This window comes from Larus michahellis, chromosome 5 (genome assembly GCF_964199755.1).
Source record: "Larus michahellis chromosome 5, bLarMic1.1, whole genome shotgun sequence".
NCBI classification, from domain to species: domain Eukaryota; kingdom Metazoa; phylum Chordata; class Aves; order Charadriiformes; family Laridae; genus Larus; species Larus michahellis.
Window position 1 is genome coordinate 70,622,532 of NC_133900.1, and position 288,358 is coordinate 70,910,889.

A 288,358-nucleotide genomic window follows, 5' to 3' on the forward strand; every position below is an offset into this window, starting at 1 on the left:
TGGTTGTGTGAAAGGGATAGGCAAACCAAGTTAATCTGTTCACCTTCAATTTTCTAAGGGTTAAATGTTAAAACACTGAAGCATTAGTTGGAAGGGAAAGAGGAAGCACAGAAAACATTTCTTTCTGCAGTCCTGAATGAAATGCCTGCCATTTGGTAACAGGCGTGTTACATTAATTTTGAGGCTAAGTGGGATGAGAGAGCTAAAGGTGTTAAATGTGACCTCTCCCCTACAAATCATTAAACAGTTGCTCACAGTTCAAGACTTCAAGAGACCTCCGCCTGCTTAGACCTCAGGCAAAAAAAATCAAAATCATTTGTTAATAACAATGTAAGACAAGATAAAATGCAAAGATTCTATACGAAATGAGCATTTTATCTTAACGTCCCTTCTTCTCTCGTCTTCATGTTGAAATGCATTTTTGAAAGGAAAACTTCCTGCTTGCTGGTCATTTAAGTCTGGTGTTCCAGACAGCAAACACCTCCCCTTCTGGGGGCAAAGAGGAAGGTTGCTGTGATCATCTTTAGCAGTTGTGAATGTTTGTCGGAGACAAGCCATGTTTTCTGGAAACCAAAAAAGCATAAATATAGGTAATGAGGCCTGCTGTATTTCTATAAACAACAGCAAATATTGTAAATGTAGCTTGTCTTTCTGACTTTTCTGACTCCATGAATAGAGCATCTTACCTGCTGTCCCAAGACCTGGCAAATTTTTTCAGCCTCTGACTAGTTATTCCCTTTCTGATCAGAACTCGTAGCTGTGCTGCAAAAGATACTGTTTCGGCTGAAAAGGACAGATACTTTTAATAATAAGCATAAAGTAAGGTACACTGGTGAGACAAAAAAAAGTAGAAAGCTAAATAAAAAGCATGATGTGGAGAAGTCAAGAGTTTCTCAAGATACAGCCAATGAGGATGAAGGCAGTTATGTTGCTGCAGATACCCTCTGTCTCTTTGGTCTGGGTATCTCTCAGGATCAAAATGGTTTCAGGACTCTACCAGAGGATGGGAATTAAAGCTCCGATTGTCAATTCTCTGCTTCACCCTCGCAACAGTGCCAAACTATGAGCCCCAAAAGGTGAAGTAGCTCATCTTTCTGTTTTCTTTTCTTTTTCTTTTTTTTTTTTAAAGAAAAAAAAAAACCCAAACCTTCCTCCCTCAGTCCTCCTTTGTGGCATGGCCATTTTTGTCCACCTGTGCTGGATGTTCACAGACTCCTGTATCTGGGTCCTATCCTTTTAAGCTTCACTGAATCTAAGAAAACACTACCCACGCTATCTCAAGCTCTGGACTTCTAGACATCCTCTCAGGATGTGTAATTTTCTTTCTTGCAAGCTAATTCTAGCAAAAGAAGTCCTGTGACCAAGCTGCCTAAGCCTTGTGATTAACACTGCTCTGCAAATTCTCCAGAAATTCAAGCATTCTTCCACATGACTATATCAACCGCTCCAGATTTTATTCTGCTGAGAAAAATTCACTACATTATTTCAAGCTGTTTTTCAAAATCCACATCCAAACTCATTTGCAATTTGATATCTCTACGTCAATCTCAAGAGACCTCCAGTAAGGCGAGTTGAATTTTGCCTACAGTTAGGGGGCAGCACAGACAACTACGCAGAAACAAGGTTCTGTAACAAAAAGTTAAATACATTAACAACCAATGGAAATCATAAAGTATTTATTGCTTCAGCAAGAAAAAAAAAACAAAAGAAACTCCATTAGAAAGATTCTTAATGCATTTCCCCACAGCTGTTTCCATCAGCCATTGGCAGGTTAATGCTAATAGCTGCCCTCAGGTTAGCCCAGAAAAGGGCATGCTTGCTCCTCTCCTTCGGCCACTCCAGATAGGTTCGCTTTGCCATGAGAGCCTTCAGCTTGTGGTACCTGGCAGGGATAATGTACGGAGGGATCGGCTCCAGTAAAATGAGGATTAAACTGTTGGAATTCTCACTGAATAATTTGTGATGGGCAAAGTACAGCTCATAGTGACACCACTCGCTCTGCACAAAGTTGGGAGACAACACAAAGATCGACTTGTAGCTCTTCTCTATGCAGTTAATGATGTTCTCCACAATGCTCTTGCCGGGGACAAAGTTCCTCTCGTGCTGGCACAGTTGTACACAGCCCTCCCCCTTCTCCAGGTTTGGGATCAGCTCGTTCTTCACCCACAATGAATCACGCTCGCTGTAGGAAATGAACGCGTGAAACTGCAGAACCCTCTCCTGCTCTTCGGGATGGTGGTGCCAAGCTCTCCGCTTCGTCTGCGTCCACTGCCACGTCATCCGTACGTACCACGGCACGTCCAGGTAGATGCACAGAAAGGCCACGACCGCCACCAGCACCAGCGTCAGCAGCAGAGCTGTCACAAGCAAGAGCGTCGTGTTGCAAGCCAGTTCGGTCAGGTGGAAGTCCTTCAGCTGCGTTCCTCGCAAGTCTTCCGGGTACTCGCACACGTACGCCGATGGCCAGCCAAACAGCTTCCCCCCAGACTGCCTCTCCAGATGGATAAAGTCCTGCAGTTCACAGGAACACTTGAACGGGTTGTGCCTGGCTTGCAGCTCCCTGACCCTTGGGCAGCTCTGGAAGAAGTCAGCAGATGGGGTGAGGATCAAATTCATCTCTATGTTCAGGAACTCCAGGGATGTAAAGCCACCACACCCCGGCAGGTCAGCCAGCCTGTTCGATGCCAGGTTCAGCTCCTTCAAGGATTTCAGCTCAGCCATCCCCTTGGGGACACTGGTGATCTGATTGTTTTGCAGGTCCAGCTTTTTGATGTTGACTGGCACGCACTCAAACACGGACTCCGTCAACTGATTTGAGGACAGGTCCAACTCTGACAGAGACTTAGACCATTGGCATTGCACATCAGGTGCATCATGACTCAGCAAGTTGTTGCTCATGTCCAGATATTTCAGTGATTTCATACGGCTGGTCATGAAGCTTACCTTGGAAAGGCTCTCAAATTTATTCTTCTGCAAGTTTAATGTCTCCAGTTTAATTAATTTGTCACATTTTTGAAAAAGAAGATCTGTTAAATCATTCTTTGAAAAATTTAAGTATCTAAAGGGACTGTCAGATGAAGGACACAGCATATGTATCATCTCTGATTCAGCTATTGTTAAGGCTGCAATATTCATGTCTGCAAATATTTTGTATAGGTCATCCTGCGTGAAGTACAGATCTGTGATTAAAACTTTTTTCATTGTCAGTGCTTTCATAGAGGTACCTGAATAGTCAAAGTAATAGCCTTTGATGGCCGACAATTGTGTTACACTGTTAACATTGAAGTATTCAATGGAAGAGTGCCATACAGTCTGAAAAATTTTAATAAGAAAATCCCAGTCCACTGACACGTTTGTCAGTGTCAGATTTTGTAACCTGGAGCCTTGCCTGAAATTAGATAATAAAGCTATTAATTTTTTTACATTGTCATTTGTGATTTCTGACAATGACAGGCTTTCTGTAGTATTTTGTATCACAACCCAGTCAAAATTAGCTTTGGACTGATGATTATTTGTATACAGGAGTGGCAGGCTCTTGACTTTTTTGTCAGAGCCATCTTCTGGAAAATAGTTAGAAACAGATGTAAAGAGTTCATTTTCCACAGACAGGCTGACGTGGTTCCAAAAAGTTAATGCAAACAGACACTTGTAAAGAAAAAAGTTTCTGAGAGATCCCATTTTTCCTGTCATTGGTTTCTGGTTCCTTGGAGATGCTCAATACTTTTCTTATCTGTCTATCTTTGTTCTCATCCTGTAGCAAAACAAACAAAAATAAAAACCAGAGTGTATCATTAAGTGGCTATGCAGGAGCTACCATACAGATTGATTTTTTAAGGTTGCAATTTCTCATCTTTCCCTTTGAGCCAAAAAAACAACAGTCACCTATTATCATTCAGGAGGGGCATTCTTTATTAAGAGAACACCACTGAAACTTCTATTTGGTAAATATGCTGTATTTAATATATAATGAGTCTGTTTCTCACAAAACATGCCTGATTTCATATGTGACTAAAATTTGCTGCATACTTACAAAATTACTGCTGTGATCCAATATATTATGAAGGCTTCCCACAACTGTATAATACACTTTGAGCAGAAAGTACAATATCTGAGGTCAGTATGGTCGTCCTCTCCTCAGATTCTCTCTTGAAGGATGTGAACAAAACTCAGATATTTTTTTAAATTGACTTGGGACTATAAAACCTGGACTGAAACATAGGACAGAGGTTCGAGAGAGTTAATCAAAGTCTGAATGTCTTTAGGTAGCTGAGATTGGTCATTAGTGCTCATTTTAACCGGGGAAACTGGGGCGAGAGGTAGGATGTTCTGTATTTATGCTATGGGAAAGTCCATAGAAGTCTGGTTCTTGTCTGGGCTTAAGCATCTCCTGGATTTAGACTCTGAAAGTGGGGTGTCCCCGTGTCTGATTTGTTAGGTGTAACCAGAGGACACCAAATACACATTGAAAATATTTGCATGCTACACACAAAAATACCAGTTGTAGAACCTCTATACACAAAATTTAGCCCTGATATAAGGACACTGACCTCAAATGTCTCTGTTGTGAGAGACAGGCTTACTTAAACACAATTTAGAGAAAAATCATAACTATGGCTTTGCTTTGATTTTCCCTAATGGAAGACACTTTTCCTTTCTGAATGTAGGACTTCAGGGTAGCCAGCCTCCCTTTATTTAAGTCAGCCATTGTGAATACTGCCTTAAATCTCCTTTTAGATATTGCCATAAATCCATGAGACTGCCTTTCTGAAAGAGGAACTGGTAAGAACTTAGCAAACATTTTTATAGGTGTAAATCTTTATTTAAAATTGTTTTCCAGATTTCTGAAATCTTTTTGTTTTCTTGGAACATTCTTCCCCTTTTCCTCCCATTACTTTTAAATTGTAGTTGTTGTATGAAGCTTTCCGTTGTGTTTATTCATGATTGCACTGGCTTTTGACTTTCCCTTAATATTGAAATGGCTAAATTTAGTTTATATTTCTAGTGACTCTACAATGAGACAGTAATAGCTGTCACTTGTTGGACCAAAGCTACAACCTCGAGGCCTGCATCCTCTGTACCATTAACCATTCCACAAGCTTTCTCAGAATTACATTACTGGGTCTAAAACGTACATTCTCCTTGATCTAACACAGCCTATAGAATCATAGTATCATAGAATTGCCAAGGTTGGAAGGGACCTTTCAGATCATCTAGTCCAACAATCAATCTAACTAACAAAAAACATCACTAAACTGTATCTCTAAGCACTATATCTAGCCATCTTCTAAAAACTTCCAGGGATGGTGATTCCACCTCTTCCCTGGGCAGCCTGTTCCAATGCTTAATAACCCTTCAGGTGTAGAATTTTTTCCTAATATCCACCCAAAACCTCCCCTGGCACAACTTGAGGCCGTTTCCTCTTGTCCTATCGCCTGTTACTTGGCAGAAGAGACTGACCCCCACCTGGCTACACCCTCCTTTCAGGTAGTTGTAGAGAGCGATAAGGTCTCCCCTCAGCCTCCTCTTCTCCAGGCTGAACACCCCCAGCTCCCTCAGACACTCCTCATAAGACTTGTGCTCCAGACCCCTCACCAGCTTCGTTGCCCTTCTCTGGACACGCTCCAGCACCTCAATGTCTTTTTTGTGGTGAGGGGCCCAAAGCTGGACACAGCACTCGCAGTGGGGCCTCACCAGTGCCGAGTACAGGGGGACAATCACTTCCCTAGTCCTACTCACCACACTGTTCCTAATACAGGCCAGGATGCTGTTGGCCTTCTTGGCCACCCGGACACACTGCTGGCTCATATTCAGCTGGCAGTCGACCAACACCCCCAGGTCCTTTTCTGCCAGGCAGCTCTCCAGCCACTCTGCCCCAAGCCTGTAGCGCTGTGTGGGGTTGTTGTGACCCAAGTGCAGGACCCGGCACTTGGCCTTGTAGAACCTCACACCATTGGCCTCAGCCCATCGATCCAGCCTGTACAGATCCCTCTGCAAAGCCTTTCTACCCTCAAGGAGGTTGACACTGACACCTAACTTGGTGTATGCTGGTAAATGATGGAAAGTGGCTCGGTGAGCACTTCCATCAGCTCCCTCAGTACCCTTGAGTGGATTCCACCTGGCCCCACAGACTTGTGTACATCCAGGTGTTGGAGCAAGTCCCTCACCATCTCCCTTTGGATTACGGGGGCTTCATTCTGCTCCTTGCCCCTGTCTACTAGCTCAGGGCTCTGGGTAGTCAGGGAACAACCAACTATTACTAAAGACTGAGGTAAAGAAGGCATTAAGTATCTCAGCCTTCTCCTCATCCTTTGTCACTATGTTACCACCTTCATCCAATAAAGGATGGAGATTCTCCCAAGTCCTCCTTTTGCTACTAAAGTATTGATAGAAACTTTTTTTATTGTTCTTAACATCCAAAGCCAGGTTAAATTCTAGTCGGCCTTTTGCCTTTCTAATTTTCTCCCTACATAGCCTTACCACATTTTTGTGGCCTTCCTGAGTGGCCTGCCCCTTTTTCCAAAGGCCATAAACTCTCCTTTTTTCCCTGAGTTGTATCCATATCTCTCTATTCAGCCAGGCTGGTCTTTTCCCCAGAGAGATCACTTTACGGCACACGGGGACAGCCTGCTCCTGCGTTTTTAAGACTTCCTTCTTGAAAAACGTCCAGCCTTCCCAGACTCCTTTGCCTTTCAGCACTGCCTCCCAACGGACTCTTGAAAAGACCAAGTCTGCCCTCCAGAAATCATAGAATGGTTCAGGTTGGAAGGGACCTTAAAGATCATTCAGTTCCAACCCCCCTGCCATGGGCAGGGACACCTCCCACTAGACCAGGCTGCTCAAAGCCTCATCCAGCCTGGCTTTGAACGCTTAGTTCCATGTGGCAGTTCTGCTATCCCCCCCGCTTTCTTCTCTGAGAATTGGAAACTCTATCCTTTCATGGTCACTATGCCCAAGACGGCCTCCAACTGTCACATCCCCCACAAGTCCTTCTCTATTTACAAACAGCAGATCCAGCAGGGCTCCTTCCTAGTTGGTTCCCCCACCAGCTGTGTCAGGAAGCTGACGCGGCTTCCCCAACACACTCCAGGAACTTCCTAAACTGCTCTGCTTCCTCTCAGCCGTATTGTGTTCCCAGCTGATATCTGGTAGGTTGAAGTCTTCCACCAGTACAAGGGCCGGTGATCTTGAGGTTTCTCACAGCTGCTTGTAGAATATTTCATCTACCTCTACATCCCAGTTGGGCAGTCCATAACAGACTAATATCAGCCTTGTTGGCCCTCCCCCTGATTCTCGCCCATAAACACTCAACCCTATTGTTACCATCATTAAGCTCTTGACATTCATAATACTCCCTAACACACAGAGCCACCACACCATCCTCTCCTTCCTTGCCTGTCCCTTCTGAAGAGTTTGTAGCCATACAATGCAGCACTCCAGTCATGTGAGTCATCCCACCAAACTTCCACGATGGCGAGTACATCATAGATTTCCTATATTATGAATTTGCAACAGTACAACAAAAAACAGTCCACTGAGATCTTGTTTTGTACAGAATGCATGAAACTAGGCTTGGAAATCATCTAGAAATAGTGGGGCAACATGGCAAAACTTTTACAGTCTTTTTCCAGATTTTCATTTGGAAAAATTATATGCAGTTTTACCATCATAACCCTCAAAAGACATTTGGGCATGTGTAAAGAACAAAAGATAATCAGCATTCTCTATCTTGTTCTTCCAATTGTTTGGGCAACACCACTAATGTGTATATATTCAAACAAAATATATAGCTTCAAGAGAAACCTGAAAAAAAAAATCTACCTTCAAATCATTATTTCCTAATTTGACAAAATTTCAGCAATATCCAGGGACTAGGTGAAAGAAAGATACAATTATTCCACACATGCTTAATTTTCCTTCTCATTCCTATATCCTGGCCTTCAGTCAAATTATTTATGAGTACCTTCAAACTTTCTTTAGAATATCCTATGAACCAACAAAATTAACAGCTCTTATAACACATGAACCATGATTTGGGAGCTAACACTGGAGAAAATATCCTTTATAGTCATATCCTTTTTAATTCAGAAGTATCCTCCAGTCTTCAAACTTTACCAAAAGAGCACTATCAAGAAATAAGCAGAGAAGCAATCCAGTAGGGTAAACAAATCAAGATCATAGCAAGAAATTGCCCTGTTGTTTAAACAGTGAGAGATCAAAATTGAGATTTTAACAGTTTTTCCAATATAAACTCGGTATGAACCAACTAAACTTTCATATAAGAAATGTACAGAATGCCTTGAGATAAGACGGTTCAGTATTCAGTTTTACTTGCACTTCGCAAGTTATCAGCATAATACAAAACTCTAATGTTAAAAATATGTCTTTCATATGGTCTCTACTGCTAATACAGACAGACTGCTATTTGGCCAGCTTCTTTGGATAAATTACTGACCATAAGCAACTTTACTCTAATTTCTTACCCTTACACTTGAAAGTACATCATACCACTTCCTAATAACCCTCTATAGAAAACATGGCTCATTTTCAAATAAGATGCAGAATATAAAACAATTTTAGCTAAGTAGCAGCCGCATAAAATCAATAAAATGAAAAGTTTCTCACCATAAATCCCTGCTCTCCGAAAAAGCAGAGAATGTAGTCAGGAAAAGATAAAAAGAAAACTTCCTGTAACTCTATCTTACTGTGTAACAATACTTAGGAACGCCCAAACTTTTTATATAAATGTTTGCGCCACCTACTGACAATTTATGAAATGGCATTTGCTTTCCTCCAAATGTATTTTCCACATACAACATTACTGTAATTTCCCGATTATTTAATTATTATTTATATATATAATAAATATTGGTACGTGTTTTCATGCTTTGCAATAGATTAAGCAGGGAAAAAAATTAATCTTTTTACCAACTTTCTGTCTCCATCAAATTAATATGAAAATAAGTACTTCTTTTGAGCAAGTTTTACACTGCTTTACCAATTCAGTTGTCAAGTTCTTATCAAGGCTCTTTTATAAAAGTACTGTTTGTCTTATTTTAATTTCCATTTAATGGGAATGGAAAAATAATCTCTCTCCTGCTCCAGCAGTGTTGTGATTGGGTTAAATAGTGGACATGGAAACAGTGGGTGTGGTCTTTTTTTCCTCTTTTTTTTCCCTTCCTTTTTTTTTTTTTTTTATTAAAACAGAGGAGCGAGTTTGGTACTGAAGGCCCGAACACTTGGGTTATTGTCCTGGCAAAGACATAAACCAGTGTCTCTTTATTTCTGTATAACATTGCTCAGAAATTCCATCTCAGTTGAGATCTAAACACCAAATTGTCACACTACGACCTACCTTTCTGAGTTAACATACCACAACACATTCATGATTTAACATTTCAGTGACTCAGGAAGCAGAGGAAATAATCTTAAAAATTACTTTTTCACTTTAAAGCTTATTCTGTACATTGCAATTAATTTCTCAGCTTCAAGTGAAAAGAGGTCATTCAAAAAAGAAATGAAAAAATAGGACAGGTAGTAAGTGACAGAATATGGACAACTTATATTCTCCGCTGTTATGCTGATGAGCCTTATGGTGGTACTCTGCATTTGTCAATATAAACAAGAGTATTCATGGCTGGTTTGCAAATGACACCTTATAATGTTGTTACATACAAACCTCACCATTGTCTGCCCTTAGCTGGAAAGATTTTGCTATCCATCCTTAGGATGAGATAAAATCCTAAGGTAAGACCGTCTACCAGACATTCATTCCCGTTTTGTAGTATAATAGTTTAACTGCTTGAATATAACCTATTAGTCTAATGAATACAGAACCAGACATACCTTTGGTTAACATGTAATAACTGCCTTAAATTAGAGACTCTTATTCGAGAGTACCTCTTCAATTAAGTGACAGTGTGAGCTGGCCACTGCATAGTTTGAGGTCTCCAGTTCTGCCTACATGCTATAAAGCATACGTTAAACAGCAAAATAACCATATTACCATTAATTGCATGCCCCTAGCCTTCAGATTTACCACTCAGATTTACCAGTGGAATCACTAGAAGATGAATATACTTCTCAAATATTATGTATATTCTGTGTTTGCTAAAAGCAGCCAAATGTAGTTGTTTCCTTCCATCTTTTCTTTACATTTATTTATTTATTAAAAGGCAAGTATTTTTTTGGAAACCCATGAGGAAGGTGTTAATACTCAGAGTAATAACAAATTTCAGTGAAATTGCAGATGAGCAGAACTGTTCAATCTCTATTGCTTATTTATTCCAAAACCATTTGCAATATTACCATAGTGAGAAAATATAAGTGAAATCAATTACTGGAAAAGTGAAAGAAAATTAGAAAATGCAACTGCTAAATTCATGAAAGTAATTTAGGAACTTGGGAAACTAATACATCCTTCTATCCCAATAGACAGACATACACATTTACACACTTACAATGTTAATTTCCTCCTGAAGAAATAACTTTATATTACAATAGTGATTAATACTCTGTCTTGCAGTTCTAAAACATGCATGGCCTTGTACAGAATCTATAGTACAAGATCCACTTTACAGACAAAATTACCATCCATCATGGGGAAAACCAATCTCTGGCTATTGAGCTCCACCTATTTTAATTCTTCCTAAAACACTGCTGTTACTCCTCCACAAGCTCCACTGAAAAGCAGAGGGAAATCCTTAGGGCCGCTCTAGATTTCATTTTCAATAAACACATCTAAACATTATTAAATTAACCTAACAGATGCTAGAACTACCAGCATGCCCTGATACTTAAATTGTCATTGAAAAGCCTTCAAAATAAACTTATATACAAACATTTGTTCTGCTACCGCCTACCTTAATGGGAAACTTTAGAGTCTTTTGCCTGCTAAGTGTGCAAGTCAGGTAGTATGATCCGTGTGTGTGAAGCACCCTTCTGAGAACTAGGGTTTCATTTTGTGACCTCCTATAGCAGCTCCCCTCAGTGATTCACAAGATGTATTATTTTGCTTCCTGTGGCAACAGCATTTCTTTCTTTAGCAGAGGAAGACTAGTGATGGGAAGGATGCCGTGATGAATCATGGAACTGCCTTTTACCACAGTAAAAGGGCAGGCTTCGCCTTAAAATGAAGCAGCAAAAAGAGGAAAGGGTATGAGGAACTAGAGAGAGACAAGAACAACAGGTTGTTGGGCAAGAGCCTGCAATCCCCTTGTTCAACCAAGTCTGATTTCTCGCCTGGCCATGGGCGCTCGGCCCTGACACCAACTTACTGGAAATAGGTGCACACACCCCCCGGTTTATTTTAGCAGCATTTCCTGTAAACACGGATATAACGAAAGTGCAAAGCAGCACCTGAAAAACTCAATCTCAGATGTTTAATCCCGCAACCTTCAGTAGGCGGTTTGCCACCAGCTCGCTTTGAGAAAGGATTAAACTTTCTACTAAAAAAAAAAAAAAAAGGAAGAAATTTGACGCCAGCTCAGTAACTAGACTCCAAAACGCCTCAGTATGAACGTTATCGCAGTAGCGCTGTCAAATTTACCCCTTTTGCCGCCCCAGCGACCCCCGTGTCCCACAGGCATCTGGTCTGTCTGTCAGCGCCCGCCCCGGCCGCTGGGGGCCGTGAGGGGAGATAATGGCGGCTGGGTCGGCTCTCCGCGGCAGCTCCGCGCTGCCGCCCCGGTCCGGGAGCGCGGGGGCGGCTGAGCAGTGGCGGGCAGCAGCCCCTTCACAACAAGGCGTCCGCCTCAGGGAGACGGAGGGAGAGGGAGGGAAGGCGAGCCAGCCCTCCCGCCCCCTCCTCCCCGCGGCCCGGCCGGCCGGCGGCTGCCCGCCCTACCCTGCCTCCTCCCCTCGCTGTTGCCGACGTGGCGGGGCGGGGAAGGGGAAGGAGCAGGGGGCGCGCCGGCCGGGGGACTGCGGAGCGGTAAGGAGCACGGCGATTTCTTCTTTTTCTGCCACTTTTGAAACCGGCTGCGGGCTCCTCACTGATAACTCTGCCCCACAGGGGATTTCGAAAAGGAAAGAAAAAAAAAAAAAGGAAAAGAAGGGGGAAGCTGTGGCCACTGCGGGTTTGAGGGAGCGGCGCTCCGGCTGCTCCTGCTCTGCGGGGGCAGGTGGCAGCGGGGCAGAGGGAGCTGTCGGCGGGGGCAGTCGCCCGAGGGGGCCTGGCCTCAGCTCGCCCTGCCCGCAGCGTCCCGCCGAGGGAGAGGCGACAGCGGGCGTCGAGCGAGCGGGGAGCGCCCCGCCGCCGGCCATTTAAAAAAGTTATCCCTGACGGAGGCGTTGATCCAGCGCCTGCCGGCGGCCGAGCTTTGCTTTCCAGGCGGGATGAAACTCCTCAAGCGGCGGGGCGGCAGGTGCCACAGAGCGGCGGCGGGAGCTGCCACCACCGCCGGACCCTAAGGGGAAGCCGGTCCCCGCCTCAGGGCGGCTGGTCGTTGCGGGCGGGGGGCTGGCCTGGCCGCCCGGCCCGGGGCTGGCCTTGGCGTCTCTCCCATGAACTTACCTGTAGATAGGTAGTTCCCCTTGGGCTGAGTTGTCCGAGTTGATTTAGATCACTGGAGTCTCACAGATGACATTTTGAATGGCACCTTTCCCCCCCGGTCATGCATGGCTGTGGTTTCAGAGAGGTGTGGGAGTTTGCTCTTGCTCACTCCTTTGCTCCTGTGAGGAAGGTTTAGCACAAAACTTAAGGCACTTTGGCCCGAGTGCTCCCCAAAGATGGCCCAGTCCTGCAAAAATTCATGTGCGCATCTATGCGGGATCCTTTACAAATTGTACTGGTGTAGGGCATTTTCTTACCGAGGTCTAATCCCCATGCAAATTTATGATGCGGGTGTGTACAGATTTTACACATTTTGGTAGAGGATCCTCATATCTGACGATGGAATTTGGTTTACAAACACAAAAATTTTCTCCAGGTGATGCTGCCCACCACACAGTGAGTACTGTTAAAACAATGGCAAAATTTACCTACACTAATGCGTTTTATAGTATTTGCGCTATTTGTAATGGAAAACTGCAAATACTTTTGGCAGATGCAAAGATTCTGACTTGTAAATGTATGTTTTCTAACGATAATTAAGTTACAGTGTAAGCTAAAGTAATGTAAGTGGCACCAAATGCTTATTTATGTATTTATGTTTCTTATTCACTGATCCCCAATGCTGTTCTTGGAACTGTTCAAACAGCTGATCTACATTCAAGTTAGATAAACAGGCTTCTAAAGCCACTGATGTACATGATTCTATAGACTTTAATAAAATATACTAATTTAAATACATGTTTCTCAGGCAGATTTCTCCTAAATCCCAGTTATATTTTGCTTTTTGCCCTCTTTTTTTTTCCACGTTCTTCAGTCTCTCTTAGAACCTCAGTCCTTCCTAACAGGTACAAAGCTTTGAACCACGTTTAATTAATATGGGAATCAATGGAAAGACAAAATCTGCAGAGAGGACTGTGTGAGTTTATTTTATGCCATGCAACTCAATATATAGTCAGGAGCTTGTAATGACAACTCCCTGTCAAGGGTTGTCTTCTAAGTAGAGCGCAGACATACTGTTGTTGCCAGCAAGTGTGTGTTGGTAATCACTGTGCAGTAGTCCTTTTGGACTCTGCCAGTGCTGCTCCTTAATCAGCTGCAGAGCTTCCTCAATGGCCACTTCTTTCCCTTCCTGGATCCTCAGCCTGATGACCGTGCAGTGGTCTTTTTTTTCTAGAAAAAAAAAGTTACACTGGAAGGAAAGAAGTAAATAAGATAAAACTGGTTTGTAATTTACCAAAAAAAAAAAAAACAGAAATCAATAACTGTACCTCATGCAAGCTTACTTTGGCTTCAAAACTGAAGTTTAATCGCACAGCTGGAATTTAGGAGCAAGTGAGAAGCATTACACTGCCCAAACAGTGAGCCTTTCAGACAAGTGATGCAGAAGCAGTGTGAGTAATGAATGCTTCCTGTCTATGAAATGGCTACAGGGACCGTGGCCTGTCATGTTCTCACGTTATGCCCCTTCTCCAACACATAGATATCACCACAGTTTTAGTCGCACTGTGTTTGTCATCCTCCTCTCCATCAGTCAGCAGGCTATAGGAACCCATGTGTGTGGAAATAATGAGAACAAGAGCAAGAGCTGCTTGGCTATCGGAGCTCAGATTATCTAGTGGTATTTCATACGCATCTGATTTGGAACACAGGGAATTAACCATGTGGAAGCTCTTACATTTGACTTCTACAGACAAATGAACACTGTTTCTCCCTCATCAAATCATATTTTGGAAAACAGTAATGCTTCTCTTCGTACTTGAGTTCTGCAAGGTGAATAGAATATTCAGAGTATCATCGTGATATCAGTGCCAGCATGATGCATGTGCCACAGAGTTCTGTACTTGAGGAGGCCTTACGTCAAGGCTGTGTTGTTTTTCAGCAACAGCTTATGGTAAATGCTGCGTATTTTATAGTCATTCAAATGTTTATGGAACCTAAAAGACTTTTATTTTATTTCTATATTCAGAATTGAAAATGTCTGAAGACATACGTGATGGCATCCCATCTGAAGAAAAACCTGAAGTAGTGGAAATGCCCAGCAATGAGGTATTGCCTCATGAGTCAGTACCACACCTCATGGAAGCTGAGATCTTGCACGAGTCTTCACAAGATGAACGTGGACAGGCCACTGAGAGTGCCAGGAATGGACAGGAAGGAGACATATTTATTAATGAAAACCCTTTGACTGAAAACATAATTGAAACTCTGGCTGCCAGTGGAGAGGTGACCGAAGACATGCCCACTGAGTGCAATGAGACCGTAAGCCTTGATGCAGAGCCTGAATCTGAGGAAACACTGAATGAACAAAGCAGTCCAGTAAGTTATACTTTCTTTTCGTAAAAGCCCTCCCTTCCCTGCTTTGTAAGGACAGAATTTTGTACAATGTACATACCGTTTTTCACAAAAGCCTTGGGAGTTATATACAGAGAACCTGCGTGGAAATAAATAAGTTAATTGCAACACCAAGCTTTGGGAAACTAGGAACAGTTGAATTTCTCTTTGCCAGTGTGATATTAATTTGGTCTGTCTAGCCTGGCTGCAATAAAACTATACCAGAGCCTAAATCTTATTAAGAATCTAGTCCATTTTGTATAGATATAATACTGCTGTGATTTTGTTATCTGGCTTTCTGTACGAATCCGCTTCATTCAGTTCACAGAGTGAACCTAGAAGAGGACAGAATTTAAGCTGCATATGCAGCACTGGATCTTGTACTTGCTAATTCTCAAGTCATTGACTTTACAAAAAAACAGAGTATGTTTCACAAGGCTTGGTGAAACAGCCAGTAGTTTTCAATTTGTTCTAGGCCAGTAGGTTTTGATTTGTGATCCGCAGACCTTTGGTAGTCCTGTGAGTAGTTGCAAGTAGTTAATAAAAGAAAACTTAAGAAAAACAAGACTTTTTTACGGCCTCTGCAACATCCAAATCCAATACACGTGACATAGCTGAGGATGTTCTCATCTCCACTGAAAAATTTTCAGACATCCACAAATTGGAAAAGGTCAAAACACATTGTTTTAGTCCTCCACCAGTGAGGGGGACATACCTCAGAGGTGACAGGGGATCTGTACACTACACAATGCAGAGCTCTCTTGGGAAACTTCAGCTTTTGGTTTTGAATTGATTGTGTAGGGATGGGGCGTTACTGGAGTCTTTCTTGAGACAACAGTTTCTTAATATGATTTAAATATAGAATACTGATAATCACTTAACACCACACATAAATGTAGAAGGTGGGCAGCACCTCCTCTGGCTGGGTTTTTATTGAACTCAGGAGTTCTCTGTGCACTTCTGGGTTACACCTCTGAGAAAACTCAGGCAGAGAAGCCTCTAACTCCAGCTCCCACTAGGAGTCAGGAAGGAGATGGGTTCCTGCCTCTCCCTAATAATAGCCCTAATAAACTTGTACGGTTTTGTAGGATCGAGTGCCTGAAGAAATAGTAGGACACCTGTAAAGACATCTCTGGAGTTTTAGGCTCTTTAAGGAATAGGGGATCTGAACTAAGCTTCCCATTCTGCTTTGTTGTGCATGGAAGCTTGAATTTCACATAATACCTAATCTAGCACTGGCCGTCAGCGTTTAGGATCCCATTAAGAATATATTGCACTTTTAGGAATGAAAAGACCTTTAAAAATCTGGCCTTAGTGACCAAACGGTGAACATAAAGCAATATATGAATCAGTCGATATAATAAAGCTATAGAAGGGCACGTCTGCCCAGGGATACTACATGTGAAATAGGTTTTATTTTAGTATGACACCAAATTCTTAAGTAATTCTCTACATGGATGCTCTTGTTTCACATTGAAGTTGTAGTCGTGTGTTCACTGCATGGATGTGTACGCCGGTATTAGCACCTTCCCAGCCAGGTGTTACAGTTCTTTAGCTGGAAGTCACGCTCTGCAGTAGAGCCTGCAGAACCCATTTCAGTCAAAGCCTGTGAGGTTAGTTTAACCCACTACAGAAGGCTGTTCCAATTAGCCTATCTGACTTCATATTGAAACAGTCAAATGATCAGTTTCACAGACATCAGAGTGAGGTTGATGACCTTGGTTTCCTCCTGGGGGAAGAAAGGGTGAGGTGAGACCAGTAACAACCCTGCAGTGCCATAAGAATGACACCTTTCGTGCAAGGACTACTTTGTACAAAAGCTTAAGCATCTGTCAGAGGAGCTGGCGGCAAAGCTTTTGTCAGTCATCATTCTGGGGTATTTCTCTGTATGTTCTGTCTCTTGAGAATCATTCCTCAGAAGGCATCACCATGATTAGGGAAGCCAAGTGTTATATTACAAATTGCCTATTTTCAGACTGAATACCCTTGTAAGCAATGGCACAGCCATTTTTGCTGATATCATCATTTTTTAAATGCCGGACTTTGTTGCCTGAGAGGTTCTTTGTGTTTCCTCCTGCCTTTAGAAAACATGAATTTTAGACAGTGGAGTAATGTTCTTGTTCTTATAGGCTACAGACTCCTCATCTAAAGCAAGCAGATGGGGAGCTTGGGGTTCCTGGGGAAAGTCTCTCCTGTCATCAGCTTCTGCCACAGTAGGTAAGTGTTCAATCAGCAAAGTACATGGAAACAAATCATTAGACATCATTAGACACATTAATGTTGTCTCTTAAAGATTCATGGACGGTTTTGTTCTGATATGCTTGGCAGTCATGATTTTTTTTTAACAAGAGGAAGGACCTTCCTAAACTGTCAAAGCACATAAATATTTCTTCAGGTCAGATTATGGACAAGACGCTAGGCTTTTTTGTAAAGTTAGTTAATTACCTCATTGTGGCTTCTTCACAGAAAGGATACATAATCTGATACAATTACTGTTAGCCAAAGGCTTACAGTTTTTGAAGTCAAAGCACTCCAACCCAGATTCATGCACATGCATGTTTGTGGTTTATACACCATGGCTTCTATCCGTACCATATGAATTCACTTCTCATAAACCATTCCAGCTTTCACTGACACCCAGTGAAACTGTTAAGCTATCACACCAGACTTCAGAGAGTAGAACGTCACACCGAAACATGGACCCTATAATCCCTCTCCCTATACTCTCATTTCTGATAGTATGTCAGTACAACATATCCTTGCGAAGGCTTTAGGAGAACTTAATCATTACATATTGAAACCTTTCACAGAGAAAAAGTGAAGCATGCAAATACCTAGTTACCAGTGGGGAATTTCTCACAAAGCACCTACTAAGCTGTTAACTAATCAGTTCTCATAAAGGATCCACAAAACACCTTCAAAAGATGAACCTAGGAATTAAAGTTATTTACTAGTTGCTAAAAATAATGGAGTCAACAAAGGTACTGGTTTTATGATCCCATATCAGGCAAAATGATTCTCCTCTTTCTCCTCCTCTGTTCCGTGAGCAATAGATTATTTCCATCTATTTCTCAGAGAAGGGGTTAATTTCCCCTATCTTCTCTTTTTTTTTCAGTAACCCACACTCAAGGGTTCATAACTACCTTTTCTTTCAGACAGTCCAACCAATTAACATATCTGATTAAACTCCGAATGGGTTTCTAAAATGTCTTTAAATTGACATAAGTGAAGGTTGCTGCTGAAAGGAGCAAGCCTGCCCTGACCCAACAATGTATTTCTTCCTTCTCTTATGCTAACTGTAGCCTTCATGTAGTGACGTGGGGAGCTGGTTTATGGGACAAAAAACTACAAATGAAGTAAGCAGGATCAGTTTGTAAGTGCCCTAATCTGGCTCACCATTTGATCACCCTAATGCTGAATGGGAAGTGATGGGAACACACAGAACATGCCGATGGGGACAAAGGCAGCTTCACTAGCTGTGGAACTGCGTGCGTTCTCAACTTGTATTTAACCTTAAAGTTTAGCACTTCTCTTTCAGACTTGAGGAAGGGCCTCTGTGTCAAAAATTCCACCCATTTATTTTCCTAACACTATTAGTAGGTCTAATAAAGGGTACTGCTTTCACAGACTTAGAATCATAGAATCATCTAGGTTAGAAGGGACCTTTAATATCATTTGGTCTAAGCATTAACCTAACACTGACAAATCCACCACTAAACCATGTCTCTAAGCACCATGTGTACCCCTCTTTTAAGTACCTTCAGAGAAGGAGGTACGTCCGCAAGCCTTGCCCCTCTTACATTCTCAGACCATCGTAACAGCATTCTGAAAAGAATTTGGCTTAGTGTAAATAACTAAAGAAGAAAGTTTATGTGCATAAAAGTAATTTTACTGTTCATCAGTTGGAATTGTAATGCTGATGAATTCTTCAGGTCATTTTTATAGTTGCAGCCATGGGTTTCTTGGAACAGAGCTCTTTCATGTCATTCAGTTTTTGACTGTGAGATAGTCATATTTATATTCTGTCTAGCTTTTGCAATAAATAATATTCTATCAAATAGATATTCTAATGTTGTTTGTGGGTAATAAGATTATTTGCTACCAAACAGTTACTGTCATTGCAGGCTTGCAGTGGCAGTCTCACTCTCAGTGTTCTGTTGCTTAGAAGTCTTGGCCTCACTAAGCAATCAGTTTAGTGTCACAAAGTGTATATGTTTTCTGTGGGGCAGTATGGCCATAGATATTTTCGTGGGCAACTGATGTGAGCTTGCCTGAAAATGATGAATGCTGTTGTAAAAAGTTTGGGAGACAAACAAGAATGTGTGTTGTATCCTTTGTTGGTAAACCTGGCATACCTTTTTACAGCTGTTGCTCTTGTCTATAAAACCTGCTGCCAGCATTGTGTCTCTGTGGATTTCCATGGACTTTTTAATGATATGATGTTATTTTTGTATAGGCCGTACATCATCTTGGTTCATGCTTAATTGATACTGACTTCTTAACATACTATATCAGCATCATGACTATCTTTACAGAGTGTAAATAAGTGAACAAATTTGCTGTCTAGGCAGCCTGACTTGATAAGGTTGTGTGATGTTGTCTATTTTGAATCATTCATTTCAGTGGCCAGTCTGGCCCAAACCACAACAGCATATCATCAACATGTATATATATTGTTAGAATCAGTATTATTTAAAAGTGAGCACAGTTGGAACAGGTCAAGTTGCCTAGGCAAAGGAGCATCCACATGCAGAAAAGAAAAAAGAAAATTTTAAAATAATTTTAATTTTACATGAGAATGGTTGCACTATGGCACACTGAAGGTCCGTGTACTATCTAGTTTCTGGCAGTGATGGAGAGCAATTGGGAAAGAGCCTAAAACAAGATGTATGTGAAGCAGCACTTCCCTTGTTTTCTCTTCCCATTTCCTGGAATCTACAACTTAGACAGAATTCCTGATCCTGGGATCAGGGTAGGATTGAGTTCCCATATTACTATCTAATAATTTTGGATCTAACTTTTTTTCTGTTAGTTTATTAAATAAAAAAAGTCTTTGAATTAAGCAGAAATCAAATGTACATTCTTCCATCCTATAGTTAGATATTTCCTATGTCAGATATTTCCTTATATGGTATCCTGAGTCTCATATTGGATCCTAAATCTTTAGGACAACATTTAAATTTATTTTCTGTGACATTATAACTGGGGATGCTAAATCAAACATTGATTTACCGAACCCAAGATAGCTTGGAAGACCACATAGATAATACTAGATTTCTTCCAGGAAATCAACGCAGCAGGTAATAGTTTATATTCCTCATATAGAGGGCTTATTTCCTAGTTGTGTGTTACATAAATTCATGCTTGATCCTGTGAAGTATTTACTGTCTGTCATTGTCATAGACAGGGTGTGGGACTGCATATACCATATATCTGCTTCGGTGTGATAATTCCTAGCAAGAGACAGAGAGAGAAAAAAATTAAAGCTATTGGGAATTTCAGTAAGCTTTCTTCTTTTTATTAAATATTTATTATTCCACTTCAAGTTACTCCATTTAATATCTGAGCAGTTCAACCAACGCTTCGTCTCCTATTTTACATCAGAAAATAGGTTTGCCATTATTCAGTCCATTTTAATGTTGCTCTTTCCTTCAGTGTAGCAAATGGTATAAGTAAAGCTGCTTTCTTGGAATTAGACTTACCAATAACACCTTCGGTATGTGATTTTTCTGTTGCTCTGACATGTATGTGATTTTTCTGTTGCTCTGTCATTATCTTTGTACAACACAGCTGCTTGTCTGGTTAAGTATGACAAATATATACTATTTCTTAGATTTTTCTTCAAAATCGTACTCTATAAAAATAGCAGAAACAGTTTGAAGTGGACTAGATAACATCTTAAACCAAATACATTCAGCTTTTGACAAATAGTGATGTAGAACAGCCCAGGTTGGAAGGGACCTCAAAAGATCATCTGGTCCAGGCTTTTGTGGGAAAGGGCGCCTAGATGAGATTATCTAGCACCTTTTTCAGTCACATCTTGGAAACTCCCAGCAATGGGGGCTCTACCATGTCCCTGGGGAGGTTGTCCCAGTGAATGATCATTCTTACTGTAAACGATTTCTTTCCTACATTATTTTCTCTTTATGACTGAGCTGAAATGATTGTTCCAAGGATCTTGGTTTCATTATCCTTCAAACCCTGATTTAGAGCTCCCAAACAGATTAGCATTTTTACTGCATGGCTATAATTTCTTCAGCCTACCCAATTTTAGTTTCTAATAATAAGGTAGTTTCCGTATAATTTGTATCTTATCTCTCTTTAACTAACTGTGCACATATAGCCAGTGATTGTTTTGGTGATGTTTTTTGTATCCTAAATAAAATGCCTATTGTCTTTGAACTGATTTTGACATTATTTGGATCAAGGTCCCCACCACAAGGCAGATGTGATAGTCCTCTACACAACAGGATCTGTAATGCCTTTGGATTAGTAGCAGTCACTGCCTGAACCATGCTTTGTGTCTGACACTAGATGTCACACTAAGAAAAATTATTGAATCTGCCTCGTTGATGAGGTGAAGAGTTTTCTTTTGTTGTTAAAAGGTGCAAGAAGGTTGATTTCCCCCTTTGTGGGAGCACAGCGGGGTAGATCCACTGAAGTAGTTGCTGGGATGATGAGATGGGAGAGAGAGGCTTACTGTGATCTGGAGACACAAGTTGTACTTATCGTCACCATTTTACCCTCTTCCTTTTAAAATGTATTTTTTAGGAAGTTACACCATCCAGTGTTTTAGTAACAGTACTGTTAAAACTCTGCTCTAACAGTGGATTACCATTGCATCTAAGCCAATGTAATGGCTAGCAGCCACTGAAATGCGCAGTCCTGCACCTCTTTTTTCCTTGCATGTTTCTTCCTCCTCCCCGTGCCAGCACTCATGCTCCTCTGAGCTCCTGGTAATCCAGTTCAGGAAGCTAAACTGACATCAGAATAACTCTAGAGGAAAGAAAAATCCATTTTCTGCCTTTTTAGTTCCTTGAACCAACTCACTGAGATAAGCGCAAGGGCAAGCAGAAGGTACAAGTATGGACCATAGGAGGAGCAGAATCTCCCATACCAGCACCAAGAAGCCATTAGGTCAGCTTAGCTGTAACAGCAAACCTTTTATCCAAAGGGCTTAAGTGAGGCAAAACATATTGTCAGTCTGTACTTGAAGCCTGTGACTTCTGTTTTTAAAAACAGCTTGTATGCTTGAAAGCTTGCCCATTTGTGGGGGTTTTTTCCAAGGAAGCTATCTGCTAGTTTAATGAAAGTTACTACCTTCTCCTACAAGGCTTGCCTTTCATATGCTGTATTGTTTTGTATCAATGAATTACGGTGTTCATTAGGTGCTTAAGTTCTGTGCTCAGCAAGCTGCATTTCCAAGCAAAGTCTGTTCTCTGTCATGCTGTATGCATGTGCTTCCATCCGTATAAGTTTGGGGGGTTTTTTAACACTAGTGCTCTTGATAAGACTAACATCTTTCTCTTACACTATAAAAGTTAAAAAAAAAAAAGAACTCAGCTATGTAACTTACATGGTCTCTGAATTTCATAGGATAAGGCTGCTTAATGCATTAATCTCGTGCATTGCTTGTAATTAATATTCTGCTATCATGATTATTTTGTGCTTGTGTACATTCCTCACCTACTTCTTCACCTAGTAAAATGGCACACAGAAATATCAGACACCCATATGCGTTCGTATGCTGAAAAACTTTTCTTGTCACTCAGTATGACAATGAAATGTCACTTGTGATGTCACTGTGTTCATGAGCTTGGATATTATTACAGATGGGTATGTGTAATAATCTGCATTGCATATCTTAACTTGAAGTCTGTGTGGAACAGAAATGCAAATACTTCAGATAATGTGAAACTAAAGTATTGAAATGATGTAATTTCTTTTCCATTCTCTACAGATATTATTCCCCTGTTGTGAAATAAAGAATGACATAAAGAAAAAAAACCTAAAGGCTGGATATTATGCTTATACCTATGCAGTCACGAAAAGGACAGTTCATCTCTTCAGAAGACCTTTTTTTTCAATGCATAAATTCATCTGATTAAGGGAAAACTGTCTTGTGCCTGAAACCAAATGGTGGTCACAACTGTTTTGTAAATAACACATGACAGTTGCTGTAGCAGCAAACCCTTCTTTCACAGTTCCTCCTTTTTAAGAATACTGAATGCAAGTATCAGATGGGAAGAACTGTGGACGTGCTTTTGGGGATGGCCATCCCGTTTTCTTTCTTTATATCTATTAACGTGGTCTTGTGGTCTAGGTGAGGTTGCGAACTAATAATCTGTTGTAGCAGCCTTTATGCCTATTGCTATTATTGAAACCTTTTGCCATTGCAATAAGGAGATCTGAAACTAGTCTCATTTACTAACTTAATTGAAGTTATTCCTGATTTACAGACTGGATAGCTTAGGTATTACCAAAGTATAGCCTGTGTTTTTGTTTTAACGACAAGGAAGATAATTTTTCTCAAGCCTTGAAGGGAATGAAGTGTCATTAGGATAGCCTGAAAGTGAGCACAAATGGGGTCCCGCTTTTTTAGTGTACAAAACCGAAGCACAGCTGTTTTTTCCACACACCCGTACTTCATACAGATGAGTGATTCCCCTCCAGCCTTCTTCAAGTTCCTCAGTTTCTCAGTCAGTGTCAGATGGCCGCAGTCTTCATCTTTAGCTTGAACCAGATGAAGCTTCGTTCATCTTACTAGACTGAGTTTTAATCGGTTGTTCATCAGAAATGTCCCCATGGTGCAACACAGGTGACAAAGACTGGGTAGTAGCCGGGGACAAAATCTCAGACTCACCCTCCCTGTCTGTACTGCTGAAGCAGGGAGTCCGGTTGCCTGGGAGTGCTAGATTGACAAGGGACAGTGATTCCTACAGAGAATGGTTTAGATTTCAGATGTGCTCATCTGTGCTCCAGAGGTGTCTGCTTCTTTCAGCTCTGCAGGGAATCCAAAGCTACTAAGCTGGGAGGTGGAAGATAAGAGTGCCTAAAGTGAAGTGGGATGTTTCTGACCAAAGCATATGTAAGCGCTGTGATCTGGCCTTGGGCAGATCAGGCAAACTCAAAGGCAGGCCACATTTTTAGGCACTGCTTCCAAAACCTTTATTTTCAAGTGGAAGATTCCACCTAGCAAGATGAACAACACCATTCTGTTGAAATTGCCAGCCAATAGAAAGAAAAGAAATCACGTAGGGAAGAAAACCAAAAGCCACAACACAGGAAAAAAAGCATGCTTTCTACAAAAAGCAAGCAGTTAACAATACTCATTGCATAGCTTTTCTGTCTCTGCTGTTTACAGATGAGTAAATGGGGGTGTCTGAGGTGTTCCCAAGTGTACAGTATCTGCTCAGTTGCATTACCAACCCACTGTAACAAAACCAGCACACCTTTATCTCTAAAATGTAGGCTCATCTCCCATAACCTCTTTTATTTCTGTGCCTCTTGAAATTACAAATAATAATTTTAATTTCCAAAGCAACGTGCTCTTCTGCCGTGTTTGTGCATGTATGTGTATCTAACAGTGCTGCCTTGCTTCAGTTGTGGTCTTCTGATCTCATCCGGTTTTGTTGTAATCAAACATACATGCCATACAGCTTAGTTCAGCAAAACCACTCCTAGTTGACCTGAAATATTTTCTTATCATTCTACTGTGTGTAACCACAGTCCTGAAAATGCTGCCTTTTATAAGTCTGTAAAAATCAGTACAGGAACTGTGTGACTCCTTTTCTTGGAAGTATAAGCTTGTCTGCAAAACTACAAGAACCAAATTACAGAATATATAATAGAAAAAAAAAAAGAAAATGCTGAGATACAGAACAAAACTGGAAAATTAATATGAAAATCTATAATGTTCGCACACAGTTAAAGGGAAATTTTTGCTTAATGTTCATAGTTATTTTTTTATATAATTACAGAACAATAATATTTTGTTAGCAAGTCAAGTCCTTAAGAAAAATTTGAGTGAATGGAAAGAAAAGAGCTCTCTTGCTCATTTAAAAAGTTGTGAGTAGAAGAAATGGAAAGGCGTGTGACATGGAGGATCTATTACGTTAGTTTAAAAGCATAATTAATAGTTAAATAAATGAGTTCCAGGAATTTGGAGAGTAAATAAATGACTATCTATTCATGATAATATTTTAATTGAACCAATTAAAATATGGAGGAGATAGAGATTAGACAAAGTAGTACGCTGCTCCCCAGTATCTGCATTTTGCAAAAGGCGAGAAGTTTTCCAGCAATGACTTAAATCACCATAGTGCATAAGCTAGTATGTCCTGTACTGTTGGACGTACTGCTGCATTTTGTAAGACATGAGATAAAATAGGCAAAGGTCATATTTTCTTTAGACAGGTAAAAGCATTTACCTTCCTAGTCTCTCTGTTTCATGGGGTCATCAGGACCCCATGCAGCGTATGCTGTCGTACAGAAAATAACTTGTTTCTGCTTGTCTGTTCCTTAGGGGACATCTGTTCTTTGTGTTTACCTCCAGATACTCCAGTTTTCTTTGATGTGATCTTTCAGTAGTGCTGCTTCACATACATTTTCTAGAGTGTATTTATTATTGAATTCATAGAGCATCTGATGTGCAACCCATCTGGAAATCATAGAACCATAAATCTAGGCTTTCCTTCTTCCTTCTCCATTTCAAATGGTTTTGCTACATCTTTCTTTAGTCAGATATTCAAAAGCATATTTGTATGAGTACACACACACATATATGTATATGTCAATGTATATTCAGAACAATGCAGAGCACTGGCAAATGATATGCTATTTTGCTGTAGTTAATATAACTCAGAAAAGATGCCCTGAACTTCTCCAATAGAAAGTGCACACAATTGTGGGAAAGTATGGACAACATTTAATGAATCGTTATGCTTGACTTCATGTCTTACATGTCTAGGTATCTGCCTGAGCATCTGTATTAATAGCTTTTCTAAAATCATTTATCCATTCGCAGTTTAGTTTAAGGTACCAAAGCAAAGTATGAAGTCTTCATTAATACTTTTCATAAGTAGTTAGGCAGATAGTTAAAGCACTCTGTATTATCCTACTGGTAGAAGTGATCGGCTTTATGTGAGATGCAGTAACAGTGTACTGTGCAAAAAAAATTAAAATGGGTCACTGAAGCCATTTCATTTTGTGTTGGAAAGAATATTGCTTACCTGGTTGGTTGTTCACTTACTATGTCTCAGCTGATATGCAGAAACTTCCAGTTAAGGAAGATGTTCTAGATGGATCATTTGTAATGAGAGAAGCATATCATGAACATACTTATGGATATATCCAGAAGCAGAATAGGCAGAGAATTTCAGGCTGGTCTTTTTTTAAGGGCACCGTTTTTCAACTACAGTTGATGCAGATTAGGAAGCTACTGCCTCCTTTTGCTGGGTACCAGGCAATCCCACCCTATCCTATAGCGGGTTATTACCAGTCCGTGTGATCTGCTAGTGTGAGTAAATGCTGTGTAGAAAAGCAGCAAAGCAATCCCGTTCTGTCAAAATTATTCAGATAAAAACACTAATAACGTATATTCTTTACATTGTACTAGACCATTTTAATAGAACAAAGAGTTAGGGAGTCACTACGTATGCGTCAGGTAAAGATGGTAAAATCTCTGTAGGAGATCAGCTGCTACTGGAACAATAGTTCTGTCTGTGTCATCTGGCACCAACAGATTTTACAGAGTATATTTTAACAGCAGCTTTGAGGAGAGACACTTTAGAATTTAACTTCAAATGAGCAATTGAGGAGCTTAAATCCTGAAATAACTTTGAGGACCCGAGTCAGTATTTCTAAAATGCTTACCTAACATTGCACCTATGCAGCAGACTGAAGAACGGATTCCACACCTCAGCCCTGCAGCCACCCACAGTCCATTAATTGTGGGCTAATTGTTCTAGACTTCTGAAAACTATATGAGGCCAAACCGTACAGCATTAGGAGGACCATCAATTTCTGTTTAAACTGATTGTAATAGAATATTTAGCATTTTGAAAAGCAGGGAACTAAACTTATATGTGTCATTGAAACAAGTTTTACATTTCAGATCCAGAGTAATTTGTATTACACTTCAGCTTTATCATTTCTAGTCAGTTAATATACTGGATGTAGTAGGATAAGTCAATTATTAACCTAGAAAAAAATCAAGCCATTGGGGTAAGTTTAATAGTTACTTTGATTGTCATCATTCGTGGAGTATAAGAATACTATGCACTGTTAGTAATACGTTTTCAGATCATAAATAGTCTAAACGATCTAAAATATGCTTCTGCTGCAGGTCATGGAATAACAGCAGTAAAGGAAAAAGCAGGAACTACCCTAGGGATTCATAATGCAAGTTCATCATCTTCGGAAACAGCAGACCCTCCTACAGCTGAAACACCAATTATACGTAAGTTCAAGTTCACTGAGATTGGACAAAACTCTTTGACACTGCCAAATTAGTCCAATGTACAAAATTCTAAAATTTTGATCACAGAATCCAGTTCACTGTAATTTGCGACTTGAAAGTATGCAATAGCTTGCTTTTTTTCTTTTGTTAGAAGCAGAAGATTCTCTGGACCAAAGCTCTCCTGAGAATATTCCTTCTTCTCCTTCATCTGGATCTCGTGGCATGTTGTCAGCTATCACTAATGCTGTACAAAACACAGTGAGTCATTTTAGCAGGCCTCTCTGCTCTAGTTATTCTTCATCATTTTTAGGTGCAATTTCACTGTAGGTCACATTTAACAGGTAGAGTTTCTTAAGTTGTAGGTCTTCATAAAAGCAGTTCCGTTGTAACTCTGTTTAGAGTCTCTTCCATCGTAAAGTAACTATCAAATTAAAAAAAAAGGTCAAAAAAGTCAACTAATTCAGTTACTACTTTGGCATGAGCTTTTCAGTACGATATTCCCCTTGAAATTATAAGAGACTTCAAGCATCGGCTAAAAAAGCATAGCAGACTAACTCCCCATAAGCGTGTTTTATAAAGTGGCAATTCTTTTCTAGTGTATATCCAATTCACTCTGAGTGCCTCATCACTATAATATCAAAGATTTGGGGAGCAGAGGGACTATTCCTATAGTCTATTCCTAAGACTTGCTACAGAATCCGGAGCACTGTAGGGCTTGTGAGAGCTGGACACCAGTAAGATTACCTGAGCATTGTATGAGATTTTCAAATGAGAGAAATGTGCTCTTACACAAACGTAGAGGGGCTGCTGTACCATGGTGATGAATGTCACCAAACAAAAAGAATAACTTAAGGTCTCGGTGAGTTGTCTGTAATACCATTTGAGACTTTGGTAGGGTTTTCCATTATGTATCAGGTTACATCAGCATGTGAATATCTGACAGATGCATAATCCAGACTGAAATCGAAATCTTTAGCCAGTGAAAATTCTTCAGTCTACATGAAAAATTGTGAGTAAGGGCTAATGCTAATACAAATGCACGGGAAAAACAACTGTATTTTGCTAGACAGTTCCAGAGCCATCACAACTGTCAACATTTTAGAAGTCATTTAGGTAAGGCAGGGTCATCCTATTCATGATAGACTTTGGCTCCATATTATTCATATCTAAAATATGTTCCCATGAACTAGATGTCACTTCGGATGAAATTAAAGTGGTGTTACTCATATTTTTTTATTGGCAACAGGTGTTACATTTCCTCCAATGTGAGCCTTTTAATTACCTAGAAATATTTGCATGGTTCATTTTTTTCTTTTTGAAAACGTGTTCAGAACAAACTAACATCATTTTATAAATGCATCAATCCTATTGTTAGTTAAAGCATAGAAAATCCAGGGACCTGAATGTTCAAAAACAGTGTCAGCAAAAGCAATACTCTTTACAGTTCATATTAGCATGAAATGAAAAGAAAATAACCACATTGCATATTTTATACAGGGGAAAAGTGTATTATCTGGAGGCTTAGACGCTTTGGAATTTATTGGGAAGAAAACCATGACTGTCCTTGCAGAAAGCGATCCTGGATTTAAGAGAACCAAAACCCTGATGGAACGAACAGTTTCTCTATCTCAGGTTGGACTTTTTAAATACATCTCTGTCAATGCAGTTTCATATTCTTTTTCCAGAATTTCAGATGCCTCAGGGGGAGGCTTTATTTGTTGCAGTAGATACTGGCTAGGAAATAAATATTGCACTTTGTATTTGCTCCACTTTCTTTTTCTTCACAGAACTACAAAAGATAATATAAAATCATCTTTTCTGCATAATCACATGTACAGTAGATGATTTTAATAAGATAGTATATGCGGGGATAAATCATTACACTCTGGAGACAGAATGAAATTGTTGGTGGTTTTGTAACAGCTGTAGATAGATGTCTTCCAGCATAAACATCACCATACTACTTTCCTTGGAAATGAGTAATACTGGAATATGACAAATGTTTCATTAGGAATTAAAGCTGTTATATCTTAATGTCTATCTAAACTAATGGTACCCTTACACAGTCATGACTCATACATTTAAAACTTCAGAGATATGATAAAAGCTGAACAGAAGTATAAGTGCTATTAGTACAAAATTATTTAGCCCTCCAGACACTGAGAGGAGGGAGGCCGTGGAAATCAATAGACATTGAAAAAAACTTTCATTTTACTACATGTTTACTTCCTTGTAGAGAGGAGTAAGGTATTTTTCTTTTAATGAGATGTTTCATCTTTAGTGTTGGTCATTTTAAGTGTAAACAGACTGATACTGTTGCAGTAGGCCGAAAGCAAGTAATTCTTGTTAAGAATAACAGCTTAAAATGAGCTTTTGAGAATACCTTAATAAACAGTATGCATGAATTCACACATAAAATCTGAGGCAGAAAGTGACATAAATCAGTTCTCATGGGTCACATAACAAAGTGCTTCCTTTTCAGTGATTTGTACATTAAACTTTGTGAGTGATCTTTTGAGGGTGGAGACTGAAAAATCTGCCATCATAAATCTTTTGTAACAAATGAATAACTGAAGACAATATCATAGAAATTTTGAATGATGCAATAGTGTAAGTGATGAGTGTTCACCTGTATTCAGAGGCTTATATATGGCTTAAGATGCAGTTCAGATGTATTTACTAGCTTTACTGTAGCAAATTCATATGAGAGGCCATTCCTTCCCGGGAAGAGAAGGAAGGAATAGAGGATCCTATTCTGTACACTATTCTTATCCTTCTTATATGCTAATAGAAGTGTATACACTTCTATTATACACTACTTCTTATACACTAATAGACGTGTATAAGAAAGTCACTCCAGAATATCCCCAAGTATATGGAGTATGTGGAGTTCTGCTCCACCTTTGGTAGAAGTCATACTGTATTAGGCTAATCTCTTTTGTCAGTCCTGCTGTCACAGAAACTGCCTTCAGTATCTGCTGAAAATATTTTATAGGAACTATTTATATAGGTGCATTATCTATGCAAGTACATAGGTAGGTCCTGAAAATATTCCTCCCATTTTGTGATCTGTGGAATGCACAACTCTTAAGGCTGTGTGTGAAATAGTCCTTTTTATTTTTCTTTCATCGTAATTGTTGGCTAAATTTATTATATAATATCCATAGCTGACATTGCTTTTGAGAACATAAGATTATTTGTTTGTTCATTGTTTTTTGAAAAAAGATGGTTAGCAATTACCACAGGCAAAACCATACTTAGAATACTACTTAAATATTTTATTAAAGAAGTTTATCAAAAAAGAAGTTAGATATTTCATCTCTGAAATTTCAGCTCTGCAGGTGTGATATAGTCCCAAATTTTACTACTACTGCCTCGACAAGCAGAAGCAGAAGGTAATAAATCTGTCATACCTACAGCACTACCAATAAAACAATGGAAATTATGTATATTTTTGCAGCTGTTGCGAGAAGCTAAAGAAAAAGAGAAACAGAGGCGGGCCCAGCAAGTTACAGTTGAAAGAACAGCACATTATGGACTACTTTTTGATGAGTTCCAAGGTTTGTCTCATCTTGAAGCTCTGGAAATCCTGTCGAATGAAAGTGAAGCCCAGGTACAGTATGCAGACAGCATAAATCAAAATAATGGTTAGTAAAAAATTGTTCTTTACATTAATTTCACTCTGCAGGTGCATGTGAAATGAACAGTAAATTTTTCATCAACTTCAGAGAAAGCTGGATTGGTCCCACAGGCCAGTCCTGGGCTTCAGGAAGTCAGCATCAATACATGTAAAATTTAACTCCAAGATTTACTCAAAGCAAACAACTTCACAACTGAAAGTTATTTTTGTTTGGACCATATATCAGCTTGTGACAGTGTGCAGATGTCTTCAGAGTTTGCAAGGCTGATGTCTTTTGGTTTTGTATCAGGCACTGATACTTACATTCAGGAATGCCAGACCTACCACAGCTAGAGGCTAGTGAATTAAAATGAATTCCAGATTACTTATTCAATTCCTAAGTCTTCTTTATTGTGTTAGGTTTTAAACTTACATAAAACTACCCCAAGATATCATTCCTGGGAGTATACAAATGCTAGATGTCTCTCTGAAGAGCAGGATGAAGTTACTAAGGCCTATATAATAAGTATATTTTTGAATTTCAGCTGTCAGTAGATCTATGACAGGAAATTAATAGAACTTTTTTAGATTCCCAGCAGTGGTATTTAGTACTGAAACAGTTTTCTGAGCATATTTCTTAAAATACATTGTTTTTTGGTTTTTGGTTTAGTAATTAGCACTCCTTGCCCTCAGGGTTATTTTTAATGAAAAATAACCAACCTATTTTTTAAAATGTTTTATTTGCTGCTACAAATAAAAGAAGCTTATCTTAATAACAGCTAGGTACATACTGTCCCTTATGGTTTTGGTTTTTGCACTTATGTCTAAATGCAAAATTATAAATTCAAAACCTACATGTGAAACAAGCTCAGGTTAATTGCATGTGTCAACATGACTTTTCTTTTACTCTTAGGTACCACATGGTAAGGGAGACTTGTGCAGGTTGTTACCATGAGGTTCTGATGTGCTTCATGTTATGTCCTAGATAAACCCTGGTTCAGAGTCCTGCTCACTCCAACAGGATTGAATGCAACTTGTCTGGGTCAACAAGTCCAATTCCCTGATATATATTCCAAAAGACTAACAGAGCATCTTCCCATTGCCATACACACACATGCTCACCAAATACAGTACTGTAAGCTTGAGACCTCTGCTAACAGCCCAAAGGCCACACTCAGATGGGCCACAGGAGGAGCGCAAGAGAAACTGAAGACATTGCTAATGTCCTGTGTCCTTCTAATAGCAGGGATTTAAAGATGTTTTAAAGCTTTTATTTTATAAATTTCCATTTTAAAAAAGTCCCAGTTAATCCTATGAAATGGACAACGCTATAGAGAGGGCCAAAAAGCCCCAGGTAGTCCTTCACAACCTGAGTTGGATCTCCCGACTTTATTGTGCATTTAGCCCTGAGCATATGAGCTGAACACATCAAGGAGGAACATAAGAAAACAATGCTTTTCTCCAGTCTCTGACCGAGTCAGTCTGCATATCTATCAAGCGAGCTTAAAAAACCCCAACCTTGAAACAAACCTAAAAGTGAAATTTTGAATCAAATGGAGAGAAGGCATTTCTTTTGGCTTCCATAGGCAGAGAGTGCAATCGTGGGATTAACAGCACATAACAGTAGTGCAAACAAGCAGTGATTCAAAGAATCTGTTTCCATCCCTATTAGATATGCGGGGACTTGCAGATACCTGAGACACCCAAAGATCTGTCAATATGTTCTTCAGAATAGGTAGACTGTCAATAATTTTGCTTGCTTTTTGAAGGCGGGGAAACAGGCTTCTTTTTCTGACTCCTCCCATGTGTTCTCAGACTAAGCATGAATTCTACCTGTGCTCTTCTTTCCTGATACCTTCATCCAAGCAATCCCAAAATGCTTATTACAGTTTGCAATTAAGCCACAATTTTACAATTCAAAGCAAACGTTCTGGGAGAAGGTAGAGACCTGATGATCTTGCAAGGCTGGTGTAATTTTTGTGATACTTTGTTGATGAGAACTAAAAATGTGTCTACGTAAATTGGAAGGTTAAAGACAAGGTTTGAGCATAATGGAAGTTTCCACTTCTTAGCCTATTCTGGTATCAGGCTCAAAATTAGCAATTTTAAGAAAAAGGCTCTGTTTCGTTTAGGAATTCCTTCTGTCTTTTCTTTTACAGATTCAGTCATATTTAGCAACACTTGATGGAGAGCAGTTGGAGACTGTGAAAAATGATTTAATTGCTATAAAGGAGATTTTTGTTCCAAAGGAATCAGATGATGAAGTGGTACAGGCACAGAAAGGTAATTAGAAATACAGAGACTTAACCATATGGACAATTGTTACTTCTGCATATAGTAATTATAAAAATTACAATCTAAACTATGATTTCTGATATTCTAATACTCTTCATAAGCAAGTGACTAAAATTAATACTCTGAAAGTTGTGGAAGCTGATCAATGCTTAATTTTGAATTTATATTGTAATTGAAGTGTGAGATAGAGAAAATATAAGGTAAGAAAGTATTGTACTATACTATATCGTCAGTGAAAGCAAAACAAAAATAAGAATAACTTTTTGGATAACTGAGGTTTGCTTACAGAATCGTTTTATGAAATTGTGTAATCTGAAACTTTAGGAGTGTTTGGCAATGCTTTTGTGTTTAGCAACTTCATCCTTACTTTGCACCCTCCCTTGCTAGATAGGGAAAAGTTTAGAGTGTAATAAAGGGATTAAGAACCCTGAACTTTTTGAAGGAAAGTCACTTCAAAACATAGTGGCAAAGCTGCTTTCTAGGTATTGCTTGGCAAGATGTGGCATGTGGAGTGCGAGAAAGAAGTAGCAGAAGTGTGCCATAACTATGACATAGTGCACAGCATCAGAGAGAATGGGACAAGCGTGGCAGTCCATAGATCAGCTCACAAAAGTTACAATAAAATGGGTGGGTGCTTTGGTTCGGGGCAAAATAGGTGTCCTAAACAGGTGAGGAATTTTGGCATTCCCCAGAACAGGCTGGGAACAGAAGGATAAGAAGTTAGCTTAAGCCACCGTAGTTCATGTCTCCCATACCAAACCTCTTCCAGCTAATAGAAACAATATCTTTGACCTGACTGAGGACTGGCTCATGCCATTAAACACCATGTTGTTGAGTTTCAGAAACACAGAAATATAAAAAGATACTTCTTCCACATCCTCTTGATCTTCTCAGGGGTGCTTTGCCCATAAAACCTACATTGTGCAAGATGATGAGATAGGATTCCTGTAGCCTTCTGAAAAGTTAGAAAAATTGTCTTAACATCCACACGTTCTAACCAGAAAGCCTTTTCTGCTCAGACTGCTCTTTCTAGCAGTGCTTACTCAGTATGCCTGATATCTCTCACAGGGAGCTTATTGTTTCTTCTCAGGGAGGACAGCAAGTGTTCAGTGTAGTCTTAGTATGGTAGAGTTTTGTACTGTTTTTTTCCCTTGTTACTTTTTTAAAAAGTGGGTTTGTGAGAAATAGAAGTCAAGGAAGTGTTATACCTACTTAAGAGTGAGGATTCATGAGATACTTGTTATTCCTTATTTTCTGCAGGAAATAGTTCTTTGCTTTGAGTCCAGCCCCCAGGAAAAGCTCTGTTTCTTGCATAAAGTGATGTTTTCGCTGTTGGTCAGAAGTTCTGTTTTTTCAGTGAAGCTCATTCCTCGAAACGTTAACTGGCCTGGCCTTCTAAATAGGCTGGGACCAAGGCAATGTGCACCTTCAAAAACAAAAAAAAAGACAAAATCAGATCATGATGCAGGTTTTCCCCTGCAAAAGCAAATGAGTCAGCAGTGAAATGTACCCTCCTCTCTCTGACAGTGGAAATAATAACCATACACGTGCTCTCTCCACCTTACAGCTGAGCAGGTGTTACTTCAGGCTGCAGTTCAAAATTACGCAAGTCCTTTAGTGCAGTAAGGCTCAAGATTTATTAGCATTTGAACTACAGATAAATTTCATGTATCAGTATTAAGTTGGATAAATTTTAGTTCACTGGAGGACACCAAAAGAACAGAAAGGTTAATCACTTCTCAAAGTCACTTTCTGTTAGGGCTGAGCTGACAGTTCCGTAGTCAAGCTTCTAACCTGGGACTTGTGGCCTTTACTTCTTTATTCCGCCTCTCACCCATAATCCATCGTACATAAAACTCTGCCTTGAGAGTGCTCCTAACACTGTACGGTGCTTTGACACATCCCCTCTAGACAGTGCCCTAGTCCGGGTACCCTTCACAAAGATATGTTATCTTCATTAAAATCTTACTGGAGTGTGTGAAGGCTTCTTGTGATCTTCCTGAGTCAGGGAATACCAATCTTTTTCCCAAATTCATTAATGCGCAGGATCTTAAGTGTTTTTATTAAGTGCAGCAAATGCATAAAAACTTGTAAAACTTAAAGAATTCCATTAACAGGCCCTTACATGACAATTGTCTGCCATTTTTAGATAAAAACAATATCCAGCACGTTTACATGTAACGTTCTGTGTGATTTGCATCTCTGTTTGCCCTGGTGGAGCACAGTTTTGTTAAACAGTTTAATGCTTCATTCAGACTTTGGTTTGCCAATCTTTACATAATTTAAAATGGATTCCAGTGACTTTCTGTTGACTACACTTAGTGTTCTGGTCATATTTTACAAGTAAGTTTAGCTTTCCAGGGACCAGGTTTGAGTTGTTTGGCTTTATTTTTAAACTGGAATTGTTTACCTGAAATGACTTGCTGGGACCTTAAGCATATTTCTGTGGCATAATTAATGTTTACATTCAGAAAATAGTCTGTGTTTAATGTTAGCAAAAATTTTAAACGTGATTTGGCATGCAGCATAGATAAAAGACAGTACAGTTTAACAGCAGGTTGGCTGACCGGGATTAAATGTAGCTCATGACTTGCTGTGAAGAGAAGGCTTCACTCTAGTTTGTGTTCTTAGCTCAAGCTAGTTAATAAAATTAAGGTCCTGTTAAGCACATTTAATAGGTTTTACACTTCTAAAATCAAGTCAGTAAGCCATGTGCTCTTTTAATAGCGTATTTTTTATTACAGAATTATGTATTTTTACTTAAGCTAGATAAGCTAGCAAGAGATAGCAGGCTATGTTAAATTTCGTGGAGGAATTTTGAGTTTTAATCCTGCTTGCTAACAGTTTAAAACTACAACTAACTTACCTTCAGTAGGATTTTAATTTGTGCTTCCTAGCTCAATAAAACTTTGTGTTTTCTCCTTTATGTAAGGAAGCCACCCCTCTACAAAAGACAGAGATTAACTAATGGTGTTGGAAAATGTTAAATCTTATCTAGCCACTTAGCAGTATTTGAAAACAAGTTAATTACCACTTATTGCTAATTTGTTACCACTTTCTCGTCATCAAAGTCATGTTATTTATATGGTGTCATTTGTCGGTGTTCTATATATTCAGCAAAAAAAACACGCGCTGGGAGGAGAGCCAGTACTTTGCATTCAAGTGTTTGAAAAGGGTAGCTGTTTGTTTTATGTAAACTCTCAGGATCCCTTCTTATCCTAGACTCTCAGGATCTCATTCAGAGATGTTAGTGCTGCTTTCAGTTTCTACCATAAACACTTTCAGTCCTATGCAAGGAGAAATTACTGCGGTGATCTTTGGAGGACTGTTTTGGGAAAGGATTGGAGCTAGGCTTTGTTCTTGGCAACCTTGAAACTGGAATTGTAGGGGTTTTGTGTCTTTGCTTAACAGTCAGATACGTGCAAAATCAATATGAAAAGAAAGGAAGGGAAAAGATACTTTCTGACACAAGTAGGAGAAAGCCAAATGCATACCCTTCACTCTAATGTTTCCTCTCACTTTGATTATGCAACCCTTTCATGTATTTTTCACTGCAGCTTCTTTTCTTTTCAGTTGTTTATGAAATAATGAGAGGAGAATATCTGAAAAAGTAGCTTTACCTACCTTTTGAAAGCCATTAACACCAAAAATTTCATATGTGAGATTAAGGGAGACAGTAACCAAAGTGAGTATTGAATTGAATATGACAGTTATCAACAATTTTGGTAATATTATCCAGTGAACTGCTTATCAGTTTTCAGCATGCTGCAGTTTATAAAACAATTCGGCATTGTTTCAAGAACAAGTGAATTCAGTGTATCCAAGAGGTGCTGTATTGCAAAACCTGAAAATTCTATTGCCAAAATTTACTGATAAGGGCATTAGTGAAATGAACTCTGTGCATCTCTTTGGCTTTCAGAATACATTCTTCTCGACCTGTTCCCCAGCTGTTAAGAGGAAAGCTCAGTCTTTTGGTCATTGCAGGTGAAGAGTTCTTTGTGCTAAATACTAATTTATTTTATAGCACCAAAAATGGGCACTGTCTTTACAAGCAAGGGTGAGATGTCCTTTGCTCTAGGAGATTATAACCTAATTGTCAGATTCCACTGCCGTTCCACATGTTGCAAGGTAATGGGCACAAATTTGAGCATAGGAAGTTCCACCTAAACATGAGGAAGAACTTCTTTACCCTGAGGGTGGCAGAGCACTGGAACAGGCTGCCCAGAGAGGTGGTGGAGTCTCCATCTCTGGAGACATTCAAAACCTGCCTGGACGCGTTCCTGTGCAACCTGCTCTAAGATGACCCTGCTCTGGCAGGGGGGTTGGACTAGATGATCTCCAGGGGTCCCTTCCAAGCCTATAATTCTATGATTCTATGACTGTCAACAGTTCTATCCAAATCCACAAACTCATTGGAGAGTAATGGCCCTCCACCTTTAAGCGCAGTACTGAAGGGTTGCATAAAAAATGGAAAAACTGTCCCTACCTAATAAATAAAAAAAAATGCAGGAATAGAGCAAGACTTGAAATTCATTTTTTAAGTAGCTGGACTTTTATCAGGCTTAGTATGGGGACTTTGACCTTTTAACTTAATCAGGCTAAAAAAACTGTATTTGGTATATTCCCCCAGGAAATGTTAATGAAGATTCCCAACTCAGTAAGTGCAGATGGACAGAACCAACCAAAATACCAACTTTTAGGAACTTAGAGCATGTTAGAATATGGCAACTGCAAGTAGTCAAAGGAATATATGTAATAAAGGTGAAGCTTGAATACTAGTGATATTTATCTTTGCTGATAAATCTTTTGAAATATAAGTGCAGATTCTTTAAGGCTCATTACTCCAAAGCAGAACAGAAAACGTTCTTCATTTAAGCAAAGCATAATCTTAAAATAGAAAGAAAACATACCTCTTAGCTGTGGTTTGCAGACAGAGCAATAAAGAATATATTTTCCAGTATGTTTCCTCTGAAACTTATTTGTTTCTGGCCCTGCTGCTGTTTTTAATCCTTGGTTTGAAAGATGAGGTTAGTATCTCTTCTTTGGTTATTTTGTGGGTCATGTATTTCTGTCAGATCATAGAATCGTAGAATCATAGAATGGGTTGGGTTGGGTTGGGTTGGAAGGGACCTTTAAAGGTCATCTAGTCCAACCCCCCTGCAATAAGCAGGGACATCTTTAACTAGATCAGATTGATAACTAGGGATCATTCATCTGCTTCTCCTCTTACCTGTTTTCGTGAAACTTAGTGGAATTTAGAATGGGGTGGAAAGAGTAGTTGAAGTGTCAAGCTAGCATATCTGGTTGTACAGGTATCTCTGTTGCTTTTTTTCTTCTTTCTTTGAGCATATACACACACCCACACCCACACACCCCTTTCTTGTGTCCCTGTCACTGTTTTTCAAATGCTAGAGTGCTTGGGGAAATTATTTGACTGGATGTATTTGATCATGTAAAATATTATAGTGACAACAACCTAAGAAAAATTGTCTTGTGTTTTTTTTGCAGCAGATATGGGAGAAGAGTTTGTCAGCGTGCTCACTGAACTGCTGTTTGAATTGCACGTTGCTGCTACTCCTGACAAACTTAACAAGGTTAGCACCCGTTAGTGAGCTGCCCTCCGTTTCTTGGACAAAGAGAGGGCTTTGTTCTGGAATCTGACACAGAGCAGTACCTAGCTCAGTTCAGGCAGCTAAGAAAGCAAAGTACAGGATGGTGAGACTAAAATGATGAATGTGGAAGAGGTTTCATAGAAGAAGTGAGATTAGTTAGGCAATACAGCAGTGACTAGCTAGCGCGATGGGCCATGCTAGAAAGCCTTGAACCAGGGATGTCTCAGCAGAACAGAGTTCACGAGCACAGCAGATTTGGTCTTGCATACTGGGAACAAAGCTCAAGTTCAGAATTAGTTTTCTTCCTTATGTTTATTCTTCTGAGGGATTTCTCCAGACCTCAGCTAGAAGCAAAGTCTTGGATTTATCTCACCCAGCTTCAGTCATCCAAAAGTTAGATGGCTAGAAGCTAGTCACATCACTAGTCAAGGTTTTACTGTCAGGCCCCTTTAAAGGTGATTCACCTGCTGCTGATCTTAGGTTTAGATCTTAACATATTTTAATTTGACTTCATGTTAAAGAAGAGAAATCATAAATTTCCTACTAATGCTAACAATAGTCTGAAGTTTTTTCCACTTTGATCTACTTTCATGCCTGGGAAGGCATCTGAAGATACAGTGATTTTCTATTTATTTTTCCTTCAAGAGTTTAGTACATCTCTCTTACCTCTCCATTTTTTTTCTTTTTTTATACCACCTTCTTTTTTTTTATTTGGGAAAATTATTTCCATGTAAATTCCTGTGGAAGATACCTCATAAAGCTGAAATGTTACTAACTTTGCTATTAATGCCAACTCTATGTATTGCTTAGGAATATCATACCTGTGGAGGGGTTATCCCTCGCTGATCCATCTTTATGTGGTCAGAAAAGCTTCTCCCTACATTTTCTTAAATAAATGCCACCCAGAGGGTTCATATGTTTACACTTTGGATTGTAAAAAGTACTTGTTAATTAATGTTCAGGAACATCATTTGATATTCCCTATTTGAACTGAACTTTGGGGTTGTTCTTTTGTTTGTCAGGCTAGGAAAAAAGCTCATGAATGGCTTGAAGAAGCCAGTTTTTCCACCTCAGTAGACATAGAAGAGACGCTAAAAGAAAAATCTGAAGAACCTGGTGAAGAAAAGACTGAAAAAGAAGATAAAATTGACAGTGATAAACTAGAATTAAATAAAAACAAAACTGTGGAGGTAAAATAGCTTTTGGAGGATAAGTTTCATTAAGCTAACTGTAATACTTTGTTTGATGAGATTACTTCTTTATCTTTGTGTGTTGGTTTTATATGTTGTCCGTATTTTTTAAACTCATGGAACTATTAAGAAATATTAATACGTAGCTACTCACTGTAGACCCAATAGGAAACTAACTTACATAAATATTTTTACTGTTAGTCTGTTCCCATAAGTAACTTTCGAGGTAGCAGGTTTTTATTTTTATTGTTTTTATTTTTTTCTGTCTATGTTTTTGTGTGTATGCATGCATATACGCAACATACAGTGAGCCAAGGGATTCTGTGGTATAACGTTGATAGCACATTGAAAGTCGTATCTCAGTGTTCCTTGGCAGCTCTCTCTCCCAGCAACAATACATGGAAAAAAATCTCAAACTTTATTTAAACTCTTAAACAGTTTAAATCACAAACAGACAAAACAGAAATTTTATTTAGGCAGCTCACAAGTGTTAATTCTCTTTAGGAAAGATGGTACTGAAGGCTAAAAGTATTGCGTCCGTTTAGACAACCCCTCTTGTTGATAAGGTTAATTGTGATTTAATATTTTACAGCAAGCTACAGCAATATTAAATGTGGTTGGTATCTTTGTCAAGAATTTTGAATGAGTCCTAACAAAGAAATTATCTGTCATGTTTCCTTACAAAAAAGGTCCAAAGGAGAAAACAGGGTTACACTGTATATATGTGATATATTGCACATTTCCAGCTGGCATCAGCTTGTAAAAGCCGTAATGCCAGAGTGCTAGATGGAATTTTTTATCATTCTTGGTAAAACCCACTTTTTTATTAGGAGAATTATCCATTTGTACTCTGGAGATTCATCTGAGGGATGACTCAATACTTTGGGCTCCATATGAAAGTAGTTATGACTTATTCGAGAGTTAAGGGATTTTGTATTCGTTAGGATGAGGTTTAAAAGTGCTATGTTAGAAAATCTGAGAGCCTGACCTAGTTCCCATCCAAATAAATGGTAGACTTGTTCTTACTAATTTTCAAGGATGAGTATAAGGTCTGTGTTTTATAATCTGTGGATATTTCATTTTCCAGTATTGTTTGTGAGGATGATATGGCTGATATTACTTCACGATGTACGTGGTGGTATTTCCAGTTGCGGGGGGGAGGGCTCCTATGTTTCAAATCCTTTTATATGTATATGTCTATTTGTATATTTATTGCTGTTGGTGTTGATGATATTATTCCCTGGTTTTAATTTAAGGAAATCTACATGCTGTCCATTGAAAGTCTGGCTGAGGTAACTGCTCGTTGTATTGAACAGCTTCATAAAGTAGCAGAATTAATTCTACATGGGCAGGAAGTAGAAAAAACAGCTCAAGATCAAGCAAAAGTACTGACAAAGTGAGTATTATGTATTTCATATATGAACATTTGACATTTGCTTAAAACTCGTGAAGTTCTGTTCAGCTTTTGGCACTTGAAGACACAGTTAAGTTCATGGATCAGCAAACAGGATTGGCTTCAGGGGTCCTGGTGCTATATTTTCTCATGTAACCGACTTACATAGACTACCTGTCATTTTTCGACATGGCTAACCTATGTATGTTTACAAAAACATCATCGATTCATAGGCTGAAAGTTGTTTCTGCTCCAGCAAGTAAATGTGCGGGCTAATTTAGGTTGCATTTCCTGTTCCCTCTGCAAAAGTTACTGTGCTAGCATATATAGAATTTGCTTTTAGAGTGCATAATGCAGTCTTATTATCTGCCAATAGTTCCCTGCTCTAGTCTTTATCTGTCAAAAATCTACAAAAATCAACCTGTAGTTCTAAACAATAAGACCACACTTGTCAGCAACTTTGTAGTAAACAATGACAAAACATACATAAATTCAAGAAGCCGGTTTATCTAGTGGGACTCAAAATTCAGATCTCAAGCTCTCCGTAGTAATTGATTCTACTGGTTTCAGTGGTTTTTGATGTTAAGATGTTGTAAGCGCTTGAGTCCTAATTAAGTGAAGTATTAAAGCAAGTGCCTATCTTTAAGAATGCTAGTAACAATAGCAAAGTCCATAGGAACACGTCAGTCTAAAACATAGTACTTGAACAAGTATTTTTCAGAATTAGAGCTGAGGTATTGTGCACCTTGCAGGACGAGGTTCTACGTGATGTGCTTGTGAAAGTTAAGCAAAACAGTGAAAGATCTAGGAATAGAACTAGATCTCCTTGTTGTCTCGTATTTTAACCACAAGGGTACTTCCTCTTTCAGTAGAGCAGAGGTTTTATTGTTTAAATAGGAAACTTCTCACTGTTCTCATTAAAGTTTGATGTATTTCCAACAGTATTATTAGGAGTTGTGTTGCTGCAGTCATCACAAAAACGATAGTTAAACTAGAAGTTTAGAATTTGAAAAATTGAAACATTGCCCTATCAGAAAAGACTAATGTTTGAGTCAACGTGACATCATCTTGCTGCTGTAGTGAACAATGGATTTTTCAGTGGAGTAATATAAAAACGGTATCAGGAAAAAAGGCAACCCCAAAATATTTAAAAAATTACTAGAAGCAAAATTGCCTTAAGAACATTCTTGGCTTCTGAGATTAAGTTTGTGCCTGGGACAGTCATAGGGTTTTTATCTGTTGACAGGACAAGGATGTATTTTTATATTTGTCTCTCTTTTTTTTGAACCAGTTTAACAAGTGCCATGTGCAATGAAGTTTCATGTTTATCAAAGAAGTTTTCCGATTCTTTAACAGCAGCTGGGGTAAGATAACAGCATTTTATGTAGCATTTGGGCTTTTTTTAACAGAATTAACTTCTTAAAACAGAAATCATTACCCAAGTCCAGTGGCCTTACATGAGGTACTAGGAAAGAGGGCACTTCTTTACTCAGATCAAGAACACAAAGCATTTTTACAGCAGATTCCCTGTTGCAGAGAAAGTTTATGAGTCTTGATAGACGGCAGTGTGTCCCCTGCTTTCTAAAATCTCTCTTTCTAAACACCATTTCCCATTTTTCCTGACTGCCACTCAGCACTCCTTTTCTTCTGGTACTGAAAGGGCCCCACATTTGAAGTCCCACAACTTGGTATTTTCTTCTCCTACTCAGCCTGTCTCTTTTGAATGCATTTGTCTAAAAGTCATTAACAGATAAGACTTCCAATACCTTAAGATGGTTTCATGAGCTGTCGTCTTAGCCTTTGCTAAATCTCCTGGCCTAGGGCCACTGTCTTTGCAAAAGGTTTAAGAGATTAGAAAATCTGTTTGGTTGTCCATCTTAAAAAAAATCACTCTGACTTATATCTCAAGATATTTCATTTAGGAACATCCGTTTGTCTGTGAACATCTTTGCTAAAAATAGTATCCTGCCTTTCAAGACGTTTCAAAGATGACTGGCATCTGAGTACTGTAGCAGGATCCAGAGGCAAAAATTGTGCTGTTGCTGAAATTGTTCTGTAAATGAACTGATCACTCCATGAAAAGGAGTAAGAATGGATTACTCCATGAAAGCATGAGCATACATCAAAGGAAATTTTCCCAGTTCTCCCGTGAGCTCTTCCAGCGCATCTCAGAGCAAGTCTTTTCAGAGTTATTTGTGGAGAACACGATTTATTGGCTTGCTTTTATTCTGAATAATTTACATTCCTTCCCATTATTCTGGGAGAAACTGCTTGTTTTGCATTTTGGGATTGTATTTTAGCATATCTGTGTGTGACGCTAGCAATAAATACATGCATGGACATATAAAAATAAATTGCACATGAAATATTAAGCCAGTTCAACTCAGAAAATGGGAAACTAAAGCGTTCATAAACATTGCATTAGGATTTGTTCTTACCGACTCTGTACTGTTTTTAGGACCAGATTGCTTTCATGGACATTTGTGTGGACACGTAAGAAATTGAGCACAAAGACACATCCCATTGCCAAAATACTCTCTAGAAGAGCATTTTAGTAGGGCAGGCTGGTGATCTTTATGTGCTGTCCCATCCCTGTAGGCTTTTGGAGGAAGATACGGGCCTTTTGCTTACCATGATCAGTAGGAGAGTAAGGAGCACCTGTCACATGGGACTGTAGGAAATACACATCTTCATCCATGTCCCAGTGGTTCAACTTCCTCCTCATCCTGCCAACAGCACCCAGGTTCACAAACACATTCCAGTATCCTGCAAAGGGCATTAACTCGTGGGAAACTGAGAAATGGCTTAGAACAGAAAATACTGATTTTTTCAAACATAATACCATCCCTCTAGTTATACCTGTATAATTCAGACGTTAATTGTCATGCTGGCTGTACACGTAGTCTATAATGTTGCTGAGTGAGCAGTAATGCAGAAGTAAGAAATAATAGCTTTGTTTGCTACGCAAGATTTCTTTAATACTTTAACTTATTGATTCATACAATCAATAGTATTTAATTGATACTGCTCTCCACCTGTTTCAGTTTATTGACAATCAACTGAACAGTGCACTTTGTAATGGATTTTCTTGTAACTGACAGTAAAACTGCTCCTCCTTTGTCTAACCATCTTCTCTTTGTTCTGCCATCTTTCTCCAAACTAAAATTAAGTTGTTTATGTTTCTTTAAATCTGTAATGTGAAAGCCACAAGATTGTAAGTGGAAATCCTTGGTTAAATTAATCAGTATTGTGTTTCCTTTGTTCTAATAAGGTCCACCATTTGTTATTGAAAGAATGCAGCTCTTGCTGGAGGTTACTATCATTCTAAAAAACCACAATGCAAAAAGCAGTGAGAATAAAAAAAGGAAAGAACTCTTTTGCCATTTTAAAAAGCAGAAGAAGTGACAAATCTTGGTTTTTAGCCTCTAGTAGTGTCACTACTCATTGTACCCATCTTTATTCCTGTCTGGGGGTTGAGAAAAATGCGATGCATGCTGAGCTGTATTTACTGGCCAGCCTGCACCGTCCAGCTCAACATGTACTGCCTCCAGACTGGGGATGTGAGTTTCACTTCTTTTTTCTGCCGCAGGGGAGCTAATCTGGGCCTTTCATTTCCTCCTAACCACAGATATTTGTGAAACTTCATTTTCCTTCTGACCTGTATTTTTCCTTCTTGTTTCCATGAAAATGAGCAAGGAGTTAAAAAATTTTGGAGGAGTTGAAAAGGGCACTGACAGACAGATGGACATACAATGTCATCACATAAATCTCACATCCATAGGAAACCAGGCAATTTGAAAATTGATGAAAAAGTAAAACCCTGGGCCTGTCTTAGTTCATTGTATTCAGTGATAGAAATATGTAGGGTCTACTGAAGTGTGTATGAAATGTAGACACAGTTATCAGGAATACTGTGAAAAACAGTCTGAATAAGAATCAAGGTGAAGCAAGACCTTTCTGGAATTCATAAAGCCGCTTCTCAGATACCAATATATTTCTGTTAAATGTATTTCTTGTCTTGGCATTTTATTCTATTTTCTGTTTTACAGAGCAGTATGAAGGCAGAGGTTCTTAACCCCATCATCGACAGCGTGCTATTAGAGGTAAGCCTTCACTTTTTTCACATTAGAAAATGTTCTAGTAAAATGATTTTGAAATGAAATAGTTGCATTTATGTCTGAAGAAAGAACTATATAAAAAGTAACGACAATATCATTCTGGCTCTTCAGTGACAGCTCACAAACCTCTCGATTTTGTATTCAGCCTTTCCCACAACTACTATACTTGTGATATTGCATTTACTGAGGATCCTTAAGAACTGTGTGACTGAAGGGAGGCTGGCCAGCTCTTAAATTCTGCTGCTGTATAGGTCAGAGCACAGGAGACAATTCGCAACGTGCTGTTTAACCCTTTCTAACCTATACACAAGTTACCTGGGATAAGTCTATTCTTACTGTTCCGTTACCTACTTCAGATATTGCGAAGTGTTTAGAATCATAGAATCACAGAATGGTTTGGGTTAGAAGGGACCTTCAGCAAGACGGGTAGACGTGGTGCTGAGGGACGTGGGTTAGTAGTGCTTTTTGTCAGTGTTAGGTTGATGGTTGGACTCAATGATCTGAAAAGTCCCTTCCAACCTAGAAAATTCTACGATTCTATGATTCTATGGCCTTAAAGACCATCTAGTTCCAAGCCCCCTGCCATGGGCAGGGACACCTCCCATTAGACCAGGTTGCTCAAAGCCTCATCCAGCCTGGCCTTGAAAACTTCCAGGGACGGGGCATCCACAACTTCCCTGGGCAACCTGTTCCAGTAGTTTCAGACTACTCTGTTCTTTAAAATTTGCAGGTATGCCACAGAGCTTCCCATCCACAGGCATTTAGATTTCTACAAAGATTCACTGTCTAGCAGCAGGCTTGGTCAGCCCATGGATAACCATGTGTCAGACTTCACCAAAATGTTCATGAGTGATCTCTTTTATTAGACGCTATTATCTATGAGTTACCTCTTCTATTAAACACCATGAGGTATTTTTCATCAGAAAAGCACAGTGAGTAAAACATGCCTCAGTTTTACTGAAAAGAGAAGAGATCAAGAGGGAGTAATACGCTCAGAAAGTACTAAAATGTGTGCTATCTGCAGCACAAATTCTTTTAACTCTGTTAATTCGATCACAGTTCTCTTTAAACATAAATAAACATATAGTAGTGACTACAAATTGTCATTTTGTGTCTAATAGTTGTGTTTCCTTAAAAATGAGGAAAAGTTTGTTTTACAATAAACAGTTTTGCACTCAATTAACAATACCTTTAAGGAAAATCATGGCAAGTTGACTAGAACTGTAGTAAAGATTACTATACAGTTCCTTTTGTTATAGGGTAAATTTGCTGTTGCTGCTGACGTATCTTTCTGTGCTCCAGGAATTGTAAAATCTGGGAATGTTTGGAATTGTGGAATACAATGTTTTGTACTTCTTAAATACCATATTTGTATACAAATGTGTGTTAGCGCAGCCTAGGTTCGTGGAGAATTACAAGCTGCTATACCATTCAGTATTAGAAATTCCAAAAATAGTAGTACATGTTAAAACCTGATAATTTCAGTGACGCTTCTTCTACCTGCAGCAAATTCAGAATTAGTCTGTTGATGGAAAAACTAGCTGGTTTGTATTTAAAAAGTCAAATCTACTTCTGAACACTGTACCATTTTATTCTACGTACATTACAAACAAACCTATCCAAGAGTTCAAACTGAGGGGAAATCAGATTTCTGTATAGTGATTCAGGCTATCCCTGTTAGCTGTACACGGTTGTAATTTGTCATTTTTGTTATCTACAGATTCTAAAATCTTGTGTGAATACATATGTTAATATAGCACGATGCAGATGTTAAAAAAAAAAAAGTTTATTTAAAAAGTACAATGTAATTCCTGAAATACATGACAACTATACTGATGAACCCCGTGTTTTGTCTCCCCATTAGGGTTGCAACAGCACTACTTATATTCAGGATGCTTTCCAGCTATTGCTTCCAGTGCTGCAAATTTCACACATCCAGACCAGTTGTTTGAAAGCACAAGAGTGACAGTTTCCCAGCAGTTGTCACCATGGGGCTTAACAGAAACCACAGACCTGATGTCTTTGATGTATGCAGATAGAAGAGATGGTATGAGAGGTGTCTGGCCACTTGGAGTCCTCTGAAGACACTAAACGCGGTTTTGCACATACAGTATTGAACAACATTTTGAAACTCTTTCAGACTTTTAGACTTTAGAAGTAGTTAGTAACGTGAGTAATTTCTTTTCCATTAAACTATATCCTTTGCATTAATTTAAACTGAAGTTTATTGATGTTAGCATTGACTTAAATGCAGATTCTAAACGTTGACGCTTTCAGTTGTAGACGATGTATGAGGCAAATTGGAACGTGAAGTTTTTTAAAACATTTCAGCCCAAATGACCATTTCCGTTGTTTGCATCCTGTCAGTTAAAAACATATATTTCAAAAGTTGGTTCCAGTATTCAGTTTTAGCCAATGTGAACAAATTATCATAGTATTCTGCTTGTTAAATACTTTTTACGGTAGCAAATAATAACATCATCATAATTTGTACCGCTTACGTAACACTTTGTGTTGAAAGAGTTGTACAGTAATAGGCATTAACTTTACTAAATTAAAATTATGGAGGATATGCACACAGAATTATACTGAAGAGAAATTTTCTGAGCCAGTTAAGAGTATGGCTAAAGCCCTACATTTGCTGACCCATAATTTTATATTCATCTATGTCTATTTCTGACTTCCAACAGCTGAACAACATTGCAGGCTAAAGTAATCTTTTTAATATGCAAGGAATAGAAAATTTCCCTTTTCTTTGGCAATTTAAACGCCCCCAAAATAATCTCCTCTCACGTGTGTTACATGTGAGAGTTTTGGGGCATAGAAAGGAAGTTGTGAAAAGAAGTTATGAGAGAATGGCTTTGGGTGGGGAGGTAGTATGTCAGAGCAATCGCCTTTTCTCTGAGGCAGTAGCTAGACAGAGCGTTAACTGAGCAGCAGGAATGACGTTTCATAATAACACTAGCAACCGTGATAATTTGTCCATAGCTTAAAATCCTGAGCTGTGAACCTCAGCGTTTATTTAGGCTAGTTTACCTCATAGACAGGAAGAACCTTCCAATATTTTGTGTAGCCTGTTCTCCTGGATTTTCATTGTTTACTACGTTTCTTTACGCTATTTTGTATTTTTTCCCTCTCGATACACTCATGAATTGTATTTAAATGCTTTTTTAATTGTAGTTAACATCTGAATATGTTTAATCATAGAAGCATAGTTCATACATCATAAAAATAATGAAAGAGAGCATGAAGAAATACCATTTTTGTTAGAAAAGAGAAACCATGCATCTGCTTTGCACATGGTAACTTTTATGAGTCCAGACAAGAGAGGACAGAAAGGTCTGTTTGTGTCTTACACTAATTGTGGTCCCTGTTCTGCTGTCACGCACATTGTGACTTTTCCATCTTTCGTTATTTAGAGATGAAATTTTCACTATCCCTGAAATAAGGTTTATTACGCAAAATCTGTTTTCTGCCACCCTGTAATTGAACAGATTTGAAATATCTTTCTGGGTAAGTAGAAGCAGTACGGTCTTCAAATCCACTTGCACAGAATGTAAAAAAACCGCGTACAGTCATGTGAACGAAAATAAGAAAGCCCCTTGGCAGCTGCAAAGGCAGGCAAAGCTTGACATTCATTGGTATTTATGCCGTAGTGAACAGCTAACGTTACCTCCACGTGGGAAAAAGAGGGACACGGGAAAATGCAAGTGGGAAGCAGACTTGCTAGCCCAAAGGTACGACACAGCTCCCACCAACCACTGGATCCACGACACTTCCGTCTGGCATTGCTTTATTTCTGAAAGCATCTTTTCAAAAGCTTATTACAAAATAATGTTTAGTGGATGCAAAACACTGCGTCATACCCAGTGCTCCTCTGGCTTTTGTACTTACTTGACCAGGGGTCGTTCTTGCATACACACTTTGATCCAGAAGAGCAGCTCCTCAGTGCAGATTACTGGGGACCATGTACTTGCTCCATACACTTGATTGTGAGCAATTATCAGTTTTAAAGACGTGGACACCAGTGAAAGCATTCAGTAAAAAAGGCCTATTTGTTTAAAGCATTTTTTTTCTGTTGTTCTGTGCTGGCAAGCAGAATATAATACCTGTCTAAAAGCTTGTTTATTTTTGGAAGAAACACTGTCAAAAAAAATCTAATGTTTTCTCCTATCAATCATTGTATCCCAGATTTTTTTTAACTTTAATTTTATCATTATTTTTCATCAAGAAGCCTTTCTGTCCACATTGGAGTAGAGCTCTGCATCAGGTATCTGTAAACGCAGTATTACTGCCAAAGGAGTCATAGAACATAGCAATAGCTGTTTGATACTGTTCCTGTGCCGAGTTAATGTTTTCAGGCATAAATGATTTTAGTGACTTTTTTGTATGGATCTTTTTTTTTTTCTCTGAAATGCAGTGCAGGCTATATAGTGTTCAACCTGTCAGAAAAACATGTTGAGTAATAGTGGTGCCTTTTAGCAGAGGCTGAACAATATAGTATTAGAAGCCTCAGGGGATAATGTTTGAAATCTTTAAGGGGCATTCTTAAGACAAAGATTGCTTGTCTGAGATACTTCTTACTAGACATTTCACTGCCTTGCTTAAATTAGGTATGTATTGAATAAAGTTCCTTACCCTAAAGTAAAAGAAGTTATAAAAAGTAACACGTGGACTTAAAGTATTTTCATCCATACAATGTAGGAAGGGAAGTAGGACAGAATATGAGCATAGGGATACTCCATCTGGTCTCAGATGCAATCATCTTGTCCTATGAAAACTGAATATTATATTTTTAAATCAATTTTACGTCAATAATATTTCAGCAGAAAAGTACTATGTGGATGTAACCAGAATATTTTGTTTACATTGGTTTGTATTTTTCCATCAGCCAAATAAATAATTTGCGATACCAAACTGAGACGGTATACTAAAAAAGAACGTTTTGAAGAATAATGTGATGGGAGGATGTACTCAGTGAAGTCTTTCACATTCTGATTTTGTGATTTACCTTTGGAATGATGAGCGTGGTTTTACCGAGTCTGACAAAAACAGATGTTGCCTTAAACTTTTAAGGGAAAATGTTCTTTCTTTCATCAGCACTTTTTTCCAGGTCAGTTGACTGAGTGTGCCTCAGCACTTGCCAAACTACTAGGTTTTAAGTATTTATTTCAAAAATAACCTAGATCATGAAAATTACCTGTTCTCTTGAGGAGATCTGTTTTTCATGGCATTCCATTCACTTCTGAGCCTGCCTTTTTATGCAGAGACAAAGGAGACAGGCTTTTGCACTGAGTTGAGAGACTTATCAAGATGAAACTTAAAACGATGTCTGCACACCTCCAGCCTTGCAGATGGATTACTGTGTACGACTATTACAGGTCATCACTGAAGGATGAGCTAGCAGTAACCTATTAGACAAGCCATTTGCTGTATTTTTTAAGGTATTTGATTTTTTATTTATTTTTTTTTTAAGGCAAACCAAACAAAGCGAGCTGCAAGTTGTTTGCTGCTTTTTAGGGTATAGTCTGTTCTAGTCTATTCATGTGTAAACTTCCCTTCCCCATGATTTGCTCCTACGCTCCAGTATCCATTGCTTGAGACAGCTAAACAAAAGAACTGTCTCTTCCACTTTTTTCATGCCGCTTAGATCATCCACTGAAGCCGTTAACATCTTCCTCTAAAATGTGCCTCAATCGTATAATACAAAATCACAACCATTATAATTTGAGATGCTTTTTAATGGTATTTCCAGTGTCACCCACCAGTCGGGATTCATAACAACTTTAATGAGTCTGAAATGCCATAGTATTTTGAGTGACAAATACAGATTTTCACCTTTTTTCTGATGCACAGAAGTGTTCTTATCATAGAAGCAGTCACCCAGCTCATAGGATTATCTTTGAGACATTCCACTTCTATTTCAAATGACAGCCCTGTCCTTTCTGTTAGTCTCAAAAGAATGTAAAGAGTGGAAAAGGACTTTCCTGGGCTCTTTTTAAAGCCCATCTCGGAGCAAGGCTTAACGTGACACCATCAGCCAGTCTGACCTACTTTGAAATTCTCACAGTCTGACTGGAAAGCCCTCTGGACTTTAAACACTTTTTTTTCTGTCTCAGGTCTTTGTTGCTGAGAATATGAGGACATAACCAGCTGCTTTTAGTGTGCGACCTGTACATTTCCTGTGCTCTCCTTCTCAGCATTCATAACATTGACAACAGCGTGCAGTTTTAGAATTGAAAATAAAATGTCAAAAATTGAGCTGCGTTAACAAGATGGAAGAGGGAAAACTATTTTCAAAGATTAAAAAAAAAAAGATGTGCTTTCTGGAAATAGGAACAATTTTGAAGGTTGGATTAGAGAAAAGGCTCTCTAAAAGAATTTTTCAGCATTGTTCAAAATAAACAAGTGATGACATCTGATTAGTTCCAGCAGAACTGGAGTAACAGCACTTCTGAAGTAGAACAAAAATCTGCATGAACTTGAAAGAAGTAAGTGAAAGATAAGAACATTCAAAGAGGAAGAGCTCAAAGGAAAGAAGACAGCTAATTTGATCACTCTGGATCTGCAGTGCTTATTCTTCCTTTAGTGCCTGCACCCCAAAAGTGCCTGAGCACACACCTGCTAAATGTGTCCTTATTGGTCTCCTTTCCACAGCTTGCCTTTGCAGTCCGTGGAGGACATTCTCTGGTTGATGCAAAGCAGAGCACTAGCTCTTAATTCTGCCTTTCAAAACTTTCACCCAAGGAGTGAAAGAGTATTTCTGAGGCAACACTGCAATAATGTGCAAAAGGAATCATAGAATCGTCTAGGTTTGAAGGGACCTTTCAGATCACGGAGTCCAACCATCAACCTAACTCTGACAAAAACCATCACTAAACCACAGCACTAAGCACCATGTCTACCCATCTTTTAAATTACTGGGTAATTCAAATAACTTCTCAACACCTTCAGAAGCCTCTCAGCCCATTTTCTAGACCTGTAAAACTGCAGCCCTACTCTTCATGCCCTTGCTTGTCTCAGACACTGTATCAGCAGTTTACACAATGCCGGTATTTAAGGTGATCTGTGCCTTTCCTCCAGTTCCCTTACCAGTTCTGTCCCGTGCCCATTTTGCACGTTTCCATATGCTTTCAGTTTTGCCTTCCCCACCAGGTTTCTTCACCCCACTCTCCTCCACCTTCCCATCTCTCCCCACTGGTTTCAGAGGTTCTTCCCCCCCCCCCATCATCTCGTGCTTGAGAAGCTGCACCAGGACATCCATTCTCTCCTCATGTTCAGTTTTGAAAAAGCCAGACGTGAAGACAAGGAGTTAAGAGGACATAGGAGGAGAGAAACCAAGAGGGTCTCAGGAGAAAATGGGAGGACACTAAACTGGTTGCTTTTTAGTGCCTGCCTTCCTCCTCCAGCATAAGGAGGTTGGACTAGATACTGGCTGAAGTCCCTTTCAACCTGAATTACCTTAGGATCACATTTTTTTCTTAACAGTGTCTCCCCGTTCTCCCCCTGTTCCCTATAGTTTGGATCATAAGTTGCAAGACAAGGTAAACTCTACTCAACAGAGATTAAAATCTTGCAAGAGCCTCTTAGGTTGACTTGTTACTTGGTGTTTTGTAAAGGTAACTTGAAAGATGGAACCTTCCAGGGTAATAAAACCAAACACTTGGAGAGCTGTGGGATAACTGTGGGTGATAGGATAGTAAGTCACAGTTTAGCCACCCAAGGAAAAGAACAGAGGGAGGTTATAGGCAGCGAGAATAGTGGAATTAAATTATAGCAGAAAGGAAATTAAATTGGGGTCACAAGGAGCAGGGCTGCCCCTATCAACATGGTCTCTGGATTACTGAAGGGGATGAGTGATAGATAGTGCCATCATTTGAAGCATTTAAACACTGACTAAAATGGCCTTAGAAATTCTGCAGTGATTTGAGACAGGTATGTCTCTTCATCTGTATGTTGCTGGTTTATAGTAAGAAGAGAAAAACCCAACCAGAAACAAATTGTCAGAGGTTTATTTTATAGACATTATTAAAAAATCCATTCTTGAAAAGCTTCAAGTTATTACCACAGATAAGCAATAAAGCCTCAAAAGCCCGCAAATCAAGAAAGTCAGTATTTTTCTCTGATTTTTTTAATAAGATGGTAACAAACAATAGAAACAAATGCTTCAGACTTACCCAACTAAATATAAAAAACTCCATATGGCCTCAAATCATTCAGAGGCTAATTTCACAACTATTCCTATTAAATCTGAACTGCTTGGTGCAGTATAATGACTGGAGAAGCAATTTCGGAAAGCTTCAGGAGGGAAAAGCTATATAAATGTAAGGGATGGAGGTTATGAAGTATTAACATGATGCTAAATTGCTGCATGTCGTATTTGCAATGGGCAGTTTACAATCTGTTCATCCTGATGGATTTAGCACAAGGGAGTCTGAAGTCCTGGCTCTGCATTTTCTGTCTCTGCCTAGTAATTGATGGTTAAGTTGTGCCCACAAATAACGTGTTAGCACCGAACGAGCTTGGGACCCCACTCAGCCCAAACAGCTCCATTACACTCAGAGGAGCAGTAATAAATGCGAAGTAAGGAAAAGTTCCAGGAGATAATGAGTCTGAATACTAATGGCGTAAGCTAGCATAAAAGATAGAAATGCAATTTATCAAAAAGTACGAAACCCATTTGGTGCCTTAATGAGGTATTAAAAACCAATAATGATTTCGTGGTTTGAAGCCAAATTACTGTTTTTCCACAGTTTTTTCTTTATCCACTAATATGTTGCAGAATTTATGAAGGTCTTCGTGGTTTACTGCAGAAATCAAAATGTACTGCAGAATTCTCTCCTGCTATGATTCTTCATCCACCTTCCTCAACAGCCAGAAATTGTATCTTTTAAGCATCTTAGTCACCTACAGCATTACATAGGCTGAAAAATGTGCTCATCTCATGAAAGTAGAGGATCGTTTGTATCTTTAAACAGACTTTCTTATCCTATGGAGAATACAAAATAAATGTCTTCTCAGATAGAAAATGAAATTATTGCAAGGATTATCTTACATCCATATGATTAAGTATAAATCCTGAATGAACTGAAAATAGATACAAAATCTATACTATCCTACTGAAGTTGATTCTACGTGCCTGTCCATCATTCTTATTTCCTTAATACCAAATAATTCTGATGACAGATAAAGGGAGCTTCTCCACTCAAACGCATAGTTGGTATTCTCATGAAAAGACAGGTAACACAGCTCCCCAAACCAGAAATGGAGATGCGTTCTTCTGTGCTGTAGGATGTGTCTTGTTTCACCCAATAGATATCATACGTCATATGGCAACATCTGAAACTAAAGAAAACAAGATCAGAAAAAAGAGGAGGTTAAACAGCAGTCTTTCCTAATTTATCTTAAACGTCTTCTTTTGACTTTCACAGTGATCAATTCTCCTTTTTATTGCAAACAAAACCAACATTGTAACTAAGAGGCAGACAAAATAGAAGATATACATCAGATTGGAGCAAAAGACCTCAGAATGGTACCTGCCAGCAGGATGGTGGTTTAGGCACCTGCCCCACATGACTGTGACACAGGAACCCAAGTGAGAAGCACTGGACCTTAGTCACTTCCAGGGAAGATTGGCAACCTAAGTGCAGGCAGAGCCAGAGGCTGCCCTAGAGAGGATTCACCACATCCACCTGGCTGAGGTGCTCCGGTCAAGTGTCTCAAAATGGGTTTCTGCAGAGTGTCTCCACCTACACAGGGTTCAGCCTGGAACTGTCTTTTAAAGGTAGGTGGTGATCGATCTCTTTCCTTCAAATAACTGAGCAGGCTTCACTCTCTTCTTCCCTCCTGGCTGATAGATGAGGGGAGGAGAGTTTTGTGTGAGATCTGCCTCCACTCCAGAATCTCTTGCTCTGTGTCAGCTCCTGGGCAGCTCTTCATGAACTACTCCTCCTGCAGCAGAGTGTTCAGAAGTAGATTTGGGGTATTAACAAGGTCTTACTGCAGCTGAGCCAAAATAAACTAAATTATTCTAATGGAAAAAAATAAAAATAGACCAGTCCAAACCATCAGCTGAACAGAAGAATTGTGCCCAACTATACTTCCTGTACTATACTTGTATACAGTAGGACAAACTTGGAAATAATTAAATAAGAGCAGCTTCCTAAGTGAAAAAGCGTCCTCAGCAATCATCAGTGAGACTTCTGAAATTTGGACTGCAGCTCCCAGAGTAGCACATGATGAGGAACCTTGAAATATGAAAGTGCCCAGATCCTAATCAGGGTCATCTTAGTTTTTAGGGAACTATACAATGCTGGGGCGGGGGGCGGAAAGCACAGGGTTTCTGTACTTCTTACTCTCACACAGAGTGAAAAAGCAAATGTAGCTTGTCACCCATTCTGATAGTTCATGTAGCTGCAGGCCCAATAACAACATCTGTCTCCCTTTCCCTGTACATCATAAGATCTGGGATAAGAAGTGTTCCTTGGCTGCAAAATCACACTGGAGGCAGCAGCTGCTGAAGTGAGCTAGAAAATGACAAGTGTAGGCAGGATACAATGCATCAAAAATTGATGCCGGCTAATGGAACAAGGGGTTTAAACAGCCCGCACAGTGCCCATTACAGTCCAGTTCTGCCAGCAAGCAGGAGTGCTTCCCTTCAAAAACCTCTGGTGTCTGTTTTGGAGAGAAACACATCCTGGCATGCATTTTATGCAGAGAGCAATAATTGTGCCAAGTACCCTGGAATGTGCTCAGCAATCTGATTCTGCGAGCACTTTCGTACTGAGAGGAGTTTTCATCTTAATGTATGATTAAGACTTCAATCTATTATGGAAGCAGAAACAGAGGAGGACTTATCTTTCATGATATTTAAAAAATAAACATGTGCTTGAGTGATTGCATACAGTCCTGAAAACAATTTAAAGCTGCATGTGGGCATAAACCTTTTTTCATAGTTATCAACAGGAAGTCATGAAAGCATAAAAAACGATGTCTTACAAAAATGGCCAACTGGCAAACCCAGTATGGCAGCACTAGTACAAACTTGTGCCTTCAGCAGCACCACACCCAGTTTCATGATGACTTTGAGCACAGCACAAGCTATCGCTTCTGAGCACTGAAATGATGCTTTTCAGAAGCGGTGTCAAAAGGATCATTGGAAGGATCACAGCAATTGAAAATCACACCTACTCTTCTTTACAAATACATGCATGATTTATAAAAACAGCTTAACTGTAATCTTCCTCTGGCTGCTGAGTACGCTTGGTATGTGCCTTTGCTAGAATGTTTTGAACTATAGGTTTCACTGTTTTCCCTGCATAATTTGTATCTTCTGTTGTTTGTGTGGGCGTCTTGCTCAAAGACAGATGAGAGAGAGATTCTTTTAAATATGAAAACATTTTTGTAGAGCCACAATCACATAAGGAAAAGCAGGCAAAGAATATTTTTAGTTGCCCTTTCTGTTTGTGCTACTAAGTTCTGCAATGCGAAGTTCTGCATTTAAAGACCTCTTCAGGAAGGCAGCAGGGGCCTGAGCCAAAGCCCAGGTAATACCTTGGGTGGACCTGCATTGAATTTTCCTGGTATTAGACTGGACTCTGCAAAATTAAATTTCTAAATTATCAGGGGAGGGCATCCTTAGAAAATGACAGCAGTGATGATACTCCGAATGTAGCTGGATAGGAATCAGCCTCTCATACACTTAGTTACTTACTGATCTCTTGTGCCAGCCACCCCCCATGGCAGGTTTTGTGTCCATGTGCTTTTAGATTTTAAGACAGGAAAGGGACCCATCAACTTCTATTTTACAATTTCTGTGGAAGAGGTTTTCACCTTTTTAGCCATACACACCCTTCCCCTGTGCATCCACCCTGTCAGTTACCTGTCATCTACCTTATGTTCCAGTTTTATAATCCATTTCACCTGAAAGTAAGATTGCGCTTTAAATTCTACATTCACTGGGAAACCAACTTGTCTTACCTAACTATGCAGCTACGCTGTCACTCAGAAATAAATAGAGACGTGAAGCACCTTACGTGTTCAAGGATCTCAAAGCTCTTTGCAAAGAGAGATGGAAGTGCTGATGGCAGAAGGCAGTGTGCTAAAAATCACTGGCAATTGCTGATGTGGAACTTCCATTAGCTTTTATGCAGCCTTTGACACCTCCACCGGTTTTATTAAGAGAATTAAAGGGAGGCAGGACACTAAGATTGTTTCATCTTGTCCTCGGGGCATTGACTGTCAAAGAGATTGATGCTGTAAATAGTTGGGGGGTAACAGTGACCAGTTTGTGTGAATTTGATTAACAACAGCTCAGACCATGCCACTGGACACTTTTCACACCAAAAAAAAAAAAAAAAGAAAAAAGAAACAAAAATAAGTCCACAACAGTTGGCTTTAAGACACTGAGTTTTCCTTCTTTCTTTCCTCATAAAATGGCAGCACTTCATCCAGCAACTATCAGGTCTGTATCCATCTCTAATTTCCCCAAATAAGAGAGAACACTCTTCTGTCCCTAGCCATTCATGAAATCCTTCTGATTTCCTTCTGATTCAGAGAATAGAGCGTTGCCTCCCCTTAAACAGGCAGGGGACAGAAGTGCTGCAGGAGAGGGCTCACAATTACTCTTCATGTTATACACGTGGGATTTTTATTCTGCCCTGACCACTGCAAGACTGAAATGTAGCTTTGGTATGGAAGAGGCCAGCGAGACCTGCACAGCCAGCCTGCCCACGCTCCCTGTGGCCTCACCACTGGGGAAAGACAGACTGCCACAAGGGCAGGACATAGACGCAGAGAGGAGAAGTCACTCCTTGGGACAGGCTTTCTTAAGCCTCCAGGGCAAGTTTAGCTAAAACCTTCCCTACATAACAATGATTTCAGGGATAACCATCAGGAAAATCATCTTACTGAATGCTCTAATACCTTCAGATAGGCTTTCACTGTATATACAGGTGTTTTAATGGGCATGGTGATTTGGCTTCTATTTGCCCACTTTTATTTCTTACTCTAATAATTCTTTGCCCCCATCGTTTTTAGAGAACGGCCATTGAATCAAGTACGTTCAGAAATGTTAGTCCTCTTATGGTTTCACAGGCTGCATTAAGTAAAGGGAGCTAGTAGCCTTGCTTCAATACATAAATTCAGTATTTATCCTTCTGGTCTGCACTCTAGTTAAAGATACTTCTACCTAGTTAAAGATGCCCCTGCTTACTGCAGGGGGGTTGGACTAGGTGACCTTCAAAGGTCCCTTCCAACCCAACCCACTCTATGATTCTATGATTCTCAGATTTTTTGCTATCAGTCCAGCTTCTTGTTCCTGTCTTTTCATCTGTCACAGAGGAGAGTATTCACTTAAAAAAAAAAAAAAAGAAAGCAGACCCAGATACACATCCCACAGCATTTACAGCATTTGAGAGCTGCTAAAAATAATAGTTGATGCCAAGTAGTGCTTTTAAAGTTAAAAGTACCAGTTGATGCAAGTAGTGCTTTGTAAGTTAAAAGCACTACACAGTCTCTGTTTTAGCTGAGGATAAACACTTATTACCACAGTGAAAATCAGTAATGAGGTATCATCCGCAGAGACAGAAAATGTTGGGTCTCCAGAGCCTTATTCTAGCGTGCTGTCCCCTGAACAGCATTGCCTCCAAATGCAAATATTTGCCCTGAATAAAATGTTCTTGCTTCCTATCTAAATAAACAGCAGCCTTGAAATTTATAGTAATTAACGTCCCCTTCTGACGGCACTAAGGAAACACATCTACAGCTGTCATATGTAGAGAAAAGACTGTCTTAAAGCACTTGAGAGACTTGGCTCATTCATTTTTTCCAGGGCAGTTGCTAATATGGTGGTTTAATCAAAGATGGCAGAAAGAGAGGATTATTCTGAACTTCAGCACTCAAATGTAATAATAACAGTTACCGTGAAAATACAGAGAGACATTAAGTGACCTGTGCTGAAAAGATTCCCCTTTGGCAAAGGTAGGAGTGCAGAAGTTGGTACATTTTTTTATTATCTGAGTTAGCTGTCAGTGTGACAGTAAGCAATGAACAGCAAGTACGGAGCACGTGCACGCATCTCTGTGCACGCACACACAAATTGATCTATCAATATAAACACACACGGGATATAAGTATAGTCATAAACATGACCACGCACATGTGGGTGGCCATGTGTGCAGTGATATGTTTATCAATAGACTTACATTCTATGATCAACAGTATGGTCTTAGAGACATTAAAAAAACATTTAAAAAAACATAAAAAGAAACATGTCTTTTTCTGACATAAAAAGAAAAATTCATCAGAACGTAGCAATGTGTCACTGAATATTGATCTCTCTCCATCTATTAGCAAGACAAATACTTCCCTGACGCAGATTGAAACAAGGAGCAAATAATATGCCTTATACTTTACTCTTGTGTCCGATCTGGATTTTAACTTACTAAATTCCTGTGGCTAAAAACTATGTTGTTGAGCCTTTCAGCTTTCAATGTGCTGGGTTAAGGGCCACTGCTGAGGCCATCAGCAGGTTCTGCAGCTCAGTAGCAATAACGATGGTGGTAAGAGTGAACCTTGCCTTTCCATTCCCTCCTGCTTACAGCTGCTGTTACACCTACCACACCTACTGTGTAGCTCCTTGCACAGAATTCAAACACTCCATGCTGTGGTTAATGCTTTTTCTGAGCGCAGCTTCGGCTAGTTGGAAACCATGAAAAGCATAACTCAGAAGTGGTTTGCCCATTCCCATCTTGCCTGTTTGACCCAGGGCAGGCATCGATGTAGCTCTTGCCAACAGGACTGAAGCCAGATTTGAAGCAGAGAAGGGCAGGGGCAAGCACTTTCCCCAGAGGAGCTGTCTCCGTTCTAGCTCAGGCTAGAACCCTTCCTTGTTTGAGTCTTGTATCAGTGGTCTGAAACGCATGTGCTTCAGGGGAGCAACAGGTAGTGTGATACAAAGACGTTGCTTTTTGATCAAGAAGCTCCTGGCACACACTTCTTACCTCCACCCCACGTCCTTCTTGGAGAAAAAAAAGGTTTTATCAAGTTGATGGAGTCTATAACTGTCTTTGTCAGTTCTGGGAATTTAATCATCTTGGCGTTTTTCAGTCTCAGTGCTCAGCTGTTCATGTGCAGCACTTCTAACGCAGCCAGTTCCTCCCTGTCGAACAAACTGGTCTGTAGGAGCAGTCTAGAGACTTTGCAGAGACAGCCCACGCACTCATGAGAGAAGTAGACCGCAGTCTCCTTCCACAGCCTAAGTAACCAAAGGGGCTTCTAGCTAGCAAGCTTTCCTGTAACTGCAGTGTCGTTAGCCACTGAGACACGCACAAACACAAGCAGTAATGAGTTGAATCTGACCTTATCAGATGAAGGGGAAAGAGCTGCTTTGCAGGAAGTGAAGCAAAACTAAAGCAGAAAGTGCTTTTACTATTTTCACAGAGTATTTAGCTTTGCGACAGTATTCCTTTGAGAAATGTTACTCAAAACCTGATGTGATGAAAGGTGAGATCTAGATCGAAGTTCTTGCTTCTCCATCCACACCCTTTAATAATTTTTCAACACAATGTCATGTGACATTACAATTTCATGTATTCGGCATTAATTCCACATATCGCATCCCGCTTTCACCTCACTGCCAGCAGTCCTTCTCACAGGAAGACTGCATTACAACCAGGACAACAAGGCTGCTTCTGTACAGCGCAGCACTGCAACAAGGTATTTGGGGTTTCTCAAGATACCTAATCTTTTTCTTTCAGTCACTGACCCAGAGATTAAGGAAAGGGATAACTTCATCCCAAAGTATCCTGGATCTCATATATTGCCCCACAGAGCAATCAAAGATCTGCAAAGTTGTTCCATCTCTTCTTTCTATTCTTTAATACATAACACTTAAGATAACGAAAGCAAAAGGAGTGCTAGCAGGTCAATCCCAACGGTTACTCCCACTTCTAGGAACACAAAAGTGAAATTTCCACAGGAATGAGCCATAACTTTTTTTCCCGGCTTCGAAAATATGTGTTTTGGTGAACCAAACATCCCGTAAGGACAAAATGTGCTACTGAGCAGCCATAATACTGTATAAATGAAGGCACTGAATACTAGTGAGCACCCCCTTTGCAACGCATCCTATAAAAACCTTAAAAATGTCTTATTTTTAACCTGAGAGTAAATGCTCTCAAGGGAAACAAGGTGGGCAGGTGGGTGGCAGACAGGGCTATGGGAAGATAAAGCTTTACATGAGAGACAGTAGGCAGGCATCAGACAAAGAAATGGTCTAGTACTAAAGTGGTTGGAGAAGTCCCTGAAGAAAGGAAGAACCTGCCCTACGGAAGGGCTGATGTGGCTCTGGGAAAGGGCCTGCTCACTCAGGAAAAGCTCGTGATGGCAAACAGCTGAACTCACATGTTCTGAGAACTCCTCTCATCTCTGTCACAGACTTCACAAGTCATGTTATCTTTCTCTGCCTCTTGATACTCTCATTTTAGAACAGTAATAATGACAACTTTTCATCTTTGTAAGTCCTCATAAGACCTATGGATGGGGATCACTTAAAAAGTGGTCAGTATTTTTAATTACTATAATACGCTGTCCTGTAACTCAGCTAGTCCCTCTCAAAAGCCAAACAATAATCTAGCTCAATTATTAATTTATTATGGCAGTACCTCAACTTTTGTCAGCAAAGCTGTTCAAAATTTCTTCTTTAGCTCTGCTCTCAACATACAACTTCATCGTTTATGGTTCCACATGAAGCACAAAAATCAAACCGCTCTTCAGTACATCAATTTTTTTAACACATTAAAAAGATAGCAGGACATGATACTGAGTTTTCAATAAAGCTCCATCCAATTTAAACAGATGTAAATAAGGACCTTATTAAGCTTTTAACCTAAAAAATTCACCATAAACAGTAATATAATCTTGCGAGTAGCCATAATGTTGTCTATGCAATTGATGTATTAGTCTGTATTATTTATTCGAGTAGCATCTGTTCTGTTTCTAGGCACTACGAGTATTGCCAGGAAGAGGTACCTCTTTACTGCACATTTCTTTTCAGACTTGTTTCCTTACATCTGGGCTTCCTGAAACAATTTACTGGTGTACAAGGGCTGCAGAAAGTTAGAAAGGGGATACTAGTTTTAGTTACAAGCTGAAATCAGCTTCCTGTCACTCCTTCTGACTGGTGTAATAATGACAGAGCAGTCGATTTCTTTTGTTTGGGGAATTCGATCATTTCAAACAGTTGATTCTCTTCAGAGATCACTTGCAAATTGCTTCTTTCCTCTTCCCGTGTCAGAAACAAATGACAGAATAATGCTGAAGTCTGGGATACAATATTCTACACCAGAAAAATAGTGTCAGACTTTGCACGGGGGCCTTCAGGGACATACAGGGTTTAAAAGGCTAACACATTAATTTATAGATGACTCTCAGTAGCAGAAGGAAAAATGATTTTTTTTCCCTGCCACCTACTTCTCACAAAAGACATTTTCCAGTTTGTCATCTCACATATTTGGCTAAAAGAAGCAGTCATTTATTTTGAGCAGATATTGCATTCTGTTAATTCTAAAAATATGCAGCAAAACAGAATAATCAGAGTTATAAGATAATTACTTACCATCTACAGTGGATGCACCCACATGACAATGCTCATGTTCAGGAATTACGGGCAGTATCTTTGTGGTCTGTGCAGTAAGTGGAATCTGTTGTTTGCCGGTTTCCTCTACTGAAAGTTAAAATCATTTTTATCCATATTATTAAACAGCAAATAAATCTGCAGAGTGTTAAACATTGAATCTGCAAGTCTGAAAATAACAGACCTATCTGAACACAAGGCAGAGGTGGACAGCCAGTTTTTCAGTGGGATTTCAGTGCCCAGAGATGCAGATACATGTCAGGAACTCCTGAAAGAACTAACCATGTTTCGTATTTAGCTTCCTCTTGATACTAGCGGGACTACGACCTGCTGATCCTAAGTCTCCCTGGGAAGCAGCTTGAAGGTAGGCAACTATGCTGCTCTTGGAAATTTTGCTAGCAGAGAAAATACAAAAGCATGCAAATTTGGGGTTAACTAAGAGACTCCTAAATTTCAAAAACCTACAGCTGGCCAGTTAAGCAGAAACAACTGAAATTTAGGGTGCAAACTTTCTGGCTCATTTTCACAGAGGAGCAGTGCAGATTGCCATGTGTGTGACATGGCCTCAGCTAACTTGTCATAAACACAAGGAGAGCTACTGGGTATCATCCAGTTGTTAACGAAGATGACAGCGACACTTCAGAAGCAGGGAAAGGTGTGGTGATGCCTTTAACACACTGGCAACACAGATACTGATATGATAATCTTTCTGGGATACAGATAAAGAAATGCAGCAATAGCACTGTCAGGCTAATGAAGTCAGAGTTGTTGATATAACGCATTTTTCAAAGAACTACCACAGAACACAAATAGCATCTGAACTCCAGGTCCATCCTGTTCCTGACCATCCATAACTTCTGTGAGTCCACAAATGGGTTTTCTACTGAGTGGATAACAAGAGGATGAACCGTATCACTTATACGTAACTACATCCCTTCTCCACTTACTATACCATTTGGGCTTCTTGCTTTAAATATTCAATTAAAAAGTGGAGTTTCAACCTTGGTAATTAAGCAACTGAATATGAAAAGCAAAGTTAAAATAAAACTGGGGTAGTTTTAAAAATAGCAATTGATCTTGTTTCAGCCTCAGGACAAACCTGGAGAGAATGGGAATGCAGGCTGATTATCCCTTCAGAGCCTGTGTGTAACCCTGTTCTGCACACACGCAAACGGAGCAGAGAAATGGCCCCTTGTGCATCAGTGCTCTACTGAAAACATACAGGGGCTATAAAAAGCTCCCTAAAACTACGTGCATCCTATAGATTTTACCCTCCTATCTGAAAAACAAACAAAAAAGACCCACAGTGGTAATAAGGCTTCACATTTTTCTCTGGAAATGTTGTGTCTCAAAACCATGAATGTCTGTGTTAAATATTGAATACTGTGACAACCTTTGCTTTTTCCCAGGATTATTAATCTAAGTTGCAGAGGAAAAGTCAACTATTCAGCTATTTCAAGAGCTGACTAAGAAGGATCAAAATCAAACAGGTGATGCTTCACTTGGCCAAGATTAAACAAATTTCTCCTTTCTTGGCTTTGCATCTATTTGACGCTGTAGAAGATGCATCCTGCCTGTCCTCTCTGCTGAAAAGAAAACATATTGCAGAATACAAGGAGGAGTGAGTCTGAATTCACTGGGATGCCAGCTCTGACACTACGGAGCCAGTGTTTGCTTCTATTTTCAACCTGGCAGAATTTCGCCTGTTTCCTCTAATCTTGTAGGAGAGGAACCAATATTTTAATAGGATAGCAGAGCAAACAATACAGGAATTCAAATGACTGAGAGGAAATTTGTCTTGTTGTTTCTTATGTGCAAATTACAGCTGTCAAGCCCACCTATATCGAATGCTATGGATGTCACAAAGCCCCAACAGTCCAGAAAACAACTGCAGGCCAGAAACCCGGAGGTTTTATTCTCTGAGTCCTGTTTGTCACCGTGATCCTGTGATGTCCTTCTTTCAGGATGAGTTATAAAACTACCATCCATCAGAATTAACTTTGCATCACTGTGAGCCAGACAAGTGAGTCAAGGAATCCTGTATTTGTATCCTAAAATGTAATGAACCAAATTGTGACTCTGTGAGCCAACAGAGTATCGCTGAAAATGAGAGAAGCATACCATTTGAGCAAGGAAGAACAAGGCATTATACTTGAACTAGGGTTGTCCACATAGACTGTAGAGTAATAACACAATCATATTAATAATATGATTTCTGCCTGCATGGCTCCACTCTACCATAGGAATGGGAACGGGCCTCTTTTCCAATAGACCTTATGCTGCTTTCAAAATAGGAAAAAAATTAAAAAGGGATGTCACTCTTACACTAGGAAAAGAAGGTCTAACTAGTAGTTTATAGTGGTAAACTTCTAGTAATATTAATTCACACTTATATATATAATAACTATACACATATAATTATATTAATGAAAATTCCAGTATGAAAAGACCCTGCTAGGCAGATTCAGTATAAGTATTAAACGCCCTGATTTATGCAATATGTTTCCTGTGCAAAGTTTTGGGTTTGTTTTTGGGTTTTTTTTAATAGTGTAGTTTATAGTTCACACACAGTGGCCTGCTCGCAACAAGTAATATTCTGTGCCATGTCCCCAGGCTTAATTTTTTTTAGGATACAGCCATGTGAGAATAACTATACTTCATCGGTTGCTAGCAGGGGAAAAGGTACTAAAGGGGTTTAGGGAAAGTAGGCTAAGGGAAAGGTGTAAGAGCAGGGTAAGTATAGCTGCCTTCCCTTCCTCTGGAGCTGAGGCTGATTTAAGCAGTAAGCTGTGCATGACAGTTTAGCAGTTTCTGTCTCAGTTCTTTTAAAACACTGTGGGGAATACTATCTAGTCCTTCTAATTGCTATTATTAATTCATTAGGTTGTTCCAAAACCTCTTCTACTGCCTCTTCATTTTGAGAAAGCTCCTCAAAGAAATTCTTGCAATAAAAGTCTCTTAGATGGGAATCTCTCCTAAGATTCTCTGTCATTCTATGTCATGAGAATCCCTTTGTCACAAAGCAAGGAATTCACTTTTCTTTTATGGATTATTGTCCATGGTGCTACTCCTATCAAGTCCTATTTGATACGAAAATGTTCTGCGTCTGGAAATACTGATCAGCCACTGAAAGTATACTTCCTTCTTGCACTAAAGCACCCTATACTCTTTCCCTTTTCTTGCCTCTGCATTTAAAGGCAACTGTGTTTTGTCAACTCATACCATTCAAGGGACTGTTTCACATAAATGCAATGGCAGAAACAGATCCAAAGTCTAGAAAACACACTCTGTACAGCCCACGCTCTAGTGCATGCTTTTTTGGCTTAACAGCATACACAACATTTAGTCAACATTTATGACCAGAATGTTTTAAAGCTCCCCTGTCCTCACTATATGTGTTTTATCTTTTGTTGTACCATGATTTGGAAGAACGTAATTTTAATCCTACTCTAGAGAACATACTATGCATTTTCCCTCCTTTCCTCTGGCAACCAGACTTAACGGTAATGATTCACGGACGTAGATGCACTAACAGTTTCACAAAACTAGCATCCACGCTGTAACTTAGGACCATGTGATATTAAGATAGTAATTTCCTGAGCCTACCTAGGAAATCATTCTCGTTCTCAAAATACAGGCTTCCTTCTTTTTCTTCCCTTATCCTTTCTGAACTTTGAATAACCTTTTAGTCATACCTATACATCTTTTCATCTACATGAGATAATGTCACATCCTCTCAGATATATAGTTACTTATTCTCATTACAGTGTTACCAGGGTGGTTGTACTGTCTTCAGTGGATCTCAATGTTTTGTTTCAAGGTTCCAAGCTATGCAGTAATGATAGCGAAAATATTATCAAGGGCTGTCGAAGAAGTCATCTATAGCTATTTATAATCCATTATCACAGTAGCAAATCTTAAACTTAGCAACTGTGGAAAAAATAAACTCTTTTCATATGGTCTTGATTTCACTTTAAATTATATTGGTACAAATCAGGAAATTGACTGGATTGACTAGAATTATGGTGTGTGAAATCAAGGAATTTCATATTAAAATAAAACCCATCACAGCAGTTCATACAACTAAGCATCTTTCTGTCTTAAATGGATAGACTGAAGTGGGAGGAACATAAAAGTAAGAATGATAAACCAGTACAGGATTCCTGTTCTCTTCAGTAAAATCTAGATTTGAATTTCCATAAAACTCCATCACCAAAAATGCCTTTGGATATACAACACTAAAAATGCCACTGTGAACACGCTGATAAAACAGGTATGGTATTAGTGAAGCTACTCAAGACAAAAGATGTCAGAAAGATAATTCCTTTCCTGCGGGATGAAAATAATGAGTTCATAAATACATCTTAGAGGCAGATAGTGCTTTAAAAGCGAGGAACATAAATTGTACTCCCAGGAGAGTTCAGACAGACAGGGAGCTATTCACTCTTTCCTAGGTAAAATTGAAATGCCATGAGTTACTGAGTTGTAGAGAGAAATTATTGAGTCTCCTTTTACTCCCAAAGAACTGGAAAAACAAACAGTGAGATATCCAAGCCCGGCCAAATTTAAAACCGTTTTTTTCATTTGCTGGCCTTGTAGTTATTCTTGTTTTGGAGGGGGGTTGGTTTGCCATTCAGAGCTATTATTCTATATGTCCATGTTAATCTTTTTAAAGATAGAGCTCCCTTTGTGAAACCAGAATCCATGGATTTTATTAAAGCATGTGACTCTTCCAGCAATATCAGTAACACTCAGAGCTACAGCTGCTAATTTCCCCTCACACAGAGATTTGTTACCAAATCATAATTTCTGGAACCAAAACTTTGTGTTTAGCCATGCCATTTAATTTATCTGTGCCAAACATACTACACTCTCAGAAACCATCTTCTCTTCCTACCTGAGACTAGAAAACTGTACTTTGTGAGAAGTTTTCTCTAGAAATGGGTTACAAAGTGCCAGCAGAGTCACTCCTTGAGTCCTGCTACAGCCATCCATTCCATCCTTTGGTGGCAGATTTGTCAAGAGTCATAAATGCATACATGTATGTACATGTCTGTATGCATTTTCATACACACACAAAGCTTTCAGCTGCCAAGCCTCAAACGTGGCACACAACACAATCAAAAATTAAAAGGAGGTAAAAAACCCAAAGTCGTAAATGCAACACGTTTGGAAGACTGGGAGAAGCATTCCCACATGATATACGTAAGTCTTCTTGTAGTGTCATCATCGGAATTATTTATTTATGATATAAAAATGTTTCCATAACATAAGCCAGATCAAATTTGTGTAGAATCAAGGTAACTCTGAAACAAAGCCGAAGCACCCTCTGATAGGAAAGACTTAAAAGGTCTTTCTTGACCTTCTCATGCCTCAAGATTTGTTAGGTTTTTATATTACTTATATATTACTTACCAGGAAAAGGATGAATTTTAGTAGAAGATATGGTTCTTCTTGCATGTCTAGAACTCTTTCTTCTTAGAACAGTAGAAACTGCTGCTACTCTGTGTTTACTATCTGTTTTTAAAAAAAAATGCATTATCCTCAGCTATTGAATTACATATGGCAATAATTACACAGAAAGCTTATTCTTAAACTGTTAAACATCTTCCATGAAAAAACAGGAAGGTTTTGAAATAAGTTGATGTGGAAAACCTAGGGCCAGATGTTTTATATTTTCCTGAATGAAATTTTCTGGAAATTCCGTTCAGGTTTGCCCTGTTTAAATTATTCCTTCCCCCCCTCTATTCTGTGTACCTTGAACAAATTTTGGAAGGTTATCAAAGAAATACATGTTCCAGTACAGGTTCAGACTCACACTGCTGACAGTAGAATAGCAAGGATGGAGTGTACTTGCATCCTAGGAAGCCGACAGACTCTTTGCAAGTGTGGGGTGTTCATCCTTGGAAGCTCAGTTTGAGAGCAAGCTCTACACCACCCAGTGAGAGAAAGACAGAGCTGGGTTGAACACCTCTGACTGTTCCTCAGCACCCAGTTCATAAACTCCTCAGTCTGTCCATCCTTCTGCTGCTCTCTCAAGACTGTGCTCTTGGTGGGGTTACTGCAGTTGACTGTGCAGCTGTTATGGTTAGCCCTGTTCCACAATGACAGCAGTTCAGGGCTCAGCCAGCTTCTGATGACAGCCTTGCTCCAATTCTACATAATAGAATTGATTTTTTTCTTTTGAGAACACTAGAAAACTTCATCTTTAAGAAATTAATTAAATTAGCATTATTTAGGTCATGAATTTTTTATGACTAGCCAGCAGAGATCTAATGCGCTGAAGCCCTGGGCATGTACTGTAACAGCTAATGTCAAAGGAAGCTCTGGAAGTGGTTGTAAGACCAGAGTAGAAGTGAAAAGGCAAAAGGACTAATTTTTAATTTAGCTCCTTTGTCATGGATTGGTAGTAATCTCCACCAAGTTTATTTGGATATTTTATTTTATGCACTCATGGAAATAACTTCATTAATGTTTCAGAGAGTCTCAAAGTCTGCCTAGCGGAATGTCTTAGAAGGTCTCACGAGGAAATGAATAATTCCATATTTCTTAACAGCTTTCAGCAGTGCTCAGAAACTGAAAGAAAAACTACTAACTGAATTATGACTGTAAAAACTCTTAGCAGCTGTTTTAGGCACATAGAAATATTCTGCTGTGTTCTTTGGGCAGAACTGAAAAAAGCAGTATGTAGACTTTTAATTAAAGTCGGCATCATAATATATACATGTAAGGAACAGAACCCTTGAATCGGATTTTTATGTGCTTGTATTTTTGCCAGTAACATAGTGATGCTGTTTATAATGCTATATATCGTAAATTTAACTAATAAAAATGCTATTCCTCTATCAACAATTTATTCTAGAAGCCAATCAGTAATTAGAAGCCTCAAAAGAGCATCTTTTCCTCCCTGCTTGTGTCCATGACAGTTCTGAAAAACCTGCATCTAATAGAAAACTGATGTTAAGAATAAAGGCAGTAAATCATTAATCATCACTACTAACAGTTCTGCATTAAAAATAGGATGTTATGACTCAAACCTTAGAAATTCATACTCATTACATTTATAGGTAGCTTTGAAATTACAAATAGAAGTCCTTTAAATTAGAGCATTTAATAGCCCACTTATAAAGACCTAATTTACACTTTGTGGGATTTTTATATACATAAAATAGGTCTTAGAATGTGGGTCTAGCAATAAGTAAAAGATCATGTCTTTTAACTAAGATAATCTCGTAAGGAGTTTCTCTAATCATTTGGTGGGGAGGCACAGATTTGCTATTTTAAGCAACTATTTTGCTTAATCATTAAAAATATACAAATAACATTTATATTATGCAAAAAAATCACAGAAACATTTTGTGCGCCAGCACTCTTCTTCCTTCTGTTTAGTTATGATTAAAGCTAGACTCCTATTCTCTTTCGTTACAAAACTGCCTGTGGATACCGTAAGGATGATCAGGGGAATGGATATGGCCTATCATTTTTTTATTACCCCTGTGACCAAGGTCTCCATTCAGCAGCTCTGGACTACAAGGGGAATGGACATCTGCCCGGTAACAGCAACTAAATGCTGCTTGTCCTGAAGCATTCTGTCCACTCAGGGCTGACACAGGCAGAAAGTCTCAGGAAATTGCTGTGAAATGCATCTGAGAGCTATTATCTCAGGTAACAGGTTAAGTAACACTCTTTTCACACTGATGAAAGGGACTGTGCTCCCTGTGCCTACCTCTGACTTGGGATGAAAAACAAGGACCCGCAGCTGACAAGAGGTCAATTTCCTGCATTGTTTCTGTGCAGAGGACTTAATCTTGATTGCGCAAAAGTCTCAAGTTCAGGGTACTCCTACACTTTTATTCTTGCTTTCTTCACTGTGTATTGCTAGAAGTAGTACTGTAAATCCCAATTTCAGCCTGTATCCTAAGTGAATTGCATAGGAAGAGCCTGTCGTGGCTGGTAAAGGCATTCTGTAGAAACAATTGTTTCAGTCTCTGAACTAAGGACAAGTTCTTTCATTGCAAAGTTTTAATCGCTTGAAATAGTCACTAGTACTGATTCAGAAATCACAGCAATATTTTCTTTGCTGAAATAACAGCTTAATGGGTTTAATTCAGCTTGGGGAGTTAAGAGATGCAGCTTGTTTGACCCATATGGGATTACACCACTGCTGAATTTAGATAACCAGTTTTTAGGACAGACAACTGAGTGTGTATCTCCTCATATCTATCCTGTATTTTTTCTTGACCATGACCTAGATCAGTCATCTTCAGGAAGGAAAGGGTATTTCAATCTGCTTATATTGGTCATTGGCAACTCTGGTTAAGACCTTCAACAAGGTTCAACTGTAATAGTTTTACCTACTGAAATCAGTGTGAAATCACAAGTTCAGATCACTAAGGATCATAGGTCACCCACCAAGCATCTATTGAAAAAAACATATTTCATTCACCATCAACAAGCTTGGATTTGCATCCACAATTCAGAGGTGAGAGGTGATAGTATCAATCATCTGAGTATTTCAGTCCCTCTATAAGAAGCTTTTACCATATTACAACTAAAATATTCGTATCTGAACCACATTAATAACCAGCAGCTTTGTTATTGTAAATTAATACTTTTTTCACTGCAAAGAAATTTAAATTCATGCAGATTAACTTTTTGTTACTTACAGTTTTGTTCATTTTCTTGGACTATTTTGTAGATGACAATTGAAATAGTAAACACAAAAACTACTGGAATCATAGTGAGCCAAATGATCTTCGTCATACACATTGGATCTGTCCATAAAATGTAGAAGAGATAAAATGAAGCAGGAAATCACTGGGAGAGAAAAGCAGAACATTCAGCCTTGGTAGGTTTTTGGATCATGCCTATGCCCACAGATGAAAATTTAAAACAAAATAGGAGATTACACCTTTTTCTTTCAGCCTTCTTTATTTTTTAAAATTAAGTTTCCTAGCTAGAATTTAGCTTAATTTTCACCTGTATCCATCTCCCCATGTCTGAAATAGTTATACGTAGCTAAGTGAATGAAAACTTTTCCTATTTGTATAAACCGTTATATGCAACTCAGCCAGGAAAAAAATACTTTGAAGATCAACATTTACATTTAAGATAGAAGAAGGGTAATATATATCCCCTCTTTGTTTGGATGGAGCACAGAAGGAATTGGTCCACTTTCCAACACTGACCTGTACTGGCATTCTCAACCTCCTGGTCCATCTTCATATACAGGTGAAGGTAAGATTCCACATACAGAAATTTTCTTACCAAAAAGTGAGGAAATGCCACTAACAGGACCCCTCAGGGGAGTTGTTTTAACTAAAGCTGCCTTGGGTGAGAATGAACGTGGGACTGGGTGTAGGAGGTAGGCTCCTCTTTCGGACAACAGCTGCTGCAGAAATGCACCCACATTCCGCGGGGACTTAGTTCAGTAACTAGTACAAGCCAGGACTATACATCACAGAGAAAGGATGTGGAGAACTTTCTCCCCTGTTATTCAAAAGACCTTTCAAACTTTTTTGGCAGCTGCAGGTTAATGCATACTTTAGCATTGTCAAATAACTATTTTAAAAAACAGCTATGTTACTATGACTCATATAAAATCAAATTACAGACTACAGCCAAACCACTGTTTTCCTTTCCTTGACTTAGAATAGTATAATTAGACCTACATCAACTTCCCTTGTGTACCTTCTCCATTGAGAAATCAGGAGGTAGCTGCCAATAACCCCATGGCTCTTTGAGGTAAGCACAGCTCATCCCTCCTAATTCAGAACTAAAAATATCTTTTATACAGTCATTTAGGCACTATGACTCTACCCCATCTTGCAGTGACTTGCAATGACTTGTGTATCAACCTTGCCTAGTCAAAGCCCTGAGCACTTCTCTAGCTTTGTTTTAAAGTAAACAGAAAAAAACCCATGCATTGTTATTTTTTATCGTTAATCTGAGATAACTACTTCCCAGATAAATCACCATTAGCAAAAGGTGGTTAGCTCATAGTTTTAACACAACATCCTGATTTAAGCGACACAGGATTAATTTCTCTTTCAGTAAGATCTCTTCTAATGCTTGGGGAAACTGCATTTTTAGAAGACTCTAGTGTCTGCATTTGTGAAAGTATTTACTTTATAGCCAGCAATGGTGTGTGGGTTTCAAGGTCTCAGTGTTTTCGAGCCTTGCCAGGTGCAGGGATGAGGAGGAGCGAGACCCGGACACTTGACCCAAGTTGGCCAACAGGATTATTTCAAACCATGAACGTCATATTCAATATAAATTAGAGAGTTTGCTGGGGAGTTCTCTCTCGCCCTTGATGGCTGCGATCCTGAGAACTTCTTGCCCCAGCGCCGGACCGCTGAGCCCTTCCCTTCCTCCCGAAGCCGCAGCACTCACAGTGTCCCACATTTGCTGTCCTCTGCCAGGAGTGCACAGCTTCCTGCTGATGGAATGGGCTGAGTATAATCCTTGTGTATTTTGTACTGGTATCAGAATAACATTGATTCTTTAGTATTATTAGTGTTAATTATTTATTCTATTAAATCTGTTTATATTTCAACCCTTGGGTTTCCTTGTTTTTTCCCCATTCCCCTTCCCAGGTGAGGAGGGGTCATCGGGTGATAGAACAAATATCTAAACAACAATAAATTGTTCTTCAAACCATAACACACAAGTTAGCAGGGCAAGTTACAAACTATACTCCTCTCATAGCTAGACCTATTAATTTAACATAAACTAAGCTGCCCTCTCTTCTCTAGGATTTTAGTTGGACTTATTTAACATAGGTTTAGCCAACTCCAAAAATCACACTTTTTTTCAGCAAAGGTACAGCATAAAATGCATTTGCCATACAAAACTAAATTAATATAAGAATTCAGCAATTCCCAGTGGTGAGCATTGCATATAGACAGGCTGGAAGCCCTGACCAGGGTCAGGCAATCAGCCAAAAAACTCCTGCAGCACAAAGAGAAATTTTAAAAGCTGACAGGCTGTCCTCTGGGAGAACTAAGCCTTGTTCAGCTGTATATTTCCCTTTTAAGTGCACTGTAGTAAGGCTCTATAGTAGAATATTGCAGTACAACATTAAGAAAAGTCAAACCTGTCTGCTGGTTCTTCTGTCACTGAAGTTAACAGGAATTTTTTTATTTACCTCCAAGGCAACAGTGTTATGCCATTATAAGGGAGGGGAGAGGAAAAAAGTAATTCCAGGTTTTGTCATATATGCAATTTGTGTCACCGCTAAGAAAAGAAATATACAGACACTTACTTTGCTGTGTTGCTTCTAGGAAAAAAAAAAAAAAAAAGCTACAACTAAACCTGCTTTAAATGACTACAAAAACTGTCAGTTGCCTACTAAAGATGGTATTTTTCTAAGGGATGATCAAAATTGTGTTCTCTTCTTGTGAAATACTTAAATACTTCCAAATGGTTGCTGAAAGCAGAGAACTACCTACTGGAGATTTTTTGCAAGACTGATACTGTTTCTGGTTTGATTTTCATTCTGACTCTCCTTGGTAACTTACATTCCACGTGAGACTTCAGCTGCAGTGAAGTATTTATACAGTCATTTTCGTCTTCCATCATTGCCACTAGACAGGAATGATTTAGGTATTCTTCGGCTGTATTTCTTCTTCTGACTATAGAATTGTTGATGTGGATTTCCAGCAGGTAGTAAGTATTATGCTCTACTTCTTCTTTCTCAGAAACCATAGTGAAATTAAAATATTTATAAAAATAAATAACATCTTCTGTTTTCACTTCAAGTGAGCCTTTTGCTTTTGGAACTAAAAATTAAAACAAAATTGTAATATAATATGTGGTAGACAAAGAGACAACTCTCAGAAAGAACAATAAAGTTCTCTGTCTCATTTGCAAAAACATAGAGTAGGCTTTTACATTATCAACACTGATAAAATGGACAAAAGGATACCACGTAAAATTATTCTGAACAGAACTGAAGAGTATTGATTATCTATACAAAGTGTATTTTCCCTGCAAATTATAGCCCCTTTTTTGCTTTACTACCAGCTTCTGAGCTTCTCAGTTTTTCGTTGCTTTCTGTCTGTTGTCAAAGGTAACAGAGACAAAAATAAGGCCATGAAAAAAATAAAAGTAAAAGCTGTATGATGATAGAGATTTGAAGTGTACATCTAGTCTGTCTGCTAGCAGTTGCAGAAGGTCCTTGTTTCACTTCAAACCACACAAGCTGTGAGACTTGCACAATGTCAACAAGAAATATAGGTAAGACACCGTAAAAAGTGGTAGAGTTGTATAGGTATAATCAGAGTTTGGCCATGTATTTGTTGTTTTGTTACTTTACATACTTGTTAAGACAGCTATTTTGTAACAAGAAAATGATGCCGTTGGAAAAGAAACGCATTTCTTATATTCAGGACTTGGCCCCTGTTGATGATGATGAAGGAAAGCAAAATTGAGAAGCATCCACTTCCCCAAAAGCTTCCAGATACTTTGCTAGTGTATATGGCACATCTGAAAAGATGGGGAGGTTGCTGAACTCTTCGCCATACTGCTGGGCCAGTGCTGCCTTCTATGAAACATTCTGGCCATTTCTGATACTACATACTTGTGGATATCATAGACTATAAGCACAACAATGGTTATTTCTTTTATGTCTTCAAAGTAGTTCTTCAGATACTTGCTCACAACTTATCATCATATAATATCTACTCAACATGTAGAGTTTCACAACTACAGATCAGAAACTACAACTCCCTACAAATAAATGAAATATTCTAGAAAGCTTAGCAAGAATAAAAGAATAAAGATGGGGATATAAGAGCATTCATAAAAGCCAGATGGCAGAGGTCAAATTTGCAACAGAAATACTCCAGGTGGCTGCTGGATAAGGCACTCTTTTCTCACAGCACCCTCCTTGCAGACCAATACAAAGCCCACTGAAGATAATGGCACCCCCACACACACAATTTTATACAAGTTCCTCAAAGACAATAAATCAGCATTTTTCTACTGACGTGTTTTCACTGACAGCCAGGAATGAAAGCCACTGACAATCTGGCATAAAACCCGCATTTTCTAGCAATGCAAAGACAAACTAAAAAAAACATTGTTCACAGATTTGCTAAGACCATAGATATTATAATCATATTATAATTTTCTTTTAACTACCAAATAAAAACATGTCTTTTTTGTTGTAACTAACTACTTCAAAATTAAGTATATCTCTTCCTCTACTTACTTTTTTTAGCTACTGACTGTGATCCTTGATGATCAACATTCACACCTCTCTTGGATTCACACTCTGTGTTTTTGGTATGGGACTGTTGTTCCTTCCTGAAGGACTGGCAAACACAAGGAATATTTTGGAAATTGGAATGGTTTACAACGGCCTTCAATAAAATAGTCCAGTTTTCTCTTCTTTGTTGCACTGATCTTTTGCAAGAATTGTTAAAAGTACAAAGTGGAAAAGTGGTGTTATTAGACGAACAGGTATCCACGCATGACACAAGTACAGTGTTAGCTGTGAAAGAAAAAAAGAGTACTATATTAGCAAGACAGTCTCACAGGACATACGGACAAATACGTGCATGGAAGCATCACGTAACAGATCCTTTACCCGTCTTACAATAAAATGCTCTTTCTTTCTTGAGGGTTATGGCCGCACACTGAATGCACCAACAAGTGAGAGAAAGCAAGCACAGAGCCTTCCCACAACCTCGATGCTGGATTTTATTGCTGAATGGTATGAAGTCTCTTGTAATACTAACTTGAATTTGTGGTGGTATCTAGTCACACTCCTGTTTCAAAGCTGCTCCGATTTAGATTGTACTTGAAAAGAAGATGAAAACACTTATGTCTGGAGGGGGAACTTAGCCCTGGAACTGTGCAGTTGCAACGCACCAGTGCAATTATGTTGCAAAATAGCTATAATCAGAACAAAAACTTTCTTTCCAATGACATTAAAACCACACAGTGAAAATAAACAGAAACACTGCTGAATCCTCTGACCACACCCTTTACGTTCTCTTATATTCAACAAACACGAATCCTAATTATGACCATTGATTTTGGTATTCTTAGTCAAATTTCAGTATCAAATTACTGTAGCTAGAGTACATGAATGCAGTTCTGGCAAGCAGCAAAAACCACATAGAAGTAATTATTAATGAGTGTTATTTTATCTGTCTTCCACATTAAAGTAGGGCTTTATTGTACAAATTGTACATTTTCACTTGAGTTAACTTTTAAGTATTTTTTCAATATATATTAAAAAAAAAAAGAATAAAAAACTTCTGGGACCCCAACATGAAAGATGTATTTACGAATACAAATAACCACTTCCTGGAGTTGATGCAGCACTAACCGATAGTTTTGTAGCTGACTTTCCAATTTTAGTAGTACCCTTGCATCTCTATGAAGGGGAAGTTTTGCATCTAACACCCATTATAAGTAATTGGAGTAATCTGTTCACAAATCCTTATGTATATAGAGAAAAATATAGCCTTTAACTGCTCCAGTGCTCAGCTGCAATCTGACAGCTTCAACAGGCCACCTGTGCTCGCGTCGCAGCAGGCTGACCTCAGAAACGCTTCAGTGAAGGATTTCAGGCAGGATACAGAAATAAAATCCAAAATCCAACACCAAAGTCAATTACCTTCACTTTACTAACACTACATCAGAGAGTCATAAACTCCTTTTAAAACACCATAAATTGAAATGTAAAATATACATCCCATGCAGGTAAGAAAATAATTCATTTTAATAGAAAAAGGAAAAATGTCAGACAAAATTTAGGGCTTGATCTTTCCCTGAGGCAACTCAGAGCGTTTTCCCTGAAACGCTTACAATCTGACCCACGCAGCCTGGAGTGGAGCAGGCTCTTGAGGTCAAATTCTTCCAGCTGAAGGAGGCGTTTTGTGCAGAGCTTCTCTGTGGAGATGAGCCAGGAGCAGAAATTGAATGCTTCCTCTGCTCTCACAGCAAGGTGTGCATGCATCTGGGCAGCCTGTCAAAAACCACCACTCCAGATGTCAAGGTCAACTAATGGTAATTCCCTACCATACCCCTTGGTGAAAGGGAGGGATATATATCCCTAGGGAGGGATATATATCATTGAACACTGTAAGCAGGGCTGCAAAAAGACTAGACTTTCCCTGTGCATTAGACAGCAGACAGAGAGCCGTCTCCGCAGGACTGGGATGCACCCTCCCAAATGTAAACATCACTAGGAACGTGGAAAGGGGTTTGTGAAATCTGAATGCAGATGGCCTGAAAAGTTAAGAGAATCAAGGCCTGAAAAGTTAAGAGATAAAACCATGCAAAGTATCTCTAGGAAACTGCTTCATATTCAAAGATCTGTTACCCGCATGCTTAAGGTTAGGAAGTTCTGTGATTAAGAAATTCCTTTATTAAGCCTATATACACAGGGTGTTTCTCCATAGAAAATCCAATTCCATTAAAATGAAATTAGTCACAGGGAAGATCTGAATTTGTAAAAAACTTGCTTCCCATTTAAGAAAATCATAAATATTTCATTTTGGATTGGCTTGACTTTTTTTTCATTTGATCTGTGGTATTCTGTTCTGAATCAATTCAGCAGTATATAAAATCGCATTCTTCATCACTTCCTTACAGAAATGATAGCCGTCACACAATACGGCAGGGATACAAGGCCTGCAGTACAAGTTGGGGAGTACACAACTGATAGATAAAAGGAGATACACTCCATCAAGTACGTGGACCCAGAGGAGAGGACTGGGATTGGGAGCATCAGACTCAAAAATGACAACCTCCTGCGCTGAATCAATGTAGTTTAAAGGTTCAATGACTCGTAACCAAACAAGCGGGTTGCTTTACAAATATAAAGGAAACATTTCACTTTTGGCCGCACCAAACTGTTATTCTTTTGATAAATTTTTAAAGGCTTGTTTTCTCGCAAATTGATTTCCCCCTAAATTTCTGTTTAATGAGAAATTTCCATTTTTATTCCCTCTCTGGAATGAAAATAAATGCTGGAACTTCCCCTGGGATAAAACATCCAAGTTTCACTTCCTTCTATCTGTATACTTTGCTTGTCTGCCATTTCAGAGGTTATATTAAAAACCTGAAGTACCCACAACGTTAATATGATTTTAGAAAAGCCTGTGGAATTAGGAGATCTCCACCACTCATTTAGGAAGCCCTGGCAGAGGAAGATGACTATGTTTCACACTGCAAAGATTTCCAACAACAACTCTGTGTGGTGAATACTCATGGGGTAACCAGCAATTTGAAACATCTAGAGCAAATTCTGTACATTTTAGGTTTGACACAAAATCTGAAATAAAACCAGTTTCCAACAGAAGGTTTTCAATGAACCAGACACCCAAATTCCTTGGAATTTTCAAAATAAGTAGTTCAACATATTGACTTTCTCATGTAATTTGGACATTGTTATATAGCCTGTTATATAGTCATATAGTTTTTAGAACATGCAAAATGTGACAATGATTCTAATTTTCCAAATATAATTCTGCGCTGTATTCTGCTTATATACTTCACAATGTTATTTTAGGCAGGCTGTGATTAAGATCGTATGTAAATACCAGAATTGCAGTGATCGTGCTATTGCAGCATAAAGCATCTCCAGTAAGAGCAATCTAGGAAAGTTACCATGGAAAAATGCAATTATTCTTTGATGTTTGACAGTAAGGTCAATGTCTTCTTCTGGTAATAGTCATGCCATTGTTTATTTGCATGGTCTGTGGTAGCAAATACTTTGATTACTTCTGCAGGGAGGTAAAACATTAATTATTCCAACATCTTAAGCTGACTCATCAATTTTATAGTATTCGAAACTTATGACAGCTTACCAAGTTTGTTCGTTTATAAACTAAAAAAAAAAATCTATAAATTATATTCTAGTTACTGTCATGTTTATTCATTGTGGTTAATGAAAATAGAAATGCAATATAAGTAACCTAGCCTGCATATACTTTGATATATATTTTTTTGCAGAAAATTATGCTTCATGAATAATTTATTTCATGATGTCTGGAAACACACACCATTTGTCAAAGGGATGCTTTTTATTTTAACATTTATCTATTCAAAAGCTTCCTTAGGAATGGATGTGATGAAACTTATTTTAATATTAATTTATTTATGGGTTTTTAAGAAAGCACTGACTGCATAACTTGCACACATATATTTTGCATTTATCCTAAATCCAGTATTATCCTAAATACAGCCTTTAGGATCACCAAAATGTATTTGGGATTTATGTTAAAAGATTTGCTTCACCCTGTTATACCTATTCCGCTCTAATTTTTGTCAAGTTACCACTGCATATCCCTTTCACAGACAGCATATCATATCAGATAGTAATTGTACAAGGTTTTATAGGCATTTAAGTATAGAAGCTTAAAAAAAAATATTTTGTAAGATGTGAGTACCTACTATAAAAGAACATACATACTTTAACTACTCTCTTCATGATGAAGAAAGTAAAAGTAGTCACATGGAAATAGTTACCACAAATTTTTTAGTGTACGTAAATGAATGACAAACTCCTTTCAAATTAACGCATGTAATTAACTCTGTTGGTTAAAAATCTAACGAAAAAAATCTACATGCTTTGCAAAGTCCAAAGAAGTACAGTATCCTAACCATCAGTTTTAGGCAAGCACGTGCCACTTTTCAATTGCAATCAGACTTCAGAATAAATAAAAGGCTATTTTAAAAGCTGATCACTCACCTTCATGGATTTTGAAAAATTCAGGTAAACATAAAATAAACATGGTAATTATTCCTAGTACTAATCTGAAGATTTTTGATTTTCTCAAAAGCAAGCACATGTCACTGAAGCACTCCCACCTAGCATAGTGGTGGTAACTTCCTTCCTGGTTTAGCTTTTAACTTAGTGCAGACTTTACGCAAAACAACGTCTATTCATTTCCTTTTTCTAATATGACTTTTCTTTTTACTGCTCGTTACGTTAAGTTGTAGAGAGCCATGTTCTGTTTTTACACCGGCATAGATGAGGATGATTCAAATGAATATGCTGAAGATAAACTCATGTACCACAATGAAAATAAGAGAAAAATCAGCACAGAAGCTATTTTATTCATTTGGGGTAGTTCTGTTTCAGGAACATCACCCCCTAATGGCCACTTTCATATACCTTCTAAACAGTAAATGAATCATTTTTGTGAAGGAATTTTGATCTCGTTTGGCCAAGAAGATTTTTAAAAAATTAGTCAGACTCTCATTATAAAAATGAGTCAGAACCACATGAGTCAGATACGGAGATTTTATTGTTTTATTTATATACATATGCATTGGAGCTGGTGGGAAGGCAATTTTTTTGTACTACAGAATCTCTAAGACTTTGATGGACTATTTATTTGATCATTACAACCTAAAGTTTCTGATCTGGCAAATAAGTGATGTACTAAGTACAATGAACTGAGTGTGAGATGATCGTATTATCATTGCTGCTGTATTCTTAAAAGACAATAGATGTGTTGGCAATCTGTAGGGTGTCTTCAGTGTGTATGCTACCACCCTTTACATCACAAAAAGACTGGATAGAGCCATTACTACTTCTATACACTGTAGTCACATTTTTTCAGCTAAACTTTCCAGTTCAAAAAGTGAAGTCTTTCATTCTGACAACCACCACGATACTCCATAAATTCTTCTTACAGATGAGACTGCAAAGAACATCTCTGAAATGTTCTGAATAAAAGAACGCTGACTAATGCATAATGCATATGTTAAAACAAACAATTTGACTCAAATACAGGGTATATACAGTATAAAGCATTTAATTAATTCAGAAAGCTCTCTTCTGATGTAGTATTTTTCCCACAACCCATTAAATATTGAGTACTACCCAAATGAAGCAATGCTGTTGAAGTCAGAATGGGAAATGTCCTACAAAGTTGAAATGCCCTTCTTGTCATCCAGTTATCTGAGAAGATGAGTAAGCCCGGTGGAAGCAAACATAGTACTCATTCTATAGAAAGACTTGATGGAGCTGTAGTGAATATAAATTTGGTAATATGATATTTTAAATGTAGCACTTTTATGCAACAAAACTAAAGCAAAATGAACTGATTTTTTTGACAGTATAGTACAACAGAAGCAATGGGACACACAAAAAAACATAGGTATGAACTTAAAAAGTAAAATACACCTTTATTTGTCATCTATATTTGTCATCGGTTAGCAAATTAGCTCTACTTTTTGAGCGACTGCATTGCCCCTCAAGTATCTTCTATATCAGTTATTTATATTTTCCTGTTTTCAAGGTTGCCTGATGTTCACCCAAGGTTTCTGCCCAGAGGGAATGGAGAGAATACTGGAAAATAACGGGAGGATTTTGTCAAGTAATATGTGTATCTGTGCCATTCTGATATGTTTAGACTTTCATCATTGTTGGCAGTGCTCAAGGTCAGAACAGAAATTGCCCTACAGGATCGGACCCACGTTCAGCCTCATATAACAACAGCCTGTGGAATGTGTTGAGTTTCAGATCCTATAGGAGGTTTCCAAGAACTCTGCAGTAAGCACATGGGGCATATTTATTTTAGGGCTATTGTGATGGTACATTTTAGTCTAGTTTCTGAGTTCAGGAGGCCCATGCATAATCTGTCCACAGATGGCCCAGGGACACCCTATGCTCTGGACACTATTATCCTTAGGCAGCTGTGTGCGTGTAAACTAACTGAATTACATGCATGTGTGCGGCCTGACCTCAGTTTTCCTTCTTGGTGAAACGCTTCCCTCCACCTAGCTAACAATTTTTACACAGCCGGAAAAATGAGAACCTTTGAAAACCCTACTCTTTGATCAAATGTAGTTAAATTTCATATTTAAAGTCAGACTGGCTGAGAAGTGTCAGGCAGATGAAGCGCACAGCCACATAGGCCACATTTCCTTACAGAATTAGGCAAAGAAAGCACTACATCATTACAGCATCAAACTCGTACCACCACGCCTCAGCAATGATCTCGGGCGCCCTTGCATCAGTTTTATCAGTCGGAGGCACACCTGACTTGTCACACAGTCAATTAATGTGGAAAATTATTCTACCTGTGGCTGGCCGAGGTCACCGGTAAGGCGTTGCCTAGCGAGGCCGGCAAGGGCTGGAGCCTGTTTGCCCGGCGAGCACCGGCTGCCTCAGCGCCACACCGTGCCAGGTGCCTGAGGGGAGGTCAACGGCCGCCTTGTGTGTCCCCGCAGATTTATTTCACTGAAATGGGGGAGCGGGAAGCTACGGAAACGCTTAGCTTTGTGGGTGCAGAAGACGGTCGACGGTACTCAGGGGCGGGATGAAGGCCTTTCACGGGGTTAACGAAGAGAATCTCCTCAGAAGGGGACATTCGCTGCCCCGCCGTGAGGCTCCGCCGCCTGAGGGGAGCGGCCCCGCCCCGCCCCCGGCTCTTCTTCCCCCGCCCCCCGCCTGCGCGGCCGCCCCCAGGGCCGGCGCCGCCGGAGCGCGGCGGGGAGGGGCCGGGCCGGGAGCGGGGCCCGCGGGGACCCGTTAGCGGCGGGGAAGGTTCACCCGCCGCCTCCCCCAGCAGAGCGGGGAGCGCTGGCTGCCGCCGGGGCGGAGCGGGACAGGGCGGGGGGGGTGCCGAGGCCTCCCCGTGCCGTTTGTTTTTCTTTCCCCGCCCCCTTGCCGGACGGTGCGAGGTGAGAGGGGCGGCCGGGGCCGGGCGGCGAGAGGAGGGGGTTCGGGGCTGCCGGGAGGGGAGGAGAAACCCAGGAGGAGGAGGAGGAGAGGGAGGGCTAGCCGGGGGCGGTCTCCCGCCTCCCCTCCGCCTGCCCGCCGGCTGTGAGAAGCGGCGGGCGGCTGCTGCCCCGAGCAGCGTCCCCGGGGAGGGGGGGCGGTAACGGTCCCCGGGCTGAGGCGGGAGCCCGCGGCCCGCCGCCGTGGCAGCACCGCCGGGCTGGGGACGGGGCTGGCACCCGGGCGGAGAGGCGGCGGCCTGAGGCGGGACAGGGCGGGGGGGCACGGAGCTGGGAGGGGTGTCCGGCGTCCTCCGGTGGGGAGGAGGGGGGGCACGGACACCCGTGTCCCGCCTGCGGGAGGTGTGTGTGGGGTGTCCTGCGTCCCCGTGGGCAGCTCGCTTCAAAGCTTTCAGAGCGGAGAGCCGGTAAAAGTGCACTTAACACACTGGGCTTTCAGGTATCTGCCCATTTGTTCGTCTCTTAACCTTCACGATCATAGTATGAAATAATGAAAAAACTATTTTTATTTTTTTTTTTGAGACGGAACAGAGCAACGACTAACCGAGTCACCGAAACGGGGAGTGGTGGTGTTACGCGCGCGGGGAGGAGGGGGGGGACAACAACAACCCGAAGTATAAGTGTTGAACATCAAACAACTGCTGTTTATATATATTATGGGTTCGTGTTTTTCCTTAAAGCCTTTTTGTGGCTTTGGGCTTTGAACTCGGGCTCGTTTGGCTGCGTGAGCAATGACGGGGCTGAGCAGTCCCGCTGAAGTCAAGCCATCCGTGGCTCCTCGCCAGGCTCTTTCAGCAGTACTGTCAGTTTTTAGCCAGTAATGTCAGAACAGTGGAAAAGGGGAGGCTTGGGTTTGTTGGTTTCTTTTACTTAAAAGTTAATTATGAAATGATATATAAGCTGAACTCCGAATGCAGTCTTATTTTCAGGTAAAAACTATCACTCAAGTCTTCTTAGGAGCATAAATAGGAATAAAAATTTGAACTTATGTCGGTGTAGCTTTTGTATCTAGACAAACTGTGTTGTGGGGATGGATCCTTTTTAAAAACAGATCACAAGATGTGTTTTCATGAGCAGTTCATTAATTTTGTCAGAAATGATCTCTGATCATTTCTCCTGAAGGTATTTTTGCATGAGAATTTTCAGAGGCGTATGTGGACAAATATTTAAAAAAAGAACCAACCAAACCCCAAAACAAAAACGCTTTGTTCTTGAACTTCATCGTTCCTGATAGAGGAGATTGTGTTCCCATCTTATGTTTTTCCTGTTTTCCACTTGCTGAACAATGCTAAGGAGCATAAAGCAGGATAGAACCAAAATAATAATAACAACCCTAATCTGAGTTGGATAGCGTTTTCCTCTGCCGTGTGTCAGCTTCATTGAACCGTCCCTTAGGTATGTCCTGTGGATGGGCAGGTCCACTACCAAAGCCAGCATGGTTACTCTGTGGCAGTAGATTTTAACACATTGTGTGTCATAGAAATGCAGTGGCCACAAATTTAAAAAAAAAAAAAAAGAATTTGAAGATGAAAAAAATCTTCCACTAGACCATTATGGTCAAACAGTAGTTGCAAACTGTTGCTAACAATGACAATTCATATTGATGAGCTTGTTCCAACTCTCTGGACTTTTTGTATCACCTGTGCTTTTAAAAACGATTGTTCTTTGGTTGTGTTGCTGTTTTGTGTTTTTGTTGATGTAATTCAGTGTTTCATGATGTGGTAAAGAAGATTTACCTAATCAGATGTAACACGACCCAATAATTAAAGTTTCTACAGCTCTTAAGAAATTACAGTGTTATTTTACATCTCGTTACAAAACTCTTACAGTGGGACAGTTCGCCTCCTGCCCTATCAATTAAATTGCCTTTTTTTATAGCAATATTACTAAGTAGGGGAAATGTATTAACTACAAACCTAACTATCCACCGTCTGCTTTTTTTTATAATTCAACATTACCAACAAAGCAACTGCTGACCATAAATACATGTATTAATTGGCTGTATTGGCCTTAACCTCATCCCTCCAATATGGTTGTTTTTTATGTGCTCCAGATGCAAGAATGAGGTGATATTACTATTCAGGCAGCTAGAAGGTTCTTGCAGCTAGTAGAAGAGATCAGACCATGAGAGGTCAAATATCAGGTATCACATTATGTAGGCAAGTGTTCTATGGGGCTGTTTTCTTTCACTTTAAAGTGCCTATAGTCAATTTATTTGGTGCCGAGACAAAAGTAGACACATACTATTTCAGCAGGCTAGGTTTTCCAAGTAGAGGTCTTACTTTGGCGGGAAAATTTTTAGTGGCTTGTAAATTGGAAAGGGTTGTTACTGTTAGTTACTGTAACAGTAAGTGTGAATTTTTATAGAAGAAAAAAATCCATTTATAGAATCCATTTATTGAAGCATGTACTTGGCTTTATTCACTAATACAGTCAATGTTACTCTTTAGCAACAGTGTTCAGTTTAAGCATTTCATGTGGCAGAGCAGTTCTTGACTGCGCTTTCCTTCATGGAATTACAGATAGCCAAAGATAGGGGTGAAAATGCACTGAGGTTATTTAATTAAAAAAAAAAGAGATACTGTCAATGTTTCTTGAGAGTTTATGTAATCAATATTAATATTAATATTTATGTATTCATATTAATTCCCCCTCTTTCTTTGGAGTCTTTGTTAATGTGTATGTAACTTGAAGTTGTGGAAGGAACTAAGGTGACAGTTGTGCAGTGACTTGATGTTATCGCCTCCTCTCAGAAAGTTTGGGAATCAAAGGACAAATGGCAGGAAGTTCTATTTGAATAGACTAGGCAGTCTGCTTTCATGATTTATATTTTTTTTTCCCCAATGGCTGATTTTTATTTGTTTCCACTATAATTTTTCTACCTCTAGATTTTTGCTGCTACCTCACTCTTTTGGAAAGAGGAAGACAAATGGAACTACATGATTCTTTGAACACCTAGGGATCGTTCCTGTGTTACAGGTAATTATTGTATTTACTCAGTTCTATCAGTAAGTTATGCTACCAGGAATGTGATTCTAGCCCACAAAGGTATTGGGTCTTTCTTACACCTGAAATTTCATCTTTTTTGTGTTATACATCATGTAAGGGTTTCCTTCAGGTGAGCATACACAACGCGGAAATTGACTTTGCTTTGTGGACTTTACATCATAGTGTTTGGAACGTTTTTATTTGAGTTCATCGCTTCTGCTCTTTATCAAAGCATATTTTATAGAAGGCTGTCAGTATTACTCTAAAGTTCAATTTTAATCTTTTAAAAATGCATGAGAAACTCCTAACTTTGAATCTTTTAATCATTATAGGAAAACCAGGAAAAGTTGATACTGAATCTGTAAGAGAAAATAGTGCTTTAGAGAACTGCTTATGAATAGAGGCCCACCAACTGCACAGTCAAATCTCATTACTCCAGTAATACTGACTGGCTTTCACTTTCTTTCATATTTTATTTTTTTTAGCGGGAAAGTAGTAAGACTGTTCTAAGCTAAAGTAATTTTCAAAGGGAATAGCTTTGACATTTACACAAAGCAAAAGAATAAAGAGAATGTTGAAAACATGAATACATGCAAGAATCTAGCTTTATCTGGACTCTCTGTAAAGTAAAATCCTGCTGAAAAAATAGTGCAGTCCAATTTATTTTAGGAATGCTAGGTTTGACTAAAATGAAAAAAAATCTGCTTTCTTGACTGTGAGATATCTCTGTTTTGGGAATATTGATAAAGAAACATGCTCCTTTATTGTCCAGAATTCATTCATGTTACAAACACGGAAGAGAGATGGTCTTCCACGCTGTTCATGTCATCGTCTGTTACATCACTGGCAACCTACCATATACCTAAAATGTTTAACAGTAGATGCTTTAATTTGTTCTGTTGTATATTTTTTACCTCTCTGGTTCTTGATAAAATTTTTGGCATAGTATATTGTGTTATTAATTGTATTTTTGCAGGCTGTAACCTTTGACTAGCTTTCCAGGAGCAAGAACTCTAGAGGAATGTTGCAGTTCTCCATGCTGGAATAACAGAAAGCCTATTTCAAATAAACTTAGTCCAGAGCGACAGCTGAGCACCAGATCAGTGTCCTTCATGGCTGTCTGCTGAGATGCTTCTAGTCTAGAAGTACACAACTCTTGAGACATAATTTTCATTAGTGGTGGTGACAAAGTTCTTGAGAGTTCAGGTGTCAGTCAATCTTTCCTGAGGTGCCTTGAGATTCAGCTCTGTCTACAGAGATATTGACACCATTTGATTTATCCTCTCCCATGTCTGTTTAGAACTCTTTCCCAGACAACCTGTTGACAGCAGTGATAACCAGAAAGTGGTTATCATTGAGACATGTATGTATGGAATTAAGCAACTGGGGAGACCAATCCTTCTTGACTGCCATATTTTCTGGGAAATAGTATGCTTTATTTAATTTATGGTTGTAAAGGATTGACCTCGAGTCAGGCCTTTTCTTTTTTTTTTTTCCCCATTTCCTTTCTTTTCCTTTTTCCATGTCTTTCCTTTCTGAGGCAGTGTATATCCTTGTTGGTATCTTCCACCATAGATGACATCAACGCTTTCTTGAGCTTTAAAAATTATTAGAACTGCAAAGGTTCCTCAGATATTACTTTAAGAACAGACTTTGTTTTCACTATTTTGCAGTAGTTCAAGATATGGTAGCTCCACTTCCCAAAATAGCTGACCTCCTCCAGATTATCAGAATTTTTAGACTGGGCCTGCATCTTTAGTGGTCATGGAAGTTAAAAAGAATTTGAAACAAATACCAAAACGTACACCAAAGAGAAGGAGCTGAAAAGGTGGATCACTATGGGAGAAATCCATATTCCCATCTCACTGCAAGGTAGAATGACTAATTATCAAGCAGGGCTGATGATTAATAATTATGTCTTATGGACTATGCTGGCATTTTTCCAGAGGACAAATTTCTGTAAATTTGAGAGGGATATTGATTTCAATCTGTTCAGAGGAATACTTTGCCCATTAATTACCTCTTCTGGCAATTCTAAGTGCAACTGATGTTAAAAATCCTAATGTCTTCCATAACAACAGGACATACTTTGAGGAAGAATTTTTGATTTGTAAATTGTATTCTTCTAAGGGCATCAGTCAGATTTTCAGACTTAATGGAAAACTGTTTAAAAAACTGTACAAGATGTTTTTGTAAAACAGTGAAATTTAAGGTAGAGCACTGGCTTCATCTCTTCTGCTTTTGGCAGAAGAATTCAACTAACTTGCTTAAAATTTGTAATGCTTTCCAATTTAAGAAATTGACACTTAAATAAGCATTCTACTCTTATTTTGTGAAAACTCCTATGGTCCTGTATTATATGTTCAGTGGTGATATGGTTTGGTGGTTTTGGTTTTGTTTTTTTTTTTTTTTCTTGAAAGGGTATATCAGTTGTTCTGGACATCTTTTTAGATATATTCTAAGTGCTTTCCTACTTAAGGGATAAACACCTTTTTAATTTTGAGAAATGTCACCCCTTACAGTTTTAAAAAACCCAAGTGTTTTGCATAATTACAGCCTTTTAAGCCTTTGAAAAACATCTTGAAAATGTAAGGTGTTTCTAATGCCTACTCTTACTGGATTTTATACGGGGGAGAGGAGGAGCAAAATGTGTCTTACCTAAAAACAAAAATGAAACCCTAAGTACCTAACCATTGCTGTGGACATCTTAATGTTTTCAGACCTGTTTCTGATAGTCTTTCCTTAATTATTTCCTGTGAGTTGTAATTAAAGACTTTTTGTTCTGATAGATAGGCTTTGTGTCTGCAACAATAAAGCAATTCTCACCTTGGCAAAGCGTTACACCTGTAGCATTGGAAAGAACATTAAATGAAATATTAATTCATTTTGTGAAACGCTGGGTATTATGAGGCCAGAACAGTAATTATTTCTTTCATCACTCTCTGTTATGTGATTACAGTAGTCTGTGTTTGGTTGAAAAGAAATTCCTCCCCTCCAATCTCGGTTCTGATTAGAACTCAGACCTGTAAGGAGAGAGGGTCTGCAGGAAACACTTCTTTACTCACTAGTATCTGAGGTACAACTTCTGAAATGCTGTATTAATAGCAATTACCGAAAAAGAAAAGAAAAAAAAAAAGACAATCTTCTGAAAAGCTAAATACAAAACATAAAAAATAATTAAATTTTGCAGTTTCGAGTTTTCTGTTGATTGAAATGATTCTATTTTTAAACTATTTCTGTTCTATCTGCTTCCTGCCAGTTTCCCTGAAGTTCTCTCTTCATCTTTTTTTAACCAGTTTAATTAATAAACAATATATTTTAAAAGCTAGACTTAGATGGAGCAGAACGTATCTCCTATTCTTCCCTCCATGTTTCACACAGTTTTTTCAGAATAAGTGAGAGTGTGGTAGTGTGATCTGCTTATGGTTTTTAACCCTTTCATTTTCAGTGTTGCTTATTGGCGGCCATATTCTCACCTGCAGGAACTGTTTACACATAACATTTTTAATATTGACTTTGAATAGAAAGATCTTGCAGCCTATCAAACTATAAGCAATTTAACTTTCTAAGCACTCCTTTTTTTTCTTTTTTTTTTTTCCCCCCCTGGCACTCTTGAATCCATTTTCTGTCTACGTTGTCATAAAAGGGAAAGAGCAATGAAGGAAAAGAAAGAGAGAAAAGAAAAACTTGTGGTCAGGTCTTTATACCATCCTGCTCTCAAAAATCTGTTTCAAAGCATGCTAAGCTATCATGCAATCATGGCTATTCAGAACCAGAAAAAGGAGAAAACTACGTTATCTCAAACCTCTTCTACGTTATTTTTTAAATTCTAGCATTTTTTCTGATGTGTCTTCCACCTCTTCCACCTCCCCTTCTTTCTCTAGCGTATTATGAAGCTGTGAGAGGAAATACTGATAACATTTTGATATGGGCTATATAGGCAAGATAATGATATAATCTGCCTAGTAGAGATTTGAGTTGATTTGGGTGGAAATAGTATCGCTCATTATTTAAAAAAAAAAAGTACATACCATTCTTACACATCCTGTACCCTCAATTTCAGAGCCAACAGAACTTGTCAAAATCAGGATAAAGTATAATTGTAGAAGAGATGAAATATTCACAGCACCTGGCTATGTAATATGGAACATATTCGTAGTGTACAATAAGACAAGAGTCAAGTCCAGAGAGGTTTGCTAGTCTGAGCTGTAAAGAATACAAATAGTAACATGGCTGAAGTACCAAATTAATTAAATGTTTACAAGTAGTGCATATGTGGTGAGGAGACATAGGAGAAGCTCACAGGAAGATGAGGTTTTTATAAGCGGTTGTGGTGATTGGATTGTTTGCAAGCAAGTTCTTACTTGTTACCAGAGTAGACATTTTATGTTGATTTTTGCACAAATAAGCTATTACCCTGGCAGTTGCCTTCCAGATAAGTAAAGCATTCTACGTTGATTATTCATTATATCCATATGCATTTTTCTGGTAGATATTCTAAAATATACTCTAATATTCTAAAAAGAAGTACTTTTGAATATTAAATGATTGCTTGGTCCTTGCCAAAGATGAAATCAAAGTTTAAATCTTGCTCTTGTACATGCAGTAAGAGAAATGGTATTTTGGATGTAAATATAATCACAAGCTTGTGCATTCAAAGAATAATTAAAGCATTAAAAAGCAGAGCATTTAATGATGTTATAACTTGATAAGGCTTGGCAAGCTCTTCACCAAGAACCATAGCATTTTAAACTTGGAATTATTTTCCAAGGAAATAAAAGTACTTAACAAAAATTAATCTGTGAGTTTATAAATATGTGGGCAGATCAAGTGATAAGTAATCAAACTTCACTCTTTTGTACCTCCTCTCACTTCTTGATAGATATTTTTTTCAGTTACGAATACAAATTTAAATTGCACCTTTGCATAAGAAATTGACTGTTTTGACCAAAGAACAATTGTACTTAAAACAGATTGATAGCTTCAGTAGATATTCAAACATTATTGTTTGAAAACTTGCAAGCTCAATGAATGAGAGAGAGTACTTTTTATAAATACTGAAAACTAAATTAGTAATTCTTAGAGCTTTGAGCTAATGGGGAGGGTAGATGGACAGACCATCTAAATCTCATGAGATCTACGTGCAGTAGTACAATATGTTTACTTTGTATGTCCCTTAAGATTTAGCCAGAGTTGAAAGGACAAAATTAAAAAAAAAAAACAGTTGGTAAGCGAATAATTAAAGTTTTTTCTCAATTATGCCTTCTCCTTCTGACAGTTTAGCCATCTGAGTTCAAGCGTTTTCTCTTTGTTGGGCACACTATTTTAATACCTCATGCGCCTGGGAGTGCCAACAGTTTGGATTAGTATCCTGTATTCCTCCTGGCAGTTTATTTATATTGCTGTTGTCTACATCTTACTCTCTGTGCAGAATAGGAAATGGTTTAGGATTCCTTTAAAAACAGGGGTGAGGCAGCTCAGATGGGTATCCATGTGCCTCTTAGGATAACTGAACAGTTAATTCTGCAAGTACTTTAATGACTTAAAGGTTTTATAGGTGGTCTGGATTTCTATCATTGTTGCCTTCTTTCTCAAGGTCACTTCAGTTTTACACAATAGTGGAAGGGAAGGATCTCATAGTTGTGTTTGAACAATCTGTCAGTCAGACAGTGTGATGATTCTGTTCTATTTTGTTTCTAAAACCTAGGCTTAGGTAATACATAGCCATCCAAGCTAAGGCAGTTTTGCATGCTTAGAAGCAAAAGATATGCAGCTTGTGAGTCTGCAAGTTCCCTAGACGAGTTGGATTTATGTCTTTTGTTTTGTTGGTTCCTCCATTAATAACATTTCTGTCTACTTGCCAATTTCAGTCAAACTCTGACAGAATGGAGCCCTTATTGTGTTTAAATTCCTGAAAGGTTTTGAAAATATATGGGTAGGTAGGGAAGGCCGAATAAGTAGTACTACTGCCAGGTGATGAGCTTGTTCTGCTTCTGGGTCTGAATATGACAAAGGATGCCCTTATCCTGCCTGTCCTGGTGCTTAGTAGGGAGGGATATGCGTGCATGTGGGTGAGGGAGACTATGTGAGATGAAGCATATGGAGTTATTGTTAGAAGAGCTTGTAAAATAAATAATAGTGGGCAACCTGAGATTACTTCTGCATGAAACTGCAGAGACAGAATGGTGAGCCTATGAAACCAGTTTTCTGATTATATTTATAAATACATGGTGACTTGATACATAGTTTAATCTGGGAGTTAATAATATCCGAATACAGAATTAAAGGATATTTTTTCCTTATGTGCTTCAGATACGTATTATTTTAAGCAACACTGACTCAAGGCAGAGGACTAGTTTTGGTTTAGAGTGAAGGGGATAATTAAATGTACTGTGACTTGTTCTACATGTTTTTTTCCTAATAATACTTCCTTGAGCCAAATCACTGGTAAAATCAATGGAAAGCTTTAATTAACATCTCTAATTTAATCATGTTGCTTTTACGACTTCATGAGGCTTATTGTAACACGAAAAACCTAGCGTCAAGATACGATGCTTGTAATTAAAGCAAGTAATACAAGGCATTTTATTGTGTATTTATAAACAAATATATGTATGATCCAATTTAAACATTGCTGGGACTGATTATGAATACTGCTCTCTAGTATTGATCTCTCATGTCAGTGCTTAATTTCAGATTTACAGTTACTGCTCTAAATGTCACTTACTACAGAGAAAGAAGATGAAAGAGTTGGGTTTTCTATTCTACAATACTTTCTAGTAATGTATATCTCTCAGCTACTAGTGTGTCTAATTATAAACAGGATTTTTAGTAATGATTGTTGATGATTCATCTCACAAGTCCTTAATCAGAGTATGAACACTTAAAATGCTCTTTTAAAAATCTTTACGATAATACATATATTTCGTTAAGAAATAGAGATAATTTCTTTGTGTGGCATTTCTTGCGTAGTCATTGCTTCATCTGTGGTCAATGAATTGTATAAGGAGCAATCATCCCCGGCAAGCTGAATTGGAAAAAAGCTGTTCTGTACCATACTGTTGTATTAAAGTAAATCATATATATTTAGAGTTCGCATAAAAAAACCTTAATACCATACTGGAGGGGGGAGAACATGTGCATGTACAGTATCCTTTTGATGATGTTCTAACAAAATGCTTCTAAAGTATTTCTTTAAAATGTAGGGCACTTATTACTTTTGTTTATATGTATAAAAGATGAAAGAAATATTTCATTTAGCGGGGGGATGAGAATAACCTGTTATGGTGGAGCAACATTTTCTTTCAGTGGCGTGGAACTGATGCATTGAAATTCTTTCCTCCTGTACGTCTAGTTACCATGCTTGACAGTCATCTTCTGTACTTGTAAGGATCATAACCACAAACTGGCAGTAGATCAAATTGTTTTCTTTTTTATCTGTCTAACCTTGAGTTTACCAAAATTGTCTCTTTCTATCCAGCTGTTACTTTTAAGGCTCTGATGGCATAAAGGCACTTAATCGATGTGAGTGCACAAATGGAATTAGGATGCTCATTTGATAGGTTATGTTGTTTTCATATTACTTGTATGATAAATGCAGATTATTATTATTAATTAAAAGAAGTCTTTACTTGTCACAGCAGCCATTCCTGTAAAGTCAGTTTAAGGAAGGAGCGTAAGTCTGTGAAATAAGTAGATGATCATCAAATAGATACTTGATTTCTCTTTTGCCACCTTACAAACAGATCAACATTTCACAGAATCACAGAATGGTTGAGATTGGATGGTACCTCTGGAGGTGATCTGATCCAGCCCTCTCTGCTCACGTGGGGTCACCAAAAGCAGGATGCCCAGAACCACGTCCAGGCAGCTTTTGAGTATCTCCAAGGGTGTTGACTCCACAACCTTCCCGGACAACCTGTACTTGGTCGTCCTCACACTGAAAAGATGTTTCCTTGTGTGTTGGTGGAACCTCTTGTGGTTTTGTTGTTGCCTGTTTGTTGCTTCTTGTCCTGTCACTGGATGGCCCTGAAAAGAGCCTGGCTCCATCTTCTTTGTACCTTCTCTTCAGATATTTGCTCACATTGATGAGACCCTCCTGAGCCTTCTCTAGGATAAACAGGCCCAGCTCATTCAGACTTTCCTCCTGTGAGAGATGCTCCAGGGCCTTCATCATCTTAGGGGCCCTTTCCTGGACTCTTTCCCTCGTACTGAGGAGCCCAGAACCAGACACAGCATTCCAGGTGTGGCCTCTCACTCCCTACTGGAGTAGAGGGGAAGGATCACCTGCCTCAACTTGCTGGCAACACTCCTCCTAATGCAGCCCAGGATACCAATATCCTTCTTTGCTGCAAGGGCAGATTGGTGGCTCATGTTCAACTTGATGACCCTCAGGTCCTTTTCTGCAAAGCTTCTTTCCAGCTGGGTGGTCCTCAGCACATAGTGGCACGTGGGGTTGTTCCTGGTGCAAGATTTTCTTACTTCCCTTTGTTGAACTTCATGAGGTTCTGAAGGCCGATCTTGCTAGTAAAGGCTGACTCGGAGGGCATTCCATACTTAAGCCTTTTCCATGTCCTGTGTCACCAGGGCCCTCCCCATTCAGCAGCAGGCCCACATTTTGCTTAGTCTTCCTTTTGTCACCTGTGTACCTGAGAAGCCCTTCTTGTTGCCTTGGATGTCCCATGTGAGATTCAACTCCAGGTGGGCATTCAGTGGTAGGGTTCTCTTTATTGCCAGGATTTTTATGAGAAGTTCTGTTTGTGATGCTATGCACAGCTGGGTTCCTAAGATGTCATAAATGTGTGTCTTGTGTAGATGTAACATTAATTCTTTAAACTAAATAAAAGTTTTGGTTTTCATATTAATGAGACATTAATGTGGTTCTCATAACCATTAATGTGTTACTTGTTAATGTGTTACTTGTAAACATTGATACGATTCTTGCAAGCATTCTGCCTTTTAGCGTGATGATTGTTGGTTTTATACTTCAATCACTTGTGTTGCCTTTCTGAGAGACCTGTATTCTGCAACACTATTTTTGAGTTGCAATGGTCAATTATACGCAAGGAATTCCAGTTGAGGTCAAACCATTTGTTTTATAAATTTGTAATAAAATATGATATCCTCATATATTATCCCTTATGCAGCTGAAAGTCTCAGTTCGGGGGCAGGAGGGTGTTTACTGAAGCTACTAATTAAGCAGGGGTCCTCATTGAGATAGAAATAATGAGTCTCTTGAGGTGCCATTTGGTGTTAAATCATTCACTCAGAATGCTGGTGTCTCTATCTTGAAATACTTTGCTTCAGTAGCTGTGGCATTGTGTAGCTTGACATTTAAATACAGTGTAAACGTTTTGCCCATGGACCTCTGTGTATTTCTCTTGCCTGTTTGTAGAGTCTGGCATAGGGCACTATCTTGTATTACCTAATCACTTACAAATTTACTACTTTACTGTTGTTTTACTGTGTCATAATCTGGTAGTTTTCTATATGGGACCTCATCTAGAACTGTAAGTACCTGTAATTTTTTACCAAACAAGCATCCACTCTGCCGTTGACAATGTTGGTATTGTTGTTTTTTACCCATTTTTTTCTGTGGGGTTTTGAGGAAAACTGAATGCCTCCTGGTGAAATAAAGCTGCCGCTGTCATGGAAAAATGTAAAAATATCTTCTTCGGTTTGCAAATCTGCCTACAAAGGTGACCTTGTCTGTTGTGCTTATATTATCTTCATAAAAGGAAACTACCTCTGTGTTATTTTGTTTGGATTTGCTGCAATCCTTCAACCTGTGCTATACAGCCTTTTGTAGCTTTATTAGGCAATACCTTCCTAAACTGGTTCTACAGAATGGCTTTACTTTCAGCAAGACATCTTTGAGTATCTGCAGAACAGTGTTTTTGTCACCACTCTTCCTTAACAGTGACATTTCTAGAGATGATTTGTGTTGGAGTATTACTGTCTCTAGATTGATGACTGTACCTTGTTTTCATTAGAATTGGCGGTACCAATATTCCTGGAGTGTATGAACTAGGAACCTTGTGCTTGTCTTAGTCTTTGTGTGGCTACTTGAGCCTTTTGGTACAGAAAACTGGTTTTGTGATTTGGGGGACTGGCCTTTCACAGTGTTGCCCAATTTATATTATAAATGAGTTTTAACTGAAAAACAACAGCTGACCTGATGGAGTGCAAACTTTTTGAGGGTGAATAAGCTTCAGGAAGCTTGCTGCACTGTATATTCTGGAATAGCTCTGCATTACAGTTGTACTTGTAGATGGTGTAGTTCCTGATAATGCTTGAGTATTACTTGGATAGACAAAAATCAATGATAATGTTTTAATGTTAAAGAAATGTAAATGTCTTGGATCGCAACCGTTGTTCTGTGTGAGCCAGTATGATGCCTGAGCTAAAAAACTCTAGGATCTGACAGTGTAGTCTTCTCCTACGTGTGGAAATTTTTTTAATTTTTTTTCCCCTCATCTGAATAAAATAAACAGCAAACCAGGCTGTTGCTCTGTACAGGTCTTTTCATGCTACCGTTAAGCTGAGTGCTCTAAAGTCAGTGTTTCTAAACATATGGCTTGCACCTCTCAAGGGAAATGTGCAATGCGAAGTGGCAGAAAGTTGCGATGTGGTGCCAGTAATTTGGCTGCAGCTCATTTCTGCCAGTCAGAACAATGAATTTAAGTACATACAGTCAGTAACTGTAGGGCGTTTTCCTCTTTTTCACCTGGATGAGCTTTGCTGTTGCTGCTGTAAGGGGCTTTTCACATAACCATGAACCAGAAGTGTTTCCACTTACAAAAAACTTTGGGATAGGAAGTGATTATTGGTTTATAGAATCACAGAGCACGAACATAGCTATTTTCCTGTAGTCTTTGTTGAGCTATTTCTGTAATTTTGGGGCTGGAACACAATAATAGGTAGGAAAAAAGAAAGTAAACATTTAATGTATCTTTTAAGATAAGCATAGTTATAAGCAGAACTGCAGTTCGGGGTTTGCCTATAGCAGTTTTCTTTGAACAGTTATTTTAATGCCTCAAATTAATATTTTAAAGTTTAAAAATCCCTTTTTTAAAAATGTTAAATTTTTATTGCCTTTTAATGCTGTAAGTATTTGATTAATTGATGAACATCTTACGGTCAGCGAACCTTTCTTATGCTTTAGAATACATATCTAGGATCTCTAAACATTGGCAACAATACATTACTTCATCACATCTTAATGAGTCTAGTTATATCTAAAATAGATCTTTTTGTATTTAATGCTTTTGTTAAGCAGCGAAGTATTTTTGAGGAGAGAAACAACTCTTGCAGTCAAAACAAAGACTTTATCTAATTATTTTGACATTTTCATTCTTAATTGGCACTTAAAGAGATCATTAATATCTTCTAAGGACTAGCTGAGCCTTTATGCCCCTAGATCATAAATTTAAAAATGGGTAAGTTTAAATCCATTCGACAGACTAAATTCCTTTAAAATATTATATGAGTTGCCCTGAAGTTGGGTGATGATAGTTTTTTTAAGCCAAAATACAGCAATGATAGGAAAAATGTTACCATGAAAAGTGGTGTTCAGATTCAAATCTTAAAAGTGCCTCAGAAAAGTATTCCGTAAATATATTTGTTTATTTGAAAATGTAACTAACTTCCTAGTGAAAAGGAAAAGCCATAATGAATAAAAGCACTTAGACCTGATTATTTAAATAATATGTTTTTCCATATTTCCCAGTGATGTATGTAATAATGTTTAGAGTTTATCTTCCTTTAACATTTGTATAAATAAACGTATATAATATCAAAGAATATCAGTGTAGTAAAGTTTTTGGCAAGTAAAAAAGATTTTTATATCTCTGTGGATATAAACTGTACTGAAGATCTTGGAAAGAGCAATTTATAAATCTGTCATGCTATGTTCTCGGTGTTACCGATTTGCTCAATTGCAGATTTAACATACAGTATACATTTAAATGTTTTCCTTTTGTTCACAAGGCAGAATCTGGGAAACTGACCTCCACTGCTAACTGCAGGAATTGATTACTTTGTGGAGCTGCTCATATGAAAGAAATTATGTACTTAAATGCTCAGGTGCTCCACTATTAGGAATATCAATCTGATGAGTCAGAATCAGAGTTCTCAAAATTGTGTTCACCGTAAGCTTACGCAACCTCATTAATGTGAACAGAATTATGTTCCCAAAGAGGACAGTGTACCTGTATTAAAAATGTTACAATTCATCACAAAATAGAAAATGGTTATTCAGCTGCAACAGTGACAAAGGTCGGAAAAAATGGGTATAAGCACTCTTCTTTTTCATTAGATGAAAACTTTTGCCTTAGTAAATGAAAAAATATTTCAGAATCCTTGCAAAGTCTGTGTATACCTTGTTTGACTCAGATGGTACCGTTCAGCTTACCTTTTTAGAGGCTTTCTCAGAAATGTGTTAGTGCATTAGAAAGACATATGATGGGAGGTCATAGACTGGGGGTGGGCATTTGGATGTGTGAGCACCAATTCCCATGCGAGATGTCAAAGATGAGGTTTGGGTGGTCCTAGTAAGTGGAAGTCCTGACAGTTTGAGATCTCCTCTCCTCAAAAGTCTGTTAACTCCCAGCAGGGGACCTAATAAAAGTTATCGCGTTATTCATAGTAAAGATTGTCCAGAGCAAGAAGAGGCCCTCGATTATTTCCGAGCAATGTTGTCAATTTAAACTGAAGAATTAAGTGGCACTTGTCTCATCTTGTCATTTGTAATACTAACTTGTATCTAATTGATATGAAACAGAAATATTTTAGATACTTATGCAGTCTATCTTAGAACTGTAATTTGGGAGAGTGTATAGAGGAGCAGGAGTTTGTATAATCTAAAAAAAGGAAAGAAAATAGGAAGTAGTTTTGTATTTTGGTCTCTTAAAACTACAGCACATTTTGTTTTCTAATCTCTGTGAGCCCACAGCTTCACAGCTGAAGAAAAGCAGTAATTAGGCTCTATTTCCCACTAAGTCATGAGAAAGTGCTGAAAAAGCACTAGAATCGGCAAATCTGCCATTGTTTTATGCCAAGTAGACTTATACTGGGACAGTTTGAATTTTAAATGAGTCTGTTATACAAGAAAGAGAATCCAGGTCAGTCCTTAATGTATAATGGATTTACCGTACCAGCAGAAATAAAAGTATTTAAAGCTTACTTTTCATAGTTAAGTGGGTAATTAAAATACTACTGCTGTGATGAATGTTAACAAATACACCAATCGCTTGTCCTGCTTCCCCACCCTTGATGAACACCTGACACCAACACAAAACGTAAGGAAAAGATAAATAAAAAGATGCTGTTTTGTTATTACTTCTTAAGCTGTACAGTAGTGTCACCCAACTTGTAGTTACACAAATGATGGTGTTTGAATACTGCAGTTAAGCTTTTAACAATTAGCTGTACGTGTACAAGATGAGTAGGGTCTGCGTGTCATATAATTTTTGTTAAACATCCATACAATTTTTATGCTGATATATTATATCATTATCCTTCTTAAATATTTCCCCATTTGTCTGTCTTTAAATGAAACCCCCAGCAAAGATGGTAACAACTTTGTGTGTTTACCTACTTAATCATCTCACCTTCAAAGTATCTTTAACTGTGTTCTGGACATGCTGCAAAGGCCTTGGTGTATAGCTTCTGGTAGGCCAGGATGCTGGCAAGGTACATGTTCTGAAAAGCAGCATCTCTTTGTAGAGACAGCTGGAATGCTGTTTCTATAGAAATGAGCTTTGCTAGCATTTGTGAGAAGCACTTTTCATAAATAACTGTGTTCTGAGCAATGATGGGTGAGCTTTCCAGGTTAAAAGTAGCCCGTTCAGCACTGTGGTTCCCAATAAAATAGCATGATTTACTTCTGGCATTGAGTATGAAACGGAGCGTTCGTTTTTTGGGTGGTAAAATTGGGCGCTGTTTAAGTTTTCATATGGACTCTGCATATAACCCATTTAAAGGACACTGCAGGTATCCTAATTACAGTATCACATATTTTGTAGCTCATAATGTTAATCTGAGAGAGAGCGACTTTCACTTTTGATGAAAACTGTAGGTAGAAAAGGAGCACTTCTGACCAATTTGTTGCATGTGTATCCTGGAAGTTGAACAGACTAACTGAACTGTGAAGATTGAAAATGTACATCTGTTTATCAAGTACTGGTAAAATCCAGTGCCTCTTTGTTGTTCGAAAATTGTTACTACTATTTGCATGTGATTGGAATGAGTCTCAGCATTTTATACCTAACTAACTCCATATGTCATAGAGGAAATAGGCTGTTTTTATAGGAAATATAAATTGGTCATTGTCTGTTTTGTCCTTTTGGCTTTTTCTTCCTCATTCAAGTAAAAACTTTTGTTGGATATTTTAATAAATTATATTACCTATTTAGAAGGAATTCTGTCTCAAAAGTATGCATCTCTCTCTTTTACTGTTCCATCACAGTATTTTTAACCTGATCTAGAAGAGCTGATGGTGTATGATTAGAAAGAAGCCTTTTGAGAAGTCGTCTTTTTTTTGTTTTGCAGGGGGTGTTTCTGGTGTCTTGGATAGTGACCAGTTAGCTTTTTCTTGCTTTCTCTTTTAGCAATGCCTAAGTGAAGGGAAACCATTAGCTGATTTCAGACAGGAATTTTCAGTTACTGCAGACCTAGATTTGAATCAAAGCACATCAAGATGAAAGGCTTTATAACCCACTACTAGTCCCTTGAGCCTTCCAGGCTGTTCTTGTCCTTTTTAAGTTAGTGCATGTCCTGTAATGGGAAAAAGAATTATTTACAGTTCAGTTTCTCCCCAGCATAATCAGTTATCTCTGGATTGGTTTTAAATCTTCCCGGTAAACTTATTCTTTACCAGTGCAGGAATAATTTAATTTGCTTTTTGCAGGTTTTTTCCCCCTCTGTAGTAGCAAGAGTTAACAGAACAAGAAGCATAGAGTCGAAGATGCAGTATGTTCTCTGTCATTTGTGGTTTAAGAAAAGGGGGTGGTATTCAGCTCTTGAAAGGGCTTTAATGAATACTGCTTGGTGTTTTTGAAAGCTAATGGTCGGAGGAGAGCAACAGAAACAGCCTTGGAGCTTTTAGGGTAAACTGATTAGCATTTTTTCTGATTGAGGCGATTGTTTCACCTCCTCTTTTTATCTCGGGATTTTTCACCGTCTATTGCCTTTTGTTTATATTCAAATGACATACCGTTAAAGAAGCCTTTTTTTATGTGAATGCAATGCTTTCTCCCCTCCTTCTGTAGAAAATCTGCTTGCCACAGGCAGGCAGAGCATGTGTTTCTCTTGTCTTGGTTGGGTGCACAAATCTTCTTTTATGTGTGCTGCTTCTTACCCTGTTGCCTAGACGATCACTGGCTTTCACTAAGGATGTCTGGTTCTCGTAAAGAGTTTGACGTGAAGCAGATTTTAAAAATCAGATGGAGGTGGTTTGGTCATCAGGCGTCAGCCCCTAATTCTGCAATTGAAAACCACCAGGGAGACTTCTGGAATAGAGGGCAAAATGTAACAACTACAACTGGTGGCACAAAGTTTTTAGATTCAGGTAACCTACCTTTAACATCAGTTGGTTACAGAAGGTCCAGCCAACAGGATTTCCAGAATTCTCCTCTTTGGCCAATGGCATCCACCTCAGAAATTCCTACATTTGAATTCTCAGCGGAAGATTGTGGAGGTGCACGTTGGCTTGACAAACAAGAAACAGATGATAGAGCAAGTGAAGAAGAAAATGAATCGGACAGCAGTTCGTGCAGGTTAATTATTACTTTCCTATTGTGAGCAATGTGTTTTCATTTCATGTTTATAGATCATATGCATATATAGGCTAGCCTTTACTCTAGATTAAAATGCTTCAGAAACCTTGCAGCTGCTGTGCATCAGAAACAGAAAATGATTTATAATCTGGGTTCTTTGTGTTTACTAGGACCTTTTTAAAAGGCAACTTTAGACAACTTGAATAAATAAAGCACAAATGTGGATGCACTCAGTTGTGTTTTAAATAGTATACTGAGTACATGCTGCTAATAACAAGGTAATGTCCGTTACATGGTAATGTTACAGGATGCTTTCTAAATTATTTTGAAGTTACACTGATTGTTTAGTTATGCTCAGAATTAGTCTCATGCCAGTTAATAGAAAACTATGAAAATGTAAGATTCTTGTGACTCTTATCTAACGTTTCTACATGTTTCTGTAGACAAGGGAGATGAAACTGTAAAAAATACTTTAGACTATAAAACAAAGATTTTTTTTTTTTCTCTAGTGCATATGCGACCTGAAGGAAAAAAAATATTTCATCTATTGAAAGCCAACCAATTTGTGCTTTAAAGTGGTTGCAGTTTTCTGTTCAGGTGTCTTAAACTGAGTATCTATCTTAAAAAGAAAAATGGTTTTATGGTGTCTATAAAGATGCTTTGGTGTTCTCTTACATATGAGTACTAAAGATGAAACTGTAAAATTTGTTCTTAAATGAAAGGTGTTTACCAGTTGTTTTAAATTAGGCAAGTTAATAATCTTTCTTATTAAGCATCAGTTTAATTATTTTATTTCCCTTCACCGTGTAAATCATCCATTCTTCACTGAAAGTATTTTTCCTGCTTTATAGCGCATGTAGTGCATAATAGTTAAGCTTACCATTTCAAGTAAATTTATGATGTTTGCTTTCTCACTTTTAAGATTACTTCGTGGTGATATGTCATTTTAGAAAGTATGACTATTTAAAAGGGTACACTGTTTAATAAAGCCTATTAAGGACAGATCAATCTAGTTAGAGCAGTTTCAGTGTTTTGCATTCCCTAGGAGAAGAATTAATTTAGTGCAAGGGTAAAGTAGTCCATAATATAAACACTAACTGTTTATGGTTTATATAACCTTTAAAGGTTAAAGGAAAGGACGGAGGGTAAAAAATGCTCAGGAGTCAACACAGTGTATTTGCTTTTATCACTGAATGACAAAAGTACCAGAATTACAGGGAAAGGAAATCCTGCATACGGATGCTTCATAACAGCAGTCTTACCGTGCTGCAACAACTCTATAGCTATACATAACGTATCTCTGAAGAGGTCCTATTTTAAGTGGTATTCAGGTATGAATTCTTAAATAGCTGTGTCACTGGGTAATACACATGATATAGTGTATTATAGGTAGAAGGTAACACCACCTTCTGTTTCAGCAACATCTGCTGCTGATGGGAAATGTTTATGTACAACATTACCCCAAATAGGACATTCTCGCCATAGCAAAGCAATCAGTATAGAAAAAAAACATGTAATTTTAAAAGAGAAATGTGTAGATTGAAAGTACTACAAATTTGTTCTTAATTCTAGGAGAAGAATTTACATATAACAAAACTAATTTGTAACTTTGTAGAATTGGAGAACTACAGATATTTATTTAGGGAGGGTGAGAAATAGCAATGTGTTTGGGTTTTTTTCAGGCAGAGTTGTGTACTACAGGTAATGCATGTAGGATTTGAACTTAGTAAATTTGAAGTATCTTTTTAATTATGTGCATTATCATCTGTAGCATCTAGAGTTATTTGTAATTCCTTTATTGTCTTGTAATTCTTGCTGGTGTTTTACTTTCATGCTTTAAAATAAATATTTTAGATAAATTTTGAATTCTGTGTTGGTACAATTTAATACGTAACAAATGGTAATGTAAGAACTTGCTTTGCCTTGTTATCTGTATCTCTATTCTCATGGGGAAACTGTACTTAAAGCATGTTTTGTTCACTCCCTTTATTAAGAATGTATAAACTGTTGGGCGGACTGCATATGTTTGCCTAACATCTGGAATTTTTCTGGTGTTAAGAACTTAATTAAATTATCTTCTTTTGTTAGTCTAAAATATAGCTTATCTATTGAGTTGAGGGGGAAAAAAGACAAAACAACACCTTTGTCTGTGTAGTTTTCAAAGGGTTTTTTTCCTATATGAAAACTTTTACATCTATTAGAAACAAATCATGTACATGAAAAACTGCGTTTTTAAAACTTTTTATAGAAGCTTTGGAGTTATCTTGCTACTTTGCTCCTCTGTAACTTATTGCCCAGTTACAAGCTCTAAAAGCACGAAGTGGCAGAAGCAGCTTTATTGCTTTGTGTGTATCAACCATCCTTCCTCTTTGCCATGTCATATAGCACAGGGCAGAAACGCATTTCGATCAGGTCTTTGTCATTATGAAAGCTTTAGATCATTACATGATTTGTTTAGAGGAGAGCTGCTGTAGAATTCATTTGTTAGTAGTATAGAGCTTGGTGGCATAAGAGATATGCAAATTCCAAGTTTAGTACCATATCTTTGACAAAGGCTGAATCTGAGATGCAAACAGATCATTTGGCTTCAGGTATCTGAGCTGGTTGGCTGTAATGCTGTTCACTTCATGGTCTCATGTGGTGTTTGTAACCAGCATTAGCTTGAGTGGGTGTTTACCGGGACTGCAAGGTTTGAATCCTTTTGCTAGTTTTCGTGTCCTATGTTTCCTCTACTGCTGCTGTTTGTTAACTCTCCTGCATTCCTGAGGCAATGGTCATCATTTTGTACACTTCTTAAAGTTTTCCAACAGCTGTGCAGTTTCCTGTATAGCAAATTTAAGCCTGTTAGCAATAGATCTGTTTTTCTTAACTTTTTGTGGGTGCCTTAGCAGCAATCAGCGGACCTTGAAGACACAGTGGATATCAAGCTAAAAATACCTAGAGCATACCTAGTATGCAGAGTATTGGATCTGGTTCGTTTCACCCGGGCATGCATTAAAATATTGGAATTACTCTGTTGTAGATTTAAGTACAGAAATGTAGTCAAATATAATATAAAATGTATATTTATATTTGAACATTAAATATAAGTAGTATTTCAGAATTCATCACTTGTGTCCTATCTTGAACAGTTTAGCAAGATGTCTGTAATTGATTTTAAGATGAGGTCTGAATGTACCAGATGGTAGCTACTCTGCAGTACTGCTCTGTATGAACAGTCTCGGAGTTACTATGTTGTAACTTCCAATCCAAGTCTGCCCCCCTCAACAGTTTTTCAATCTGCAGAAACCTTTGATAATATCTTTTCTCTCACCTCAGTCTTACTGGCCTTTGAGGCTGTAAGTTTTTTAGGAGCCCCACTTGTGCTGTCTATTTCTGTATGTCTCCCATCACAAAATAATGCACACTGTCAAATAAGGACCGTTGATTGATTCCCTAATTGTGTCATGGTAGTATAGTATGATACTTGAAATTAACTGAAAAACTCTAAAAAGAGCATTTTTTTGCTAGATATGTGGATGAGTTATATAAAGATAAGAAACTCTGTTGAAAGCCAAGTTGTTTTACAGGGGGAAAATCTCTAGCCTTCTTGTTTCTTTTCTTCCATGCTACTGCTAAAATTCTTTCATTTTCCTCTGTGCCTATTACATCTTCACTTGAGTTATGCACATTTGAAAAGAGTTAGTACACCACAATTATATAGTATATATGAGGCAGACTTAATCTAGTAATTCTGAACAGTAGATATTGTAATGAAGATAAGATAACAAGAGGCTTCAGCATAGACTTTGCAAAGCCACAGGAGATTCCAGCTATTTATTTGTATGGAATGGGCTTGCATGAAGGATCGTGTATTTGCAGTGATTGTCACATGCTTTGAGTATGTTAAAGCTCAGTCAGGTATGTTTTTGTACTACAGCACTTTTTGATCACACTGCTATGTAGATGTATTGTGAGGTAGTCTAAATAGTGATGTTTTCCAGACAGAACACGTGTTACTGGTGACATCTGTGTGGGTATAAGAGTCTACTGTGCAAAATCCAAACATCTATTAGAAGTAAGACAGGAAACATCAGTGCAATAATCAAAGGTCTAGCTGCAAAGAAACGTGTCTACGTTATTTTTTTTTCAAAATTAGAAACAAGTAAAGATGCAGTGGTATTGGCTTAGCAGGCTGTGTATTTGTTGGGCTAGCATAGGTAGCGCTGGAGTCTGCGCTCCAGCTTCTCGTGCCTGTTGTTACTCATGCCTGTTAGATTAAGGTTAATGCAGATACATTTGTGTTTGCTTGAACCTGTGTCTTTTGATTGCAAGGCTGTACTTATGGCTATTGTTATAATTCTTTTCTCTAGCATAGAGTAAATGACTAGGCCTGAATGTCACATGCATTTGTAGCCTTATGTGCTCTTCAGTCTCTCCAGAGTCACTTTTGTCGTCTTTCCATTATCTTTTCTTACCTTAAATTATGATACACTATGAATTTTTAGCTGTCTCTGTTGCCATCTATGGCTTCCTCCTTTTATTTATGCTCTTCCCAGCCTTTGGAAGAGTGTCCTTATTTTTACCATTGCTTGCTTTTTCTGAGAATATTTTCAGCAGCGTTCTTTTCAACAAACTCTGTTCTCTGCAGCTGAGGTTCTTGTCTTACTAACTTTGAAGACAGAAATATTTTACTCCTTACAAAGTATAATATAAAATTATGGAAGCTGGCATAAAAGCTGGGATATTATTATTTTAGTAAGTTGTGTTCTGGTCTCTGTATACAATAAAATGTTAGCTAGCTTGGAGATAGCAGTGTAAACAACCAAGTTGTTGAAAAAATATTTTTAAAACTACTTTGAAACATTTTATTTAAAACCTGCAATGCAGGAAGCCATCTTAATGCAGCAAGGAATTTGCAAAATTAAGGTTTGTTTAAAAATGCAAAATTTGTCCAAGGGGAGACATACTTTGTCCTTTCCAATGTGTATGACCTAAACAATTGACTACCTTAGCCTAAAGATGACTTGAAATTGCAACAGAGCTTCTAATTATATTATTACCAAAAAAAATACCTTGAGATCATGGGTTTATTGTGCAGTATAGCAAGTCCGGTGTCCTGTCTCAAAGTAGACAATTAGCTTACCATTTGGCTGCATTTTACCTTTTTTTTTTTTTTTAAGTTAATCTAACTACTGGAGACTTGTCTGTTCTGGTAGCAGAATAAATGCCTTCACTGGTTTTGAACAGTAGTGAAACTTACTGGTGATTTGCTAGAGTAAATTCCATACGCTTCATCTATGATTGCAGAGTTGTGCTTTGATCAGTCAAACATTGGCTTTTCATTTCCTTGACATTATTCTTGGGTTAATGCATTTTATAGTAATTTATAGTCAGAGGCATTATGTATTATTTTTCTTCCTTTTATTGTCTTCTCTAAACACAAGGCAATTGCACCCATTTTCTTGCACATACTTAATAATTTTCATCACTTATCTCTAAACCTCTTTTATTATTTTGAACCTTTCTGACGTGTGAATAAACTAGTATTTTTACTATTCTTTGAAATGTCATTATACTTATTTTTTTAATATCTGTATATGTTGAGATGTCTATATTGTTTGTTGATTTTTCTGTTTATTTACATGTCATATTTTTGTGCATATGTGCACATGTGCATTAATTCATATCTAAAATGTTGATGGCAGTGACTTCATTTTCTGAGAAACAAAGTGGTGTTCACTAAAAACATAGCAGTGAGGAGAAAACCACATATTTTTCCCCATCTCTACAGTTTTGCCAGTGTTTACTGGTTCTAATGCTTTCATCTACACTCAGTTTGTGTTAAAGAAACATACGTAACAGGTTATTCTTCCTTCAGTCCCATTTTGTACCGTTTGAACCGTTTTCAGTGTGTCTATGGAGGCCGTTTGGGTTGGTTTATAGTGCTGCCTGCAAATTTCAGTAGTGTAGACAGATCGTTTGCTTTTAGTTTGGTTTCCTAAAGGGACCAAGTGCATGCAGTTGTGTTCTGCATCTGCCACTTCCCTGGTAGCTTTAAAACCCATGGGCCTTTTTTATCTTAATGTGAGGGTAGGCAGAAGTCTCAAAGATAACGTCAGTCCTCACAAATGGCAGCTAGTTAGTGGAGAGAAACCCAGCTTATTGCCTTTGCTGGAAAAGGGCAGAATTCATCTGCTGCAAAGCTGGCTGCGCAGCGCAGCTTCCCATTAGTCACATTATTTGCCGTCTCTTGTCTAGTGCCTGCTGGAATTGAGGGGAAAGGAGAAGAGCTAGACTGGTGGTGATGGATGGAGTGGAAAGAGGAGACAGAGCAGAGAAATCTTTTGAAAAACAGACTTCATTTGTTGATTCTGTGAACCACTAGTAGCAGTGTATTTGGGGTATTTTCTCCATCAAGATTTTTTCAGATAGAAATCCCATTGTAATGCTGCCTGACTCCTTTGTCCAGTCAAGGCTCTTGTAAACAGCTGCACTTCAACTGTCAAAAGAAAAGTGACTTTTTAATGCAAGGAAATAAGCTGTTACTTGCTGCAAAAGGTTACAAGAGGCAAGGTGGTACATATATATAAGGTCAGCATCCGTATTACGTACCCTTGATCTAACCATGTCATTCTTACCTTGCAGTAAAACTACATTTTTGCAGTTTTGTAGGATTTCATATTATCTTGTGGAGAAGTTGACCTTTTTTCAGAAGTACAGATGAGGTTACAGCTAAATTAGGTGAACTGGTTCATGACAATAGAACAGTTTTACATATGAATGAATTTACACATAATTTTCAGGGATAATTTTTCAGACAGAATTTTACACAATTTTTCAGAAATTATTTTAAAACTAATTTCACATTTTTTATTTTGTTCCTCTATCTCTGTTCCAAAATCAAGTTCGAAATGTGTATTTGATTTTTTTTCTTAGTATAATGAATTCTTTCTTGCTTCATTTTTATTTCAAAGACAAACATGCAGATGTTTAAACTAAGAGATGCCTTCCTAAAAATAATTTGAAATAATAAAATAAAATGCTTGAAAAAAGTTTTGCACACTTTGTTGTAGTCAAGGTCAATACTTATTGGAATTTGTAGGTTGTTAACTAATATGTGTGATTGCTGTAAAATAACCATTGTAACTCCTCCTTTAAAATGAGTCTTAATGCTTAAAAATAATTAAAACAATGAATCCTGTTAATAGGAACAGATTGTACTCCCCCTGTAAAGTTTGAAAAACACTGATGCCTCTCTTTTGTGAGAGAGAGTCTACTAAAAGTGGGAGGAAAGAAGGTTTGTGTATGCCATGGCTTGTTTTTGTATTGAGAACTGTGCTGTGGCTTTGTTTAAGCTACAACAATGAAGCCTGAAACAACATCAGAAGGAGAGGTGTGAATTCAGCTCTCCAGTCGTCATCATATATGCTTTTACTTTTGAAACTCTTTTATCACCACTTCACTAGCCCAGTTAATTGCTTTGCAATGAACTGTTGTATTGGACGGAGCTCCTTATTCCAAACATCCTACTTCAAGAAATAAAATATTTTAAAAACAAATGGGTTTATAGCATGGCTTATACATAATTTTGATTTCGAAAGGCATGTTCTTACATAAATTCTTTATTAGATAGAGAGGCTGAAGAAAGCTAGCATCTTTAGTATATGAATGTTTGTCAACAGGGTAGTAAAATGTGTAGTGAGCATGGGAAAGACTTGTCTTTAGAGTAATTTATATTTTTACAATCATCCTCAAATTGCACCATGCGTAATAAAAATTGGACAGTGCTAGATAGGATCTTTCTGACATAAACAGGCAAAGAAAAGAAATACCAAGAAAAGCGTGATTGAAGTTTAAGAATACAAAAAGGAAACCCTACCAACTAATTTTCTAGATACTCATAATAATATTTTCCTTACGGAAAATGGTTTGTAAATTACTGGCTAGAGGACAGACATAGAGTTGAACTTCTTCGGGTGAGGGGAAGAACTAAGCTTGGCTCTCTGGTGTCCTGAGTAAGTGCTTATCATGGCTAGTGGAAACAGACACCATTGCAATTATTTTTCCTTACTGAACAAGAGCGGTGACTGCCACTGAGTCTGTGCAGAGAGAGAGTACACACGTGCACCCTGGGGCTGGCAATAGCTCTCTTGAGGCTGCGGTCCAGCAAAGTGCTGGCTTAGAAAGTTTTTTCCTTCTCCATCCCAGCTTGTTGCGCCTTCAGTTCTATCTGCCCAACTCTTTGTGAGGTTGTAATGTAAATCAAATCCCTGATATAATATAATTTATTTTTTTAATCATTATTAGTGGGGTTAACTTGAGGAATCTAGGTTAAAATATGATTCAACCAAAAAAATCCAACCTGTACCAACACAATTGAGGATGTGATCAATTGTGATAGGGAACAAGAATTTCCTAAGCATTTTCTTGTTGTCCTTGTCCTGTCCTGTCCACTTCTGTTTCTTTTACAGGGTTGGTGGTTTAAGAGTTGCCTTCCCTGAGTAATTCTTGCTCATTCACTGTGAGAATGCCACCCAGTTTTGACAACATAGTATTTTCACATACATGAGTTCCTTGATTCAGTTTCCCACATGGCCACAAAGAATATTTGTTCCAGCTTGTCAGAGGGCCAGTGTTGGAGCAAAACAAGTGACTCATGGAGGGTGAGAAGTTGACACAGCTTAAATAAATGGCTAACCAGCTTCAGAGAGCACAATTTAAGATAAAATCCTCCAAGGGAAGTAGGTAGGCATCTCATTTTTGATCCGTTATTAGATTTAGGTTTGAATTAAGTGGCAAATTTCTTGGCCTTTTTAGCTATCTGGACACATGCAAAAAAAAAAAAAAAAAACCCAAACCAAAACCAAAAAACCATCAAAACCTGAACAGAATATTTTCTGCTGAAAATTTAGACTTTGATTTTGAGAAGCTCTACCTTGAAATGAATATCCTACGCTAAGGACTGATCTATATCCTTTGGTGGATTTAGCCCTAAGCAATCTGTCTGAGTTCATGATATTTTTGTGAAAGCACGCGTCTAGGTGCAGATCTTGTGAATCCATGTCCTTTCAAACTTTATGGTAGGTTCAGAGTATTTTACAAGTTGCATGTATTGTGGCAAAGTAAGTAGTAGTCAGTTAAAGAACTGAGCAAGAAAAGGTGCTTCCCTCAGTGTACATAATTAGGATTCATCTCCTTTATGTCCCAGGCCCATTAATTCCTTTTACGTTTTCTCTGTTCCTCTTTTCTCCCAAGCTGCTGTGTGTATGGACTGGCATAATTTTTTTCCCCATCCACCCTTGTTTTTCCCCTGTGTTGGCTTCTACTATGCTAGATTTCATTTCAGACACATAAGGCTTCATGCAGTAGGAGTGGTGGTGTGCTCATGTGTTTCTTGATGGGGTTTTTTCCCTTGCATGCCCACACTCTTTCACTAGCTCCATACATGTTGAGTTTTGTTCTAGACACCTTAGGCTAAGTATGAGGCAAGACTTCTAACATACTTGTGAAGTAAGACTTCAACGTACGTGGCAGGTAACATATGTGGCAGGGAGAGGTTTGATTCCTTATTGCATCCTTCCATTGCTTTTTTGGTTTGCAGAGGCTTGGTAGATGTCTGTTCTTCCTTAACCATCTGACAATGCCATAGATATGATTGCTGGACTGATCTTTGTGTGTTTGTTAGTTGAAGAGTGTAACACTAAATGATCATACCTTTTTCATAAAGGTTTAGATTAGGTTTGGAGGAAGAGAAAAAGTATGAATATGAAGAGAAAGAAAATAGCAGGGGAATATATATTAAAATGCGTATGTCAATTTTAAAATCACATGTGACTTCTATTTTATCATCTGTAGATAAAATTGCTGCACCTTAATATTGCGTGAACTAAGGTTTCTGTTATTGTCTTCAGCAGAACCTCCAACAGCAGTCATACCTTATCATCTTGTCAAACTATGGAGCCCTGCACCTCAGATGAATTTTTTCAGGCTCTCAACCACGCTGAACAAACTTTTAAGAAGATGGAGAATTATCTCAGACACAAACAGCTATGTGATGTGGTGTTAGTTGCTGGTGATCGCAGAATTCCAGCTCACAGGTAAGTTTATTATAATTTCAAGTTACTTCATATTAATTTACAAATGCACCTTCAAAGTGCGTTCTGTGTTTTGTTTAAAAAAGGTCAGAACATCCTAAACAATTTAGAATACTTTAGACACGCTTCTGGTTTTTAACATTCATTTGGGAACTAAAAGTTATTTTCTGTCTGCTGTACGCAATACAGCATCAAAAATAACGTTTTCACATTCTACTTTTTGTCTTCAAGGGTATAGTAAAATATTTGCATTAAAAAAAAAAAAAAACAACAACCCAGAAGTCCCAAATGTACCCTCAGAATTGTATTAGTAGTGGTTTCTGTACCATAGAATGCTATACAAAATCTTTCTTAGATTTAATTTTTTCTTTGTACTAACAAGTTGTTTGAGTCATAATTAGCAATACGGACAGTATTCTGTCCTTTAGGTTTTTTGCTCCCATAGTGAGAAGAGTCCTTTGATAGGAGACTACTGAACATTGACAGTAAGTGTTAGAGGGTTAAATTAGATCAAACGTTACCCTACCTGCAATCTGTGTAACTAACAGATCATGTACCATGCCACTTAAAAACTAGGAAAATAGCAAAGTGTGAATGACTGAAGCACTTAATGCACAGTACTAATAATTCGAATAGGAACCTAAGTTTAATTAAGATAAGGTTCCATAAGATTAGGTCTACAACAGAAATAGCAGCCTAAAGCATTCCTGTTTTCCGTTGCTCATTCCTACCCCCACAGTGAAACTACAGCTTAATACTGTAATAGTAATAAAAAGACGGGGAGAGGTTGCTGGTTTGGATTTGGTATTTTTCTTAGAAAGCCAGATCTCTGCTTTTATTCTGATATCATACATGCTGTTGTGCTGATAAAACCGAGGGAGCGATAGCGATTCGAGGAGCAGGGAGGCACCATAACTTGCTATTGCTCGCAGAGACTTCATGTTAATGAAACTTTGTTTTAAAACAGTCAAGACTATCCCTGATTTTTCCAAGTTGATATACGCAAATCTTACTGCAGTCACTGCTAAAATGGGTGGTCCTGCTCTCCACCCAACCCCTGACCTGAATTCCTTTGTAAGCACTTATGGCCACGTAGCACGTAGCGATGGATGATGATGAATCCTTTTTGGAGGGACAATAGGGTGAGCAAGATGATTTGGCCTTCCCCAGGGGCTACAGAGTTGCTCAAGATTGGCCTTCAGTTTGTTCAAATTAGTTGCAAAACTGCATTGTCCCTGTGGAAAGAGTGAATCAGATGAAAACAGGGAATGTACACGCCCACAGTGGATTTGCCCCCGCTGAAGTCATTTAGAAGTCAAAGACATTTGGAGTGCCGTAAACAGGAAAAACGGTGATTATAATGAAATAATTTTACTTCCTTATGTGGCCAAGGTAGCACCTTTGCAGTACACAGTTCTGGAGAATTGTTTATGTAATAGTTAAAAAAGTGTAGAAAGGGTGCAGAGGACAGCTGTGAATATCTTGTAAGGACTGGAAGATTATTGGTTTTTTTGCAACAAGATAAACAGAAAGACAACATGCTAAAAAATTCTTTGATGTGGTTCCTACCTGTTTCTCATTTATTTAGAGAACTGACTTTGCTCCTCCGGTTTCTGCTACTGTATCTATTTCTGTAGAACATTAGGCATATGCTGCCACCTGTTATTTCCTCTGGTTTTCTCTTCTTAAGAGGAGAAACATCTTGCTGTAGTTGTTATATTGTGTTTTAAATATACATGAAAGTTAAAGCCAAAGAAGCACACCTTGTGCTTGTAGCAGAACGTTGGAGGATTACGACTGTCCTTAGTTTGCTTCGTAATGTTGGAGCAACTTAGCAAGGAGCTTTGCCTTTTGCACAGGAAGTTCTTTCTCTTACTGTTTTGTTTTTACAGAGAAACATAGCAATAACTACAGTCTTCATCTCAGTACATCCAAAGTCCCTCGCTGAAAATTGAACTTTTCCATTGTGGGAAAGATGAAGATGGAAATCTTAAATTTGGTTCAGAATTTTATAGAAATTCAGTAAGAAGGCTGGCTTTATGTAGTTGTACTAGCCTATGTTATAAGAAAAAAATTCTGTAGAATTTTTTACTGCCAGCATCCAAGTTTTGCCTTCTTTAGTATTGACTGCAGGCTGGAGCAGTCAGTGTATTTCAGAACACTAGTGATAATTTTATCTTAAGACTTAATAAGTAACAAAATATGTATTAAACAGGTATTAGCTTAATGGCTTGGCATTCTAAGATACATAAGAAAATAGAAAGTTCACTTACACTGGACAACTTTTTTCCCTTTTTTTTTTCCCTTACGAAAGATAAAAGGGTTTTTCTTAACAAGTGGTTACATAAAATTGGTAAGAAAGAACATTTTTCATTATTATTATTATTAATCATGCTTATGTAGAGAGAAGAGTTTTCAGATTTTCTGTTTTGAACCTGATATTTTTAGTGGTTCATGTATTTTTTCTTAATTCTCCGTTTCTACTTTTGATGATACTTGAATGTTCTGAGGTGTATGATGTATATTTTTAGAGAAAAGAGCAGTGTTTGGTGTCTGCAAGAATAATAAGCACAGATAATACGTTACTGTAAAATTCTGAAGGGCTTTGGTTTGTATCCAATTACAAATAAGATTATCACATATAGTCATGATTTTTCTAAGTCTGTTTGTCTTCTCATTCTGTGCTGAAATTATAGCTAAGAACTTATTTAGGAGATCAAGAAGCAACTAGGAAAGGAGATGGTTCTCCACAAGGAAAAAATGCATTACACTCGCACTCCCTTAGCCTGCAGTTCCATAAAGAAATTTTGCCAGACTTTTAATTAAATTAAATTTAATTAAGTTTTTCATATCAGGTGCTTTTTCTCTGTCCCCTGCAATTTTTAGATATTTGAGTCATTTATTACATTCTTATCTGTTACATTCGGCTAACTGCTATATCCATAATAAAAGTTTGTTGTGTAATAACTGCTGATCAGAACATTCACATAAGAAAAGGGAGGTCTGTGTAAATTCCTGGCCAGAGGGGATATAAAGCCTGCTCTGCATCTTTTAACCAGCAATCTGAAAATCTGTGCAGAGTCATTTTCTTTATTCCTGTTGACACTGAAAGATGGAAATACAAAAGACATGGGACTGTAGGAAAGCAGGCAAATGGAAGCTTATATACTCCAGGGGTTAGGAAGCTTGTTTGGAAGAGCACAAATCCCGGTTTGCAGACATATGGGGTTTATTTTATCTTAAGGCTTATTTATCTCTGTACTATTTTTCCATACAAGTTAATAGTATTTATTTTCTTTCACAGTCTGTATTGCCTTAGTTTGTAAATCTTTCACTGCAGGGTTTTTTTTTTGTTTTAGCTACGTTTCTAAAAGTGAAACACAACATGTCTTTTTAGAAAAGTCAAAGTACACAAAAAAGTTCTGTGATAGCTTTGTGTTAAAACGATACTACTGCTAGTAAAGTGTGGTGGTTTTGAAAAATTTTACAAAAGGGTTTATTGAAATCATCATTTCAGTGTCAAACGCAGCAAACAAATTTTGAAAGGTTTGATTTCCCTGGAAGAGAGCTATAATTGGAAGTCATTTTGACATAAACATACTGCATGTATTTTTAGGTATTGCTTGCTTTTTAACAAATTTAATTTAAATAAATATGGATATATTAGTAGTGTGGGATAGTACCACTTCTATATATTCTTTTTATTACTGACATGCTTTGTTATCAAGAATAGAAGCAAGCTGAAGCCACCAGTCTATGAGACACTTTATACTGGGATGCGTGAACTATTCAGCATCATAACTTCAGTGAATGCTATTAGTGAGTTCCCTGGGACTATTTTCGGCTGTTAGACAGCCACAAACAAGGAGTTGCCTAGGCAGTATCTCTTTTATCTTTAAGATGTTAAGAAGCTTCACTTCATTCTGTCAGGTGAGTCAGGTTGGGAGATACTAAATCTGTAAATTGCCAGGTTTGACAGCTATCATCATTTTACGTAATAATTGCTTTGAAGACCTAGAAAACTGTCTAAATGATGCAGCTTGTGGCAATTCCAACAAGAAGTACAATTTAATTCAGGTGTGCTACCCTGCCTACACATACTTTACTGTCTCTCAGTAAATAACAGTGAAATTATAAAACTCTTCAAAATAAGTTAAGCCGTCATGGTGTACTTTCTGGTTTTGGATCACTACAAACCACAGAAATTAAAGACATTGGTCGCATTGGAACCTCCTGTAAGAACAGGGAAACATACTGAAATGCACAGAACTTGTCAGTATTTAGCCCATAGCTGTTGAGTGTTTTTTACGGAGAGCTTAATTGTTCCAGACATTTTATGATCTCCCACATGAAAAATTTTGGTATTTGCATGTTCTTTTTTCTCTACATTTTTCCTGTGCGCTGAAAAAGAGCAGCCAACCTACTGCATATAATTCAGTAGCCAAATTCTTGTAATCTTATTTATGCAGAATTGAGTATTTGGCAGTAGCTCAGTAGCTGAGGGAGCTGGGCATGTTTAGCTTGGAGAAGAGGAGGCTGAAGGGAGACCTCATTGCCCTCTACAACTACCTGAAAGGAGGTTGTAGAGAGGTGGGTGTTGGCCTCTTCTCCCGGGTGAATAATGACAGGACCAGAGGAAATGGTCTGAAGTTGCGGCAGGGGAGGTTTAGATTAGATATTAGGAAGAATTACTTTACTGAAAGAGTGGTCAGGCACTGGAACAGCCTGCCCAGGGAGGTGGTTGAGTCACCATCCCTAGAGGTGTTTAAGAAACGTCTAGATGTGGCACTTCAGGGCATGCTCTGAAGGGCAGAGATTGTAGGTTGTTGGGGGTTTTTTTGTTATTGGTTTGGGTTTTTTTGTGTATGGTTGGACTCAATAATCTCAAAGGTCCTTTCCAACCATGAAGATTCTATGATTCTAATTATGTAAGAAGGAGAGTAAATGGGAATATGTTCAACATCGACAGTCGAACAACACAATGCCAACTGCATTAAGACTGCTTCTTGATTATTTTTTTTTTTTTTACTGTTAAGAGGCCTCTCTAATGTCAATCTATACTGATTTCGTAGGCATTTTCATTGAGCCAATTATGAAAGATATATTAGTCCTAGGGGGAAAAAAGACTACGAATTCAGAATACAAAAACCATAGCTTTCTTTAATTTCTAAACTTAGGAAAGGCGGTATTTTGTAGCATCACTTGTTCCCAGTGAACTCTTGAGATGGATGAATATGTTAATTTTAATGATTAATAAATAACACAGAGATTCTCTTCATGTTAAATACTAACAGAGCCATGATGGCTCTATTTAATAAGGAGATTGTGAATATAAATGTAGTTTTTGTAGTCATTGTACAGATTTTTATTTTGAAAAATCATACTTGTCACTTAGCTCTTTTAGAGTTTTTTTTTAGCAAAAAGGTGAAATATGAATGGGGAAAGTCTTCTGTGGATTATTCAGTTATATAAAGGTATCAGCTGCTTCGTGTTGTTTAATCTGTATGTTGGAATGCATTTTAATTTCAGACAATCCAAAAAAAGGTTGAAATAAAAATCAGTTACTAGCTATGAGATTAAAAGATCAATGAACAAGTGGGTGTCAAATGGCATGAGTAAAGTCGTAATTGATTTTTATTGACTGGTGGGAAAAACATAGGACAAGAAAAGGCCAGTTGGCTGAAAGTCTGCCTTTGTTTTCTTTTGCACTAGCTCAGTGTCACCTTGAGGCATTGTCACTGTATCTTTTAATCCCCTTTCTTTCTTCGAAAGAACTTTTTTCTAAATTAGTTGAATTAAGAGAGAAGTATGGATACCTGTTCTAAGGCTCCTCATTGTGAACATGCTTCTTGGCTAAAACTATTACAAAATTGTTATCAGTATAATTTATGCTTTGGCATATTACCTGTATTAACCTACTCCTGGGCTGCACATCCTGTTTCAGCGTATGCAAGTCACTCTCTGGAAAGCACTTAACGCTGTGAAGCATGTATACCTCCTCAGGAATCCCAACGCAAGTTTGCAAAAGTAGTAAAAGGATTGAATTTTACATTTCTAATAATTGCTTTTCATAGAATCATAGAGCAGTTAGAGTTGGAAGGGACCTTAAAGATCGTCTTGCTCCAACCCCCCCTGCCATGGGCAGGGACACTTTCCATTAGACCAGGTTGCTCAAAGCCCCATCCAGCCTGGCTTTGAACACCTCCAAGGACGGGGCACCCACAACGTCTCTCAACCTGTTCCAGTGTCTCACCACCCTCAGAGTAAAGAATTTCTTCCTAATATCTAATGTAAATCTACCCTCTTTCAGTTTAAAACTGTTACCCCTCATTACCAGAGAGGGCCCTTTTGGAGGACTTTGAGACTGGAAATTACAGGGAGGAATTTGCTGATATCACTCAGCTGGTAGAAGGTGTTTGTCTGGAGCCTCCAGTTATTATTTGGCATTTCTTCAACAAGCTATGTACAGTCCAGCCATTTTCTAAATAATAGTGCAGCTAATTAAACCAGTTGCACTGTTAGGGGAAAGAAAAAAAAAAAAATCCCCAAAAAAACACAACACCACAAAAACCCAAACTGTTAAGATCAGGTTTTAGGTTCTCTTTCCCATTGCAGAGACTTCTCTTTTTCAAGCTCTGTTCTGTGTAGAAGTTCAAGTCAGTATTGGTGGAGGTGAATACCTTCAGTTGTTTGTTTTACTCTTTTTTTTTTTTTAATTCTAAATTGGGCTTGCAGAGATGCTTGGGTTATTCAAATCTGTCCATCTACACACTCTCCCTTCCAATGAGAATCCCTATTTTGTACTTACAAATCAGATTTTGTCATCTCATTTTAACATCAAAAGCAGTTGCAGAAACTGTCTTGATGCTTATATGAATGTACTCTCTAATTTGACCAAACTGCTACAGAGCTCTAGGAGGCAGTATTTTCATTTAACTGTCATTAAACCTGAGGTTAAAATGCTTGGAAGTGATGCCTGGGCCTTACCTTGGTAGAATGTTCTAATTTTTCTCAGCAAGTCAGACACAGAATAAATCTCATATTTCAAGAACAATATGTTCTTTAAAAGAACAGAACTTTATTTCTCATTACAAAACTTCAATCATACAGGATGCTAAAATAAAATTAATCTTTTCCCCATACGCTCTTAACACAACTCTGCTTCTCAGCAGCTAGAAAAAGAGATTACCCTGCTGTAGGCCTGACTAAATGGTCAATGGTCAGAAAATCAGCAAGAAAAATATAGTTGAAATTGGTCAACTGTTTATTACTTTGCAGTTAATTAGCTAAGAGACAGTTCTTTGTAGTTCATGACTTTGTGTGTGTATCTGCAAATCCTCCCCATTAATACAGGTTTAGACTTATTCCTAAGCACTGGTGCTCACCTTTTCAATTAGTTTTGCTCTGTTTTGTGGTTCCTGACCTCTGGCATCTTAACAAGCCAATATAATGATTCAACACAGAATAAACTGACATTTTGTGAAGTATTAGATTCATTGAATGTATGCAAATGGACTGTGTAGTGTATTTGCGGTAGGTTTGGATCTTGAGCTTGCTGTTTGTATAGCTCGGTACATGGGCAAGTGTATTTATATTTGAATTCCCTGTGAGCAAGGCAACAGTGAACTGCTGCAGCACAAAAAATGATCCAACCCACAAGGCTGTTCCTGGAGGTCTCTTAGGAAAGAGACCAGCAGACCTCATGAATAGTTAATGGTAGGTGTCATACAACAGAACAATGGGATGAATGTTCCTGCTCAACATGATTTCCTTTCTCTTTCACCCTAGTCCTGTGAACACATACTGAGAAATGTAAATTCTTGCACATTTTGTGGAGTGGCACTGTTATAGGTACTCAGTGTTTGACTCTCCAGAGAAATGTCTGTTGAGCAGTAACATGTTTACTTACTCACTATCTTAAAATAGTCTTAAAATATCTAAAATATCTAACAAAATCAGAATTGTTAACAAAAGCTAAATATGCACCCACAAAAGAGATTACTCTGTCTGTACCATCTCCGTGTTTACCGTGCTTAGTTCTGTCATCAGTATTAGCAAATGAATGCATATGTGTGCACCAAGAATAAAAGCATTTTAAAGCACTTTGAAAAGGACTAGTAAGTCATTCTTCCACATTTAAAAAAGTAACTGACATTATATAAATGGAAGTAAATTCAATATTTTTTTTTAATCCCCATAATGCACATTTATAGTCCATTTCCAATTTATGTGTTTTTGTGGGTTGTTTCTGTGTTGGCTATTAAAACTCATTGAGCTTTGAAAGGGTAATCCATTTACTTCAGCAGCAAATGTAGATTTGGTAACAGTACTTCATTATTCATAGAGGGGAACTAGAGCATGGAGCAGTTTGTCAATTTTAAAATGTTTTTCTCACTACAGTGTTTCTTCAAAGGGCAAAGTAATGAATCATAAATTAAGAAACATCAGGTTAACTAAGTTTTTTCACTCTCTCCCTTTGTCTCTCTACTTTTCCCCTGCACAATGTACTCAGATTGGTTCTCTCCTCTGTTTCGGACTACTTTGCGGCAATGTTCACTAATGACGTAAGGGAAGCAAGACAGGAAGAAATCAAGATGGAAGGTGTGGAGCCAAATGCTTTGTGGGCTCTGGTTCAATATGCATATACAGGTAATTAGAATGAAAATGAGAATTTCATGTAACGAACTGTCCTTCTGTGAGCATTATATATTCCATTACTAGGTTTCAAATGCTCTTTAGAAATTATTATTCACATTATTTAATTCTTTATAAATAAATAAAAAGAAATCATTGCTGTTACCTGAGGCAACCTGGTATGATGTAGTTTCTCTGATGATACCGTATGCTGTTAGTTAACAAATTATGTGACTATTTTAAATGTGTCATGACTGACAAAAAAGGAATCTTACTAGGATTCCCTTTCCTTACATCATTATGGGTACTTATTTTGAAAAGCTGGTTATCTGTTGCTGAGGATGATGTTTCCTAAGCTTTATATTCTGTCATACAATCTGTAAATAATGCTGCTGTTTCTGATTTTTAGGGAATTTAACAAATAAGAGCAAAATTATGTGATCTACTTTTTACTAGGTCGCCTTGAATTAAAAGAAGATAACATTGAGTGCCTGTTGTCTACAGCTTGCCTTCTTCAGCTCTCTCAGGTTGTAGAAGCATGCTGTAAATTCCTAATGAAGCAGCTTCACCCATCCAATTGCCTTGGAATCCGATCTTTCGCTGATGCGCAGGGTTGCACTGACCTGCACAAGGTGGCTCACAATTACACTATGGTATGTTGTTATTTTAAGTCTCATCTGCTTTATTTAGTAAGGAAAATACAGAATGTTTGCCTGAATAAAATACTCATGTTTTTCCCCCCAGAAGGCCTTGATCATTTTCCAAGCAAGAATGCACATATGTTCCCATGATGAGAAATGACAAAATAACTATAAAGTTGCTGGTTTAGAGTTGGAAGGAAAGAGGCAAGCATTAACGGTTCCCCTGTAAGAGTAATGGGATTGTGTGATGTTCATTCAATAAAATCATTCAAAAGCTTGTTCTTATTTCTGTCAGTCAAAAACTGCATGCTTAACAGTAGGCAAGCTGCCATCATCTAGTCCAAAATAACACCTTACTAAACGAAACTGTAGAATACTTGTTTTGTAATGAGATGGAGAAATCGGGTTCTAAGTAATACCTGGGGTATGAATGTGGGCATTCATCAATATAGATTCTGCGTTATCCTTAATTTCTTAGTAATGGGATGTCAGGATGGCATCAAACAATTTGATCTTAGGCTAGGCGATATGCAGCCAAATACAAATTTGCCATTGATATTTTCAGAGTTAATTTATAGAAAGACTGACCTGCCAACATAATTAAACTTCATCATCTTAATAGTCATCCTTCATTTTAATGTAAAATGTTCTTCTCCGTCTTACAAGCGTATTTTGGTAATGTTATCAGCAGAAGAAGGCAGGAGAATTATCTCTGAGGCAAGTCAGTTCATCTGTTCTTTGCAGTTTCGTGAGACACTTTTCTCTCTTCTTGATGAAATTTCGCCTATATAAGCTCTTGGGACTTGAATGTGGGCATGTACATAGCGCATAAGGGATGTGGGAATGAAGATAGTACTTAATTGCTTGTGTGGCATGACATTGCATTGCCATTAAGATACTGGCTTGCATCCAAGAGGAGTAATTTCTGTCTTGTAATTAGTATTAGAAATCCATGGCTTTTATTCTTGCTGCCTTAGGTTTTGCTGGTTTAGAAACTTCTTTTTTTATTATTATTTCTTCTTGACTTAAAATAATTTAGTATGTATAGTGTTTAAAATAGCTCTTTTTTTATATCACACAATTTTCCTCAGTGAGTGGCTCTCTAATCTATTTTAAATTATGTACACATTGAAATTTACCAAAACAGGTGAATAAATAGTGTGCAGATTGCAACTTACATGTTTCTAGTCTTGATCCTCATTATTACTCAAACAAAAATAAGGGGTCTGCAATTAGGTAGACAGTCACATAAAACAGTAAAGATAAATGTGGCTTATGCCTTTGAGGAATATTAGAATTAATGGCGACTGAGACAGCAATGTAAAACGTGCAAAAAGAGAACCTCCCTCCTCTGACCTATTTGTTCTTTTTCCAAATAAGCATATATTTTTGTCTGCGCTGTTGTCATGTCCCTTATAAGTGGACTGCCAAGATCAGGATGGTAATAAATGTTAGACTAACGCATCTTTAAAGATGAATGTTAGGGACTATAGTCTTACTGTTTTGACTGGCAATTCATGACTTGTCACGGAAAGAGGCTGTGAACTTTCTAAAAGCCATTCTTTTACAGCACCTATCTTTCTTTTGTTCAGACCACAGGAAAATAGTTGTATGCCTTTTGGCCATTGTTTACTTCAGTGTCAAAATTGTTGCTTTTGAGGCTTCGATGTGGGTGAAATTTAAATTAGGTGGATTTTAAAAAGCCATTTTCAAAACTAATTAGTTGTGCTAGATGGATTCTTCCCAAGGCCTCTTTTAATGTTGTTTAGTTCCAACAGAGACATGAAATTGAATTTTAGTAATAATGAGTAATAGAGAAGCAGCAGCTTTAGTTTGAAATGAGTGTTGCTATGGAAACTGCATAGAAATGTATAGTCCAATTGAATCTTCAATTAAAATAAATCCCCAAGTAATTTCATTTGTTTAAAAGCTGTTTGAAAAAATAAAATGTTCAACAGTAGTAAGTGCTAGCCACTTGATGCTCTTTCCATTAAGAAGTATTAGAGTATAAGGGTTAAGTGCACCTGTAGTACCTGGAAATTCTGTTTGTCAAAACAACAAATTATTTTTATGCTGCAGTGGGCAGCATAGAACAATGGGGGATTATACTGAGTATTGTATATACTTCTGGCTTTTCCATGTAATTTTGGTTCTTTTGAAGCACTTGAAGTAAAGGTAATGAATAATATGAAATACTTAAATTTTAGTTTATATACATTATTTCCTATGAGGTTTTTTTCTTCCTTTGACAGAAAAAAAACCAAACCAGATTGCCATATAAATGGTTTTCTGCAATTAAAACAAATTCTCGGTTTTAAAGGTTTTTATGATACATACTATAATTTGATGAGCATCTTACCTGCTTCATTAAAATAATTCTTTTCATGAAGACTAGAAATTCAGATGAAATAAGCGTTTGGTTAAACTGAAGGACCAATCAGTGAGTTATCCTAGTAGACCTACCTCTGTTAATAGACCTGCTTTGTCTGTATAATGTTCATTAGTATCATTGCAAAGCATTAGCATCATTTTATGGCATGATTTTAATCACGTAATACAGTGAAATTAAAAAAAAAAAAGAATAAGAAGGGCTGATAGGTTTTTTCAGAGGAGAATCCTTTTTAAGATTACCATCAAAACAGGTCAATTTTTGGACACTGCAAACTAAAGCTTGAAAAATCCTCAGGAGGCATTAAGTAAAACATAAAATAAACTGAAGTGATCAGTTGTGGATTTTAATGCTGTGTAAAGAGCAACTCTGATTTTTATGCATCAGGGATTTAAAATAAGTTGACAGAATCATGAGATGTATCTGGATAAAGGTATCTTTTGTACACAGGTTATCCTGTTTTGCTGTTGTTTATATATAGTACTGGGGTCATACAATTATAGATTTAGGATTTTTAATAGGCTAGCCAGTAGTGTATCTGTTCAATTCGTAAAGCCTTTTCACACAGAGTGCCTTCTGTGCATTTTTCTTGCTGTCTTCACAAAGTCAAAAGAAACGCCCCTTTTGTCACCTTGTTTGTTTGAAGCAGTTGATAGTGTATCCTGAATTAAAACCAATAGCTCCTCTGTCACAAAACAGTAAACCAAAGGGAAGCTGAGGAAAAGATAGCCTGTGTTACTGCCAGAACATGAAATATCTATGGTGAGTAGTGAGGTGTTCTTAGGTAAGTGTCAGTAGCCAGATTTTAACTTTCTTAATGAAAAAAAAAAAAAAGCAGACATTATAAACACTATAAGTGATAGTGCCTTAGTCAATCCCTGTGTAGACAGCTTTGTAATCTTTGTTGCTCAGCTTTGCACGCTTAAAGCAGAGTGAAAGGTCATGCTGATTTTCATCAGAAGTATGTGAGCAGTGATCAAATGTTACAAGATTCAGATGAAGTTAAGTTTGGAGTTTGCATGATTTCTGAGCACAGCCAATGCCTGTTTATAAGAAGGAAAAACTTGGAGAGTAACAGAGTAAGGCCAAGCATAGAAGCTAGGAATTTTGCAGAAGAATTGATGTGGGACACTTAGACATGCTTCCTCTTTTAAATCAGGAGTTGGTTAACAAAAAAATCATTGCAATATAGTTTATGATTTGGGAGGAGGAAGAAGAGAGGTATAATTTCTCTCTTTTTCTTGCAACGGCAGGTACAGTTTGCCCTCTTGGTAGGGGGGAGCATGAAAAGGGGAGAAATGTCAAGGTTTTTTTGTCAGACCCAAAGATTGCCTAAAATAAGGCAATACTTTAGGCAATAATTGCCTAAAATAAGGATTTTATATTCTTGTGCCTGAAATTGCAGTCCAAAACATCCTGCTGGGTAATCACCTGACTTTGCAAATACTCGTTCACTTCTTTTCATCTGTGAAAACCCAATATATTTCTGTCTTTCAAGTACCCTAATTTCAGCCTAGCAAAATAGATGAGTACTGCCTTGGCAAGACTAAATAGTTTTCTGCATGCTCCCCAGCCCGTTTTGGAATCCAGAAACTCCGCAGAGAGGAGTCAAGCTGCAATAGTTGTACCCTAAACACACCCTGGGCACACCGAAAGCATCAGGTTGGTTTATCACTTACCACAGCAATCAGAGCGGACTGAAAGGAAAGCAGCTGCTATCTGACATCTATCTGACTGTGAATAGTTTATCAGAAGGGTCAGATAGCTCAGTTTTTGTGAGTTCCTACCTCAGCTGATGGGAGCAGCCAGTAGACAAAATTATGTTCCCTGTTTGTTCTCAGTCAGATCCTGCGACTCAAGCACCTCTTGCTTTTCGGCTGCCCAGGTTCAGAGTTTAAAGAGAGCCCTGTGGTTAGAGCTGCCTGGTGGGCCATCTCGGTGTACGTCCTTCTCAGCCTGCAGGTGTCCTGTTGCTCTCTGAAGTTCTAATCCTCCTTGACACAGTGTAGAGGGAGCCTAACCATGTCACTAGATCCCACTCTGGGGATTAAGCACCACTTAGAAATAAGTAATGTGACCTCTTCTCTTTTATGTGCTTCTAATATTTTTGTGCTCTGTACCGAGACAGACCTGAGGTTAAGAATATCAGTATTATTCACTCTGCGTTTGCTGAAGTGTGAATTTAAGGTTATGATGTGAATGAGCAATGCCCAGCATTGAGCACGGGGACTGTGTGTCCCTGCTTTAGCTGGTACATAAACCTCAGGCTATTCATTTGATAAAGTTTCCAAGCTCTTTGAGGAGCTAATTTTGAGGGTGGGAAATTCTTTTTCTACTTTCAGGACCAGAAAGCAAGGGACTGAAACTGCAGACCGTTTGTTCTCTGAAATATCCTGTTCTTCCACAGAGAGTTGCCATAAGAAGAAAGAAAGAAAAGACTAATGAGGAGGTTAAGAATGCTAGGAGATACACTGGCTCCTCCTTTTTGTCTTCAGAATCTCTGTCTGTAGAGGAAGAGGAATTGTCAGATTCAGATCATAAAAAGCCCCAGACGTAGGGCAGAGTGGCTGTATTCCCAGTGGAATGCTTTGATACTATGCTCAAAAGGAGTCTCTGCTTTAAAAATAGAATGGGAGCAAGAGGAAGTTGAATCTGTTCCCATCAGAAATCAATTGTCTGCAAGCAACAAGAAGGAAAATCAGGCTTTTTACACATGACAGCTGTTGAAGTGATTAAATCCAGTTGGAAAAAAGCTTTCCAAAGAAGATTCTTGACTGACTTATGCAAGAGCAGCTTGTCATTGCCTTCAGAGACAAAGGAAACTTTCCATGCAGGTGCTTTCCCTTTCCTCTTCCTGTGATCCGGATAGACAATACGGAAAGTTTAAGGTAGTAAGTGTTGGCTTTTCTCTTTGTCAGTGCTCACTGCCTGTTTATTCAGCAAAACTAAAGCACAGCTCCAACTTAGGACAGAGAATCAACCAAAAAACTGCAGTGGAAAAAAAATTAACTCAGTGGAATGTGAATTTTTGTGAACTGCATGTTTAAACTCTGGAAATAATTTTGATCGGTTTTCAGCTTCAATTTTACTCCCAAGCATTTGATATCAGAGTAAAATAAATATAAGTGCATGTGTGGTGCTACTAAATACTCGTGTAGTCCTTTCACTGTTTTTAATTCCTGTATTTGCTCATTTTCTTAACTTTCATTTTGTAATACAGAGACCTAAACCAATTAAAGAGGAAAAGACGGTTCTATCTCCCTTTTAATCTACAGTTTTCACTTGGAAGCACTACTTTTGTGTAGCCAATTGGATCTCTAGTAGGAAAGCTTTTCAGATATTGAATGTAAAATTTTCCTTTCCAAATTCTATCCGGGAATACAGAATTGTTATGTGCACAGGTAACACTTTAAATTCTTGTCCTAATTTCAACTCCAGAGCTGGCTGTAGAGTGGAGTCACTTTGATCTTTCCCCTTAGACACCTGTAGCCATCTTACATATGTGTGGCTTTCATCTAAGGTGGACTGGTTTACTCCATATTAGTTTTTTCCTCTTTGCTCAGCATTCTTTAATTAGTTAATATTTTTAGAGTACTGAGGTGTAACTTTGAAATTATTAGACTAAGAAATAAAAAGGAAGAAGTGTTACCTTTTTCACTTTGTTGTTGCGATGTCCTTTGCATATGCAATGCCAAACTGTACTGTATGTTTTTGTTGCCATTTTATATGGTAACTGCTTCTGCTCACAAACTTCTCCGGTTTTTTGACCTAAAAATCCTGTTTTTTTCCTAACTAGTATGTGCTTCTAATCCAGAATTTTTTTCATTAGTGTGCAATTCTTTCTTTTTAAATCATTAAACAAGATACTAAGTAAGGCTAATTTTTGCTATGAGGCACAGTTAAGACTTCCCTGACTGTGGATCTAATGTACTTTATCCTCCAGGTGTTTTGGAGGTATATGTGATGGCAGAGCAAAACCAGCATCCCCTTGGCTACCTATCTAGCAATCAACAGCACGTTTACTAAATGGATTGTAGTACTATTTCATTGTCATGAAGTTACTCTCAGTTTGGAGAGTGAGGTTAACTGGGTTTTGAGCTACCAAAATATAAGACTGTGTGATTCATACACTGCTTTTACTTTTCTTTCCTTTGCTGCCTTGTAAAGGTGCCTGGGGAAAGAGGATAGACATGATCTCACCCTTTTCTGTCACTTTCAGGTTTCTTACTGTAAGTTCCCAGTGCTGATTGTGTTTTCTGCTATTTCTGCCTAACTTCATGAGAATCCTTACAAATCATGAGAATCCTTATTCTGCAAGTCCTAGTATTCTGAATAATAGGATATCAATGTCAGGAATTATACATATTGTGACTTTTCTATTTTGAAGTAAGGATTTGTTGCTGGAAATGACAGAATGAAAGTTAGAAAACTGAATCCTATCAAAGTAAATATTGTTAATAAAGCAAGGAGTGTACAATATTGTGGATTCTTTGTGTGTTTTTTCTCCCCATTCAGTCAGATCGGCTGTATAAAACCTACAAACCTGTAAAATAAACTTAAAATGATCCATTTAAAATCAACAATAAAATTGTTAGTGGTATTTATTTGCGCTGAAAACTTAACACCATAGTTTAATCTAGCAGTAATGAAAAGTTACAGATGTGCCCAGTAGTCGTAGCATCTTGTGCTCTTCCCTTGACAAAGCATCTTACACTGTATTCTGTATTGTTAACAAGAACAAACTGCACCTTTTATTTTTTTTTATACTGTACTTTAGAAAGTATTTCTTCAATTTGCAGTGCCAAGACAGTAAACCCCACACACGGCCCATTGCTCGTTTCTGTCCTTGCACTTCCCCCTCAGTTGTTTCAGCACATCTGTCTGTGGGACTGAATGATACAGTTGGGAAAATGATCGGGGGGTCAAAATAACTCAGTATGCTTTTATGCTTTTATTTTACTTTTTTTTTCCTCCTAGGTCAGTTCTCCAGTTGTACTTACTGGCACAAGTGAGAGATGGCATGAAGGGAGGGAAAAGGGGGGGAAGATATAGTAGGAGTTCCATAAAAAAGTCTTCAAAGTATGATGTCATCTGTATTAAAAATACTTTTCTTTTTCCTTTTCAGGAAAACTTCATGGAAGTAATTAGAAACCAGGAATTTCTATTATTGCCAGCCACTGAAATTGCAAAGCTTTTAGCAAGTGATGACATGAATATTCCTAATGAAGAAACTATACTGAATGCACTACTTACGTGGGTTCGACATGACTTGGAACAGAGAAGGAAAGATCTCAGTAAACTCCTGGCTTACATTAGACTGCCTCTGCTTGCTCCACAAGTAAACTGTTCAATTCCGCTCTAGTTTGTACCTTGGTTACTAAGGGCATAATGACTACAGCATTGATATATTAATAGTGACAAATCATAAAAGCTTCAGGGTTCTTAATGACTTAGATTCTTAGAGTTGCATATAAGGACTTAGCATGTTGTATAGGCATGACAGTTTGTGTCTGTGAACTGCAGTATATTCAGGTCCTAACCTGTGATCAGTCAGGACGCAAGAAGGGGTGGAGCTGCTAGGAAAAAATCACTTCTGTTGCCTAGAAAAATGCTTATCAAGGATATGTTTGTCACTAGAAGGTGTGTCCTTTTTAAATTTCTTCATGGAACTTGCACAATTTCTTTGGATCATTACACTTTCTTCATATAATTATAGCCGTCCTTGAGATTTAGGAAATACAGTTTGAACAGATTATTAGGAGTGACTTTTCTTCCATTAACTCTTGATAAACCATCTGTGTGTACTTTTTGTTCTTCCCAATCAATACTCTTTCTCCTTCTTGGACACTTACACGCAAAGCTGAAAAAGACTTGAGCTCAGTTTGTTGAAATAGTTGTGAATTACAGTTTTCCTAGTCCTGTAGGAATGACTGCTCTTGTTAGTGTTTTGAGTAGCTTTGTATTCGTTATCTGATAGCATGCATGAGTTGGTTTGGGGTTTTTCCCCTTCTTTCTTTTCCTGTGCTAGCCTTCCTCGCTGGACCTTCATTAGTAATATTTAACACTTACAATACAATCAAAGGATTTTGCTTTACAGTTTTCAGTCAGTTTAGTGACAATTATCTCTATTATGGATTTTTATGGAACCTGAATAATAAGTAGAATTCACTAACACAACAAAAACTGAGTGTGATTCATCCATAGTGATAAATCACATACACAACATTCTGTGTGTTACCTCTAATCTGGTATCCTCTTGCTCGATAGTAAGATTCACGAGCAAGCATTTTAGTATTAGTACTTCTATAGCGATTAATATATATGCAGTGAGAGGGTTTTCTCAGTTGTGGCCTCGACTGTGTAATTCACTTTTTCAAGAAATACAATACAGTGTAAGCCAGTTGACCTAGTGGAAATCATTTTTTTCTTGAGCATTTAATTAATTGATAATTAAGTAACCACTGCTGTATTCTTTTTCTTAATTCACTGTAATTGAAGCATCTTTAGAAATTGAAAGTACAGAATTTATCCCAGAAATATGTACTGAAATCAAATTATGTCCACTCAGTAACTAATTAGGAAAACAACAGAATGAAATGCAAAAGCAATGTCATATTTATTATTTTATCTTTAATTTTTCATGTCTTCTCCAAATATATACATATATTTCTAATAACATAATTTTCTGATGCCTTTTTATTTATTACTTTCTTTAACAAATTAAAGTGTTAGAGCTGTGATTTTAATATGACAACAACTAGTGCATTGAGTAAATTGGTTTAAAGTGCCTAAAACAGTCTTAACATTTTCAGAATTATGTTTTGCTTCATGATCACGTGACATTAGGTAATCTGATAGCAAACATAACATAATGAAAAGGTTTCCAATTTTACGGTTGAAGGGTTAAAGCTGTTTGAAAGAAATGAAATTAGAAAATTGAACGACTTGCTGAAATCAATAGCGTTGCAAGCAGAGATGCAAAGAATATTAGATTCATACAGTTTAAAAAAAACACTTTGGGAAATACTGTGAAACTGCAGCACTGGATGCAAAATATCATAATGAATTTTCAGTTTTGTTGGTTGTGTTTTTATGCATCTCTTTGCACATAGCATTCTGTGATCTCTTTGGTTAATGCAAGCAGTCTCCTAAGTACTCGTAAGTCTCTTTTAGCTCTTACAAAGGCTAGAGATGAATATTTGTCAGCTTCTTAAGCTGTAAGGTGGCAAGTATTCCATCTCTGATAAATTAATGAAAAAGATGATTAAGCAATTTCTGAGTTACAAAGTGGGTTCAGCTTCCTTTTAGACAGAAATTCTTATTACTTCAGTATCTGCACTACCTTTCTCTTCATCAGGTTACCAATGACTCTAATTTCCTGCTAGCATGTAATTTGTAACTGCTCAGTTATGCTTTTAGCACAAGCAGCTATGTAAGTAATAAAAATTGGAAAAATTTGCTTTAATTTAAGTACACCCATTCCAAGTTCTTTGAGTGAACAACATTTACAGAAAATTGTAATACAGTAGGCTTAGTTTCAAGAGCATGGAGATTTTTTTGGGTACCCAAACAATCTTAGATTGCATTTATTTTTAACTGAGATGAAGTTGCTTTCAGAGATTGAGACTGTGCTGTAGATAACTTCTTTATAGGCTGGGGGGGTGAGAGAAACTGGAGAAAATGTAGGTTGCATCTTGTTGCAAAACTCATATATACACACATGGAGTTGCTTTAAATATTAAATGCTGTTTGTCTATCAGAAAAAAATACATTGGCGGCCTGAATTGGTCATGTTGTCCACGAGCCTTAGTTTTCATGCATGCAACTATGACAATGTCCAATAGGACAGTAGTAATTCATTGATTTTTTTAAAATTTTTTAAAACCATGTGCAATTTTATAGCATTGCATGGTGGCAGTTAAAAGATGGCTTTTACTTTACTATTTTATAATCACAAAGTGTTCGTGTGAAGTCATAGAATGATAAATGGTGCTTTGGGTGGAGAGAAGAAACAATGGGAAGTACTGAAAGTTAAAGAATGAAAATTTAGTCCCTTTGCCAATTTACACGAGAACATTTAATTTGCTATTTTAAATAGAATGAGAACATTAGCCAGTTAGAGAAATACTGCAAAAGTCAGGCTCAGTTTTCTGAAAAGTTGCAGTTGAAGGGCTTTGAAAGTTTTTAGGTTTTTTAATTTTTATTCTCTGTGTATGTTAATTATGTTTTCTGTCATAGTTTCTGTTGATTTGCCTGATTCAGAAGTGTTTAGGCTTTGCAGCCTGTACTTATCTGTATCTCTTCCGCAGCCGTGGATGTCACATTTGCCGCTTTGCAGTCCTAAGGCAGCTTTAAGCCAGGGATACTCATACCATATTATGCATAACTATTTCGTAATGAGTCCCTTTACTATTCCTCATTACTAATTTCACAGCAGTTTTGTACCTGTTACGGGTTGGCTGTCAACAGCTCAACAATCTGGCATCTCATTCTGGTTTGTGGACTTACATTTCTAATAGTCACAAAGCGTTCGGATTTTGTAGTGGCAGTTCAGAGGCATCTGCCTTTTTCTCGTTGTTCTGACAACTGTCCAAGTCTCAGTGGGGCACTTTACTTACTTTTTTCTCTGTTACCCAGGCCATGTCTTGCAGCTCAGAAAAATGCCAGTTGTCTAGACTTCTAATAATTACAGTTAGGACACTCAACCTACTAATACATTTCTCCTGCAGTCTGACAAACATGGAGTACAAAAGACTCCAGAATCTTTAAACTTAATAGCTTTTATTAGTAGTCTTTATTTAACTTGAATTTTATTTAAGCCAGGTTTAAAATTTAACACTTTTTAAATTTACTTGCACTCTTGATTTTAATTGATATACTGTGATCTGGGTCACTGTCATAATAGAATAATAGAGTAATAGAATATATATTAAAATATTCAACCTGTGCCTGAAGCAGCTTTTAGAGACCTCTGGACTGGGTAGATTCAGAAGTAAGAGTGTGAAGTTAAACTAACATACTCAGAGTCTGATTCCATGTCCTTGAACATACTTGTAGTGGCACTAGAACACAAGTAGATTTTTTTTTTTCTTCCTTGGGATCATCAAGCTTAAATCATCCATTAATATCCTTCCTTTTTTTGGTACTTAGTTTAAGATGTGAATGTGTTGCTTATTACAAGTTTATATTTACCTTAGTCTTTTTTTTATATATATGACCATTTTGAAAATACGCAGATTTTAAATCAGGCAGTGGAAGTCTTTGGATAAAATGTTTTCTTGTAATCTTGTTTTTATTCTTCATGTGGCTTTTAGCAATACAGCTTGTTTGATTTTTCTTTCTTTTTCACAGTTTCTGGCAGATATGGAAAATAATGCACTCTTTCGGGATGACATTGAATGTCAAAAACTCATTATGGAAGCAATGAAGTACCATCTGTTGCCAGAGAGACGACCTATGTTGCAAAGTCCTCGCACCAAACCTAGAAAATCTACAGTGGGCGTGTTGTTTGCAGTTGGAGGAATGGATGCAACAAAAGGTATTGGCACATATAATGATCAGTTGATGAGCTGTTTTGGTTCTTTTTAAAAGAAATGCTTGATAGATGTTTTTGCAACGTGTTAATTCTGAAATTCAACTATTCTGCAGTATAGAACATGAAATGTCTTAATTGTACACTGTTTATTGGGTAAAAAAAAAACCAAACCTGTGTAGTTTTGTGTCCTGGTTTGATACATTGATAATAGTGTAAGCATTCTGGAAGTTACAGTTACGATTGATTTGAAGTTATCAAGGGAATATCTGATTTCTGAGTAGTGAAGTGCTGAAATGAGTGAAAACTGATCTTTATTTGCTTGAGTGGGAAGTAATTTGGAAAAGGAAGAAAGTGACAAAAAGGGCACGAAGGTGACCTGCACATGCATGAAAAACAAAAAAAAATATGCTTTCTGACTAATTGCTGAAAGGTTCTGTCAGAGCTACTTGGATTTTCTTTTTTATAGACACTTCCATGCTGTTTAATGGTAGTTAGAAGGAATCTGGCAAGTTAGAGAAGTTATGGCAAAGAAAGCGTTTTCTTTCACTCGTCATTTTAAAGTTAGCACTTTAGTACTTCATGTCACACAGCTTCAGATTTTTTTCTAATATTACAAACCAGTTGATTTCAATATATAATTGCATTTCACCAGGGTTGTTTTATATTCCTAACATTTGTATTTCTAGAGGCTTGATTCTGCAAAGCAGTTAGGAATCTGTTTTTTATCTTGATAAGCACTGAGAAAGTCCTCCTTTATAATGATGCAGTTAATTCCTGAGGAAGTCAGAAAAGACTATTTGTGTAAATAGAATTAAGAACACGTTGTCTTGTAGGATCAGTGTATTGCTAAAATAAAAGCTATCCTAATAATTCATACTTCTTTTTAAAAATTTCCATATGTTGTCATTCAGGAGCTACAAGCATTGAAAAGTATGAACTTCGTACCAACATGTGGACTCCTGTAGCAAACATGAATGGACGAAGGTTACAGTTTGGAGTTGCAGTCTTAGATGATAAATTGTACGTTGTTGGTGGCAGAGATGGGCTGAAAACATTGAATACTGTGGAGTGCTACAACCCTAGAACGAAAACTTGGAGTGTAATGCCACCTATGTCCACTCATCGTCATGGTCTTGGTATGTAGAGTTCTGTAAAGGCTGAATGCATCTTTTTAAAAGGTTATCTGTTTTAGGATTGGTCAAGAAAACATTCAGAAAACAAGTTTAGGGGGGTGGAAACTTTGTTTTAATGCCAACTGCTTATTGAACGTCTTTTCTCCTTCAGATTATATCTAGCATGGGCTACCAAAAGGAAATTTCTTTTTATTTGTTTTTAAATATTTCTTGGTGCACGCTGGACTGTCACTAGGAAAACGTGATTTTTTTTCCCCTTATCTAGAAGTGATTGTTTTTCATATCTGTTTTTTTAGGAGTAGCTGTATTGGAAGGTCCCATGTACGCTGTAGGAGGACATGATGGCTGGAGCTACCTGAATACAGTAGAAAGATGGGATCCACAGGCTCGTCAGTGGAACTTTGTAGCTAGTATGTCAACTCCAAGGAGCACTGTTGGTGTAGCAATATTAAATGGAAAGTACGTGAAGGCAACTTCTGTTTTCTATCTCATTATTTTAATGTAATTAGAGGACCATCCTAAATGACTATTATTTCTCTTGATACATACATACCTGTTGATAGCATTAAGAACCAGATTTCTTCATTCACAGAAAAGATACTGTGTTGGGTCAAGCAAGCTTCCCAACAGCATCACAGTGCCCCTCAGGATCATTTGTGAGACACCATCTCTTTGGGCAAATAAGTAGTTACCATCTCCTTAATCGAGAACGGAGCAAAGGGTTGTTCTCTTTCACGGAGACAGAATTAATCTAATCTAGAGTGGAATCTGAAATTTCTAAAGCTGTTTTTCAGTGAAAATATGCCTAATTCCTAATAGAAAGCGTATTCAGACAACTAGGTCACTTTATGTTGCAGTCACAGGAAATGGTTGGAATTGACCTGAAAGAGCTCTGCAGTACATTCTGCTACCCCAAAGCTGAATCAACTATATGTAAAACGCTCATAGCCAGAGTGATCTTGTTCTTAACCTTCAGTGGTAAATTTTCCCTAACTTTCCTAAGCAATTTGCTTAACTATTAACACATCTGTGAAGTTCTCCTCATGTCAAGTCTTAAATACCTTTTGCTGATTTATTATTGTTTGTACTATCCAAAGTGACCATGGAAAATGCATTTTTCTTTCCTATTTGCAACAGCCTTTTGCAGTTAAAGACACATGTCCCCTCAGTATTCTGTCATGAGAACAGAATAATTCCAGCTCCTTCAGTCTTTGTTTGCAGGCCATGATTCCTAGACTGAAAATCCTAGATTTTCACTGTTTTCCTAAGTGTAATTGTTCTATAGCATCCCAAAATACAAGTGGTACTTGAATCAAGCTATTACAAAAATAAAGATCAGTTGGTATCACAGAATCATAGAATAATTTGGATTGGAAGGCACCTCTAGAGTCATCTGGTCCAACACCAACTCAAAACCGGGTCGACCTTAAAGCTGGATCTAGTTTCAAATTTAACTGAGGTAGCTCAGGTCATATTTGACTTCTGAGTATCTCCAACGATGGAGATTGAACAGCCTCTCTGGGCAACCTGTTCCGATGTTTGACCACCGTTTTACCGAACATTTTTCTTCTAATATCCAATTGAAATTTCCCATGTTTCATCTTGTCTGTTGTTCTTCCTCCTTTCACTGCATACCTCTGAGAATGATCCATCTTCTATATAGCCTCCCAGTAGGTGGTTGAAGACAGCAGTAAGATGCCTCCTTAGCTGTCTCAAGAATACTAAAGACTGCACAAAGGCAGCTCTCAGCCTCTCGTCATGTGTTCTAGCTCCCTCACCATCTTGGTGACCATCAGCTGGACTTGCTCCAGTCTTGTACTGAAAGCCCAAAGCTGGACACAGTATCTGGAAGCAGTTTTCTATGTACTGAACAAAGGGGATCAACTGTCATTACATTAAGGGCATACTGATGACTTGTCTGCCAGGACTTCCAAGTCTTTTTTTGCTAAACTGCCTCCTTTCCTGTCAGCTCCCAGCCTATACTATTGCATGGGAATATGCCATCCCAGGTACAGGACTTTGTGTTTGCCTTTGCTGAAATTCATGAGACTACAGTCAGCCCATTTTTCCAGCCTGTCTATGCCTCTCCGAATAGTAACCAAGCCCCTCAGCGTATCAGCAACTCCCTTTAATCTGATATTATCAGTAAACTTGCTAAGGCTGATTTCCGTTACATTTTTCAGATAACTAATAAAGACATTGAGCAGTATCAGCCACAGTATCAGCCTGGGAGGAACAGCACTAGTAACCAGCTGCCAGCTGGACTTCATACTGCTGATCGCAGCCCTTTGAGCCCAGTAGTCCTTCCAGTTTTCCACCAGCCTTGTAGCTGGCTTATCAAAACCATAATTTGCCAGGGTGGCTACAGAAACACCATAGGAGACAGAGCTAACCTGATTTGCTGGGTAGTATTGTGGTTGTGGCAGAATATTTACACTCTCTTGACCACAAATTTTCGCTTCCTGCTTATGTAACATCTGACACATCTCCCTTGAGTAGTTTGAGTATTGTAAAGGAGCAGAAAGCTTTTCACAATTTTTTTTTTTTTTTTGGGGGGGGGAGGTGGGGCGTGAAGGTTAGTGTCCTGCTAAGGGTCCTGTAAGATTTGGAACAAGTGCAGGAAAGAATGGAAATAAATGCTCACTGTGGGCAGGAAGGAGAGAACTTGAACAACCAGCAAGCAGAGTGCCTTGGGCTGCCTTGGAGCTGCAGTCTCACATGCTTAAGTTAGGTCTGAAGCTTCCTATACATTCATCAGAGAGTCCCAGGTGCAGTGAAAAGCATCAGAATTAGAGCCTTATATTTCTCTATTATAGAACATTGCCTAGACTCTTAATGTAGGTAGCAACACTAGATGGCTATAGCTGAAAAGCATAAAGTACATGCAAATTTATTGCATTTCAGCGAGGGAGCAGTAACTTCTGCACTTTCTAGTAGTATCTATCTGTAACGAGACATTTCAGATGATTTGCTCAAAACCTTCATATAGAGAAATTAATATATCTTTCTCCGTGTCCTAAATGTGAAATCACGGCATAAGTGATCCAAACTCTCTCATGTTTTGTGGGGAAGTAAAGTGGGAGGCCTCATTTAAATGCTGTATTGCATTGCAAAGCATTGCATTGATTTTTAGTCATGAACTTTTTGGAACTGCAACTTGATTTTTCAGTATCCTTCAGTACATTCCTTACCTTAAACAAGTTGTGTTATTAAACATGGGAACTTCCATGGAAATGTATTTTTTTTAAAGGGTATTAAAATTATTACTGAGAACTACGAGGTCAACTATATTTACAAGATGTTTGTATTTAAGTTTGTTGGCCAGTGTATTTAAAAAAATGAACAATGGTGTTTCCCAAAATGAGGACATCTTGAATAGTGCTTCATAGTAACTGTTGTAAATTGTTCACACTATCATTCTATATAGTATCTAATGTTTATTTGATTATTTAACCATGCTATAATGTGCATTAGGCTACGAAAGAGTTTCATTCATGACATCTCAGGTCTGAACTTTACTTCTGATGCATTGCTTCCTTTTTAGAACAGCTTCTGAGTTCCTACCTTTCCAAATAACGGTGCTGGGCATTTCTGCTTCTAAGCACAGATTACTCATAAACTCTGTGCATAAATTCTCTATCTAGTCTGATTATTTGATTACTTTTAAAGATCCATCAGTGATAGAGTGCTCCTAAAACAAACCTTATCCTTCTAGGCTTTCCAAAAGGTTGAAACGCTTTGTAATGCCAAATGCTAGAAACCTTTTTGTTAGAACTGAGCAAACTAGGCCACCTACTGGGTGTGAGGGACTTAATGTAGTGCTGCCATTCGTAAACTAAAGCCCAGGTCCAGAAAAATCCTTGAATGCCGAAGAGGATCCAGGGCAGAGTTGTTCCATGCACACATCCACTACTGAATTTGTCCTCCTGACTCTGCTAGAAGTGGGCCCTTTGTCTGCCAAGTCACATAAGTAATTTTGAAAATGTTAGATACGTGCATAGGTTAGAACATAAATGCTGTGTTTTAGATACCAGTGTTCTGTAAATTATTGTTACTATACATTGATCATGACAATAGGAAAAGACTGGAGCAAACGCTTACCTGATTTTTCACAACAGAACATTCTATTGAAAGTTGAAAATCTCCTTCCAAACTGCCCCTTTTAAAATACATGAAAGTCCTTCATACACCACTAGACACTTCGTCTTGTTCAGACAATATTTATTTACTTTTTTTTTTTTTTTTTTACTTTGCAGGCTTTATGCAGTTGGTGGTCGAGATGGAAGTTCTTGTCTTAAGTCAGTAGAATGTTTTGATCCTCATACAAACAAGTGGACCCTCTGTGCTCAGATGTCAAAAAGAAGAGGTGGTGTAGGAGTAACCACCTGGAACGGGTTCTTGTATGCAATAGGCGGTCACGATGCCCCAGCATCAAACTTAACATCCAGGCTGTCAGACTGCGTAGAAAGGTAATACCCTGACAAAGGCATATCCTGATAGTAATTCTAATAGTGCTAGTCTATCCAGTGATTTATGGAGAGAGTTGTAAGTAGAAATCCAATAAAATACTCATGTTATTTTTTGCATGAGCAGAGGAAACTTACATATAAAAACATAACTGTGTAGTTGTAATACAGTTCAAAATGTTGCCAAGACAGATGATTTACAGCGAATTCTCCCTAATGCACTTCATCTAGAAATATTTTTTTTTCTAACAGTCTCATTGAATGAATTATGATTGATTACTGAGAACAATTTGGAATTGAATGCTTTTAAAGAACTACTTTCACACGAGAAGTCTGTATCATTCGTATTATAACTTTTAAAGGAGTTAACAGTCAGGGTTTGTGGATCCTTAAATATCCTATTCTTTCTTGTATCCCCTGATGACACTGGGAAACTGGCATGTCATTCAGTCTTTCCAAAGTTGGTACGTCTTTACAATAGTTACTAATGAATGAACGAATGAATGTATTACAAATTGCAGAAGCATGTGTGATCCATAAAATAATTTAAAAGGACAGTACATATTTCATAATGTACTGCATTATTAAGTCTTTGCTGGCATTTCAAGTATTTCTAAAATATGCTTTAATTCTCCCCCCCCCCCGCCCCAATAGTAAAACTTCTCTTCTTTCCTGTTATCTCCCAACTCTTAGAGTGATTCTTCATCACCCATCTTCTCCGTTTACTAAATTTCTTTATGCTGGAAGATGTGACTCAGCCTCTACCAAAAAAAAAAAAGAAAGAAGAAAAACCAAAACACCACAAAAAAGAGATGTAATTTTTAAACTTTCAGTGTCCTAATAGACCCCAAAATACATGGGGGGTCCGTGTAAGTGTGGCCCATACCACTTAACATATGGACGCTGCACTAAAAAGACCCCAGAAAGGTTTGCAGATAGGAAGCTATTTATATAGCAATTACCAAATTTTTTGAGGAATACAGATAATTAGAAGCACAAGAGAAAACAATAGGTCCCTGTATTTTTCTCCATCAATATTCTCTGAAAAAGTTATTCTCTGAATAAAGTTACAGAACATATGACTTCAATAAATCGGAATAATTTTGTAATGCATTTTGTCCTTGGTCTTTGAGAGGTGAAATTGAGTATCATCAGCTTCATGGTAAAAAAATTACCAATTTCATAAAACCACACTAAGCTTTTGAGTATTTGTTTACCACTATATTTTTGCAATAAAAGTTGCTTTTCCCAGATAAATACATTGGTTTATAAATTAATTATGAAATAACTTAAATTGAAAAGTGAATTCTGTATGTAGCTCACTAATCACCCTCTTTCACTACATTATGCTTCTATTTGCAGCATGTGCTTCAGGCAGTATTTTTGTGTTACGATGATGCTTGCATGCATTTCTGTAGTACTTTGACTAGAGAACTGCAGATAAAATTGTTAGAGCTCTTTATATCTACGCTTTTCATGCAAACAAATTAAGACTAGTATCTTCCAAACTTGCTTTCAGCAAGTGTGATCTTAGGATAGTCTCTTAGCCAAATAAATATTTTATTTGTATAGGTCTTCAGAGCCCTTCAAAGCTCTGTGATGACATCATTTCTGCCACAAGTTCTGCCACATTTTCAGTCAGGTTAAAATATGTTCCCTGACATAAGAACAGCATGAACTCTCCTATGTAGTTCTCAGTTTGACTTGTAAAGAATGTTGGTATTGTTCTAGAATCACATTTAATGTTTTTCATTAAACACTCTTTTACTGTGCTGATGCTTCTGATGATATGGAGCTATGATTAAATGAAGTGCTGTAAATTGTCTTAAGGGTTTTGCATTTCTTGCAGAATTTTCCCAAACTGTTTTTTGGGTTCAGTTTGGGTTTTTTTGTGTGTGGTTTTGGTGTTTGTTGTTTTTTTTTTAATGGTAGTCTTTCATGGCAAGTAACTCTATAGTACCACACTCAACTTGAATAGCCTGTGCTTTGACATGTAGCATTTACCACTTAGAGCAAGCACTTGCTCTACTACCGTGTCGCAGCAGAACAGTTTCAGGAATGGTATGTTTAGACATACAATAAGAAATGTAGTAAGAGCAGCTGCCTGTTTATGCATGTATTACTATATGGAAAGCAGCACAAAGTAGATATGTAGCTAGTACTGACTGTCTTACTAGATGACTAAAGAAACATTTTCAAAGAGAATACTTTTGGGGAAAAAGTCCTTTGAAATTAACACCCAAATCTATGCTGTACTAATACCTGTTTTTTACTACCCTAAGAGTGTCAATTTGTGTACATTTTTTTCTGTTGAATTTTGGCAACAGTTTTGGAGCATAACACAAATTATCTTTTAGGTATGATCCAAAAACAGATATGTGGACTGCTGTGGCCTCTATGAGCATTAGCAGAGATGCAGTGGGAGTATGTCTTCTTGGTGACAAGTTGTATGCTGTTGGAGGATACGATGGTCAAACATACCTTAATACAGTGGAGTCTTACGATCCCCAGACAAATGAATGGACACAGGTACAGTTTCTGATCAGACCATATGCTACTATTTATCTTGTTATTTCAAGTGTGCCTCTTCATAAAAGGAGAATTCAAATACTTCTCCAAGAAGCACTTTCTCACTCGTCTATTGTAAGTCTTTCTTTTTTCTTTGTCTGCCATCTTGGGATTGTTAACTTCCAATAAACTGGCCTTCTTTCTTTGGCAACAGGATAGCTATTTTCTTTGACAATTTCAACTATTGTTAATAAAATGAATTGGCATGTTCCCCAAACTATCATAAATGGTTCTGTTTACATGACTTCCTATTCTGAAGATAAATGCTAAATGTAGGTTAGTTTTAGCTCTAATGTGTGTCTCAGCAAGTTTATCAATTTCTTCAAGGTTTTGATCATCTTTTCATAAATAATCCCTTCCTGATGTGAATGCTATGTACGGTGTGTGCAACTTTCAGGAAGCCTGTTCCCATTTCTCTTCACCCAACTCAAAAAACCAAACCAAACCAAAAACAAACAAAAAAAACCCAACAAAAAACCAACCCAAAAACCATTCAATTCATGATTAGAAACGATTACTGTCAATTCAATGCTTGGTTACTTTTACTTTTTTATACCTCCAGGAATGTGTGTCTCCGTGGGAAGAGCACACACAGGGACTTTCTGTGTAGGCTGTCCTTAGGTATCTGCTGCCATTTGAGATACCCTGAGGTGTCTATCAGTGTCCAAGGTCATCTAGAATAGCATCAGACACCAATACTTAGGTAGCTGTTTTCTGACCTCCTTAATATGCTATCCCAGTAATAGCCCCAAACTGCGAATTCCAAAAGAGAACTGATCTCTAACAAAATCTGTAACACAGAAAACAGAGCTGTCCATTTCCCCCACTTCATACTGCTGCAAGATCTTAAAACATAAGTCACCAAGGAGCCTCACCAGAGCTTGGGGCCTTCAGTGGCTGTACTGGTAATGATAACCCATGGCATTACCTGGCCTGCTAAAGAAAAAACTCAACAAACAAACAAAAAAAACAAAAAAAACCCCAAACAATGTGTACAAGAGGAGAGGCTTCTCACCGTTGCATCTAAATGAATCTCACATGACGTCTAGGTGGTGACCATCTGTATGTATTTTTGTATCCTTAGCCTTCACCCTCCATAGCTCACTGAATCCCATGATCCCAGTATATAGTACAGTTTTGAACCCTTCCTAGAGGGATTTGGAAGTGTCTGTGTACCTTCCTTCACTCTTGTAATGTCAGCAGTCTGCCACTGCTTCATCCATACACAACTCAAAAGAGGGTAGTGGAATTTTCTCAGCTGAAGTTTGTCAGAGCCACAGACGGTGCAGGATAAGTCTGTTGTTCCTGGGGAAAAAAAGAAATAGGGGATTTGGCATAAACACCCCTTTTGTCTTCAGGGTAATCTCTGTAGAACTTAGTGTGCTATTCACACGCACTCCAATAATATGAAGTTTAAAAGGGGAAGCTAAAGTGAGTTTTAGAAACTACTTTCCTCTTCAAGTTCAACAGAATCTCAGCATAAATGGGTCTTGCCAGAAGTAACTTCTGTATACAAAAATCAGAGACCTGGAAATGATTCTGATATCAAGAACTCTTAAAACAGAATTTTATCAAATATTCAAGTAAAAAGGAGACATCGCCCCTGTCATGTTTGGCATTTTCTGTTTGAGAGAAAAATGTATCGTTTTGCCAACCATTACTTAGTTGTCAGACTGTCTAGCTCAGGTGTCCAGTTTGTATCATAAAAAAAGATTATTTTTCCTGTAATACCAAGTAATTGAAATTATCAATAATAATTGTTTCATATTCTTGGGGTTTGCTATTGCTTTCAAAGTGCTTCACTCTATCATATAAAATATCTTCCCCTTTTCTGTGGGTTTTTGTCCAAGTTTTGGACCAATTTGCTATTTGTTTTTAAGTCACATTAAGAGAATGGGGTGATACTGCCACTCTGCTGCAGCTGTACAATTGTTACTACAAGCATTAACTAAACAGTTTTAGGAAATAAGAAAACCATGACTTAATGCTGACTGCTTTTATCTTATGGATGTATTTATTATTTTTTTTTGCTTACAGGTTGCACCATTGTGCTTAGGAAGAGCTGGAGCATGTGTGGTGACTGTGAAACTGTAGATTGTCTTCTCTATGAAGGTGACATTCTCCTCCATAGACTCAGATGATTTCTTTTTTCCTCAAGAAAACTACCAGTGCACCAGTAAACAGGAGGTGCAGACAATCTGCCACCGCAAAGTGTTTGGTCTCAAGCTAACATGTACATGTTGTTCTTACGGACCAGTATTAAGCACTTTTTTCAAAAAGTCATCTTTGTTATCCGTATGTTACAAGAATTCTATTTGTAAGAAAATCAGCTGCAACCAGTCAGTTGCCAGCAGAGGACTTCTGTTTAGGAAGTGCTGAGAAATGAGTGAACTCATTAGTGAAGTCACTATAATAATCAAGTGTTACAGATCTAGGACCTTGATCCACCAAACATGCAGAGGAACGATACTATAAATGATATAATTTGAGTCTATATCTGGGTGAAACAAGTTATAGCATTGGACCCCATATATTTAATTTGCCTATAATAAACATGTTTGGCTAGAGCTGTCTGAGCTATTACGACGCAGGCTGACATACCAATGCAAGCCATTGTAAATGGCAGGCGTAATGCCTGCCTTGGAAATGAAGTTGTGTATTTGGTGAATCTTTTGCACTTTTATCATCATTCCTAGTTTAGCAAACTTTTTATTTAACCAAAGCCTTATTTTAAATATTGTCTTATTATGCTAACAGAAATCTGCTATTTAATAATTTCTGCTGGAGATTTTTGACATCCAGTGTACTTTTTGGATTTTCTAAGTTTTTACATGAGATGCAGAACATGGTAACTTTTTCTCTACTTTGATTCTTATATTTACTTTGCTATTTTTAAGGAAAAATCTATAAGCATGAATTATTGGAAGAATTCTAAAGTGTGATTAAAAGCTAACCGATTTAAGTTTAATATTTGCACTTTGGAATTTTTTAAGCATTCCATTACATCTAGGCTAATTACATTTTTACATGAGGCTTTGCACTGATTTGAAAAGTATAATTTTCTAGGATGAAGCAATTGTCTATCTTTCCAGTAAGGTTACTTCCGAACGTAAAGGGCCGAGTCCTGCAAGATGCTTAACTGCCACCAGTTAAGCATGTTCAGCATTTTACAGGAGAGTTATGTGTGCCTCGCAGGATTACATCAAATTAGTTACCTTATTTAAGTTACCTAATTTGTTAATTTTAAATTTTTATAATTTGCCTTTCGTGAGCCCTATGCTGTTACACAGAATTGCTTTGAACGCTCAGAATGTTCTCAGAAAGTCTTTTTGTATTTGCTTTTCTGTGCCTTGTTCCTTACGTTTTCCGAACAGTAGGTAATACCTGTGTGTTTGTAACAGAAAATGGGAAGATGTGAGCTCATCGAATGTTTTTTTTTCAAAAGTTTGAAGCGTCTGATACCCAAAGTCTTTGTACATTTGTAATTTTAAATGTATTAATGCTCTCAGTGAACTATTTATTGTTTTAAAAGAAATTACTAAGAAGTGAAACTTTGTGATGAAACTTGCACTGTTTGCAACTGAATACAGCTGAACTTGAACGCAGCATTGCCGGGTTAGCGCCGTTTTTCTCTAGCTTATAGAAAATGGAGGGCACCCGTATCCCCCACTTCACAGGTCCCATTAAGAAATGGGATTTTTACTGCTCCTCTTTCTGGACTTCTAGCTTTAGAAGGACTGTCTTTTCCTTTCAATTCTTCAAATACAAGCACTTATCTTTTCTGGAGGCGGTGGCGTTACACACCTCTCCCTCAGGACTCCTTCCCCCCCCTCCCCGAGGCTCCTCCGGCCTCGGCGCCGGAGGGCGGGGCCTGTTGCGGCCCGGCGCCTGGGCGTCGTCTCCCCATTGGTTGCGGGGCGGGGGTCCGCCCCCTATTGCTCATGGCACTGCCTTTGCTCCGCCGTCGCCGGGGTGACGGCCACGCCGCGGACGGGCGGGGTCTGTGGGTGCCGCGCATGCGCTGTGGGGCGCTGCGCAGCGAGCGGTGGGCGCGATGAAGGTGAGTCCCTTCGGCCGCCGTACGCGGCTGGAAGGCAGGGGGGGTGGCGCGCCGGGAAGCTGCGGCCCCGGGGCGGCGGGCCGTCGTGGCCGTGGTCCCCCTCCGCCCTGCATCATCCGGGTCAGGGGCGTCGAGCGGGGCTCGCGACGGGCGGGCCGTGCGTGCGGCCTGGGGAGGGGATCGCGGCGGGAAGCGCCCGAGGGTGCTGGCCTCCTCAGGGGAACCACGGCCCCGCGAGGCTCTGGCCGGGCTGGTTCTTCCCGCGACAGTTACCTGAGGCGTTGCCTCGCCCTAGGCCGTTATTGCCGGGTCTCTTGCCTGCTCTGCGCCTTCACGCCGGCCCTAGTAGTGGAGAGGGGTGCGAGGAGCCCTCCTGCCTCGGGCGATGGCTGGATGGTTGGGCCAAAAATAAAGTTTTCTGCTCAAACCCCTTGGGGGGGTGTTAGTTTATGCGTTACTGTACAGGGGGAGTGTGAAGAGCTGGAGCTTGCCTGCCCTCCCACAATGATTTTCTTTATTGTTGATTTATCACAGATTTTATTAAATTTTTTTTCAAAATCAAACATAACTGTCAGGTGGTTTTTGTGCCTTTGTCACGTGGTGCTCATAATTTTACACTCTCTGTGAGTAAAATACTAATTCAATGCGAAGAATGCCTCAGTTAAGGTTCACCCAGAAGGTCTGGGAACCTTTGGTGAAGAGTTGAGTGAGCCTGCCAGGTGTTTGGTGACACCAGGTGCTGGTGTTTATCTGATGACATGGGAGGGAAAACATCACCATATCAAGCTGTGAAACAAAGTTGTGGGCTTTATCTTACACCTAAATTCCAGAAAAATCTGTGCAGGTAGTGTGCAAGGAAAAGGAATTTGAGACACTTTCTTAGACAGAAGTTGGAATCTCTCTTTACAGTTGAGTAGTTTTGAGGACTTAGCTGTTAAGACCCAAAATAGTTACATATCTTTAAAAGAGTAGATGTTGACCCTTCTGGTTTCACAAGCTAAGGATGCTTTCTGGTCCCAGAGTTTTCCATGATATTTAGAGAACTGAACATTCTGGTCTTTGGACGTAAAGGGGAGAGTCTCTTGCAATTTTTCCAGTAACTGTGTAAGAGAAAAAACAATAGTTGTGATGGAGTCACATTAGTTCTCAATGCAGACACCCAGCACCAGAAACTTAGATTTTTCTGGCATAAACCAGAAGATTTTTCTGTGGAATTTTGGTACTTTGTTGCATTAGAATCCCCCAGAAGTTGTGTTTGAGGGAAGAAGAAGTTGTTAGAGGAAGAGAAGTTGTGTTTTTCCTCACAGTACTCACAGTTGCTAACATGTTAGGAAGTTGTTTATTGTTAAATGCTTATGATTTTAAGATATATAATTTCCTGTTCTTTTTTGTCCCCCAGCAAGTATTCAGTCTATTAGAAAAATCTTGGTCTGGTTCCCCTGTGCAGTTTGCTTGGCAGAAAACTTTGGGAAATTTCCTTGCTGTAACAGGGTAAGATTACAAATATTTACTGCATTTGTCTATAGAAATCACTGATGAAGACAGGGAATTATTCCATATGTTAATCTTTTTTAGAGGTGATCGTGCCGTGAAAATTTTTGATCGTCATGGTCAGAAAAGAAATGAAATCAGCTTACCAGGGTAGGTACTAAGATGGGCTTAAATTATTTTCTTTGTTGTTTTCTTTAAAATGCTTCTCTTCTGGTGAGGTGCTTATACAATGTGAGAACTTTGTAGGAAGAGATACCATCTCCAGTGAACATACCTGGAAAAGAAGACAAACTGGCGAGCATGTATGGAATCTCAGACAGTAAAAGCTGAACTCATAGTACAAGCTATCAAGAATAGTCAGAAAAATATATTCTCCTATCCAAAGCACTCATTATTAGTAGGAGTTATTATCTGCTTCATTAAAATGTTAGAAAAATATCTACCATATTAAGAAAGAACATAATGAGGTTGTATACGATGTATCTGCATCATGCTTGTTGAAACAGCATTCTTGCTACTGTCAGTTTTCTAGTAATTAGTTATTGTAGCCTCATGAGGAAAGATGTTATGCGTTTGGTTTAGTGCTTTTGCTTATGTCACTGGCATAACGTATACATTGGCATTTTTACTTTAGACCACGAGTCTACTTCTGAAGTGAATCTCACTGTTTTTCCTGCTTATCATACTTTGGTTCGCATCACAGAGTGGTGTTGGAGTGTACAAACTGGATTCCTTCCAGATGATATTTTAAAAGTGGAGTACTTTAGAAGATGCAGTCTAACTGCTAAAAGGCAATCAGTTCATAGGAACAGGCCAGATATGGCCTGGATATGGTTCTCCCCCTCAGGCCAAACTTTGCTTCTTTATTTGTTGGTTAACTGTTAACCAACTGCAGTTGTTAACTGCTAGACCTTTCTTGCATAAGAATGGAGTTCAGAATGTCAAATATTCTCTGCTATAATCATTGATGTTATAAGCATCCTCTTACCATTATGTTGATAGAACTTTTGTTTACTACTTATCAATCTGTGTGTTTCCCTATTTCTTTATTTTTGTCTTTGTTATTCCTGCTCTGGAGGTTCTGATTGACTGTTATATATTCCTGAATGTGTTTTGGGAATAGACCATATTTATTCTCTAGTATAAACTGCTAAGGTTTTAAAAAGAAAGAGAGGAGAAACTGGAACTGAAGGCTTACTGAATTAGTTTATAGTAATGTATATTTCAGTAGGACACTTCTGAAATTGCTTGCATTAGGAGTTTTCATTTTTTGGTAATGAGAGTGAATTCTTTTCATAGAGATATCTTTTTAACCATAAACTATCAACGTATTTATTTAGAAAGAAAAGAGTGGTCTCAGATGGCATAGGTTCTTAGTCTGCAGTATATGGTGCTTTAAATAGGTGTTGTAAACAACGCTGTTTCCAATTCACAAGAGACTTGTGGGTGAGTCTGCTGTCCTCTTGGTTCAGGGAACTATTTGCAAGTAGAGGTTTTTCCTGCTTCTGCACAGGTTTCTTGTCCAGGTTCGTTATGCTTGTTGAACGGAGAGAAAAATAATTCCAACATTGAATAGCCTCTGACAAAGTAGAACCTTACAAGGGATTTTCACTGTCTCTTGAAAATCAAGGTGACAGTATTTCCAGTACTAGAATGTGGGTAGCAGTCTGTTTTTTATGACCTTCCTTTCAGCCTCTGTCATTTAGATGAGATTTGAGTAAGGGTGTGGTTGCTATAAAAGTCATTTTACTTGACAGATAAATCTGCAATCTGTCATGGGTTTGTTTGGGAGGAAAAAGGAAGGACAGGGACTGGCTGTTTCTGTACACTTACAAACATATTCTAACATTATTAGTGAAAGTCTTTTTTTTTTTTTTTTTCCTTCAGTAACTGTGTTGCTATGGACTGGGATAAGGATGGAGATACTTTAGCAATAATCACAGACAAATCTAGTGCTGTATTTCTGTGGGATGCGAACACAAACAAAACAAGCCAAGTAGACAGTGGCATGAGGTAAGAAAGTTTATTTTAAAGTGTGCATTTGAAGACTTGGACCACCGTGGCTTGTTGTTTTGGAGGCTATATTGCAAACACCATCTTTTTATTGGAGCCTTCCATAGCACACATACTGTTAAACTAACGTGCTGCAGTTTGTTGCTAAATTCTTTTTGGTATGATTTGTTGGTTTTGAAACGTTTGTTGTGGGTGGAGATTTTGGGGTTGGTTGGGTTTTGTTTCTTTTTTAATTGTCAATAATGCCCAAGTCCCCAGAGAGCTCCTCTTCAATGTTTCCACTTTGTGGTAGCAACAAGGGTGGGTGAATTTTTTGTGTATATGCACCAGCTACACTTTCTCCAAAGTATTTCACACAAGTAAAAGGGAGCTTAAAAGTAAGGGAAGTGAGTTTAGTGGTCCTAGGACTTTTTCCCCTTAGATTTATAAGGGGACGAATATGCTATTCACAAAGCAGACTGGTTTAGGGTGGGAGGAGATACTTCAGGTGATCCTACTCTAAGGTTCAAATCCGTACCTTTCTGAATTTGGCCACAGACTTAAAACTCTCCTGAGGCCTATGTAACAATCAAGCATTGGGTTAACAAATAAGTTTGGCTTAACAATTAAACTTTTAGTTTCTCTGAATCTGTTCCACTAAACTATTGCACTCTACATAAACGTTCTGTCTGTAGGAAAGAGAGCGGAACTGAATCTGTCCCATGTTTGTTAGGGCACTCACCTGAGCAGAAAAACAGCTAATTTGGGATACTGCCGCTATTTTATTTTCTTGAATTGAGACAAACACTCCTTCTGATTTAACCTTTCATTTCTAAATTTCCTTTGTGTATATTTTGGGTGGGGTTTTGGTGTTTTGTTTTTTGGGTTTTTTTAAGTAGTCAAAGGTACTAAAATTGGAGTGGTTTATCCATTAAATAAAATTATTTATGTTATGTTATGGGGTTATGTTTGTTTCGCAAGGGTGGTTTTTTCCAGATTTAGATTGAAAACTCCATGTCTTGAAGATGGAAATACTCCATCTTTCCATAATTTGTGCTTTGTAAAATTAATTTGGAATATTGGATATTTGGTTATGGGATATTTCCATATGTTACAGCCTGTTATCCTGTAAGTGTATATTGAAACTGAACTTAAACTGTACTGAAACAAAAAATAACTTCTGTGCAATTTATTCCACTCCTGCAAAAGTAAAAGATTTGCCACTTTGCACAAAATACACAATGACTTAACCTATACGTGATTTAATGAAGTTATGTTTTGAAGATTGTTTGTCGGTAGAACGTTAAGTCACATGTTGGAAAACAGTTTCAAAACAAGCAAATGATTGTAGAATCATAGAATCATAGGGTTGGAAGGGACCTCTGGAAATCATCTAGTCCAACCCCCCTGCCAGAGCAGGGTCACCTAGAGCAGGTTACACAGGAACGCGTCCAGGCGGGTTTTGAATGTCTCCAGAGTTGGAGACTCCACCACCTCTCTGGGCAGCCTGTTCCAGGGCTCTGCCACCCTCAGGGTAAAGAAGTTCCTCCTCATGTTTACAAAGATGATGTATGATGTACATACAAATGAGAAATTTAAAGTGGTTACTTCTTTCTACTGTCTAAATTTATATATAGCATTATATAGGCATCCTGTTTAGGTATTTGTGGAGTACTCACTTATTTCTTAGTCGTTACATTTTTGTCATTATTTATTAGTTATTATATATTATCAACAATATGACTTTTTAGCGTAGAAGTTGTAACGATTATTGTTTATAATCTTCTTTTCTGGTGGAATACATCAACTTTGGCATTAAATTTTTGGTAAAAGTTTTAAGTTTTTCCAAGTAGTGGTTTGGGGTTTTTTTGACAGGTCAGTTTTAAACTATAGCTATTTATATAATCAAAGTAATTTATGAAGATGTCTATACGCATTATGTTGTGTGAAGGAATAGACCATGTTGTACCTCCTTTTCATGTGTGAACAAATATTTTGGGAGGAAGAGTAACTTGCCAGTATGCAAGCAAAAAAGAGCATAGAAGGTACTTATCAGAATGGAGTATGTGGTTATTGCAGTTGCTTCATGATCTTTCTCTCTAATATCTGAGGTAAATTGCTTACTGGAGGCAATCTCGCTAGAACAGTATTTATCAATTTAAGTACCTAATCCTTCTTTTGTCACAGTGTTACTGCTTGAGCACTAAGACATATAAACTAAGACATAAAATCAGGCTTTTATGGTGTCTTCCTCTTTCTGAAATTGGAAAAGCACAAACAAAACTCCTCACATGCAAACCAAATATATATTGGAGGTCATTTCATGTGTCAGTTAATATCTGAAATGTGTTTCAAATTGCTATTGCATGCTTACAGTAAAATTTAAAAGGATGGGAGAGGCATTGATGGAAATAACTGCACTAATTAGAAAATTCTAATTAAAATTATTTTGCTTAAGAGGCTTTTTTTTTTAAATGCGGGTTATAGTACTTATCTGTATAACCTTAAATATACACCAGAATAGGCCTTGCTGTATCTGAAACTTCAAGATAAAATGTCTAACTTTCTTATTACATTGACTAGAACTAGACCTATTCACTTGCATTTGACTGAATTCATAGGATTATTGAAGTACAAAAATGAAATGCAGAAAGTGATTGGAAAATTTCACATACCTTGGTGGTATCTTTGAGATTTTTTTAAAGCTGTGTATTTGTCCAAATTACCCATGATTCCATTGAAGACTGTTGATGTTCGCAGACACATTTCCATTTGTACAAGTCTTATTACATTACCTTATGCAACTTTTTGTTACTTTCACTATTTTGTGCACACTTAAATAATTCTGATACTCATTGTAGAGAACATTTGCTTAATTTAAAAATTCTGCTTCTGTATTCATAGAACTTCAAAACAAATACGCAAAACGTTTTTATATGTAAGCACATGAAAGGAATCTCTACTATACAAAGTAAAATTTTTCTTTATTTTAGGGATGCAATGTCTTTCTTATTATGGTCTCGAGTTGGAACTTTACTTGCTGTTGGAACAACAAAGGGAAACTTACTTATATATAACCGGCAGACTTCTCGCAAGATTCCTGTTCTTGGTATGCATTGGTTCGAAACTAAGCTTGCACATGTGAAAGTGGAATTCTGCTAATATACTTAAATTCCTTTTAGTTCTGTGTATGAACATTGAAGTCAAAAACATGCTTATACTCAACTTGCACCTTCTGTTTTGTTGTACTTACCAGAGTAAGCTAAAAATATATGTACACGTACCTGATACTGCCTCGTGGGAAACTTGCGTTACCTTTCTTGCTTTACAGCTTGCAAAGGATTTGTGTGGTTATTCTTGTTTCTAAATTACTTTTTCGTACTGGCTTAGAGTACCTCTGGGCAGAAAGATTTAGGATATAGCAGAGTCCCCAGAAATTTGATGCAAAGACATGGAAGAACAGGGGTTGTGCAAGTTCCTTTAAGGTCAGAAGACTTCCATCTGGGAGTAGTAGATTTAGAAAAAAAAAAAATTACTCTTGAATTTGTAACTGCTCTGATAAATTGTTCCACATTCTGACAGTCTGTCTTTGAGTGGCCAAATAGAGCATATTTCCATCCCAGATTTTTTTTGTGGTTCTGTTCGTTTGTGTTATATAGGTTTCTTTCTTTTTCAGGTAAGCACACTAAGCGGATTACTTGTGGTTGTTGGAGTACTGAAAACCTTCTGGCTCTAGGCGGCGAAGACAAAATGATTACTATAAGCAATCAGGAAGGGGATACTATAAGACAGGTAGTATTTATAACCCCCATTTGATTTTAAGGCGTACATGAATACCCCTGGTTCCCAAGTGACCAGGAGCTTATGCCTTTTCAGTCCTACTGCTTTCAAGGACAAGGGGTCTTTGGGAAAACTCATGTAGGATGAGGGCACATCTAACCATCTGAGCCTCTCTGTTACGCAATGGGATGTATGATATTAGAGTCTCTGCAATTCTGCTGTGGTCCTGCCTAAACATGCTTCTCTCTCATCCTTGATCCTGATCTGTAACTGTTACAAGAGGATCCTATGAGTGCAGTCTTATGTTGACTTCCCCAGTAGCAGCACAGGACCGCTCTCGCATGACTTTATAAGATCTTCATGATACACTTTTAGTGTTGGTTTTGCTTTAGGTTGGTTAAACAAAGATCTTGCCTCTGATGCGCAAAAATTACTGCTAGGCTGGACCTCCGTTGCATTCTTGAGAAGATGATTCCAGTGCTTCCTCCAAGTACACTCAGACTGTCTAATCAAGCATTCTGTTTGTTTACACACATCACAGTCCTTCCAAGAAATGACAGTTGCTGCATAATATGCAAAATAATATAATTCACTTTTTTAACAATGAACAGTTTTTTACTCATGATTTTCAAAGAACAAGTCTTTCATAGTTCATTTCATATGCTTCCATCTGTATGTTTGAGGATCACCATTGGAGAAGAATACCCTAGTAAATCTATTAGGGTTTGTCTGTGCTTTAAACTAGCTGGCTTAGGTAGTAGAAGCAATGTAGCTGAGACAGCAGACACCTAAGCAAGGCTTATTTAAATTATATGCCTTATTCTTGCTTTTCCTTCTTTGAATTTGCATTGGAGTGACCTTGTTTGTACTGCTTCAGTTACTACTGTCTGTATAATCAAGTTTGCTGATGACACAAAGCTGGGGGGGGTGGCTGGCACACCGGAAGGCTGTGCCACCATACAGAGACCTGGATAGGCTGGAGAGTTGGGCAAAGAGGAACCTTATGAAATTCAACAAGGGCAAGTGTAGGGTGCTGCACCTGGGGAGGAATAACCCCCCGCACCAGTACAGGTTGGGGGCTGACCTGCTGGAGAGCAGCTCAGCTGAAAGAGACCTGGGAGTCCTGGTGGACAACAGGATGACCATGAGCCAGCAATGGGCCCTTGTGGCCAAAAAGGCCAATGGCATCCTGGGGTGCATCAAGAAGAGTGTGGCCAGCAGGTCAAGGGAGGTCATCCTCCCCCTCTACTCTGCCTTGGTGAGGCCGCACCTGGAGTACTGTGTCCAGTTCTGGGCTCCCCGGTTCAAGAAGGACAGGGAACTGCTGGAGAGGGTGCAGCAGAGGGCTACCAAGATGATTAGGGGACTGGAACACCTCTCTGATGAAGAAAGGCTGAGGGAATTGGGTCTCTTCAGTCTGGAAAAAAGACGGCTGAGGGGGGATCTTATCAATACTTAAAAATACTTCAAGGGTGGGTGTCAGGAGGATGGGGCCAGGCTCTTTTCAGTGGTGCCCGGGGGCAGGACAAGAGGTAATGGGCACAAACTTGCGCATAGGAAGTTCCACCTAAACATGAGGAGGAACTTCTTTACTTTGAGGGTGGCAGAGCCCTGGAACAGGCTGCCCAGAGAGGTGGTGGAATCTCCATCTCTGGAGACATTCAAAACCTGCCTGGACGCGTTCCTGTGCAACCTGCTCTAGGTGACCCTGCTCTGGCAGGGGGGTTGGACTAGATGATTTCCAGAGGTCCCTTCCAACCCTATGATTCTATGATAATATCATCTTGCAAGTCTTCTTCCTCATCTGGATCTGTCATCCTCTATTTGGATTTGTGTTTCTAACTGTTTTCTAGATATTTTTTCCAGTATATTCTGTGATAACATGTCATTATGATCCAAACTGTTTTCTCCAACTTTTTCCTTAGTTTTGGTACTAAACGCAATAACAACTCTGTCTGTCTGTCTGTCTATCTATCTATCTATCTATCTATCTATCTATCCTTAACACTAAAATATACAGGGCAGGAATAATGCAATTATTTATCATCAATATTTGCTACGTTAACTGTTGATTTCTCAATCCGAACTTCTTTTTTCAGACCTCAGTGAGCTCAGATCCCAGTGATATGCAGTTCTCAGTTATGAAGACTGATGAAAGAATATCAACCAGGGAAAGCACAGTAAGAAGTCAATACAAAATATTGCAAAAAGCATTAAGCTGATGTTTTAGGGTTTCTGATGGCAACCCTGGTGGGGGCAGGGTGGTCCAGGAAGCCATTTTTCCCTCCTAGACTTAACATTGGGTGTTCAAGATTATTTCTTTCGTTTCCAAAATTTCCTTTAAAGTAAAGCCATACCCCTTTGTTCATTAATGATGTGTTCATGAAAAGTGCAGTGGTTAGCGATACGACAGATAACAGAGCAGTTTTGCAGTGGTAGTCAAAATAATAGATGGAGATGTGTGCAGGGACTTAAAAAAATACATACAATATAAATATAGAACAGTATAGGCAATGTGGCAGATGGAAACGGAGCACTTATGCAACATAGTTAAATTCTCACAGTCACATTTAATCTGTGGAGTATAGGTGTCAAGAAAGAATTTTTCCCCATGTTTACATTGTCAAGGACCTGTAGGAATTTTTTGCCTCTCTGCATGGAGTGAAATGTTTTCTGCTTCCTAGGGAAATTTAATTAACATATTTTGAAAATGCAGGGACTGAGGACTTCAGCCATGATTTCTGCTGCTGCTTCCTGGGGTATGCGATAGCCTAGGCTTTGCAGGTTTTTTATTACAGCTCTCAAGTTTGCTGTAAAAATCTTAGGGAACACTCTGTAATTGTGCAGTTCTGAGTGTTTGTGCTTGGATGGTCTGTCAGCAGCTCTAAACCACATAGCATTTATTGTCTAGGTGTCTGTTGTGGAGGGGCTCGGCTTGATAACGATCACTTCCAGGCTGTTAGTTATGACATCAGAGGAAAAAAACCAACCCTGCAAATTGGATCAAAATAAGTAATCAAAATAAGTTCTAGAGTTAACATCTTGCACTGCAACATAAAATAATTCCTGTAATTTCTTAGAATAGTTTAAGAAATAGTATTTCTTAAATACTTCATCATGAAGCTTCAATGGAATTATAAGCAAACTGTTTTAAAAGGCAGAAAACATTGGGGGTAAATTTAGGTATTATAGATCAAAATTTGAGTTTATAATTCTGGATCAATGGATTTTTAGGTCAACATATGTCTTTTTTTTTCCTCAGTTTGAAAATACCAGCTTTGTATTTAATTCTTCCAGCTCTTATTTTAGGAATAAACCATTGTCTGCTTTTCAGACAAGGAGAGCTGGAACAGAAGGTACTGTAAAATCAATTTGTAAATAGTCCTTCAGAGTACATTTGTCAAAGAATATGGTGAAACAAGCTGCTCCTCCTTGCTTTTTGTAAAATGAGTGTTTTACTTTTGCTTGACAATAACACACATTCTAGTAACAAAAACAGTCTTCTAAAAAACCCCCCAAAGTTCAGCCTGTCTTCCACTATGAAGTCCAACATCTTTATGGGATTAATCAAATAAAATACACTCACCTAGGCTGATATCGAACTGTAAATATTGCATGTTTATTATACACTGAACAGGCTGTTTCTTTTGGAATTATCTTTCTGTCTGAAATCTCAGCAAGTTACTTGAGATAGCAGCATTGTGTGTTAGTCTTTCCTTCAGCCTCCTGGATAAAAATTCTGTGGATCAGAAAAGACATAGTTTGAGTGAGAGTAGTCGAACAGGATAACTCCATGTTACCTGCTGCCTTTTCCTCTGAGGAAATGGAACTGACTTAATGCTGCTTTAGGGAAAAGTCTTGAATTTAAGGTATGTGTTCTGCTGGGCTTCCATTTAGATCCGTGAACCTCTGGCTCACAAGGGGAATATCCTGAAAATCTCTTCCACTGTTGATAAAGATTCAGAATTCAGATCCATGGAATTCTTAAGTATTTTCGAAAATCCTAAATCTCATCTTTTAGTGAAGAGGTAGGGCCTTACTTTAAAGTGGTGCCATTCTTATCGAGTTAATTTTCCTTTTCATTCATTGGCAGGTAAGTGTAGTGGTTGGCAAGAAGACTCTCTTTCTTTTTAATTTGAATGATCCTGATAACCCGATTGATCTGAAATTTCAGCAGCCTTACGGCAGTATTGTAACCTACAGATGGTGAGCAGAATTTCTTAATGAACCATTCTAGTATTAACAAGCTGAAGATTTTACCGGTAGTTCTGATAAATGCTGGAAATGAAATCATATATCCCTTGCTTACACTGGATTTTTCTTGGATGTATTGTAGAGTTTTTAATAATTCTTTTCCAAACACAAAGAAGCCTACGTTTTGTAATTGCTTTACTTGACAATTCAATGGCTATAAAAAAGCAGTATTCTCAAATATAATCGCTGCTGGTATGCCCAGCTTTAGAACACTTAATACTGTTGCTGTCCTGACAGTCGATTAAACTGAGGGTTTTATAGGTTGTTTTTTGTTTGGCTGAGTAACTGATGAAAGAGCTAGGGGTGGAGATGTATCCTTCAGCTAGTTGGTTTACAAAGTTGTGCAAAGTTCTGGTAGCCTCCCTGCTACGTAATCCAATTGGTAATGTTCCTTTGAGGCAATCCCAATCTAGAAGTTTCAACTCTGTACCCAAAAAATAGCTGTACTGTTTGTATATCTTTGAATCATGACACCTTGTCTTTAAATGTCCTTTCCGTCAATGTGGAATTGACATTTACACCCATAGGCTACAACTGTGTAAGAAAATCCATAACATGTCCAACAAGACATACTTGGGCTGTTTTCCTTGCAATTATTTTTTTGCAACTAAGCTGATGAGATATTGTTTGAGTTCATCCTTACGCGCTGTAACTCTTTCTGCCTGAACCTCGTTACTTCTGGTTGACACTATGAAAAGTAAACAAACTATCTGTTCACAAATACAGGTTATAGCTTTGGTAAATCCACTGTGTTTGCTGTAGTATGCCTTAAGTACTGCCATTATTATTTTTAGCATAGCTTTGATGGGACCATGTCAGCCAGAAACTTGAAATGGAAGTTTCCATCTTCTGTCATACTTATGCCAATGAAGATATCAGAGGTCTTTCACCTGGCATCACTGCCATATATTCAGCTTGCTGAAAGTGGTATTATAGAATGCAGAAGAGAGAATATACACAACTTATGAGTAAACTCTGGGCACAAACATGTTTTTATCTTTTAAGAATCTTTGATTGTTCAAACATGTTTTTATCTTTTAAGAATCTTTGATTGTTTTTCCCTTAATCTATTTGATACTATATTGTTCTACATTATTTGTAAATTCCCATTATTTGATTATTTTTCCAATTAAAGGGTGACATTGACAGTTACTCCAGTAGTCTGAAAGAAATGCGTTTTGCATATTGCATAAATAGATCTCTTTTCTTAATTTTGCTTTTTTTGTAACAGGTATGGTGATGGCTACATTATGATTGGTTTCTCACGAGGGTGTTTTGTGGTCATTTCTACACACATTCGTGAGATAGGTCAAGAAATCTTTCAAGCGCATAATCATAAGGATAATCTAAGCAGCATTGCTATATCACAGTCATTAAACAAAGCTGCATCATGTGGAGACAATTGGTAAGTGGTAATTTTATACGTAGAGAATGGAATTCATCTCGCATAACTTTAGCTGTTAGGCATTAAAGCTAGGCTCCCTGAGAAGTCAGCGCAGAGAAGGTGAGATGAATTGCTGTGTGGAACTGCCTCTCTGCCTAAAGTTAGGAGGAGCTAATTTTGACCAAAATGTCTGCAATTTTAATTAACTTTATTGTAAATAATTGTAAACAAGCAAATAATTAAACTCTAGTATAGTTTATTCCTTTTGATTCTCTTTTTCTGCTATGTTACTTGGCTACAAAAATGACCAAATTTCTTTACTGTGATTTATTGATTGGACATAACCATCTGCTTAGCGATAGGAGAACAGTTCATTTAAAGCTGTACTGAGTGTGCTGATATCCTAATATCCTCCTCCCTGGTGTTCGGTCTTACCTGCAATCTAGACAAAAGTATAAATGTGTAAGCAATTAAGGAAAAAAATATTTAGAGAGACTGTACTTTTTCCAAAGTGTGTTGTGCATACAATAGAGTATCTCCTTTAGCTCCTTATCTTCTACTCCCTGATTCTGTAATGTTTGAATTCTCCAGGGGAAAAAGGAGCTGAGTGATGGTAGGAGACTGTTCTGTGTGTCCTCAGTTCTATGACCTTCACAGGCTGCTTGTTTATGACACTTGCACATCAAGAGTGGTATAACTGAGCAAAACACAGTGCAACTTGAAGCACTTCAGCTATTGTACAATAAGTATTATCTCTTTAAGGGATTCTTTAGCATATATTGAGTAACATGACAGCATAAGTAAACTCTCACTCTGTCCTTTTTTATGTGAAGCAGGATTGAAAGCTATTTTTTTCCATCTGTGTTTCAAGCAGTGTTTGTCCACCAGGAATGCGTTTTTAACCTAACCTGTGTTGTAACAGTGGGAATAACATTGCATGTTTCCCAGCCCTGAGTTCTTTCAAATTGGATGAATTGTGCCTTTTCCTCAAATTTTAGTTCTCTGAGCAAATCTTTTTGTACAGTCATAGTGATAAATTGTTTAGAGTGATGGATAACAATGAGCATGTGTTGCTCTTCAGGAAACGGAAAGCATTTTGCATTTGCGCTCTGTTTTTTGCTCCACTAGGCTGTCTTGGTTGGCTTGGGTTGGGTTTCTTACAGTTTATGATGACTGAGATTTATATTAGTGAGAATGACTGTTTATTTTGTTTTAGCATTAAAATCCATGATCTGTCAGACCTGAGAGAAATGTATGCCATAATAAATTTGGATGATGAAAACAGAGGTACGTTAACAGTCTCCATGAGGATAGAAATTTTTACAAAATAAGTAAAACAGAATTTTGATGGTGACTTTACATGACTGAAAGTATTGGTGTTGGAAAACCTGTGTAAATATAAAATTTATCATAAACTCCTCCTTTCCAAACTTGTGTTTATAAGGTGACCCATAGCAAAATGGCAACATATTTTTTTTTTTTCCGTTCAGAGAAGAACGGCTCTCAGAATATTTGGTATTTTGGTTTTTTGAATCTGTAATACAGTATATTCAGATTACTAAAATAATATACTGAACTGGTTTCTTCTTCTTTCCATGTTTTTTTTTGGTGGATGAGGGGTTTTTGTGCTTTTTAGCATCTCTTGTGCTAACATACGATACCTAATCTGTTCTCATCCTGATATACAGGATTAGTGCCTGTGGCTTCCAGAACATTGTTACAAGACTATGTTCTTGGGTAATGAGTTACCACCATTATCTCCTCTTGCAGTGTCTGTAAATACTTCAGTTATTTTCAAGTCTTCACTCTTAGGAAGATGCTAAATTAGTAAATTACGGGTTTGGTTTGAGTGATTCCAGTTAATCTCGGAATTATATTAATTGTTTCTTGGTTTTAGTAGTTAAAAAAAGGAATGATTTTTTAAAAAAAAAAACTTGTGAATGTTTTAGGTGTAGATCAGCTGGCTTGGACAGATGATGGACAGTTGTTGGCAGTATCTACACGAAGAGGTTCCCTCCATGTCTTCTTGACGAAGCTTCCAGTCCTTGGAGATGCTTGCAGTACTCGGATTGCATACCTCACTTCGCTTCTTGAAGTTACGATAGCAAATCACGTGGAGAGAGTATGATAACCTCTTCCTTTTAAACTTCATTAGATATAAGTAAAGTAAGTATTAATAGTGGAGGAAAATTGTTTTATTTTGTTTTGTTTTCTTACAGGAGCTACCAGTCACAGTCTCTGTTGAAGTAGAGCCCAGTTTTGTTGCTATTGGTGTTTATCATTTGGCTGTAGGAATGAACAATCGGGCTTGGTTTTATGCACTTGGAGAGAATAGTAAGCATAAATTTAGTTCTCTTAAAACTACTGCATCATTGTGCCTTGTTTTATGAATTCAGTATTGTGTTTAGCAGTTCTGGACGTTTCCCATTGTACAATAATAACCTGAATTACCATATGGTCCTGTTAAGACCAGATAATAATTTTCACAAACTGAAGCAGTTATGACTACGCATAGTAAATAATAGAAATAAAACTTCAGGTTCAAGGTATTGGTAATGAAACGTAGAATGTTTCTTTTTTGTTTTTTTTTCAGATCATGTTGTTAACCAATGAAGGACTTTTAGGGTTTAGAGATGTTATTTGACCGTGTCTTTAAATACTAATTTTGGCAAAGTACCTTGTGACTATATGAGGGTTTAAATTCTAAGTTTGGTAGGTGTTCATGTTCTTTGCATGGGGTAAGGTAAAATTGGTTATGCTACGTCCAAATTTTAGACAGTGGACTTAAAGGTTTCCTGTCTCTCTAAGCATCATCTTTTTTGACTAATAATAAATTAATCAAAACTGTGAAAACACAAGAGTTTCTCTTGTACTTTCTAACCAGTTTTCTGACTGCTAAGAAAGTCTCTTAAGCATGACTTGTCCCCTCTCTGCTTAGTTATGAGTTTTTCACATCTGATTAGTCAACTGCAAATTTAGATGGTGATGAGTGAAGGCCTACACAAAATCAAAATATTTTTACCTTTTCTTTTCTGTTTGTATCCTTTAGATGTTAAAAAGCTTAAAGATGTGGAGTACCTGGGGACAGTAGCAAGTATGCACCTTAATTCCGATTATGCCGCTGCTCTCTTTGAGGGTAAAGTCCAGTTGCATATGGTAAGAGCTCTGGCAATTTGGAGTGCTGAACTAATGAGTTGATCTAAGCTGAACAAGTTAATGTAATTTTAAAAATGAGAGAAAATGGAGTGATCTCTAGTTAACAGAGGTAAAAATTAGAAATTCTTTAGAAATTTTTTGCTGCCTAATTAAAATATAAAGCTGAGTTCCTGTAAACTTTAGAAATACAACCTAGTCTACAACAGATGAAGTAAAAGTGTTTCCTGAGTGAGCTGTTTAACAAGTTTTATTTTAAAAGTCTCTGTGGGAACATGACAGAAACAGGTACTGGGCTTTTAAAAGATGCACGTGCAGTTTGTTTTCATTCATTTCCTCACAGTTTGATACAGGCAAAACTGTGATACGTGATTGTTAACAATGAAGTTTTTCAGTTCATTCTCTTCTTTATTATTTAGATAGAAAGTGGAGGTTTGGATGCTCAGGAAGAACGAGAAACTCGACTCTTCCCAGCAGATGATGATAAATACCGAATTTTGTGCCATGCTTTAACTAGTGACTTCCTCATATATGGTACAGATGTGAGTATTACTTCTGTTTTTAAGGATCTTTTTAGATGAAATATTTTTTTATCTTAATTATTTGGATTATTACTCATGTTTTTAGCAAAAAAATTGTGCTTCCGAGAAGTTTAGAGTGGATTATTTTCTATGCAAAAACTTTGAACAAATACAGCCAAAATTGCATTCAATTACCTTTACTGTTGCATTTGTATGAGATGCGTTGGCAGGAAGATTAAGTTTTGCTTTTACTAGCATTTGTTGCAAAACACTGATTTTAATAGCAGAATTTAATTCTGTCACAGTAGTGAGAGGGCTGACCATCAAACTGTCTTCCAGATATAAGAAAAAAATATAACACTTGCCTTGCAAATTTGTTAGTTTAGGTGATGTGATTGATGTGGACAAAAAGGTAATGAGGTAAACAAGTATGATAGCATAAAGTCTTGACTTACTATTGGAAGCCTTTACCCAAAGAGAATTTTTCTTAGGTGTTTCAACAAAGATAGGAATTAGGAGGGCACTGAAGAAGGATCTGAATATGCGTATGGATTTTTCCGGAGATTTTCCTATGCCTGAGGGGTAGCTTCTTTGCTTTTAGTATTTTCTGGCCCTGGGAATACAGGACACATTTGGCATTGTAGTATTGTGCTCTTTGTGGCACAGACTGAAGTATTCCAGAGGAAAGGCAGAATCACTATTTCTGGTGTTATCACTGGCTTAATAACTTCAGTGGTTTTGCAGCAGTTGAGTACTCAGTACCTAAACTGGTACTGATAAATTTGAAGTACTAAATTTGCAACTGACCAATTTGATGTGTCCGAATTTTACAATTGAATTCAAAAGCCGCCTTTTACTTTCAGTGTTCTTTGTGCAACACTGATCAAAAGGTAGTGTTAATCATAAAACAGTTTGATTGGGTTTTCCTCCCGAATTAGGTATATCTGTTCTTAAGAATTGGTGGTTCTTCCTTGGAGGCAGCTTTGAACATTTAGCTTCGCTCAGCAGCAATGCAGGCATTTCCCCTGTTTAGAGAACTGCACAGTAAATGCAGCTTGTCTCCACAAAGCAGAGTGAGATAAACAACAAAAACAATAGAAACCCCCTCAAAACTCCAGCTTCTTTCCTCACCCTCCAGAAAGCCTCAAGTTTTCCTATCCTGTCCAAAACCAAAACCATCTGTGAATGAAGAAGGAAGCCAAAAAAACAGCTGGAAGTATTTTTCTTTAAACAGTCTTTATGCTCAGCACCCTAAAATGGGAGAAACTACAACCAATTTAATTATCTACTTGCCATTTACTGATGTCATTATTAGCCGTTTCTGTTATTTCTCATTAGACTGGAGTTATTCATTATTTCTACATTGAAGACTGGCAATATGTGAATGAATATCGGCATCCTGTCAGTGTGAGAAAAATTTTTCCAGATCCCAATGGAACCAGATTGGCTTTCATAGATGACAAAAGTGATGGCTTTGTCTATTGTCCAGTAAGTTTGTGTGGGATACACATACAATTATATTTACAAGCAGGCTCCTCAACTGTATAGTATTTTTAATAAAGAACGAAGGTTTTGTCACTCCAAGGTGTATGCTGGTAGAAGTTGCCAAGGAGGCTTGAAGATAACTTAATGGTAATGTAAGGAAATAAAATCTGTCATACTAGATCAGGACAATTTCATTATGCTAAATTCCTGATAAGTCATTTTCAGAAATGTGTTTGTGTATTCAAATACAGATATTTTTAGCCCGTTAACAAGCACTGACAGTTTTTCACTGCCTGTCCCCATACCTTTTTTCTATGAAAAGTAAATAACATTCATCTAATGTGCTTTTTCACCATTTACTTCCCTTATGAATTAAATTATTATGTTATTCAGAGTCACTGCTTATAAGAAAACTTTTTCTTAATACAATTTTCATATTTCTGCACTACTTCTATTCTTTTTTTGTTTTTAATCATAATTGGTATTAATATTTAGTCTATCCCCTTAGCCACTTGCTAGTAATCTTACTTTTGCATTATTTGTAGGTAAATGATAGATTATATGAGATTCCAAATTTCTCACCAACTATTAAAGGAATCTTGTGGGAAAACTGGCCAATGGATAAAGGCGTTTTTGTTGCTTTTGATGATGATAAAGTGTACACTTATGTTTTTCATAAGGACGCCATTCAAGGTACTGTAAACGATTTTTAAAACTTATTCACTATTTTAGTTAATAACGTAAAACATATTCTGAGTTTGTCTTAATTATGTTCATAACTGCATATAAAAATAAATAGTACTCCAGAAGTTTTTAAGTGTAACTGATGAATAGAAAACTAGTTGCTTTGTAAGCCTCTGTAACGCTTCAACAAGGCATTTTGATCATAACTCCCTAAGTTTCTTGCTATTATAATCTTTTGCCTGAAATTTACACATTGTGCTGCAATTGTATTTTGAAATGCTCATGAGAAAATCTTAGGATCAGGGTGACAAAACTTGTATTCACTTAACCCTGTTAACCAAATTTGTAATAATAGCAATTTCTATATTTGTGACAGAGAAGCATTAGGGAATTTACCTACAAACATTTGGAGAATTACCTTAATAGTTTAGAATTATTTCAGCTGTCACTGCTTGCTACACTTTTTACCATGTAGGGTTTTTTTTAAATTATGTCTTCTTTTCTTCCTAATCTTTGAATCTAGGATCCAAGATTATTTTGGCAGGTGGCACAGAGGTCCCCTTTTCCTATAAACCTTTGTTGTTGTATAATGGAGAATTAACTTGTCAGACTCAGAGTGGGAAAACAAACAATATCTATCTAAGCACTCACAGTTTCCTTGGCAATTTGAAAGACCTTGGACCTAATGAGCTGACACAAATGCTTACTCAGACTTTAATGTTGAAAAGGTACATCTGTGTTTTAATTATATTGTGTAAATTGTTTTCTTCTTTCTCAATACAGCATATCCTGGTGATTTGAAAATGTCATGCTGAATATTGATAAATTAGATTGATCCAGGAGTCCATGTAGCTGTGTATGCAGACCGAGCGAAATAAGTGACCCAGTGGTGCTTTATTTGTTTTCCACTGTCAAGTAAAAGCTAAACTAATTTTTTTCAAGAGTGATTCAGGGTTCTATGACAGTGGCTCCCTTCCAAAACTGGCTAAAGGTGCCTCTTGCATACTCCTCTCCTGCTGTAATGGAGAATGCAAAATCAGTATAATGGAAAGAATGCCAGAGTAGGGAAAGGAGATGGTTTCCTGAAAAAGTGTCGTAGAAACAGGAGAAACAGAACAGAACCCTAAGTTATGCATTTGTATTTCTCCTTTCTTCCTGACACATCTTTCTCTCCATGGCTTAGAAGTAAATGCATTTTATGTTTTCCCTACCATAGTATTAGTAAAAAAGTGTTGAGAGGGAATTTTAGGTATGAGTAATACTAGTTCTAAATGTGTTTTACCTTCTGTAGGTTTTCTGAAGCATGGGAGGTGTGCAGGCTTCTGAATGACCAGTCCAGTTGGAATGAGCTGGCCAAAGCTTGCTTACATCATATGGAGGTGGATTTTGCAATACGTGTTTATAGGACATTCGGTAATGCTGGGATGGTGATGTCACTAGAGCAAATAAAGGTAAAATGTAAAATCCCTTTTAGAGAGGAAATATGGTGATTTAATTCTTCTTTAAGAATTGCCAAATTCTTATCTTTGTGGGGATTTTTTTTTTTTTAAAATAGAAGGTGAATTATTTTCAAGAGAGTTAATAGTTATAGAGGAGAAAGTGTCCAAACCACTTAAGTCTTGGTTGGTTTTCTCCTGAAGTGGTTGCAGTCTCTACTGGAATGCAAAACTTTGCTTGAGAGCAGCAGAATATACTCATGTCTCGGGCATCTGGAGGCTATTTTTCCTTTTTATTTTTGAGAAAATGTTTAATGCCCTGATATTATTACAAAAAAAAAAAAACAAACATCCAAATTGCAATTATACATCTGAAAGTGGGCGCGAAATAGTGCCTTAAAAATATACTTCTGCAAATTGCTGATTTTAGACAGTGTTAGCCCTAGTGGCTTTGAGCTCCAATAAGAAAGTGAGGGCTTTTTCTGGTTTGTAGAATCCAATATACATGGTTGTAAAATGTCAGGATATTTTGTTTCACTGTGCTTACTAGATTATGTTACTTACAACAATATTTTTTTTCTTGTGGACTACATTTGCATCTATTACATCTTTTTACAGGGAATAGAAGACCACAACCTTTTAGCAGGACATCTTGCCATGTTTACCAGTGATTTTAATCTGGCTCAGGATTTATATCTGGCGTCCTCCTGTCCTATTGCTGCACTTGAGGTAGTCATTTAAGATGTGTAAATTTTTTTTCTGTTGTTTTCATCTCCACCTTAGTGTTGGAATATCTTACCTTCTGATAATCCTGCCCTTTTATGGTTATGTTCTTGCTATTGTGTGGCCGACAGACACTCTTTTAGGATGAATGTCTCTCTCTCAAATTGTCTGAATCTTTCTAGAACACTAGCTCTATGTTTATATTTAGAATAATAAAAGTCCATATTAGAATTCAGAATTTGATAGTTGCATCAGAAAATGTTACTATTCTTTGTTAATAGATGCGAAAAGATTTGCAACACTGGGACAGTGCACTTCAGCTGGCTAAGCGCTTGGCCCCAGACCAAATCCCTTTCATATCGAAGGAATACGCAATGCAGCTTGAATTCACGTAAGTTCTTCTGTAAAGTTGCAGTATAAGAATAAACCAATACTCATGCTAACTGGAAGAACATAGAATTGAGCTAATTCAGCTGACTGCATTGCTGAGAGAGGATTCTGTGAGGTCTTCAGCTATAGTATGAAGAGTAGTTTTGTAAAGAATACTTCATGCTAGAGACATATGTTAGCAAATAATAGTTACTTTTGATTAATTTCAGGGTATCTGGGTTCTTTGCAACTGGTAGGTCCGCTATATAATAATATTATCTACTAAATAAATACTTTGTTGCAGGCAAGTGCTTGGAAAATAGAGAAAGTTCGTGCCATTTATCGCTTCTTGCATCAGATGAGGACCTTGCCTTTTGTCTGTCTTTAAATACCCAGTAGGCTTCATTTTCATTACGTATTTTAGGTAGAGGAGTCTTAAATTTCAAGGCTGCCAGTCCCTGGAAGAGAGAAGGTTTTAACCGTTAGCCATGATTTTAAAGTCTATTTTATAGCTAATTCTTCCCAGATGAAACCTGGTCTGCTTAATGTCTAAACCAAGAGGGAAAACTCTTATCTATTAATAGCGTTTTTAGAGAACTCCTCTCCCCTGGCAGTGCCCCAGCACTGAGAGAGGACACTTGCTGGTCACAGAAAGAAGGGAACAGAGGCAGCTGAAGCACTGCAACCATCTGTAACTTGAGTTCTGAATGTACTTAGGGAGAAAAAATTGCCTTCGTTTTTATGTTGCAAAAATTCTAAATAATTTTAGAAGGATAGTTTCATTTATCTTCCAGAAAAATGTGGAAGTAGAGATGAAATTATTGAGGTGTATTGTACAGACAGATTTGTTGCCTGTCTTTCAACGGAGGTTGATTGGTCTCAGTATAACGAAACTGAGATGGACTGCCTCTTTGACTAACAGCTTGATAAAATGCACGGGAAGTGCTGTGACATACTGTGTACCTGTACATCTTTTGCATACTTCACATCCTTTTATGGAGTCATTATGCCTAAAGCAAGACAGATATGTGCATAATCTGTGTGGTAGGAAGGTAACCATCTCTTCCCATTACAAATATTCTTCCATATAACTTCCATTTTTCTTTTAGGGGTGATTATGTTAACGCTCTGGCACATTATGAGAAGGGAATCACTGGAAACAATAAGGTAATTCGTTTTTAGTAATGATACTGTTTGTACTATCATACTGCACGTTAAAGTTGTCATGTTTCAGACTCATTTGAATTCGGATTTTTTTATTCATTGCTTTTGGGATAGTAGTCTTTGCACTTCTCTTATTTTTAATATACAGAATGATGCTTTCTCTAGGTATAAAGCAGAATAGCCGTATATTAACATGGCATAACTAGACTTAGATTTTTATGATTTGAGCAGTTTCATAATAGACATGCAAATGTCAGAGAAAATACTGCTAGGATTTTCGTTGTTATAACAAAAGACTTAATTATTCCTTCTGTTCTTCTTTACTGAATTGTTATCTGTATAAAGGCAGACAAGGATTGTGTTAGAAAATAAATATTCAGTAGATACTCCCTTATTCTGGCATTATTTCCTGTAATATTTGCAAAATGTCTATTGTGAAGCAGCTTAAATGATAATAGGGGAACATAATAGGGGAAATAGCAGTGCTTTTTGAATTCAAGCCATTTGACTTGATGAAACATCAGTGGCCTTACTACCTTTAAAAAAAAACACAAAAAAAAAACCACCAAAGGAATTATCCTGCTTCTGTTCTCTTTTTCTCTACTGTTGGTTTTGGAGGAAAGAGGAGAGTAGAATTGAGCTGTCTGTAAAACAGATTCTTCTCATGTATGCTTGGTCTGGACAAATCTTGTAAGTGAAATGTAAAAATTAAAGGCAACTCTAAGAAAGAAACTATAAGTGACAGCTGCAGCCAGGCAAGAATTTTGAGGCAAAAATTGATTTAACTAAGTCCATGTAATGTTTTGTTAATTTGTTTCAATGGTTGGTTACTGTGGCTTTTCTGACCTGGTATTTCTGATGTATAACCTATGGTTACTGCTTTTCATTTGATTGCCAGTACCAGGAACATGATGAAGCTTGCCTTGCTGGAGTGGCTCAAATGTCCATTCGAATGGGAGATATCCGTCGAGGGGTAAACCAGGCCATTAAACATTCCAGTAGGTTATTAAAAAGAGACTGTGGAGCTATTCTGGAGAGTATGAAGGTATTCAAAAGCATTAAAAGCTAAACCCGAATATGTGAATTCCTTAAGCTATTTATTTGCAATCTTAATTTAGAAATAATATTTTAATGATTTTCAATATCGTAGCAATTTTCAGAAGCTGCTCAGCTGTATGAAAAAGGACAATATTATGACAAGGCAGCATCAGTATACATCCGGTGTAAAAACTGGTAAGTACAGGTTTCAGGGAAGTGTCGTATTTCAGAGGACTTGCTGTGGTGCTCTTTGGAAATGAACGATTCTCTGAATACCACAAATGTCTCATTAATAATGTTTCATTGATTTCATTGTTCCCTCCCCCAAGGTTAAACAAGAACAGAGTTCTCTCAGAAGCTTTTGTTGTTTTAAAGATAGTCTTGTCGTAAAAGGGAGATAGTCCTCATTTTTTCTTTTTTTTTTTGTATTATGTTTGAAGTTACCTGCAGTTTTGAGTTCTTTGTGTGCATGTACACGTGCACATGCATGCACTGAATTTAGTAATTTTATTTGTGTAGTTACTGTTTAGTTCATTAATTTTCTTCAGTTATAAAATACATAGCTGAGACTGAATATTCAGGCAGTTGGAAATGAATCTAAGTTACTGGTTCAAATGGAGTCTGTATCATGAGTAGTCAAAATTGCTGGCATTATGTTCAATACATTTTTCATTTTTTTAAGGAAATCTTATTATTGTCAAGTTTCCAGTGAAAAAGTACAGTTTACTGAGACTTAAGGGCTTAATTCTTGCCTAATCACATTTTATGGACTTCTGATATTAAGAACTGATTGGAGCAGAAAGACCCCTCCGCTTTCATACAAGTGCTCTAAAAATTTCATTGGAATATTATGTTCATTACAAAGGAAAATTTGATTCCACTATAGAAGTGCCAGTGGCATGAGAACGGACAAAAGAACACTTTAAGTAGGGTAGCTTGCATATAATGATAGCCTTGATTTGGAAAGTGGGAGGTACAAGCCTTGTTCACTGTAGCAGGAGGAAGTTCAGTTTGGAGAGTGCTCTATCTTTTAAGCAGAGAGGTGAGATTTAAGGTCAGCCTCTCATATCCCTTGTCTTCTAAGGCCCACTGCTGAGTTTGCTGGCTTTTACTGTGTGCAACTCCTGAAGCGAGATTTATGGGAGGACTGACATATTTCTGTGTTCCTCCACACTCTGCTGTTATGGATGTTGTCGCTCAGAGAATCTGATTCTAATGGCCTGGAATCCTCTGTACAACCTATGGCCTTAAGCACGCCATCATGGGAGTTATCACAACTGCACCTCTTCTGGTGGTCTTTTGTACTTTTTTGCACATTCTCTCAGGTTACGGTTTTAATACTGTGCTTCTTCTATAGATTAATTAGAGAATTGTTGGTCTAGCACTTCTTACGCTTGTACATCTCAAAGGAGATACTGTACTTCTTTAAGCAGCACTTCTTAAGTGCAGCTTTTTGAAAATATTTAAGTGCCTTCAAAGCTTATACATTATGTTCAGTTACTTCTTTTTTAGCCTCCTTTTCAGTGTTGATGTAAATATGCCTGTTTTACTGGAGAAAATTTGAAGCCAGATACATTGGTTAAATAACTATTGTCTTGTCTTTCCAGGGCAAAGGTTGGTGAACTTCTTGCTTACGTTTCCTCTCCAAAAATTCACCTACAATATGCAAAAGCCAAGGAAGCAGATGGCAGGTGCGTTTGAATGCTTGTATTTTTTTATAAATCATGGTATTATTATTGTTGTTGTTATTATTATTATGCATTAATTTTTTTGTAAAATAAGTTAGAGAGACTTTAAATTTTGCATCAAATAGCCTTGTGAAAATGGGTTCTGAAATACATAAACTTAAGGTGTTGTGTAAAGATTTTAAACGTAATCCAAGGACCTTCCACTGGTGTCAGAGATGTGTTTCTAATTTTTCCTGTCTAAGCATTAATATCTTTTTAACAAAAATCATTGAAAGTTTAAAGTACTGCACCCAATGCAATATTGCACTTAGCAGAGCATTGAAGTTCAGTTGTTTTCTAACGACTCCTTAGCTTTTTAAAGGTCATTCAAAGGGAGAGTAATCATGAAAGAAATATTTTCATTCTAGAACCAAATTACTGTTACATCTTAATGGCTGCACTTGCAAAATATTGAATAACGTGAAATTATTGGCTGAAATTAAAGCCCAAAATTTATATTTAATCACAGAATGTAGTTTCTATTAGTCCTTACCTGTAAGTAAACGTGCTTCAGAATAATGATACTTTCTAATATGAAACAGCACCAAAGCTAAATATTTGCACTGATGAGAACAGAAAAGGACTCTTTGTGTCAATTGCATCATGTAGGAATGTGTCTTCACATCATATTATAAAGAGTTATTTAAAAGTTAGAAAAACTGACATAGAACCATTATTTTGCAGGTACAAGGAAGCTGTGGTAGCTTATGAGCATGCAAAGCAATGGGACTGTGTAATCCGGCTATATTTGGATCACCTTAATAATCCTGAAAAGGCTGTTAATATTGTGAGAGAAACACAGTCTCTTGATGGAGCAAAGATGGTGGCCAGGTAACAATCACATTTTGCAGGTTAAAAATAAGGGTGAAAGAGGCCATACCTGTTGGAAATTGGTAAAGCTTGCTAACGTATCAGAGACTGGTTATTGGTACTTGGCCAGTGACAATATATTTCACTTTATTGGTTTGAATTCTTTAAAATTTGGACAGCTGAGCAGGTACTGATTTTTTTTTTTTAAACTTTCTGATTAAAGTTATGTTAATCTGAAATAATAAGTTTAAACAATGATAAAAGTTGCCATGCTTTATTGTTTACACCAAGTTAATTTTAGCAACCTATTTAAAATAATTGAGATATAAAATAAATTAGAAATCATATTTGTATACAACAAAATATAATATGTCCCTAAAACATTTAGTGTATTCATTATGCTAATTAGTACTAAGGTATTAATTTGTTCATTCTGATTAGATTCTTTCTGCAGCTTGGTGACTATGGTTCTGCCATCCAGTTTCTGGTCATGTCCAAGTGCAATAATGAAGCTTTCACATTAGCTCAACAACACAACAAGATGGAGATTTATGCTGATATCATCAGTGAGTATTCCAGGTTAATAGTTTGCTTGCAATACGTTTTGCTGTTCTTTTAATTGCTTTAGACCAATTTGAAATTATAAGACAAGGAGTGTGAAGTTCTGTTTCCCAGCCTTCTCCATTTCCAGTCACCACGGACAGATTTGGCAACCTGTGTCTAATTCAGGCCTACAAACTAGGCTTGGCGTTCAGCTTAAGTATCTCCCATGGTCTTCAGTCTAGGTTGTTTTCAAATCTTACCTGTGCTAGAGCTTTTTCTGTTTATCCATAGAGATAAAGCATTTGTCTAGACTATTTTCTTGTGTTGAGGAATCTGTTTCTTGTGTTGAGGAACAACCTTGATATATGTAATAGTGCTTTTCCAAAACTGAGAATTTTACTGGTACAGTTCTTGGGGTTTATCCCCTTTTTTCCTTTTTTCATGGTTCCAGCTCTTTTCTTACATGTGTATGTCACTTGTCTTTCCTTTTTTCCCTTTAAGGCCCTTCGTGACCTCCTCTTGTCTCAGTGAAAGACAAAAAGGAGGTCTTAATGAGAAGCTGAGTTTTACCTCAGACCATCAAGTCAGTCAGTGGCCAGCTTGTCAATTTGCAATAAATTTTATATGTTTCACCTGTGTCAGGCACCATTCTTTGTGTAAACAGTTCCACAAAGGTGTCTACCAAATTATGTCATATTTTTAATTAATCTCTTCCTTTAAAAATATATTCTTGTTATGAAGGTTATAAAAACTTGGCAACAGCTAGCTTGGTGATACACTGGTGCGGCTGCTTGGCAAGGTGGCCACAATACCCAGTAGTTTTACTATTCTTTATGCTTTCTTCCTTCTCTCCTACCCAAAATAGGGTGTCTCAAATTGCAATTTAAGTGGGTGGAAAAAGGGTTTAAAACTAACTTTGGAGTAGTGGCTGTCTTTGTTTTAGATGTGTACAGTAAAATGGAGTCTTGGTTAGAAGACTAAGTGGTATTCCCTGCTACCACATGGTTACATTGGTCCTGGTAGTCTTGCTCTGTGTGATACAGATATACTGGCACATTCTTAAACTGTGAAAATAATTCAGGTGATAATCTCATAACCATTTGCTCTGTTTTATTGTTGCCAAGACATAATGGGAAAATTCGTTAGTAGGTCATAGTTACATCATTTTATTATGTCTGTTAAAAAAACCAGAAGTCCCATTATGGTGCAAAACCTATGAAAACAATTATTTCACTGCATTATTAGCTCCTAATGTCTGACATTTAGTCTGATTAAGTAGGAAAAAAAAAACATATAAGACATAATCTGAGTCAAGCTGGCTTTTGTTTTCTTTGAATGTCAGTGGAAAAAAACAAAAGTAGAATAGGAATTTGTTCCTTCAGCAGGGCCTTTATCTTACTTAACAAGAATACTCTATTGTCATTGCTATCTATCTGTTGCAGGTTCTGAAAGTACTACCAATGAAGATTATCAGAGCATCGCACTGTATTTTGAAGGAGAAAAGAAGCATTTTCAGGCGGGAAAATTTTTCTTGCTGTGCGGTCAATACGGACGGGTCAGTACTTAAAGATTAAAACAGTGATAGTTAAACGTTCATAGAAACTGTTCAAAATTCAACAATACTTCAAAATCAGGGAGGTTCATAGTAGACTTTAGCTGCTTTAACTGATGACATACTGATATTTTTTAAAAAGTATAAAAACATAAGTAAACTATTTATATTTACAGTTATCTACATTGTATTTTGTGAATTATACACTGCCATGCATGTAACTTTTTCATGGCAGTAGAGGCTCCAGGTGGATCAATGATATGCTATTCTCAATGAATCTCTAAATGTCATGAACATAGAAGCAGAATTTATTTATATTTTATTAGCTTGATCCATGACAACTTGGTTGCTGACTAATTAATTCATTTAATACTACAGCATCCCCTAACTTAAAGCTTTTTTTTAAAAAAGGAAATATGTTAATTGAAGTATGTCAATTGGCACACTTCCTTTTGATCAGTTACAAATCAGTGAATTGACGCTTATTAAATGTTTGACTTTTGCATACTGAACACATACCAGAAAAATAATACTGATTTTGCAAATTAGAGCCATTGTAGGTGGCCGCTCCTTCAACTGGGGTGTAGAGGGGGGAAAGGTCCAATGTCACATTAATCATTAATTTCTTCTCACCGTATTGCTGTGAACATCTTTCACAGTTAGATGAAGGTATACACCAGGATTTGGCAAAGACTCAACGCTTCTTTCTTGCAGGAGTATCTGTAAGAGCAGCTGCCACCTCTGTACTGTATGTGGTTATCCTTATGGCCATAAAGTACAGCCAAGATAAGCATGCAGCATGCCACTTGTCTGTCAAAATGCAGAGAGAAATAACTTGATAAAAATTAGGAAAATATTAATTTCACATGTCTGAGTTTTAACTTTTCTTTTATATCATTTTAGGCTTTAAAGCACTTTATGAAAAGTCCAAACACGGAAGATAACTTGGCTATAGAAATGGCAATTGAAACAGTAAGCAACTTTGATTAAACAAAAAATTATTTGTCTTTTCAAGAAGTTTACCTTCAGTGTTGTGACATTTTCCTAGTGTGAGTGTGTTTGGACAGATTGCAAATAGAAGGAAAACTGCCAGTAAAGGTGATATCTAAACATTAAAAAAGTAAAATAAGTTAATACTGACACCAGAGGAAAAAGCATTTTCAGTCTTCAAAGGAGAGTTTGTGAATTCATTCAGATTTTTGTGGTTGTGTGTCAAAGACACTTAAGTTTTTCCATATACGATTTTTCAGTTTTGCTGATTTTTTCCAGTCTGCACACCATGGTTAGAGGTGTCAGTATGCCTCCATTCGCGCTCTTTACCACAGAATCATGGAAGGGTTGAGATTGGAAAGAACTTCTGGAGGTCATCTGATCCAACACCTTTGCTCAGGCAGGGCCACCTAGAGCCGGTTTCCCAAGATCATGTCCAGACGGCTTTTGAATCTCACAACCTCCCTGGGCAGACCTGTGTTAGTGCTTGGTCACCCTCACAGCAAAAAAGTGTTTCACGGTGTTCAGATGGAACTTCCTGTGTTTCAGCTTGTGCCCATTGCCTCTCATCCTGTCACTGGGCACCACTAAAGAGAAACTGTCTCCTTCCTCTTGGCGCCCTCCCTTGAAGTACTTTTATAATTAACTTCCCCCCACGCCTTCGGTTCTCCAGCCTCAGTAGTCCCAGCTCTCTCAGCCTTTCCTCCTGTGAGAGATGCTCCAGGCTCTTCATCAGCTTAGTGGCCCTTTGCTGGACTCTCCAGTATGTCTTTCTCTCCCTTGTACTGAGGAGCCCAGAACCGGACACAGCATTCCAGGTGCGGCCTCTCACTCCCTACTGGAGTAGAGGGGAAGGATCACCTGCCTCAACTTGCTGGCAACACTCCTCCTAATGCAGCCCAGGATACCAATATCCTTCTTTGCCGCAAGGGCAGATTGGTAACTCATGCTCAACTTAATGACCCTCGGGTCCTTTTCTGCAAAGCTTCTTTCCAGCTGGGTGGCCCCCAGCGTGTACTGGCACATGGGGTTGTTCCTCCCATGGTGCAGGATTTTACACTTCCCTTTATTGAACTTCATGACTTTTCTGTCCATCCGTTTCTTCAGTCTGTCGGAGACTCTTCAGATGGCAGCACAGCCCTCTGGTGTATCAGCCACTCCACCCAGTTTTGTATCATCAGCAATCTTGCTAAGGGTGTGCTCTGCCCCATCATCCAGATCAGATTGGACCCAGTATTGACCCCTGGGGTACACTGCTAGATACTGGCCTTCAACTAGGCTTTGTATTATTAATCACAACCCCCTGGGCCTGGCCATTCGGCCAGTTTTCAGTCCACCTCACTGTCTGCTCATCCAACCTATACTTCATCATCTTCTCTATGAGGATGTTACGGGAGACAGAGTCAAAAGCCTTTCTGAAGTCAAGGCAGACAATAGCCACTGCTCACTGCTCTCAGCTTCCACTATCAGACAGAAGACTAGCTGCAGCATCAGTCCTACTAACACCTTTTGGTTTTTATCATTATTATCTCTAAAAATCTCTTTTCCATCCCTAAAAAAAAAAAATTGGGGATGAAGCAATCTTTGTGTAGTTATTTTGCTCATGATCTCCAAAATTTGGTAGTCGTCAGGTCTCCAGCTCACGCAGCACCTCAGTATCTGTGAACCTACTCTGTTTCTTGAGGTTCCCTCCTAGAAAATACACGCTGGAAACCTGCCTAAGGAGGCCCATTGCCAGCTTCCATCTGCATCCATCAGCAGATCCATCATCCATCTTCCATCCAGCGTCCACTGCGTCTTTCACTTCCTGTCATCCAAACCATGCTCAGACTGCCTCCATTCCCTTGAAGAACCCACAGCTTTGAAAATCTTGTTAGGTGTCACTAGAGTTTTTTTAGACTCTTAAACGGTAGACCTGACTCTGCTTAGAGCTACCACAGCCGCTCTTGAGGCCTTCCATCTCACAGAGCTGTTGGCAGGGCTTGTTTGAGCTGTCTAATGTTTTCACAGAATCACAGAATCGTAGGGTTGGAAGGGACCCCTGGAGATCATCTAGTCCAACCCCCCTGCCAGAGCAGGGTCACCTAGAGCAGGTTGCACAGGAACGCGTCCAGGCAGGTTTTGAATGTCTCCAGAGACGGAGACTCCACCACCTCTCTGGGCAGCCTGTTCCAGTGCTCTGCCACCCTCAAAGTAAAGAAGTTCCTCCTCAAGTTTAGGTGGAACTTCCTATGCGCAAGTTTGTGCCCGTTACCTCTTGTCCTGTTGCCAGGTACCACTGAAAAGAGCCTGGCCTCATCCTCCAGATCCAGATGTTTCAGCCCAAATGAATAAAACAAAGGCTATGAAACAGCCCACAGACTATTGCCGCGGGTGTACTGTATGTATCCTGTGGAATCTCATCATCTCAGCCATGTTTTTGAGACTGTCTGTTCAACTGGCCAGATAGTGCTGGCTCTATTCTAGTGACCAGGGCCGAATATTCCTCTGAGATGCAAATTGTGCTGGGTTGACAGACATAGCTTTGTGACTGCAGGCTTCAGCTCATGGTGCCTAAATTCCGACGCCTTCCCAACACTAAAGGAGAGGAACAGTTCATGCTGGTAGAGACCTATTTAATTATAATCCCCTACCATAACACAATAGAAAACAATTATGAACTACTGTCTGTCAAAGCTGATGAAGCAAGTAATCATCTAGCTTGACCACACAGACTAAAAAATAAATCCTGTTTTAAATAATCTAGTTTCAGTGTTTTTGTGGAAGGCCTCTTTATGAGTAAGTATTTTTCCTTTCTCTTTCATATCATAATTTCTTCTGTCTTTATTTAATAGGTGGGACGGGCAAAAGATGAAGCCCTAACAAATCAGCTGATAGACTATCTTATGGGAGAGAGTGATGGCATGCCCAAGGTATTGTAGTTTTGTCACTGCTATTGTGTCATATTGCTGTGGTGCAAATCTTTTGAGCTTATTTTGTCCTAAAATTTTTGGTAGACATAGGTACTGTTTTAGCTTGGTTTCACGTAAGCAGCAAGACTTCTGTGATAACTCTGAGTCACTCAGCCAGTAACTTCAGTTTTAGACTTATAAGAAAGGCAGTAACTATCTTAGATATAATCATCTTTCTCCAAGCTTTATAAAAGTGGGTGGTTGGACAGAGGAGATTCAAATTAATGCTTATGCTGAGGATGGTCAGCACGTGTGTGTCTCAAGACTAACTACAGCACGGATCTCTTCTCGCAGTGTGGGGAGTTGGTCTAACTGTTGCAGTGGAAGAAAGTAAGATAGTAAATAGGAGATGAAGAACAAAAAGCCAAAGATGATCAGGCTACGTTAGTTCCTGTTTTCCCACATCAACATAAGACATAAAAAGTTGTGCACAGATTTTCAAAATTGCCAGCTCCCTGTTGATTTCTGAAGTGATGAATGACCGTGTTTTCAAAACTAGCTTAGCTCAGAGCAACTCAAAAATTTACTGAAATCACTGGAAAATGTAACAGCTTCGTGTGGATGTGCATATGACAGTTAAACACTGTTTAAAAACCAATTATCTTTATTTTTTGATTTCTTATTATTTAGAAGTATTTAGTTTAAAGTTTGAATTAATTGTTCATAGAGTCAGTTTCATCTGCAGATATAGGCTGTCGTTCTGTAAACTAAAACACAGAGTTTCTGTTCTGTGCTGGAGAATAAAATTACATATTTAATTTACGATAGAAAATCTAAAAAAACAGGAAGCACATTTAAAGATTTTTGGTGACAGACCTTCCTAACATGGAAGTTTGATTAACAGTGGGAGAATAAAGTCCTGTGGACACTGATTTTCATGTTTTCACTCATCATTGTCATAGAAAGTCTTCTTTATATCTTTAGAACCTTACATTTTTTTCTTTTATGCTATTTAGGAGGTGCTTTGTGAGATAAGAGGTGCTGTGTGCTATGAGGCTTCTTTTAATGTCATGTGATCAATTAGTAAAATATAGATAGGACCATTACCCTTTCTTCCAGGTTTCCTGCTCCTTTGTTAAAAGCAAACCATTCACTGGGTGTGCTAAAAGGCTTTTGGCAGACTGGTAGACTATTTCATCTTTTTCTCTCTTGTATATACCAATTTGGGAGTTGGAAGATACTTGCTGACAGATATTTGTATATTGTTTGCCGTAGGTTTGGTAATAAAAGAAGAGGATCATTCACAAACTAAGTAGAACATATATTAGATCTGTGCTATATATACAATACAAGAAGTAGATTTTGACCATATGCCGTTGGTATGATTTTTTTTCCAGGACAGATTAAAAATGTCCACTGTAAACGTGATGTTAGACATCAGAACAGCAGCACTTGAGGTTAAGATGCCAAACAGCTCTCTTGCAAGTAACTGCCGATGGGCTGTCTGCTTTCTCTGAGTTTGAGCTATAGAAAAACAAGCTTCACAGTCCATTTTTGGCTTTGATGTCCATAGAATTTATGGTACATTCAATCATATTTAGTCTTGAGTTCATGGAACTAAGTGGCTGAGCCACTTCAAGTTTTACTGCCTGTTACAGCAGAGCTTGAATGTGAGCTAAATGGCGCTGCACACATGTTTTTCTGCTATGAACACCAGACCTCAGGTACGGACATTGCAGTCTGCAATTAATTCCATAGTCAAGGAATTTAGTGTCATGCAAACTCACAGTAAATACATTCAGGTGCAGAATGATATGTATGGAAGAATAGATTCTGCCTTACTGAGGGGGGTACGGTTTGGTAATGACGGAGGTGTCATGGTCTTGGTGCAGTAAGTTTATTTCACCCCTAATACTATCTCATTATTATTATTTACCTCATTATTTACCCATAATTTGTAATGTGAACATTAATAAAACTATGAGAGAAGCAAGACATAGTGAAACAAACGAAATCCAACTGCAAGAGACCAGAAGAGAATGAAGCTGCTGAGGCATTAGATGAAAAGTAGATGCATAAGCAAATGTAATTTCACATTTATGCTGCAAGTTGGTTGGACAGAAACTGTCGCATCCAGTCTCTTTTCTAAGAGCAGCAGCCTAGCCGTCTGCATGGGACTGGATAAGGGAAGTGAGCTACATTATGATCTCCGTAGTGAAGAGATTCTGAAGATCTTGGAACACACTTAGGAATTTTGTGAATGCTGTAATTGCCATAATTAACCTTGTTTTGAACGTCAATGTAGAGCTTTCTTTTCCTTGTTTAAAAGCTCTCTCTTGTTCTTCTGAATGCTTTAATCCAATCTGCCATAGTCTCTCTCAGTGAGTAACATAATTTTACTTTATCAAATCATACGTATTTGTTTTAAAAATCTGCTTTAAAAACAGTTCATCTTTATCCTTATTATGCTATGGAGACAGTGGTTTTGAAATGATCAAGCAAATGGGGTTGGTTTTAGAGAATAGCAGCTTTTATGTGGTGTTATTTTTGTAAAGCTGAAAGTAAGAGTGAACTTAAGTAGCCACGCAGCAGAAACTTGCTAATCCTTTCAGTGTTGAACTTCAAACCAGATCATTGCTCACAGCAGCCTGGTTGCTTTAAATCTTCTGCAGCCAACAATTATGTGGGATTTTAATGAAGTACCATATTACCAAAATTATTATGCTTGCCAAAATTTTTCTACACTATTGTCTGACTAATTATGAACTATTTCTTAAATGTGGTATGTCAACTATTGTATTTGTTAACTCTAACATGTAAAAATTCTTAATTTGTCATGTGTGTTCATTAGTAATTTTTCAGGGAGTATTAACTAGCAAGGTTCTGCTGCATTCTGTGTGCCTATTTTCTAAATGCATGTGTTTTAAAAAGCAAAACTAAATTAAAATCATGGCTCTCTAATATTAAGATCAGTTAGATGCGATAATAAATTTTTTCAAAGACCTTAGGAAAGGCGTTGTCAATTGAAAATTTCTTCCTGCATTTTTTGCTTTTAAAATGGCTAACTTTAAACATAAGAATATGAAAGTAAAACATAAGGCTAATTTTCTTAAATGCCTTCTACTTTTATATTTTTCTACATATGGCTGCCATGTGAGTAATTTAAATATGTTATTTAAGTAAAATTAAATTAGGGATATGACAAACACCATGTAAGACCACTAGTCTGTGCTGGGGCAGGAGAAAAGGGAGAAGCATCCCGGATGGGGGAGAGGTGCAGCCTTCTGCTGTCGCCAGTGGAACGACCATCTGTGGTCATAAGGAGGTGTCAGAAGTTGGGAAGAATTATATCATAACCTACCATTCATAATAATTTTTATTTTACCCCACTTAGGGAATAGCAGTTTTCCTTTTTAAGGCAGTTTACCGTGGATAAATAATATGCATTAATTTAAGTAGTTGTGGTTACTTTATTATCCAGATAACTATTTCATTATTGTTAAATTATGGTTCTTATGGTGTTCGACCTTGTGATCATGCATTACTTAAAATCCTGCTCCATCGTTAGTTTAAAAGTAATTTGGTAACTTTTGGTCACTTAATATTTTTCTTTATATTGCAAGTTAAAAAGAAGAATTTGACTTGCCTTTTTTCTTTCTGTATGCCAGTCTTTCTCTCTTGCTTTTATTTCTGTGATTTTTCATTGTTTTTTTCCTTGCTTCTCAAGTAGAGAGTTAATCTTTGCAGTCATCTTCTTTATAAGGAAATGTCTTTATATCTTTCATATTTCTGTTCCTTTGCATTTCTGGGGTTTTTGCTATGTGTTTGAGACTTACATATAAAACTCACACAGTATTCCAAAGAACAGCACAACGTTGATTAATGCAATTCTTTTTAATTTTTATTTGTGTTTGTTTTTACTACTAATATTGCAGAATTAGTTGGTTTGGGGTTTTTTTGCTAAGCTGTCTCTATAAAGCGAGCAGTGTCTTTTTTTTTTTTTCTGATTTGTATATTTAAGTTAGAACCATACCATTATATACAATATTTCATCTTAATTTAATCCGGATTTACTAGTTAAAAGGTGATCATTTACAGACTTTATTTTCTTATTGATCCCATTTTAGAAATCACTGCTAAAGTTAAAATAGTGGCACTAGCCCAGGTGGTGTTTTCACTTATTACTTCCTTTTCATTATAAGCAAGGTCATTTTATTTTGTGTTTTAGCTATATTTTTAGGAATGACCTCTTTTTTTTCTCAAAATCCTTATGAAAGACCAATTGTCTTTTCTCGTGTTGATTTCTTTTTTTTTTTTTATCTAGTCTGCTAGAAATTTAAGTACACTTCACAAAACTAGAACTCATTTGTTTTCTCCAATAGTGACATCTTGTTTATTTAAAGCTTTGTTTTTAAGTTATTTCACTAATTCTCCTGCTGTTGAATTGTTTGTTCTTGGGTGAACCCATTGCTACATTTGCCCTTCATATAATGTATCAAAAGTACATATTATAGCAAATTATAAATTTTATGCATTTTGTTAGCTGATTGAAAATCAGCTTTGAATTTTGATATTGTTTATTTTGTTTATGCATTTTGTTAGCAGCTTGAAAATCCCCTTAATTTTAAATTTTTTAGCTGTCTTGGATGTCTACCATCTGGTTGCAAAACAATACACTCTTTATTGGCCAGATTTTGTCATCCTTATCCACACTAAGCAATGTTTGCATCTAGATCCATAACACAATTTAAACATTTCTAGGAAAATTTTTATTTCTAAAAGGAGTCCTTTGGTTCTTTTCTGACACCATAAATGCCTACCTGCCCAAAGTTGTTGGGTTTCCACCCGTATGACAATCTGTGTGCCCAACGGTCTGCGGCTTTCTGCGTCCATATTGACAGGGCTTGGCAACTAACTGCCACAACTCAGTCAGGGTCCTCAACGTGGGTTTTTATCCCACTGTCCTAATGGCCAAAACTTGGAGGGGAATGTAGCACAGCTAAAGCGTGTTGATGTGAAGAGCTCTTCACGAAACAAGCCAGCGTGTCCGCTTTCCATAAAGAATGTGGTGGTGGGATAGGCAAGTAAAGAAAGGGATTCAGCAGTATGTGTTCGGTATTAATTCCTTTTGTGTTATTTAATTAAGGATGCCAAGTACCTATTCCGCTTATACATGGCACTAAAGCAATACAGAGAAGCTGCCAGAACTGCTATAATAATCGCCAGGGAGGAGCAGTGTTCAGGTAAGTCCGTTTTCCCTGATATGACATTTCTGACACTACATCCTTGCAGTACTTAGGGTACCATTATTTATACAGGATTATACTTAAAAAACGACATGTATCAGTTCCTTTAATTATATTCAAGTTTAATTTTGAATTTGAAGTAGCCTTTGTGAAAAGGTTGGGACTCATACCTATATATTAAATATTGGGGGGAAAAAAATTGTGGGAAATATCTGCGTTCCTTATTACATTCTAGTAAACACAGAGATTAAGATTGTTTGCAACTTTAATTTTTTGTATATCACAGATCTTAGAATTGCAGTTTCTACATGCAGTTTCTGACTTGGATACTGATCCTTTAGTCTTTGCAAATGATTTTTTCAGTGGGAGATGTGCACAGATGATTTCCATTGAAGGATCAGTACTGCTTACTTAGGCCTTGTTTTCCCCTGTAGTAGGTAGCTGAAGTTAGAAACAGAAAAATGTGATAAGAAGAGACAGGGCTAGAAGCAGAATAGCTATTGCCTCCATTATTTGCTCTCCTCTGTAGCCATGGCAACCGCCCTACCATAACACTGCTTGCTTTTCATTTCAAGTAAGTTAAAATCTCTGTAAAGGAAAAGTAGAGGACTCGGGAACAGTCCAGGCAAATTGACATTTATGGGCTGCTGCTCAGCGTTGGGCTAAGGAGTGGAAAATCACTTAAACCCTTGGCCAGCATCATCACCCAATTCATTGTAGCAGTGAATATTTATAGAATCATACAATTGTTTAGGTTGGAAAAGACCTTAAAGATCATAGAGTCCAACCATAAATCTAATACTGCCAAGTTTACCACTGAACCGTGTCCCTCAGCACCACATCTGCCCGTCTTTTAAATACCTCCAGGGAAGGCGACTCCACCACTTCCCTGGGCAGCCTGCTCCAGTGCTTGAGAACCCTTTCCATGACGAATTTTTTCCTAATATCCAGTCTAAGCCTCCCCTGATGCAACTTGAAACCGTTTCCTCTTGTCCTATCGCCTGTTACTTGGCAGAAGAGACCGACCCCCACCTCCCTACACCCTCCTTTCAGGGAGCTGTAGAGAGCGATAAGGTCTCCCCTCAGCCTCCTTTTCTCCAGGCTGAACACCCCCAGCTCCCTCAGCCGCTCCTCATGAGACTTGTGCTCCAGACCCCTCACCAGCTTCGTTGCCCTTCTCTGGACACGCTCCAGCACCCCAGTGTCTTTTTTGTGGTGAGGGGCCCAAAACTGGACACAGCACTCGCAGTGGGGCCTCACCAAGTGCCGAGTACAGGGGGACAATCACTTCCCTAGTCCTACTCACCACACTGTTCCTAATACAGGCCAGGATGCTGTTGGCCTTCTTGGCCACCTGGGCACACTGCTGGCTCATATTCAGCTGGCAGTCGACCAACACCCCCAGGTCCTTTTCTGCCAGGCAGCTCTCCAGCCACTCTGCCCCAAGCCTGTAGCGCTGCGTGGGGTGGTTGTGACCCAAGTGCAGGACCCGGCAAGTGGCCCTGCATTTGTGCTAATTATGTATGCAGGAAATGTAAAGGCTCAAGGGTTTAATTATTTACTAGCTTCTCTGAATCTGAGAACTTTTATCTAGAATGCAGTATCCCATGCTATATTTCATATTCCCTAATAGTATAGATGTGTTGTGCAACAGTGTAATAATAAGCACGATGTTTTTCTCATTAAAAAGCACCAACCTTGCAGTAATTGTTTCCTCCGCAGAGGCACAGTTTTAGATTGTCCCCCTCTTCCTTCAAGAGATTTCAGTGAGTTTGATTATGAAGTTTACACCAATAAAGTTTATTCTTTCCTTAAAAGTCAAACTGTTTGGTATTTTCCTTTGGGTATGGCGTTTTATGCGCAATTTTCCTTTAAGTTGTTTTTATGTAAGCACACGATTTTAAGACTGATCCTATTATACTCAGAGTCAGTATGACAACCTTGAAAAATTAATGTTGTTTTCCAGCAACTAGTTCTGGAGTGGTATTGAGCTGCCTCACGTGAATTCCACTGTTTGATTTAATTGCAGCATGTAACAACACATAACAAATTGCTCTATAGAGTAAAAACGTTTGCTGATAGAGAAAATTAGAAAGCTGGAGGAAAAAGGTCTGATGACATAACTGAATCTGAAATTTTCTTTAAATGCCTCCAACTGCAAAGAGTATGACTTCCTTATACTCTAATAATGAAAAAAAAAGCAAACAAAACCCAAAACAACGTAAACCAAAGCAAGAATGAACAGCAAGCTTAGACTAACCATGCTAAGCACTGGTCATTTTCAGCTAGGTTGATAATTTAATGAAATTCTAAAGTTTCTAGACAATGCTTGATAGTGACCTTGAAGCAGTATAATCTAGTGAATTAACGTTCAAATTTTAATTGTCTCTGTGAAAGGTTTGGGGTTTGGTTGCAGAGGCAAGGAGATGCCAAAGCAAATGATAAAGTAAAAATATGTTAAATTAACATTTAAACAGCTTTTGAATATTTGATATTGAAGAACAAAAAGAGGTAACATCTCCAAATGCTCTAAAAATACCTCATCTCCTCTTTATTGTGGAAGCAATCTATTGGCTACAGCATCTTCCATTTTTTAAATTTCATTCTATGCAATTGTCATCCACAAATGCCTTTTGCTACTGTTCAGATGACTTCTCCAAGTGTAGTTTTTCTTCTTACTTAACTCCCTGTCTGACATCATGTAGCGTACGGCGACAAGCAACTGCTTGTGACTTTCCAAAGAAATTGTCATGCAAATGTTTTGCTCTGAGAATCAATATAACTTCCATAGATGTCATTAGTAAAGAAATTGTTACAAAAAATTAAATTGACTGTTCAGTGTTGTTTGTTTTTAAGGAAACTACCGAAATGCACATGATGTTCTTTTCAGTATGTATTCAGAGTTAAAGACCCAGAAGATTAAAATTCCTTCTGAGATGGCTACAAACCTTATGATTCTACACAGCTATATTTTAGTGAAGGTAATGAATTGAGAAACTGAATTTATGCATGAATTGCACAGTCTAATTTATTGAACTGTATATGTGGATGCTCTCTATACGTAAATTACTTTGTCATGTAAGTTGTGTGTGAGAATCCAAGTGTGTGCTAACAGGGACAATCCATACCCTTTGGTTGTTTCTGCCTCTTTGATTAGCATATTCTTTTTTAAATGACGAATAATTAAAAACCTGCATCTGGCTTCCTTTATTTCTTTTGCATTCATACTTACAAATACGTTATGCTGCTAGTACTATTATACGTTGTTATTATTATTCATAAGCAGATCGCTGCTTTTCTGTAAATGAGATGAAGCAGGGGGGGCTCAAATGATTTCTAGTAGTTAACCCCTGGCCCATCAGGATGTCTGTTCAGCTCCAGCCAGCTTCTGCCCTCCCCCGCTACCAGCAGTGAGGCAAGAGCGGGCAAATGGTGGGCTGGAGGCCAGAGAGACACTTCTGGGAAAGAGCCACTGTCAAGTCTCTGGTCCCTTCTCTGGCGCAAGATACACCTCTGCTCGGTTTCATGAAAGAGCCGTGGGCGTTCAGCTCCCAGAAGGATGAACGCCAAGAGCAGGCTGCAGGAATTACTCTCTAAAGGCTCCAGATAATTTGATACGTTTGTTGTATTCCAGACGCACGTGAAACGTGGTGACCACATGAAGGGAGCACGTATGCTTATCCGGGTAGCCAACAACATCAGCAAGTTCCCGTCACGTAAGTGCTGGCAGCAGAGGAGCGTGCTGTGCTCTACAGGACGATTCATTAATCGTTGCGTTAGAAGGTACATTCTCCTCCTACGATCCTGTAGGGCACACGACAAAGTGTAAATGCAGAGTGTGCTCTGCTGTCCTCCGCAGGATAGCGCTTTGATATATACGGCCTCCAGGATGGGTTCCTCCCCAGCAGTTTCATCTGTCCTCTCCCACCATAACCAGTACTGAGCTGCCTGAACCACACAGAGGCTCAGGATCGTATGTAATGAACTGATTGGTTCTGCAACTTCATCACAAAATTCTGATCCATCTTCTTTTGAAAATACCGTTTGGGTACCTGGAAAATGTAGTCTAAAATGTAGACTTTAAACAGGGCAGACCGGATTAGGGAGAAATGGTTATAATCCAAACATGCCTGCTGCCATGCTGGGCTTCAGAAACACAAGGCAGTGAGAGGTGGAACCATGATTTTCTTACGTTTGGTTACAGGAATTGCACAAATGGCGCAACTGTGTACCATGAGGAAGAAGTAAAATACCCTCATTTTTCATCAGTACATTTTTAGCCATATTAGCTCAAAGGCTTTCAACGTGAATATAGGTAAATAAATATTTCACATCATTGTTTCATTCTTTTACAGACATCGTGCCAATTTTGACTTCAACTGTAATCGAGTGTCATAGAGCAGGATTGAAGAATTCAGCCTTCAATTTTGCTGCGATGTTGATGAGACCCGAGTATCGTAATAAAATAGATCTTAAATACAAAAAGAAAATTGAAGCAATGGTCAGGTGAGTGATGTTAATCTGTACTTTCAAATGTACACAGTATCAAGGCTTTATTTGTTATTTTTGTTCATAAAGCCTATGGGCTTGATCCTGATTTCTTATTATTTCACTGTCTCAAATTTGGAAGGCTGAGAACCATTTCCCCCCTTCTCTCAAAATTAAAGGCTCTTCTGTTCCCTTGGATGTGATAAAACTTAAATGCCATGTGTATGTACAATGCTTCCTAACCAGCAGCAACGTTTTCCATCTCATCCACGCAGACGTGAGTGCAGCCTTACAGCTTTAGTTGTTCTCTGGTTAGGAATGTCCATGTAGACTTGGTCGCTGCTGCAGCATGAGCAGTGTCCTCTTCTGTGATTCAGGCGACTGAGTAAATGGCTGAGGTAAAAAAGAATGGAAGGGCAAGTAAAATAGATGGAATCTTGACATTTTCTTCCTTATCTGAAGTTCTGTTTTGACAGATCCTAGACAATATTTTCTGCCAAAGGAGGACGCGTAGGTGAGCCTATAAGAGCAGGGCAAGCATATATAATGCTTTTCTTACTTATTCTAACAGGCTCTAACCATTTTGAGGCTTAGGGACTTGCTGAGCCCCTGGGGGTGTTTTAGGTATTTATTAAGTCTCTAAGTTCTCCATGAGCTTCTCCAGCCTCTCTGCTTGAAGCCATGTAAATTTTTAGCAGCACGTGACTCCTGTGACAAGAAGGTCCATTGTGCCCAGACTGGTCCCTAGCTACTTTAACGTGATGCCTCGTAGTTTTCCTGTTGGGAGAGATCTAGCCTTTTGTGTGTCACTTATGATTTTATAGCCCTCCATTTTTGCTTATTTCCCCTCTACCAGTTGTATTTTTTCAGGACCTGAAGTGTTTCAGCTTACGTAGCTATTTTAGCTCACAGCCTTTCTGTGATACTCTTTCACGACCTTTCTGGAGGAGGCAGGGCCAAAACTACACTGAATTTAAGATTCAGTTCAATTTAAGATAAGAGCAACCCATGGACTGATGTAGCAGCAGAATGAGTCGCTGTTCCAGCCTACTTCATTTGCTTTGACTGTTTTTAAAGTTCTTTGAAGCTGGCTCTGGCCTATATCCACCTGAATACTATGTACAAGCTGTGTCATCGCCTTGTTTTCATGCATAAGCATGCAGAACAGCAGTAGGTTACCACAGATGAGCACTGCGACAACTGTTTGTCTTATTCTGTTCCATGTCTTTTAACCACTTTTTTGAAAGTCATGCAAAGTTCTTCCCTATTGCCTGCTTGTTAATATTTCTAGAACATTCCAGTATGTTCCATCACTGTTAAAAGCCATTCCTAATCTAGCATGTTTATTCATACCGCAGGTTTCTTGAGACAAAGGAACAGGCCGTTTTGTGAGGGAAACATACATGCCCAGGCTAGTAAACTGAGAAACCAGGCTTTCTAATTAGGCTAAGTACCGAAATAACTAAGGAAGCCATCTAATTGTCTCCAAGGTTACTAGGTTAAACATTAGAAAAGACGCATCCTCTTCATTGGAAAATATGCTAAAAGCGAATCCAAGCTCTTTATCTATAACTGTTCCATGGAAGATTAAACATCACACGAGAAACCTGAAAAAAGGTCTCCCCCTGCCCCCCCACCTGCCCCCAGGTGCCGTGATGGCTGGATCAGGACCACCATTCTGACCCACACTTGGCTGAAACAAGCACCAAACTCTGCGAAAGGCAGTTACGAGCTGTAGAGTCCTACCAGGATGCCACTTTCATGGCTCATTACTTCAGTTCTTTGTGGTCACTCCTGTCACAGAAAAACACTGAAACAGAGAAGCCATAGCTTTATATTCTATACATATAGGTCATGAGTTTTGAAAGATTTCAAAGTATTCTGATCTGTTACAGATTTAAAAAGGTTGTACTGTTTCAAATTAAATGGTAAAAATAACCTATTTCTGAGTTTACATAATTGTGATGAAGCTTGGTTGACAGTTAAAAGGAATTATCTGGTAGAATACAAAATGGCAACGGGAAACTATGAAAATAACTCACAGAAAAAGCCCTTGCTAAACATCAAAGGCATTGTAAAACATCTCCGGTCAAGTTCAACGTGCTTGAGGTTTTTATTCACGTTTGTATCTTACTTCTAGACGCCCAGACACAACAGAGGCAGAGGAGCCAACAACAGCCTGTCCCTATTGTGCGTTCCAGCTCCCAGAGTGCGAACTTCTGTGTCCCGGCTGTAAAAACAACCTCCCGTACTGTATTGCAACTGTGAGTGGCTGCGGCACCAGAACGAACACAAAGCTTTTCTTGCCTTTTAAAAATAAGTTCATCTGAACAGCTTTGGTTTGCCAGTAGCTTCAAGCTAAACGTTTTTGTGGGTTGGTTTGCTGGGGGTTCTTCCCAGGCAGTTACCAAATTGGTGAAAAAACATTTTTGTTGTCTTTAGTAGGGTGTCCTTATTTGTCACCTACAACAGCGTTGGGTGCAGCAGGTGCCCACAGGAGAAGGCAGAGACAGGACTGTGGGGTTGGTGCCTGCCCAGCCCTTTGCTGAGGTGCTCCAGGGCTCAGAGCAGTCACGGCCGAGATGGACGTCTCCGTCTCTTCTTCCATGTGCAGGAGCTTGTGGAGAGCACAGCTCTCCCCCCATAAACCCCACGCTGCCAAGACTTCAAATAATTAAAAAAAACAGCCCAACCCACACCACTTCAAAAATCTGGTTTGGGCATTGCCCAGAATTTTCAGGCACTTCCTGGGTTAAGTAACATTCAGCCAGTGACCTCAGGATTTTACATTACTGAGCCTAACAGAAATGAGAAGTTTTAACGTTTTTGTCTCGGCTATACTTGAGACCGTACTGAAAAGGTATGGATGGGGTACAGCCCAGGGGAAGAGCCCTGCCTCCCACTGCTAACCAGCATCAGTACAAAATCCTCACACCTCATTTTAACTAGGTTCAAGTGATTTATCACGCTAGAACTACAGAAAAATCAAAATTTACATGAACAGGAATCAAATGTTGGAGTTAGCATTCTTTATTAAAACTAAAGAATTACATTTTACAAAAAAAATATAACAATTATCTATTTTTTTAACTTTATTGGTTTAGCAGAATAAGATGACCAGTATATTTTAAAGTATTATCTTAACAAAAAACCACAAGGCTTTAAAATATAGCTTTACAGGCCAAAGGTAAAGTACAGATTCACGTATATTTCAAGTTATATTTATTAAGCTCTGTCTTGGTTATAGGTCATTTACATCACGGGTATTTGTAACATCATTAGAAATACAGCATTTTCAAATATCTTATGAGAGTCAGTGTCAAAAGAGTCTACTGGATTAGAACATAAATCTCTCAGTATAGTTCAAGGTGCTGTTGCGTTTTATAGTAGTGAAAAAGTTTATATGAATTCTTTGTATCAAAAGCAAATTAGTAAACCACATCGGAACCGAGGAAATAATTTCTGATTGAAGAGGCGAGTGCCAGGCAGCCGCTATGTCACAGACTTGATGGCACTGAATGCGACCTCTTGGGTTCAGGTGACGTGGCTTTGGGGGCATTTTTTGAATGTCACTGCACCACCAAAAATCGCAGTTGACTTACTTACATCTCGAGATACAGGTCTACAGCCAGCATTCTAGAATTACCAAACTAAAAGAATTTTTAAAAGGTTTAATTCCACACGTTCTTAGATTTCTTTTTTTAAAGGAGAAATGAGAATTAAAATGAAAACACTGCATCTCGCAGAGAGCTCCTTTTCTAGTTACAGAATTTTTACAGCAACACTATTATGGGTTTGGTTTTTTGATTCCTCAGGATCTGTAGAACGCGGTTGCTGAGACCTTTTCACAATCACGGGTACAAATCTCAATGCCCCGTGTACCAGGACGGCACATGCCGTTTAATGACTTGTGGCTGTTGCGCGCAGGGTCGGCACATGCTGCGAGATGACTGGACAGTCTGCCCCCACTGTGACTTTCCTGCCCTGTACTCGGAATTCAAGAAGTAAGTTGGGATTTGTTTTCTGTTGCAGGATTCTAATGTTTGTTCACATTTTAGCAAACTCCTCCATTTGGTACTAAAAACATGTAACAGCTTGCAGGGGGGAGGGTGCAGAAGAGGAATATCCCTTACTTGGTAGTCTCGTCTAACGTACTCACACCTCACTTCACTTCAAAGCCAACCAAAAACTATGATAAGAATTAACTCAGCTGGCGCTGCTGGGCTCCAACAACAGGAGCAGTACTGAAGATGGAGGGGAGGGGGCTTGGGTAGGTTTCTCAGCTCCTTGCCCGAAGAAGGCCTGAGAGGAGGGGCAGGGGGAACACAGGCACAGCGACAGTCACCAAAACAAACAAAACACAGACAGAACGGGGTGTTAGATTATCGTCCCCAGTAATCGTCTGTGTGAGAGGGGGACGGGGTAGCTCTGTTCAGGTGTCGGGCACTGTGAAGCTGCAGAAGCATCATGTTCTAGCCCAAGCTCCTTTGCATATGTTTTAGTTGCCAAGTTTTCCTCATGCCCAAGCAAACCTCCGCAGCGTTCCTCTCGGGATGTTAGTTCTCAAATGTTAAAAATGAACAAACCAAACTTTGCTACGCCTAGGCGGAAGCGGCCATTGCTCTGGCCTGTATTTGTTACACAGCACAGGTCAGAACATACTCTATGCTCTCTGCCTCAGGCCCAGCCCTTCATCTGAAAAATGTTAGAATTATCATTTGACCAGTCACCCTTCTTTTGAAACAGCATGTTACAGACCGAAAACGTATGTCCAATGTGTTCTGAAAGGATTAACATTGTTCATCTTAAGAAAATAAACGACTGCACACAGTACCTCAAACCAGAAGATGGGGACCAATGAATTCAGGTATGTGCTAGAGTCTGTGTTTTTTTACTTAACAGGGCTCATTCGAGAGGACATGGGGAGTTTTTCCCAGCAAGGGAAATACAGTGTTCAAAAATGCAACTTACAGCCTAGGGCTGTCCCTCGGGTAACTGAAGCCCAGCTGTATCGCCTGTCTGCCCTCAGACATACAAACACCAGTACCTTCTGCAACTGCAACTAACCTGGTTATTAAATCATTCCAGTTGGGAGGCTTTAAACCAGCTTACCTCTGTGATCACGTTACCATCTGCAACATGTTCTGTTTGGAACATGTTCCTGAACGCCAGTTGTGCTCCAGTAGCGCAGAGAACAGTTTGAAGATCTCGGCATCATCAAATGCGTCTAGAGATCTACCAACAAGCCAAGGAGCAAAACAGCAACATGGTGTTGGCTTGAAAGACTCATATTTCAAAGAATGAGACAACTGCTCTGTCTGTACCACACACTCGGCTACAAGACTTCAGTTTTGTTAAAGGAATGGTAACTGAAAAGGAGTTAACAAAGAAGTTCCTCATTAATTTTGACATTTGAAGGCAGATTTCCTTGTGCAAACCTGATGTGAAAACTTAAGTTGTAGGTCATAGTAATGCACAAGTGATAATATAAGTTATATACACCAAAATAACCTCATTTTTGTTAATTTCCTTTTTTCTTTCAGTCTGAGAAAACCTCATTGTTTGCTATCACAGTCTTTGTATCTTGGGATATGACTAACCGCCTCTTTTTATTTTCAGAACTGCACGCGTTGGCTGGCAAGCGGCGGGGAAAGCTCTATCACTACATTACGCATCTTTTCCCCACTGGGATTTAATAACAACAACCAAGCCACTTCTATTTTGTGATAGCCTGTAAATATTTATTTAGCTTTTGATAAATTTTGTACTTTGATTTATTATAGTAATAAAACCGATTGATGATTCTTCTTACCAAGTAAAATTTGCATTTTATCTGCACCAAAGACAAACCAAGGGACATTCTGTGTTACGTGAGTGGCAAAAAAAACCCCTAGTGTTCTCTTTTTCAACATCAGTTCTGAACTTTTATGAGTATTTTCTATTAAACATTTCTTACTTTTAAGTATTCCTTTCTGGTTTTGATTAAAGATACAACTCATACAAGCACAGGCTCCTCAAGTTTTGAAACCGAACCCCTCACTGCTTTTCTCTATCTTTAACTGAACAAAAGGGAAGTTGTAGGAAGAGAATAACGCCACGTCCTGTACATGAAGGGAAGCCAAAACCTTGGAAGAAAAGAGGGGGGGGAGGAGAGACAGAACACTCCATGAACTTAACCAAAACTTTAAAAGACTCCTGTGAAACCTTTTATTGTAAATTTATACACTGCTTAATTCCTGTAATGTACAAATACGCAATTTAGACTGGGGGCAGGGGACTTGCATCATGTACTATTTACAAGAGTAAATTCACCACATAATGTCAGGGGACTTATTAAAAAAAAAAAAAAGAGTAAAGTCCTAGGAAGACTTAGCGTAACTGCCAGGTAACTAAGGATCATATTTTCATTGTGTTTACGCACCCCGGTGTTCGTGGCACAAGGGCACTTCTCACTTGTAACGTCGCAGCACGTCAGGAGTCAGTACTGCGCTGCACAGAGCGCGCAGTGGCTCCACCGCCTCTGTAAGAGGAGCAGTTCCAACGCGCTGGGTCTGCTTCCCCAGCTCCGTCGCTGGATCGGTTTTATGTTCCTGCCAGAAGTTAGATAAGCAAAGCTGCATCCAGAGCAAGACTTTATTTTGTTTAATGTCTTGTCTTCTCTTTTCTTTTCCCTTCTTTTTTTGTTGTTTCTTCATTTTTCTCTCTTTTTGGCAACTTGGAAGACTTCGGCTTTTTTTGCTACATACAAACAGAATACACAGTTTCAAATCCAACTGCACCCTGACAAAAGCATAAGTCAAAATGCTATAAGCGTTAAAAGAAAAAGCTGTCTCTTCCCCTCTCCTTTTGGGTATCAAGTTTTTAAATGCCACAGAGTGCACAGACTCTACAACACTCAGTCTTAACGGCCGAGCACAGTTCCCCGATTTGGCGATACAGACAAAGGGCACTGCTGGCATCGCCGTCTGGGATAACCACATGCCAAGGCCTGTGGCTGCTCCTCACCAATGGCACCCTCCCCACCAGCACCGAAAATACTACTAAGTTTTGGAATCAGATGCCATATTCACAAATTTACAGCGATGCCTCGCTTGGATCCAACATTCAAGCAGAAGTCAGTGGATGGAAATAACAGACTTTTTCACACCACTACTAGTTAAGAATTCAAAAGTTGAGAGATGATGTATTCAGTAGCTACTATCAAATACTTTTTTTTCATTCAGATGATGTTATGGGTCCCAGAAAGGTAACTAAAACCAAGAAAACAGTTTAGTATGGTAATTTAACACTGAGGAAACTAAGTCACCTTAATCATTGCATCACTTTCAACAGTATCTTCCTCATCCTCATCAGACTGGATCTCTTCCACATTCAAGCCTTCGTTCAGTTCTAAGGTCACCGCAGATCCCGACTGCCTTTTAGGTGTCTTGACAGAATGAAGTGAATATGGAGTGAGATGTGCCTCTTTGTTGTAGGCACGTGTAAAAGCTGCTTTGACCTGTCAGGGTGGAAGGAAACACCATAAGCATCGGCTTAGGAAGTGCTGGTTGTTAGCTAACCAACTCTTGGCTAGGGATTCCACATCATCTTTCCTTTGGGAAGATGGGACCAAAAATTTGTAGAGGAGGACACTGTCTCAAAAGGACAGAGAAAGCAGCTAAGAGCTGTACGGTGAAGGCGCATTTTAAATGAGTCCTGCACAATTCTCAGACTGTGCATCTCCAGATGCTTCTTGCTTAGGCCTCCAATAATTTCAGCACTGTTCTGCTGCCACCTAATCCAAGTCCACCCTCAGCAGCACTGAAGACCCAGAGCAGCCTCTTCAGACCAGGTGTAAACACCCAATAGTGTAAGTTTAGGTATCAGCAGAAAAGATTCTTCTCTTCCCCGAGCATCCACCCTGAGATGAGGGAAATGACGGTTCAGATCTCGCACCTGCCCAGTTTGTGGCAGGGACTTGAGCTTAAGCTCACCTTGTGCCAGGTGAGAGTCCCACCCACAGAAGGGGACTAGCTGGAAGCACCACACAAAGTTCCCCCGGGTCCAGCAGTTCAGCCTAACTAGACTGCAGAAGGTGGAAGCTGCAAGCCAGCCTTGTAATTCAGTGCCCGCACTGCAACAAATAGAGTTGCGTCCCTCCTCCTTTGTACAGTGGTAAGAAAGGCCTGAGGTGATAGAGCTTCGACCAGGAGCTTGCTGCTGGAAAGGTACTGGCTTTGCCTGTCCCTTCTACGTTCCACTGCTGTGCCCCAGACACAGCCGACTCCCAGCAACCCTTTACACTGGGAAGATCAGGTGTAAGACTCCTGAATGAAGCACAGCCTGGCTATCTTTTAAGACATACCCCAGAACCTTTGGTAGCATGTCTGACAGCTGATCTTGCAAAGACTACCATGAATTAAATTACAGATAATAAGCAGCTGCACCAACTTCAGCCTTTCATCAGCACATCTGTATCTCACCTTTTATTCTAGGCATTTCTTTTTAAAGATACAGAAGAAAAGGAAAAAATTCCCTAGTGAATTTTACCTTGGGATCCAGCTTTGAAAAAGGACTGGGTTTGCCTCCCCATGTGCTTATTTCCATGATATTTTCAATATCTTCTTTCATCAAGCAGTAAGAGTCCATGAACGTTATAGTTTCTTGTACACCATCTGCTCCAAGGTCTTTCAAGGGCTGGACAAGCGCATCCCGCAAATAGGGCAAATACTCCATGTTTACTGTCCTCTTGCACGCCTGGGTTCTTTGTCAAATTGAAAGTAGTAAGTAAATCTGTACAACCACCACCACTCACTTCGAAACACAGGCAGCCTGTAGGTAAGGCCCTCAGCAAATCGAAAATCGGCTGCCTGAAGAGTTAACTGTAAGTTGTAGCGTGCCATTCCTTTTGCTATACCTGCACCCGGGCTAACCGATGCAAGGCATTCAGACACTGTTTGGTTGGACTCGATGATCTTAAGGGTCCTTTCCAACCATGAAGATTCTGTGATTCTGTGACACCGAACAGTCTGGGGAAACACATCCCTAACTGAGAAACAACAGCTTCGCGGGGGGAGGGGGAAGGTTACAGTACTGCTGAGTACACTAGAAGTGTTTGCAGTCCAACAGATTAAGTGCCAATAAAGTGTCACCAACAACGTAAAGCATATTGACAGGATATACACTTCAGTCTGTACCCAGCACAGCAAGGAGTTAACAGTAAGTAATGAACTACACGAGAACTAAATATCCGTGTCAATGTGAGGAAGGAGAATGAAGAGGAGGAATGTTGGTACTACCTGAGACTCATGTGCATTGCCAGTTCTTGAATGATACGATCATGTTTGCCCGTGGATGAAAATTTCCCCAGCCAGCTGGGAAAGACAGGAAACTGGGACATGTAACCTCTCATCAGCTCCCCCGGGAGAACGCTTGCATAAATAGCCTGAAAAAGTAACACATATGCCAAACTCAAATCACAAGGGATCAGTCTCACTGACACCGTGACATACTACCCTACTTGTCTGCATGAAGGGGGATAGTGAATACAGTTCCACAGGGCAAATGGCTCGTTTTAAGAGAGCTCTTTCTTGGTTGCTTGTTTCTGTTCAACCCCTGTTAGGTTACAGCTTCATCTCTTGTACCACCCTATTTGCTACCATGTTCTAAAAATATCTGTGAGATTATCTGTGTTTTAAAAGCCATTTAAAAAAAGGAAAGAATAAAAGCCTGTTCATTTCCCATTTTAGAGTGCAGTCAGACAGCTGACTTCACACAAATACACGCTGTAGTCGCCAGCAGATGGACACCGTGAAGGAGACATTTCCAAAGAATACCACGGATCTACATAAACTCAGCCAGGCAAGTTCCTGAGCAACTCATCTTTTTGGACCTCCACTAAGCAGAGGGGGGGACTAGATGACCTCCAGAGGCCCCTTCCAACTTAACCTATGACAGATTCTCTGATAACAGTCAGAATCCCTTAAGCACAAGTCTTGTCAATGTTTCAGCGATTGTTAAAAGTAGTACAGTGATGAAGCTTCAGTCCTCCGTGCTTTGGGAGAAATACTGGCCCGGCGAGAGGCTGGGAGAGGACGCATATAAATCAGACCGAGTAGGCTTGTGACTGCACGTCAGAGGTGACGTGTGCCATGTGCTCCTATGCTCCATGAAGAAGCTTCAAACTCTTCCAAGTTTCAGAAGACTTAATTTCATAATACAGTGTGGGTTCAACAATACGAATATGGGAAACAGCTCTACTCACCAGCAGAGCAGAGAATACTACATGAAGCATACATTAAAATTATACTGAAACACCAGGTTTTTTACTTTTACACTGGACTCCCAAAAAAGCACATAAAATAAGTGTTAAATGCTCACCTGTGTTGGAAGAAGATTCCAGTTTTGCTTGCTACGAATCTGCTTGTCCACTATATCACCATCACATATACTATCAGCTGCTCTACTCAAAAGCACCAAGTGCTTCTTCAGATTTCCTCTGGGGGGAAAAAAAAAAAAAGCAAAGTTGACTGTATTACAAAGCAGAAATATCCAGGTGTAGGTTTTAGTCTAGTTTTACTCCCTGACACAAAAGCCTATGTCAGTTTAGGGTATGCAATAACTCACCCAGCAGCGGCTGGTTTCACATGTACATAGTTCTCTTGAACAAAGAGAGGTGCCAGGGAATAATCATGGAAGAACAGATCCGATTTGTCTATAAGAGACATACGAGAAGCCTCCTCTCCTGTTGCAAAAACCTTCCGGACAACATCAAAAGGGCCCTAAGTAAATGATATTTCAAGAAGTCAGTGGGCTGCAGGTCCACTCAAACAGTAACACACAGCACAATGTCAACAAAATTACTTTAGTGATGGTACACAACAATATCTGGTTGGGTCCAGTGTTCAGTATTTCCTTCCTAGCACTTTGCCAGTTTTGAGAATTGTGTTTTACCTCTGAAATTAAGAGAATTTTCTCCTAAATAGAGGACTTGGGATGAGAAGTATGAGCTTCATGATTGCATCTTACATCAAAATATATACTCAGTCCTGGATTTATTGCTCTTCAAATATTTGTGGCAAGTTTGACAGCTCCCTGCATCTGGGCTGTCGGTGCTTTACTTCACAAGTTGCTTACAAAGCCTAGTGATTATATCACAATGACAGTAAAAGCCAATCCAGTATTTTACACTTACCAGTTTGATATCCTTTTTGGCTCTGCCGGCATCCGTTTTAGCCTCATCATAGGTCAATGATTTATCTTTTGCACACCACATATTAAGGTTATGTAAAACCTAAAGAACAAGATTGACAATTTGGTAGAATAAGAGCATTTAAATGGAAGACTTGAGCAGAAAAGAGCCTGATCTCCATATATAAAAATAATAACACTGTTCAAATACCACATTGAAGTCAAGGACTTGTAAACACCATGCTCTCTGAATGGACACTGATAGTGAATTGGTACTGACCTGTCTGATGTCCTGATTTGCTGCCAGGATTATCTCTTGCATAGCAGGTGGTGGAATTTTTAAACCTTCTTTAAATGCAATAGACATCATGGCACCCTGTAACGCACACAATTGAGAAATTGTCACCAGAGAATTCCTATCCCTACAGAACACATTGACACATCTATGAAAGAGTGTTAGTGTGTTTTTATAGGTTTTTAAAGGACATAAAATTTAAATTTTCTTCCATAAACATATGTTATCCTTTGTCATTGATATAAAAAAAGAGTGCATGATTGTTTAAAAAAATATTTGTATATATTTAAGATAGACTTCTAAATCTGAAAGGCTTTGGGATACTTCATTCTTTGGGAAGAAAAACTCAGACAACCCACTTTGAAAAGCAGAGTTACTCACTGAGGTGATTCATTAAGTTTTAAGTGGTGTTTCCAATTCCATATACTTTCTGCCACACGAAGAGAGAAGTTACTGATGGTAATTCAGTGCAGCCCGTACAGCCACAGCCTTCTTACCTTGATCTGTTCTAGACGAGGTCTCTGAAAACGAAGATCAAAACAGTAGTGGACCAAGGAACGAATTTTAGGATGGTTGCGGTCATTACACATACAGATGATGGGTATCTTTGTGTGTCTAATCAAACCAATCAACTCCTGTGATTTAAACACATTACAATTATTACATCAGATAATTCAGAGAATGATTCAAGTGTCATACCAAGCAGCATTAATCCCCGCCTTAAATCAGATCCTTAACTAATGCAAGTCTATAAAACTCTTCCTACTGTAACCGTGTTTCCACACAGTGAAAACCGAGTCCCTCTCCTGCTTTTTCCACTTACTATTCTATTCAGCTGCAATAAATCTGCTGTCTACCCACTTCCAGCAACCATGTTTAGACTGTTCTTCATGAAGCAATTAAGATCACTAGCCCAGAGGAGAGCTGTCCACGTGCAGAACTAGATTCAGTTCAACCTGTGGCCTACGCCCAGAAGGAGCACACATTTTTCTGACTGCACCCTGCCGCAAGCACTGAAGGAGCAGGAAGTAAAAAGATCATCTCTTCCTGCCCAAAGAGCTCAACCCTGAGGCTTCAGCATCATTAGGCTTACCAGAACAGACTTTTTGCCTGCTCTAATGAAAGTGAGATTCAGTTCAATTTCATATTCCTGCAATGTAAATGTCTGCATCCGAGCTAAAGATCTGTGTGCCTTTATTGTGAAAGGATTGTATGTGACCACAGGAAATCTTCAAAAGTTAGAACTGGAGCTGCTAAGGAGAACAAAGGGTAATACTGCCTATGCTCCATTATTTATTCAGTGTTACTGCCTACTGAAGACAGCAACTGTCACAGCCAGACTACAAACCTCCCACTGCAGGTAGATGTCAGCTGCAGAGACCTGAGGATAAATTCACTTGTCCAGGAACAAACATCTAAAGCACATGCACCCAAGTGCATCGCTCCAGGTTTCTCTTACAGAAGTATTTTTCCCCCCCTCTACCAATGCGTAGTTATCCTTACACAAAGAGACTTCTAAAATAGGTCAGATAAACTGTATGCTACAGCAACTCTCTATGGACCATGGGTTAAGGACAACAGACTGGCCTGAAATATTTTGTGCTGTATCTAGTATGAACTCTTAGCAATGGCATACGCTCGTAACTATAGCAGTTTCACCTGAATCCCTCCTCTGTCTTCATTGCCTGCCATACCATCCACTTCATCCATGATCAATACATGTTTCCCGCTAACTGATGAGGATGTGCCTGAAAATGAATATGGACAAGAAAATGAGATGGGAATAAAATAGGGTCTTGCTCAGAGTTTTCCCCAATGCTTTACAGGTTAGGTAAGCCCATCCTAGACAACTGAGGTGGTGGTGAACCTCTTGCTCCACCGCTTGATCACATGAATCTATGTTCACAGAATAGAACTGACCGTAGTCTTGTGTCATCTTCCAAGACATGCAACAGAAGAGCAACTGCAGAGTTCTTGAATAGTTTGCACACGTTAACAACTGATTCTACTAATTGCAGGATTTAATTCTACAATTGAAGATGAAATACTAAATGAAGCCATCCCTATTAGAGCTGGATCCCTCCACGTGATAAGCAAGTTAAATTCCTAATGCTGTTGTGTAATGAGGAAGCTCCATCCCTCCTGTAACCAGACTCTTAACACAACAAGAATCCTCCTTCAAACAATAGACGTACCAGAACAGAAGTCTTTGATGCTGGTGTTGTTAAGCGATTCAGCAACTACTTCCTTTAGACTGTTCTTACTGCGAGTGTCACTGGCATTCAGCTCCACATAGCTATACCCCAGCTCCTAGTCCAAACACACAAACCACACAAAAAATGAGAACACAGATCAGTGAAAGAGCACACACATACTCATAATTAGAAACAGTTATTTCAGAGTTCCAGAAGAAAGCTCTTACAACATGGTTTCACATGTAATTTGTGGCTTTAATTCCTTTCTTCCCTTATACTCATTTTCTCTAACACTCCAAAAATATTTATAACCTGACAAGGAACAGATATGCCCAGAAGAGAACCGGGGGAGGGGGGGGAGGGGAAGAATTCTCAAAAACTGTCAGTGGCACAGATTTAGTTCTGAAGGATTAACAGAACTGCCACCAGGGATAGAACCAGAACTATGAGCCAAGGCTGGCTAAGCTCCATGGTATTTCCAGCTGCATATCAAAGTCTTAAAAACGTCAGGACAAGAAATGTGGCACATCCCTCTGGGAGGTGAAGGAAATAGAAGCTTTTAACTATTCAAAGGGCTAGGAAACATGGCTGCCCCAGTAGTCCTAACACTTCAGAACAGGGCAGGGCTGCATGTCAGTGCCTGGAAGAATTTAACCCAGCTGCTCCTTTATCAGCAAACTCCCCTGCCAGGGGCATGCAGGCACAGCAGTGAGCTGCACACAGCTTGGTTCCTGCAGCTTGAACCACCCTGTTTTATGTGGTGCTCCTGTGGAGCACCATGAAACGCTCTGCAGACCTGAAGAAGCTGTGAACAAGCTGAGCTGGAAGCTAGAAGCAAGAAAAGACCATGCCAGCGCACAAGCGAGCCCAAGTCAGCACATCCAGCTTTTCTGCAGGTCTGGTTTTGGGTGCAGCATCAGCTTGTTGGCACAAAGCTCCAAGGCGGGGGGGGAGATTGGGAGTCACTCTATACAAGTCAAATATTGAGGTAAAAAATCGTTCCTTCCCAGCACAAAGATGAGATAGCTGACAATAGTTCTCAACCCTTCTAAGCTGGTAGTATCACATTCTAAGAAAATTCTGCCAAGTCAGACGAACAAAAATAATCTGGAACTTGATACAACGCTACTGTTAATAAGTTCCCAGCTGATTCTCAGGACACAGTTAGTGGAACACAGTGTCCCAGCTAAATTCGGAAAAAAATAATTTCTAAATTCAGATTTACAAATGGACACATAGCCCTGTCAACTTATCTCATCCTAAAGTAGTACCGGAATTTAGAATGAGTCTGGGAAAAATATCTTTGTTAGATATATAAAAAACACAACAGAGTCTGTCATCAAACTTTCAAAAAGCTTGCCAGAATTCAACCCCCACTAAATTTAGTGCAAATATTCTCCGACTTGTTGAACTACTGTTAAAACACTCACGATTTTTGAAAAATCATTTCCAGTGGCCCAACATACTGTGATATGTTTCCTTCGCAATACAACAGAAAGAAATGCAGACACCCTTTGCTATCTAAACATCCACATATTTTCACCTGTAACCCTGTTCTCAGCAAGTAGAATTAGGCTGGGAGCAGACCCTGGTAATTCAGGGATATCTACCTGCACAATGTATCTGTATCCAGATACAGCATCAATATATTACAAATGGTGCTGGGAACAACTGTTAATAACAACTCACCTTACAAACCAAAGAAGCTGTAGTAGTTTTACCAACTCCAGGTGGACCAGAAAGTAATGCTGCTTTAAAACCAGTACCATCATCTTTGCCTCCAGTTTTATTGGTCTTTGCTATAAAAGAAGATTCCAGGTTTTACCTAGGTATGTATTACAAAACAAACTGCATACTTCATGTAATTCTTTAAAGATATCATGCATCACTAGAGTTTTTCCTCATCTAAGGCTTGATATGAAAAATACGTACACATCTGCATCCTAACCATTTGGGGAAAAGTTGTTTAAACCTTCTTAGTTTAAGACTTGCAGTGATTCTAAACTTAAAAACAGCCAAAGTGCTACTCATGTAATATAACCATTTCTGCATTTTTCTCACAACCACATCATTAAAAAAACAGCAAAAAAAACAACAAACCAAACACACACACACACACACACACACCCCCCAGGGAAAAACCCCACTCCGACAGCAGTGAAGCTTGAACACTATTTTAACCACAGAAAAAAAACAACTGTCTACAGGACGACACGCTACACATGACACAGGATGCTTGTCAGGCAGAACCAGGACCTTAATGATTCATCTCTTCCCCATGCATAATGCTATCCCATATTTTCCCCGTATGTACAGACAGGTTAGCACTGGCCAACATTTCTCTTGGCGAGAAAGAATTCACTAGGCTGAATATGAGGCCAATTTTATATACGTTACTGCAAAGTTATTTTGGTCTCTTCTGGAAAAAAATTCAAGTTTAAGAGAATACCACAAGATTTAAAACCTATCCTAACAGTTTGTTTTTCTAGGTTTGGAGGGAGAGCGGGTGGTAAGTGAACAACTGATTAAAAGAAAAAACGCAACAAACAACCACACACACAACACAAAAAAACCCACAACACACGCATACACCATACTCAGGCTCAACTGCTGCTACGAAAAAATGCATCTGACTTCAGCCTCCTTCCTGTTCTAGAGCTGCTCTACCATCTCAAAGGCCCTTATCGGTCCAGGGAACCAAGCAGTGTGACTGGCATGGAAGAACACAGAGAGAAGTTAACGGCACTGGTCACCTTGTCCATCTTCCGAGGTACTCTTGTTCCAGTTTCGGAGCCATCGGAGCAGTTTATTGGCACAGCTTTGCTCACCCTGCTGTCCAATTATTGCCTTAAGAGATACAGGCTTGTATTTATCTACCCATAGCAATCTCTCCGTTCCATCTTCGTTAGTCTCAGAAATCAAGTTCTCCTTAGGTTTTGGGGTTTCTTTCTTCTCTACAGTTTGCCGTTTAAAATCCATAAGCTTTCGAACAGCAGCGGTTTCTTTCTTAACAGATTTGACAGAATCTCCTTTTTCAGGAGTAGACTTATATTTTTTATTATCAGCTTCCCTTTTGATGGGGCTAAAATTCCTTTTTTCAGCTTTCTGTGGTGTCCTTTTAGGCCTTGAATCCGCTTTCTTTGCCTTAGGAAAACAATGGTAAGAAAGTTAAAGGGAAATTTCAAAAAAACTCATGCAGTAAGTAAACATGCTGTCTTTGAATACCTGTACAGGAGTGCTTACAAAAGTAACAAAGCTTAGGTATTGATAAAAAGCCTTCAAGAGTAGATAAAGAAGTATTCCTCTCTGAAAAATAAACTACTGTTAACACGATGCCAACCAGTTCTGTAGCGCAACCCATGCAAGAGGCAGGAAATATTCTGGTCATTGCAAAAGCTATAAGCCCCCTTACGTGCTGAGCTTGATACATCATTAAAAAAAAAATAATGCAAAACTGATGATTGTCAGGTTGGAATAAATGGGTCATCAGACACCCATGAAGCTGAAGCACAGCTCTCACAAAACAACACTTACAAGCTTGAACACTAAAAAAACCAAACAAACCAAACCCCCAAAAACACCCACACAACACTAGGAACACGTGGATAAAAGGAGGAGGAACAGGGAATAACCCTGTTTCTAGTAAGGGAACACTCCTCTCTAATACACATTTAAGAGAACTACAGTTATTTAACAACAACACAAAAAGAAACAAACAACAAAAAAAACCCCTCACCCAAAAAAACCCACAACCCCGGAAAGCATTCACTCCAAAACAATTCAAAGGGAGTGAAATCAGCTAGTAAGCTTAGAGTTGCTTTTCCTTAAGACCCCAATAGTATCTTTCCGTGTAATAATTAATGTCTAGCCACATCAGAACTGCCAAAGCAACAGCTATACTGAATGCACAACATGCTAGAGCTAAAGGAGATTTTAGTAACGTTTTATCAGCTACTACAGACTAAATTTAAAAGTGCATAAAAAAAAAAAACTTGTTACTGTTTTCACAGTATTGCCTGAAAAATTTACCTTTACCATTATTACTTCAAGTACCACATAAAGACAAAATCTGTTGTGTATTCACATGGTTTATGTATAGTTGTCCCATGTTTAGAGTATGATTTTTATATTGGGCCTGTCTGGGTACCAGAGAGTATCAGCCACAATTAGTTATTTCAAGTAATAAACAAATACTCAGAGTTTAAAACTGAAACCATCTAAGGAGATAAAATTACCCCCTTAGTCAGATACCTAAAATACAGAATAATGTCAGAATATAAAATGAAAGGTGGGAAAAAACCCTATAGCTCCCAAGCAGAAGTCTTAAACACAAACGTGAAATTTTCAGATTCAATACTTTCAACCTAGAAGGTCAAACTGACAATTGTAGGGTTACTGTTACTGGAACAGAAGACCAAAACTCCTTTCAATTAAAATCAAACCAAAAAAAAAACCAAACAAAAGCTCAGTAAGTTCATAATAAACAAACCTCTGTTTCAGCTGCCAGCTCATATTTGGACTTTTTGCCTGGCATAGTTCGAATAAGATCAAACAGGCCATCCTCATCGATAACTTTTGTCCCTAAAGTCGACGCCTGGAGCCAAAGAAAGAATTAAAAGTAAGCTCAAGTAGAGTAAGGAGTTACATACTTCACTTCAAAGTGCTTTACTGGAAAGACTAGGCTAAGGAACACAATAACCACAGGTTTGTTTCTTTATATGTGTGCATGTATGTATATATATAAAAACAAAAACAAAACAAAGCCCTAAAACTTTAGGCAACTTTTCTTTTTCAACATGCACTTTATTTGTAGTACTGCCTCCTTTTGTCAGAGATACTGAAAACCAATGCAGTTAGATAACAATTCACAGTTTCACTTCTACTTCACTCAGGCACAGAAACGCTCACCTTTTCACATTTAGATTGGCCACAGTCTCTCCCCATAACCAGATAGTTTGTCTTCTTGCTGACATTGCCAGTTACTTTTCCTCCGTAACGTTCAATCAGAGACTTGGCCTCATCTCTTTCAATAGACTCCAAAACGCCTGTAATTACGAATGTCAGGCCTTCCAAGCAGTTTTCAGCTCCCTGAGAACCAGAGCATTGCAGAAAATGCCATTACCTGATGCAATCCTACGAAATATCTCTTCACCATAAATTTTTTAACCCCCTACCATATCAAGTACCCTATGAAACTTTAAAAATACGCCTAGGTTACCCTAGCTAGGTAGTAGTTCTAAAAGTTCAAAAGCCATTAAAAGGACTAGCTACAGACAAAATTTTGCACATGGTTCACCTGATCAATCATACTTGTAACACACTGTGCTTCAAGCCCAGCATGTCACTCAAATGAGTAACAGCAATCTTCAACTTTAGGAGCAGTAACTATTTTTCATCATCATGACTTCATAAATCAAGTACTGAATTTAATTTCTTTGTATATTTCCTTACATTTAGTCACTGCTTTGCATTACAGTTTAGCTTTTTCCAATACATACTTCCCATCTGAAGGTTTTTAAATAGTTTAGTTGATATTTGTTAGATGACTTATAACAGTAAGTCTATGACACACCCACTTCTACATACTGACTTCTGCTGTAGCCAAACTCACCTGAGGTATCTCTTTGGAACCCAGTGCTTTCGGACCCTCACGATTAAGGAAGCTTCGGTAGGCTTGATAATTGGTTCTCCTCTTCTCAGAGTCCTCAGGACTTACAGACTTGGGCAGCGGGGAGGGGGAGAAAAAAAAGAAAATATTAATACACATATTACATATATAAAAAACCCAACAAAATAAACTCAAGTATCCCACTTTAAGACATTTTTATGCACCAAAGGAGAATTAAGTCCTAACACTTGTTTTTAATCTATTAACATGCAATACCGAAGCTTATTCTGGTTTTGGTGCCTGTGTTTTGAGGTATTTTTTTGTTGTTCTTTTTAAAAAGATTTCCAAAACTCACCTGAGAGTTTTTTAAAAAAAAAGTGTAGCTATTGTTTATTGTGAAGTTTCTGTAGATTCATCTGTATTCCACATGTACATGCTCACTTAATTGGTGCTTTAAATTCACATCCTATTTTATTTCAGAATTATGATCAGGTATAGACAAGATCTACAGTTACAGAAAGCCTACTTGATAGTATTTGTATTTTTAAGAAACATTTAAGCTTTTTAATTAGCAAAAAAATATTTAAAATTCACCCCCAAAAAGTTGCAAGCTCTCCCTCCCAATTATAACTGTTATTTAAGTGTGAAAATTGTGTGTGAAAATTTGTACTTTATGATTAAAAAGTATGGTTTGAGGATGCCAATAACTGCCAGTGTTCAATAGTTGCAGTTGCTGTATCAGACAGTTAGAAGAAAACTATATTATATTCCTACCATAAGAAATACACTTCAGAAACAGGAGATCTAGGAAGCAGAAGGAAGGGGGAAAAAAAAAAAAAAAAAAAAAACACAAACCCAAAACCCATTTATCATTCTAATAGCAGTATAGATCAACAAGATCACCACACTCACATAAACAGCTCACTAGGTAAGTGTAAGAATTCTGCATTTTTTCAGGAAAGTTGAACGTGAAAAAAAACACTGAACTGATTTTGCAGTGTATATGCATACCTTAACGAGCATTAAAGAATTTTCAGTTCCTTCATACATTTAATTTACATTTTTCCAGCTAATTTTTTTTCCTATTTTTTTTACAATTGCTAGGAACTTAAAGCCTTACTAGACTTTGAAGTTTTAAAAAGATTCAAAGTACCAAGCTACAACAGTGACACATAAACAATAATAAACAAAAACAGTTTTCCTGCAAACTCCACCAAGCCAACTGAATTAATTTTGATAGCTCCTACCTCACTCTTCTTGGGGGAAATTTTCTCCTTCTTTGGTGTTGTCTTCTCTTCTTTCCTTGAAGCAATTTTTTCTTTTGATACTAAACTTTGAGCACCTCTTCCCTTTTCAGCAACCTCTTCTTTTTGTTTGAGAGATACAAGCTTAGAGCTAGGTCTCAAAGACAATGTCTTATCCGTCAACTCTCTTGCTGTTTTACCATCAGATGACTGTGGGGATGAAGGAGACCCTTTTGAACGTTCAGATTTAGTTTGCTGCTTTGCAGCATAATTCTTTGCTTCACCTGTCGAATTTGTTGCTTTCACTTGAAAGGAGGCAGGGGAAAGAGAGCACACACGTAAGAATGTATCTCATTAATATTATAAATTGGTGAAATGTTTTCTATGTTCCATGTCCTACCTCTTTCCGACTGCTTATATCTTTCCACCACATTAGGACTGGTCTTGGTGCTCAATACTGTTTGTTCTCCTCCTGAATCTTTACGAGCCTAAATAAACAAACAATGCCAAAGTCAGAGGTCCTGAGCTACCATTAAGTCCAGATCCCCGAGTTTCCCTACTGTTAAGTACAACAGACTGAATAACATCTAACAAAGCTGATCCCTACTACAAGTCAGAACACAATCTCCATCAAAAGCAGACAAGCAAATTCTGCACTCAGCAATGCACATTATCGCTCCTTATGTCAAAGGCCAGACAGACTTCCAGGTTACAGTAAATTTTGATCCAAATCAGTTTACTTATTAGTGTAGAAGTACTAATACTTCCTATATTAAAATCAGCAATCCTAAATTCTGAGAGACTTGATGTACAACCCAGAAAATATTTGATTGTGCTTTACACTGCAAGCTATGAGAACTGGGAAGACTCCCACTACTGGGGTTAGTCTCAAAACTCTCAACATCCCTGGCTTGCCCCTTCTCTCAAAGCAAGGAGAGTATTCTCTTCCTTGATCTGGTCCTCCCAAACCAACAGAGCTATAGCTAATCTAAAGTATGAGTCTTCAGAAGCACACTTCACTCAATTAGAACTAGAACTTAAAAATCCCGTTTCAACAGAAACGGAGAGCACAAAGATGCAACGGTGTCTGCTGTCTGATTATGAAGGACACTTATTTACTGCGTGAGGAAAATCCAGAAGGAAAGTATGAAAAGTACGTTATTTTTACGCTAACACTTTCTTGCTGTTTTTAACACATTTTTATGAAGTCTCAAAACAAAGGTTAGGTGTCTAAGTAAGAACACTCCCAGCAACACAACTTCTAAAAATTAAAGTTTAGAAAGAACTCACCTTTTTCTTCTGTGGTGTTTCATCCAACATGGCCAAAGTTTTAGCAAATTCTTCATCTTCATGCAGCTGTCTCTCCAGCTGAAAGGAAAAAAAACAACCCACAAAACAAAAGAGATTTTCAGGCTCACGTCTGACAAGTTTTAACTCTACTGTATTTTTTTAAAACTCAAGACAAAAAGTTTATCTAAAATAAGACAGCTGGAAAAAATGCATCCTACCAGAGGCAGAAGAATTTCTGAAAGTGGCACTGAAGAATTACTTGTGTCGCCCAAAAAGAGAGACTGAAATCTAGCGAGAAAAGTAGAGTTTGGATTTGTTGCACTAGAAACATTAATAAACTGTATAACCTGTTTTCAAAGAGATTTTCTGTCCCTTCATATTTTCTATTGTTGTGTATCCTTTTCATTTAATAAACAATCAAAATTTGAAGGCAGGATCTCACAACAATCAGCTTGCACCATGATGCAACCTGTTGGCTTCAGAAAACTTCCAAAAGCAGTCCCAAAACACAACTAGGAACAATGTCTGTTAAGTATTACGTCTCAATAATGAATGTTTTATTCTCATTTACTGCCAGCAACATATCATATGAAAAAATTATGGCAGTTTGGAGAATTTAGCTATTGCCCTTAGTCCCAGCTCTTGTTGCCAGTTCTGTTTACTTTATGGAAACAAATATACTTTAACTTTTTAATATTTCTACTTACACAACTGATTTTCTTTGACAGAAGAACCAGTAAGAACAAATACTGCACAAGGAATTTGAGAAAGTTATTTATTAATCGTAAAACAAAGCCATGATGGTTTGATTTTTATTTCACCTAAGAAAATAAACGTGACACCTACAATAATAACTGATCATCAGTTACCTTTCCTACCCAATATGGACCCTTGGGGAAAACTTCTTCTATTCCCAAATAGCGTATATTGCCAAGAAATACTGACCAGTATTTTAACAAAACAACAAAAATCCTTTCATAATTGTCTTGAAGTCTAACATGCTACAAGATTCTGTGAGAAAGGGGAAGGGCAGCAACTACCAAATACAAACAAGACTGAGGCAGATACACCTAGACAAAGGTACATTCCTTCAATAACACATATAGACAATGAAAGTATTATAGATAAGATCAGTCCAAATGAAAGACAACACCTTGTTTTTCCTGACAGGTTGTTTATCTTTCTAATAGATGAAAAGCAGATTCATCACACCTCTGCAGCGGTCAAGGATGAAATTAAGTTTTGCATGTTCAATATATTTCTTTCAAAGGATATTCAATATTACCAGTACACAGGAAATTAACTGATTTTCCCATAATAAGTAAATATGTATGACAAGTGTAGCTTTCACTCATATTAGCACCAGTTCAAACAAGAGAGTTTAAGACACACATGTAAGGGTTATTCACATTTTTCTCCACTGTAAGGAAACTGGTATGACAACAAGCAAAACAACCATGGATGGCACTTCACTCCAGGGAACGAAAAACAACAAAACAAAACAAAAACACAAGGAGACAGAAACTGAATTCTCTGTGAAAAGCAAAATTATTAAGACACATCAACTGCACAGGTAGAGAAAGTCTGAAAAGACAAAAAATAGATTAAGTGAGATGTTCTATTTACGTAACTGAAATAATGCCCATAAAAATAACTGCACGACTAGGTTTGCACATATGTGCCAAAGTTAAGTATACAGATGAATTTTATTACACTTATGTATAGAATACATGGAAAGTCCATCTTCATTTCTTAAGGAAAAACAATTTTAAGTTAAACAAACTGCTCTTGGCATACAGCAACAAATTTATAGAGCTTTTACCTCTGAATCTTCTTCAAGCTGCAGTTGCTTAGCAATGGCCTCATCATCTACTGTGCTGTCTCTGCTTGGTGAAGGCTACATTTAAGAAAAAAGATCAACAGTTCAGTTTCTCTAATATTGTGTAAATTATAATAATTTAATCTGGACAATTCATTTTGTTTACTTCTAGAAAAGGACTGGGAATAAGACATGCAGCATTTTATTCCTAGCTCTCTAACCTAAACACTATTAAACAAGGCTGTTTTCAAGATATTTTACTATTCAAAACAAAACTGTGCTATAATATAAAGATTTCTTTAAACAACGCTGAACACCTCTGAAGCTATCACAATTGGACAGCTTGAAAGAGAAATCAACAACTACATTGCAAACTTTTAGTTTCCCCCACTCTTTATTTGGTCCTTTGTTATTCCACAAAGGTATGTGCCATAAAGCTTGAGAAAACAACCTCCTTCCTCTCCCTCCTACCCTCCACCCCCAACTATAAGCTATCCCACCCACTTGCTCATCTCAGAAAACTACTTAATTTTAAGAGAAGTCACTTGAGAAGCAGCAATAGAGAAAATACTATTTTCAACTTTGTGCTATCTTCTCAAAGATGGAAATGCTACTCTAACCTTGCGTTGGAGGACTTGATACGCTCACACATACCATCAGAATTGAACTTGAGTGGTCATTAAAAAGCAACACTAAGTAGGACAAGCAGTTAAGTACCTCCTCGCAGTCATTAAACCAGCCATTTTGATCTGAGACACACGAGCAGTCTAAAGGAACATCATCAGTACTCACTTCTTTCCTTTTACTTGCTACCAGTTTCTTTTCTGATCGCTGGACACTACTTGTCCCAAAATAATCAAGTGCGGAGGTGGGAGTCTGTTTCACTGGAGATAATGGTTTGCTTTTAGGTCGTGGTTTTACATCTTCCTTTTTCACTGTAGTTGTTCCTGGACAACCGATAGTTGACGTCCCATTCTCCTTCGGTTTCAGGGAAATTCTTTTATTGACAAAGTCATCTTCTTCATCTAAACATGAAGAGTATTCTATTACTTCTGGTACATGGAACTTAAGTTCTTATAATGGAACTGTCAAGAGAACTATTTTGGCAGATTACATCAACTCAGATCCTAAAAAAAATCATTACAGGTGTTTGGAACTTATTTGGAAAAAAAGGCTGAGTTGAATAACACATAGTATTTAGCATTTTTAATAGCATAGCTCAAGTCTGAATAGATTGAGTACTGAAATAAAACACAAAGTTTGTTACTTGTGTTCATACGTTACCTCCCATTTACAGAAGTTCACAAAGAACATCCTTCCTTCTTACATAGGGAAGATGTATTATAGGGAAGAATATTTAGGTCACTGAAATTTGAGCCCTCTCCTTAATTAATGTGACATCAAATTGAACAGCACAACTCTTCCTCCACATAAAATGTGAAGTACAAAGCTACATTTATTTCATTACTTCATAGTATTCATTAACAGAGCAGCTAATACAGGCTTTGTAGACTTGAATATTCTTAAAAATCTCTCAATAGTACACTGTAAACCAGGGAATATTAGAACATTGTATTTACAAAAAGCTTCCTGAATAAGCTTACCAGTTATTTGTAAAGTACTGCTCATAGCTTACGAATGTTTTAGCAGAAACAGTTTAACTCCATTTTTTACTTTTTCCCCTCTTAGCCAGAGATTCTATGAGCTATTCTACATCCTCTACGTTTCTGCACTTAAACACCCTCTCCTTTCACTACAGACAAAACCATTCTCAAAGAAATGCAGCCATTTCACAGAACACAGAAATCAGACAAGAGGTCAACATACAAAATAGATTTTTCAGTTTAAAAGGAGAAGAAAAAGTGGCATACACAGTATCATTAAGAATTAGCCCACAGACCACTGAACAAAAACTCAATCTTTCCTTTTAGGACTATTCTATAATAGCCAGGACACGGTCTTTCCAGCAATGAAAGACAGAAAGAGGATCTGATGGCCATTTATTCGCTCTGGACCCAAACTCTTCATCTAGTCAATCAATCAACAAAACAGATTACCAAGGACTTCAAAGAGTTTTGCATCACGTCATGAAGTCTCAGTGACAGTTACACAAATGAAACCCTATCACTGGAGCATACAAAAACCTACAGATATCATTGCCAAAGGATTAGATTAATATGACAGCACAGAAGACAAACATCGCTGGACAAACTTCTCGACTGGCGATAAAAGCACTTTCTTTGTGAACTCTTCTAAAAACTCAAAGTGCGCAAGGGCAAGACTTCAAGAAAATCCCCCAAATGAACATTAGACACAGAAGGAATGAAGTGCAAAGTCTTGAGAGGAACAGAAACAGAGGCTGTCTCATTTGCATGCTGCTAACTGAAGTCTGGTTTTACTTTTCTCAAAATAAAGATGTTTCAGACACACCCCTCAATATATGATAAACACAGAAATTCTAAACATCTGTTTTATAATGGAACTTAAATTGACAGTATTATTACAAAAATATGTTCATTTTCCAGTTCTCACTAATTTAAGCCCCCATATTTCTTTTCATGCAAAATTTTGGTTTTTTAATCACTTCCCTAAGTTTAGATGAAGTCATATGTCTAACATCTATAATATTTGTTATATACTGGACAGATGCAGAGGGAAACAGGTGCGATTTTTTTGTTTCACCTTTTCTCAGTAAATGGCAGTAACAAGCATTTTTGGCATCAGCTGTAACTTTATGGTACTGAACCCTTACTAAGCAGAATATAACATGTACAAAAGGGGATCCTGACTATTCCTGGGAGAGAAAGTTCAGAGAGAAAGAGAAATAAAGATACATCTGTAAGGGAGGAAATTGGTTCAGCGGTTTAATCAAGAATGCCTAAAGATAAGAATTTATCTATGAAAAAGTGGCATTTTAGCCAGTTCAATTCACAAAGCAATATATGAGAGAAAATTCAAGCCCAGGTCCCTCAGTTGACAGCAGCGAGTTTTAGCACAAACCTAAAAGCCTTACTATTCTCAACACAATTTACTTTCCCCAGGCAACAGTAAATCTCTTACTGCCATTTAGCTCAATTTAACAAACTATTACATGTCCGGGAGATTTGGACACTAGCTCCTAATTTTCAGTAGTTTGAGGTCTGAATAGGAGCCTGCTTATCTCAAACTTAATTTCAGAAATATTTTTGCTTCTTTTAAATTTTTTAGTTTAACAAGAAAATGCATTTGCAGGAGTAAAATGTACCTATTGCTAGTAATTAACAGTTAATGTAGATGGAATTACATTTATTTGTCTTGAAAAGAAGATACACATCCTGTTCTGCCCCCCCTGCTCCCAGCTTTTCTTAAGCTAAGGACTGCTCCATGCTAGAAAAGAATCTTTACTCAACACTATTGTTATCAGAAGATCTGCATGCAATATTGATTTTTTTCATTATTCACTCATAACTATTTAAATAACAAAGAAACAACAGGATATTGCTTTCTCTCAAGCAGAAAGAAGCAGAGTAAACATGATTAGGTTTTAATTAAAAAGGATGGGGAATTGAGTCATTTATGATACCAGTACTAAGCATTACCAATAATTACAGCTTTGCTTTAATTATGTCCTTCCTAGAAACGACAGGATTAGAAGCATTTATTGACTGCAGGCGGTGTCTGAAGGAGGACAAGAGACTCACAGCACTTACGAACAGTCATCTATAGAAGTAAATAAAGAAAAGGCAGAATGAGAACATGAAAGTGGTCATTAGGAAACAAAACCACCCCGATTCTATAAAGTGGGTTTCAAAAAATGCTTTAGGGGACAAATATTCAGGCTACAGTTTCATCCCAGGTTCAGGAAATTCATAAGTACATCACAAATTCGTCTGATCTCTGGGCACTCCCCTTATTTCAAGTACTTAAGAACATCAACTTTTTCTGTAAAACCGTTAACGCTTCTTCCTTGCAACAAACTGCTCGTGCATGCCTACTGCTACAGCAGTGAACAGCAAAGTTCATCAGTTGCACACTTTCAGTTTCCTCACAAGCTTGAGGGTGACTTCATTTACAACTTTGAAAAAATCAAGAGTCCTAGTATTGCTGCTGGACTGTTCAGGTCAGTGTTTCTCAACACATGACCTGTAAAAGATGAGAGACATTCTCATTCATACAAGCCAGACAATAATTTGTGGGAAAATAAAAGTGAAAATTCAAGATTTTAGCTTATAAAAATTGTAGATTAATTGCATTCATATAGCCATTGCTAGGTGAACAGTTGAGATAGCCTCACATGGGGGCACAGACTTCACAAAGTAGGAAAAAGGAATCCATTTTATCATCAACTAGATTACTTTTATGTTGCTCAGTCTTTGTATAGCATAACAAGACTACTCCAAGAACAGTATTTCCTGTTTATATTGACATATTTTTTTGTCTGTGCTATACCATGAAAAAATGCCCTGAGCATACATTTGGGTTTTTTTTTCAGGATTAGCTCTGAATTACAAACCCAAGTCAAGACCATATATTCTAGTCTAGTTTTCTGGGAATTAAGTAGATGTGACAAAGAGAAAGCTAATCATGTGATTAATGGAACAGACAGGCATGACAACCAGGAGATTGTGTTTAATTATTTTGGATGCAAACACTATACATGAAGCAGGGACCTATTATGCCAGGCAATGTACAAGGCCCAACTTCCCTAGCAACAAACAACAACTGTTAAATCCCGGGGGTTTAAAGAACTATTTCATGGTATTAAAGCACATCTGGCTTTCATTTTATATACTCTTCTAACAGTAGCACAATTAGGTTAATAAACTAACACCTGCAACCCACCTGTAACTGCTTGTTATTCCTCTTCCTCTTTCCTACCCTCACCCTTTTTCAATAGGCTTTCACCTGCTGATTACAGAGCAACATCTGCAGTCGTTCCCTAACCAGGCGCTATCAAAATTATCTAGGCTGTTTTAAACATTTGTTTAAATTCAGATCATTTTAAAAGGCTCAGGTTCAGCCAACCTAAAAAGGGAGCAGTCTATTGCGGGAAGGGACAATGGCAACAAGCAGCATAGGACAGATCCTGAGGCAGCCTTCAGAACATATTTCATTCACTTCTGTACTGTTGAGTTCCTCATCAGTATAGAGCATATTCCCTGGTTCTTATTCTGTTTAGAATGCAAAAATTTAAGGCAGAGACAACCTCTTACTATGATGTTATAAAACCAACCCTAAATATAGGCAGGGCATCTACAGGTTCCAAGTAACTCATTATGATAAATGTATGTTAAATTGATGTTTGTACACCAATTACTACTACATAAGGATTTCTATAGGGAGCTAAAGGACTATATCCTATGCAAAAGTCATTAAGTCTACATTACTTATATAAAGTGACAATATTCCAGACATTCTTCAGTTTCAATGGCACCATGTCTGCACAAGTAATTAAACCAGCTCCTGTCCTAGCGAACTTGAAGTCTAGAGCAGTAAGTATTGCTGTCCAAGCTAAAGTTAGGGGTGGGGAAAATAGTGCATGTATGAAAAGAAGTCATTGTATCAAGTTTTGATTATTTTGAATATGCACTGGTCAGCACTCGACAGTCCCAACAGTTGGTAGGACTGAGTTCTGTATTCACCTTTTGCTTAAAGTAAATCTTTAAGAAGATTATCTTTAAGATAACCACGGCTTCTGAAAAATGCCAGCAAGACTATTCAAACTCAACCCCTGTAACTCTTTCCAAAAAGAACCGATGCTATGTGTGACTAGCAAAGTTCCTATCTTCCTCCACATTTTAAAACACAGTAATTGTAACCTACATTCCAAACTGGTCTGTACAGTCATTTAGATTTTTTAAGTCATTTCTCAGCAAGCTATTTGATTTTAGATGTACTACAAACATGCACTTTAAACCACAATTGTGAGCGCTTTGCCTGTATCGACATGTCAAGGTTCCATGCTGTTATAAAAATATAAAGCTTATCAGAACCATTCCAGCTTTACTCCCCTGAAATCAAATTTACATTTTGATTTTCCAAATGTAAATTTGGAAAAATTTACTCTCAAAGATAATTTCAAGAAGTTGCCTCTGTCATTTTTTACTTTGAGGGGAAAAAGGTTCTGGGATCCAAGACCACAACGCAGTAACCGCCATGTCTAATTGTAATTATATACTTTAGTGCGAAACTACGTACCTTTTGATGGAATTTTATTTGTTATGTATTGGACAAAAGGGTTAGTCAAACATGTATACTTATCTTTTAAAAATATCTTTAGAAAGAAGTTTTGGGAGCATTAAGATATATGAGAAAGCTGAATATATTTAAAGTGAATTAAGTGATCTTTATCTGCAAAACCCTCAGTTACAGCAGCTCCTTCCAAATGAAATGCTCACATTTGGCATAGAAACTGCTGTGTGTATTACCTTGGCATGCAATTAGAAATTATGAGTCCATTAACCCCTTCCAGTTTATTCTGGAGAGTTTTATTCACTTGAACTGGTTACTTTTACCATAATAGCAGCTTTATCATTTCACAAAAGCAGATATGAATCCTCACCATACAATGAAACTTCATGTCCTGGTTTAGCTGCTGAAAGTTTACTGCATGATAGCGATATTCAGTAATGCCAAATGAATAATTAGGAAACAGGAAAAAAAGTAACTTGAAAAAAATCCAACCAAGTATAAATGCGCTCATTTTTTACAGCTTCAGCTCAAGTTACTGAGCTACTTAGGACACAGTGTTCTGTTTCACACAAAATGAACTAGTCTAGCAAAAAGAGAGTCCTCTTCTGCATTTTAAACTAATCCAGCAGATTACCCAAGTGCTTTCTAAATAAATAAATAAAAATCAAGTATTTCAGTCACAGAAAGTTCATACAGGTAAGTGGGAACTAGGGAACTTTCACCTGCCCAATTTTATCATTCAAATGCAATATACTGAGTGATTACAATAAGTTTATGGTATTTCTAAGGAAAAGGTCATTTGTGCGAGTATTGAAAAAAAAAAATAAACAGAGAAGCTCTACAGCAAACAACATGAACCGCAAGAGCTTTTAAAATTCTACTTTTTATCGTCTGAAAACATTATATATACTTAAGTGCAAAAATTTGCCATCTATCTTCACATGCTTTGTGAAATAATTAAAAACCTGCAAGAAATATGTAAAAAAAAAAATGTCTCCTACATTTTAAGATTTAAATTACAAAGCAAGTTATAACATTTTAGGTGCACCACAAAACACCTATACCATTAAAAAAAAACAAATTAATGGGAACTCTGAACCATAAGAAAAAAAAGCTACCTGCAAATAAGGTACTTGTATCCATACCAGTTAAATGCCTACAATAATGGTATATGAATTACTGATGTAGTAAAGAACAAGACATTGTTTTTTTTAATGGCATAGCAACTTTGTAAACAGAAATAATCTGCATGAGTCAGTTATAAAGTTTTACTCCAAACTTTACTACGTACTACCTCTGTGTTATAATCTTAGGTCCTACCTTAAAAAAAGTGCTGTCTTATGTAGGACACACAGCACAGAAGAAACAATATTCATTTGCACTTACAGGACTAGAAACATTAAAATCTGGTTAAGTATTAAAAAATTAATTAGCTAATCTTCAGCTGGGTTCACAAGTCATGCTGGAGATGAAAAGGAAAACAGACATGGATTGAAAAGAAAAAGGCTGTTCCCTACACTATAGCTTCCACTATTCTAAATGCTTTCCTTTTCAGATATCAGTTTCTACTTCACTGTACTACCTACAGTGTCGGGACCACTAATGTCACCTTGCTCTGATGTGCACATAAACACCCAGCAAAACACACCTCTTGTGTTTCACCACATTGATGGCATAAGGAGCCAAACAAAGTATCAGTGTGAGAAAAATAAAGTCAGGACTCAGCTGGAAAATAACATAGATGAACATCATCATAGATAATGCACACATTGAAGACACACAATTAAGTTCCAAAAAGTGCAAAATGTAAAAACTCAAGGTACTTAATATATTTACAATGCATACACATTTGCCTGTATTCCTGTAATAAAAGAAAAACAAGCCTGCATATGTGTAATTCGCTGCTAGGTCTCAGCAAGAAGGACATTCAGTTTTTTCACTGTACTGTTACAAGTATGCAAAAATTCAACTGGACCATTAAAGGGAAAGAAAACCCAATAAAAATGCTTTTTGCAGTCATAGAAGAGCATAATGCTTACAAGAACAGGTATCTCCACAGACAGAACTATCAGGCAATCGGATTAACACTGGATTAAGGATACCATCTCAGATCCCTAATTTAAAATAGATTTATGACACTTATCCAAGTTAACTTCTGCATTCAGCTACCAGAAAAAGAATTCACTTCATACTGCTTTCCAGAGGAAGAAAGGGATTAAAACGCGTTAACTATGGCATCGAAATTTAATGACAAAATTATTAATTTAATCTTAAATTATAATGTAGAGTAACAGCACATGGAGATGCCAGTGCCTCTGTTCAAGAGTATCATGAGTCCAGTCTGCTACATGCCTAAAGTTGTGGAGTATTTTATAAAAAGTGATATTTTATGCCATTATATTTCCCATTAATATCAATACACATTAACAACCCAAACACTGAAAATTCTATTAAAAAAACCACAAAAATCTCCCACAAAAACATTGTGGGAAAATAAACACGTTTCCTTTTCTAAACGGATTAAAAAATAGTTTGGGCTTTAAAACATTGAAAACAGCCTACAGAATCAGTAGCTTTCACACAGAAGCCATTTTTTAAAGAAGGAACAAGCATGAAGTACACATGAAAGATATTTTTCGAGAAAGTTTCCTCAAAAGAAATTGACAATTAAAACAACCATTTTGCAGTCCAAACATAACAACTGAACAGCACAGTACTACAGCTAGCCAGCTGCTTGACCAGGACATCTTTTAACACACCTCCAGAACGCAGTAAAAGATGACCACATACTTGTAAAAATAAGTGCAATAACACGCCCATTTTTAAAAACTTAAAATCTAACAGCAATTGTTACAGAGATTAAAACTGTAATAAATTTATTTCATGTCCTGACACATTTGAAATACAGGCTGACAAAATAACCACTCTGTCTTCTGGTAAGTTAATCCTATAAATTTTTTATTCAAAGTTACCATATTAATTTCTCAATATTGCCATTATCCTAGATTCTGCAGAGAAAAGAAAAAAGATCACCTCTTTAAGAATAAGATGAAGTTTTACTTCATCCACACTTCTAGCTTCCAGTTCCATATCTCAGGGCAGCAACTCCAGGTCAAAGCAGCCAGATACTATCATAGGTTTACTATGTTTATACAACACTCCTCTTGCCACTTAAGTCTCAACTGACCTTTCATAAAACACTTTAAAAGCTGGTACACAGAGAGCTATTTATCACCTTCACACATTTTCTCATGACTACAGTGATTTTTGTAAGTACATACAATGTTAGTATCGCCCAGGAAGTAACAGTGACAATTTTTTATTCCCTTACGAAACGCTTCAGTGTAAGACATGCTTATTCACTAACAATCTGCTGCTCATTTGAACCAGTGTTTGGATGTGGGGACTTTTTTTTTGGCCATTAGTTCTAGCACTTATGTGATTTTTTTTTCTGTGGGTTTTGTGGGGTTTTTTTTGTTTGTTTGTTTCCCCACACCCCCAATATTCTCTATATTAAAAGAGTCTATATTCTGCAAGCACATTCACAAACTATTATTCTTCTCCTATCTTCTAAGCTCTCAAGGGACAGTTTTCCAGTAACCTACAACCCTACTCAGTTTCTACCACTTTGTTTTTTCTAGCTTTATAAATAATTCAGCCTACCATTACAACATGGGGGTTTTTTTTATTTTAGAAGTTATATTTTGCAGTATTCAAGCGATGAAGGTGATTGCTACATATGCAAAATTACCTCTACATTATATATGTGAAAGATTAAGTATTCACTAAACGTGAAGTCGCAATTCCTGACAAATAACTACCTGTGATGAAACCAGATGAGGTTCAACACGTCATAATAACAGGTCATCTTCCACAAACAAAGCTCAAGGTTCCATACTTCATTAAACAGTCAAACAGTGGTATTTTAACAAGTACAACAAACATTTGGATTTTTTCCCAATCCACTAAGACTGTTTTATCAACTAAAAAAGGCTCTTTTTTTTTTTCCCCTTGCTACCTGCTAGAACAACTTCACTTCATCTTTGGCCATCAGTAAACTAAATATTTATTTAAGTTAAATTTGTTTCTATAATAGTAAAGTATTTCTTATAGACTACAAAGAGCTACTATTCTTGATTTTTTTGTGTTTTTGAAAGAGGAAAAGGCAACTTCACAAGCTAATAAGAAACATAAGCAACACAATAATCTCATCAATCCACTCTTACACAAACCAAAAAGTTAATTCCCCCCAACATTTTTCAAGAAAGCTGTATCCCACATAGTTGGGTAGAAGAGCTGAAAAGAATTTCGAGAAACGAATGAAACTGAAAAATAGGTTGAGGCAATTTAGCTACCAAGTGTCTACTGACTACTTGATGCCAAAAGGCTCTTTCAAACACATCGCCATGGACAGAGCCCTTGAGAATGATATTCTGACTTTTTAGCAAGTCCAACAAGCATCATATTTTGATTTTTCAGCTGCATAACGCTAAAAACAAGAAAAGGACAAATGCCTACAAATTTCATTAGGATCTTTTCTATCTGCTATTTCTATATGCCTGTTCTTGAAAAACATGTTTATCTCAAGACAATAGCTGTATCAATACCTTTAAAACACACTCAGCCTGACAGCTCCATTGAGCTGAAGAAAAAATTTATACAGATTAAACGTAAACAAAATTCAAGTGTTAAGTCTCAAGGTTATAAAGGCATTGTTTTAGTCGTAGACTATTAAGTCAACCTTGTGTGTACTTAAGACTCTTTAGATAAGAGTAACCTTGAGCTGTGGTTTTCAGGGATTTCATCAATAACCTTGACCAGTGTTCCCATGGTATACCTATGCAGAAAAACTTGATTACACCACCTTGAATTGCATAATGAACCTAAATATGTACCGTTTATTCCCCAGGAATCTGATCGTTTATCTACTCTGTGATCAATGCTATTAAAGAGCCTTTTTAATTAGGAAAGAGTTGTTGGCAAAACTGTCAAAGGAAACAATGTTTTGAGTAAAAAGACAAACAAGATGGATAAATTGTTCAGGATACTTTGGCAAATTGAGCTCATTTGAATACGTGACAGAGTACAGCTAAATGCCAAGTCAAATATCTAGGACAAGTAAAGTAAGCACAATCCATCTTCAAAACAGTGATTCTTGAAAAGAGCCTGTGAGGGACGAAGGTATAGAAAAAAGCCATCTGAGACACACTTCTAATGGGATACTGCAGCAAACAATTATTTTTTGTTTTAAAAATACATGGTATAATTATAGGGAGGCAATGTTTATGCTCAGCAATGATCTTACCAAAAAAATGCTATACCCAGGGACTATGGACAGTTTTCCAAATATATATCCTAAAACTCAAAGAGGAATCACAGAACTCCTGGAATTCTAACACTTACGACACATGTTTTATCAAAATAGATTTGGATTCAAGTCTGCTAATTTAACCACAGTTTCTGAGAATCCATACAAGGGATGCCCTGTGGTTAGTGGAGAACTCCACTCTAGGAGGCAAATACAGAAGACCTGATAGTTACAGCCACAGCTGAACTCAGACCAGATGTTGTAAGTACACAGCAGCAACTGACAAAAAGCCTAAGTCTTTCTCACTTCAAGCCTAAGTGATAGTAACTAGAGAGAGATGCATCACAAACTATAAGAAATACTTTTGTGACCAAGATGTGCCCACCTACTGTTGCAACGCTCAGGAAATTCTACAGCTTGTGTTGCACACGTGATCAGAGTATAGTAACCAGTATCCGATATCAAAATACCTAAGTTTATCTGCATTATAACAAATCAATGTGAAATTACGATAGATCCAGTCCAGAAAGAGACCTTGATGTTTGAAAAGCAGATCAGAAGAGAATCAACATAACATGACGAGATTTAAGTTGAGAAGCTATCACCTCTTCACAGTAGACCATTCAAAAAGCTTCTCATTTATCAAATTAACTAAGTGAAATTTAAGATGCTTCCAATCTATGCCTTTCAGTAAGTCAGGAATCAACTTCATCCTGTTATCAGAATCCTAATAAGTGAATTCTTTCTGTCCACATTGAGTCTTAATCTTTGCTTAAGTGCCACTACCAGATCTCTTAGTTAAATTGGAGTAAGTGTTAACGTCAATCTTCAAGTAGTACTGAAATATTAAGCTAAATACTAGAAACTCTGTTAATTTTCTTCCACAGATACTCAGGTTTTGTGAATTTTGTAAAAATGTATTTTCCTCTATGCTGGTGGCATACCTTTAAGGATGCTTAATTCTTAAATAAGACTGAGTCTACATAAACTGATGTTCACCTATCAAACAACAGTAGCTAATGCCACTGAAACTTTTCCATAACATCTCAAATTTAATATAGGAAAGTGCACAATATGAAGCAAGTAACTGGAAACAAAACTGCTTCATGATAGAATTAAGAACATGGGGGGGGGGGGGGGGGCGGGCGCAGCAGAAAAATCACTATAAAGCTTTTTGGTTTGAAGCTGGGAAAGAAACAGGTTTAACGATAATTCTGCAGGATGAAACTTCCGCAACAGTAGACAAACACCTCCTGCTAATTTACAGTCAAATTCCTCTTCAGAGCACCAAGGTCAAGAATCACACAAAGAGCAACGCTGAAAGCAGTACTAAGGAACAACCACCACACAAACAATGAAAACAAATTAACACACAAGACTCTTAAATCAAACTTGATAGAATTTGCCCTTATCTGTTCAACTGAACGGTACTTACAGCTTGCCTTAACATTGTGTTTTCAGTTTAACTGCACAGATTCTAAAGAAGAAACTAAAGGCAAACAAAACTCTGAGGAGCACTTAGCAGCTAATCACTGTCACGATTTTTTCAGAAGGCTACAGAAGACCTGAAAATGATCAAGAACGGCTAATTACACTCACTCCTTTACCCAAGAGCAGAAATAACTCCAGAATTCTGAAATCTGAGAAGTATGGCATAGCATGGTATGTACAACATATAATGCAATTTTGTTACCATTGTTTTTTCCAATTTCTAGTTCTTCATAGAAGTCTAATATACAAATACCGTTGTTTTTTGTTTTTTGTTTTTTTTTTTCAAAAAAATTGTTTGTGTTGATAAGGAAGTAAATGCAGTCACCTAACATATTAGTCAGAGATTAAAGACATGGAAAGTCATGTATCAAGTAAAATGAAAATCCAGGTTTTCAAACCTATTTATGGTAACCAGCAATCACTTCACAAAGTTTGCTACTGAGCAGTTTAACTATATTAAAAATACTTCCTTTACTTAACTCCTTCCCCTAAATCTATGGAATACTCTTAAGCAGCGAAGTGTTAGCTCATGAAATTATATGCCTATTTAAATCAACCTAAGCCACTACCCAACATCAGGTCAGTTTTACCCTGCTCCTGACTTTATTTGAGGCTAAACTTCTGAAGTGCTTTTGGTTACCTGGTTTAAGGATAACATAATTTGTCTTCCTCAACATTATGCTTTATGGTGATATTTAAGAATGTATCAGTCAAACAATCCATGCCATTTGTAACATAATCCACCCCACTACAACTGAAAATATAATGATGTATTTCTTCCATTACCTGTCTCTGAAATATAAACAACAGGATCCTGCTTTAGAACTTTACCAAGTTTTGAAGTAGCTGCTTTTTTCTCAGATGGCTTCTTGGATTTTTTCACTGACTGCACCTCCTCTTCCGAATCTGTATTTTGACCACAACATAAATGTAGATTTCCTCCACACACATACAGGCTTTGAGTAATAGATCACATAACATCACTTAACATGTGTTCACATATATTCAACTGAGTGAGAAAAAGATATCATATGCAACATCAGAGCACAGCTTCATTTTTCTCCATCAGCTAATAGCCTAGCCATCATTTATTCCAGCACATACACGATTAAATGGAAATTTGGTCAGAACTCATTCTAGAGAGTGGGTTTTGTTTACATGACAAGAAATATTTTGCTCCTATTCCAAGAACTGATATGCCTGTATAAAAAGCCTTTCCAAAAAGGAATGCAACTGTCAAAGTACACCAGTTTACTTAAAAAAAAACAAAAACAAAACACCAACATAGCTTAATTAGCCTGATTAAATTTATATGGCATTATGTTATGCTGGTGTTATAATATATATTTTTATATATAAAATATATAAAATTATTATTTTATATATTTATTATTCTATTTATATATTTATTATTATTATATAAATAATATATAAAATAAGTGGTGACACTTATTCCAAAAGCTAGCAACAGGCTAAAATAGATCACTGAGGTTGTTGTACTCCCATTTTTCAGAACACTACTAGACTGCCACTCACCTCACCAACCATTCTCCATATCCCAAAAAAAGCCAACAACATGACAAACTTACATCGCTGTGGATTATGTATCCCAACATCCATATGACTAAGCACAACAAACTGAAGAGACAACTAGGCAAGGGTAACAGAGGACTACCCTTCAGAGCCTACTTTTTTCCATGATAAGCACTAATACATATTGTAATTATTAAAACAAACAAAAAAAGCGGCTATGGTCAATTGACTTTTGACTTCAGTGCACCCCCCCCCCAAAAAAAAAAAAAAGCACTATTTCTCTTTTCCTCTCCTGCTGCTAATGGGCTAGAACTTGCAAAATCTCCAGACAGTATCAGCACTTTAAAAGTAGCAGCTGAGTTATCTGTTAATAGTGCTTTTGTACTCCACCTTTTAATGCAGAAATATTTCTACTTCTGTCCCGCACTGCGAAACAGGAACTGCTTATAGAACAGTTTAACTGGAGGTTTGAACACATTTTTCTATGTACAATAGCATTGCTCTGACAGATGTTTGTGTGATCATTTTTCTGCTACAGGTGAAGCAGTCTTCTATGGTTAAGGAGACTGCTTCTAAAAATTCAAGCTGAAGTCTTCAGTAGAAGTCAAAAACTGTAGAAATTCCTGCAGTCTTTTCTACAGTTTCACAACTGTTCAAGATTCAGAATTGAATCAGAGGATTACATGATGTAACATCTCAGAAAAATTAAACTAGAAATTTCAAGCTTTTAAGTTAAACTAACTTAACTTGGCAGGCAAGGGTTTGGTGTTTTTTTTTGTTTGGGGGTGGGTGGGTGTGGGTGGGTGGGTGCGCACACTTTTTCTTGTTTGGTTTAAGTGCTATAAAAGGGTTTCCCATATTATAATATTCCAAAGAATATTTCTGGAATGTGATAGCAATGCTTTAAATAGTTTTCTGGGTGTTCCATACTGTAAGTTTAAAACTGCGGGATGAACGTTTAGTAGATTTTTTAATAGAGAAAGACACATACAGAAACACAAGTTAGCCTTTTAAATCAATATCCTATATTATGTTAACACAATGCACAGAAATGTGAAATTATAGTATATGATCAGCCTCCTGCACCCAGCATAGGATGTTATTTACCCTTAACAGAACAGGGAACCTAAAATTCCCTGCAATTTATATACATCTTCATAACAAAAAAAAAAAAAAAAAAATCTGGAGTTTTGATAGAATTTACTATCTGAACTTTTGGGGGAGGGGGGGCTGCTGTTTGTTCATTTGATTTTTGGGTTGTTTTTTTTTTTAAACAGAGGTTACTTTGCATGGTATATTACCTGCATGGCATACACTGTGCTCTTAACAAATATATTTAGATATCCATCAATAATTACTGTGCAAAGTGTTTTTAATTGCATTTACTTAAAAAAAAAAAAACCAAAACCACGAACAAACCACAGCTCTCTTTCAGATGTACCATTTACCAAATTGGCCTTGAACACTGATGCAAAAAATACAAAGGAGCATTCAAAAACAACTGTGAACACTACCTGAATCGTAGATTATTCTTTTTTTCTTGTTTGTCCGCTTTTGTTTGTAATCATCGTCACTGGGTGAATTATTCACCTAGGGGTAACAGTCCATTAGTCCAACCAGTAAACGGTCATTCCAGCTTTACTCAGTTACACATACGAATTTATGAGTTTCAAACAAATTCTAAAGGAAATTATTTATTTCCTGATATTACATTTACAAACAATCTTGTGCTAACTCACAAGTGGGAGGGGGAAAGGTGCAGGGCAGAGGAAGAAACTGCAGTAATAAAGCAAAACATGGCCCAAACAAACCATAGATTATTATGTTGAGAATAAATATTCAAGTTTAATGCCAAAGTAAATCAAACGGATTTTCAAGCACTTCCAACTACTAATCCATGGTCCCACCAGAAACAGAAGTCACAAAGGCCAATAAGTTACTTGTATAGAATTCAGCTTGCACTTTATGTTCCATTCTGGATACAGCTTTGCTGTAACCACCACAATTCAATGCAACTTCAGAATAATATATAGCCACTTGAAAAAGCAAAAAAACATACACAACAGGTGAAGCTAGACTGATTTCCTGTTCTGCATCCTAGTTGCTTGCAGCTTCTCCTCTGACTCGTTAAGCAGTGCAATTACCGTAACAGACTGCACCAACAGACTGCACCAACGATCACAGTAAACAAACATGTCCTATCTAACAGCAGCTAGTAGTAAACTGTCTGAAGGAATTTTACTTTTTCTTTTTAAAGCACTGACACGTTTTAGACATTTAGAAAAATCTCAAGCTGCACAGCTAGGAAGTTTCCTGGGCCTACCAAACTACCAACTATGTTGTTTTGTAGTCGTGCACAGCTGTAAATGCTTCAAAAAAATATAATTCTAGATGAACATAACTGTGCATGCTTTATAATCCACATTCAATTCTAATCCAAAACCTGTTAAATCCTTTATATAATTGTAGAATTGCAAAGTAAAAATAATAGATCATCTAAGATAATTGTTAAGTCTTTCAGTTCCACAGAATGGTTCTTTATTTTTACATGGAGACAATGATGCTACACAGCCAAAATATTTTTTTTAAATAACATCTTATTTATTCATTGTGACGCTTCACCTTAGGCATTCCATCCTATTAGAAATCCTTCCATTCTCTAAGTGATTTTAAAGCCCTTTTTAGCCACTCCTTTCTTTTTTCATACCAGTTCAGATGATTAACATGAGAAATCCTCTGAGACTAGAGCCTAATCTAATTTTAACCTGTCATTTTACAGAATTTGGTCTTTGCAGCAAGTTTACATAAGTCATTACATCCAAGAAAGGCAGCACTGTTTACCCCACAGGTGTTTAAAAAAAAAAATGGTTAAAAAACCTGGTCAGAGGACACCTACATCACAGACCTTTTCCTTACTTGAAAGCATGACATCTTTATGATATGTCTACATCTACTGTGCATAGGACTCAGTCTTGATGAAATTAAAAATCAAATAAGCAGAGCTACTTAAAAGAAATGTGGGCCATAGCTAAAATAACTTCAAAGACATCAGATTGTGCCTACATTAGCATATAATCATTATATAACTTCTACCTACCCTCTCCTCTGCCCTACAACACAAACGTTTTGAAAATTAGCAGTTTTATTCACCACTTAACAAGGTTTTGCTTCTAGAAGTTGATATTAAGTGGTAGTTTCCTCCCACGCCTATAAAAACAAGTAACATATACTCTGGTTTTTGAGTACATGAGAAGAACTATGACTTTAAAAAACAGTAGAGATACAAGCAATCCTACATCAGAGAAACCAAGCACTTCACAAATAAGAACGGCAAAACAAACCTTAGTCTCCTTTCCCCTTTTCTTCCCACTTGATGGTCCTTGACCATTTGTAATTTTTTCACTCTTTTTTACAGTCTCACATTCTTGTCGCTTTCCAGGAGGTACAACGCCAAAGAATTTCCGGATATCCTAGTAAAAGGGAAAACAGACGTATAAGTTTTTAAATACAGATAGCTCTTAGAAGTTTCACACTACAAAACAGCAATACACTTAAACTACTTTCTCGGTAGCTCCTCTGTTACAGTATTTGTTGATCTAGAAATTTTGTTTACAACTGAGGAAACAAAGCCCAGCTAGTTAAACATAGCTGCTTAGTGCACTTTCTCTTGTCTTTGAATCATAAAAAAGAGTTACTTTCTGCCTTAGTTGGGCATCTTCACCAATACACACTTCAAAACAAGCTTCCACTAGTAACAAAATACAGTGACTTAAGACAGATGTATAATTAGGATTTTTTTTCCCAATTAATCATCACAAACCTCATCATCATCAAATAATCATACTCATTAAACTTCACAAAGTATTTCTACAGATAAAGTGATCAACTTGGCTATGAAGCAGTGTCCAATGTAGAAAGACAGAAAAGCACTAAGAGCTAGAAAGCAATCGAGTAGTGGGACATATTACACCCTCCACCTTCTCATAAATTTAGGATAGTAACTCTCATCTCACTCACTCAAAAAAAAAAAATAAAAAAAAAAAACAAAACCACCAGTCAAAAAAGACCACAGTCAGCAAGAAACAGATTAAAATTTAAACAAAGAGAAACAACTTAATACAAAGAGCTCCAAAAGGTCTATTTTGCAATCTTATTTTATTATCTGACCACAGTACAACCATAAAAAGCTTTTTTTAATATATAAAATCATCAGCTGAAGTTTGAGTTTAAAAAACACCATTGTACCCACAAAGTAGACAAAAAAAGTCTAACTTATATTGAAAAAAAACAGTATTTCAGTTTTATTAACAAGACATTGAGGAAATGCGTACCTGTTTGGTATTGCTACCTCCAGGGGTAGCAGCCATTTTAAGGAAAGAAAATGCCTCGTATGGCCTAAATATATAGCAGCTAAAGACTGTGGCTCAGCCAGCTGAGAGCTATTCCCCATCATAGAGTTCACCTGGGTAGTTTCTGATTATTATAAGGGACTACAAGTAAAGTGGTAAATTCTTAAGAAATCTTCCTAGAAGTCTGACTGACATAAAGGGGCATTTCAGGCTCCTTTTCTCTTACCACTCAGTTCCCTGGCAGTTTGCATGTAGATTATCAGAGTGCATAGGGCTTCAAATCAATTAAATATGTAATTTGAAAGCATACACAAAATATGGGACACATATAGATTTATTTAGTATATTTAGCTTAAAACAATTTTCTAGAATCAGAAGTGTTGTTTCCTGTAAAAATGTAGACTCTTTATGTTTTACCTGCGTATAATAATAAGGATTCAGCAAACAGACTAATGGTAGACTGGGAAGCATTCCTCCTGAATGAGACTTCACACGTTTCCATCTATGGAATTTATGCCTCAAGGCATAAATTCTCAACACTCTCCTATTTTACATGTACTTCTACAATATAAATGCAGTACTATATAAGCTCTGAAACGTTGACTGCCAATACCTATAGCGAACAGGCTTGAAGAAAGCATCTACTTAAAAAGTCTGGAAGTAGATTCGTGGACTCGATCACTCAGTCATTATTACTGACTTCTTTTTAAATTTAAGGTAACATAGGCAACAGAAAAATTGCTTACAAGTCTCATTAAATCTTTTATGTAATAATTTAAATACTTAGTACAACACTGCAAAATAAAGTGACTTTAAAGTTTTTTTCCATTTTTTATAGTTGTTACTTTTCAACTTAAAATAGTTGGAGAATAATTAATATTAGATCAATAGTAATGCTCTATTCATTCTAGTATTTAAACTAAAAACTGTTAACTAATAAGTGAGCTGCTCTGCAAACACCAAATGCAATAAGGTTAGATTTTTATCATGGACTTATACAGAGAAATAGCGTCATATCCTGGTTTATGAATCGCAGACTTAATAAAGAAGATATATGAAATTGACCTGTCTGGCCCAGCTTCTTCCACTATTTCAATATCACAGTTCCTGAACTGCTAAGGCCCAAACTATAACATGCAAATTATTATTTTCTGCCTCACCAGTTCTCATAAGATATAAAATTAGCTCTTCATAAATACCTTTAATTCACAAAATTAATGCCATAGCTATAACCCCTGCTACGTTTAACATGCTATAAAGAGGACTTAAACTGCCACTTCAAACTTTTACAAAATAGTATCTAATCAGGGTCAACTTTACAAGCTATTTTCCCCAAAATCATTTCGCAAACAACTAAAATAAATGGGTGACAGTCAACTGCTACTATCTTTTATAATGAGGTAGTATTTCATTAGATTAACAGGTCAAATGAGAATAATTTTTTTTTGGGTTTCCTTCAAAGCAGCATCTTCTAGCCATTTATTAAGAAAGCATCATCCATACAAATACTATTTTTTCTTTGAAAATACTGTGGTGATACAGCAGCTACATAGTCCAAAATTGCCTCGCTATGTTAACACAACTCATTCTATTCCCTTCACGCAAACTGCATGTCAGTCCTCAAGAAAAGGCTGCTTCTTCCTTTTCTTTTATTGTTACATGCCTGTGTTAAGGTGTTTTTCAGAAAACACTATGAATATTAAAGCACACAAGCCACCTAGAGGTTTCTGAATAAAAGTTTGTATTTGGGTAGTAAATCTTAATTTCCCATAGTGACCATGTACTTCTGCGTGACTAAACTACATAGCCCTAAGCTACAAAGGAAAACTGACATGCATGTACAATCTTCTTCAATCTTCAGTGTTATAAATCCTCCAATCTTATTCAGCGATCCTGCTCTTCAGAAGAAAAGATAACCTTGTTAGCCACTGCTGGACTGTGGATGGTGAATTCAGAATTGCTTGGGAGAAAAGCGTGTCATAGTGCAACAAAAAAATTATCTTACAGTGAAACTTTCATCCAAGCATCATAAGATACAGAACTTTTGTGCCATTTATTAGGAGATGCTAGATAAATCCTTAATTCATTGCATAACTAATTGCAGAAATGAAGCAATTTAAGTACGTATCGGACTGATTCCCATCCTACAAGTCTGAAGACTATTTATGCAGTATTATATAAGCCTAGATCCCAGATAGGATCGCTTGCCTCCATTCTGAGTTTATCTATTTAACATACTCTAACTGACCATCCTATTGGTGTATCATGCCATGCGTATATACGAGTTCACCAGGTGGCAAAACTGGTATACGTTTAGCTTTTATCTGTGCTCGTTCAAATGAGGCAAAGCGTGTACCAGTGTAACTGGCAAGCTTCCTTCCGGGACATTCCCCCAAAAACCACAGGAGTCAACAGCCTTGGGTATCCTGGAGATACACTCACCAGCATGGCTGTCCCAGGAGGTGCCCTTGCCCAGAAAGCTAAAATTGAAGAGGCGAGGCTATATTAGTGTGGCTCCCCACGGCGCTTCAGCGGCAGCAACAAGACGTGCAACTTTGAGCAGCTCCACCTAAGTAAGAGGTGGAATTAAGAATTTCTGATCGCTTGTGCTAAACTGGGGGGGGGTAAATGACACAGCTTCTGAACAGCCTAAAAAGCTGTGTTCGGGTGCACTGCTTCCTGCTGAGCTACCTTAGTAATTGTATGATCTCAGTAATGGCTGTGCTCTAGTTCTTGCCAGTTTTGACTACTGCTTCAATTCCTCCATCTTATGCAATCATAGTAGACCACAGCAATTAATCATGTCAGGTTGCAGGTTTTCTTCTGAAGGATTTGTATCTGTCTGTTATACTGAGAAGTAACACGAATAGAAACTGAAACCTACTTGTTAGGTAGTACAAAGACTGGTTACTCAAAAAGTTTGTCAGGGTGACTTTTAAGACTTCAGTAAATACCCTGCTCAAAAAAGTCAGTTATAAGAGTCATAAAGGCTGCATACTGTTTTTTCCTGTGTTTCAAAAGCATCCTAAACCAAAGATCAACTACTCCAACACTTTGATGATAGAACCATCTCACTCTAACCATAATAAAACCCAGTGTTTTTAGAAGACTAGAGTCCAGTAAGGCAAAATAACATCATATAATTCAGTTTGCACCTCAAAATACAATATGGGATAGGAAACTGAATTTCACCAGCCTAGTTCAATGACTGCAATAGAAAGTAATGCACCTTATTTCAGGTATTCTGAAGTGTGTCCATAAGGGCCTTGGATCAAAAGAATCATATTTATTTACAGTCTGCCTATTTCAGTGCAAGTTTTGTGCAAGCATCAGCTCTGACATCCAGAAAAATTGTACTAACTAAAATCAAATTTATGGTATCACCTCAGTGAAACCAGTCATATCTGCTTGGATAACTATATGTAATGTTTACTAATAGTGGCAACTGAAACACAGATAATATACAGTATTTTTTGAGCAGTATCACAGTTCTAAGTACACATGAGCTGATGCTACAGCTTTGGCTGTATGAGTGTATCTCTCTCAGCTAGAGGCAGCTCAAGTAGCCCCCGCTCCCAGTCATGTGTTCCCTCAGTTGTACCAGTATAGCACTCTGCTTGGGAACCGGGTCAGGCCACTAAGCTGGGGAAAAAAATAAATCCCTTCTAAGACAAATCAGTTCACTGTGTAACTCTAAACATGCCAGTTCAGCACAGCTGAGAAGATACTGCAGAACCAATTCGAGGGGGGGCACATGTATGATATTTAATTCCAATACACTTGTGCTGTCACTGCACACACAGACCAGGCTACATGGTTACTAACATCACTGTATTTTTGCCTCCATGTCCACAGCTGCAGCAGTGATGGTTGTACAGCCTCTTCAGCACTGAAATGGGAATGGGCTGAGGCAACTCATCCTCTCCCCAAAACGATGGCTGTCATCCTTCCCTCTAGCAAACTGCCAGACATTGTGTGATGTGTGACATTCAGTAGGACACTACATTGAGGGAGAAAGCCTTTGTCCCAGGAAGATGGGAAAAGAAGAAGCAAGACTTCCAGTAAGATGCGTTTTCTGAAGAGGGGCAGGGATCAGGAGAGGCAAACTTGTCGTCATACATCAATTTAAAGTCATCAGCCATCCCCAACAAACTATGAAGACATCACAGTTTAATAGTTTCAGGTTTCTTAGTGGTGGCAGACCTTCATCAGTACTGTGAAAGACTCAGATGGTATTGCCCATCATTGCTGAGCATCATGTGTGAGATAAAAAAGAGGCTAAACTCTATGGAGAGTCCAAAACCCAAGTGGAACCTAACTGGCTTTGAATGGCATTTGTAGCTGAGCCAATAAAACATCTGCACAGAGACACCACCTGAGTAGAAGCAAATTTATCTGAGCAGAGGCAAAGAGGGGACACCACCTTATAATGGCTGCACCAGCGAGCAGCACTTTGGAAAGTACACACACAAAACACGTATGTATTTCTATTTACAAACTTTTTACACCCTATTTAGGATTGCATGCTTCACTATTTGTAATCAAGTGTCGCACTTCCAGACTTTTTAAAGTTCTTTTTTCCCCCTACTTAAAACTGTTTTTCTGCAAATATTGCACACTGTCCAACTGGCCAGCAGAAACGCCCTCGCGGTGTGCTTTTACTGAAATTAAAGGCAGAGTTAAAACTTCGTCAGACTGCGTTCAGAGAGGGGTTAGCCCGACCACCTCCCCCCACCCCGACAAGCCCCCATCACCCGTTCTCGGCAGGGCGGCCGGAGCGGCTCAGACCTTACCCCTCGGGGCAAGGCCACAACCGGGGGCACTTCCTCGGCCGCGGGGTTTATTTCCTTGGCACACCGCGGGAGCCGGGCCTCGGCGGCCCCTCAGGGCGGGAAGCGCGGGAGGAACGCCTCTCCCCCGCCGCCTCACGGCGCTCCCGCCGCGGCCGCCCTCAGAAGACAGGCCCCCGGCCGGGCAGGGCTCGGCCCACTGCGGGCCCCAAGGGCCGGGGGTCCGCGGGACGCTTTCTCCCCTCCCTCCTTCCCCCCCCCCCCGGGGGGGGGAACCGCGGTGCGGTGTGCTCACCATGGCGGCGGTTTATCTCGTTTAGCGGGATGCCTCCATGCCACCCACCCCCCCGCCTTCGCGCCAACTCCGGCAGGCCGGCGCGCGGCGCTGCCGTCACAGCCGCGACGGGCGGGGCGGCGGCGGCTTCGTCCCTCCTTGTCCCACAGAAACACGCAACTCCCACTCCTGCGGGCGTCAAGGGCTGTCCCCGCCCTGCAGCGGGGGTTTAACCGCCATAAACCGCTCCGCTGAAGCGCGGCGGGAGGCGCGGGCAGGCCCTGGCCTGCGGGGAGAGGGAACGGGCAGGGGAGGTCGCGTCAAAATGGTGGGCGCGTGTCTGCGGCAGCTCTGAGGGGGAATAGGTGCGTCCGTGGTCACGGCTGGCAGCCTCAACTGTTCTAACAGACCACTGAACAGTGCCGGGCCTGCCATCGTTTTTATCACTTTTTAATGCACTGAGACAAACAAAGCATCCTAAATACGTGGACAGCTCGTAGCACAGTAGTGCAGGCCCCGCGAGTCAGGTCTGAGTCAGCATAGCGCATACCGACATTTCCCTGTAATAAACCTCTGTTGGTCCCTTCTTTCGTCGTCCCTGGTGGTGCAGGAGTCGTTAGACTTTGTTTATGGTGTGTTCTCCCATGCATTAAGGTTGAGGCGAGCTCGCAGGCTACAGCTGAGGAGTCCTGAGAGGCACTGGAGAGTTACGCTCCATCTTCACCAACGAATGTTTGATTTCTAATCAATTTCTAATGAAATCTTGCATGTTTTCTTCCATATTTTTTTCTTCTACTTGCTGAACACTGGGAGGGAATAAACATGGGCAAACAAAAAAAAAAATACTGTTCTCCTCTCAATAATTACTTGTCTGGTGTTTAGATTCTGCCAACCTACTGAATCTCTAATTATTGCTAGTCTTGGAGAAGAAAAGGGGGGACAAACATAATTTGCGACATTAAAAATATTGTCATTGATTTAGAAAGCCATTCTAAAAAAAAAAAAAAAAAACAAAAACCAGGCAAGAGAGTACATGCTCAATTTGTACTTGTCTCGGTGCAATTTCTAGTGCTATCATTTTATACCTTCTGTATTTAGTTCAGTTTCTTCCTCTTTTTTTTTTTTCTTCAAGAACAAGAGACTGTCTGTTTGATAGCATGGTCAAACTCCAGCAAAGATAATTACGTAGAGATAAAAGTCAGATCTTTTTATCCAATCCGAGAAAACATGAAAGTTAATGGTACCTATTGCCATTCCTGTTTAGTTCTTTAAATTGCACTTCAAGTAATCGTAAGACCCTCTTTGTACAGAATTTGCTCTTGTTCTTTTATGAATGCACATGCTCAAGTGGACTCATATTTTCAACATTAGCATAGCTTGTGAATTGGTATTTCTGTATAAGAAACGCATGACAGCAAGCAAGCAAACGCAGACCCACAGCACAGGCTGTGCTTTTCGGCCTGTTTTGCAAGGTATTCCATATGCACTCAACTATAATGGCTATGCAAACAAAGCCGGTATCACTTTAGAAAAACATCTCCAGTGATATGTTTGTAGTTACGTATTGAATTCTATTATGTAATTTTTAAAGCCGTGCGTATTCCTGGTATCAGAACTAAAGAGTAGTTAAAATGGCTGATGTTTGTAAGAGCCAGACAAACTGTTTAAATAATGCTAAAAGAATTATTGCAGGTGGTTATCTCTATTTGTAGTTGATAAAGCTACCGACAATAACATCCAGCAGAGCAGTATCTGCTTGTGGGCTTGTGACATGTTCATCTTTCTTGGAAGGTAGGAGTTTAACCCTTTATGAAGAGATCAGACTGAATACCTGGAAGGACTATAATTCACTCCTGGGTGTAATGGGGAGACAGGGGATACCTCTGTTCCTACATTCACGGCTATGAAATCACTGTAAGTGGGAAAAACCTTGCTCTGCCACGGGAAACCAAACTGAATACTCATTGTATTGTGATGCGCTTTGCAAGATAAAATGAAGGCAATATCTCTTTTGAGTCTATAATTGATCATGGGTCATGTTTTAAAGGCATATTACCCAACTAAAAGTACAGCTTTTTAAAAAGCAGCTAAAGTACACTTAATATCATTACACAGTTTACAACTAAGACATATAATTTAAAAAAAAATAGACTTGTTTTCTACCTTTATGAAAATCACAGACTGTTTGGCTTTTTATGTTAATATTTTCCAAAATACACTTAAAAATGAAATATTAACTCTTGAGCTTGTGATACTTTCCTCTATTGAACAAAATCCATCCTACTGTTATTATTAGTGAAGGCTTTGTCTTGCTTATTGAGAGAGGAGGTTGTTCATAAGAAAAATACATTTTCTTATGTTGAGAAATAAAAAATAGATTGGTCTGTTTTCTTTTTGTTAATATTTTCTTGTTTATTTTCAGATTTTTATATATCGACATGTTGATACAATTTTGGAATTGAAGTCAACTTTTATGGCAACTTTTGAAGCAATGTTTTATTTACTGCTGTGCACGGCATATTTTGAATTATTTCAAATGTAATTGAAGTATAAAGCAGATATGTGTAACTTAACACTGACATACTTTTGAAGTCCATAAGGCGTGTTTCTCACATTTTTTATGGGACAATACACTTTGATCATTTAAGAATTTATAACCGAGGAGAGAGGTTCTGAGCTTCTTATGTGTCCAAAGGACCTCTGAGGTTAGGGATTGCCCTAAAGAAATACAGTATGGTCATGCTGAGATGATTAGGAAAACACAACAAAAATATGTTTCCTGAAATTGAAATTTCAGGTTAAATTCTGTATTTTTTCATAGCATTAATAGACATTAAAATACTCATTTGCTAGGTGGTAGGCTTTATTTTGGAGGAATCCTGTAGGGGATATTATGCTTACTAGAGTCTCTAGTAAAGAAATCAAATTTCTCTCACATTGTAGAAACAGGAATTAGCATTTTGTTGCAGACCAAAAATTCCAAAAATTCTTTGTAAGTCTGTGGTCGAGTTTCTATGTACATTAGGCTTTCTATAGTATCCATCACAATTATGTGTCTTTAGCAAAGACTTGATCCCATCTCAAACAGGTTTTGCTGTATAAGGTAAAGGTATAAGGTTAAGATAAGTGTTTGATTTGCATCACACTGTTGAGGGCAATTACATAAGTTGTGCTTTTTTTGAGCACCTACCACTAGTAGATCTGAACAGCTGATGTTAATGTAAACTTTACTCTTTTTTTGAACGAACTTTGTCTTTAGGTCTTTTCTCTCTCTTAATTTGCATATCTAGGCAGAATGAATGTGTCTTAACTGGGATACTCAGCCTAACATTGCAGACATTCGAAACTCTACTCCTTTCCACCGAGGTCTTAAGCAGATCAAACCCCAGGTTTTCAAGCTGAGCTGCTAAAACAAGGAGAATACATACTCAATGGTCGAGTGAAAAGTTGGTTTCATAGTTTGAATCACTTGCGTTGGCAGAGGCAAGGATAAAAAACAAAATTTGATAGCTAAGAATTGAACTGCATAAACATTAGTCTTCCCAACTACCATGACAGTAATGGCAAGCACCCTGGAGACCTCAGTCTCTCCCAGCCTTGCTTCGTTCTGAAATCAGATTCATTAAGTGCATGGCTGGAGGCAGGAAATCATACTGATGTCCACGTACAGCATCAGGGTTGGAGCCTGTCCCAACTCTGCTGCTTGAGCTAGTGGAATAATTAATTCCTCCTCCTTCCCTCGCTTCTCAACAGTCCCTGATCACATCTCACTCGTCTGTGCTAATTGTTTTCCAAATTAACAGTCACAGTGTTTCCGCAGTTCTGCTCAGCTAATCAAAACCTCCTTCGAAATTCACATCACTATACGACTCTCATCAGTTAAATTGTTTCCTCTTTAACTTTATCAAGTATCTTTATAGCCCAAATAGTTAAATATGACGAAGCAGTAAGAAACTGGGTTCAGAGTCTTGTACTGGAAAACATTTTCAAACCTTGATTATAGCATGCTCCCAGTCACATCAGTAATAATGAAAGAAATCCAGTTCATAACTTTGTCCAGATCGAGCATCTGGGAGCACAAGTGTCTGCTGCACCTTTCACATCTCATGCAGATGCAACACATTGTCTGCAATAAGATGCCCGTGGTACTAACTCTGCTGTAGCTGGTGGGGAGAAGCCTGTTGTCTTTACCTTGTCAATACATAGCCCTGGTGTTACGGAGCTGTTGTGGGTGCTTTGAACTCAGACTTCCAGTAATCATGGTAACTAACTACTTTAGAAGCATAGCGGCATCCTTAATGACTCATATTTGGGTTTTGTTTCATAAAGTACGATACATACAATCAAAGCTTTTAAATGTTAAAATAGAGGGATTATGTTAATGCAGTAACTATCCCAATTACCATTTAAAAATGCTGTTCCCTAGAATAAAATGGAACATGAGCGTACATACTGCAGACCAACTTGGTACAGTCCCTGTCTACGCCTGTCTTTCCCAAACTGCCTTTGGTAGGATCTTTACTGAGAAGTATGGATCAGTTATACCAGGTACTTGAGGGAGTGCTGGATTAGTTATCTTGGGCAGATTCATTTTGGATGTGTGGCTGCCCCACCAGCAGAGATCTGCAGTGCAGAACAACATAGAATCATAAAATAGTTTGGGTTGGAAAGGACCTTTAAAGGTCATCTAGTCCATCCTTCCCTACAATGAGCAGGGACATCTTCAACTAGTTCTGGTTGCTGAGAGCCCCACCAAACCTGGCATAGAATGTTTCCAGGGATGGGACATTTACCACCTGTCAGTGGGAGGTTTCCTCTTCATCTGTGGTGAAACTGTTTCTTGTAAAGGCGCTGCAGAGAAATGCTGCAGACATGCATTCAGGTAGATGTTTTGTTGTTTATCGTAGAAACAAATATATAAAATGTCTTTCATCTTCCGTTGCCTTAATCAACTTCATTGTTATATAAAGGTGTGACGGAATGGCGTTGTGCAATGTTGGGTAAGGACACTCAGGCAGCCTGCAGGCAGGTTCTCATAGGTAGCAGGAGCAGTAAGGCGGTGGTAGCCCAGCAGTCCGCCTGGACTTTCATGTCATACATGCCAGCAGGGCTAATTCATCCAGGCAGAGTGCTATACTTAGGTGTTAAGTTATTCCCATGTTCAGATTTCAGTGCGTATCTTTCTTGCATGTGAAGGTACTGCACATTGCTGTCGTGTCCCATGAATCTCTTCAGCAACTGTCATCTAAGTGTGGATACACTTTATACTACCGTACCTCAAGAAAAGCAAAAATGGCAGGCATCAGTCTTCCTGTATTTAGTAAATTTACTGTATGTCAACACATGTAGTTTTGCTGTAATTTCAAGTATGTTCAAAGACGAAATTATATTGTGTAACTGCTCTGTAAGATATTCACGGTGCTGATGCCCCAGATGTGTATATACCAAGATTGTTAAATTAATCAATACTGAAATAGCATCTTTCAGGGCTAATTATCTGTGCTAATTGTTTTTATTTGAAGAAATCCAGGGAAATTGCTTAAGGACTGGAACAGACCCCTGTTAATTTTGTACTGCTGCTGTACAGCAGACTTTTATATAGGATAGAAAAACGGTTGCATGTATTTGAAAGAAATATTGACTTGGATTGTGGTTTTATGTAATCAGTGGGATTTGCATATCTCTCTTATCCGCAACAAAATTTCCCATGGGTCCAGGGAGAATTTTTCACCAGGAGTAGGATATTTGAGCAGGACAGGACTGAGGAATGGCACACTGGCCTTCCAGCCACCCAATTATACAGAAGGATAAATCGCCTTTTAATTGGAGACTGTGTAGTCTGAATGATTTTTCAGCCATGTTTCCTCAAAATACACCTGTATGAGGAATTAAGGATGTGATAGCTTCTTAGCACCCTCTGGCACCTGTATTCTCCCACCTGAATGGCCAAGCTTTAAATAATGATGAATTTGTTACTAGCATTGATATTGTTCAGGCAACCTATTTTCCTGCAATAAGAAGCCAGCTAGGTTGTCTCAGTGGTCATACAGAGGCCACCTCCCTAAAAATTACGCCGTTCTCTGACTCGTTCTAGGTCTCACAGTTCAGGCTAATCATTGACAGGGCTTTTACGATCACAAGGTTTTAGTGAAGCTCTGATAAGACACTCCAGCAGTTCGTAGCAAATGAAGACAGTGTGCACGGCGGGGACTCCAGCAAATGAATGGATTTTTTTCACCATCAGTGAAGGAAATCTGACTTTTAACACTGATGCTATAAACCGGCATTATGTGTGGCCGACGACTGGAGAGGTTTGTTGCATTTTGGACGTTAGTTTTTATAAGGATGGTTTCTGGGCTTGCTGGAGAAGGAAGATCTGTGTGGAAAAAGGACCCCAACTTCAGCCCTGTGAGTGAAACACAGATGTTTTTGTATGACACGTTCCCCAAAGAGTTTCTCTGGGGTGTAGGGACGGGGGCTTTCCAGGTGGAAGGCAGCTGGAGGAAGGACGGGAAAGGCTCCTCCATCTGGGACCGCTTCGTCCACTCGGAGTTCAGGGATGCTGACAGCACAGATGCCTCCAGTGACAGTTATACCTTAATGGACAAAGATCTGTCTGCTCTGGAATTTTTGGGAGTTTCTTTTTACCAGTTTTCAATTTCATGGTCAAGGCTTTTTCCCACTGGAGTGGTAGCAGCTCCCAATGCAAACGGACTCCAGTATTATAACACCCTTATTGACTCTCTGCTCTACAGAAATATTGATCCTGTGGTTACACTGTACCACTGGGACCTGCCCTTGATGCTGCAAGAAAAATATGGGGGATGGAAAAACGAATCAGTAATTGATATCTTCAATGACTATGCCACCTTTTGCTTCCAGACCTTTGGGGATCGTGTTAAGTATTGGATTACAATCCACAATCCATATTTAGTTGCTTGGCATGGGTATGGCACAGGTATTCATGCTCCTGGAGAGAGAGGAAAAATAACAACTGTCTACTCTGTAGGACACAATTTGATCAAGGTACGGTATAGTAAGATTTTACACTGATCTTGCACCGCCACGGGAAATGATGGGAGAAATCAATCTGGAAAAAAAACATCAAGGAATGTGAAAACACCGAGAGATAACCCTCAACTAAGGCAGTCTTTTTTTTTAATCCTCGTATTGATTTTATTGTTGTTGTCACAACACCTGACTCAGTAATTACTTCTTTTAAAGTTCTTGTTTATTATTTTATTTAAATTTGATTTTGCCTACAAAATCTGGCTACTAAAGAGCATTATTGTCCTTCTTTATTCTTTTCATTTAGTTATCAGCTGTTTTCTACAGAATTACAAAACAAAAAGGCTTGATCTCATGATCAGTAGCTTCAACAGCTGCAGTACTGGGTCCTAAATTCGTGGTATTCTTTCTATGGGAAGGCCAAAAAGAGAAATCTGAAGTGAGTCATATTTTTTAAGGAAAAAGTGCAGATGTTGTTCCTGGTATTCTCAACATCATTACAGAGATTACAGCGTCTCCTCTGATAGATTATGAGTTTCATTCTACAGAGTAGCTAGTTCCTATGCATAGGAGATTATATTCTTATTTTCTCTTGCGATAACTTAAAACAATTTCCAATAACAGCAGCTTAAGGTAAGAATTAACAATATCAATAAAGCATACTTTTTTTCATCTGTAGCCCTCAAAGTACTTTACAGATCAGGTCACTATCCTATCTCTGTTTGATAGAGCAGCTAGTATAATTCCTCCTGCTCACACTATTCCTGTCACAAAGAGAATTTTTCTAAGTACCTACCATACATTATAAATGCAATTAACAAATAAATCAGAATGTATTTGTCCTACAGAATGCAGTATGCATGTGGGAAAAAATTAATTGCCAGAGTAGTTAAAAATATTCTGCAATCAACCATTTGTATTTCTTATTTTTGCTTCTGGGCTTGAACTTGCAGAACCTCCTTTTTCAGAAAATTCACACTGCAGTCAATAGAAGTTTTACACACAGAAGAGTCATCGAGCATCCTGAGTTATTAACTGATGTCAGACGTAGCACAAGAATGATTTAACTGTAGAAATTTGTGAAGCATCTCAAAGAGAACTGATGCTCAATCATTCTTTTTATTTTCAAGTGCTACATAAAGTAATATATGTAAAAGATACAACTTAAGTTTGCAGCATTGCTTGCCTGCGTTTCTGAGTGGCACAATCAAATCTAGGGTACGAACTAGGCAGTCTCTGCATTTTCCCACTCTGTAAAATCCGTGTGAGCGGCACACAGCACATAGGGAGCAACGACTCTGCTGAAGAGTTCCAGGAAGCCAAGCACAGCTGGGTCTGATATACAAATTACTCACCAAATTCCTTGGTCAATATTAATTAAATCTGAGACCTGATCTAATAGTTCATTCTAGCTTTAAAGTCTGTGAATCTGAGTATAAAATCAATCACTTCAATGAAAGAGTTAATGAGACTCTCAGCAACACACAATCCATTAACTAGTTTTATATTATTTTGGGGTAGAAATTATTTTCATGTTGTATCTTTCTTACAGCCCCATGAATGTTACCTAATGTATTAGCAGTTCTCTCCTGTGGTGCTGTAAAATTTCTGGAGACTTTAGGTCTTCATGAAGAATCTCAAATTTGTAGTAATGTATTTGAGGAACTGGTGTTTGATGTTTGAGATTGGAGGTAGAATGGAAGCTCTTGAGGTACCAGTCGACATGAGTCAACTCTTCTGAGATATGTGTGTGTGTATATATATATAATTATTTTTTTTCCTTAATAAAATGTAATTAAAGCCAGTAATTCCACAGAAGCTATAGGTGGTATTATAGGTTTCAAGCCAACTAGCCAGAATCTTTCTCAAAGATTTCTGTGGGTATCTGAATGTTCAGTGTTTTTAGTATTGTTGACAATACTGTATTAATATAATGTATTGATGCACAATCAGGATTCATGTGTTGTGAAATGGCTCGCTTTTGAGAGGCAGGGAATGTTAGAAGAATCTCTCTTTAAAGAGATTTAACATGGCTTTTTATTTCAGGACTGACATATGCAAATCTGTTTCTCAGACATTGTGTTATGGCTACCTTCTGATTTACCACAGCAAACCAAAAATATCCTCCCAAAAATAAAAAAAAAAAAAAAAACAACAAAAACATGAGGTTTTGGCAGTGTGAGGCAGACCCTGTTAAAGCTGTTGAAAAGATTCCCATTTATGTCAGCGGCTTTAGGAAGAGTCACTTTCTTGTCCATGTCAGGGGCGTCATTTTTGGACAGTCTGTTGAAAGACAATATTCTCCGTGTTGCCCTGTGTACGTTACCAGGTCCACCCACGAAATATGCTGAGCAGGAAAAACAGGTCTGTAATGCTCAGAAGAAACTAATCTGGGCACCACGCTGTTACATCGCAAATTGCTGAGTAATCATTCTCAACCGTTTTTGTAGTATCTTTGGATAAAGTAAATGAGGCGCTCTCATGAGTCCTACTTGTAGTTTCCTTTACCAGTGTGCTGTTGCAGTTGCGGTGTCGTGAGAACTAGTCACCATTTATGTAAAGGAGTGCTTTTATGTGAAACATCAGTCATAAACTGAAGCTAAGTTCCATAGAATCACAAAAACAATACAACAAACCATAAACCTCTCCTTTTTTGGACTTTGGATTATTTTATTGTAAGTACAGTTTCCAAGTTGCTGGAGATTTTTGCGTCTCTAGAAGAGGGCTGATGAAATTTCTCTTAATTTTAAACTACCAATTTTAGTAGACTAAAGAAATCCAACATCTTAAAACTCAAATAATTGGCTGGCGTAAGCAAAAAGTCCATGCATTTTAGAACTGATTAAAAAATATCTGGTTCCGTGAATGAATTCAGGCAGGTAATTAGGTAGATAATTGTCTTATTAAGACTTTTCAACAAAAGTAGGATTGTTCTGTCTTCACCAGGCCCCAGAGCCCTATGGTGTTGGCCAGCACAAGGCATTGCAGGTGTTGTATCGCCTAATACATGTGCTTTCCTTCTGTGCCTTGCATTCTTCTAAGGGAATGCCCCAGATACATCTGCTTAAGAGACAATCCTGCCTTTAACATGGGTCTTGCTATTGAAGACCCATAAAGAGGGCTAGTGAATGCGGCAGCAAAGGCTGCTGAGCAGGGTGCTTAGCAGATCCGCGTGGGGAAAATAATCCACACAAGAACTCCTCAAAATTTCAATTAAAAAAACATATTCGCATGTTACTATATACGCTCTTCATACACAGAGGGTAGTAATTGCTACTGATCGTTTTAAAGGACCTGACACTACTTCCATGGAAATTAATAGGAAATTTGAAGTTTGATGCTTATGAATTATAAATTGCTAAGGGGTTCACTTAGATAGATCTCCATTCAATTGTATGATCATTATGGCTAACATGAGGAGCCTGTGGAACCTTCTACCAGATGGAGAGTGGCCATCAAAAGTGTATCTCCTGTATTCATTAAAGGAGACTGTACTCCACAGAAGCAGCATTGGAAAACAATTAGTGACAACATGTAACTTGCCATGCAACATTTGAAAAACGCATCCAAGAAGGTACAAAACCTACAGGCTTGCTCCTGAGGCAGTTGTCATACTGAGGCAGAAAAGAAAATAACCGCACACAGAAAAGTTAGCTGGATTTCTTTGATTTAACAGTGAATAAATCTGACAAGAAGCAAGAAAATATAAAGCAGATGAATCGTTGTGGATGGAGCTAAATTAGATATATACCCGATATATTATTACCATTTTGTCTGGGTCTAGTTATGGTCTTTTATACTTAGATTAAGGTTTGCAAAGATCACAAACTGCAGACCAAGCTGTCTTCTTTTCGTCCTCTGTATCAGTGCTCTCCAGGCAGTTCTGCCTTTGCTATGTAACAGGCAGAAAGGGGATTTTTTTGTTTTTTCCTGTTAAAGATCATTCACACTCCTTTCCATCTGGCAGAAAACCCCAGGAGAAAACTGCCAGAGTAACATCTCCCTAAAAATTTTCTTCATGAGCACACCTTCATATCACATACCGGGAAAAGGCAATAAATTGCCTTTCAGACATGGTGTCTCCATATAGATCTGTCACGGATCAGGTTCATCTCTGTGTCCAGCTCTTCGGTAGCTCTTGCTGTGCCAGGATCTCTGCATGGACACTGCTGTCTTTGCGGTCTTGGGATGAGCATGTCGCAGAGAAGTCCCATAATTCATTCTCCTCAAAAACAAATTTCTGCGGAATGAATGGAGAATAAATCTTATCTCTACATCCAATCAGACCCTTTCTTCTCTTCCTCCAAAGAGGTCTACGTTCTTCAGCATCTACAAAGATGAAGCTACAGCAGTGATGATGTAAAATTCAGCACTGATTTGCACTTTCTTTGTATGATTTGTCATTTTCAGGTTAGCTTTCTTACATTTCTTGGAAATCATCAGGAAAAATACAATCCAAATGCAAGATGGTTAGCATACAACAAATTTGTTAGTAAGGCCTCACTCCTTCAAACCACCCTCTTAGAAATTTAGTTGCCTACATCTCAAGAGCCCTTTTTCCTTCACAAGGATTGAGCTTCAGAGTCAGTCTGCAAAGTGAGGGCTTTAGCTCTACTAACTACGTGGCACCTTTACCACAGACCAAAAGGGCCTTGAACTGAAATATACTCTCCAAATCAGCCAGACAAACCTGCCCTTTGTCTAAAGTGATGTTTAACACCATCATCAGCAGAAGTCTCTATTCTGACTCTTCATGGTTTAAAAGCCAAACAGTTAAACACAAAACCAGAATCATTTTATTAGCGTTTTTTACGTCCTCGTTTTCCTAAATGTTCTTGCTCTCCAGCATGCAAAAATAACTCCATATACCCCTGACATTGTTTTGTGTGCTTATTGCTGAGACTTTCAAGGAAAATTGCTTGACTTTAGCGTATCTTAAGAATTTGAAAGTACTGGTTTTTTAACAGTAAATTCTTTGTGTATGTACATGATAAATTACAGGATCAGAGTTCAAGGAGTATGAGAATATTTCCAGAAAAGAGGAGGACAATACGTTGTCTTGATTTTATTAAATTGACTTATTTATCCTTTTACAGGGTTAATACTAACTAACTTAGCACTCTCTGTGACTTTCAAGTCTATGGAATAATTTCTATATTAATACCAGGAAAATATGCTGAAATTAATGTGTCATACGTATCTAGAATAAATACACAATATTGATCCTGCTTTCACTGTGTACTTAGCCTTGACATTTGTCCTTGATCTGACAAGGAAAGTGAAAGATTAGGGATTAAACTCTAACTGAAAAAAAGATTAGTCAAGATTTACTCAAAATAGCCAAACTGATGTATGATACAGCTTTTAAATTGATGCCTGTTTCATATGTGGTCTAACAAAACAGATTATATTAATCAGTTCGTTCCATCAACAGTAGTTTGCACTTAGTGAACACCTTCCATCTGAGAATCTTCAGCTGCTTTACAGATAATTAACAACTCAAAACAGAATTATAGGCAAGCAAATGCTATTGTTTCTACTACCTCTGTAAAAACCCTCCCAATTCTCTACTGTAGACAATATTTTTAACAGTAACTTTACTTTTTTCTAATCAACCTCTTGAAGGTGCATATGAATACAATGAGTTGTCCCTGATTGTCTTTTACCTGTCGATATTGCATTCTAATTAGATGCGGTTTTTTGGCAAAGCCATTTTTCTCCGCTTCACCTAGAAATGTGTGATTGCTGAGATTTACCTGGTGCTGTTTGTCATGCGACTCGCCACTGTGCACAATACAGCTGACCTCAGCAGGCTTTTTCTTGTTGAGCCAACACAACCATATACCTTTCATTAAACAGTGGAGTTAGTAGCCTGTGTCTGGGGAAAAAAAATATACTAACCAGGTGAGAAATCACCAAAGGCTGAGAACAAAGCAAGCCCCAGCGCCCACCCCAGGCTAGACCTTCGGGAGAGGACAGTGAGGGTAACTGACGGGATGGCACCGGCCACTTACATTTTCTGATGAGACTGGTAAGAAATCCGTTTTATAATATTTTAACTGTATCTTGCAGTTTGCCTCATGAGTAGAATTTTGCTGACTTCCCTTTTCAGCTACAGAACCTGCATTTCAAAGGTTAATGTTACTTTATCAGTATTTTCAGACAGACCTTGAACAAATGTCACGAGCGTGACCTTAGAAACCATAAACAACTGATACATAACATTTCACAAACTGTAATTCTTTGGTACTCCCTAGCTTAACCAAATATCTACCTGACATCAGGTCTTTTGTTTTTTTTAAACTGTCAAGGCTGTGTGTTTCTAGATAAATTAACCGAAATTATTGGCAAAGATAAGCAATGCTGTTTGGCTTGGTAAATGATGGCAGTCTAACTCGGCACTCCGAGTGTTTCACAATGCTTCTCAATGTTTTTTCTGGGTGCAAACAGTTATTTTCTTTCCAGAGTATAAAGCCACACTTCAGGAATAAGGTAAACCCTGAGTTACTTGACAACTCCTCAGCTGGGAGAGCTCAGCTCCCCTCCCCTGTGCCACATCCTCTGGCATGACTCCCGCTGCGATCCAGAGTCCCCCTTCTCTGACATCCCAACTCTCCCCTTTTCCTATGGGACTCTGACAATGCTAATGGTTCCTCAATCTCCCATGTGTTCCTTTTTTTTTTTGTGCAAATTTTGACTGCTGTATTCTCTTATTTAAGTAATTAACAACATGACATTTGAAGGTAATTCTGGTGTGTGACAATGTTACGCTTTCTAAAACATGATGATAATCAGAAAAATGGAATTAAATCGTGATACAAGGTATGCTTTCATTGTCACTAACACAAATAGCAAAACTTCTGTCTGTCCTAGGCAGGCAGTATTTGGCCGATTATGAGTACTAAAACATGCCATACCCGATAGAACTTCTGAGGTACTGCTGCCAAATTTCCTTTTAAGACCAAACTGTTGTTGCTCTCTCCTTAATACGAATAAGCTGCATTCTGTGCTGTTGCATGTACTGTCAGAAAAGTTGTTATTATTATAGCAGCTTCAAAGAAGAAATGAACTAAAATTCTGGATCAAAATTCTCACACAGAACTGTGAAACTTGACATTTGGGTTCAAACTTTGCAGCTGGGTCCTTTCTCCAAGGTCTTACATTTAGGGACTCTGCAAATACCAACAGTTGAACGCTTACTCATATGATCGGGCCAGACTAAACCACACGGAAGTGTATCCCAAGAAGAGGTGGATATGGTTTGATCAGAGTAAATATAGGTGACCCCATGGCACAGAGCAGTTAACAGCACAGGGCCAACACTGACAAAGGAAACATCATTTGAGATGCGGAATTTATGGAACAATTGTCAAGACGGTTTAAAATTTTAACCGTACCAGCAATCACTGCTTGACAAAGAATGACCTAGATGGGACTGTCTAGATCGCAGGGTTCAGATCCCACCATTAACAGCTGTTTAGTCCCAAAGCATCCATGTAACAGCTATTCACATCCCTCTGGGGACCTCTCATGAAATTTACACCTATGTTAAAAGGCAAAAAGCCGCAGCTGTAATGTGTCATGAGAACAGCCCGCATGAGATACTAAGCAATACCATCATCTTGAGGTACCTTGCAGTATGACAGTAATTGCCCATTAGAACTGTGCAGGGTAATTAGCATGCCTCAACTGTTTGTTAATATTTCCGTAGTAGTCTGCAGTGAATCAGATACAGCTCCCTGCCTGTGGAGCTGCTGACACACACAAAGATTTATTTCAGAGCTACAATTAAATGCTATTTTTCTCTCATCAGGCTCATGCAAAAGTTTGGCATAACTACAAAGAACGCTTTCAACCATATCAGAAGGGGATGATGTCCATAGTATTGGGATCCCACTGGATCGAACCTAACAAATCGGAAGATGCTTTGGACATTTCTAAATGTCAGCAGTCTATGGAGAGAGTTCTCGGGTGGTTTGCTAAACCCATCCATGGGGACGGCGATTATCCAGAAGAACTGAAAAATGAATTCTTGTTTTTGCCACGCTTCACTGAGGATGAGAAAAAATACATAAAGGGAACAGCAGACTTCTTTGCATTTTCCTTTGGTCCAAATAACTTTAAACCTCCAAACACTCTGCCAAAAATGGGACAAAATTTGTCGCTCAATTTGAGAGAAGTACTGAACTGGATTAAACTGGAGTACAACAGTCCTCGAATCTTGATTGCAGAGAATGGCTGGTTCACGGACAGCCATGTGAAAACAGATGACACCACAGCCATCTACATGATGAAAAACTTCATTAACAAGGTTTTACAAGGTTTGTACACTAGTTGTTCGATTTTCAGAGAGCTTTTAAAGATCATTTGATGTTTAGCTCTGTAATGATTTAATCGTTTTTTGAAAGAGATAATGGCAACTAAGTTAATTATTAATTATTTATACTGCATGAGTACAAGTCATGGATCATGATCTACTGGTGCTAGGTGTTGTACAAACACAGAAAAAAACCATAGTCACTGTCCCAGAAAGCTAAAGTCCAACATCTGCATTGGATTTTAAAACTAAGTGCACAACTGTGTCAGAAATTAATGAAAGCAAATCTATTGGATATCACTTTTCACTGCTGGCAGCCCAACTGTAAAACCTTTGTGCAGGTACATACCTTGACAGCAGGAAAACAAGACAGTGACTACAGACTGTCATTGCCATGCTGGGGTCCTGCTCCAACGGAAAATGCACGAAGGAAATCAGCAGGAGAAGAGGCAATCATTCTTCAGGATTATTGCATGCCAAACAGAGATAATATGTTTTAATAACACACTTCTAATCTTGGTATTTGCCCTTCGTAAAGCCAGTGTACAGGGGTGCTCTCTGAAGGCAATGAAATACATATATAAACACTGCTAGTACCTAAAGCCCCTGCAAAAACAGTATTTCTTTTCCCCCTCGCCCAGTTTGTAGGTTCGGTGCTGGGAGAGGGACGGCAGCTGCTCCCGAGAGCCATCCTGCCAGCAGGCTGCCCCGCTGGCACACTGCAGTGATGGGGTGGCTCAGATCCCTTTACAAAAACCTTTCTTATCCTCAGAAAAGGGAAAACATGAGTAATCATTTACTTGGACACCAAGTCAGGGAGTACTGTGTCACCAAAAAAGTTAATTAAGCTTCTAATGAAGACTTTCCAGATATATTTAAAGTTGGCTCAAATTGTAAACTTCACATAGCACATCTGTGTGATATGTCCTGCCTTTTCCAGATGTTGAGGAAGTTACATGCCAGTATTTGGTCTATGATATTTTAAATACTGCCTTGACACAGCAGGAAAGTCTAGATGCAGGCCTGGATTTGGAGGTGTGGAACAGGGAGATTTCTGGACACACATGAAAGAAAATCCATAGCATCTTCTTTTTTTGAATCGTCTACAGCAGACCGGGCTGTAATAACCATCCATGGATTCAAACTTCTGAAATACTTGGTCAATGTTCAACCAATGGCTACTTCTCAAGAATTGCCATCTACATTTTTATGCATGCAGATGCTTCAACCTCTGCTTCAAAATACAGGATTACCTCTTAACTAATGCATTTTTTTGTGAAGCAAACTTTAATTTGTCTGATCAGGAATAGTATTTGGAACATCCTTTCGTATTTTTACTTACAGATAAGTCAGGTATAAATTTGCTGTTTGCAGCAAAATCTATTAGGTCATGTTAACCTCAAAACATCATTTATACGGGCCAAATTGTGATGGGATGGTGGCTAAGACAGCACGTAACAGGCTATAAGGAGCTATACTCTTGTGTGTGTACAAGCAGAGTGCTGTAAACTTTGCACTTTATGTCTGTAACTCACGGCGCTGTGAGTCACGAAAATATGTGATGTATAACATCACTGTCGCAGTGAACTGACGCTGATTACGATATAAGGATGCAGTTTAAACTACAGCTCCCGAGTGGCACACGCATACGCCTGTCCATACTGAAACCATTCTGCAGAAGGACTCCAAGGCTCCCCCTATAGCAGACACACAAATGCCCTGAGATCTTCTTCTGTGGATGTCACCTCTGGTGACACAGGCAGCTTAATTAACTTCTGACCTCGTCTACCTTCAGCCCCGTGTTCTTGCCCCCAGCCGTCGCCTTGGGTTTTAGGATGATTTTCTCATCCCCACTCCAACACTCAGTGAGGATCCTGACTTCTCTTTCTGCCCTCTCCTTTCGCTGTCACTGCAGACATACTCTCACGCTGATCCAGAGGATCTCTGCCTATTACCCACCTATTAATTCTTCTTACCACAAAATATGCATAAAATAGTGCTTTTTTACCTACCCATTTAAACAGCCAAAAATTCTCATCTAGGCACGCACTGTCTCAAGTAACACGGCATCTTTTGCTCTGGCAATCAAACTTAGCCGCCATCCATTTAGTATGCTTCCAGAAAAAGATATTTTTCTCAGTTGTCACTTATGCTGTCCCAATACATCTACTTCCATTTGTTCCACCTTCCTCATTGCAGGCATGAAGTACTCATCTTTACTTGCAAGGCCCTTCTGGCCTATCTCTTTATCCTCTACATCATTCTCCACCTCTGCATTTTGCATTTGATGTTTTCAGACATTTTTGTGCTTTCTCCCATGGTATCCCTGATATTTAGGAGTTGCTTTTCTTGATAATACATGCCACTTTATTGCTTCGTCACATTCCCTCATCTCCTTACCAGATAGAATCATAGAATCATTCAGGTTGGAGAAGACCCTTGGGATCATCGAGTCCAACCATCAACTCTAGTCCACAAAGTTCTCCCTTACACCATATCCCTTAACACCACATCTAAACGAGTCTTAAACACATTCAGGGATGGTGACTCCACCACCTCCCTGGGCAGCCTATTCCAGTGTCTGACCACTCTTTCTGTGAAGAATTTTTTCCTAATGTCCAGCCTAAACCTACCCTGCTGCAGCTTGAACCCATTCCCTCTTGTTCTATCACTAATTACCTGTGAGAAGAGACCAGCACCAACCTCTCTACAGTGTCCTTTCAAGTAGTTGTAGAGAGTGATGAGGTCTCCCCTCAGCCTCCTCTTCCTCAAACTAAACAGTCCCAGCTCCTTCAATCGCTCCTCATAAGATTTATTCTCCAGGCCCTTCACCAGCTTCGTTGCCCTCCTCTGCACTCCCTCCAGCACCTCCATATCTCTCTCATATTGAGGTGCCCAGAACTGGACACAATACTGGCCTTGTCTATTAGCTTCTCATATACTTACATTGCAAGCTCGTGGGCTTTCTGATTTCTTCATCCAGCCGCTAGTAAAATATCACGCTTGATGAAGACAGTACTGCTGGGCACCTCGTTACTCTGCTGTGTGAACACAAGCCCTGTGCCAAACTGCCTCCTGCTGAAGTTGCAGCGTGGTGTGACTAAGGCAGAGAAGTTCAGTGGAAATATAAAATGATGCAAAGCGAAATGTTTTGAGAAAATAAGGCAAAGCAATGCTGGGTGAGAAGAGAGCTTTAAATCAGAATACTTCGTCTTTATTCCTTGGCTCGCTCTTAGCGGGCTACAGGTAAAATTCGGCTGTCCATCTGGCTGTGTCACAACCCTCAGTGACCCCACTTGGTCACTGCTTTGCCCTTGATATTCCAGCCCTTATAAGGTTAACATGAGGACTTATCTGGCGTTCTTTCCTAGCTTAAAGCTGGCGACAGGCAGCTAACATGACTGAGCATGGAGTTTGGACTTTTTCTTCCAGGCTGCCAGCTGGCACATGCTGTAAGTGGGTAACGAACGTTGTTGTTAGTTGGGGTCCAGTGAGAAGCTGCTTTGGAAGTTCTGCTGGTGAATCGGGTTCCATGTCCAAGAAAGCAGTCATTTTGTCATCTTTCTTGTATATTGTATGTAAAAGATTATATGTATACTCCTTTGCAAGATGGAGGGACGTTAAGATTGCCTGAAGAAACACGCATGTGCTGCACCCATTCTGTGAATAAATCAAGCACTTCAATCTCTGGGTTGATCAGCCCAGCTTCTTCTGAAGTCATTATGTGTCCCATACCGACACATTTAATTTTTCAAATTAGAAGGCTGAATAGACATTCCTAAATGTTAGAGCTTGCAGAGGTCTTTCAAATAAAGGTAGAGCAATAAAAGAGCGTTTCAGCTTCATGACAAATACAAAGGCACAAACTAGATCAGCTGTTGCACCCTTCATTTTTACTCATGATTCTCTAATTTTATTGATATTACTTGAAATCATCAAATGCAACTTAAAATCCGGATGTGGCATAATATTTCATGTTTCCTCAAAGCACAAATAAAACATCCTACAGTAACTTAATTTAAGGAACCAGTGATGTACCTATTTTTTAATGAATAAGGACTAAGATATATAACACCTATCACAGCTTTGCAATGAATTACAATGGCCGATAACCCTATGAGCGTTGAGAAAACCCTCAAGATTTTAAAGTGAATAGACCTTTCTCATAAATATCCCTTATATACGTTAGAGTCCTAAATATAAGACTCATGGATTTTACTTTCTCTTACGCAGCTATTAAATACGACAACATCGATGTGTTTGGTTACACAGCCTGGTCACTCCTTGATGGCTTCGAATGGCAACATGCTTACAACATTCGGCGTGGATTATTTTATGTAGATTTCAAAAGCGAAAAAAAGGAAAGAGTTCCCAAGTCATCTGCACTTTATTATAAACAAATCATACGAGAAAATGGCTTCTTCCCAAAGGAGTCTACCCCGAGCTTGCAAGCTCAGTTCTCCTGTGACTTCTCCTGGGGTATCACCGAGTCTGTTCTTAAGGTAAGTGTGAATTATTGGAAAGATGGCTGGAGGCAGAGCGATCAACAACTTCACTTTGTGAATAAATGACTGTGTACAGCACCTTGCGTTCAGGAATCTCGGTGCACACTGCAAACAAGTTAAGCCTAGCCATAATTGCATAGGTTCAGTTCTGTGTACTTCACAGGTTTTCAGGTGAGCTAGTCACGGAGTGCTGGGTGCTCCTGCAGGAGCCCTTCCAATTCTGGCCCTCCCTCTGCTTGCATCTCCATGTGGCAGATCAGATCAGGAAATTTCAGACCAAGAAGTTGACCCCGACTGATTGTTCCCGGGTTATTTTTCAACCAGGGGAGTTTCCCAATACAGCTCGCAGTGTGGCCACAGGGATGCCTACGACAGCGTGACAGAGAGGGTGGCACAGGGCAGGGCGGTTACGCTGGTGGCAGCAGAGCAACCCGCAGGCTCAAGGTCTCGTCTGAAGCTACTGAACAAGGCAGGAACAGATTCCTGGGTTGAAGCTGCCTCTAAGTGCCACTTGCACAAGTAGTAACAAGCCATTCTTTAAAAAGACTTATACCACAGGTGAAAATAAACATCAGCACACATGGCTTTTATCACCTGAGCTCAATTTGAAAACAGATCATACCACCTTTTTTCCAAACTGCTTCCTACAGTATCTATTTCTACTTTAAATGTGGTAGATAAGCTAACGGTAACTGGTGAGGCCACATCCAAAGTACTGTGTCCAGTTCTGGGCCACCCAGCTCAAGAAGGACAGGGAACTGATGGAGAGTCCAGTGGAGGGCTACAGAGGTGATCAGGGGACTGGAGCACCTCTCTCATCAGGAAGGGCTGAGGGACCTGGGGCTGTTTAGCCTGGAGAAGAAAAGACTGAGAGGGGATCTTATCTATATCTAAAGGGCAGGTGTCAAGAGGATGGGGTCCAACTCTTCTCAGTGGTGCCTGGTGACAGGACAAGGGGCAACAGGCACAAGCTGGAACACATCTCAACATGAGGAAAAACTTCTTTACTTTGAGGGTGGCAGAGCACTGGCACAGGCTGCCCAGAGAGGTGGTGGAGTCTCCTTCTCTGGGGATATTCAAAACCTGCCTGGACACATTTCTGTGCAGCCTGCTCTAGGTGACCCTGCTCTGGCAGGGGGGTTGGACTAGATGATCTCCAGAGGTCCCTTCTAACCCCTGCCAGTGTATGATTCTGTATGTATGGCTAGTGCTGGGATACTCTTTTTGTCATCACATAGACAAACATCAGCCTCAACAAAATAACAGCAAAACTCCATAATTTAAGCTATTCACTGACAACCATAGGGGAAAAAAAAAAAAAAAAAAGGTAAAGCTTCTATATACTTTGCTAATCATTCTGAGGAAAAATACATAATGGAAAAGTACATTTTCTTTAAAAAATTCAGATTTAATCTAAATATTTTGAACTTCACTATATTGTATTAAGAATCCTACAAAAAATCTTTTCAAAAATTACCCGGTGCTGCACAGGATACACCCTGTGCTAGCCTTGTTTACTAGTAGATGATAGTAAAGATAGAAATAATATTAAAGGCTACCAGCCGTTTATGTCAGATGTTTGCTTAGGCAGAAGGACTGCCAGTAAAACCAGGGAACAGCGTGCCACAGTTTCACAAGGCTGATCTCAGCAGCAGTGCCAGAATAATCCGTGCCTGCCTCACATACTCCCCCGCGGCTTGTTCTCACCACCCAGCTGCCTGAGAACTGCTCTTTGCATGACCACGGAGTGAACGCAACCCAGGAGATCAGGGCAAACGCCAGTGTGTAGCTGAAAAAAAGAGAGTGCGATTTTAATGTTTTCCATAGATGAAGGAACAGAACGAGTAGGATGACCACTAGCACAGACAAAGCCTGTATAGTCCAGCCTGTTATCCTCTTCCCCTTGGAGCATCTAAGCGGGACCTCCTGACATCCAGCACTACTCCTACAGCCGAACACAGGCAGAAGTGCAGACTACAAGCAGGCATTTGTTGAATTAAACCCCGTTCTAACATACTGTTTTTATTTTCACAGGCAGAATCCATGGCTTCCTCACCGCAGTTCTGCGATTCCAGCCTGTACCTCTGGAACATCACAGGAGATGGGCTCCTGCACAAAGTTAAAGGGGTGAAGCTAAAAACCCGACCGGCACAGTGCACGGATTTTGTCAGTATTAAAAAGCAACTCGACCTCCTGGAAAAAATGAAAGTCACCCATTACAGATTTGCACTTGACTGGTCGCTAATTTTACCCAATGGAGATTTGTCAGTGGTCAACAGGCAAGTTCTGAGGTATTACAGGTGCGTGATTAGCGAAGTACTGAAGCTCAACATTCAGTCCATGGTCACCTTATATTATCCGACTCACGCCTACCTGGGCCTGCCGGCTCCTTTGCTGCAGACAGGAGGATGGCTGAACAAGTCTACCGCCTACGCTTTTCAAGACTATGCAGCTTTGTGTTTTCGGGAACTTGGCGATTTGGTTAAACTTTGGATTACAATAAATGAGCCTAACCGGCTAAGCGATGTCTACAATAGGAGCAGCAACGATGCATACCGGGCAGCACACAATTTATTAATAGCACACGCCATGGCCTGGAGAATATACGATGAGCAGTACCGGTCCTTGCAGTACGGCAAAGTGTCCCTGTCCCTGCACTCGGACTGGGCTGAGCCTGCCAACCCCTACTTTGAATCGCATTCAAAAGCTGCCAACAGGTTTCTTCAGTTTGAAATAGGCTGGTTTGCTGACCCCATATTTAAGACTGGGGACTATCCAGCTACCATGAGGGAATACATTGGCTTTAAAAACAGAAAAGGCCTCTCGTACTCTTCGTTGCCATCTTTCACAAGCGAGGAAAAGCAGCTCATCAAAGGTGCAGCTGACTTTTACGCGCTGAATCATTTCACCACCAGATTTGTGATTCACGAACCTCAGAATGGGAGCCAGTATGAATTTGATCGCGACATCCAGTTTCTGCAGGATATCACCCGCCTGAGCTCCCCTTCCCGTTTGGCTGTGGTGCCTTGGGGAGTGCGCAAAGTTCTCAAGTGGATTAAAAAAACCTACGGTGACATCGATATTTACATCACAGCAAACGGAATAGATGACCAGTCCTTAGACAATGATGAACTTAGAAATTATTACTTGGGAAAATACATACAAGAGGTTTTAAAAGGTGAGTATATGATAGATTCAGGTTCTTCAGAGCCATTTCCATGGCACAGAGCCAGGCATTCCGTAAGCAAGCACCTCAGACTTGCCCCAGAGAGAGCAAGCAGCTCTGGTTGAGATGCAGATCCGGCCTCCTGAGGGGCCTGATTCTTCAGGTACACTGGGGCAGATACAACACAAAGCAACAGCATCAAGCCCTCACATGAAACGCAGCCACAGCTGCTTCCAGTTTAAACCATGTGAGAAGTCATCTGGGCATGCATGTACAACAGAGTAGTTCTTCAGAAGTTAGTAGGAGATGGCACTTCAGACCAACAACTCCCAAGAGACAACTCTAGTTTCTACTGTACAAAGAAAGGCAGGAGCCTCTTTACTTGCTGCTGAACTAGAGTCACTGGACAGGAAAGCACAAGCAAGTCCAAGGAGACCTGGAGGGACAAACAGAAGAAATACGGCAGGTCACCAGGTTTTTAAGCAGCTGCTGTTGAAGGGAGAGTCAAACTCTAGTTTCTGTTCCACTACTTGCTTTCTCCTGTGCACCTACAGAAATCTAGTTCTTCAGGGACAAATCAATAGCAGTTATGGGGGTAGAGGACAAAAACGTTCAAGGCAATGATCTTCAGCAATAATTTAGCGTATGAGAAATACTGCAGGGGCCTCACCCTTCCCATCCCTCTTCCTCCAACCAAATGTTAGAAGGAAAGCAGCAAGCCACAGGATACCAGAAAGGCCTCGGTACCTGAACCACGCAGCCAAAAGGAGAGGTGCAATATATCCCTGCCCTCACCGCTCCCTATCTGTGAGCGCTAGTGACCTCCCCAACCAGGACATGGGGTGCCTCAAAGCTCTTCTGAAGCGCCTGTCCCCAAACATAGTCTACGTATCCTGGTTTCTCCTCTCCAGGAGCTAGCTACAGAGAAAATGAGACAGGTCTTACTCATGGCTAAAGCATGGCTTTGGATCACTTTTAGACACCAACAAGAAACAGAGCATTCCTCCTCCAGTGCTTACTTAGCTCTTTCTCTATTACTATGGGACTAACGAGCATTTGCCGATTTATTTTCTGTGCTGATTTCACATTGCAAACAAAGGAACAGTAAGTTGTTAAAGGAAGTAAATTATTGAAGGAAAAGGTTGTTTAAAGGGCACTCATGACAGTATTCCCATTTTAATTTTCAGGCAGCGTGATGCTTTACAGTACTCACGGAAAGATCCCCCCAATTTACAACTTTCTTGCTTAATCTGGGTCACACACATCCCTGACTATTCTGCTTACACATGAATCGGAGAGATGTTTGCTCACCAAGGACTGCTATTTATGATTTAATTTTCACCCAGCGCTTGGGTGCAGCAGTGTAACCCAGAGTCATGCGTGCTGCGGGGCTGAGCAGCTGGGTTTGGAGCAGGGCAGGAATTTTCGGGAAGCTCCTCTCATGGCACAGATGAGCCGCTGCTGCCCTCGAGTCGCTGCAGCTGGATTTAGTCAAGAACAGTGTCCGGTTTTTCCCAGCAAAGCAAGTTCCCAGATCTAACCCTCTTCAAATCCATATTTCACAGCGTAGGTCCTGAAAATTCCCGAATTCTAACTTTTATTAAAACAATGATGCATTCTTTCTACTTAATTAAGACAGTGGGAGCCGAGTACCGTTAGAAGGAGTAAGTAAATATTTTATGGTGCAATTATGCTTTTTAAATTGATAGATTAATCATTTGAAATCTGAACTTATTACCAGAAGGTCAGCAGGTCATGCAAGGTTTTATTAACAACATTTCTTTCTTCTTTTTTTTTTTTTCTCTCCTTTGCAGCATACTACATTGATAAAGTCAAGATTAAAGGCTACTATGCATTTAAGCTGACTGAAGAAAAATCTAAGCCCAGATTTGGGTTCTTCACTTCAGATTCAAAAGTCAAGCCTTCAATAAAATTTTACAATAACCTGATAAGCAACAATGGCTTTCCTGCTGACTATTCAGTCTGCGACCCCCCCAACCAAGAGAGGCAGTGTAGCTTCTGCTTGTTTATTTCTCAGAAGAAACCATTAATCTTCTTTGCCTGCTGCCTTTTCTCCACCCTTATCTTGCTTTTAACCATTATTGTTTTTCACAAAAGAAAAAGAAGAAAACGTTTTAAGGCAAAAAGCATCCAGCACATCTGTTTTGTGTTCTAAAAAGGGGGCACAAGCCCACTTTCAGCAAGATCCATCACCGTTTGCATTCTACAGAGGACGATGCAGATCAGACAACTGTAGAAAAGCACTATGTGAGTCACTCCAGTCACACACACCAAGCGTTTTGTTGGAAAACGCAAAGTAATTGTATGGACAGGAAGAAGAGCTACGACGACATTTCTTTCTGGTGAAATTACTTTTACCCACCTTCTGTATGTAAAATTTGTCTATTTAAAAAAAAAAGGAAAAAAGAAAATTTTATGACTCTCCTGTGCGTTGGAATAACCTTTCAAACAGTTTGACTTGAAAAGAGATATTAAGCTGTGAGAACTGAGATGCACTTTTCTATGGACCTCTTTGGACCAAAGCGTCTTGTGATGCATATTCATGTTATAAACGTTGTTGAGCATGAAACTGCAGTTGTTAGGGTTTACGAATAAAAGTGTTATTAAAACGCACAAACTTTCAGCTAGGTACAACACCAAGAATGAAATGTGCTGGGCCAGTTTCTGAAAATACCTCTAACTAAAAGAATGAATCCAAGTTAACTCCACTGTCGACCAACATACCTGTCTCTCTTACACACTGGATGAAGTAGAGATCAGATGTTAACATTTTAAACAAATGGAACTGGACCCACAGGAGACAAGTGAAATTAATACACAATCACTATTTTTCATCTGCAAAATGGGGCAGCCATAAAAATTTTTACTAGCAGAGAACATCAATATAAATAGTAACTATTAAGTAACTATTCGAGAGCGCGATACATAATTCTAAACTGCACTTCTTCATAGAAATAAATATATATTATCATCTTAGCTCTGGTAAAGTGCCAGGGCAAGCCATGGGTGGGAAAAACACGTAAGAGTTTATTGCTATTAAAACATAAAAACTGTATTAAACAAAAGCTACCAACCCAGGCATAATGGTCCGAAAGGATAAATGAACATGCTAATGTCATCTGAACTTTTCAGGGACCAAACCCAGAGGGGTTTACCCTTGGTCTGGTTTTGGCCATCTCTAAATAAGCCCAACAAGTTTTTCCTGTGATCTGCACCATCATTTTAAATCTACGTTGCCCAGCCTTTTCAGTCACCAGATCAAATGGCACGCTCAGATCATCCCTGCCCAGACAGGTACCACACTCCTCTGGAGAGAAGCAGAGAAGCTGCTCTAGAAATCAGAGGGCAAAAAGAACTATCAGTTAAATTCTCACTGCCTTCCTCCACTTTACAACCTCCTTTCCCAGTGGCTAGTACCATTTTCAAGACACAGTGAAACCCCCAACCTGTTCCCACTAGAAGCTGGTTACCTCAATCTTAAAGTCCCCAAAACAGACAGACGCACTTTATCTGTACCCCAGTGCTTCTGAAGAGTCATATAAACACACTGTCTCTTCCAACTGGAGCTGAACACACACGATAGCATCAAACACAAGGTAAATAACAATGTATTATCATAAAGTAAACAACAACATAAAGTATTATGGCCACTTACAGACTACTAGAAACTTTGTTGAAGTGCTACTTTGAGGATACGTGCAATTGACTGAACCCCAAACTCCCCGTACTTGGCACAAACTTGAATCTCAGTTCATAAACACAGAAGACCATTAAATTTCAAGTACTGGTCAACATCACAGAAGGTTCATTAATTAAAAAGGTAAGTACTAGTAAATGGCCCATTTCACACCATAAAACCAGCACAGGTGTCCTTCCATCACCCGCAGACACTGACTAGTTCTCACAAACAGCAACCGGGCAATCACACTGAACACAGGGAAACTCCTCTTGAATTGCACGTGCATCATGGGTGCACACAGAATTTTGGGACTCTTTTACCTGCGCAATTCGGACAGTGCAAGAACCCATCTTAAAAATGTTAAGCAGGCCACGTACAACGTCCACATCTGCAGTTTAGTACCACTACTTTTCTAGGCTCAGAGATGCTGGTACTGTGCACCCCTGTTGAACTCCATAAAATCATGCAAGTGGGCGGTTTGGGCAATTTCCTGAATTACTTTAGCACACATAGGTGCTTTCCTCAATTATAAGCTTTAGCAACTTGTTGCCAAGTACGTTTCTGCACTATCCCAGTGTTCTCTGTGAATGTAACAAGTGACAATGTGGTGAAACTCAACAATAAGCTCTGCCTGAACTCTGAGGTCACGTTCTTGGTTTTCTTAATTGAGCAATACAGCTAAAGCAGCATATTTTCAGACTACTTCTTCCATCTCTGTATTCAGTTTAAAGTCTTATAAATTTGGTTCCACCGATTCCAGTTTTGGTTTTAATCTACTTCAGATTCTGTCATCACAAGTCTGAACTTCCCTCCAGAAAACAGAGGAAATCAGTTTTTGCAGTCATTGGTTTGAGGTTCTGAAATAACGTGGAAGAACACTAGTCTCCTTTCTGTGAGAAAAATGCTTTTGCTATTCCTTGATACTATGATTTAAAACTATCATTTCATGGTTCACACTCCACCAGCATGAGGTTTCCAAACCATCAGACTTCTTTCAGTCTGAATGTTCTCAGAGGCCCGTAAACAACATGTACACAGCATTAACATCATCTTGCATTACCCTGTGACAATTTATCCAAAAGCCAAAGATCTTGAAGAGGAATGCAAACACCATTTAGATCTAAAAAAAAAAAAAAAAAAAGAGGCCAAGATATGAAATAAGTTTTATTTTATTAAACCTCTCATGGTACTTGGGTTTTGTATCAGATTCTTCAATCTGGTACTTGCTGGTACAATGTCTCATGATGGTTTGTTTCAGGATCCAGACAACTGTAAATAAAAAGAGCTTTTAGAAAGGTCTTAACACTGCAAATGTGAAACAGACTTTATAGACGTATGACAAGTTAATTTATGTGATAGTTTTAATGCAAGACAGCCATTAATATCTCAAAGAATTTGCTTAGTTTTATTCAAAGGAGATTACTTAAAGATGCCTTCAAACACAACAGCCCACGACTGCTTAGCATGCAGTAACAAGGAACTCGGAACAACACTAAAAACCATTTTTTCAGTAGCTTGTGTCTTGTACCTGGCTGGTGAAAAAAGAAATTTTAGTTTATGAAACACTTCATCTGCATCTTCTGTCTCAAGCTTAGGTTCAGAAGGTACACAACATTTACTTTATTTGCAAGTCAGCCTGTCTCCTCCTGCAGTGTCCTGTACTCCTTTAGCAGTTAAAATTCTTAAATTATCCCAACATCCTTGTACTCAACTTCAGAAACAAACCTATGTACACAATGTTAAATAGTTGCCCTTGTTAAACTGACCTTTGTTTACAAGCATTTACACACAAACCACACAGAAGACCTTTATATATAATTTAAGTGCTGATCACTGTTTTTTAGTGAAGTCAGTGTCCAACCAGGAGGAACATTAAGTCTAAGAAAGTCTTCTCCGTAAATAGCTGTAAACCAGTCTGTCATGCTAGGTCAGTTGGTTTTAGATTCTCAGACACTATAATAAGTAGCATGCACAGCGTAGAATACAGCACTTAAGTATTTCTCCATACAGTAGCATAATACCAACTTGGTGAGAAATGGAAAGTGGCTGTCAAGAGACCTAACCCAACTTCAGCTTTACGATACCTCTAATGATGCCTTTCACAAGCACAACTGCATCCCGGTTGGGAACCTGCTTAACCACAGCCTTGTTAAAGTAGATAAACCTTGTCAAGTCCCCAGACCGAGTGACCATCTCTACATGGAAGATGTACAATCTGTGTAAGATGATACCAACCTATTAAGAGTTTTACTCATCTGCCTGCTGTACTGTTCCTTTCTCGGAGACATAGATACCGTCCAAGAATTTCCTGATATCCTTGTTCTTGACCGTAGTGGCTTGCTGGATCAAGGCAGCTACAGACAAAGCAAGACCATTAGCACAAAGCAAGAGGTCCAAGCCAACACATCGCCTTTGTTTTAACTAACAAATGAAACTGTTCTAACAGTTCTAACGAAAACAGAATGCATTTCACTGAGCCCATCTTGGCAACTCACGGCAGTGGCAGTTTATCACTGCACACTCGTACAACTGAAAAGCTGAAAAGTTTGGTGCCAAAGAGGCCATCGACACGGACACACACAAAAAAAAAGCTTCTATGGACTTATATCTTTAAGTTTAGAAAAAGCATAAGAAACTACGAAAAGCAATTACAGGGACCAGAGAAAAAAAACCTGAGCTGTCATTTACCTCAGGGTTTGAGGAAAAAAAAAAAAAAAAAAAAAGACAGTTTGCTAAGCTGACATCTTCAGATAAAAGCAGCCATATCATTGCATCTTCCCACACATCTATGTCACAAACCTGAATTGGAAACCAATTCAATGTCATTCCCTTCAAGGATCAGCTCATCTTTCTGGGCTTGAGACACTGCACAGGAAACACCTACAAAAGGAAAACGCACAGTCTTCATCATTGGTGAAGACACTAAGCATACCAAAAAAGACCCCACCAGTATTCATGTCCCGTCCCAATTTACAGAACTAGGAAGTAGTATTCCAGGCAATAATTAGCTTCCATGATTTTAAAAAGAGTCTCCTAAATCCCTTCCAGGATTGTCCTCCCTCGCACAGCTTCAGAAACCAATGATTAGCGCAAGTCATGCTCCAGATTGAAAGCAACTAAGTGATACTCCTACTTAAATGTTACTACATTACAGCATTAATCACTATCACTGTGTGCAAGTCAAAGATTTTGCCAGCATGGCTTTGTCAGCTAGGTGGTGCCATTTTCCACATTCTTACATTCATTAAGACAAAACTGGATTCACCCTAATCAAGAGTCATTAAAAAACATCACTGCTCCCTGGTATGTCAAGAACCATATTTATACTAGCAACACTAGGACCTTCAAGAGTCTATCTAGAAACTTGCGTTTGCAAGGAGAACAACGCAAGTAAGCATCTACAGTTTGATCTATTTAGTCAATAGATTTTAAGCGAGCACTTCGCTATCTTTGAAGTAAATTCTGACTCATGAAAATAAAATACAATAATCAAACCCACCCTTAATATCCCACAGTAAATCAAAGTCAAAGCCACCATAAGAAACCCCACACTTTATCTACCAGTGTTTTTGGACAAGTCTGATGCTTTCATCTAAAGCCACCCCAAAATACCATCAGTCACAATAAACATCCTTACCCATACCTTCATCAGAAGTGGAACTGACAAAAAAATTGATATGGAAAGTTTTTCCTACAATCTCAAGGTAACCATTTATGACATGTTTCATCTTCTCCTTTTGAAGTTTAACAAGCTCCACCAAATGCCTATCCTGCTAGATATCTTGCTAAAACTCCCAAGTATGCAAGACATAAACCCAACAACTAAGATAATAATTTCGAAGTTTATCATATGTGCTCCTAGACAATGAGGAAATTCAAAATACGAGAACGTTTCAAAGACCAAAAATAAGATGTGGTGTGAGACTAGCTCATGTACAATGTTTAATACAGAAACACAAATCTAAAATTAAGCACCTGCAGTTTACCAGCTATGGACACTGTTGGGATCTCACTATGACAAAAGTAAACACTGGGCCCCTTGTAACTCATATTAAAATAACAAGCTCTAAACTAGTTATTGGCTAGCTCTCATCACAAAAAATAAAGTACAAAAGCACTATTAATTATAATTCTAAACAGTCGCAAAGGTACCATAAGATCACATAAATTCATGAAAGGCAAATGCTGCTTCAACAATCATTCACCACCTCCTGTATCAGTGGCAGTACCCAAAGAAAACAGTTTAGAAACCCGAGTTAGAAATAGTAAAGTACATCTCCAGATATGCTCACCTGGCCTCATACGCACTCTGCGAATGTACTTCTCTCCCAAGAAGTTTCGGATTTCCACAAGTGAGCCGTTATCCTGTATAACTACGTTGATTGGGAAGTGAGCGTACACTGACCTCATCTTGTAACGAAAGCCCTATGATAAAGGACATCATCAGATATTGAAAGCAGAACACGTCCATAAGGTAGGACAGATGCAATAAGCTTACTGGAGCAATCTAAACCCAAGATATATTGAAAATAGTTTCTTAACAAGGGCAAGACACTAAGCCCAAGAGACATTCATGCTTTCTTCCACCCACAGAGCATATTTGATAGCCAGTGCAAGAAAAAAAACATAAAAAGAAAGAGAGAAAGCAAGCTACATCTTGGATGCTCAGAAAAGCTCTCACTGAAGTAAAAGTTTGCTTAGTAACAAAAATGACAGGAGTTATCCTATTTCAAAACAAAACTCACCAGTGTAACACCCTTTATCATGTTCTGTACATGGCTGCAAATTGTGCGAACTGTTGCCAGCTCCTTTCTGTTACCCCACCACTTGTCGACACGTAGCTGCGTAAAAAAATAAAATAAACAAAGTTTTCTGCTACACTTCAAAACTAAAAATGAAACATTTTTGTGACAAACTTAGAGTGAAAAGTTCAGATGAACTACTTAAAAGCCCACCTAACAAAAGCACATAAATACTTTGTTTCTTTGAAAGACTACTAAAAGCCCACATAGGTCAAGTCTTTTACGTCCTAACCCCCAGAGGTGTGAGAAATGTTTCTTTTCTTCATGTCTTGCTACTAATAAATCTCTAAAGAAGTTGGGATAGATATTCTGACATCTTAAGCTGAAGGATGCGTTATCAAATGCTAAACACTGAACAAGTTGTTCCAAAGTCAGTCTCCTACATACAACATATCAACTATTTAATGAAACGACGTGTGCGTCCCCAGTGTTTTAATGAAACATGAAATGCTTGTGAAAAAGCAGCTGACATCTGCCATTCTTTCCTTTTTTTTGTAGTTTTTTAAGGCCATACAAAACATTATGCATGTATTTAGAAAATATCTGCTCTCCTGATATAACTTGCCAATTCTAGAAATTAAATGTAGAAATTTAGTTTTAACTAGCTAAAAATTAGCCAGTTTATAAAACATAGATCACAATGATCAACGCCTTTCCCAATAACTATCTGACTGTAACTACAAAAATCAATCAATCACTTGAAGTGAACAAATTCACTCCAACGCATCACAGAACTGCAAGACTTCCATAGTGCCCGACCAGGTCCCAAGATTCCATGAGACCTGCCTCTTTCAGAAAACACAAAAGTAAGTTAAAAAATTAAATAACATACCTGCAGCTAAACTTTTTGGCTCAATCTCCTACACTAAGAAGTTGTTTTTAAGCTAATTGAGAGTTGGGGTTGCTCAGCCTGAAGAAGAGAAGGCTCTGGGGAGACCTTATAGCGGCCTTTCAGTACCTAGAGGGGGCCTACATGAAAGATGGGGAGGAACTCTTTCCTAGGGACTGTAGTGACAGGACAAGGAATAACTGTTTTAAACTGAGAGTAGTTTTACATGAGATATTAAAAAGAAATTCTTTACTGTGAGGGCGGTGATGCACTGGAACAGGTTGCCTAGAGAAGCTGTGGATGCCCCATCCCTGGAAGTGTTCAAGGCCAGGCTGGATGGGGCTTTGATAAACCTGGTCTAGTGGGAGGCGTCCCTACCCATGGCAGGGGATTTGAAACTAGAGCATCTTCCAACCCAAACCATTCTATGATTTTATGGTAACGACCATAAAATCATAAACTCAACCATAAAATCAGAAGCGACCACTGCAACACTCACCTTCTTGTGTTTCTTTCCCAGGAGGGAGAGCTCCACATTGATGTGGTTAAAATCCCGTCGCAAGGTTCCTCTGGGGCCTTTTACAATGACCGTCCGGCCCTTCAGTGAAACACTGACTGCAAAGCAAAGACAAACGCACGTCAATCAGCTGCAGGCTCAGCACCGCGAAACAAACGCCTCCCGAACGCAGACCTACCTTGCTCGGGGATGTCAACGGTCTGGTTACTGAGAATGGTCTTCATCCTACAAAGCACAACCGAGAGAAGCTGCAGACTCGCAAAGCAAAGCCCTTTCCTGGTCCCCTTCCCGCTCCTCCCCATGGGAACACCCAGCTACGGAGAGCCCCCCCACGCCCTCTGGCACCCCCAGGCCGCCCGGGCGCCGGGCTCCGCTGCCAGCGCCCAGACATCCCGCCCGGGCGGCCGAAGGGCGGCGGCCTCAGCGCCAACGCCACAGCGGGGCCCAGCCCGGGCCTAGAACCGCCGGGGATGGGAGGGGAGCTGGGGCAGGCGCCATCCCGGGGGCTCCCCCGTCGCAGACGGTGGCAGGAAGCGGCGGGCGGTCCCGGCGGCGCCCCGGGAGGCTGCCCGGTGCCCGGCGGGGCGCTGAGGGGGCCGCCCGCGGCCGATGGCTCCGGATGGCGCCGCCGGCCCGGCCTCACCTGGCAGCAGGCAGCGGGGAAAGAGACAGCGTCTGACGTCATCGCGTACTTGTAGTCACCTCAACGTCATGACGCCGGGGTAGCCGTCCAGGAGGCAAGGGTAGCTGAGGCCCGACGCGCGTGAACAGAGTGAGGCGGGTAGGGCCGAGCGCCGAGAGGATCGATCGGACCGATCGGACCGGTGCAGTGGGCGCCGCCATGTCGCTGCTGCCGCGGGGCCGCTGCGGCGGGGCCGCCGCCGCCACCGCCGCCCGGCGGCTGCTGCTGGGGCCCCAGGGACGGGTGAGTGGGCGCCACGTCAGGGTCGTGTGCCGCAGCATAGGGGGGTGGACGGCGGGCTGCCGAGCGGGCGTCGCGGCCCGGCGGAAGGGAGACCTGGGGACGGTCCCCCGGTGATGGGACGGGGGGATCGCGGCGGCTGAAGGCGGTGCCGTTGTCCGAGCGCGTCTCTTGATGGCTGCGGGTCGTGGGGCGTGACGGCCGTGGTGGTTCCCCGCGGACAGCGCCCAGGAAAGGCTGTCCCCAGCAGGGCACCGGCTGTGTCGGGGCGTGAGGCGGCCGGGGGCTGCTGTGCCGCACACACACACGGGAGGGGGCGCGGGGGAGAAAAAGTAATAGAAAACTGAGGCAGGGATCCCATCCGCTTCAGACCCCGCCCCTGAGAGCCCGACTGGTGCTGCCTTTGCGTCGAAATAACCATAGAATCATAGAATCGTCTAGGTTGGAAGGGACCTTTCAGATCATCTAGTTCAACCATCAACTTAACACTGACAAAACCACCGCTAAACCATGTCCCTCAGCACCACGTCGGCCCGTCTTTTAAATACCTCCAGGGATGGTGATTCCACCACTTCCCTGGGCAGCCTGCTCCAATGCTTGATAACCCTTTCCATGACGAATTTTTTCCTAATATCCAGTCTAAACCTCCCCTGGCACAACTTGAGGCCGTTTCCTCTTGTCCTATCGCCTGTTACTTGGGAGAAGAGACCGACCCCCGCCTCCCTACACCCTCCTTTCAGGGAGCTGTAGAGAGCGATAAGGTCTCCCCTCAGCCTCCTTTTCTCCAGGCTGAACACCCCCAGCTCCCTCAGCCGCTCCTCATAAGACTTGTGCTCCAGACCCCTCACCAGCTTCGTTGCCCTTCTCTGGACACGCTCCAGCACCTCAATGTCTTTCTTGTGGTGAGGGGCCCAAAGCTGGACACAGCACTCGCAGTGGGGCCTCACCAGTGCCGAGTACAGGGGGACGATCACTTCCCTAGTCCTACTCACCACACTGTTCCTAATACAGGCCAGGATGCTGTTGGCCTTCTTGGCCACCTGGGCACACTGCTGGCTCATATTCAGCTGGCAGTCGACCAACACCCCCAGGTCCTTTTCTGCCAGGCAGCTCTCCAGCCACTCTGCCCCAAGACTGTAGCGCTGCGTGGGGTGGTTGTGACCCAAGTGCAGGACCCGGCACTTGGCCTTGTAGAACCTCACACCATTGGCCTCAGCCCATCGATCCAGCCTGTACAGATCCCTCTGTAGAGCCTTCCTACCCTCAAGCAGGTCAACACTCCCACCTAACTTGGTGTCATCTGCAAACTTACTGAGGGTGCACTGGATCCTCTTGTCCAGATCATTGATAAAGATATTAAACAGAACAAAAAGTCTGTTAGTTACTGACTTGGCAGCGTACCGTTAATTGTTTCAACCTCCTGTTTTTCAGCCCCAAAATCTCAATCCATAGAGTGTTATTTATATACAAAAACTATATAACTTAGTTTGATGTCAAGATATTTTGGAAGAGATCATGCTTTTTCTCTGTTTCACGTGACTTAAAATGAAAAAGAGCATTCATTATGTATTGAACATAAAGGCAATTGGGAAAAAGCTTACGCAAACTCTATAAAGTGTACACTAACTATCAAAAGGACAAGCACTTACTTAGAATATAATACCAGTTCATTTATAATTCAGTAAATTAGTATTGCTTCTTTTAGGTGTCTGGGAGCCATGTGTGTAATCAGTACAGAATGTCCAGTTCTTTGCCAGAGGAAAAAAAAGACTTACTGCAAAATGGACCAGACTTGCAAGACTTTGTATCTGGAGATTTGTCAGACAAGAGCACATGGGCTGAATATAAAGGCAATTTAAAGCGTCAGAAAGGAGAAAGGTAATTGTGATTTTAAACAACTGTAGTTGCTCCCGTGCAGTATCTTGCATGTCTACTACAAAATGTCTACAGTGTATTTTTATTAAAATGTGTTGTACTGGCTTGCCAATTTTGCAATTTTTCAAGAAAGAACAAACACATTATTAACTTAAAATATGTAAGAAACATGAAGACGTGGTATTTTCGCATTTGAGTGCCTGTGCTGTGGCTTGTATTAAATTACAAATACACATCAGTAGGTGAGTGTACCTTACTTTGGTGTTGAAAAAATATTATTGATAGAGCAAAACAAACAAATGAAGATTAAATTAAAAAAAAATGCTTAAACGTCCATATTTCCAGTTATAAAGTTGATCAGACTTTATGATAGCTGTGCGACATATGCTGCCATTAATTGTTGCTGTCTCCAGTGTGGCACTATTAAATCCCATTGGTACAGTTAACAATTTCAAACCTTCCAATGACAACAAACTCCTACTCTTGAAACCACATCCTACTCTTTGGGATGATGATAAACATGGAAGAGAGAAGTCTATTATGACTATGAATGATGTTAATAGTGTTTGCTAAGTTTCAAGGAACCTTTCCTAGTTGGCATCTGTAACAAATTAAAGTGGATCTATGAAATTAACGGAAGCTTACCATGTAATTTATTAATCTTTATGTTTGCTTGATGTTATTCAGGCTGCGACTTCCTCCATGGCTGAAAACAAAGATTCCCATGGGAAAAAACTACAATAAACTAAAGAATACCTTGAGAAGTTTAAATCTTCATACGGTAAATCTAGTTTTCCTGTAGAAATAAGGCATGTTTTACACATAAAAAATTATTTCTCTGTAGAGGACAGGTAGAAATCACATCTTGCATGATCTTCAACACTGAAACCAAGCCCAATGCTGATCCTTGTTGCCAGAGGTGAATTTTATCCATAAAGAATGAAGACAAATCCAGCAAAGTATTTCATGTTTTTCCTGCTGAGATTTTAAACACTAGGGTTTACTACTTGCATCTCCAAAGAGATCAGAAGATGCTATGTGTGACTGCTTTTAATGGAAATACAGACGATTTCAGAGTTATGTACATGTTTTGCATGAAAAGAAATTCTAGGAATATATGTATTTCATTAAATATACCTTCCAGGTGGTAAAAAGTGGTGGGTATACATGGAGAGCTTTTTTCCTTTTTTTTTCCAGACTAAGATCATGCTTTGATGAATCATAGACGTTGTGAACATTTTATCAATTTTTAAATTTAAAATGTTAATGACAATCTGTGCTAATTAATAAGGCAGTTACATGACTGAGGAGTTTCTGGAGTTGTGAAGTAGAGGAAGAGAAGGGTAGTGGACGTCAGGAAACAGTTCTTCTCTTCCTAGCTATTCTACTGACTTCTTGTAGAACAACATGTAACTCTTTTTAATCTCCTCATTTATCGCGGAAGGAATTATGTTTTGTTTGTAGGCTACTGTTGAAATTGTTTATTAATATACTTTGCTGTAATAATACAGAAAAAAAGACAGGTACATTACTGTCTTTTAGGTATGTGAAGAAGCACGTTGTCCCAACATTGGAGAATGCTGGGGAGGTGGTGAATATGCTACGGCTACAGCTACTATTATGGTAAGCCATTAACCATTTCTTAAGTATTCTAGCAATGTTTGATCTCTACTGTAGTGGTGTGGGTTTATTACAAGAAATTTAGAGTAAATCACTGTCCTTATTATTTTGCTTAGTATTGGGATTTATCTGATCTAGCATACGCAGCTGAGCAGTAGTGATGTGTGCAATGTAAAGGTAGGAATGTCTTTCTTATTTCAGCTGATGGGTGACACATGCACTAGAGGTTGCAGATTTTGTTCAGTCAAGACAGCAAAAAATCCGCCTCCACTGGATCCCGAGGAGCCTTACAACACAGCAAAGGCTATCGCTGAGTGGGGCTTGGATTATGTGGTATTGACCTCTGTGGACAGAGATGGTTAGTACCTTGTCTCTCATCTTCAGCCTAAGCTCTCGTACACGTTACATGGGGTAAACACAGATAAACATTTATCACTCAGCGCAATTGTTGGGGATTACCATTTTAAAGGAGTCAACAATGCTGAAACTTTGGAAAGTTTCTACATATTCTTAGTATTTCTCTATGTCTGGTGAAATATGACAGTGAAATGTAACACTTATTAAATATTAAGATATTGCAGTACTTTATTTTAACTTTTTTTTTCTCAAAATACATACATATAGACCATGTTCTATTATTTGATCAGAAAAAACCCCAAACCACAGATATTCATATACAATACCATTACAGAACTTCCTTCCAAAAACTAAACCTGGAATAAATTACACTTAACAAAACTGAAAGTTGCCTTTTTCTAAGGATGTAGTAGCTGCTTTGTGGTGACATCACATAGGTGGGGAAAGCCATTGTAAAGGTTATTCAGTATACTTTGGTGGAAAGTCCAGTAGCTTCAAAGTGGCTTAGAGTACAAAAGCAATACTATCTATGTATTTCAATTTTTGAAGAACTGTTTCTCAGACCAAAACCATAACCAGATAGAGCCATTCTGTGCTCAAGCTGACAGCGAACGTAGAGACAGATAAAATTCGGAGTAAACATTTGAAGTCTGCCCTAAACAATCACAGACTTTGTGCAGGACAAGGCTTGGTGGAATATCTGTTGTAAACCTTTGGCATAAGTGGTAAGATAAGACTGGGGTTTGACTAACATCTGCTTTATTAGTTTGCGTTTAAATTTGACTCTGCAGTTATTTTGTGGCTTTGCTGATAAGTAAATACATTTCTTGAACAGAAAGGTTAACTGAATAATTGAAATGCTTCTAGATATGCCTGATGGTGGTGCAGAACACTTTGCAAAGACAGTCTCTCATCTGAAAGAAAGGTATATTTTTAATGTATTACTATTATTTTTACGACTTTAGAATGTGGTACTGCATATAGGTCAAAACTACCTTTAGCTGGATTATTCCAGGGGCCCTGCAAATACAAAAATCTGCTTTTAGTCTATCTATGTCCTTTTTTTCTTTTTCCCCCTCCTGTTTTTCATCTTTCTCATATAATGGCCCCCAAAACTATTTTGAATTTGGATGCATTTCCCATTTAGCCCAGGCTTATTTAAAGCTAAGCGCTGCATTATTTCTTTGACCGTGTGGCTGGTTTACCAGGAAATGAGCACATACTCCTGAGGTATGTTTCTTCTTGAAGCTTGGGGCTCAGACGCGTTGGGTTTAGGTAACGGTGTCACCGCGTGACAGAAGCAGCCATGTTTCTCTTTCGGTGGTGATGAGGTTGCTGGGCATTTTCCCACCATGGCCATCTTTGCGATGGTGCTTTCCCGACCTGTTCCGCCTTCCCTCTCTGCCTCGGTGCCCTCTACGCCGTTTGACAGCGTATTTGTCTACCTGCAGGTTTAATTCGTAGAACCTCAGGGAAGCCTTTATCCGGTGTATCTTGGGGCTCCAAAGGGTCCTGCAGTTTTCCCCACCTGCCTTTCTGAGCCGAAATCTGGCTCCTGGACATCAAAATGAGATTCCAGGGCAATAACACAAGAGTTTTCTTATCCCCGTAGGCAGGATCATAGCTCTTCTGTATTTTGGATATTAAACTTAAGTTAACCTGCCACCAAGACACGTGAAAAATGACGTATGAACAGTGAATGTGGATGATTGGGAGGCTGTTGGAATCGCTTTTATATTTATTATTTGGCTTTCATTCTGTTTCAGCTCACACCAGTGAAATCAGGCATCAAACACGTGACGCGTTGTTTGAATTGCGATACAAGTATTTGCAGAAATCAGTTGTTTTAGAAGCGTATCCCGAATTAACTTTTCTTATCAGAGCATCATTTATTTAACAGTTGGACTCGATGATCTTCAAGGTCCCTTCCAACCTCGATAATTCTGTGAAGTAATGTTTGGGGGTTTTTTTTGCTCTATTGATCGCTATATTGACGCAAACCCCGCAGCCGTGTTTATTTTCGGCCTCTCCTTTTCCAGGAACCCGAAGATCCTGGTGGAATGCCTGACTCCCGATTTCCGAGGGGACCTTGCGGCCGTGGAGAAAGTGGCGTTGTCGGGGCTGGACGTGTACGCCCACAACGTGGAGACGGTGCCGCAGTTACAGCGGTGAGCACCGGCGGGGCGAGAGGGGGGACAGGGACAGACGGGAACGGGTCCACGCACACCGGCCCCGCCGCCGGGGCCTTCCCTCTCGGGGACAGGGCCGCAGCCCGAAATGGCGGGGGGCGCGCGCTCCCAGCCTGCCGCGCGCCACGCCGCGCCCGCCCGCCCGCCGCCAGAGGGCGCCCTCTCCCCGCGCCGCGCCCCGTCCCCGCGGTCGGCGGGCAGGGGGGGCCGCGCCCCGGCCCCGGTCCTCGCACGCACCCCCAACCCCCCCCCCCCCACGGCGGGGGCCGCGGGGGTGGCAGCCTTGGGGACGGGGAGCACGGCTTTGGGACTCAAACCAGCGGGAAACGCCCGGTCAGCGTCACGCCAAACGTCTTAAGTTGCCATTTTCGCACTGTAGACGCAGAAGGCTGTTTTCTCCGCGTCTCTAACTTCTCTGCACCCCTTCCCCCCACCCCCCCCCCTTGTGCTGAAAATACGCAAAGGAAGGTGCGTGATCCCCGAGCCAACTTTGAGCAGTCCCTACGGGTGCTGAAGCATGCTAAAGAGGTCCAGCCCGGCGTCATTTCGAAAACCTCCCTAATGCTGGGGCTAGGCGAGACAGATGAACAAGTATATTCCACAATGAAATGTAAGTTGGTGTGGAAATATATGCCAAAATTCACAGGTATGAATTTTATTGCATCAGAAAAAAATTGTGAGCATCTTTGCCTCTATGTGCAAATCAGTTTGTTGGTGCAGGAAATGTTTTCTAAGCTTTATGGGGGTGGGGGGGAAGTTCGGTTAAAAAAGATTGAACTTCTGAAATATTTTGTCTTCATACAGCTTTCAGATTCAATTTGACAGGTAGATCCAGCTTGTGTTGATTTCAATGGAAGTGGAAGCGATCTTTGTGTGACTATATTAACGTTCTTATCTTTGCAATACTTAAATAATGGGCTTGCAACATAGTTGCCTTATGGTGCATTCCATTTTAGAAATAGCAGACCTGATTGTTTAAAATAGTTTATTTCAGCTTACTTAGGTGCAAAAATAGTTATTGTCCTTGGAGCTGTAGCATGTTCTCATGTCTTCATGTAAATGTATATTTAAGAGGAGAAAATTTCACAGTGGTAAGTGAATGCAATGCGCTTGCAAGAAGAAATTCATAAATCCTTGGGCATTTCTCCCATATCAGGAAAGAATGTCTACCTGGTACTTTATTTTGTGTACAGCAACCCATATTAGAATGTATTGATGTAGTCTAGTTCTGCAGCTGTCCCACGGTCTGCACCGTAAAATTACAGTTCCTGCTTTTCCCACTCTTCCGGCCTGGCATTTCCTAGCCACAAGAGTCTGAAAGTTCAGATTTGGTGCTATTTGTTTTCAGGTCACTTTCATGGATGTATTCGGAGCCAAGCTTTACCCACCACATCCGTTCAGTTACTCTAATTTTGTTCCCTTTCCCTTCTCTGGGTACGAGTTAAAGAACACGTAAATGTGCTGATATCGAACCAGTTTCTTTACAGGACCGTGTCAATCTAAACAGAGATTCCAGGGTAGCAGTGAGTGTAATGCTGTAGTCTTTTCTTCCTACGTGACGTGAGGCAACCAGCCCAAGTAGACAGAAAATATGTGGAGATAGATATTCATGCAAAATCTGATTCCTCAGCCATCCCTTTGTTCAGAATACCCCGCTACCAACTGCAGTGAATGTAATTCTTCAGGCTAGCTGAGTATCAGGTGTCTGGATTTCCCTCTGTAAGTAGACAACCTGAGCTCGTTTGCTGTATATTGATTCTAGTACATAAGCAAATTTTAGCAGGCAAAGTTTATGAGATTCTGCAGGCATCAAAACTAACATCCATCCTAAGGGTGTCAAACTGGCAAAAGATGTTGGCATTTTCCCCTGATTTATAGCTCTTTAGAATTGCCCACATCTTTTCAGCATGAAATCTCTTGAAACAGTGGAGAGGTGCCAACTGGATGTGCACGCGTCCATTTTTTTGTCAAACGAAGGCTCTGACCTGAAGACAGAATGAAAAGCAGCAAGATAAAAAAGATGAGAGCACGTCATCTCTGCAGCGAGACACGCGACTGCAGAGAGTGCAGCGCAGTGGTGTTCTCTCTAGCTTTAAACTAGACAGCTCAGGCCTTGCAGCAGCGTGGAGCTCACCATGTGAGACGTGGCTACGGCTCGTGGAGGTTGCAAGGTCCCTTTGCTGCGGAGCAGAAGGTACCCCCCGCGGGCTACTGCGGAGTGACTTTGTTCAGACTTGAAAGGAGGGTGTTTTCTAATTGCTGACGATCCCTTGTGATCCTTCTGCCACTAACAGGGAATTTTGGTTTTACAGTATTGCGGGAAGCAGACGTAGATTGTTTGACCCTAGGACAGTACATGCAACCAACAAAACGTCACCTAAAGGTAAAAATGCCTTTAATTTACAGGCGATGTTACGGTCTGTACCTTGCATAGTCGAGTTTCCTCTTTCTAAGTTGAGGCTTGATACGCGTCCTTACCTTAACTGTGGATGTTGGGAAAAATTTCGTTCCTTGTTTAACCCGATCTTCATCTGTTGTGTCCTCTTCACTAAAAGCTGACCCTTCACTCAGCTGTCTAATCCCTTCCATCTTCTGCAGACTTCCTACTGCTACTTGCTGCCGTTAGCTGGGGAGGCAGCTAGAGCTGAAGCTCAGTTCTGGAAAACGGGAATCTCAGTGTGTCTCAAACATAATGGCTCGAGCCAGCTCCCCTTCGCTATCTCATAGGCCCTCCCTTAATGGTGCCACTTCAGCTGGGGGAAATGAGCATTTTCTCCTTCTGTAATCTGTCCGGAGCTTGAGTCTCTGTCCTGTTCCTGTCTTTCACCAAAATAACTGTGAGTGAAGAGATTTGTAGGGCTATTGTATTTTTTTTTTTACTAACTTTGACATAAAAAAGGTTTGCTCGAACGGACCATTCAAAAACTGAGTGAAGAAAATGATAAAGCAACAATTAGAAATTAAATTCTAAACTTTTCAGCTGAATATGAAAAGGAAATAAAATTCATTCTTTTGGTAGAAAGCAGAGAGAAAATTAAGTTTGTGACTTGACTGCTGAAATTTTTGGAGTGTAAAATTTTGAACTTGCGATATAACTGTGTTTCATGTCACTACATGCTAGCTATAGCCATTTCCTTTGCATTAATACCTGCTCAAAATGAATTCTTTTCACCCAGGTTGAGGAGTACGTAACTCCTGAAAAATTTAAGTACTGGGAAAAAGTAGGAAATGATCTTGGATTCCATTACACTGCTAGCGGGCCTCTAGTGCGCTCCTCCTATAAAGCAGGTAAATTACTGAAAAGCATTAGATTCTTTAGCACGTAACATTTTAATACATAAAATTAAAACGTTGACATAATACACAACAAAGCTCACCTTGGCTCAAGGACAGCTCATATTGTCGTCCTTTCCTTTTTTTTTAATTATTTACACTTACTATCATCTATAGCTCATCTAAATACATCAGTATGACAGTAATTGGTATTTGTCCAATTGCTGTGCTTCTTAAGCTAATTTTCTGCCAAACCTGGTTTGTACTCTACTTAATGGGTGAGGCAGGAGAAAGGGTACCCAATTTGCAAGTTTTCCTTTACATTCTGCCTCTTGGACACTTCAGGGTTTCATGGGGCCCTTTGCTGTTTGTGATGTAATTTTGTTGCTTTAGGCAGAATTTATTTACAGTCCCCTAGAAATAATTAGATACGTTTATGGCAGTGCTTTTCCTGACAAAGCACGGGGTATGAAGTAGCAGCTGATATTAATAGAACTATTGTGTAGGTCCAACATCCTGCAAAACATCCTCTGCCCCAGAGAAGACTCACCTGGGGCACCTTGCTTCTCAGCCTGCTTTAACGCCAGCTCAAACGAGACTTATAGCAGGTCTCAATACAAGTTGCTGATACTTTATGAAACAGGAATTAATTTTTAATTGAATCACTCCACTTTTGCCTGTTGGAGAGCACAGAGAAGCAGAGCTATTTCATAAAACTGGGTATGAGGAAAATCAGGATTTTGGGGTTGAAGGGGTTGTTTGGTGGGTTATGGGTTTTATTTGGGTTTTGGGTTTTTTTACATCCCTGCTGTATTGAAAGTGCTGTTATATAGAATTGAATTACTATAGAATACTGGTAAGAACAATGGTTTTGTAGAATAGAATACTCGCGTTAAATGAGAACGCGTATTGTTTTGCTTTATTTCATTGAAATATGTACAAACCATTTTGGTGCTTTTTTTGCCTTTTAATTAGGTGAATTCTTCTTGAAGAACTTGGTAGAAAAAAGAAAGACAAAAGCCATCTGAAAATGAGAGTGAACCTATTTAAAGCAGCCAGTTTTAAGGATCCCTTTTTTCAGCATATAATTATACTCGGTTCCAGAAATGCAGAAGACCAGATGGTGGATGTATGAGTAAACTTACTGTCTGTCCAGAACACTTTTCTCTCACCGAAACACTTCACAGTATTTTACCTAATTCCTCCTGGCAGGGCTACAACTACTTCTGGTGTTCAGCAGAAAGTGAGAAGATAGAACTGATTTTGAAAGAGTGATGGAACCGAGGTGGAAGAAATGTAAGCTGAAAAAAAAAGAATGGACAGATTTAAGTAAACGGGTTTGATACTACCACCAATATTGGTGCAGTTGGGTACTTGTGAAGATTGCTGATAACTGGTAATTTGAAAGGTACTGGTATTTTGGTGTATCTTACCATTATGTAACACAAGTTTGCAGGGAATCTGGGAAATAGAGTTCTGAAGATTGTGTACACGATGAAGGACCATATTAGGGCTGTCTTGAACCACACCAGAGAAAGTATCAGTAATGCTCTTTCAAGAGATGGTATCTCTTATACCTGCACCTTAAGAAAATGAGCTACGCCATTCTGATCGCTAATGCTTTCCAGGTGCTTGCATGTGTGAGCCTTGGTCAATGCAAGGTATCAAGTTGAAGAAAACAAGAGCCCTTTCTGGCAGGACAGTTAACCTTGTGTAGATACCATATAATTTAAACCATATGGGAAATCAACATTGGCATAACAGCATAAATAGAGCCACCCCCAGTTTGGGTACATGACTATAACAAACCCCACTGAGTTGCGCAGGTGCTTCTTTGGTGTTGGGTACACGGAACTGCTGCTATTCTGTACTGTGCTTCTACTCCACGGGTATCCTCTTCCCGTTAAAGGGAAGTTAAATGCCTCGTCTGAGGGTGGTTGTGCTTGATTGGTCTGGTTACCTGCCCCCTGGAGAGCTGGTCTGGCTGTTAAACCGGAATGCAGAGAAGTGAACGAACACATCATAGATGAAATGGGGAATCCGTTCCGTATCGTACTGAGCTCAAGCAGAAATAAAAGCATGGCTTATGGTATACTAGCAGGTGGAAATTTGTATTCTCTTTACAATCATGATAGTTCGAAGTGCATCTCTAATAATTCTCAGTTGTCTGCTATGGACATCAGATACAGTTTTTGAACTGGCTTAAGCTGTATCTTCATGGAGTTATTTGGGAAACATGCCGGGAATTTGTTATCTGGTCCCAAACTCTCACCATGCAGGTAATCCTAGTGCTGGCTGTAGTACTTGTCTAAATTAGTCTATACAAAGAGTGGACCCTTGGCCTACCCCATACTCGGCAAGATGTTAGAAGTAAGGCAGCTAATTAGCAAGTTAATATATAGGAGAAACTTGGTATTGTCATGAACAACAAAAATCAGATTATGCCACTGAGGCCAGTGACGCACAATTGACACTTGACAAAATGAAATACTGCAGTTGGCTAACGTAGCCAAGCCTATAGAGACAAATAGCCTTAAACTAGAAGGAATGTACTAATTCAACAGTATAATGGAAGCGTAAATTAGGGGAAGAGAAACCTGAGCCATGAAGAACAGAGAAGCAGAAATCTTAATAGCTGTACTTTTTAAAGGCAGAGATAAAGGCAAGGCTTCTTTTTATTTAAAAAAAACCCCACTCTAAATATTAAATAATAATAATTTTTAAAATTTTGATTAAAACAAAAAAGTCTGACCACTAGTCTTGGAAAGACCAGGCATATTGGGAGCCAAAACTGCCCTGCTTCAGCTGAAGCATGCTGAATACCAGAGCAGTGGAAGGTTATCAGCTACCCTATGGAAATCCAATACTCCCTCCACAGCAGCGGGCAGGGAGGGGCGCAACATTAACTCCCCGATACCCACACATTTAACAGCTGCCGGCCTTTATTAGAGGTTGCTGCTATAAATAACGGTTCTGACTTGCCTACGGAGCAGATTTAACAGAATATTACTGTAGCTTTTGCCAAGTTACTGCTCTTTCAGCATAGCAACACCAGAAATGGGGGAAAAGGAATTCTGAGCCATACAATTGTTATCAAACTCTGACAAGAGGACATTGCACAGTAATTGTCCATGACTTCTTTACAGTGAGAGAAATAACGCTTCTGGAAACACAGTCCAATGTTATTTCACGTTAGAATTTTATGAATTGCTGCTGGGGAATGGTTTGGGTGATGATCTCACACTTTTACACAACTGTCTGCCAGCTGGTACCAAGTTTCAGAAGCTATGTAAGCTATTTTCTAACTGCATGTTTTGCTGCAGTTTCTGAGGAAAGCAGTCACAGTGTGACTTCACAGATAGTTTTGTTTGTTTGTTTGTTTGAAGAGTCTTTGAGGATCTCTCACAATTTGTACTGTAAAAATTACCAGTCTTGAAGTGTTTTTCCTAGTTAAGAAGTCCTGCTTTTACAGCCATCTTCCTTCCCTATTGCCCGTTCAGTTTGTCCTGGTTTGAGGTAAAACAGAACCAATTTTCTGATTTGTAATTTTACTTTTTAGCTGGGCCTCTTCTAACTGACTAAAGCCTGAAATTAACAGCATATTGTTCAGAAACTGTTCACTCTCAGAGTGATAAGACCTGATTATACCAGGGAACGGTATGCACAGAGGCTCTTGCTTATACTTATTGCTATAACAACCAAGGTCAGGTAACTTCGCTGCTTGCCCCGTTAGAGGGTCGGAAGCGGAGAAGCGTAGAGGGGTCCCACCTGCAGGGAGGAGCAGACGGGACAGGTGACCCAAAACTGACCAACAGGGTATTCCATGCCATCTGCATCATGCTCAGTATAAAAGCTGAGGGATCAAAGGGGCAAGGCTGCTCTGGCTTGCTCTTTCTTCAATGGCCGACATTGGAGGAGGACCCTGTCTGTTTGTCTGTCTTTGATCCCGATCCGAGCATTCCTGACTCTAGTTCTGGAATTCAGCTCCTGTCTGTCGCTGACTGCAGTCTGGGACTTTCCCTGTGTCTGCTGGTGACGCGATCGTCATCCTGGGAGCTGGATACGGTTTTGTATATATTGTATACTTTTTTTTCTCCTTTAATTTTTATTATTCTATTATTATTTACTCTTTTCTTATTTATTATTATTTTCATTAAAGTAGTTTAGTTCTTTTTCTAAACTTGTAAATCTCCTTATCTCTTCCTCTCCTCTCTGAGGAGAGAGGGAAGGGGAGGGTCATCTGTCGTTCTGATTGGCCAATCCAGCCGAACCCACAACAGTTTGTTTGAAGAGTCTTTGAGGATCTCTCACAATTTGTACTGTAAAAATTACCAGTCTTGAAGTGTTTTTCCTAGTTAAGAAGTCCTGCTTTTACAGCCATCTTCCTTCCCTATTATCCGTTCTGTTTTTCCATATCTATTTGCTAAAGCATCAAACTCTCACACAACTCCTAGTTACAAATGCAGCACAGCTTTCATGACTATCTCAGTTTTGTTTCTGATGAAGTTTTATGTTTAGTGACATTTTCTTTAATGTACATCAATCACTTCATTCCATCAGTTTGTTTCACAAAGCAGCCATAAAATATTTTAAGAAACATTAATCTTCCTTGCAATCAGGAAAACATCAAACTGAGTTTTGGGAATATGATTTCAAGTTGACACAGACACTTTAGAAGAACGACTAGTCTTTTTCAGCATCATTACATCCATCTACTACACTGGGGTGAAGCATAATTAAATGTTACGCAGCTGACAAGGGAACTGCTGCATCTTCCAGTGACTTTAAGTCTTTAGGTTAAATCGACAAAGGCAGAGTGTTCATTTAAAGATAGCTTTGTTTTGGTTTTTTTTTTTCCTACTTGAGCAATAATTCATAGTGGTGTCCCTCTTCATTTAAAGGAAAGATGTCAACTATTTATGCTTCTTCACTATGTGTGGCAACTTAACAGCAGTTGTTTAACTTAATAGAACTTCTCAGCACGGAACAGAAAAAGCAAGTAATGAAAACCGACTCCAGTATTCTTAAAGCAATTGTAGGTAACCCGTTATGCTTTCCTGCATTGTTTTACAATTCGTTTCAAACTTTAACTGTTGAGCAAGATTATAGCACTACTGCAAATTCCAGATCAACAGGAGAACCTCATGTGACAGAAGTGTAAATTTGTTGGCCAGTACAAAATCTCACCACTAACTGCTCCTATACTGACTAGGCTTGGTCAAAAATGTGTCTGTTCTATTCACTTGCAATATTCTTGGCTGTAACCAGACTGGTTTTAGCTGCACAAAGGGTTGAACGCGTACACAAAAGAAAAACAGTACATCATGCCTGGCACTTAGAATTTGTCTACGGGCATCTTAATTTATGCCGTCTGTATCATACTAGTCATAGGTTTGTGTTAAAGATGGATTTGCTTCAGCTGTCGTGTTCACATTGTTGCAGTGAAAAGCAGTATTACTGTGGGATTGCATTCTATTAAGAACCCTATTAAAAAAGGGGTGTCAGAGCACAGGAGTCCATCACTCGTATTACGCAATTCTCATCAAGAATTACACGCTGTAAGATCCCATAGACAAAGACTCAGTAACACTAAAAGCCATCCCTTACACGCACTACTGAAGCCTTCAAAGCAGGAATGCAAGTCATCTCCAATTCTTATTTCCCTGGCAACTGTAGTCTGAAGATGATGGTTTATGATTCGCAGTGCTGCAAAAGCTTCTGAAGCTCACTTTTTTAGCCTGTGATGAGGTTCTCCAGCATATATGCAAGGTAAATATTGCATTATCCTGGAAGCATGGTTCACTAGCAGCTGTTCAGGCTGGATTCATCCCACAATTCACATCCCACCAAAAGAACGTAGCCACCAAGAAACTAAATAAGCTGACCCTCCAAGAAAGCATAGGAAGTGCCAGTACCAGCTTTACCCCTTGTTGCTCTTCAGAAAGGGAAATTAGAGTGATCCCACTATAATGAACTTTCCCATTCTTTACCATCTTTATGATTAAGCTCCAAGTCACTCCCCAGGCTTTAACTAAGTCTGCACGAGAAACAGGGTAGGAATAGGGGTGTAGCACCAAGTTCCTCTGTCTCCTTGTGAAAAGCCCCTGGAAACCTCAGGGACAGACCAGCCTTACAGCTCTTCCACATTCCTAACAGGAGCAACGCTTTGCACAAGAGTTTAATGGTTCATCCGTCTGCTTTGACCTGATGAGGACAGGTCCCACACAGAGGCACTAGTATTAACAGCTCTGTGCAAGTTTCCGAAAAGCATCCTGATTCTCTGAAGCTTCTGCTCAGCCTCCCTGTTAAGCTGAGCCCTGAAGCAGTGCTGTGCTACCCCAAACACAGTTCAGGACAAGAGATCCTTCAAGCACAACTTTTCAGTACCCTCTTCTTCCTCCCTAAGGAGAAGGGACCAGCTTGCCCTCTCAGGTGCTCTGGTAGTCAAGAGGATGCCTACCTGCAGAGACAGGGTGATGTCCCAGTTGCGTTACAATGCTTACAAACACAACTGTGTCACAGGGTTGTCCCTGCTCTGCGGGTGTTGTATGAAAGCAGCGCTAGTGAAGCGGGAAGAGGAGATGGCATAATGAAAGATGACAGCTTGATTTTAAGCCCCCATAATTCCCACTCCCTTTGAGTGGCTTCTGATGTGCTCCTCACAGAAGAATCCTATGACAGGACAAAAAGCCCAAGGCATATTTGCCCAGAGTGTTGAGTGATTGCTGCATAGTAAGTCCCTATGTGGAAGCCATTAACTGCAGAACCTGAAAGCATCTGATTCAAGGATACAGCTATTTCAGTCAGATAACGCTGTCTTGTATTGTCTACCCAAACTGTTAGACAAGTTCCTTAAATCTTCAAGTATGTGTCCTAAACCTTAAATTGCAGCTACATTTCTGTGGGTAAATGGTTATGATAATTACACTCATTACCAAGACGACACCGATCTTATGCTCTGTTTAACTATTGATACAGCATACTCGAAGGCACACATGTTGAATAAATTCAGAAGGTATTATGTGACTACTTACAGGATAATTCTCTAACATCTCAACACCACTGTTTTTCAACTAAGACATCTATGCCTTCTAGTCTGAGACTTGCTCACGGTCACCCTTCTCTATCCTCCCCTCCATTTCACAACGCCCAATGCAACAAGCCAAACGCAAACTTTGTCATCTCAAGGATTTTAATAGCACTGGCCAATTGATAATAATAAAAACAAGTAGAAATTAGGTAATAATAGTAAAAGCAAAAATATCAAAATAACATAGGACATATTCATTGATGCTAATTAAATGAGGTAGCAAGCTGACTAACTTGTGGGGCTGAATTTTTGTTTTCAATAATTTAACAGCAGAGAATAAATTTCTGCAAATTCATTAAGAAAGCTGCTTTCAGAACAAGTATGTAAGCAGAAAGGAAGGAAAAAGATAACCATCATATAGCTTTGAAGCCAATATTTGCTTTCTACTTGGACTGATACCAAATTAGGGTAATTCTGCTTAAATTCAATGTTCAAACAAGCAGAATGCTCCTCTGCTGAAGATGGGTTGTATTGCTGTAACTTAGGAAAAACTTGCCCCAGGAATCTGATTAGATCAATAATTTACGTGGCTGCACATGGAATGTAGGCAAGACAACCAAAGAATCAGAAGTAAAGATCTGCCAGTGGATCAGTTGATAGCTGCTAGTCCACTGTCGTTAGTTACATGACAAACACCTGCAGGACTATCTGGCCTCCCAACGGACACAGTTTAGACCGCACCAGTACCCACTGATCCCAACCAGGATCGGGGTATTATTGTTGTGGTCAGCTCTATTTCCAGGCTCAACCCAAATCCTACCAAATTCACTTAGAACTTCTCTTTTGACTTCAATGCCAGTTAGGACAAACATTCAACTGGGCAAAGAATTACCCTAAAAGAAAATGAACAATCAGCGAGATTAAAATTCCTGATCACTGTCCATAACTGGACTTATGTAAAAAGATGTTCTATTTCTTTTGCTTTGATATCACTTGAAATATTTAAAGTGCAGGTTAGGAACATTGCTGGAAGCAGAAGTCTGCAGTTTGAAGGTAACTTTTCCACTTAAAAGATGATTCATTATTAAAAACAGGTCTGTACCATCTTCAGTAACCAAAAAAAAATTGCTATAAAAATAGAGATTTGAAAATAGACTGAATTCACATGTACCAGGTACCATTTCTAGTGTAAAATTGGGTTTTAGTTTATGAAAAATATCTTTCCTTAAAAAAGCATAGGGTTACAGTTATTATCACTAAGAAGGTCCACAGAATTCCTTCAGTACCTATTAAACATTATACTCTAGGCTTTTTGACCGGTGGGTCCTGCAGGCTGAACTTAGGAATCTCACATGAAGAAGCAAAAGGAATTCTTTTGGCTGACACCTTCTTCCCAATTGTTTCAATCTGAAAGAGAAAGGACATTCAGAAGTCAGTGTGGCAAATTAACAGAATCATGTCAGCCTATGAGGCATCTACAACCTAAATCCAGGACCACGACTACATTTCACGAACACTAGAATAATACAAGCCACAAAGCACAGTGTGCCCAGGGACAGTTTCTGGGATTGGAACTGCAAAGAGTTTTTTAAAACCATCCTTTCACAGGTGCCTGCTTTGCATATTTCAAGCTGCATCTTGCTAATTTGAACATTCATGTGACTCAGCTTTCATAGGACAATCGGTGCAAATATCAAAGTGTTTCAGGGTATTCAGAAAGTGTGGGTTTGGCCTCCTTTGTCTAGAGATTTATATCCAGTAAATTAGGATAGAAGAAGCTTTTTCCCCTTCTTAATGCAGTGGCATGTTTTTGAAACAGACTCTGCAAGGTTAAAGGCAGCCAACTCTGTAAAAGGAAGCATGTAACAAAGCTGGCACACACATAAGCCAGGTACTGCAAAACTCAAACAGTGAGACAGGTTCCCCTAATTTGTAGGTCAGACTAACGTAAATCACTAAGGACAGAACTTGTAGAGGACAAAACACCAGCTAGTAAAATAGTTCAGGTGCCCAGTAAGTGAGGAGAGCTGTAGCTTTCCTCTTAAGTAGTACAGGTAAGATGCAAAGCACCAAAAGACAAAATACTTCAAACTATCTTAAGTAATAATTTAAGAAAATTTTTAATGAATATATTCTAGACATACATCTGAACTGACTGTTTAAACAGCTCTTTTCTGAGTGTGATGATGTAATCAAGTAGTTACGTTAGCTATATGTACCATACTTGCTCATAACAGCTTCAATTGACTGATTAAAGCAATTTCTACACGCCTGTTCACAAACAGTGTAATAATCACGTGTAGTTTAAGCACAGGAAAAACAGCAAGAGAGTCTATGTCCATGATGCAAGTGATCACAGTACTCAGGAGTACACAGAATGAAGCACAGCCAAAACATGCAGCTGATCTGGCTTGTAGATTTTGTTCTGATTGTGCCTGGCTTGAATGCTTCTATCCAATTATTCGGGTGATTTTAGTAGTAGTCAAATTCTCTCTCCACTAGAAGCGCTTCAAGGCATGCCTACACCGCTGAATGTTGATGGCATAGGCTGATGCAGCTTTTGATTTTAACAAAGCATCGGTCGATAAAAATAGGAAGGTACTGGACAAAGAAAGCACTAGTGAAGAGACTTAAGTACAGGTGGTTTTAGATTTAAATCCTCACCTCGAGGGTTTTTTTGCCTTGCTACTCAGTCATTGCAGAGCAAAAGTTAAAGGGAACAGAGAGCAGAAGGAAAGGAACATAAGAAGCAGCATCAGCCAGTTGATTACCTGGAAGCCAATGACTTGTAGCTCGTTGTGGAGATCATC

The 288,358-nt window shown here is 38.8% G+C and overlaps 10 protein-coding genes across 30 annotated transcripts in view; 5 read left to right on the forward strand and 5 right to left on the reverse strand.

The window, feature by feature from the left end:
- Positions 1-1,659: 1,659 nt before the first annotated feature.
- LOC141743508 (toll-like receptor 1) lies at positions 1,660-11,845 on the reverse strand. 4 transcript variants are annotated; one of them, XM_074587815.1, is made up of 3 exons: positions 8,623-8,710; positions 4,031-4,208; positions 1,660-3,751 (listed from the first exon to the last, which is right to left on the reverse strand). In XM_074587815.1, exon 3 carries the CDS (start codon positions 3,688-3,690, stop codon positions 1,729-1,731), a length of 1,962 nt encoding a protein of 653 aa, XP_074443916.1. In that variant the 5' UTR covers positions 3,691-3,751; positions 4,031-4,208; positions 8,623-8,710; the 3' UTR covers positions 1,660-1,728. The 4 variants fall into 4 exon arrangements, with proteins under 4 accessions (XP_074443916.1, XP_074443917.1, XP_074443918.1 ...); XM_074587816.1 differs by lacking the exons at positions 4,031-4,208; positions 8,623-8,710 and adding an exon at positions 11,546-11,845; XM_074587817.1 differs by lacking the exons at positions 4,031-4,208; positions 8,623-8,710 and adding an exon at positions 10,860-10,993.
- A 31-nt stretch (positions 11,846-11,876) lies between these two features.
- FAM114A1 (family with sequence similarity 114 member A1) lies at positions 11,877-50,489 on the forward strand. Of its 3 annotated transcripts, none has more exons than XM_074587810.1 (14): positions 11,877-11,929; positions 14,517-14,866; positions 17,011-17,098; positions 27,228-27,341; positions 27,493-27,599; positions 28,839-28,973; positions 30,802-30,954; positions 33,120-33,243; positions 38,764-38,849; positions 39,890-40,057; positions 41,314-41,453; positions 42,742-42,814; positions 45,500-45,553; positions 47,433-50,489. In XM_074587810.1, exons 2-14 carry the CDS (start codon positions 14,525-14,527, stop codon positions 47,532-47,534), a joined length of 1,686 nt encoding a protein of 561 aa, XP_074443911.1. In that variant the 5' UTR covers positions 11,877-11,929; positions 14,517-14,524; the 3' UTR covers positions 47,535-50,489. The 3 variants fall into 3 exon arrangements, with proteins under 3 accessions (XP_074443911.1, XP_074443912.1, XP_074443913.1); XM_074587811.1 differs by having other exon boundaries at positions 38,767-38,849; XM_074587812.1 differs by lacking the exon at positions 42,742-42,814 and having other exon boundaries at positions 11,884-11,929; positions 47,433-48,149.
- A 3,075-nt stretch (positions 50,490-53,564) lies between these two features.
- Positions 53,565-81,043, reverse strand: TMEM156 (transmembrane protein 156). Its single transcript, XM_074587818.1, has 7 exons — positions 80,914-81,043; positions 76,417-76,698; positions 74,723-74,983; positions 71,870-71,977; positions 68,619-68,720; positions 63,186-63,293; positions 53,565-54,913 (listed from the first exon to the last, which is right to left on the reverse strand). The coding sequence occupies exons 1-7, from the start codon at positions 81,011-81,013 to the stop codon at positions 54,894-54,896; spliced, it is 981 nt and encodes a 326-aa protein (XP_074443919.1). The 5' UTR covers positions 81,014-81,043; the 3' UTR covers positions 53,565-54,893.
- Positions 81,044-83,666: 2,623 nt separating this feature from the next.
- Positions 83,667-145,726, forward strand: KLHL5 (kelch like family member 5). 6 transcript variants are annotated; one of them, XM_074587824.1, is made up of 12 exons: positions 83,667-83,858; positions 86,804-86,894; positions 112,576-112,758; positions 121,268-121,404; positions 121,846-122,042; positions 129,545-129,757; positions 133,771-133,957; positions 134,866-135,090; positions 135,384-135,546; positions 139,344-139,556; positions 141,911-142,082; positions 144,159-145,726. In XM_074587824.1, exons 3-12 carry the CDS (start codon positions 112,616-112,618, stop codon positions 144,213-144,215), a joined length of 1,707 nt encoding a protein of 568 aa, XP_074443925.1. In that variant the 5' UTR covers positions 83,667-83,858; positions 86,804-86,894; positions 112,576-112,615; the 3' UTR covers positions 144,216-145,726. The 6 variants fall into 6 exon arrangements, with proteins under 6 accessions (XP_074443925.1, XP_074443921.1, XP_074443922.1 ...); XM_074587820.1 differs by having other exon boundaries at positions 83,672-83,858; positions 112,573-112,758; XM_074587821.1 differs by lacking the exons at positions 83,667-83,858; positions 86,804-86,894 and adding an exon at positions 101,991-102,010.
- A 358-nt stretch (positions 145,727-146,084) lies between these two features.
- WDR19 (WD repeat domain 19) lies at positions 146,085-193,713 on the forward strand. Of its 5 annotated transcripts, none has more exons than XR_012587089.1 (37): positions 146,085-146,181; positions 147,581-147,672; positions 147,757-147,822; positions 149,560-149,685; positions 152,658-152,773; positions 153,341-153,456; positions 155,544-155,624; positions 157,538-157,650; positions 158,930-159,103; positions 160,299-160,369; positions 161,032-161,204; positions 161,302-161,416; positions 162,132-162,238; positions 162,655-162,777; positions 164,095-164,244; positions 164,787-164,934; positions 165,449-165,653; positions 166,217-166,376; positions 166,980-167,090; positions 167,366-167,475; positions 168,563-168,620; positions 169,516-169,662; positions 169,768-169,850; positions 171,263-171,346; positions 172,067-172,213; positions 172,634-172,758; positions 174,178-174,290; positions 175,191-175,259; positions 178,112-178,189; positions 183,315-183,411; positions 186,271-186,395; positions 187,049-187,197; positions 187,770-187,920; positions 190,043-190,166; positions 191,830-191,906; positions 192,649-192,769; positions 193,522-193,713. XR_012587089.1 is itself a non-coding variant. In XM_074587826.1 (37 exons), the coding sequence occupies exons 1-36, from the start codon at positions 146,176-146,178 to the stop codon at positions 192,761-192,763; spliced, it is 4,038 nt and encodes a 1,345-aa protein (XP_074443927.1). In that variant the 5' UTR covers positions 146,085-146,175; the 3' UTR covers positions 192,764-192,769; positions 193,522-193,713. The 5 variants fall into 5 exon arrangements, 4 of the variants coding, with proteins under 4 accessions (XP_074443927.1, XP_074443928.1, XP_074443930.1 ...); XM_074587826.1 differs by having other exon boundaries at positions 187,049-187,130; XM_074587827.1 differs by lacking the exon at positions 153,341-153,456 and having other exon boundaries at positions 146,105-146,181; positions 187,049-187,130.
- A 381-nt stretch (positions 193,714-194,094) lies between these two features.
- On the reverse strand, positions 194,095-235,583 carry RFC1 (replication factor C subunit 1). 6 transcript variants are annotated; one of them, XM_074587831.1, is made up of 25 exons: positions 235,460-235,583; positions 229,367-229,495; positions 227,540-227,615; positions 225,279-225,398; positions 212,315-212,547; positions 211,526-211,600; positions 209,704-209,781; positions 208,814-208,901; positions 208,417-208,718; positions 207,173-207,280; positions 206,470-206,649; positions 206,051-206,155; positions 204,315-204,705; positions 203,251-203,360; positions 201,562-201,676; positions 201,026-201,114; positions 199,864-200,001; positions 199,352-199,447; positions 199,076-199,174; positions 198,508-198,662; positions 198,262-198,379; positions 197,181-197,326; positions 196,432-196,645; positions 195,209-195,400; positions 194,095-194,640 (listed from the first exon to the last, which is right to left on the reverse strand). In XM_074587831.1, exons 1-25 carry the CDS (start codon positions 235,460-235,462, stop codon positions 194,545-194,547), a joined length of 3,456 nt encoding a protein of 1,151 aa, XP_074443932.1. In that variant the 5' UTR covers positions 235,463-235,583; the 3' UTR covers positions 194,095-194,544. The 6 variants fall into 6 exon arrangements, with proteins under 6 accessions (XP_074443932.1, XP_074443935.1, XP_074443934.1 ...); XM_074587834.1 differs by having other exon boundaries at positions 225,324-225,398; positions 235,460-235,579; XM_074587833.1 differs by lacking the exon at positions 235,460-235,583 and adding an exon at positions 232,817-232,903 and having other exon boundaries at positions 225,324-225,398.
- Positions 235,584-241,630: 6,047 nt separating this feature from the next.
- Positions 241,631-260,610, forward strand: KLB (klotho beta). The gene is made up of 5 exons (XM_074587838.1): positions 241,631-242,464; positions 250,260-250,767; positions 254,997-255,265; positions 257,303-258,446; positions 260,249-260,610. Exons 1-5 carry the CDS (start codon positions 241,727-241,729, stop codon positions 260,608-260,610), a joined length of 3,021 nt encoding a protein of 1,006 aa, XP_074443939.1. The 5' UTR covers positions 241,631-241,726.
- A 2,675-nt stretch (positions 260,611-263,285) lies between these two features.
- RPL9 (ribosomal protein L9) lies at positions 263,286-269,003 on the reverse strand. Its single transcript, XM_074587843.1, has 8 exons — positions 268,926-269,003; positions 268,461-268,507; positions 268,265-268,380; positions 266,880-266,975; positions 266,427-266,559; positions 264,934-265,014; positions 264,370-264,488; positions 263,286-263,403 (listed from the first exon to the last, which is right to left on the reverse strand). The coding sequence occupies exons 2-7, from the start codon at positions 268,504-268,506 to the stop codon at positions 264,382-264,384; spliced, it is 579 nt and encodes a 192-aa protein (XP_074443944.1). The 5' UTR covers position 268,507; positions 268,926-269,003; the 3' UTR covers positions 263,286-263,403; positions 264,370-264,381.
- LIAS (lipoic acid synthetase) lies at positions 269,002-280,615 on the forward strand. Of its 2 annotated transcripts, none has more exons than XM_074587840.1 (11): positions 269,002-269,207; positions 270,910-271,082; positions 271,767-271,860; positions 272,622-272,702; positions 272,901-273,057; positions 273,924-273,981; positions 275,096-275,224; positions 275,710-275,855; positions 277,558-277,628; positions 278,422-278,533; positions 279,494-280,615. In XM_074587840.1, exons 1-11 carry the CDS (start codon positions 269,124-269,126, stop codon positions 279,544-279,546), a joined length of 1,158 nt encoding a protein of 385 aa, XP_074443941.1. In that variant the 5' UTR covers positions 269,002-269,123; the 3' UTR covers positions 279,547-280,615. The 2 variants fall into 2 exon arrangements, with proteins under 2 accessions (XP_074443941.1, XP_074443943.1); XM_074587842.1 differs by having other exon boundaries at positions 269,057-269,207; positions 270,895-271,082.
- Positions 280,616-285,692: 5,077 nt separating this feature from the next.
- The window catches only part of UGDH (UDP-glucose 6-dehydrogenase), a 15,351-nt gene continuing 12,685 nt past the window's right edge, over positions 285,693-288,358 (reverse strand). The window contains exons 11-12 of the mRNA XM_074587839.1: positions 288,320-288,358; positions 285,693-286,955 (exon numbers count right to left, since the gene is read on the reverse strand). The exon at positions 288,320-288,358 is cut by the window's right edge and continues 72 nt beyond it. Of these exons, the coding sequence (XP_074443940.1) occupies positions 286,845-286,955; positions 288,320-288,358 (150 nt within the window). The 3' untranslated portion in view covers positions 285,693-286,844. The remainder of the gene's footprint in view (positions 286,956-288,319) is intronic.

Excerpts from the sequence above, each read along its gene's own strand:
- LOC141743508 (XM_074587816.1), bottom strand. The coding sequence starts at position 3,690 with ATGACAGGAAAAATGGGATCTCTCAGAAACTTTTTTCTTTACAAGTGT.
- FAM114A1 (XM_074587810.1), top strand. The coding sequence starts at position 14,525 with ATGTCTGAAGACATACGTGATGGCATCCCATCTGAAGAAAAACCTGAA. Across the intron at positions 14,867-17,010 it reads TGAATGAACAAAGCAGTCCA|GCTACAGACTCCTCATCTAA; the intron begins GTAAGTTATACT and ends TTGTTCTTATAG. Across the intron at positions 30,955-33,119 it reads CGAATGAAAGTGAAGCCCAG|ATTCAGTCATATTTAGCAAC; the intron begins GTACAGTATGCA and ends TTTCTTTTACAG.
- TMEM156 (XM_074587818.1), bottom strand. The coding sequence starts at position 81,013 with ATGTGCTTGCTTTTGAGAAAATCAAAAATCTTCAGATTAGTACTAGGA. Across the intron at positions 71,978-74,722 it reads GCTGAAGTCTCACGTGGAAT|ATCCAATGTGTATGACGAAG; the intron begins GTAAGTTACCAA and ends TTTTATGGACAG. Across the intron at positions 54,914-63,185 it reads GGGTGCATCCACTGTAGATG|TTTCAGATGTTGCCATATGA; the intron begins GTAAGTAATTAT and ends TGTTTTCTTTAG.
- KLHL5 (XM_074587819.1), top strand. The coding sequence starts at position 102,144 with ATGCAATGCTTTCTCCCCTCCTTCTGTAGAAAATCTGCTTGCCACAGG. Across the intron at positions 102,680-112,572 it reads TCGGACAGCAGTTCGTGCAG|CAGAACCTCCAACAGCAGTC; the intron begins GTTAATTATTAC and ends TATTGTCTTCAG. Across the intron at positions 129,758-133,770 it reads TGCCTCTGCTTGCTCCACAA|TTTCTGGCAGATATGGAAAA; the intron begins GTAAACTGTTCA and ends TCTTTTTCACAG.
- WDR19 (XM_074587826.1), top strand. Across the intron at positions 153,457-155,543 it reads AAGGGGATACTATAAGACAG|ACCTCAGTGAGCTCAGATCC; the intron begins GTAGTATTTATA and ends TTCTTTTTTCAG. Across the intron at positions 162,778-164,094 it reads TCCTCATATATGGTACAGAT|ACTGGAGTTATTCATTATTT; the intron begins GTGAGTATTACT and ends ATTTCTCATTAG.
- RFC1 (XM_074587830.1), bottom strand. Across the intron at positions 203,361-204,314 it reads TACCTCGGAAGATGGACAAG|CAAAGACCAATAAAACTGGA; the intron begins GTGACCAGTGCC and ends CTTCTTTTATAG. Across the intron at positions 194,641-195,208 it reads AAAGTGATGCAATGATTAAG|CAAAAAAAGCCGAAGTCTTC; the intron begins GTGACTTAGTTT and ends GTTTGTATGTAG.
- KLB (XM_074587838.1), top strand. The coding sequence starts at position 241,727 with ATGTGTGGCCGACGACTGGAGAGGTTTGTTGCATTTTGGACGTTAGTT. Across the intron at positions 242,465-250,259 it reads TAGGACACAATTTGATCAAG|GCTCATGCAAAAGTTTGGCA; the intron begins GTACGGTATAGT and ends TTCTCTCATCAG. Across the intron at positions 258,447-260,248 it reads CATACAAGAGGTTTTAAAAG|CATACTACATTGATAAAGTC; the intron begins GTGAGTATATGA and ends TCTCCTTTGCAG.
- RPL9 (XM_074587843.1), bottom strand. The coding sequence starts at position 268,506 with ATGAAGACCATTCTCAGTAACCAGACCGTTGACATCCCCGAGCAAG. Across the intron at positions 266,560-266,879 it reads TGATAAAGGGTGTTACACTG|GGCTTTCGTTACAAGATGAG; the intron begins GTGAGTTTTGTT and ends CCTTTATCATAG. Across the intron at positions 265,015-266,426 it reads CAGAGTGCGTATGAGGCCAG|GTGTTTCCTGTGCAGTGTCT; the intron begins GTGAGCATATCT and ends TTCCTTTTGTAG.
- LIAS (XM_074587840.1), top strand. The coding sequence starts at position 269,124 with ATGTCGCTGCTGCCGCGGGGCCGCTGCGGCGGGGCCGCCGCCGCCACC. Across the intron at positions 271,083-271,766 it reads AAGCGTCAGAAAGGAGAAAG|GCTGCGACTTCCTCCATGGC; the intron begins GTAATTGTGATT and ends GATGTTATTCAG. Across the intron at positions 272,703-272,900 it reads CGGCTACAGCTACTATTATG|CTGATGGGTGACACATGCAC; the intron begins GTAAGCCATTAA and ends TTCTTATTTCAG.